This window comes from Cuculus canorus, chromosome 3, assembly GCF_017976375.1.
Source record: "Cuculus canorus isolate bCucCan1 chromosome 3, bCucCan1.pri, whole genome shotgun sequence".
Classification (NCBI taxonomy): Eukaryota; Metazoa; Chordata; class Aves; order Cuculiformes; family Cuculidae; genus Cuculus; species Cuculus canorus.
The window spans coordinates 30,246,649-30,535,006 of NC_071403.1; the positions used below are offsets into that span (position 1 = coordinate 30,246,649).

A 288,358-nucleotide genomic window follows, 5' to 3' on the forward strand; every position below is an offset into this window, starting at 1 on the left:
CAATAGTTGTCCTTTCCATACATTTGTTAATGGCTAGATCATACCGTGTGTTTCTGGGCCTGATATGTCTTTAAGATTTAATATTTCATCAAATTCCTGCAGGATTTCCCAGCTGCACTGATATTACCTACCCAGCAGTATTGCAGCACAGCCCCTACACCAGCCCAAATCTCTTCTTTCTGCACAGAGGTGTGCAGACCCACCCCCTCAATATTCCACGTGAGAACCATTGTCCCTGCAGGCAAACCCCCTCCCTGCACCCCTCCCCTCCCTTAATATTCTGTACCTAATGGGAACCCAGGATTACATGTGCTTTAGCAACATAAGACATAACACTCTACTGTATGAGCTCTACATGTACCAGCAGAAATCCTCCTTAGCCCCAGTGCCCACCTGGTAAGTTCAGTTCAACATCTTTACCAATTCTCCATTCTTCAGGGCTAGCAGTCTTTCAGATGCCATGTTCACATTCTTCTCAGTAGTGGCAATATCATCCAACTTTTTATTAGTACAAATGTATTGTATTTAGCATGCTCCTTTTTTTTTTGCTGTTGTTTTTCTTTGCTAAAGAGTTAATAGAAATAAATTTAAAACTAAAATATCCCCTTTTCTAGCTCTCAATGAAAGGGCATCAACTTGTGTGCTGACTGAGAGCCAGTGGTATCACAGAAATCACTGGAAAATTAACTTCCTTCACAGAACACTCAAAGAACGGAGGTGGCCATTGCCGAACAACATGAAATACACTGATGACAGCAACAAGTTCCGCATTTTGCTCTTTCTTAAACTATAAGTTAACTTGCTGACCAGATACACTTAAATTCTAAATGTAGAAGAGTGTGTGTGGATTTGGCACTTTTCCTTAGTACTGAAATTAATTTAGTGAGCACTGTGTTACATTCTGACCAACTTATGCCAAATCTGTTTTTTCCAGAAGTTACAGCATTTCAAAGTGAAGAAAAGTATTTAATTAAAGCCACAACGCACCTTCTGTTGCTATTGTTATTCACACAGTAAGTAAAAGAAACTACAAAAATGTGATTTAAATCAGGTAAAGCAGAGACGCCACTTGATTTTTGTAATGATGTGCTTTTCTTTAGATACACCACCCAACCAGTTCTTCTTTAAGAAGATCTTACTTATTAAGTATTAATGAAATGCTTCTGTCACTCCATGACAAAGATCCTTATTTACCTGGAAATAAACACAGACTCATATTTTGTTTTATTTTTTAATAAAGTTTAAATAATTAAAATAAGAGGAAAGAGTATGTTTCAAAGCCAAGCTATTTCTTTGCTCCATGCTAGGCCTTAAAAGTTAGATTTACTAGCAAATATAGGCCATGAGAAGAGAGCTGTATACTGCTGGTGTAAAATATATTAAAATAGCTAGTACTTACCCCAGCTTACCTTGAAACAAAGGAAACAAACTTTATAGTTTTCTTTAAATGTACTGCCTCTTAATCTGACTAATGGGAAAACTACAAAAGACTTTTTTTTTTTTTTAATATGAAGACTCTACAAAGTATTTGCTTTATCCATTGGCAGAACTTTTAAAATTCTCCAGAATATTTAGATGTGTCTGCCTAAGAAAGTTTATAAATGCCAATCCAACGTTTTAACAAAAATTCCAAACAGAACTGGAAATTGTAATAATTCACCCAAATCATCCCACTTTAAGAAAACTCTATTTCAGTTCTGTGTGAACACAGATCAGCATGGTTTGGTTTGTTCAAAAAACTTTTCATGACCTGCAAAATAGAGCATAGATTTATTTCACTGTTACCTTTTCCTCTCCTTTTCCCTCATTTACATTTAAAACACTATCTAATTTGTCTACTGACTTTTTCTGCCCTTAGGGCTTTTTTATTTAGCCTTAATTCTATCCTCACTCAAGGACGCCCTTCCCCCCTTGCTTCTTAAAAAGAGGCCTTTTTGTTTCTTTGACTGATTTTCATTTTCTTCTTTTTTTCAGATACAGGTAAGTATCCTACCATAAAGAGAGCATGGAAACAAAGCAGAATGGGAACAGCACTGGGAGTTTTGGGGACATTTGCAAGCCAGGACTTTGAGCAGGAACTTCAAGAGCTACTAGTTTTTGAAATAAAAATGCCATGCTTGCTTTATATTTGATAATTTTTGACATATTTGATAATATGCCTACTATTAAGACAGTTTTGTGCCACAAACAGCCACAAACCGCAGACAAAGCAATATAGCGCACAGTTTGATGAATTCAGCGTAACACAAAAAAATGGTAGAATCCTAGTAGTAGCTGCAATGGTAACAAACATTTAAAAACCAAGCTATCCAATAACCTAAAAATACATCTGCTAAACTAAGGAAAAATCTGTGCAATGAGATTAGAAGCTTCCAAATTTCAGACCGATTGCTCAGAGACCACAGTAGAAAACTAAATGCAGATGTAAGGAAGTATTAGCTTGGAAATGTTTCAGCTTTCCAAAATTCAAAATTATTAAAAAGCAATACATCTGTTCACCATTCTATGATTTAACTGTTTTCTGGTCTATGGGAATAAACAGCAGGATACAATTGTTTGCAACATCCGTTTACTTTTTTCTTTTTAACTTTTCAAACTAAATTAAGAAAATATTCTCACAGAAAAAAAATTAGATGAGCACAAAGAAATGCCATGACAAATCCTGAGACAAATTATCGTACATCATTGCTAGTCTGTGAAAACTGGTTTGAATAATAAACATACTGGAGTATTCAGTGACAGCATACAAATCAAAAGTATTTGTAAATTATTAAGTTGTGCATGTTTTTAAATGACAAAACATGCTCACCGGTTTACTTTAAAATCTCTCACTGCTTGTTATCAAAGTTAAAAGATCATTTGCATACCAATACACATACTGTAAACATGAACTTTTCATTAAGGAAAGATGGGTTTACAGTAATTTGATCTTTTACAAAAAGCTATTGGTAACTGAATCTCTCAGTGTCTTACTTTCTAGAAAATTAAACCAATGTTTCCACTCTCAAAGTTGAAACGCTACTGCTTTAGGAAACAGCCCTGTTTATTTGTTAATCAGAAATACAATCAGGTGGCATATTTCCATTTGCTCTTCAGCTGACAGTTTCGGCTTCATTATATTTTACAAGAAAACAGCAGACTTGTAGAGGTCCTGTAAATTCTTTCATATCACAACTGATTTAATTACAACGGTGAAGAAAAGCAGCGGTGATGCAAAATAAGATCAGCCCTATTGCCCTTATCTGATCATAGGATCTCTCTTCCTGTTTGGCTTGCAGCAGTGAGGACTTCTTGGTTTGTTTCGGTTTTTGTTGGTGTTTTTTCTGGTCAGGCTGCCTCTGTCAAGACTGACAGAAGAAAGAAGTCGACATGCCCTCACAATTCCAGCTTGAGAACGATCCTCATACCAGTATAGCTGAGTTTCAATCAGTAGGTCGGGGAATGATACTAATGTGGAGAAAATTATCCGGATAGCTCATATGTTCACTTAGCCACTGTATGGGCGTTTCCAGCATTGGCTCAATTCCATGAATCATTACTTGAGTCTTCTGCTCTCCATCTAATTCAAAGAAAAAGAGAAACCACTAGTACACTATTCAAAGTTCAGAGAAAGATTAAACATTTACTTATACTTAATTTATGGTGGCTTTGGAGTTACAGAGTTTAACATTTAACAGAATGAAAAGCAGGAAATATCGGTATAGAGAAAGCTAAGATTTCTATCATCTAAACCAGAAACTTTGAATTAAAATTAATTCCAAGAAAAAAAAAAAAAGGGTTAAAATGAAATTTCATGAAAGCGCCACTTTTCTTTATTAGTTGCAACTTTTCTTTCCTGCAGTGATCGCAGCTTGATATCAACACAGTTAAGACATATCCATCTCACCTGGCTATAAGGCATATGTATTTTACATTTTACAGATCATGCTTAAGATGCTGAGCTCCCTAAAACATATTAGTGAAGTTGTATTCTTAATACTATGATCTCCTGAAAGAGCTGGACTATGTGTAACATGTCTCACATACAATATGTGTAATATTCCTGAAGTAATTTTGTTTTGCAAAGAATAATTTACTTAAGTCTCTAGCAACAGAAAGCTGAGTTGGCACCAATTTTTTCTCACTTAGTTTCATCTCTTGTAAAAGCTAAGTTAGCAAATGATTCCCAGTATGACAAGAATATTTTCTAAGAATATTTCAATTCTTTTTATTTATACTTGTCCCGGAGGATGCAAGTACTTTGATCCTTTGACTCAAATGATGGGAACCAGCTAAACCAACTGACATAACTGTCATGAAATGGAACTAAAAAAAAAAACAAAAATGAAAATTTATTTCAGAGCCTTAAGATGAGAAGAGCATCTGAACTATGCTCCAAATAATGGTTAAGAGAAAAAAAGTAGGCAGTGACCTTTTACTGTTTTTACACTACACTCTGGCATTCTCACATGGACCTACCACAGTGAAATCCATATTCAGTGCTGAAAAATATCACTGTCTTCTTCAACTGGCATTTTATGCCCCTCTCAGCTGACTATGTTGCATAACAAATCACCTTGCTCCCTAAGAGTTGCGTGGAAGAAAGCAGAATCTGGAAATGAAGGTACCATTACTGGCTCTTTCATTCAGGTCTCCTAGTTGTAGCATAATTCCTATTTTATAACGTAGATAAAATCTAATTGGTTTGGTAACCAAAGTGATTTGACAGCTACCTGAAGAAGTTTGTAATATAACTGGGTATCTATGCCAGCACAGGCTAAATTAGAATAGGAAGAATCATCCCTGAATACATGGTTGACTTTACGCTAGTAATAAGTCTTCCAGAAGCAGAAAGTTTCATATGCCTAAAATAAAGCATCATACATTAGTTACATGTTACGTACATACAGTATCATATACCGTACAAATTCCCAATTAAATATATAAAACTTGATTCTCTAAATGGTACAGTATACATGTTATCACACTAAATTAACCACAAACAATTGCTGTTTTCTGGTTTTATTTCAGACAGGTCAGAAGAACACAGCACATCATTTAAAAGTAAACTTCTGGTATTTTCAACCAAAGCAGATGTTTAATGGGCTGAAACATTACCAGTCAGATTGTGAAGAGTACAAACTGCAGTAGAAAAAATCTTAGAAACCAATTTTTTTTTACACTGAGAATTTAGGGAACTTCTAAATATTTTTAATACGAAAGTAACTCCCAATTATATGTATTTAACACTTTCAAATTAAAATCTAATCTATCGTATTCCATAAATTAGCCACTGAGTCGGTGACATTTTTTTTACATTTCACAATATTATTTAGTTTTCAGAAACTAATTTGTTTATATAGACAGATGGCCAAATGCTGTTTTGGCATTAGTACTGTGCTAGGCACCTATACATGGCTGACTCTTCTTAACAAAAACTTGCAAACAATAGATTAAAAACTTCAGTACCATTTTCTTGTCATTGGAGGAAAGGCTTACAAATTATAAACGTTATTTGGCTCTTTTAGTGCATGACAGAACATTTTTTTGTGTGTGTGTGTATTAACTTAATACCTCTTGCTTAAAAATGAAATTTAGCTAATCTGGGTGTCCCCACTCCCTGCTTCCCACCCAACACTGTCCCTTTCTCATACAAATCTTTCATTTTGTTCCTCAAATTGAGAAAGTATTAGAGGTCAATGAAGAATTTACAGTTTAATTAAAGTCTAATTCTTTGCATTAGCATTGTTTATGCTTTTGTATTATCTCTGACAAAGCGTCACTTCTCCTTAATTCCTTTTCCCCTTGAGGCTTGACTAAAGACATCTTATCTACTAATTCTGTATTTACTGTAGCCTTCTTTCAAAAAATCTATTGTTTTTCCTTTAGCATTCTTTCGTCCTTTTGTTACCATAAACTCTCACTTAAGTCACACCTACCTAAACCTTTTTCAACTTTTCTCTCCAGTAGTTTGTCAACAGCAAACTACTGGAAAATATTCTTGTTCTCTCAATAGCTGTCTAATTTGTATACACCATTAGCTCTATGATTTGTGTTCCGAATGATTTGCTACCTAACATGAAAGCTTCATCCACCTGGTTTATAGATATAATAGATGTACACAGTATTTTTCCTTCCATTACTGATCAGAAGTCTTAAGAGTTACCTAAGAGCTTACTTTGTATTGCATTTTGACACAGCAAGCGTGGTCCTCTTCCCTACCCCGTATTCTATGATACACACAGTCTTTTTAGACTGACAAAATGCCTCTATAAAAGTGTACAAGAAGCTAAATACGATATATATATATTAAAATGAGTGGTGTAAGATTTAAATTACTTAATTACGAAGAAGACTAATGACATTTCACTGGACTAGGCCTATAAAAATTAGGGCAAGTAACTCTGCTCATCTGTAGTGCATGGGATCCAGATCTGATAATATCATTACTGTCAAAAAAATTTTACACTACTGAGTAATGCAGTAAAACACCAGGATTTCCTCAAAACCAAGAAGTCTAGTTTTCCAGTCATCTCACTGACTTACTTTTTTCATTTTAAAATCAAAACAGAACTGAGTTATATTTTAGCTGTAATGACTTAAAGATGCTTCCTTTTACTTTGTTGCAAAGTATTCTCAGGAAGAAGATAAAGTGGAAATATCTAAAAAATAAAAGCATAGCAATATATGTTTCATAAGCATTTTTTATAACGTGTGTACATGGTAACTATTTACTTAAAAACAGAGTATTTTTATATTACTTAAGTGATACACAAATAATAAACACTGATTTGGCATTTCCAAAAAGAAGTCTCAAGACTGTCATCTCCTATCAGAGTGGCTGTCCCAGGTTTAAACTATTATTCTTTACTTTCCTTGTGGAAATCCATGAGTACAGAAGGCACTTTAGCCACCAAAAGTCACTAGTGGCAAATGATAAGCACAGATTATAAAGCTTCCTGGTAAACTTTAACAACATTTCACCTTCAGAAGGCAGGTAACTCTGCTTACACGTTGGGTACTAAGACATTTCTGAGACATTTCAGATCACTTAATTTAGACACTAGCTCTAATAAACCGCATCATGTCAGGTCAGAATTCTTCCAACTCCGTACAAAAAAATCAGAGCTGCCTATTTCTCTGTGAGTGCAGGGTTCAAGAAGAGGACTACTTCTCTATCATCTAGAAGGTGCCTCAGCGTTCCTGATCAGGAAGCCACTCTGATCCAGCCAAAGAAAGTATTGACAAAGAAATCTTGTGCAGATAGGCATCCGCTGGAAGGAAGAAAGAGATAGTGACTTCTGCATCTCAGAGACCTTGAAAATGGCTCCAAGTCTTCCTCAGCCTGAGGCAGCTTAAGTCTGCTTTCCCTTCTTTAAGGAGAATGCCCAAACTACTACAATATTAGCTGTTGCTAACCTCAAGTTTCCTCTAAAAACCCTCCATGTTCAAAAATCGGTGAGAAACAGAGAAAGAGTAAAGAAGAGAAGATCTGTAGTCTTCAGAGAAGGCAGGAAGATGTGCAATGCCAGATGCCATGGTAGCACATGGTAAGTTTTTCTATTTCCTTTAGCTATATAAGTTATTTCTTGCAAAGTAAAGCACTCAAAATTAGGAAACAAAAGAATTTAATTAGCATATTCAGCACCAATTCAGATTGTAACACATACCCGCACTGCCATGTAAGTAACTTTTTTTTTTACTAAATTATATTTTTATTTAGAAAGGAATGGTTAAAGATAAAGGGAAAATAAAAGATTATTTTTTAGATATATTCAAGTGCCTACAAACAGAAAAGTCAGAAGGGATCCCTTCTGGCAAAGGTACATGTTTCAGCCATTTTCCACTCAGATTAGCACCACAATGCTCACCAGTGTTGTAGCTACACACTCCCTTTCACCTACACCAGATTAGTTTCTCTAGTCAGACTAACATCTGTGATGCACCACTTAAAATTCTTTAGTGGGATGAAATACCTCTGTTCTTATTTGCAGCCTCCAGCAATCACCAGTCAGGGCAATTTAGCAGGCTTAAATTCTTTCACTAATAGACAATACAAGATATTCAGGATTTAGCAAAAACGTTCCTGCAGTACTTCAATTAGATTCCTCCAATGCAAGTCCCAGAACCTGCCTGTAGTCATCAAAATGGACAAGGCAGAATCCACAGCTGCTTACCTCACAGTGGCCATACCACTTACAAAATTAGCTTTAAAATCATAAAAAGGGAAACAGAACCCTCTGCTCCAAACTAGCAACAAACAAAGCACTTGCACAGTACAAGGCCACAGGACTATAGTAGATGAGGATAATAAAAAAGCGTAAGTAGTAACTATAACCAAGGAAAGTGTCGCAGTAGCAGTAGCCTTGTGATAATAAAACATAATTAGTTTCCAGCTTTTTCAGCTGTGACGTGGGACATAAACATTTGCTTGCTTATCTCAAAATACATCATATGTTCTGGATTAGATGACACTAAATGTATAACAGATATTAAGTTATATTCACGCTGTGGGAAAACTTATCTTGGGTCAGCATTACAAGCATCAGAGTTCTTTTGCGGCTGTGGTTTGGCTGCTTTCCTTTCCACCTCTCCTGCTCTTCAAATTACCAGGCAGGACAAGAGGTCTTTAGGTGCATGTATCTTGAAGCAGCCACAGCGCTCCTCGACAGCATGTGCTCAGCAGCTGGTGAATTGGACATCTCTGAATCTGAAGAGATGCAATAACATATTCATAAGGAAGTTTTCCGTCTACCTCCTTAGGATCTTTTAGGAAACTGCTTACAGATACATAGCTTTCAGTAACATGCTTCACGTGTAGATGCAGCCACTAAGTTCATTACTGACAGATATTGCTGACCAAATTTTGAAAGCCTAAAGACAAGGCTGGGTAGGACCAAGTCCCCAGCAAGCAAAGGCAAAAATTTCCACCTTGAAAACTAGACTTCTGGTCTAGCACAGAGGATCGAATATGAAATTGTGCAATTATTTACAAAAGACTACACTATATTAACAAGGAAATTCAAAGACTATATTTTAACCTGTAACCATGGATGGTAAGAATGAACTGGACTTTAGTTGAAGTTACCCTTCCCTTCTCTAAGCAACTCAGGTCAGATATTGTAGAACATACAGAGAATAGACAGCCCCAGACAATCCTCACGGTCTACAAGTACTCCAGTGACTTCCACACCAGCAGAAGGAAATAAACAAGCATTTGATCGTCATACTTAGCTTTTTGCACTTTTAAGTAGGTAACATATCTAAAAACCAAAAATCCCCAGTATTGTCAGTAATGGTTCAATTTGAGACAGGGATCTTTCAACTGACAGAATCAAGCTCTTCAACAGCAACCTATACAAAACTAAAAACAGCTCTGAGGTCTGATATGAAAACTCATAATATCTGAAGACCATTCACAACAAGACAAACTTCACAATTATTTTCATTGCATGTGCTACAAAAATCACATGTGCTCATAAAATAGCCACATACTCAAAAAAAATTAAGCTATGGAGCAGGTATGAACATTCTCACATCACTCAGGTAATATTTACTTTATTGACATACCATAACTTTTTTAATCTACGGAAAAGTATTTTTTACTCAGTGAAAAAACTTCGAATTAATTCAACCCATCCATAAATCAAATATTCACGTTTTGCTTTTCTTAAGTATTTTTTAAAAAAATATTGGAAGTTAAAACAGTCATTCAGGCTTTATCATTCATAAACTCAAATCTAACTGGAATATTTCTGCAGTTTCTGGCATATGCATGTGCAAAGTGACCAAAGTACAGAAATATCATGAGATCTTCAGATTCCACAGTAATGACAACCTCTATACGAAGGTCTCAAAAGAAAAACAAATTTGTATTTTAAACAAATCTTACCTATTCAGCTGAGTACTAAGAGGTGTTTAATACAAGACTTAGCATTACAAGTGCATACAAAAAAAGTTGAGTTTGGTCAAATTTCTTGGCCAAACGATCACTTGCTCTTTGAATGAACTCAGCACACATACTTCAGATAGTCAATACTTAAGATCTCTTTACTGATACAAAATATCTTATACTAAGAAATTATAGCTTCAACGTCTAATGTTACCGCACATTCTATGGAGGGTGGGGTTGTTAAATTTTTTAAAAAAGGAATAAAATCTTAGTATGAGTTTTCAGAAGCTTCACACTAGCCTATTTCAGCCATCACACCCCAGGCTCTTCGTACTTTTCTGAAATTTCACCCCACTGCAAAAAAGACTCTGCTCATCACAGTAGTAGACTCCATTGCCAGAAGTGACTCATCTTCCATAGCAATGTTAACATATTTTTCACTTTAATCACACAAACTACTGAAATCCTTATTCCCTTCCTCTCCCTCAGCTGGAATAATTATCAGTTAAAACAGAAACATGGATGATACATAGGATCACAATTGGCAAGATAGGCTGTTCGGTACCTTCTGACCAAGAGCAAGAACACACAAAAAATTCTGCAAAGCTGAGTCTAAAATAGCCTAGCCACAACAAAAGGTTCCTCTGACCTCAAAAATCTAGAGGCTGATATGTGACACAAAAGCACAGGGCTGACGTCTCCCCCCCCCCCGCCTACATATCCCAGCAGCCTTGAGGAAAGCCACTGATGCTGATTTCAGGTGAAGAACTCACACAGAAATACATGGTCAATGCACCATTCAGAACTGTCTTTTTCCTCGAAATGATTCTGTATCTGGAATAAATGTTTAATTCTAAACACAAGATGTGGTTTAGAGAATAAGAACTTCAGTTCCTGGACATAATCCAGCAGCCAAATATATATATATATATATATATATATAAAATATATATATAAAAATAAACAATCATGGAAGATCTGGTTAATTGGCAGCAACAAAAGAATAAGTCTCGTTTTAACCATTGATAGTAACATGAGTTCAATTGCTCAGATTGAAGGTCACAGTTTTCCTAAATATATTCTCAGCTCTGGATAGTCTTGATATTCCCCACAGATATCTTGATATCCTGCACAGATATTCCAGAGAGCTTTTAACTAAGGCAAGTTCCCAGCCTCAAAGGCAACTCATAGCACATAAAATCCAAAACTTCACATTTTATTTAAAAATCTCCTTTAAAAACAATGTTAATTTTTAATAAGTTTACTAAACAACACCTTACAGATAACTTGGAATCACAGAATGGCTTGGGTTGGAATGGACCACAAAAGTCATCTAGTTCCAAGCCCCCTGCCGCAGGCAGGCGCAATTTCTACTAGATCAGGTTGCTCAAAGCCTCATCCAACCCAGCTTTGAACACCTCCAGGCATGGGGCAACCACAACCTCACTGGGCAGCCTGGTCCAGTAAGAGTGCTTAACTTCTCTTTTCTAACTCACTATTTTGATTTTTTTAATGCTTCTCCAAAGCAAACAGTTCAAAACATCAGCCTCTCTCCATCCTGGAGTGTTTCATCATTCAGACTAAGTGTCTCAATTTCACCCTTACAACACCTTGATGTCATCTTACCAGAGCCCTTCATAAGAACTACTGCTACTATGTCCAAAATTCTATGACAGAACTAGACCTGTATCAACCTCAGTGAACTCTGCCCTTGCAGGGTATTTGACTACAAAAGCCTAGCTCTAGGCAAGATATCTCAAGTGTTGCACCATCATAACACTGTCATAACATCCATATTCACTGATCTAGCTTTAATTACTGCTCTATTTCTTTCCCTGGTTTTCATACGGGCCAGCTGGCTGATTTCTACATGATCTTCTCATGGCATAGACATCTCCTACTTAATTTTAGACATTTGTGACTTAAAGGAGAAGAAAAAGTTTCTTAACCACATTTGTTTTTATGATTAGATTCCCTGGATTATATTCCAGCATTAATCCTACATTTTGGGGATAGCAAAAGCTAAGTAGATGAATATGCAACATCATACTCTATATTAAGTGTCATTAAATACTGAGATCAAATACTTGGCATCACCCCTATTCATAGTTTTCTTCTTCATACAATTTTTCCTCTCCTGTTATTTTCTGTCGTCTTCTACCTCAAGTCCATCTTCAGGTTAGATAACCACATTTCTGAAACACAACGGAAAATGTGGATTAAACTAATCATGACAAGCAAGAGTTTATTACACTTTGGAGCAGCTGATATGGCCTTGGTTGGACTTCTAATCCCACAGCAGCCAGAAAGTATGTCAACAAACGGAAAAACTTTTTTCTATGCAGTTGAAAAAGGTTTTCGAGAAAGCGAATTTGGCCTCAAACACCAGTAAGTCCAGGTTGTCTGAGAATTCTCCATGCAGTCCAAAACAGTTTACACTGACAATAATGCGATCTGAGACAAACAAGGGGATTTTCCCTTCTCTAAAAAAGTTCATGCAGCTCAATGGAAAAGCAGATAGAGGATGGAAATAAAAGCTTTACTTAACTAAATTTTGGGGTGATTTTTTTTCTAATTTTTAGTCTTGTATATTTAATAGAAGCTTTTTAACGGGGTTGTTGTAGTAAGCCCCAAACTAATTTATGACAGAACCCTAAAATACATCTAACATTTTAGTAGTTTAAAAGTTTTAGAAGACCTGACAATGACTGAGCTTGAGATACTTCCCATCAAACTTCAGGCAGAAAAAAAAAAAAAAAAATCAAAGATTTTATAAGATGAAATTCCCAGGAACTACACCCCTTCTTCCTTAGCTTCAGTGACTCAACCTCAGCCCTGAACCTACAATAAACCTGTGCTAGTTTATGAAAGACTGGGGTTAGCAACTGAAGCTCATAAAACAGTTTTCTGCAATACATTTAAGTTTGGCTATACACATATGAACAAAGTGGCAAAGTTCAATGCAAACCATGCTGCCGTTCCACGTAACAAGAGCACACAATATATTTATATATAAAAGGAACAGGCAAGGCGTGCATTAAAAGATAAGCACTCTGACTACCTGACAAATTGAACCCAACTCATCCATGATATGTTTTCCACTGGTAAGTGAGAGCTAAATCACTTTTAGGAGTTGTACAGCTTTTTTAAACAACAGGCATCTTGACTTACAATGTTAACCCTTTCATGCACCATGCCCTTAATTAGATTTGAGGTTTCCCTTCCTTCTAAACTGTGTACAACTGACCTTCACAAATTAAGGCTATCTCTGTATACAGCCAGGGAGCTAAAGGTTATCAATATGGTTCCTGAAAAAAAATGAAACATTTGATAAAGATTTTTCTTTATAAAGACTGGCAGAAAGCAAATCAATTTACTGTAAAAGACCTTTTGTTGCTAATAGTTTGTGAGAACTTTTATAATGTCATTGTTTGCAAAATACTGTTACACCAAACGATAGCAAACTCTCTATACAATCATACTATATATTCCCTATGCATAGGCACATTCATACACTTGTAAAGGTTTTTAATGGCATTCTTGAACTTTCAACCTCTATTTTACTTCATTTTCAAGTTACTATAATTCACATCGTGCCTGCAAATGTTCTTAAATTCTAATGGCCGTTCATCTTTTATAATGAACTTTTCAGCTAACCAAATGATGAACTACTAATATGAAGGCAAAGCAAAAAAGGATTAATGTTGCTGCAAAAACACTGTCAATACGCAGCACCTTTACCTGCTTTCATCAAGCATGATACCAATGTTAGTTTATCTGCCCAGTTTAATAAATCAAATTAAAAAAGTGGACATTTGGACATAATTACAGTTTAATGACATTTGCCTGAAAAGTGATAAGCAATACATACAGATCAAAGGCTTAATGGTTGCTATTTAATGTTTCAAACCTTTCCCCATTGAACTAGAGAAAAACAAACTGGATTTGCTTTTTTTAAAAATGCTACTTCCAGCAATATTATTATGGTATTTAAAGTAAACAATTTCACAAGCACCCTATGCATGAAAACAGAGATGAGCAATTCAATTAACTGCAAAGTATGGACAGTTTTGCTCCATGTCTGACAAATTCTTCAACCTCTGCTAAGCTGATCAGTAAAAACTCTGCTAATTGAATCCATCAATGTGAAAAACCACAGGCTGAAGTCTGTACTGCATACATCAAGCTGAAGGATTTCTGCTTCAGCCATGGTGGTAATAGTCAGTGAGGTCAGGTCAAAGAGGGTTAAAGTGAGTCAGGATATAGCCAAAGGAATACATCAAACACTGATTTTAAAAGGCTAATTAATCTTAGACAGAAATGCTTCCTGGGGAATGAGATCTCAATCTTAAGAGCACACTACATGATGTAGCAGTAAAAATGTACATATACAAGCTTAGAGAGCTTTCATCCTGTGATCACAAACAGAAGGGGAGTGCTGTTTATCAGAGAAATACAAACCCTTGCTAAAATACTTACATTAGCTTCTTCCGGGCCTTTATTCATTGAAAAATAAATTCTTTAATGAGCAGGCAGTAGAGTTTGCACACATGAAGTATCTTTTTCTGTACACGTACTGTAAGTTCTTTCAAACAGCTAGCAGATTAAAGTATTTAGAAATCTCTACCACAGTAAAATTAAGGAACTTAGTCTTGAAAAATTCAGGAAAGAGTGGATAAAAGAGTAATGGAACACCTGAAGGGTTCTTTACACTGAAGAGTAACTTTAAACAAACAAGCAAAACAAACGAACAAAACCACCTCGAATAGCCACCTGTTCAGAGCTAAGGTTGGAAGTGAATTTTCATCAAATGTTCATTTTCATTTTTCCTTTCCAAAATATCTAGAGTTAGCTTCAGAGCTTACAGATTACCATATATTCTGTTTTTTAAAAAGAGTTTTAATACTAACTGAAGTACATTTTATTTTAAAGTTCAGAAAATATTTTCCCACTTTACAGCAGCAAAGTAGATTCATAAAACTCGTAACACACACATGTAGCATTTGCTAAGTCAGTAGCAGTAATTAGTTAGCAATCTCACTAGGAATCACTAGCTATGTGGACAGAACCTTGCAGGTACATAGCTCTGAAGTAAGTTACAGCTAATTTTGCCTCATTAGTTTGTGATTTTAAAAAGGGCTGGCTTTGCAATCACTCTTCCAACTGAGGACACTGATCTCCAACATCACGGGTGGCAGAATGGCATTTATGCATGTATCTGATCTACACACAGGGCTGCTTTGCTTAGACTTCCAGTGAGTATCTGTTTGCATTAAAATACTGGACTTAGTGATGTTTCCCAAAGTGTAAATAAAACAGTAAAATACAGCAACGAAGCGTGGTGATTATGCCACCAGGAAAAAGGGCAATGAGCACAAGAGGCATTCAAATCTTCAATGGCTATAGCACCTCTGTGCACATAGACTTTAGCTTTCATATAAGGAAAGGTTTTACCTCTATTTTCTTACAAATGTTCTCCAAATTGCTACAGGTGCCAAACAAATTCAACAGTTTATCTGTTGAATGTGAAGTTATCAAAATCTCATTTTAAAATGAGGTGTTCAAGAAGGGGCCAGCTAGTATTAACAAGTGCTACTGAATCCGAAGAGAAGAGAGTAGGATGCAGTAAATAGAGTTTATTAGCGGATTACTCTGCTCTACATGATTGGTAAGGCTGCTACTTTTCTCATCGTTTTTTTTTTAGGTTCTTTTTCAGTTTTACACAGTTTCTTCTTCTAGCCCTGTAAGATGTTAATCTCCTCGGAAAATCAGGTTATACTTACACGCATCAAGGCAGAACAGAATAAGACTGCTAGAGAGAAGCAAGGAAGACAGTAATGATTTTAATCAGACCCCCTCTCTCCAAGACACAGCACATACAACTAATGTAAAGGCTAATGTAAAGGTATAGGAGCAGCTCATAAAACTGGACCAGAACCAAGTGCCAGAGAACAGCTCATGCCTATTCAACTATATTATCTCCCCCTCCATATTGCTTACTAAGAATAGTCCCCAGACCGTTAATGCATGAACATTGCTCAAATTTTCTGGGAGAGTATTAATTGGCCTAGACCAAAATTATGCCAGAGAACTGTTAACAGTCACACGGTACAGACAACAGCAGTTCTAGCCCTCTTTTCTTCCCTAGTATAAATAAGAACACTGATACCATAACGTTTAAATCTGGTTGTGCACTGCAGTGTCCTGGTTGAGAACTTCACATTGCAAGTACTCACAGAGGTTTACTGCTGTCTCCTGAAAGCTTTGGTATGGCCACTAAACTCTCCAGTTAGACTTGCACCAGTAACACCACTAAAGGCAGCAGTGATTATATAGCATATGAACATTAACAGGATGAAGACCCCTAGAGTAAAAAAGAATTTTGAAGCATATTCACATTTTCTATGAAACTAAGGGTAAAAACTACCATTTAAGCCTGTATACTTTGTGCATTTTAGCCATTGCTGACATGCTTGTTTCTGTGAGCAAGGATATATTAGAAACTAGAATAAAGGTTTGCTTTGTTTTTTTTCTGTAAAGTTTTTGATGGTTCAGTCATACTGAGTGACCTCTGTGACCTGCTTGGGATGAGACAGACTGATTTAGATCAGGATTCAAAAAAATCGAACTCTTAACTCTGCTGCTGACCTCAGTGTGACCAGGTTCAAGCCACAAGACCCCTCTGTGCCTCTAATTTCTCCTTGCTTTTTTGACTCTCTTCACTCATATTTTGTCTAAATGACAAATTCTGTGGGAACACATTGCAATACAGTGCATAAAACATCTGAGGTCTCCTCCTAAAACACAAAAAATACTCCTTTTAAAACTGAAAATTCACCACAACCAAAACATTTTGGCAAGATGCTTTGATTACAACAGTTTTCCTAAAAGTCATATGCATGGCAGATTACTGACAGAAAACTGGCCCAATTTCTAATAATTTTCTACAATCTTTTTTGACCACCTAGATTTACAGATCCATAGCATTTCATCAGGGACCTGGGGGTAGGACACTGATGCTCCCAGAAAGTGCAGCTCTACTGTAGCCCATGAAGCAGACTGTCTAGGATGAAAAAAGCCATCCCTCTTCTGAAGAAAATTTTAGAAGTGCTGACTTCTGATTTCCAAAAAGAATAAGCTAGACTTCTAAAAAGTTACTTTGTTCTCTGAAGGATTTTACTTTCTCCATTTCATACTACTATTGCTAATCATAGACTTAAAAAAACTTCGTTGTGCCTGAATAAAGTCATTTGCCTTCTGACAAATTAAAAGAGAATAGGCTGGAGTCTGATACTAATAAAACTTATTGGGTGGCCGACAGAACAAATTTAGCTGAACAAATTTCCAAAGGCTTGTCTGAAAAACAGGATTATTTCCCTATTTGCTGTACCTCTTCCTACATTCTACCCTTTTGAATGTGCATGCCCAGAAACCACTTCTAAGTCACAAAGAAAAAGCAGATTACTCTTGTGATATTAGGAAAGTTGTTGGATGGAAGAGGAAAGACTAGACTAGAATATTTAATTTGGGAGTGGCCTACAATGATCATCTTAGTCCCACTGCCTGACCAATTCAGGGCTGACCAAAACTTAAAAGCATGTTATTAAGAGCATTGCCCAAACGCCTCTTAAAACACTGACAGGCTTGGGGCATCAACCACCTCTCTGGGAAGCCTGTTCCACTGTTTTGACCACCTTCTTGGTGAAGAAATGCTTCCTTATGTCCAGTCTGAGCCTTCCCTGGTGCAGCTTCGAACCATTCCCATGCATCCTGTCACAAGAAGATGGGATAAGCACCTCCTTCTCCACCTCCCCTCCTCAGGAAGCTGTAGAGAGCAACGAGGTTGCCCCTCAGCCTGTTTTTCTCCAAACTAGATAAACCCAAAGTCCCTAGCAGCTCCTTACAGGACATTCCCGTCAGCCTTTCACCAGCTTTGTTGTCCCTGTCTGGATGCACTCCAGTACTTTAACATCTTTCTTAAATTGTGGGGCCCAGAACTGCACACAGCATTCAAAGTGAGGCCGCACCAACGCTGAATACAGTGGGGTAACGACCTCTTTTGACCAGCTCGGTATACTGTGGTTTGATGCATCCCGGGATGCAGGTTGCCCACCTGGCTGCCAGGGCACCGCTGACTCAGAGTGAGCCTGCTGGCAACCAGCATCCCCCAATCCCTTTCTGCAGTGCTGCTCTCTAGCCACTCCACTCCCAATTTATACTTGTGCCCAGCATTACTCCATCCTAGGTGAAGAGTCTGGCATTTGGACTTGTTAGATTTCATCCCATTTGCCACTAGGAAAGGGGCAGAGGGCTCACAGGCTATCAAATAGGTAATCCTTATATAGTCAATTAAGGTGAAGTTAGAGCAATCCTTAAAACCAAATTATGCTTGCTGTTTGCTGAGAAATACTATGCAGAAAGATCGCAACCAGCCCCAGATTATTTTTCGTCTTGAGAGCAAGCAAGCCAGAACATTCTGCACACACAGAAGCCATATCTGAATATGCAAAGAGTTTGTTTAGAAATTAAGATGGCTAATAAGCTATATAAACTGCACAGCTGCCACATCATCAACTCTCAAGATTATTTGCATCTTTCTGGGTAGTCATGACAAATTAATATTAATTAATTCTGTAGTCATGACTATTAATTCTACAATGTCAAGCTGATCTCTGGACTTCCACCCCTCTTGATCAAAAGGGACTACTAAATAAAAAAGACATGCAAGTTAACACATAAAAAAAGAATCTTTCCATTTCAACTTAAAAAAACCTCAGCAGCTGATGCAGGTAAGTGTGTGTGAGTGTGAAAAAAAAAAAAAAAAAAAAAGTCAGAACTCTGACAGATGAAAGGCAGTTGCAGAAGGATAATGCAAACAGATGGTCTATTTTTGCAAGGCACAAATAATGACTCACACCAGAAAGGAGATGTACATGATGACCACTCCTAACATGGAGTCAAAGATAGAAGGAGGGTAGAATGGCTTTAGTAGTGGTCTGAAGGTCACTTCTGACTTGCAAGATGACTCTTCCAAGTAGAGGAGACAACAGACTAGAATTCATCTCACTGGTGAGGTTTTACTCATCTTTTAGTATGCCTACGCTACTGAGACCACTAACCCTTCTGAATATTGTCATATCCATGTGGGATGAAAGTGTGGCCATTAAACTGCCTAAAAATGACAAGCGCTAATTATATTACTAAATTTAGGTGGCCTGGAAAAATATTTCCTCATTCTACCACCACAGCACTGCAAAGCAGAGACAAACCTGCAAAGAGCAGGAGCAGTCAAATTACTAGCTAGACATGAGGAGCAAAAGCTTCCCAAGTCTGCTTTGCTTGGCAAGGATGGAAAGGCTCCCACGGTAAACCCAAGGTCCAGCTAATTCTGACCTCTGTCTGAGCAAGCCCAGCTATATTTCATGTCAATCCAAAGGCTTCACACTGTATACATTTACTTCCTCTATTGCACTATTTGTCACTTGCATCAAAATTAGGAGCCTGCATGACAAATATAATCCAAATTCAATTTTCTGTTTGACTAATTTACTGGAAGTCAAAGCTTAGAAAACTGAGGGAGAACAAAAACAATTAATGTGTAGTCTCTCATACAACATACATTTAAAAAAGCTGAGAGTTAATCGAAAACAGCTGATCCCTAATTTCACAAAATTGTTCAGTACAGCAAGTCTTAAGAGAAAAATCTTGGAAGTCTTTTTGATGGTGGTTTTATTTTTGAAAGAACTAATGTCACTGCTATAGAAGAAGGTCAGTTCACACAGCTTTTCTGAATGAACAACAATGCTGTGAAAACTGGGATTGATTGATAACCTACTGTTTGCGTCATTACGTCCAAATGTTTACCACTTGAGTCTTCAAGGAAGCATGAGACAAAAATCAAAACAAGTTTTATGAAGACTTCAACAACACTAACAAATTAAAATTGTATCCAGAATTGTTTAGACATGATAGCAGTGGAAGAAAACTGTTTCTTTCTGCAGTCTACAATTCGCATCTCTGCCTTATGCACAATGTCTTAAATTTCTGGTGTGGAAGAGGAAAGTAGTCTTTCCCTCCCCCAGAACAACTCTGTTTTCTATCATTTTAACCCTTTGCCTCTTCAAAGCATTCTGTTTAACTCAACGCTGTTTCCTCTTGCAGTTGCTGTTCTGTAGTTATGCAAGATCATACTGTTTTCATCCCTTTCTCCTAATAAGATGAATAACCATTTCTAAATGAGCTGTTTTCAATATCAGGATGTTCTTTTACAGCAATGTCAAATATTTACTCAAATTTTTTTTTAATTGCCGTGAATTATTTGTCTTTTTTTTTTTTTCCTCAAATTCAATAAACTCTAAAGTTCAGAACTGATATCACTACTTATGGAAACAAAGGTTCCTTAATTGGCAAGAACAACATCTATGCACCTGATGCATAAAACTGTGGGGAAATGCAGGAAGACCTTCCTAGCAGTGATAGATAGAAAGATAGATAGATAGATAGACAGACAGACAGACAGATAATCATTTTATTAATCTGTCATAAATGACATGGTTGCTGTAAGTAAGATAACCTACCAAATCTCAGTAAGACAGAGGTTATTAGACAGTAGGGCCACAGTGCTATCTCCCTTCAGGCACAGATAATTTTGCCATTAAGCAGTTGTGGGAAGAACACCCGTAAGTAAAATGTTGTACCACATCAAATAGGTGACCTTATGCTATATTTGCAGGCAACAACATGGTCTGTAACATCTTCTCTTCCTTACTTGACTATAAAGCATGACTGTGCTGTCTAAGAGAACACAAGCAATAATCAAGCCTAACTTTAGCCTTCTCCTCCATAACACACTACATCTTCTCATAAATAGTAATAACTCTCAAGTTATTTAAAAGACCACCTAATTTTCTGGGACTGGAACTACTGCTGACAATTCCACTTTACCACACAAGAACCGTCTAATTAAAGGATCAACTTTTGTCTGTGCAAGTGGCATCCACAAACACAAGAAAAAGATCAGAAAATGAGTTTGCAAGCTGTAGCACGAATAATCAGAATAATATGATTCTAACCCTGGACTCCTCATGAATGGCTGTTCCATATTAAAATAAAAAAGGCATCTTTCATGAGCTTAGATTCAAAACTACACAATGCACAGTCTATGAGAAATAGAACTAGGACTTGACTGGAAAGGATTTTTTTACAATTTTAGGAGTGTAAAATGGTGAACAAAAAGGGGAACACTGGATAGTTTTATTCTGGACTTCCCTGAATAACCAGGACACTAGTCTTCTCGGAGAACACCTGAAAATCCAGAGATCTAAACTTGGAAATGGAAGAATGTGACGGAGAGACAACTGCCCCTAGGTATCCAATGGTACAAAATGTTTGAAAACTCAAGGAAAATGAAGCAGAAGTATAGATAATGGAACCACCACAGGACAAAAGAATGGAAAGCAAGAAGAAAGAACTGAAGCAGAAGTGACAATGACTGACTACTTCCCTGAAAGATCTAGATCTATTTCTATTAGGAAAAAGGTAAGGTTTGAGAAACTATAAAAATAGTTATTCAAATTATGGTGAACTTCGTCAAAGTAGAAAAGCCAATTTAAAAAATGCAAAAGCAGATATTAAAAGAGTAACAAAAGCTAGTAAGAGTTCCATATGACTAGAATAGAGGTATTGAAGGAATATGACACAGGAAAAAAGGGAACAGCTGTAGAACCATTTCGTGAAAGAAAATAAGGTGGGTGAGTGTAAGTTAAAGTGGTGAAAAATAAGTGCCACTCTTCCACAATGCTGGGATCAAGATCAGAAATAATTAAATATTGCCCAAAACCTAAATGACTAGGATGGCTCAGTTTTAAATACAACCAACTAAGGAGAAACAAATGTAAAAAAAACCCCAAACACCCTCCTCCAAAACAGGAGATGATCACAACTGAGAATGAAACACAGTCTAATATGCTGAAATTGCAAGACTTGCAAAGCTTTACTTTAAAAGTCTAGAAACTGAAGTGAAATTGCACACCTTTTAGTAAGGATTCCCAGTAACTCTAGAAGGTCTGGAATAGCAGTCCATGAATAGCAAGATAAGTGTTATTGACACAAACACAGTACTCCCAAGTTTGATCTCAATTTTATGCAGCCTTTAGACAAATTTAAGTAAAGACTAGTTATAGAAACATAGCGAAAAAGTGTACTAATATAAACATAGGCTTACCCATAGTAAAATTTCAGACCAAGATCGCCACCTTTTACTTTTCAGCTACTCTGTAACTGATAAATTACAATTTATTACTGCAGCAACTAAAAAATAAATAATAACATGTCTTACAGAGAGATGACCTACAGAGAGTAGACCGCAATAGAGAGAAAGTGATTACTGTATTAGTTTGTGTTTGAGAATATTAATTTTAATACTTATGTAGGACTTCACAGCTTCCCAAACTTCATGTCAGTACAGGAGGATCAGAACAGAAAAAAAAAATAATGAAACAAATCAATTGCATCAATATTAAATGCAAGGTGATGCACTTTCTGTGATGACTTGGTCTTACTATTGCCATATAACCATAACCACTGCCTGTGAAGCAACTAACCAAGCACCAAGGAAAAAGACAAAATACTCAGCTAGTGAGAGAATATCTGATTTAACATATTTGCTGCCTAAATACTTATTTAGACAGTTGCCCAGAGAGGTTGTGGGAGCCTCATCCGTCCCTGGAGGTGCTCAAAGCTATGATGGATAAAGCTTTAAGCAATCTGATCTAGTGGAAGGTGTCCCTTCCCACAGCAGGAGGATTGGGACTAGATCTTTAAGATCCCTTCCTTCTGAATATTACTAGTAATATATAAATTGCTTGATATGCACTTTGACAAATGAGTTCCAAACTGTTATACTCACAAGGGTAAAAAAGGATCAAGCTAACAACCCTTGCAGGCTCAAGAGCTAAAGGATAAGCTCTAAGTAGAAGACACTCTTTCCTTTGTTGTAACAATGCCCATGACAAAAAGCCTCTAACTATTACCCATAGGCTAACGTCTGACCAACAGTTTAAGGAGATTAAAACATCTAGTGATCCAGAAAGGTGAGCACTGTACAGTATGCATCAAGCAGGACAATATACATATAATTAAAGGATCAGTTTGAGTAGAGACAGGGAAATATCAGTTGGGGATAATAACAGCTCAAGCTTTTATTTTTTAAAGCACTTCAATAAACAATAAAAGCCATGAATAAATAGTTTCATAAGTTAATTTAAATAAAACACAGTATCTAAACAGCTACCCACAATCTTTAACAGTCTTAAGTAGTATTGACATAATGCTTTACAAAGACTGTTTTCACTACGAGCATTTTTATGTCACTATTCAACCTGTTCTACTTCTGACAAAACTCTTTATATTGTCAACAGTTGTTAATCAACATATATATTCAATCCACACATAAATAAACATATTTCTCACTGATTTTTTTTTTTCTCAGCACAGTTAAAAGAGACTTAATTACATCCATGTTTCCTAAAGCAAAGGCATATAGACACTGTGGGTGGTTCTTCAGACCCTTCCCTTCCTCTTCTTGTGGTGGTTCCCCAAGTATCTGGCAGCAGGAACATCTCACATATACGGCTACAAATCCTGAGCCTGAAAATCATATCTTCTCTGTATTCCCACGGCATAAAGCTTAGTTGTGGACATTGCCATAGACAAGCAATCACCACAGTAACCGTGAAGTTTCCAGTTGAATGTAAAGTCATCAGAAAAGAGAAAGTCAGAGAAGAAAAGTCAAAAAAAGTTCAACACAACAGAGAAGAAAAGAAAAAGAGGCTCATATTTATTGTGTTACATTGACAAAAAAAGATGGAGTTAGTGTCACAGGTGCATTAATTCACTAAAAGTGGAGGGTGAGTAAAAAACAGTTTTGAAAAAACAGCTAAATTATTTTCTGAAAACAAGAGTGAAAAAGGTTGAAAACAACTTGCTTCACCAATATCTAGTATGTCTTTAGGCGTATCTTTGATTAGATACTACTTTTTTTTCCTTTGTTGAAAAAAATTAAGTATATCTAAACTTTGATAACACTGAATAAAGTCTGAAAATCCAGACGTGGAAAAGAGTTTGCTACCATTTTATAGTATAAATTTGATAATATACTCTGTTTTGTAACAACATTATTTTAATGCATTGCCCTGATGAATATAAAATGTAGATTAAGACAAAAGACAAAAGTTTACAAGAACAAAAGGTAGAAACTACCAAAAACCGTTCAAAGAGGACATTTTTTAACATAATGAATTTCAAACAGTCTTGATCACAAGTTATTTTTCCCTCAGAAACTGTCTCACCAAGACTTTCCTGTGGAAAGAGACTGTATTATCATCATTTTATAGATCACATACTGAAGTCAGAGACATTATGGCCAGAAGCATCCATCTTTTGGAGGATGGGAAGAAGAGTAATGAGAGGCCTAGAACTTGACTTCAGAGAGTGCCTGGTGTCTGCACACTCAAAAACCCCAGAGCTTTTCCTGATTCAAAGTACAAGCAGACAAGCTGTTCAGCAGAACTCACACTGAACACTGGATTTTTCTGGTGCTCCTCTCTATAAAATGGGTGGGTTTGTAACACTTGGCTTGCCTAGTATCACATATTAATGAATCCCCTAAGAGAGAAAGAACTGAATTCAATTCCTAAATGCAGTATTCAGCTACTTAAATTATAATAATTCCTAAAGTAAATCCGTCCCCCATCCATCACTTCAACAACGAGGACAATGATTTTTCACTACAGAGCCCTGGCACTAAACATGCCCAGTCCGTACAGGATGATAAAAGTCTCACAGAAAAAAGGTTGATGAGAGGTGGAGCGGGATTATAATCTTTATGGTATCAGCATCCATGCGTATGGAAACTGAGGTTGTACAGGCAGCCTACAACTCCAACATCTCCTAAATTTCAAGTATTCAACTTTAAATTGATGCAACTAAATTAGAAGAAAAACACTTATGCATGTTTCCCAGGTGTCAGAAAAATACTTGCAAATTAAATTCTCATATGCCCATACAATGGGCAGAAACACTCAGCTCTACAGTATCCTCTGCATTTTGAACTAATGGGACACCTATTTACAAATTAAGCTTGTCAAACACTTAGTGAACCTGCATCAGTGAGAAAATTAGTTGACTCAGTGGGGTTCATGGAATCTTCAGCAGCACAGACATGCAAGGTTTCACTTGCTGGAAAAGGGAGACGTACTCTCATTATGGCTGCTAGTATTTCTATAGGCAAAACTCGGAAGTGGCACATTACATTTGAATTGCGAATGAGATGAGTGGATTAAACCAAATGAGAATAATCAAAGTTCACTTATTGGCTAAGTTGAATCATCACTGAACATAATATGATGAAATGAGACGGTTAAGCCTAAACCACTGTTGCCCTTCACACCTCTTAAAGTGCACTGACATTACTTGTGCATGCCCCTCAGCAGCAAGAATCACTGCTGTCACAGGCATCCATCTTTTCAGGTCATGTTCCAGAAGTCTGATCCTTTCTCTATCACCTCCCCATTTTGTCCTAGATCTGCTTTTTCCTGTTCTATGTTCTAGTTTGTTGTTTTGGGTCTTTTTCTATGCTGCCATGCAGAATTTTCTACTTTGTACTCCTGTCTGGGTACAGTCTACTTGTAGAGCAAATCCTGAACCAGTTTTCCCAGTCTCCTATCTTATTATCTCCAGCTCCACCTGACCACCTATCCAACTGAATCTCCTCATTCTGCCAGTGCAAACCATCCTTCTTTCCAACTTTTGATTCAATTTGTTTTATCAAACAAGTCTCCAGATGATCCAAATCACATTGCCAGCTGGACTTCCAATCCCATTCCTTCACGGATGCCTTGCACAATCTCAGTGTATGATTGACATGCAACATGCTTTTTTTTCTCCCTCATCTTTTTACCATATCCTATAGCACTTACTTGGTCCAGGTGTTCACAGTTATGTCAGTTTTTGGCTTTTGCCCCAATCCCTTTCATCCTACACTTTTTTTATAGTCATTCTCCCCATCATATCTAATGACTCCCAGATCTGTCATTTTCCTGCAAACTACTTGTTCAGTCAGTCTGCCTCCCCCTCCTCTGGCTCCAGGTATTAGTCTACCCCTATCTCTCCTCAGGAGTTCATATTATTTTCAAATTACTTTGTACATTTAGCCCAGACAGTTTTTCTTCTGTTACCTACCAGAAGAAGAAGGGAACACTCAGAATATGAGGAACAACTAAACAACACAATAATACAAAGCTGCATTACATGAGAAATTTTGCTGAATCCTAGATAGCTCACATCTATGTGAGTGATCAAATTTATTAAACTAAGTTGGCAAGTTGCTCAGCAGAATCTTAAAGATCAAAATTAGGCCAAATTTAAACAGATTTATTCCAATAAAAGGAAATCCTTCCGCCAAATTTCAAATCACTCCTAGATGTATGGATAGTACTTATTTTAGTCTTTTCTTCAAAGTAATCATCATCTCCCCCTCATTGACTAAACAGTATAGGGGCCTTTTTTTAGCCTTTAAAGAAATAAAACAAGCACATTTGCTGACATCTGAAAAGGCAGTCTGCTAATGGGAAGCAAGTCATTGATACTTAGATAAAATTACATTGTATTCACAGTGTTAATAAGGCAGTAACTTGCACATTCCCCATATGCAGCTTTAGCAAATCCACATAAAAATTATCATCCATTATATCCTGGAATAACTTTTCCATAAACGCTTTTTGAGTTTCTTTCATCTAATCTGTGCTCTTGATTGCCTTCCAAGTCAAAGTGCATCATCCTTAATCTTTTTATTTTTTTTAAATTCACTTTGTACCTTTTCACTAGTGTCTGTAGGTTTCTCACTCTGAAGTACTTAAAGATGGTTAAACTTGCTTGTGCTGACAGTATCTATTTGTACCTTGCTTTATCTTCTGGACAGTTAGTGGAAAGCATTACCTAGAGTTATGCTCTAAAACTTATAGTAGCTTTAGGAAAAATGGACACATGGCTAGCAACATTCCCTATTATTCTTACCTTTTGTTACTTTTGGATATTGTTTCCTTGTGTTAACAAGTATTAAACAGGGGTTAAAAAAATACTTTGAGTTTTCAGTCAATTTCTACGACCACCATACTTGAAGAAATCCATTACAACTGTTTAATTTTGAATTACCCAACCTCTATATACAAGAACATCTTACAGATTCTTACACTGATTTTATAGTTAGTGCTTTGCTGTCAAAAGGTGTTGATATTACACCAGTAAATACTGTACCAGACCTTCTGTAGAATACCAGACATTTCTGAAGAAAAATTGTCATTTATTGGACTGAAGAAAAAAGTTAGCTAGTTATAGGTACTGATAAAACAACAACAAGAACAAGATGAAAAACATTTCACATTAAATAATTTTGATCTTAATTTGCAGACTACATAACTTTTACACTCATTCCATCTAAAAAAGTATATCAGAGTTCTGATAGTTGTAATATTTGAGCCTAAAATAACAACCAGAAATGCTTGTTTTTCTGAATAACTGCTGATCAACAAATGCTATTGTATGAAATTATACAATGCTACATGACCGACTTGGTATCTTGTCACACAATGCTACTTAGTACTACATAAACTATTATATACTTAGAACAATCTCTTTCTTTTCTGCTTCATTTTTAAAGGCTGACTTCAACAGCGAAAAAAGTACTCTGAAAACATCTTCAATTTTTAGAAATTTTGGAGTTTTACATATGAAAAGTTTGTGCAATATCACATTAATAAATAAAGCTTCTGTTGACTTTAAGAATATTTTAAAAATGAAGATAATAATATGTGAATGTGATTGCAAATGAGTACATAAATTTTAAAATAAAACTCCAGGGATTAATTTTTCAAGAGTGCCTAAGAACTCAATCATGTCCCCTCCAAAGACTGCAGGTTATGTATAGCAGGGACACTAAAAGGCCAACAGGGAAATCTGAAACTCTGGTACTGAGACATAGTTCTACCTCCAAAATCCTCATATTAAAAAAAAGACAAACAATAAATCAACAGAAAAAAATATCTTATTAGACAAGAGTTTTTTTCTACAATACCTTCAGGGGTGATAGCACTAGGACAGACATCTTTTAGCAGATCTCCCAAAGTATGCAACTGTCCTCCTGAAGCAGTTGGTCGAAATAGCTTCTGTATAAAAGGTCTCTCTGTTGTTGCCTGTTTTAACAAGAAAATTATCAAAATCAACAATTTTAAGGACCATCCAAATATGTATTATTACTATTTGAGACAGGCAGAAGATAGGACAGAACAAGAAGTTCCATTCAATTTCTTCCCCAATCCTTGCGTTCCATTCATATAACAAGAAGCAGGGGAGTTTGTTAACAACTGAAAGTAAGCTGACACTCCAGAAAACTGCAAAGATAATTTAAACAGTATTATGAATATAAAAGTGTTAAATTCTTCTTTCTTTTTCTTTTATATATTTTGCAAAACCCCTTCTGTTATGGGAATAGGATCTGTTTGAATAAAACATTTCAATATATTCTTAATTTAAGTAAAACAAGCAGTAGACACAAACTTAAAAGCTCAACATATACCTACGTGTTTTGCCAAATCAGAACTATACTGCAACAAATACCCAATACCTCCTGCAATAGTCTATCTTCCTCCTTTTAAAAACATGTTAAGCACTTCCAATGGCAAACAAGTACCTTTATAGCTCAAGCCAGGTGAATTTTTTTCCAAGATTTTATGTTGAAAAAAAGCAAATGATTTCAGCCACAAGAAACAGAGCACTATTAAAAAAATCAAAAACTGTGGTCCTTTGAATCGTAGAATCATAGAATCATCAGGCTGGAAAGGACCCACCGGATCATCAAGTACAACCATTCCTTTGAGAGACAATCCAGAGCCTTCTGCTTCCTTAAGGAATTAGTCAGATAGAAAGAACATGCATGCCACACTTCTGCAACAGATATGCAGAAGGATTTCAACAATGGTTCCTGTTACACCTTGCACATCATTGTAATTTCTTTTGGAGACAAAGAAAGCAAATCGATTGGCAGTGACTACTGCCACTCACTGTCCACAACATAGGCAATAAGATTCCCAATGCTGCAGAAGAAGAAAAGTAGCTTATGGGTCAGATGTGTCTATTTAAGAACTGTAGTTGTGTTAAGGTAAGCCCCTTCTTTGAGTCTCTGTATAAACAACAGGGTCAGCAAAAATCCGTTAAGGACAGGAAAAGGTTTTTTCCTAACAACCTGAACACTTCTCCCAACTGGACACCCAAGATAGAAAACAGAAGTGAAAAACCTCATATTTAACCAAGCCAAAATTTAAATCAAGCTCTAAATTGTTGCTGACAAATTTTTGTTAGTGGCTTACTCCAGAAAGCAGTTGATGTGGCCTGTATTACGGGTGACTGGGCTCCAGTAAACTACACTTTCATCACATACTATCTTAATTGGAAAAATCAATACAAGCCATTGCCCCTTCCAACGTTACCCTTCTACCACTCAAAGCGGTTCCTGTCCTACTACAGTAGCTGAGAAATAGAAACAAAACAACACAATTCATCATCAAGTAGTATTTTGTGTTCTGGTGGAGGTTTCTGGAAAAAAAGACCAAACGTACTAAAAAATTCAAAAGCTGAAAATTAATTTTGAAAGGAAGTTACAATGTGGTCTCTATCACCTACCTAGACGAAAAGCCACAAGCAGCAGATTAACCATGACAACTTCACTGTCATTCACCTTTCTGAAAGAGCAGAGCAAGGAGTCTCCCTTTAAAAGGGTTACACTACCTCAAAGTAATTCCATGGCAGTACCATGCAGGACTGTTGACACGCAGCTACTTGTTACTTCTTGCCAATTGTCTCCAAAACCAGAAAAATAGTCTTTTTCCAGTTCTTCTTATGAAGACTGATCAGAAGGAGCTGCCTGGCTGTTGTAGTCAATTCTCTGTGTCTTCAGGGTAGCAGAATGTGGATACAAACAGCACTAATGAAATGTTCTGAGTGTTTGAAAAAATGAAATGATGGAAGGCACACAGCTAGCAGGATCCACCTCAGACATATCGACACTTGTAAAGTGAACTCTGGCATATTATATTGAAGAAGTGTATCTCCAAAACATCAGAAAAAAAGATAAAACCCCTAAAACATTGTTATATCAAAAACATTTTTCTATCGAGTGTAAATTTTAAGTGCTGAGCAATACAGATGTGGTAATGTAAATAAAAATCACTGGTCTCCATCAGTGTTAAGATTATAAAAGTAACTTCATGTTTTTTATACAAAGATTGTGGTACACAAATGTAATCCTACAGGAAGAGTATTAGCCCAATATGCTGACATGTCTTCCCTCCCATGCAGTAGATGCTTTATGCATTAAGAGAGTTAAAAGCCCTACCCTACAATCTAGAATGTTTATAGGATAACTTTTCAGAGCAGCTTAGTCACCTAGGAGCATAAATAATTTTTTAAAAATCTCACCATGACCCCTTTTGAAGTGTTGTAGCTAGTAATATAAGCCCAACCCAACTACAGCTTTCTACTTTGGTATTTACTACAACAACATATGAAGGAATAGCCAGCATGAGTAATCCGCTACAGAATGTTGTTTTGTACAATATTTGCTTACTCGCTCATGCAAAATAGTACTCTCTCTAATCTGGCCCACAAAGACATCATTGTTAACTAACAGTGATTTTAAATAATCTACAGCTGAGCCTAAACCATGTATTTGTACAGTATCCATTGTTTTTTTCTACTAAGATTATCATGGCTTCAACAGAACATAGCGCTTTTAAAAATATTTTATTTTACAATCTAGCCCCAGTGTGGCTGTGAGCTCTTTTAAAGACGCTGGATGCATTTGCAGGACACAGCAGGTGAGAGTCAATCAGTAACTGCTGATGACAGATATATAAAGGAGATGCCTTCAAGTACTTGAGCATAAGACGACAATCACCTGGCCCAAAATCTGCAGTGCATTTTATACTGAGCACATCCTCAATTTACAATCATAAAATTTTTATGAAAGCAAATATTAATCTCTAAGGTAACATATTTTCTAGAAAGTTGGACTGATTTATTGCAACTGAACTTTCTCATTCTTCTATACTGCAACAAAGAACCACGAATCCTGTGCTTTGCAGAACAAAGGGAGACTTTACTCTTTTTAAAGAAAGTTTAAACAATAACAGTGATAGGAAGGCGACAAGTGAAACCAATACTACACTACAGTGAGGATAAAAATAGATTAAAATTACCTATTCAGATACACTGGCACTGAGAAGAGTTACAGGTGAGGGAAAGTTTCGAAAGGCCCTGTAAGGCATTATAAAGCTTGAGAGGATCACAGAATCAAAGACAAGCTACATAGTTATGTATTGTGTAAGCAATTAACTCCTTTCCTTCCCTATCATCCTGCCAAGGAAAAAAAAAAGGGGGGGGTAGTCAGCTTGTCTGGTCCTTTTCAGAATCAACAGAACATCAAACACGGCACAAAATCCACAATTTAATTAGTCAGATGTTTTACAGAGGATGCATCTTAAAACGAAAAACAGAACACACGATCTGCTGGGGCTTCATCTAGAAAAATTCCAGTTAGCAGTATTTCCATCTAGAGGAAGGGATTTGGATTTCCTGCCTAAACACCACTCTGCTGCTACTCTAACAGTATTCAAATAAATAAAAGTTACCATGAATACTGAACCCACAAAGTAAAAACTAAGATTCCTTATAATTCTCACACATGCATAAACTGGCAGCCTGAAACTGTAAAACTTGAGACTTCCATCATATTTTCAGTAACTTGTCAAATTCATAGTTTGTGCTGTTTTGTAACGAACCTCTTTATAATAAATTTAAATTTATCACTTTGTCTAAACTGATTCAAACTCAAACAAGAAGCTTTAAAAGTAATAATAAGAGTTTGCATGTTATTGTATATAAAAAGGAAAGTATGGAAAAATTAACTACTCCCTGAAAATAAAATTAATTCTATAAATTTTATTAAATATTTACTCAAAAGTACATTTTCTACATATCTTCTAAGATGTCTTCTGCTTTGTAGAAATGGCTTTAATTCCAAATCTGAATGCACAATGAAGTGACTAATTAAAAAAGATGATGAATTACTGTAGTCACACAACCATCACAATACCACATCTGTCTCAAAGTAAGATCCTGTAAAGTCCCATCCAAAATAATGCTCTTTAACTGGTGCTGAAACAGTTTTTCTGCTGGTATTTCTGGGTGAGTATGATTGGCTTTCTTTTTGCTTAATATGTGACCAAAATTACCCTGTACTTCATTGTAAGGCAAGAGCACAAACAATGTTTTGCTGCTGTTTTTTGCTAAAAGAAAAGACTCAACTCCCTGGAAATTATACAAGCAAGTTATCAGACTGAAAGACTAAACGGAAGTGGCAGCTAAGACTGAAAATTACCAATAAACTCAGGTAAAAAAGAACGTGTCAGAACGGAATAGAACTAAAAGAAGGAGGGCCTAGCCCTCCTGAACTTCCCCTACTTCTTGTCCCCAGTTTTATGATTTTCATGATGTTATCTACAGTTGCTTCAGCTGCATATTTTGTCTTTCCTTCAGAAACTAGTCATATATTAAGAGGAGTTACTTGGCTTTTAAGCTCATTTCTTATACCTTGTTACCTGCAGAATAAGGCAAATAGAAACATTTCACTGCCTTCTGGAGAAAATCATCAATGAATAAAAAATAGCACATCAGAGAGAGCTTTTACATATGTAAACAGCTAACACTAGATGGCTCGAACAAGTCAGCAAGGCAACCTATGCAACAAATAGCATCAGTGATATAGGAGGGAGAAGAACATTTGAACTGTAGGGCAAACATTGATTATCATAATGATAATTTTAATAAGCTTGTCCCAGTCAAAAAAAAAAAAAGTAAAACTAATGCTTTTTCTTACACAAAAACTAACTTAGACCCACAGCACACAGTTGTCTCTGCCAATGGGGAGCACACAGCATTTCACGCTAAGTGGAACTTGCCAGTGACAAAATGAGAGGTTACCATTAGGAAATTCAATGCTCAAGGAGGATCAAGATGAAACACACTCAAAGTCCTCTTTTTATTTTTATCTAATTATTTTTTAAGAAGAACATGGTCCCTTTATTTTGAATAATTTCCTTAGAAGCAGTGGTTACGCCATTGCCACCACATATAATTTGTCCTTGCCAATTTCTTTGCTAGCAGGAACATACCATTCTCTTAGAAAACATATTAGAGCAGTTTGGACTAAAGAAACTGTAAACGACGGACCTCACAAACTGATTACTCTGGTTTAACCTCTATTTTATACCTTTACAGATACTCAACTGAAAATAATTAACTGCTGTCCTCCATTTCCTTCTGCCAGCCTTTATTTGAAATATTAAAACAATAGGTTGTAAGAGTCATCACAGAGCCCCAGTAACACAAACTAAGTGAAAGTTACAACTTTCTTCCTCTGCATTTCAAGCGGCTCTCCCCTGCAATCAAATCCTATCACAAGCAGTCAGTGACTGGATAAAGTTAAACTCAACAAGAAATACATATACACATTGAAAGAAACTTCGCTCTTCCTCCTCTATGAAAAACCTATAAAATTCATCTCTTTCTTACAGCAGGAGGTTCACTGTTGATATTCAGCTCAACAAGCTAAAGCAAACACATACACATAAAAAAGGAAATGGTCTTGTTTTATCCATTTGAAATCTGTCACCTTTCAAATTTCATCAGTATTTTTTGAGCTTCAGTTACAAGAGGCATAAAACACGACAACATGATTCGTCTTTTATCCTGTAATCACTGGTCCTCTATCCTCCTTCAAATATTCTAAGCTACAGAGGGCTTCTCTACCAGACATCTCATTGCTTTATTATATACCTTTGACGATTTTTCCATTTCTCATAGTCTCCAAGCTGTTAGAACTAGAACAATATTCCAAGAAAATTAAAGGATTATTTCTAGTATTTCTTTAATCAGCCTCTGAAAACTCCATCTAATGGATGCTCCAGTTATGATTGTGTGCTTTGAATAAAGCTGTTACTGCTTCTGTTAGCATTCACAATTTTGAATTACCTACTTGCAACATCACACTATGGTTCAGAGAATAAGATACATCATACTACAAAACAGAACTGACTGAAACTTCTTGAATAAAATAAGTAATGGTTTTATATGTCCAATATATAACTAAAAATCATAAGACAAAAAGGAGTATAAATGTGCTAAACCCACCTATCTAGAATTACCAGAAAAATATACTCACTGACAGGATATGATGTGAGTTGCAGGACTAGTTGTAGAGTCAACATACAGAATAAATTCAGTACTTGTTTTTCCCATAATATCTATTAAATTGAGCTTATATATTACATATTTTTAGTGGCTGTAAAAAATGGTATTACATACCTGAATACAAGCTATAGAAAAAAAATGCATCCTTTACTTTTTTCTTTAGTTTGTATCAGGATTTCTGCAGTTACACAGTGAGAACGAAGCTCTGGTTTCCTAATGAAGTTAAAAGTCTTTATGGTGATGAACAGGAACTTTATACTCCTATATATATACACTATACTATATACAGAAATGTGTATTTGGATACATCTTTAAAACTTGAGACATGAAATCACATGAAAGTATAAGCTATGAAAATGACACATACTGTTAAAAAAATACTCATAACACAAAAGACAAAAACTTATTCAGTTGATCATTTTTCTACTACAGAAATGCATATCCAAATTACCTCAAACCGATTTTCTTACATTTGCATTCTTTACACGATCAAGAAAATACAAACTTGCAGTCAAAATTGCAACCTGTAGACATATCAAGTAAAGTGAAAATTCTGTTATTCTTGAAAGCACTCTTAACAGTATTACACAAGCTGGAAATCCTTTTAGGTTTTGAACATTAATTATCACCATTTTAAAAGCTTTCTCGTAGTCCTCCTTTAAATACTGGAAGGTCGCTATAAGATCTCCCCAGAGCCTTCTCTTCTCTAGGATGAACAACCCCAACTTTCTCAGCCTGGCCTCCTATAGGAAGTGTTCTGGCTTTCTGATCATCTTCGTGACCCTTCTCCGGACTCATTCGCCTAAGGAACACCAGGCATAGCCAGTCTCCACTCAGACACTGAGCCACTGATTACAATTTTTGGGTGCAACCATCCAGCCAATTCCTTACCTTTATCTCCTTATCTAGGAGAACCTTCACATTTATGAATGTAGACACCAAGATCCTTACGAGATGTCCAGAGACCATACTCTCTTCCATCTGAAGTAGATCTGTCCGTTTTATAAAAAGTTCTTATCATAGAACCTCAGTCCCACTGGGTATACTTGAGTCTACTGTGTGTAAGAGTGGTTGTGGACCTGTGAAATTAAGAAAAGCCACGACATGACCACATCCCTTTATAAGTAAGGTATTTTCATCCTCTTGTTTCTGAGAAAGTCTGCAACTGGTTGATAAATTCTATTGGGAATAGAATTTATCCATGTTGGGAAACATGGATTATTTAATAGTAATTCTTATTTGAAATGTGGTTTACATCCAAAGAAAATCTTCAAGCTGCCATCTATGAAAGGACCAAGTTTACTTTTTCTTCGGTTCTCAAACAAGAATGTTACATTTTGTCAAGATTTCTGTGACAAAACAGTTGAACAGATGATTGGTTGAGAATGTACATCTGTTCTCCAAGGTGTGTTAAAGAACACCCTTAAGATGCTCATTACACTTTGAGTGACTCCAAGCAGTACTCCTTACAGGGCATGATCACCTGAAGAATGGTCCTAAAGTCCCTTAAATGAAGACTGAAGCACTACCAAAGCCATGTTAATTTTTTCCATAACATGACAAAAAACAACGTGACAAAACCCAACTCGGCCCTAACCAATATTTGCTTGTAAACTGACCAACTCAGACAAGATTTTTAACTGAATTCATGGTTAAATGTGCTGTGTTGAAGTAGCTGGTGCTTTGGGTTTTATGCTGAACAGATTAAGAACTCTCCTAAAGGACTCTCCTTAGTCAATGCCAAAAGACAAAGCCCACAACACACCACAAATACACAATAAAGCTTCAGTCTGGGATGCATGTTGTTATGGACAAGACTCTGGCAACACAGCACTTTGAACATTGGATTCTTATCCAATTTAAGACTTATATTTAGGATTGTCCAAACCAAGGTAATGTTCTTTTAAGTAATGATTTAAGACGGACCATCTATAAGAGCTTGCATGGCCCAGCCCTTTCGGTTTGAAGAATTACTTAAGAGATTTAAAAATAGATAACAGTAATGTAGACTCTAAGAACAAACTTAATTACCAGATTCCCATAGAAGAAACAATCTCTCACAATAGAGGAAAGAGAGAAAGATCAATATCTATAAAAAGCCTATCAGTAACTAACTAAATTAAAAACTCTTCATCTTCTTCACAATGAGGTTGGTGAGGCACTGGCACAGGTTGCCCAAGGATGCTGTGGATGGAAGTGTTCAAGGCCAGGTTGGAGTCCCATTACTGGTTCTATCCCAAAAATTGCAGAATTACTACTCACAACCTCTTTCATGTCAAAATAACTAACAAGCATGGCTGAACCACATTCTGGGTATAGCCTGTTTTTTCTAATGATCCATTAAACTTGCTTGTGCAGGGAAAGTAGCCCTATATTCTCTGAAAACCTAAATTTGCATTATTTAACTTCGGGTAAATTGCACAGACCCTAGAAGCAGAAGAAAATCACTTAAGAGTAATAATGCACAGAACAGACAGCAGGCAATGACCATAAGGCCAGAAATAAGAGACTAAATAGAAGAAACAATTCCAAGAAACATTTTTACTGAGCACTGAAGAGAAAGGTATTTATGATATAAGCATAGCCTTTAGGTATTAAGTTTCCTTCCCAGAAAAGGATTTATATATTCAATTGGTAAAATATCAAGATAAGAGTCAGTGACAACAATTCAATAGTGCTTTTCACATCTGCAGTGTCTTATGTGCATATGCAGACCTAAGCCTCACATAAAAGTAAACAACTGAGTACTGACTACCTATGAAGCAAACAACTTTAGAAAAGGACTTACATCCACAAAAGCAAACACTACATTGTTTGCATAAGAGCAATGAGTAATACAATACTTCGTAACACTTTCGATCTATTTAAAAGCATTAAAACAAATAATTCTCCATAGCTTTCTATAGTAACGATTAACTAGAAGAAACTCCTATAGTCAAGAAGAACAACATTTCAGAAACTTGTTTGCTAGTTCATATTGTATTCCTGAAGTATGGTTTCATATCCCACCTCCTTGCAGGTTTGTTCATTCCACACTTACCTCTGTACAATTTCTATATTTTCTAGTCTTCAACTCTGAGCAAATATTAAATTGCTTTATTTACCTATTCTACTTAAAAATAAGCAAATTAAGAATAATATGGTATATTAATATTGACAAATCAAAACAGGTACTGCTCTGACTTTCATCTATACTGAATAAACTTTTTGGATCATCATCATAGGCTAGGCTTTGTTCTAGTTTAATTCCTAAGCCACAGGCAATGCATACACTGCACAGCTGCAGAAGTAACCCTTGAAGATGACATTCTTCACTCCCCTGAAGAAAAAATTCCGTATCTGCAGTTCACAAACTGGGGTTTTCTTTTCACTATTATGTCAGATTACGAGAGCCAACTCTGAGGAATACAGCTCTGGATTGCAAGTTTCAGGTAGCAAAAATCCCTCTCACTACAAAATAAGAACCTGATCACATAACAAATTATGTAGTGAAAGTGGCAAATCAGTTGGTGTTGAATAAACAGAGTAAAACAGAGAAGTAAAATGATCGGCTGTAATGATCAAAAGAAAGCCAGCAATATACTAGTGAGCACTGCACTAAAATTACAAGGTCTAGCAGTAACTCTACACAGATCTAATACAACTGGATTACTGCTTCATTCATTGTCTTCATCCCAACCTCTCAACATATTCATATTCTTAAGAATTAACACTCAAGGCTGAGGTGAAAAGTTCAATTATTCTTTTTAATTGCATGCATATATCAACTTTCATAACAAATTTAGGATTATATACAATATACAAGAGTACTACCTTAATAAAACCACTTAAGGAAATAGAGCCACAAGAATTCAGACCTTATGGTTTAAATTCAAATTTGTAGCATGAATATTTACATAAGCTTATTTCTACCCATATTCACTGTCATAAGACAACTCAGTGAAAAGATGACAAATTAGAGTTTTATGCAAAAATAATTCGCAAAAAAGTAGCTACAATTTGTGATTATGGAGTGTATAAAATGTTTGCTAAGATTATAGCATTTTCATATGAAATATGTTTCACAGGAACAGAAAATTTTTTTTTCACCAAAAGTGTTCAATATTTCAATGTAACTCAGTGTATTTTGCCTAATCTTTTTCTAACAACAAAAAAAACCGCTATATAAGTGCTTACATAATTTATAAACAACTGAAATGCTACTGGTTTCTGTTACACCTAGATTATTCTAAGATTTAAGAGAATCTCATAAGATAAAAAAAGGACTTAACACAAAACACTACCCCAGTTCTCCCCAACCAGAATGCAGAATCCAGTAGATATTCCTGAATTGTTTTAAACAAGCTATAATGTAATTCAGAACCTCAACAAACTCTTCTCCACACAAGCAAAACTACTTTATTCTTTGTATACAAACTATATCTACATTCAACGCAAGGATGCCTGTAGCTCCTATTGAGCTTGAGCTATCTTAAAACCATCCAGCTGCTAACAGTTTGACCATGGCTCAGAGAAGTTACCCAAATTTAAGGTTTATAGCCACATCTCTTCTGTGCCCCATTCCCTAAGCTCTATGCAACTTTTACAACCGTTCGAACTAAGCAAATTGACAATTTTACAGATAACTTTTGAGTATTTATGTAAACTTTTGTCAAATCTTCAACAGCAAATACAGTTTATAATATCAGATTTTTTCTTTTAAACTCTGATTGACAGCCCTCATCCTGAACTTAAGATTCTTAAAGGCTGATCTGGCATATGGGTTCCTTAAGTCTTTTCTAAAAGGACTGCCTGGTTATTTTTTAATACTAAACATGCAAAAAAGTCATCTTTAACAGCGCTGGCTTGAGCTAGCTCATTTCACTTTGCACTTAGACAGACCAGCAGAGCTTACACAGCTATGCAACCTCAACTGTGGTGACAGTGACCTTCAACTCAAAACAACATCTTGTCAAATTGCTATTACCTTCAGCACAGAACTAAGCAATAATCAAGTTCAGAGAACATGTATTCATAGAAAGTTATGGATCACGCTACCCGTAAGCAATACTGGATTTTTTTCCCCTTCAATAACGAGGCACTAGGAAAAATATTCTCTACCACAGCTTTTAGACTTTCTCATTCATAGAGCTTTGATTTTGAAGTAATTTAAAACTGGTGAAAAGTGTTCTAGTGTTTAAGTTATTAGAATAAGCGTGTACTCACTGATGAATCAGAGTCCACTTTTTTTCTTTTCAGCACAGAAATTGGGCTGAGCACAGCTCTGTTACACAGATCAACCATCATTTCACATTATTTTCCTACTCAGTCAAACTCCCTCTTTGTAAAAGGAAGTTTATAAGAAATAAATTGATCTATTTTCTGCAGGTCATTTTTAATAAATAAGAAAAAGGTTAAGTAAGATATTACAAACAGGTCTAGTCAAGAGTATTTTGTGTAAGCCAATGAGATACTGAAACCTACTGTGTTGTGTTGCCCTCTTCAGGTCAACATCACTTACATTTTCTAGTTCTTTTCCTTGATGAGTCAGTCACTCACTGCATTTACACTTCTTTCATAAACATCTTCAGATTTGCAGTTTCAAGTAGTAGTTATCTCTACCTCTGTCCTACCAGTACTTAAAATATTTTTTACCTAAAATCCTATAGAAATAAACCATACTTTCGGCCTTCTTCCTAACTTTAATACTAATCTTAAGGATTATCAAAATATCAGCTAGTGTTTGAAGATTACTAAAAAAAACAACTTCAGCACTGGCAAGCACGCCTCATGACAAGAGGCTTAAAGAGTTCAATTGATACAGCTTAAACAAAGGAAAATGAAACTGCTGAAATAATTCTGTAAGCAAACTTCAAGGTTAGAAATTCAGACAACTTTAAAGTGGTATAAGGCAAAGCAAAATCTAGAAACTGAAGTCAGACAAATTTGTCCTTGAAATGCAATGGAGGCTTTTTCACGAAAAGAAAAAAAATGATTTAATAACCCACTAACAAAAAAGAATGGAGTCATCATAACTTGAAAACTTTACAGGTGGACCCAGTATCTTTCCAAACAATCTGTTTGGGTCAACTTGAGTAGTTGGCATCACAATTTGACCCAAGTTATGACAATTTGCATACTTGTAACGTGTTTTCCAATTGATTATCTGAGCTCTACCAATTAATGCGGAAATATGAATAAAATAAGTCTTCCATTGCTTTGGAAAGGGGCATGTTTGGGCTTCAGATTATTAATATCTGGCTCAACAAATTAACATCTTTGAGCACTTAATTTCCCCCTTCTACTTTGCTATTTTTAGAGGACAGGTCATGGCAGACATTTAAACCTATGTAGGTGTTTCACTACTGCAACTCTGACAGAAGGAGCAAAGTGTTAGATTTAATCAATATACTATTAAGTATAAAGAATTTCACTCACATTACTAAGGCAGAAAAACATCATAACAATTTGCGACTATACAATTTAATCACACCACCTTATTCAGGGAGGAAAAACCTTCCAAAGTTAAGGCCTACTATGTAACTAGGCAACAGAATTAATAACCTAAACCCCTTAGAAAATATAGGCAAAGGAAATGCTCATTCCAGTACCATGGCATGTCCCAGCACTCAGATGAAGGAACAAGGAAACAAACAATCCCAGATCATCCTCTTTTGGGCTAGTAAACACACAACAGCCAGCCTGCCTTAAGCCAAGTGTGACTAGAAAAGCTCAGAAGAACTTCTCATTAGTATTAAAGCATTTTCTTTCACATACTTTTATAATTTTGTTCTCAAGAATTAAATGCTATTTACACTTTTAAGTCCTATATACTCTTAGGGCAGACTCCAGAGGAAAGAAGGAAGACTGACAGGGAGAGAGCAGGTGGATGACTACAACATGGGGAGAGAACAAAATACCTAAACTCAGGAATCAATGCAAACTAAGCGCACAACTGAGAGTGAGAGTGCTCCCATCTGCAGAATAAGACAGCAGACAGCAGTTCCTCAAGGTAGTTTTTATCAGTACGTAGAGACGCTTCTCTGGTGCCTGACTAATAAGCCCCATAACAGTGCCTGGAGCCAAAGACTGATGAAAACTTCCTGACAACTGTCAGCCATATAGTTTATTCAATTAGAAAGTGCAAAACCAGCTGGTCTTATAAACACAGGGAAAAAGTCCTCAAGCCAAACTGGCTTTAATATTGTACAAGAAAAGCAATGCTTTTAAATGCACAATATACTCAAAACATTACTATTATTTTCTCTTTTGCTACTAAAACCAAGTGAAAATAGCACTCTACTCAACACTACTATCACATAAAAATGCAAAAAAGTTTCAGCGCAACTGTTGACTGAAGACACAGCAGCTTCTACCTCTGAAGTGATGAAATAGCGCTTTTTTTTTTTCTGGACGCATGTAAGTAAAAGTGTCACAAAAATATAATCACTATTTTTAAACCTTCTCTGGTAGAAAAAGTTTCCATCTATGTCAAAGGTTCATTTGGCGCAAGTTCCATATGACACAGCTTAGATTATAACAGCCAGTAATAACTCTCCAAGATCTCTTAGCTAACTTGAAATTGCAATTAGTTACTTGTTAGTATACTCAGTCTTTTTATACATCTTCTACAGTGGATGTCAGGATTCTGGTCCAGTCTTAGCTGCTACACTTACAAGAAGAGGTTATGGATAGAGTCTTTTAAAATTACCCGTGGTTAGTTTAGTTCTGAGTTACCTAAGTATGAAATTTGTATTTTTGCCACCTTTCTCCCCCACACACCATCAGATTTGGATACCACAGGAGGTATGATTCATTATTCTCTAGAAATTTATTCTAATAGACAAGCTATACAACGGGAAGAGCCTTGAGAAGCATGTCAGATCACTTTATTGCATGCATTTTTCTGCAGCAACTTTTCCTAATCATATTTAATCATTGCTAAGACTGATTTTTCTTAGTTGATACCATAATCCGGTACATTTCTTTGAAGGAAAACAAATTCATCCACCCCATATTGCCAAAATACACTCTAGACAGTGCACTTCACAGAAGTTCTTTCTAATAATTTTTGGAAGATGTAAGATATGGAGACTAAGAGGAGAAACTCTCCTCACTGAAAGCAATGTTTCATAATTTCCCTCTCTCCCCTGCATATCCTTAAGTATCTACAACACTGTGTGAAAAACACATAGGGAATAATTGTCCTCTGTAATACAAACCCAAGCTAAACTGGCTTTCAGGTATTTATGTAGGGATACGCAAGTAACCAATTAGAATGCAAAGCTGACTTCTGCCAGCACTAATAGAAATCAAATGCCATTGGCATTCTTAAGAATACTTTTGAATTATATGCAAGTCTGTCACTAAGTACTGTACAATTACATTAAAACTACAGCAATTAAGTACTTGCTTGGAATCAAATTACAATCTCACCTGTTCTAACACTTTCTCAGAATTCCTCCAAACAAACTTTTATGATGACCAGTAATCAGTACATAAACCAACAAACCAAACAACAAAGTTAGAAACACCTGCGTCGGCTTTTTTTTTTTTTTAAAAAAAAGAGGAACATAATTGAAAACATTTATAAATATTAAGAAAAGCATTACTGAAAATAATATACATAAACCTTCTCAAAGGCTGTCTCAGCATCATCTTTATTTGTGTTTGGTCTTCTATTCTTAGTTTGATATTTTGGGTGCAAACTACAGCAAGTAAGGTTTTCCAACTGAAAAGGTAATGAGAATCAAGATAAGTAAATACTACTGGCTATAGGGATACATATTACTGCATTAGGTTTTTTTTTTTTTTCTTTTAAAGATTTACTAGCATGAAGTCATGCGATATAATAGAAAATTTCCCTCATGGCTTAAAGGTCTGTACTTTATTCAGAATTCAGTGAAATCTCCATTTTGAAAACTCACTGCAATGATTTCTATGAAAAGACTTAAAAAAAACCCTATCGGAGAGCAAACAAACAACTTGGCAACGAACCAACCAACACACTGTAAGCAAACTCCTTTTTCTGACACATACTTTTTGATACTTATACAAACCTTGCCATCTGCTATGATCCCTGACAAAATAACTGACTTCCGTTCTCAATCTAAGGTTTCGCTATGACAGTAAATGTCTTCTAACATTAAAGTTACTTCAGTCCCATTGCAGGATTGTGCAGGTTTGTATGGTCACTAAAACCTGGAATAAAGTAGTATCAGACTATTCAGTGCTACGAATAAAGTACTTTTTTTGATAGGTACAGACACAAAACTAATGTAAATAGATGAAAATGTTTCAAAGACAAAATAGAGCAGAACTACGGAGAGGCTACCTGAACTTTGTAAAAGCTTTTAACTATACTTAATTCCAAACTTCATCATGACCTTAATGCTATAAAAACTAAGAGGACATCAAAACATTGTAAGGATTCCAAGGAATATGTCTCCAAATAAACTGCTAGGAAAAATAGAGCACTGGTGTATTAAAACAAAAAAATTATTCAAGGTTAGTTTAGGATTGTAAAATATACCACTAGAAGACAAAGGTAAGAACTAGATGCAAGACCTATGACATTAGTTTCACCTTTTAATGCCAACAAGAAAAAAGCCTACACAGTGCTTGAGGGAAAAATATTGCTCCTGAAATGTTTGACTTAGACCTTTCAGAGAGCAATTTACACCCAAAGCAGCCTTCATAGTCAGCAGTTATTTTCAGTGATAGAATTAGCTTTGTTAAAAAACAAACACCAGCCTCAGCATTCTCAGGTATTACATGCTTATGACATAATGAATGGTAATTACCTATCAGAATAAATACACTCTATTTAGTCTTTTAATTGATACAACTCAAGGGTCCAGCAAAGGGAAGCACACAAAGTTTTACTATGATGTTAGAAAACAGAATGTATAACTCTGGAAACAGATTATGGTATATGGTACCTCAGTGGAAGAGTTAGGTAAAAGCGGGTTTATTTCATTGTCTTTTACCTGATAAATTCTAAATGGGATGTATCGAAATCCATTCTCTTCTGGGGGATACTCCATGAGTTTTCGATTTATTGCCCAAAACTGCTCAAATTTATCTGTGAAGGTAAAATTGGATTTTGTTAATAACATAACTTTTTAACTAAAAGAAGTAAATGAGACATGATTGGAACAACATGCAAACTTTTCTTACAGAGGTTTGACCTATATGAATTTATTTTTCCCCACTTTTCCCTCCACTATTTAGCCTGAAGCCAAAGATAAGTCGTCTGCATTCTCCTATGAAAACAGTGATGTGGCAACTTACTGAACTGAAAGAGAAAGCAACATGAATTCATGTTGTACCTCCCACTGCTAGGGTGATACCTGGCCACAAATTATGGATTTCATTACCTCAATTAACAATGCCCACTCTTCCATCTCTGCTGCTACTAGTCCACATCATTACACAGTTTGTTAAAAACATGTAATTGTTCCTAACTATAGATGAACAATAGGTGTGAAGCATAGAGAAACTAAAGAAGTAGAAAAACTTCTTGAGGAGTTTATATTTGGATATGCAAGTCTTAAAAAAACACCCTGCAACAACATATTATATAATTAGAAAAAAATATACTGCCAGTTTCAAAAGTTTGTTTGAAACACAATTTTGTTAACATTATTCAAATAACTAGGTTTAGCAAAGTAGCCTGAGGCAGCACACCATTTCATCCTGTTCAGACATTACAAGAACTGAATGGTTCATTGCACTTAAAATGTATTAAGGACAGCATAGGTCTAGAACAGTAAAGCCTTCTATACATGCAAATCAATTATTCAAATCAAGCAAACAACCAATACCAAAAGCGACAGAAGGGAACACAAAAAGCTAAGATGAATAAAGCTGCCACTAGCCTTACTGGAGAAGGCAGCTTTAGAAGGGAAACAGCAAGGGATGCGTTTCCTTACAGGCCCTAACTCTTCAAGACACCAAATGCAGTTTGTTCAGCAGTAACATGTGGTCTTAGATTTTCTCTCCTTGGCACAATGTTCAGCTAAGTCTCAAGAAGCCTGGCCACATAACCATTACAGAATTCAGAACCCTGAAGCCAGGTAACATTCAGAAATCTATTCACTGAACAAAGGTTCTTCCCACTTCCAAAACTGCTCATAACAATTAAAACAACTACAGAAAATTAAGAGTCCGAGATTAGCTTCACTCCAGCATACAGCACAGCTGCCTGTGAGTGTGATAAAGGACACAGGTAATACACATTGCAGGGTTTACAACTAGCCAGTTTTTCCTCATGTGTCACAAAGGCAGGAATTTCCAAGAAATCATAAACAAACTCCTGCCAGGTATCTTGTAGGAGCATTTCCTGATACTTATCTCAGAAAGTACTTCCACACCCTTGTTTCCCGATTAGCAGCAAGTGCTTCTTGACAAGAGCCAGCAATGTGCACTCGCAGCCCAGAATGCCAACTAAAAGCCAACCGGATCCTGGGTTGCATCAAAAGAAGCGTGGCCAGCAGGTCGAGGGAGGTGATTCTGCCCCTCTATTCCTCTCTTGAGAGACACCACCTGGAATATTGTGTCCAGTTCTGGAATCCTCAACACAAGGAGGATATGGAGCTGTTGGAACAAGTCCAGAGGAGGGATGATCAGAGGGCTGGAGCACCTCCCATATGAGGACAGGCTGAGAGAGCTGAGGTTGTTCACCCTGGCACAGAGAAAGCTCTAAGGAGCCCTTATAGCAACCTTCCAGTACCTGAAGGGGCTACGAGAAAGCTGGAGAGGGACTGTTTACAAAGGCTTGTAGTGATAGGACTAGGGGCAATGGGTATAAACTGGAGAGAGGCAGATTTAGACTAGACATAAGGAAGAATTTCTTCACCATGAGAGTGGTGAAGCACTGGCACAGGTTGCCCAGGGAAGCTGTGGCTGCCCCATCCCTGGAGGTCTTCAAAGCCAGGTTGGATGGGGCTTTGGGCAACCTGATCTAATGGGAGGTGTCCCTGTCCATCACAGGGGGGTTGGAACTAGATAATCCTTAGAGTCCCTTCCAACCCAAACTATTCTATGCTTCTAAGTCCAACACAAAAAATGACTGCATCCTCCTCATGAACTTTGTCAATAGGAAGGTGAAGACCTAGCATACTTCCCTCATCCTGGGAAACAGTGCTGAGAATGACTTACAGCTTTCACTACACATTGCATGGACAGGGCTCCTACAGGAGACATTAATCTATTTATACTCAATTACCACATCTGACTATAAACTCAGTTGATAAGACTGTTAATTATGGTGAAACACAATGCAAAACAATCAAGGCCTACTTAAGCTAATGAGCTTCAGACAACTCTTAAATAAGGAATCTACACATTTGGAAACATCCTACCTGGACAAAAATAAAACAAACATTAAATTAATTTACTTGTTTAATGCTCACATTACAATAACTAGGAAAGTCAGGTAAACAGCTTACTGTATTCAAAATTCAATACAGTGGAGCAACACATCTTATGGATCAGAAGAACAAGAAACTCTGAACAAGTAGACTTGCAGCAGAAGCATATTGTCTCTTGTAGCATATATGGCAAACAAGTGAATCTTTGAAGAGCAAAAGAGTTACAGTGGTAATGCACAGTTCTTCATACCAGCTTCCTCACCTTCCAGAAATCCTGCAGGTAATCTTATTTAAGGCAAGTATTTTCACAAATGTATAATTCTCAGGTTATTCTCTGAATGCTCAGACAATGCTTAAGACAATTGTTTTATCAAGATGTTTAAATTCCTAATAGTTTCTGTAGTTTCTAAACAAGACTAATAAATCTTCAACACTGAATGACAAACTTGCTGCATTTTATAATCAAGTATATTCTGTCAAATCACTTGATACTCCAAGGAATAAAAAAATTACTAGAAAATTAGCTAGACATAATGGAGTCAGTCATTTTAAGACACATCTCCACTGTCTGTACAGCACGGCCTGAAGACATCTAGGCTAATTCATCCTCATACTCTTAGACTGCTATCCACCAAACGTCTTTCCGCAGATACAATAATTTTACTATAGGAAACAGAGCATGGTGTAAGAGAATTAACACAAATTTTTAAAGTGAGCCACAAGAAAAGACTATCCAGCTTGCATACTCGTATATGACCTGGAAAGAGCTTGTATTGGCATCAGGAGCACTAGCTGAACGACAGAATCCTAAAGTTACAAAATGCAAAATCCAAACCAACTGCTTTCAGAGAACCCTTAAGATTCAAAGCTCAAAGCAAACAAATGAAAAGACTCAACATCATCCAACACCCCCTTCCTAATCCCCTCGGAAATATAATCGAAAGAATTCATCACTCTCCCATTTATGTGTGACAGTACCTCCTGTTTATGCAAAACAGACTTAAGGAAGCTATTAATGCTATGACGAGCTGTAAGAACTAATTAGTGCTTTGGCTAGACAGGACTTAAAAACAGAAGGTGCTGACTGCAAGTTTGACAATCAAAACAAAACTGAGTTTTCATCAAGCCAGTAAACAAGGAACTGTTCTGTACCTATTAGCAAAAGCACTTTACACATACCTCCCTCCCTCATGAAAAGCTTATGTAGTCTACACGGTATTTAAGCTCCTGTAACAGTCAAATCTGATTACTTTTGTTTTCCACAATCCATCTGTTTTTAACAAAGTGCTCGACTGATGTGTTAAAGACTTTCTGTATTAGCAAAAACAAGTACTTGCAAAAGGCAGATGTTCATATCTTAATAACAATATTCAAATTAATGACAATAAGATTATAGCAGAAGCTAGATTAGTGACAGCATAAGTTTCAGATGACTCCACTATTCATAGTACTTAAACAAGAGAGGATGTTTGCTATATAACTTTGCCTAAGGGAAATATAAAAATTTCCCTCCCTGTATTGTATGTCAAAGATCAGAGAGTTAATAATGAAATAATGGAGGAGAGATCCAGTTGAAAAATCTATCAGCTAAGTCATTATAAATATAAGCATTCATTTATTAGAAGTGCAGTCACTGCATGATCAGACAGAAGACATTATTACTTTCAATACTACAGAGATGCGCAGAATCTAAAGACAGCTTTGAAAATACATATTTACACATAAAAAAATTGGAAGAGTCGGCAAAATCACAAGAACTTCATGTCAACCATCACAATAATCTCTGTATAGAAATTAAGCTACAAATTAAACCTCAAACACAAATTAACAAATAGAGAGTTATGCATTCAATTTAATTATGCATTATGTATTTAATGTCCCTGAAACTGTTGAGGCTTTTAATGTGTCCTTTTTTAAACAGACCGTTACAAGGAAACACTTGGAGAATCGTAATTTCCTCCATTATGCAAGACTGGAGACACTTTAGCAATCACTGAAATTAATCCAAATTTATAACTGTTATATTAAAAAGTTGTTAGTAACTCCAGTCATAGCTTGTTGTTAATAGACGGTAACTGCTGAACTTTTTAATACTATGCAGTTTTAACTAAGGATTAGTCCAGGCTGAAATTTTCAGTGCCAGGCCTCTTTCTCAGGCCTGAGACCTGGAGGCACTGTTCTTCAGGCAATTAAAAAAATTAGTTTCATTTGTGCTAGCATCTTACCATTATCCTCTGAAATTCAAGTGCTGTCACACTTCAAACAACTTGAAATTCTGCATGGATCTTGATGTTGAAGGTGCCTCTTCCATCCACCCAACTATGAAAATGGTAATCACCATGGATCACCAAGAGGGCAAAGTCAACGCTCAAGTGTTTGCAATGAACATATGCATTTCAAAGCAGCATAGCTTTAAATCACTGTGCCTAAGGAATATGGCCAATTATCATAGAATGAGAAATTCTATCTACCAGTAACTTGCAATAAGATACAGTCACAGTGTATGGACAGTTAAAAAGGAGTTCCCACTGTACAACACTGGGCAAAAAGAACTGAAAAGACTCACCCTGATCTTTGAACTCATCAACAGAAATATCTGATGCAAGCACCATAGGAGTACAGACTTCAGAATTTGATACATTTCAAGAAATCTGTGTAGAGGCTTTAAACTACAGGAAGAATTAACGCAAAAATGAAGGAAATACTGTTCAAATTCAAAAGGAAATGGTAGTTCATGGTTTTTCTCTTCTGATAGCTTTTTAGAAAGTCAAAAAAGTAAAAACATAGGTGTAGCTCTCAGGGTAGCATTTACACACAATTTTTTTTTCTCTACACTATTCATTGTTTCTTCTTTAAGCCAACTAGTTGCATGAATTTAAAAAAATGCTTGGAATTGAATTTTATCTCTAGCTCTATGCAGGCAATACCAATTTGCAGCCTTCCTGAAAACGCGTCCAATCCTCAAGTTCAAAAAACACAAAATTTTTGTCTATTCTCAGTGGTTCACCACTCTCTAATATCCATATGAACCACAGAAATTATGCACAGCTAGAAGTACTTGGGCAGAACCAACCACAGCACTAACACACTAAAGACTCCCCAACTGATTTATCAGAACTATAGAAAAACCTCAGATTGGAAGTGAGTTCGGGGGGCAAGCTTTGGAATAAAAGCATCTTCCCCAAAACCAGCTATCTACATGAAGTTAAATGAGTTTGCTCAATGCCTTGCTCAGTGAAGGTTTGACCATCTCCACAGGTTTCCACTCAACCACTTTCACTCCCCCTGCCCTAATATCCCATCAGACTTACTCCTGCCACAACTTGTATCTGTTTTCTTTTGTAACTGCCCAACTCCACTGCCAATGGAGGCACGTCTGAGAGGAGCCTGACTTCATCTGCTCTACAATCCTTCCTTTTAGGTGTTGGAAAGTAGCTGTTAGATCCATCTTCAGCCTCATCATTTTCAGGCTAAACAAAGCAGTTCCCCCACTCTCTGCTAAGACAGCATGTGTTCCAACCCCTAATCATCCTAGCAGTACTCTGCTGGACTCTTTTCTGTTTGCACACATTCCTTTTGTCCTAGGGTGCCAAAGATGACACAGCATTCCCAGTGCAGCTTTACAAGTGCTGAGTCAAAGGGAATTACTCACCATCTGGCCATATTCTGGGGGTTAAAAGGGCTAAAGCAGCTCCCTCGTTAATCTTTATTTCTGCAACACCAAGATCCAGCTTGTTGTTCACCATTCCCCACTTCCACAAAGCTGCTTCCCAGCCAGTCCCTAGCCTGCCTCAACGTACAGCGTTTTTCCTGTCCCCAATGCAGGACTATGCACTTGTGCCTGTGAGCCCCAGGAGATTGCTGCTTGCTACTGCTCCAACTCATCACAGTCTCTCTGAATGGCATATCTGCCCACTTAGTCTATGAACTACTCCCACTAACTTTTTCTTTTAGTCATAAACTCGCTACATCCATAGTTATGTTTAATCTACCATGTATGTATAATCAAATAAACAGTACTGTACAGAGGGCTACTGTCAAGGATACAAGGTTTATTTTCTTAACTTTAAAGCAAGTATATTTTCCACTGACTTCCACTCTAACAAAACTGTACTTAGCAGCTACAGCCAAAAAGCAGTCTTCTCAAAGTTTAGTATCAACGTTACTTCCACATTGTTTCCAAGAGGATTAAGACTGTACAGGCATACATAGTTCTGCTGATTGGTGAGCAAGTTCAACTAATTTTGCTAAAAGTTAAATTTTGTGTGGTATGCCTCAAGCATGAAGTGGCTTTGTTGATGAAAGATAAATATTTTAAACACTTCAAAACTAACTGTACTGCGCTATTCAAAAACAGCGTTGGTTGCTCTCATTTCTCATCTATTTAAAGACCTGTCTCTAAATGACTTTAGGCCATCTAAACTCATTCTTATTCTTGTACAATAAGACCATTTAAATTTCAACTAGCAAGAACTTCAGGAAGACTCCAATACATATTCGACTCTCACCGACTACTGCAGTTCATTGCCAGCCCTTTTGAGAACACAGTTTGAAATACTGGTATGGCATCATTGAAACTTTTTTTTTTAATCTAGTTTACACTTTGCACCATTCACAGTTAAATTATTCTTGCTATTAAACGCTTTGGTTACTTGGATATTTTAACAGAGCGTGGTATATGACACAAATCTACATCTGAAGAGGGCAAACATGTTTACTAGTCTTTTCAGACTATTTTCAGGCACAAGTAACCATCAGACATGGAGAGATGGGCCCTTAGAACTGTTTTGATTTAATGTGACGGAAGCTAGCTACAGAAATATGTGCAAGTATTCTTCATGTCACAGACAAAGTAACATGTTCAACATGAACGCACATATCTAAAGCAGTTATAATTCTTCCTTGTAATCACACAACAGTTTTTACCTGAAATAGCTCTACCACATGAGGTACTTGTTAATCTTACCTTCCAAATTCATAGTCAGTTGGCATGTTGCTATTTAATACCACAAGAAAGCAGCAGAAATTACAAAATTTGAAAGTAAAACACAAATAAACTTTACTTAGCCTGAGCACACTAAATAAGACATGGAATCACTGCAGAAGTAAACATCATGCTAACTAGCTCAAGTACTAATAACAGTCAAGTACAGTGGTATGAGCCTCAAAGTTGGCTACCTAGCTCTGTCACTCCCTTTTTAGTCCTATTATCGTGTACATGAATTAAATGAATTCGACTCTAGTTGCCTACACGCACTACAGCAAGTTTTTAACAGCAGTGTTTACAACCAAAGAACAATTAGGACAAACTTCCTTATGTATAGTTAGCTGTAAATTCTAGTTTACAAAAACTACTAATTCATAAGCTACAATACAAACTGAGCTATGCATGCAACTCAAGGAAAAACAGGGGGGATCCCTCCCCTAATACTGTACAGTCACGTTTCAGATCAGTGTATTTAACACATTTACTTTTATGCTGCAATTTATCCACTAGTTTTTATAGCAAAGTAGCATTCTGAAGCTAAAGAAATAAAAGCATGTTGCTTAAGTTTCACGGGTTAACAGGACATTTTGAAAACTATGACAGAGCAGCATTTCACTGTTCAGATTATCTATCTGTTCAGATCCAAAAAGGCCTTTCCCCCTCTTTTAAGGGAGACATGCTTTAGCAACATTCTTTTCACTTATTAAATGTACCAATGAAACAGAAGTTTCACTTTAAGTACACCATTTCCTCAACACCACCTCTCTCTATTTCTAGGTCATCAATTTATGTGTAGAAGGTTCAGGGTAAGAAAATCATCAAGATGAACTACTTTCTTTCCTGTATTCAAATAATAGAGTGCACACACCCTACCAAGTTTAAGATTTCTGTGTAGCCTAAAAGCCAGTGATGTCAATAGGTATTTATCACTTAAACTAAGAGGAAAGCTCTGATGACTACTAAAAAATGTGTAATACATTTTTGAAACAAATAACCCACAGGCTGTGTAGGAATAAAGCAGCATGGCTTGTTATAGACTTCCTCAAGTTAGGCAAAGCGAAAAGGACTCCTGACAATTCTACCCATCCTCTAGTTTAGATAGCCAGGATATTTTTAACACATTCTTTGCCTCTGATTATGCTCTGTTTACATACATGAAAACAGAGTAGCATATATCCATGAAAGCACAGCACAAGGAAAGCAATTTAGGTTAATCTACTTTGCTTTCCCTGTGCTATGCTTTTTCTAAAATACAGCTTTCCTTAAAAGTTAAGGAACCATTATATTAATGTATCCATCAAATTCCGGAGTTTATTGGGAGAAAGTAACTTGGAAACATTTCAAATTGTAAAGCAAAACTGCCTCAACAACTAAAGAAAGCTAATTTTAAAAGTACAGTCTGGTTTTAAGAGATAGTTTACTTCTGCTGATTCTCACTGGCCTCACAAATACAGCAGTTCTGCTCTGACCCCTTGTTTGAGTGTGGAGCAGAGAAAGTCAAGGGTGGAATTCAGGCTGCCATCAATTCCCCACCTTCCTACCATGACTATGGGCAGCTATCACGTGGCACCAGGCCAATATAGAAGAGTAACAAAGCAAAAGCCAGTTTTGTGGGATGACAGTTTAGAATGATGATACTGCACCCACACAGGTGGAGCATCAGTTTAATCATTTGTGCAGAAAAGGCAACAAGCCACTAAATACGGCAGAACACTGAAGTCTGGGTTACAACCCACCACCAGAAAAAAACCCACAAACAATTGAACCCCAAACAAAAACCACCACTAGCAAAAAAAAAATCCCTGAGAAGGCTTGCTCTGATGCATCCGATTCATTTTGCAGGTCTGGCTTGTCTGAATCCAGCCCCAGCTCAGTGCTAAAGCAGCACTGGGCTGACTAAGTTCATGCAGGGATTTGAATCTGTCCACAAGAAACTCACTGGGTTCCATAATGTCAGCAAACCCAGCGTCTGGCATATGCCATACTATCTTAACTCTAGAATAAGCAGGTAGTGACACTATAAGAAAACTTGATGCATTTCCAGAATTTTTTAACCACCAGCCCAGGAAGGTAATGGCTTTTTAAATTTTCATGCTCTTTTAACCAACACAGCTATTTTCAAAGCTCAAAAGAATTGTTTAATCTTTCTTCACAATTAAACAAATCTCAACAGATAGAACGTTGAAAGATTTTACCATTTTGATAGTGACACAGGGAAAAAGAAAAAAGATGACTTTGTGAGTTAAAAACTAACAGCTTGTTCATTTATTCTCCTGCTAAATTCCTGGAGATTTTCTAAGTATATGTTGTCTAATCTAAGTTTCAAAAGACAGCTGAGATTACAGATTTGTTCAGCTCATCATCTCAGACTGAGGCAAAGAACAGCATTGCTCCCACCAATTCTCTACAAAGAGGAGAACTGGAGAAACATACATAATGAAATCTGAGTGGACCATGTGTACACAACACAAGAATGATGCTCATAATGACACTATTTCTTTTACAAATGAAAAATGTTTTTCAAATGTTCAAACATTTCTAAACAGGAATGTGATAACCAAGAAAAACCACAACAACTGCCCCTCAAAAGCCCTGGACTGGGTTAAGTATGATTTAGAAAGAAATGCAAGAAAACATAGGCCTGATCCTGTCAGTAAGACAAGAAAGAGATCACACAAATTAAGATAAAATATTGCATATTCTGAGTGTTTGCAGGGTTTTTGTCTTTTAATAAGAACACTTCAACACAGGCACTTAACTCTTGGTAAGCCCAATGGTATGAATAAGCACTACATTCTTTTTCCATAACATCTTCTGTAAAATGCCTTCATTATATTTTACAGTCCATACAGAAGCCTTAAAAATGGCCATGAGTTTTTACTGTTTATTTCCCCCACCCATCTATCAGAAATACCAAGACTAGTCTTCACCCTTTATAACTGATGCCTTTGAAAATGTCAGGGTATGGTTGCTTGTATCTCTCCACAACTGATGAAAAGCAGCTGTGTTGAATCTAAACCCCCTTCTTTATCAGAACCATTATATACTGAAGCTATAGATATTAATTCTTTGAACCATACCAAAAATATAGCTCTCCCCTAAAAATGGTTGAGATTTCATTTGATCCTGAGTCACCAGTAGGCCTACAGTCTTAATGTTTCAAAGCTGAAAGCCTTTATTTTTCCACACAAAAGGCAAGAAGAAAAAACCCATCCACTTGAAAATCCTCTTCATCCATGACAAAAATGGCCATCATAACACTATTAAAGCAAGAACAGTGGTAACATTTTCCATCAATTCTAATGAAAGAATTTTAAGAATTCTTACAAAGGAAGAGAGGTTAGCATAGCTATACACACTGCTTTCATTGCTTCCCTACTGCAGTCACACATTCATGACACTGGTCAAAATTTAAGCAACAGAGATGAACCCATCCCAAAGAAGTGTTCTAGCTAAGAAATTGTCTGGTTTACGGACAAAAATTGGCTAACTGAAGTCTGAAGAACCAGCAAAACCACAGAACAAATAATAGACAGAAAAGTATGTTTACCTTCCTGCTTTGGTAGCAGATTAACACAAAACCAGAAACAGTGGGAGGAGAGTTGTTATGAATACCTACCAGCTGTTACCAGCACAAGATTTTACCACAAATGCACTATTACAGCTCTTCCCTTAAAACTGAGAAGTTTTTCATGCTACCTGTTCAAGGACTTCCTAGCAGAAACATTTATACCAAATTACACTTCTAATTGGTAGTTACATTGCTCTAAACAAGCAAACTATTTTTTCCAAAAATGTAATTTTAATATATATCCTCTAAGTATTGCTATCACTTGTTAAACATATAGCACTTCCTATATTTAAGAACCGAAGAAAATTGTTTGAAGTTTCACAGAAGAAAAAGGCTGCAGATGTATCATTACTTAGGAGGCAGTTATCACAAATGCTACTTTCTTTTCTTTTTTGTGGTCATTCATTCTGTTTCACAAAGAGGTTTAAAATTATTATATCTCAAACGAAAGCCTATAAAAACATACTGAAAGACAGAACATGCTCAAAAAGAGTTTTCTTGGTTTCACAAGCTTTTCTTGTTTCTCTTTTATGAAAAGCTGAGAAATTAAAATTAGCATTTGAAAGTATTCAAAAGATTGTTTAAACTTCCCATTCAGGTGTCAGATTCCACAGGTGCAATTTCTCATTAAGTACAGTGAAACCTCCTTGAAATCAACCTTGCTAGGCAACCTCTGTGCTTAATATTATAAAAGCAAAACAGTAAAAATCTAGTTTCCCTTCAACTGAAGATGCTCTTAGACAAATAATCAACTAAGAGTTTGCTTAAGACAAGCACAGAGAGAACACACTGCATATCTGTTCGCTTACCTTACATATTGAGGGTATTGAGGTTCTGCAACTTCTGGTTAAGAAAGTAACCTTAAGTCATACCATTCTATTGTTTAGTCAACTCTTTTGCCATTATCATACTCACATTATAACTCATTATATTCATAACTCCCGGTAGAGGTCTTTTAGTTTTAATTTTAAAAAGTATTAATAGAAAGAGCACATAAAGTGCACTGCTGGGAACACTTGAGCACTGGGACTAGGTGACAGGATTTCTTTCTTCAATAAAACTAATAATTCTTGAAATAGAAAACAAAATTACGCTGGCACAGCCTTTTGCTTCTCTGAAACTAAATTGCTTGCAAGAAAAACACTACTACAGCAGAACACTACTTCTTCACAGAATTATTAAAATTGCAGTTTAAATTGAGTTGTAACAATGTAAGCTTTAGGGAAACATCTGGCTTTATACCAATTCTGGCTTCCAGTAGACTAGAACTCTTATTTACTGCTAATTCACAAAAAAATGAATATATTTTCAGTCAGTTTGCTGACTAAAGTCTATACAAAACAGAATCTCTCAAGAAATACTATGAACTGAGTCAGATAAAGTGTAATTTCTTAAATGGTATATTTTGCAGGTATGTACTGCATCCCTCAATATCTTACCATTCAAATGGTAAATTAAGATAATACCTCAATTTCTAACTCTCCCTTAATTTAAAAAAAAAGTAAAATAAATTTACCAGTAATAATATAATGACGGCTTCAGGAGATGAAGTAAATGCATTGAAAGGGGCATTACCACCTATTCTACATAGCAGTTTCTGAAATACTTGCAAAACTTTTCAAATTACAGGCCTCTAAGAAAGAGGAGACACCAAAACAAGTTAGGTTTTGCATTGCAATATAGATTCATGCCAACTGTACACAAAGTAAGAACACTAATTATCTTAGAACATCCTGTTCTGAATTGTTCTGCTGACTTTTTCAACTCAATACTTATCTATGCAGAAATCGTGGTGAAAACCATGGTAATTTCAGCAATGAAATTGAACGGGGCAGAGGGTAAAGTAAAATTATTAATCTACTGGGCAACTTTTTTGAAAGTTCACCTATATTATCAGTGACGATCCTTAAGCATGAACTAGAAAAGACCTTTTTTACTTTACAGTCCAAGACAGTCAATACTAAATTACACGTGTCCCAAATAAAGACCATCAATGGCACAAAAGTAAACGAGACAATATTTATCTATTTATTTTGTTTTGCTGTTTTAACAAACCAAAACTAGCAGAGTTCTTATCCAATTTACTTCCTTGAACAACTCAAGCCACATTTCAATTATAACATAAATGGCAACTTGAAAAAAAGGATCTTTTTTTGTGACATTAGACTAAAATTCTGCAGAACAAGACTAAAATTTGAAAAAATTATTTATTAGCAAGCTAGACCTAAATATAATTAATACTTGATGCATTGTATTTACCATTCTGTAATCCCATCCACAGTTGTTTATGATCCTTTTTTTGCATCTCATTGATGACTTGACTTTTGTGCTTTAGAGCATCTGCTTCTTTTATACAAGCCATAAAATGAGCTTCAATCACATCCTTAGAATGGCAATGTAGAAGATCCTTTTCTGGAAAATTCTACAAAGAGAAGAGATAGAACAAGAGAATTAAATGCATTGCACACATCTTAGAACATAAAGAATAAATTCTAATTTTAATAAAGTTGATATTTATACAAAAGAAGCACAATGGAATCTTCTACTTAGAGAAGAAGGTAACACCCGTTCTCTCACTGTGCTGACAAGAAAAGTTTTACAGTTAAAAACTTTCAGGAAAAATAAAATTTGACAACTTTCAGTGAAACCAGAAACTACTCTCAATCATCCAACCTCAATGTGATAAATACATTTAAATACATCAGTGGATGTATTTAAGCCCTTATATCAAAAATTCAGGAAATTAAGCATTTCAACATGTTTCCAAGCAACTGTTGAATTCTCTGGCAATGAACAGGAGAGAAGGGGGAAAAGTAGGTGACAAGCACCTAGCTTGTACTGACTCTCAGTGGCAGTTTAACACCCCTATCTATGCAGACCTTAAAAAAAAAATTTCCTTAAAGTATCATTATCCACATACATGAACTATAGCATATATACCACTTAGAAACATTTTTTTGCTGCTTAGATACTGGAAATGCTCGTCAACTCCAACTTTACCCAATACACATGTCCACTGCTAACCTGTTGGACTTGATTCTATACCGTTTTTATTTGGTTAGTTGGTGCACTGCACTCAGCATTGCAGATGCACAGTTCATACTCCCTAAGTAACTAACTTTTACCCCCTCAGTAAATGACAACTACCTTTCCTAACTCACTTATTAAGGAATTAGAGTAGCAAATCTCACACAAGTACAAAAAAGATTTCTTTGGAAGTTAACTAATCAGAAGTTCAGCATTGTACAGGTATACAGTTAAGGTTATTCTTCTGCTAATTCTTCTTTTATCAACACTTAATATCACAAATTGTCTTTCATTTTGAAAGGTTTAAAAACCCAGCATGTTTCCCCTCCTTACTCATCTTTTACAGTTGCTTTTGACCACGCTGAACAGTGTAAATCCCCAGAGCCAAACCAGAGTGGCACCAATAGTACTCCCCTTCATAACAAGGGCTTGCCATGTATTTCTGTACTTTAATTCTGACCTGTTATTCCACAAGAGGACCTTTCCTCTTAATCCATTACAAACTGGCTATTTAAAAAAAGCTTTTGTGAGGCTCTGTCAAAACCATTTTGGAAATACAAGTACACGTAACAGGATATTTTTCAAAGGCTTTTACAATGTAGTTAACATGCCACAGTAGGAGCAATATAATGCTGGGAAAAAAAATTACACCTTCCTTCCTCCACATAAAACCAGGAAAAATAGAGAAGATTGCTTCAAACCACGGGAACTCAAAATATCCAAGAACTACTAACAGTTGGCAATATGAAAGTGAGCTGGGAATTGCCTTACAGAAGGAAATTCTGAGGACAAGAATAATAGTTCCCTCCTCATTAGGTTATCAGAAAGAGTTGGAAATGAAATAATTGAATTTCATATCATGATTCCTCCTTATGACAGAGAACCCAGAGTCTTGAAGCTGTGCATCAAAAGGATGGGTATCTTCCAGAAACAGGAGTAAAAATGGAAGAGAAGACTGCTAATATGTTTTCCGCTGAAGCATACATGATTTGGTGTTGAACTCAAAGGGAATGCTATTTTTACTTAGGACGGATGTATGCAGAGCTGACTAGAAATCTAAGGATGGAGATAAAACCTCTCTCATATTAGTATGGCCAAGTATAAAGGCATTAATGAGGACAGAACAGAAAGGAAAGTTCTCCTAGGGCAGACATTGCTCCCTTTCTTTGCTATAGAGTTGAGTGTCTCGGCATAACTGGGACAAAGATGAATGGAACGCATTACTGGGTTTGTAACTCTCCAGCTGCCATCTGTATAGGCCTGTAAAATACTTCTAGAAATTTAACTTACTCTCTCAAATAAAAAAAAAGCAGTCTGGTAACCAATCCAGAAGAAAAGAACAGTCTGAAATAAAATACATCAACATCAGAAAAGATATTTACATTTAAGAATTCAAAGGGAGACACTGGCATCCCTCAAAAAAAGCTGAAGCAGTAGAATGTAGCCAATGCCAAGTAATAGAGGAACCTAGAAACCGACTTTCACAGTTAAAAGCCAAAGTTTTGGCTAAGTTAATGAAAACAACAGTTTTATTACACATGTTAAAATATACCGAACAACAGGGAATTTTTTTGGACATTCTACAGGTAGGCATCTCCCTGATGACCTTCTTCCAATAATTTCCAAGTTACAGGGAATGTCATTCCCTGGGGATGTGTTGCAGATAACACAATGTGGCCTGCTGAATAGCAAGGAGATATATAAAGCTAGCTAAGCTGGCGAAATGAGTCTAGCCCAGCTTCTAAGGGATAACACTGAAGAAGATTGGAAAACACTCCTGCAATCTCAGTGCTGTCAACTCTTTTCTTCAGAAGAAAAACACTGACACATTTCAGTGCAATACTGTGAGTAGAAGCTGAAAAACCTAAACATGAAAGTGATGACTTAGAAAACAGCATTGCTGTATCTACAAGATGCATATGAAGCATTTTCAGCTACATGAGACTTTCAACAGAAAACAGGGTTTCCCCACTGATTTATAAACTAGGACAAAGAATAATAAGTTTTATACTTACATGTAGAACATGTATGCTTGTATCTTTATTTTTTTTATAATTCTACTTGCTTTCTTTCTGCTGGAGGAAATAGTGATGAAATATGAAATTTAAATAACTATTCACTTCCCTGAAGAAAGAAACAAACGTAAACAAGCTTGTAGCCACCCCTGGCTATAGAACTGCGAGATTTGCAGAAAGTTTTAACAGGTCCCATCACACATTCTTTTTGGTGATGTCTTATTCTCTCCATGTTCCGTATCTTTGAAAGAAAAGTTATTAAGGGTTGACTCTGATTTTCTCAGAACGTCCAAGTAGTACTGGTTTTGTTCTATGTATCGGTAGACACTTGCAGAATAAACTTGGTCCTAAAGAAGGAGATATTGTCTGTACAGACAGAAGCACCAAACAACACCTCACATAAAACTTCCAAAACCATCATGGACAATTTCAGCAGTCTGGTTTCATAACTCCATTCCATGCATATTTATCGATTTGTTCTAGTTCATAAAATATCTGTTTATATTGTGACAGTTTAGTTTCAGTAGGCCAATTTTGCAGCAAATGACACCAATAATATGGCATTAAAGACCATAAAGAACATATCCAGTAACAGGGGGAGCATCCATGTATTTGTGTTTACTTACTATCAGTGGTCTTTTTTTCAAAAAAGATAAATTTTGAAACTCTCTTATTTCTCCTTCTGGCTTCCACAATGTCTCCTGGCAGTTCCACAATTTATACATATGCTACATGGAATTTTCCCTCCTTTTCACTCCACCTGACCCAATTTTGAGCTAAGAAAACTAAGATGATCACAAGTGTTATATAAAACCAGATGCAATCTTCTCTGCTCTACATCAGGTCACAAGTGGAGAGGGAGGCATCAGCATGTACAGGCTTCAGCAAAGGGAGAACATTAGCTTTTCCCCCTGACAAAATTTCCTCTCCTGCTACTATTTCTAGAGCAGTTCACCACCTCCATCTACCGCCCAAAATCTGGAGAGTTGGTTACCACCCTGAGAACATGAATAGTGCTAAGCACGCTACAGAGTAGCATGAGATGAGTTTAACAGGAAGGGATAGAGTTTCCCTCCTCCCCATAAAGCCACACCTGGGTAACAAAAGCAACTTCCCAGACTACAGCTTCTCATGATTCTCAGACTGTACTCTGTTCAAGCTCGTACTTTTATGCCTATTGAAGCCAAGTGTATTTCAACTTTACCAGATATATAAATGCAAGTTATTTTAATGCCTACCAGAAGTACAAATGAATAAACTTTCCGCAATGCAAACAATAAGTGTGTTTATTAATAATTTGGTCTGCATACATAACACAGGAGCACAATTACAAGTATCTGTTAACCTTCAAACTTCCGCTGAACAGAAATAAACTTGGTTTAAAGTTAAAAATATGAAAAACGAAAACTTATGTGGGGGACAAAAAAAAAGTTAAAAACCACTCTTTTCAGATGTTTAAGATATCTGTTGACTGTACACTTTGGTAAATGAAAGGAGAAAGCAATGACAGCAACCCCAGAAGAATCTAATACTGTTCAATTAAGCCAAATAAAAAATATGGTCCTTCGAAGAATAAACAGACACAAATAAAAAGAATAATTCAAGCAGGAATCCCGGATCTAAAGTACTTTGTCATGTGTTACAGTTTCTTAGTGCTGTCTTCAATATTTTGACATATTTTGATCTATTTCAGTTATGTTTTTACTTTAATGATTAAGCGGGGTTTATTTTAATAAGCTTTCAGACTACACGAAAAACAGGAAGAGAGATTAAGCAGGTGCTTAATCCAAATTGTTATATTTTTAAAAACAAGTTACAGCAGCTCTTAAAATAATACTGCCCTAGCAGGAAATTACTTCTGCTGATCTTTAATGTACACATTCGAGACAAACTTAAATTCACTGATCTTTTGACAAGCAGCAATAGAAGGACACTAAAGTGAGTTCACATTACTACATGAAACTGAGAAGCACTGTGGTGCTGCGACTTATTTTTCAAGATAGCTCTACTTTGGGATGGCAACATCCACACACTGCCACTATTTATCTCCAAGAGCTCTCAGGATCATATAACAATAAAATCATGATTTATGGAATTACATGCTCTACAGTTTATTCAAAACAGTCTGAAAGTTTCTTCATCCCTGTTCTCTCTCTGAATATATCAGACAGAAGTGTAACTATTCCAGTGGTTTCAAAAACATTCCCAAATCCAGATTCAGTCAGTGAGCCCTCGTAAAAGTTTCAACTTGTGGAATTACAAATCATAAGAATCTATGATTTCACTGCACACTTCCAAAAATAATCAGACTACTCTTGTTAGCAAGACCTTTTCTAAAACACCTTCAAGAGAAGAACTGTTTGAATTAAAACGTTCAGCACAATTGCTTCCCAGTATGCTTTTCAGTTGATCTCAAATCTCACACACAAAATAAAGCCTTTTCCTTTGGATCAGTTTTCCTATTACATTGTTTCGTTTACAATGGAGAAATTAAAGTTTCAAAGTTAAATACCATGATTTCTAGTTGTAATTTTGACTTCAAAACACACCTGGGATAACTGTCTTCAGTGCATTTCAGAATGTGAAAGAATCCTGAATCAAAGCTAACCCTGCACAAGTGTTCTTCTGAGCAAAGAGCACTAGTGCTATGAAGCTATACCTAATGGTTTTACAATGTGTAATTAAAATAATGTCTTTCCTGTGATGAAGCTATCACAAGGCCAAAATCATTTCACTCAGTTCTCTGAAGGGGACCTACATGAAGCTCGACAGCCATTCCTGACTTCAAGGATTTCTACAGTACCTCATCCATGCTCATGTGCCTAGAAGGATGATCGCTTCTCAATCTTAAATCAACCCAAGCTGACTGAATTAAAAACATTATAGAAAGTTCTTCCCACATATCCACTCAATTGCACTGACATAACAAGTCTCGTAACATCCTGAAAAACAATTTTGGGTTTTCATATTATAGTAAAACCATTTTCAGAGGAAAGTAATTTGAAATCATATACAATCTCATGTAAAACAACCATAGATACACAGAAAGCTTTAGATGATTCCCGAAGAATAAACATTCTCTCCTTCAAGTCATACCATTCACTTTTTAATAAAATAATTATGAAACCTTTTCCTAGTTTCCAAATTTAATGTAATCCCATGCTCACTTGTTCTTAACTAAAGGCATATTCCAATTTTACCTTAAAATGCACTGTGATGCACCAAGGAAGGGCTGTATTTGACGCATGGAGATCAAACAGCAAACCAATTGGGTAATGCCTAAAAATGAAAAGATATTAAATGAACACAAAAGCTGCTCACTTAATCCTACATATAACAGGTAACACACCTCCATTTACACAGAAAACAAACAACATTCATTACTGCTTATTCAGAAAAGTTATACAGGCAGGTAAAAATGACTGACAGTTTCTGACAGAACTAAGTTCAGAATTTACACAACCATTCTCTAAACCAGTGGTCTCTAGGCTGTGCGCACACCGCTACTTTTGTAACAGAATAAGCAGCCTACAGCTGCTTCGTGGAGTCCTACAGAACAGTATTTTTAGTTAAAAAGCTTGATAATGGTAGGAATAGCTAGACTGACACAAAAGTATACATGTTTTCAGATACTTAAACACCATGGGTGTATACCACATTGACCTTCAACATCTCTTCCCCGTTCCACCTGCCTAATGTCAATGTGGAGAGTAAGTAGTAAAGTAAAAAAATGACATATCTGTAAAAGGGCTGAAAGAGAATAGATCAAGATGAACTCTAGACCTTTATTTAAGAAGAATGGAAGGAGAGAAAAAGATTAGAGTTTCGTATTTCAGTGGTATTCTAGATTAGAGGAGTTATACAAAGAAGCTGCTTCCTCCAAATACTTCTGTCTTACAGCTTTGTTTCCTTAAAATTCATTAGAAAATGCAGCCTCCAGCAACATAAGGAATACATATCACATACACAAAACTTCCACACGCACTTCTAAAAGCCCTTCTGCAATTGTCTCACAATCAGACACTGGAAAGATTTTTATGAATTTTCTTTTTTTGCATTCAGCATACCAAGCTCTATTCTCTTATCGTTCAAAAATCTCAACTGAAAGAGTCTTACTAGCTTTTCATTCTACAAAGAGATAAGGTTGAGCTTAACTGTAAATTCAATTGCTTCACCAAATTAAGTGGAACTCATCACAGGACACAGAGCCAAGCACGTATTAAGTTCTGAAAGTCCAGAAAGCAATATCGAAGAACATTGCTCTAAAACCACCTGGGCCAAGCCTGATCTGCTAAACTCTCACACAACGGTGCTTTAGCACCCTCTACGGGTGAGCTAGCCCCAAAGCAAAGACAAAGTCACCAGAACAGCAAAATGAAAAAAACCAAACATAATGAAACTGCACTACAGTTCTTGAACTTGCCTGTTGCATCTGGCATTTCCTAAAAGAAAGAATAGGGGGAATAATCAAGAAATTATCAAGAACTGTGTTTTCCTGACAAAGGGAATAAGGAATATACATAACGCATATCCAGATTTATCCTGATTCACTGCTAGTGCTCAGGTTTTAACACAAACAGTAACTTTCAGTTACTTTCAATTTATACAAGAAAACAGACAAACACAGAAAAGAAAAAAAAAAAAAGCATCGGTACTAGCCCCAACTCTGTATTTTCTACTCAGTTTACAATACAAAATAAATTCCATGTACTCAAGCTTTCTTCAGTAAAAGACCCGTGCTTTTCACAGTCGAAAGGTGGGTTTTATTTTGAAAGAGGCCAGCCCTAAATTCATTTTGTTCCATAGCAGAACACATGAGATTAGTGAAGACAGTACACCATGACAGAAATCGTTCTCTATTCAGAATTGCAGCCTTGTGTTAAAGTTCAGAACGGGAGTGAAGCAATTCTGAGATATAAGACATGCCCTGCTTCATATTCTGATTTTCACACACTGGCACTTAATCTGAAGCCAACAGAAGCCGTAGGTAAAGCCTGCACGTAATGCTGCGTTTCACTTATTTTTGAGATAGAGTTCCAGTCTTTTTTGGTTTTTTTTGAGCGTGGAAACAATGACACTTCATGTAACAATACTAAAGCTATTCTTTATTTTTCCTTCACAATAAAACCTGGTTTCTTAACCAGGATTGAGAATTAAGAGAGGCATGAACGGAGACATATAAAAGGAAAGAGAACTTGTCAACCTGTACACAGAATAAAAAAACCAAAACACGCCCTCATTCTGCTCTTAAGTGCGCATCTACCCTGTGCTATGAGCCAGTAATTCCCTCATTAAATATCTTGCTTCCAGTGGTACTGCTGAAATGCTGTTTCTGTACTTCCATTTGAAAAACAGGCATTGCAATTAAAGAAATACACAAATGCTCTCTAGAACGTAATCAGGAGAATTAAAAAAAACCAAAAGCAAGCAAACAAACAAAAGAATTCAAAACCCCAAGAGATCGTTTAAAGACATGCCCATCCATCCGTCCTCACCCCTCAAAAAACAAAAACAAACGGAATGACAGCTAAGGGTATGCGCAGCTCAGAAAGGTACCACTCTGAAAAAATATTATGGATTGTTGAAATCAAACTGGTCTTAACTAGAATGGGAGCCCAGGACCAGGCACACTGTGCAGAACTTCCTCAAAGGAAATAATGAGAAAAATATCAAAGCAAAAATATCTAAGAGACCATAAATCTTTTTTTACAAATTGCTAGAATAATGCTTTCTTCTGGAAAGACTTCAATCTATAAAAGTCTAAGAGCACATTGACTCCTAGCCATTGTCAATTTATTACTGTTTTTATCATTATATGGAAGGTGGTTCCAGAGCATGAGAGAAGTCCTGGAAAATACCATGTCAGGTACTTAAAATCTTTTCAAAAGTGACAGGTGGACAGTAAGGAAAATTAATTACTACTTTTCTAACAACTTCTTCCTGAACCCAAGACAGAAAGTGACAGCATGAGTTTGTAAGTTTCAGACTAGAATAATTTACTGTGGTAATTCAGTAGGATAGATCACATGAACTGATAAATCCAGGACAAAAAAATCCTATGCTCCAGAATTGTCTGGGGTACTAAGGGTATTAAGTGGCTAAAATCTGATGTTTGGTATTTCTGTGAACAAATGTCTCATTGAGAGAAATTCTGGCCACATATGAAAATAGTCTCAGCTTCTCCTTTTAGTATTCAGTAAGAATTAATCTTTTTCTTAGATATCTTTAAGCAAACATTAGCATTTTCAAACAAGATGGCAGCTGCATCTGATCAAATGGTGCTTTGACTCTTTGTCTTCCTCTGATTCCTGATTAGGAAGGGTCAAGCATCCACCCAATTGGTATTAGAGAGAAACGTATGCAACTACCAAGGCCAGAGCGCGATTCACAGACAGGGGACAAACTCTGCTGAAGGCCACATGAAGGTGCTCCGATTGGATGGTGACAAGCTATAGGATATCACCCCCTAGCATGTGCTGAAAAAAATACCCATTACATCGGAAACCTTCAGTCAGACATTGCTCCTGTGAGAGAATGCAGATCGCCAGGTTTGAAGCTGCCAGGAGAGCTTGGGACCTCTCCTGAAGGCTAGGGCAAGCAAAGGAGATGTCTTTGTATAGAGGAGGTGTGTGTTACTGAAGGAGTTACGTCATCAAGTTAAGGAGCTGCAGGAGGCCAGAGGGCTGCACAGCTCCAGGGAAGATAAAAAGAGATTGATGGCATCTTCACCAAGACCTTGCAGAAATGAGAGCCTGAACTCTCAGCTGCACAGGAAGAGGATCTGCAGTCATTGGAGTGGTGAATGGAGACTCACAAGATGGGGGAGAAGAGAGTCTGCAGCCTCTGGGAAGAGAAAGTAGGCTCCTCCACCTGCAGTCACTGTCTTGATGGCAGACAAGGGGCTGGAAATCTCGAGGAAGCATCAGAATAACTGAAATAGCAAATCCACACCAAGAAGCAGCAATCATAGTAGTAGGAGACTCCTTTCTACAGGGGACAGAACCCTCCCTCATCTACCAATCTCACTTGCTACCTGCAGAAATTTGCTGCTTGAGTTGCAGACAGACTGGCAAGGTTTGTCTTGTGCTTGGCTCATTAGCCCTTTGCTGTTTAACCACACAGGCACAAACCTTTAAGTGCTGCAAGGGAACCCTTGAATGTTATCAAGTGTGACTATAGAGCTCCAGGGGCAAGGTGGCATCTCCAAAGTTTCACCGTTGAAGAAGAAAGGTTCAGAGAGGCATGAATGCTTGTCGATAACTGCAGGTCAATAACTGTTTGGGCAGCTGGTGTGACAACTGCAACTTGGCTTTTACAATCACAGGACACTCTTTGGTAATAAAAGACTGCTAGGGAGAGATGGAATACACCTAAGTGGGATAAAAGTATCTTTTGCCTTCAGGCTGGCCAGCCCGGTGAGGAGAGCTTTAGACCATAAACAACAGGGGCTTGAATCACAACCCACAGAGAAGTAGAAATTAATTGACATTGGTGAAAAGCAAGAGGTGAAAAGTGAGGGCTACAAGGGAGATCTCAAGAGGATAAAAGAGGGTAGAAGACAGTCTACCACACATGAGTACATAAATGCACACAGCTTGCAAAACAAGCAGGAGAAACTAGAGCTCCACATGAGATATGGCGAGTCAGCTTGCACACTGGAATGCTGTTGCGGATGGATGAATACAAACTGCTCAGGAAAGACAGGCAGGACAGATAAGGGGAGAGGGTTGTCTTCCATGTAAGGGAGCAGCTTAGATGTATGAAACAATGGGACAGACAACAGGTTCATTATGATCTTGTGGTTCAGGATCAGAGGACAGAATAGTAAGGGCAACATCCCAGTGAGTTCGTTACAGATTATGCAATCCAGCCAAGGAAGCAGACTGTGTTGAAACAAGTCAAGGAGTTTCTACATCTGGTTCTTGCTACTCTCATGACATCTGCTAGAAAAGCAACATGGTGGCACAAGTAGTCAAAAATACTTGATACAGCATGGGATGGACAAGAGCTGACATACAGCTGAATCCATCCACCATGAAGTGGCAGAGACTGATAAAATAAGCAGAATCCAGACCTTTCACTTCACTTGCCAGTTCCTCCTGGTGTCCCTGCACAGTTCAGACTCAGCCACCTCAGATGCATCATTGGACAGAGCTTTCAGTCCCTGCAACCAGGGCATTGAACCTATATTGTAGTTACAGAAATGCAGTGGAGAAGAAGCCTTCCTCCTGTTGCCAGAAGTCACAAGCTTCCAGCCCTTTCATATCTTAGGAGACTATTTTCCAATCCAATAATCACAGACTCTGCCTGTACTTCCTTAACGTAGTTGGTAGGCTCAGGCTCCTGTAGTTGCAAGGTCTCTGAGAAGATTTCTGGGAAACAGAAGAGCTGCAGCTGAAAAAGATACACTATATCCCAAACAAGTGTGAAACCACACACACTGTAAGCAAGACGACCTCAGAGGGCAAAGTAAATCACTGGAGTAAGCAATATTGCTACCAAGTTCCATTTGATTCTGAATGCAGAAGTTATACTTAAAGACTAAGCATTAACACTTGCTATTCTTCCCCTACAAACCACTAGCTCAATCTAGTTTTCAGTTCTGCTATGTGGGTCTTCACTGGAACAAGCTTCAGCTATTCGATTGCCATTCTCCTAAAATAATGGTTTTCAGATAGCATTTTCCTTCGAAAAGCAATTCCATTGGAATCAGTAGAGTTGTTCCTGGCAGAATAAGTTTAGATTTTCCAAAAGATTAGAGCCCTAATTAACAGCTCATAATTACACTACTCATTTTCATTTCAAGGTCCTATGAGTTCACTAACTCTTCACTTAAAATTAGAATTGTAACTTACATTTTTACTATACACCTATATTCTATACATTTCTTCAAATTCTATTTCACACATCATGATTTGGTTATTTGGCTGAAGTAAAAGCCTCTCTTTCCTTTTGTGTTACAATTTCAGTGAAAACTTATGAAGACTCCTCCCATTATCTAAGATCAGAAGCACATTGGGATAAACTCGGTACCTCACTGTTTATTTAGACGATACCCATGACTCAAGGTCACTACACCACCTCAAGAAACCAATCATTGTTAAATTCCAGATAATTTAAATAGATGCCTAAAGCTGATTTTGCCAACTAGTTTTGAAAAAGTGGGAAAAAAAGCTATTTTTTATGCTTTTCTATTTACATATTTTCAAGGTTTACACGAGGCGAGTCTCAAAGAAACAAAAGACTGGAAGAGATCTACTGTATCAGGAAGTCTAAAGGGACTCCTTGATGTGATGCTTGATAATCACAAGACAATCCAGATTCCAGAAGCTAAACCTGGCACTGGTAGTTTTCTTTCCTATTATGATACAGGAAATAAAGAGATACAAAATCACTCCAATATTCAAAATACTAACGCTTTCTGGACAGCTGATGCTACCTACAGAAAGCTAACAAGCAATGGAGCTCTCAAGATGTTTTCCTTAAATCTCTTTATGGCAGAAATAGAAAGAAACAGAACTGATGAACAGTATTAATGAAATCTAAGTAAATTAAACAATGGCAGTCCAATTCCCCAGTCTCTCGGGGAAAAAAAAAAATACTTTTAGTAGACCATGACAGATCAAAAATAGAATCAACAGCAACTAGTTCAATAAAGTTGAACTAACTGAATTCAACAGGAGCCTGTGCATCAGTATTAGATTACTTGTGCTCTTTTACAGCGCAAGCACGTATCACGCCAGTGAAAAGTGAAGGTTATGCATTAAGCATACATTCTACTTGCACTCAAGACTCCAGAAATACTACTTCCTATCTGTGTTACCCGGTATCTTTTACGAAGGTAGAATAAGCTAAACAAAAACTTATTTGGCAATTTGATTGCAAGAAAGAGAAAATCCAAAACCTACAGGCTTTTCCTATTTCAGTAATAACTAGAACAAGACCAACAGGTGCAGCACAACATCTGCCTTACACAGTAAGTACAAGCAGAATCATCTAAAATACGTTCAACATTAAATCATCTTCTGTTTTTCCAAAACAACATGTTTTTCCTAGCTGCTGCCTCCTCTTTTACCATCTTTGAAACCAAATGGAGTGATTAGTTAAGGAAAAGTACTGACACTGTGCTGAACTTGATAATTCTTTCAGTGATAAATTGAGTACAGACAAAAAGTTAAATAAACTCACCATTTCAGTGGTGTGCCTTCATATTCAAACCATATTTCACTAACTTCATCTTGTCTCATAACTTTCTGAAAGTGTTTCTTCACTTTGTCTGTTACCAGCGTCAAGTAGCTTATCCTTGGCAAAAGCAACTGAAAAAAAAAATTACAGAAGCTTTATACAGAATTTAGTAAATTAATAAAAATCTGTAACAAGTATGTATATTACAAGAGTAATGTTATGCACTATCCAAAATACTAGTTATTTTCATTTGCAGCTCCTCCCACTTTTTTTTTTGTCAAGTCTCATGCCTATCAAAAGCAGCTAAGCAGACTCTGCCAGTGTACCAAATGATGACTGTATAGTACATTTACTTAAGATGAATCAGACTGTAAGCTTTAACGAACAATACCTTTCAGTATCCCAATGAGAAAAGATTAATCTCCTTGTAAAATAACATTTAGCACTGGAGCAGACATTTTAAATTAATCATATTCATCCTGTAAAGTTATTTTAATTTCCTAATAAATAAAATAGAGGGTCAAAGGAATATATAGAAGTAAACTATATTTTGCATGTTTAGGGAAAGATAAAATATTAACCTAATTTCATATATCTACACTGATAGTTCTTGAGACAATATAGCCTGGGCTATTCCAGTCAAACCCAAATATTTTTGGTAATAAATTCCATATTATTTCTGTGCAATCTTTACAGTCAAATTAACAGTGGTATATTCTGATAGAGACACCCATCTGGACTGCTACAAAAGCCAATTTTCAACATGCTGCATGTGGCACAGCCATGCAGGAATTTATAAATACATTAAAGCATTACTGATTACACTGTTTGATGTAACCCTTTAAACTACATAACTAACTTTCTCTCCAAAATATTTTACTTCAGTTTGCAGCGTAGAAGAACACAGCTTGAATTTCAATATAATTAGAGATCACAGACAATAACCAAAAAGCATTTAATTGAATTGAAGAGAATGTGACCAGCACTCCCAATGGGCCTCTTTGGAGTTCAAAACCCAACAGCTAATCAGGTTAACAAGAACTGTCTGTTTTTCAGAGATGTGGAGAATTTGCAGCACCTACTGAGATGTTTTTTCAGTTCTCTTCTACCTCGTTATAATATTTCCCTTCCACAGGAGATCCTTTCAGCCTTCAGCTACCCTAAAGCAATACTTCTAGAAACTGGGAATGAACAGCCATGAATAAGTGATAAGAGTAATTCTTCATTTAGAGCTGTAATACCTAATTGAGAAAAAATCCACATAATTATATGACAAGACATAATGATCCAAGTTAAACTCATTCTACTAGGTCAGGTTTGCTCAGTTATTTTTTTTTTTCTTTCAACAAATAACCTTCTATCAGTGGACTTTGTGCCAAAGGTTAAAACAACACTAATTAAAATCAAACATATCCAACAATGCAAGTAATGCACCAACTGCAACCTGAATGTAGGACCGATAAATCACTACATCATACACTAAAAGACAGAATGTCCATCATAAATTAAACGACCCACAGTACTGCCTGGTTAAATATGCAGACAAGGTATTAATGAAGTTGTTAATGACTAGACTGAGTGCATATTTAGCATAGATTCAATAATTAACAATTTAAATATTGTATGAGAGAAAATAACTGATAGGAAAGTGCACGATAGAACACACAAAGAATTAAATACTAGAGAACCCCAGTTTTGATCCAAGTTGTCTGGCAACTGACTCTGCCATACTGCCTGCTGTTCAATAGCAGACAAACATAACGCTTGCCACTCAGTATGCTGTGTAACAAAGAAACGCGAATGAAAAATCCCATTTTCAACTGAGCTACATGGCTCAGAAGGAGTCATCTGTCCTGTCTTCTCCTCTTGAAAGGACAGATTTGTAAGAAGATTTGAGAGAAGTCTAAAATGGTCACTATGTGAATTAATTGCTTTTAAGCATCAACACTGACTAAGGATTCCTGAAACGTTAAGTGAGGCTGGATGCCTTTCCCACCAGCAACCTACTTGTATAAGTTCTCTCCCACTTGGTATAAAAACAAAAAGCTGGCTCCCTCAAAGTAGTCAGAATACATGGTATAAACCAAGTAGATGTTCACAATCTGTAGGGATGAGACTGACCATTGCAACAGTAATGAAGACAAGATACACAAATCACTCAGTACTAACAACTAAAAATAATACCATTTGAGAACATGAAAAACCCCTAAAATTCATATTCCCATACAAATTCTGAAGTCAATGACCATACCCAACATAATTATTTAATAATTTTAAAATAAGCAGGTTTAGTTCTTGATTATCATTGTCTCGTTTTTAATCAACTTCTTTTGATACGATTTCTAGTCCTACCTTTGAAAGAAATTGTCAAAAAACATGCCCACAATTCACATATGCTCAGCTTAAGTCAAAATAGCTATACAAAACTGAGGGAGGTGGGAGCAGAGCAAATAAGATCAGGAGTTCTTAAATTAAGAAAACCTCCAAACACATCACCAGGCAGAATAAATTCTTGTAGGTTAGAACATGCTGCCACCCCTCACAATTACACAAACCACACCACCCTCCTTATGCATATTGTGTATTGCTACTGTATTAAATCACAATAACTAGGAATGCTTTCTGCAGAGGTTAAATGAAATGCAAGGAACTCCTGATGCCCAAGTCAACACTTGCAATACATCTGTGTAAAACAAGCACCTCTCCAACTATCTCCACAGGTTTAGTTGCAAGGCAAACCACCATTTCACACACAAAACAGATAATAACACAGAAAACAAAATTTTCAGATTTAACAGGAACCTGTCTGGTCTGATCAACATATCCACAATGTAGAAACTAAGCACCCTAACATGGAATGGCTTCATGTTGCTCATCCTTACAGACATCCTAATAAAAAACCCTTTTGACACTGAGGAAGCTTAAAGAGTGGCCCAATAAAGCCTAGTCTCTTAGAATGATACTAAGACTGCTTTCTGCTGTAATGTTGTTCTTTACACCTAAGAAACCTCAGCTAATGGTACTCTGCTTCCTTTACAAATTTTATTTCTAACTGTTGTTTGCACTAAGAGGCAGATGGTACACCATTTTAAAATAAAAATCCTAACAATTTTAGGACTGGGAAAAATTAGATAGTTCAGCAAAGGTAGTTCAACCTAGCTGCTCCTAATTATGCTTCCATTCCAAACACAAGTATCTGGAACTCTCCAAAGAAACTTGACCTACCCATTTCCAGTGTAATTCTGCAGAAACCTACCCAACTTGTCTACAGGAAGAAACAGGACAGTGTTTTATCTGAGCTACTTAGTCTTGATGTCACCACTCTTTCCAAAAGACAGACAAGCTCATTTTAAGTCACCTCTGCTACCCCCATGCAGTGCCATAATGTGATAGGTCCACGCATCGCTCCTATGTGGCGCTAGTGCATCTAACAGACAAGGGCCTCCTGTCACACCACTCACAAGAACCTGAAATCCTTCTTGTAGATTCTGAGTTGTTTTTCTAATTCCTCACCCTCCATGTCTGTCTTCCTCCACCTTAAAGCACATTTCTCAGAGCAGCATTTTCCCCTCCCTCTTAACATAATGATGCCAGCATATCCTTTCCATGCAGCCTTCCCGTTTATGGAAGGCAGTCTGGAACACAATGGTTCTATCTGTATAAACAAGTACTGAGGTGTGATAAGACAAGACAAAGCAGAATAGCTGGTGTTGAGGGCTGGGAATGTTCACTACATATACTTCTACTTCACTTGGGGGTCCTGATGTTTTTTTACTTCAAGCTAGCTCCAGCTAGATCCCACACGATAAATACCCACTAACAGCTGAAGCACATCATATGCTTCAGTTTCACGTGAAGATGATTCAACTTGTGGGCTACAACTCTGCTGTGTGATGCAAACCTGGGCACAGTAAGTGGAAAGGAGGAAGACTTGCTTCAAAAATGTACTCCAAATCTGAACAAAAACAATAACACAGGTGCACTCCGAAACCATGAGAACTAAATCACAATTTAACTTTGCTATTCTACCTCCTACTACTATAAATCCTTGGTCTCTTTGAGAAGCAAAGCTATATTATCAGCTTCAACGTGACCTGAAAAAGGAAGAAGCTAAAATTTTAGAGTTGCAACCAGTGAATGACTAGATTTTGCAGAAACAGAAAATCAAACCTTGAGAATTTTTGTGCACACTTCAAGTAGAGTAAATAAAAGAAACCCTACTATCTTAAAACTATCTCCCTGGCTTAGAAAGTTTTCCACACCATAAAGGTAACATGGTTTCAGGATTTCCATGCTGATGTTAAAAACAGATCAAGACTGTGTGTCTCTGTATTTAAACATATACCTTTAACGTAACTTCGATACAATATATAAATACATATTTAAACTCATATGTATATGTAAAAAAGAAATTTAAAATCAGACTTCTAGATAGCTCAGACGCAATACGTTAACTGCAAGAAGTAAAAATGCTTCTATTTTAAAAGTGGTGAAATTAAAACATTGGAAGATAAGCACTGTCATAATTGAATGAAAAGTAATGCTTTATAGGTTTAAAAAAAAAAACACTGAAAAACTATAAATTAGAAACTGATGACATAAATATGCTATTAAATACAGAAGAAAAAATAGTTCTATCCAGCAATATTTTCCAAAAGAGCAGAATGGGGTATGACAAGATTTAAGGATTTCAGAATCACGTAAAAACTCAAAAGTACAAGATTTTCCTCTCACATACTCGTTACATCTCAAATTTAAGTTTCCCTGACTCAGCTAACATTCCCTATCAATCAAATACCTATTAGATGCTGAAAGGATGAAAACTGCTGAGCACACTATAAATAAATGCCACATGATTACAGAAGACTCTTCCAAGTTACAACTCAAATATATTCATCACCCTTGTTTTTATCATCAGCTAACAATCCAGTTCAGGCACTGTACCATTAAGACATTATAGCTGTTTTTCCTACATCTGAGCTATATATTTCAGAGCTGCTAGCATTTAATGAAAAGAAAATTATTAGGAAAAGTCCATGATCAGAAATGCTGGAGCCAGTGTTCACTACGAATTTTGTGTCACACATGCGACTGACTGATCTCTGTGTTTAAGGCTGCACAAAGCTATGACCAAAGTTATTTTGGTTCTAAGATAATGTACAATTTCTCTCTCTTGGTCTGGTCATTATCCAAGAACATAAAAACTGATCATGAGTACCTGTAGGCCTCCTCCTTTTACCTGATTACTTGTTGACTTTTTAATATTTTTTTAAAGATCTTAATTTTCTGTGATATGTTTATATCACTAGTGAAAAAAGCTTAAAGTTTTGAACCTACTGTGAATAGAGAAGTATCACACAGAGCGGTCATATGGTTTACTTTCAGAAGAGACCAGGCATATGAAGCAAAAAGGGTTGGTGTTTCTTTCCACAACGTGTAGCAGCATAAATGATAACAATGAAGGAAACAATCATAACTGTGGCACTGGACTACCTGCGACTGCTTCTGTTATACTCACATAGTAAGGTTCAGCTTCCCTCTCGGTTATCTCATCCTGATACAGAGTAAAACAGGTAGGTATTCGTCCAAACCACACATCTCGAAGTACATCTTTGTCATCTGTCATTCTTCCAAAGGATAGTGAAGCACATGTAGATCAGCTTGTTCTTTCTCCTAGAGCTGCAACCCCGTTCCCACAAAAAGAAAAAGATCAGCACGACCGCAAGTAAAATACGCCTCACTGAAAGGTTTCCCATCACTATCCTTCTGCAAATCAAGACCTTAAATGCACCACCTTTTGTACAACGAGCGGGAAGAATCAAGGCCTCAGCGTCCACACTTTCTCGGCCACAAACACAGGGCGGATGGCGACTAATTCAGCATTTCCTCAGCCTGCACCGCGCCTCGACCCTAACGGGACCGTCCCCGCCCCACCCCCGGGGCTCGCTTTTACCGCGGGGCGAGCGGCTGGGGGGGGCCGCAGCCAGGCCCCGAAGGGGGCGTCTGTCTGTCTGTCCTTCTTTCTGTCTGTCCCTCCGTCCGCCCGCCCGCCTGCCCGTCCTCTCCGGCGGCCCCCCGGAGTGAATCAGCAGCGCTGGGCTCGGCCGGGCGGAGAAGGGCGGCCGCGGCAACACCCGGCGTGCTCTCTCCGGGGAGCGACGCGGCCAGGCGGGGCCGGGCGGGGCTGGGCGGGGCGAGGCGAGGCGAGGCGAGGCAGGAAGGACCGGGCAGTGCCGGCCCCACGCAGCGTTCCCGCCCGCGCGGCCCCGTCGCGGCGGGGAAGGGGACAGAAACAAGACACCCATTACCTCCGCCGCAGCACCGGAGCGCGCCAGGCAGGAACTCAGCAGAGGCCACGCCCCTCGCCGAGGCCACGCCCCTGGACCACGCCCCTCCCGCCGGAAACCGGAAGCGGAACGAGGGGCGGGCGAAAAGTTTGGGACCAGCGGAGTTGCCCAGGCCATAAAGCGCTGCTTGTGTCTGCGGGCGGGAGCCGGCGAAGCTTAGTGCTGAACGGGTCAGGTGTTTGTAGGTTTAAATGCTCGTCTGAGGATCTTTAGCACAATCTAACCGCTTAGGCTTTCTGTTCTCTTTTAGCTCATTGTTCTCCTAGGGCCACAAAGATTATCAGAGGGCTGAAGCATCTCTGCTGTGAGGACAGGCTGAGAGAGTTGGGATCGTTCATAAAATCATAGAATCTCTAGCTTGGAAAAGACCTCTTGGATCAGCGAGTCCAACCATTCCTATCTGCCACTAAACCATGTCTCTCAGCACCTCATCTATATCCAGCGATGGTGACTCAACCACCTCCCTGGGCAGCCTCTGCCGGTGCCCAATGACCCTTCCTGTGAAAAATTTTTTCTTGATACCCAGTCTGAACCTCCTCTGGTGCAGCTTGAGGCCATTCCCCCTTGTCCTATCACCTGTCACTTGGGAGAAGAGGCCTGGAGAAGAGAAGGCCCAAAGGAGACCTTAAAGCGACATTCCAGTACCTGAAGGGGGGCCTATAAGAAAGCTGGGGAGGGACTTTTTACAAGAGGATGAAATGATAGGACAAGGGGAAATTTGGATTAGACATTAGGAAGAAACTCTTCATGATGAAATTGGTGAAGGTTGCGTGGCACAGGTTGCCCAGAGAAGCTGTGGATGCCCCTTCCCTAGAAGTGCTCAAAGCCAGGTTGGATGGAGCCTTGAGCACCCTGCCCTGCCTGGTGGGAGGTGTCCCTGTCCACGGCAGGAGATTGGAACTGGATGATCTTTAAGGTGTCTTCCAGCCCAAACCATTCTGATTCTATTGTTCCCTTTTCCTATTTTTTATCTAGTAGATTTTATACAGCATGCTTTTATACCACAATCACAGGAGGGTGAGGAGTACCTGCTGCCACCAGGGACATCTGTTTTTATAGTCCCAGAGGGTGCAAGCTCACAGTCAATGCTATCTCTGCATTTTAAACAACATCTATGGCAATTCTGTCACTCTGCAAATCCCCATCTCTATGTCCTGCAACTGACAGTTGGACTCAATGATCTTGGAGGGTTTTTTTCCCAGCCTCTATGATCCTACAGGAAGGACAGCACTTTCAACGTGGGACAGAGTGTCACAATTCCAAGGAAAAGCTGTATCAGGCATTCCTTCCTAGTATGTGTCACACACTAACAGTTGTCAAAACTGGGTTCTTTTGTGGCAAGATGTACAACTGTCGCAAATCTATCACAACCAGTATTTTCGCAGTTAACGTTTGAAATAAAACTGGTAAAATGTGGGTTTGCCTGATGTGGATGATGCACACTGCGATTTCAGTAGTGCCATGTTCTTGCTATGCTGGCACGTGGCCACCAGATGTCACATAGTGGCCGCTACTGTTGAAGATGTCTTAAGGAATTCAAGAACTAACTAGTTATTGGGTAAAACGCACAAAAAGTCAGCAAAGACTGGCATTTTAATTAATTTGTATGTTGCTGATTCAACCATATGATTTGGGGAATTTCAGATGACTTAAGTCATCTGAAAGAAGAGAAGTTTGAAAAGTTTTATTTTGTCCAGTTTAAGTAAGCTTGTCATGATAACTTCTTTTGGATGAAACATAATGTTTCAAACACGAGCCCTATTATAATTTTTTAGGAAAAAAACCTTTTTTGTTAATGCTCTATATACAGAAAGTTTAACTGTGGCTTTTCTGTAATTTGAGATGTACATTGTGAAACTTGCCCTATATGCTCTCCAAGTTTTTTTCTGACACACGTGAATTAAAAAAAAAACAGGTAAATTGGTATAAACCTGGACCAAACATCATATTTGGTATGGCCTGCCCCAAACCGTAGGGAGAGACAGCACATAGCACATGCTGTGTTGCAATGGCTTTAAGCTGTCAAGTGACCAGTTCCCTCATCCTCCTAAATACAGGCAACTTACACTTGCCTTGGGTGAACATTATGGACAGCACCTCTAAAGGTCATGCTTCCGCTGAGGTGATGGAGGGGTTCCCAAGAAAGTATTTCTCTGCATTCACAACAGTTTAAGTAGCGTGGACAGTGTGGAAATGACTGTCTTGTGGATCTGGAATGACAGAAACTTCTGGATGCAGAAGGCCAATTCCATGGAGACCTGTGCAGAACTGATTCCACAATTACAAAGGCATCCATCCCACAAGCACTGGACATTGCTATGGCCTTCTCTATGGATTTCTGCAAGGCACCTCATTAATGCTGTTACAGATCTTTTGAAACTGGTCTGATGAAGATGCATTGACTGGTGGAGCTGCTGTGAGGTCCAGCACCACTGCAAAATGTAGTTTGCCCTGGTTACAATATATGCAAACTTTCAGAAAGCTTTGAGCATCTGTATTTCCATACAGGAAATCAAGGAGAACTACATGTTTATTCTTTGCCGTTTCCACCTATGAGTCCTCAGAGTACTTCTATCAGAAAGGGTGGTTTTGGTAGTGCTGAGGATTTGACTGATCATTCTAACAGCATCACAACAGGTAATAGTACATTGGCACAACTGCTCCCACTCATTTTTTTCCCATGAGCAGCAAGAAGTCTGTGTGCACTGCTGTTAGCAATAATACTAATGGTATGCATATGCTGAGTATTCTGGCAATTACTAATGACTGCTACCAAACAGATTAAACATTTACTTTTGCATTATTCTCTCATGAATAATATAAGGAACATAGGCACTTGACCTGAGTCAGCATAGAGATTCCACTCCATAGGCTGAAAAGTAAACACCATTGAGTGCTCAAGTCTTTTGCTCGATCTGGCTACAGGATGCTAAATTGAGAATAAACACAGTAATTTACAAAGCAAGACAACTTGCTATGTAGGGTATCTTCCTATTTAAACATCCTAGCAAACTTCTGATTTAGTTACCAGGCACAGGTGCAGTAAGATACATTGTGAAATCTGTGTGAGATTATAAAGGCAATAGTTGTATAGGTAAATGAGCCCCTGCTACTGAGATAAGCTTGGTTGTAGGTAAACACATGAAAAATAGTGTAACTATTGAACAAATAAAGCAAACCTGAAATGAATGCCAACTTTGATATTAATATGACTATAAATAATGAATCCAAACATTAAAAAGAATTGCTAGGATGGAATGTCAAAACAGGTACAATAAAAAAGGAAGTACCTTCTTTGCCATATTGGTTTCCACATTGTTATCTAATGCTTTAGATTGCATCATCATTCAGCAGAATAGATCCTAAACTGGAAGAGGAAAAGCTCGTCAAACATATTTCCAGTTCCTGAGATCCTCAGGCAGTACTCCCCCATTTTAAACTTCATCATCAAACAATACACGGTGAGTCATTGCCTAATGGCACGCGAATCAAAACACCTGTTATTGAGTAGGTATGGAATGTGAGGATGCTTGTAAAGAAAAAGATTATAATTAAAGATGCATTAATTCTAGCAGAAATAAGATAAATGGAACAGATTATTTACATATTTGTGGGCAGTTATGTTTTTGTGTAATGGTAGTGAGGATGAAGATTTGTAAACAGAATCACTGTATAATTTAGGTGGGAAGGGACCTTTGGAGTCCTTTCCTGACCTCTAGGCCAACACCCCTTCTCAAAGCAGGAGTAGCTACAAAGTTATTATAGATCATGTTGGTGAAGGCAAGTAACACCAACATTTCATTGCTGAAAAGTTAGCTGAAATAAAATGTGAAATGGTATTTCCCTGTATATTTTGCTACAACTGGGATAAATGATGTCCATTGCTTTGATCACGTGGAACAAATTTAGTGCTGCTTTCATAGAACTGGTATTTTATGGCACCCACATAAACACAAAATAAGGATCTTTCATATGGGTAATAAAAACCCTGGCAAGTGGACAAAAAAAATCCTTTTATTCAGGCCTGTGTCCTCTTTGTGTGAAATCCTGACTCCATTAAATCAGTGGCAAAACACACACACACACAAACATGTGAAGCTTAACTTGTTCCAGTGTTGCTTTACTAGGAACTGATTAGCATCACTATTAATATTTCCCCTTGATTTCCCTAACAGTTTTCAATAGAAAGCAAAACATATTTTGCTTTAATTTCTTAGCTATTGTCTTTTGAGTATGTAAACAAAAACAGATTGTGAGAATCATTATACATGCCTTTTAATATGCAGTAGTGAGTAAGAGTCAAATGAAACTCATAATGCTGCTATTTATATCTAGCTAAATAGTTCATTGCTGCCTACTCACAGTGAAGAATTAATTTGATTAATTACATGAGAAGCTGATTCATTCATCCAAGACCTGCTTGGAAATATTACAAGACACAAATACCACGTCTGATGGTGCATGTTTTCCAGATACAATTTTAATTTATGTGCTTGTGGAAGAAAAAATTACTCTTTTGAAAAATCACTATTTTGAAAGATTTCACAATATGTATGTACAGAGATTCCATATGAACATAAATCAGATCGTAAGCTTTCTTTTTTTTAATGCATTTAAAGTGCCAACAACCGTTTATTCCCTTAGTGAAATTCTCACCCCTCTGCATGTTAACTAAGTAATACTTATACTGTCAAGTATTGCCACTTATCAAAGAGGAATGCCTTGTATTCAAAAGGCAGTAGGATGATGATTCTCAGTGATTCCTTTTTTTTCTGTTGGGAATCCTGAAACAAAGAAAGGTTAATGACTTCGTCAATACTATTGGTATGTGACAGGATTGGCTTTATGTATGTTTGATACATAAATTTAGCCACTTATGATGATCACCACTCTCTTAGTGCTGAATCATAGCATGGCCAGGAAGTAAAACAAAAATATAAGCAAAATAAATATAACAATCCTGTGCTGTTTGGCTATTGGAACAGCCTTTAGGTTGTTTATTTTCAGGCAAGAAGATATTTCACCCTTAATCTGAACAGAAATCTCCTGTCAATGCTGTTGGGATGTCAACTTCTGAGACAAGGGCAGTCCAGTCCTTCGTATGGGAAGACATTAGGCACCCATACATCACCCAGTACTTGAGAACTCCCAGAACTGAAGCCAGCATTAAATGCTCTTTATGGACAAGTAATCTTTTACATCTTGCTATACAGCTTTCTGTTAAAATTCTTTCAATAACAATTTAATTCCTTTACCACATTATCTAGTATAATTGCAAGCATTTGAGTTAGAGACTGTTAACTACACATAATTCAATTACAACTTTTTGTCTGTTGGCTAGCTTATGAAAGCAGAAAATCTGACATACTATTGCAATAAATTATCAGATATCATATGAGTTCTTCATTGACACAGTACTAAGTGTGGTGTAGGTACAGTGGCCAGATTCCCTGCCCATACAAGTCACCACAGCTGCAGAAAAGTAATTTTCTGTTCTCAGTAAACCTAATGATGTGTGTCTATTACAACTGACCCTAACTGTCTAGACCACAGTTTCTTTCTCAGCTTTCTGAAAGGAAATATTAGTAATTTGTAATAAAATACAGGATTTCTCTGTTCTGGACAAAATCATTTTTTATGGATGATCTTCAGCAGCTTTACTCAGTGAAAGGATTTTTCTCAGTGATTCCAGAGTCTCTTTTATCATTTGGTAGTAAGTCTTGACACCTCCAGTTCTGAAGCTCTGTTATCTTTATTTCTCCATTAATGAAGTACATAAGGAAGTTTAAATTTACAAATACTTTTTTAATGAATTTAAAATTAATATTGGATGTGAGTTCTTTTATTTTTCTCTTTGTTGTATTTGCACAACCGTTTTATGTGCTAGTTGTTAAATTACTCTGATTTCCTGGGAAAAAACCTAAGCACATCAGGCATATAAAATAGGATGAATGTTAGGGTTGATGGAGGAAAAAATGTCTAAGTACTAAAGTCTATCAGGTTCCATAAGCAGTGTGATTACCAGTGGCCTCATCAGTTCTGAATGAGAGGGAAACAATAGAATAGTTAGGCTTGGAAGGGACCTTAAAGATCATCTTATTCCAACCCCCCTGCCATAGGCAGGGACATCTCACTAAATCAGGTTGCCCAATGCCCCATCCAACCTGGCCTTGAACACCTCCAGGGATGGGGCATTCACAACTTCCCTGGGCAACTTGTTCCAGTGTCTCACCACTCTCATAGTGAAGAAATTCTTCCTAATGTCCAGTCTAAATCTGCCCCTCTCCAGTTTATACCCATTCCCCCGGTCTTATCCCCACAAGTCTTTATGAATAGCCCCTCTCCAGCTTTCCTGTAAGCAAAACAATCATTTGACCCACTGCCTACACTGTGTCTAACATAGCCCACTATCTGTTTAGCCTTCACTGCTGCACAGGAGTTTGCCTTTGCCTCTGTCGAACCCCATGATTTTTACACTGGTTCATTCCACTCTTTTGCTGGGTTCCCTATGATTGACAGCTCAGCCCTCCAGCATATCAACCACTCCTCCTCCCAGTTTTTATCATCCAAAAAGCCAACAAATGTACATTCCAGTTCATTGTCCAGGTCAACAATAAAAATGTTAAATGGCACTGGCTCCAGTATTCATGCTGAAGGAATGCCACTAGTAACCAGCTTCCAGTTAGATCTTGAACAATTAATCATTGCTCTCTGAGCCCAGCAGTCCAGCCAGTTTTTCCCCTTCCTTGCAGTCTACCCATCCAGTCCACATCTCTTCAGTTTAGTATACTATGAAAGGCTGTGTTGAAAGTCTTTCTTCAGATAAGCCGCATCGGTAACTCTCATCCACAGAGCCAGCTATTTCATCATAGAAGGTAATCAGGTTGGTCAAGGAAGATTTGACCTTGCCAAATCTCTGCTGGCTGATTCCATTCATCCTTCTGTCCTTCACATGCCTGAAATGGAGAGGACCTGTTCCTTAATTTTCTCAGGAGCTGACCAGGTTGTAGGTCTTCCTTCATGGCTTTTTAAAAAATCTTCTGATCCCATGTCCAGGATCACTTAATTTCTCCCTAACTTGATCTTCCTGTAAGGTGAGTAGTACCTAATTTCATCCAGTTTGCTACCTGGGATGGAAACCCGGCTTTGCCAGTAAAAAACAGGGCAAAGAAGGCATTAAGTATCTCAGCCTTTTCAACACAGTTTGTCACTAGGTTCTTTCTAGCTTCCCTGCACTACTTAACAGTGAGCTTACATTTTCCTTCACCTTTCTTCTGAGGCTGCTCACCTGTAGAAGTCCTTCCTGTTGCCTTCTATATTCCTTGGTTGTTTCAATCCCAGCCACATGTGGCTTTCCTGATTGGACTCTTGCAGGCCTGAGTGACACTACTAGATTTACTGGCAGCATGTCCCTGCTCCCATTTTCTGCTTGCTTCCTTTCTGTGTCTGAGCTCAGCTAGAAATTGCCTTTTTAGCCAACATGGCCTCCTGTCACAACTGCCCATCTTCTTGTGCGATCACAATGGACCATTCTTGTGCTTCAAGTAAATTTTTCCTGAAGATCAGCTCTAATGGGATCTTTTTCTTTCTTGGCTCCCCAGGGATTTATGCCTACGTGTTACCTCACCAAACTGAAATCCACTGTCTTGAAGTCCAAATCTTTACTCTACTACATACCTTCCTCACTTCTCTTAGTAACTTAAACCTGTTTCTCCAATTCCTTTTAGGCTTTGATCTCCATACCCTGATGAACCTATTTAAAAGCCTTTCTCAATAGATTAGTAAGACTGTTGGGAAAAATGCTCTTGCCTCTCTTTCTCATGCAGGTGCCATCACTCCCCACCAGTCTTTGCTCCCAGAAGACAGTCGATGGGCACAAAAGCCAAAGGCCCTGCCTGTGACACCAGTCACACTGGCTTTGATCTACAAGATACAACCTCCTTTACTGAGCCTATCTCCTTGACCGGGAGGATCAAAAAGGAACAATACCTTAGACCCTTTACCACAGCTTAGAGGGCAGCATTCATCTTTGACCTGCTCAAGGTCTCAGCACACTTGGGGCCAGATAGGTGAGCAGAAATATATGGTAATGGTGCAAATATAGTAACAGGGTGGGGTCTAGCCAGGTGCAAGGCAGCTCTGCAGAAAGGGACCTGGGGTTCCAGTGGACAACAAGCTCAATATGAGTGAACAGTGTGCTGCTGGGGCAGAGAAAGCCAACAGGATGCTGGGTTGCATCAACAACGGCATCACCAGCAAAGATAAAGAAGTTATTATCCCACCCTACTCAGCACTTTTTGGGCCACACCTAGAACACTGTGTTCAGTTTTGGGTCCTGCTATATAAAAAAGTTATAGACAGGCTGGAGAGGATCTAGAGAAGGGCCACAAAGATGATCAAAGGACTAGGAAGCCTGCCTTATAAGGAGAGGCTGAGAAAACTGAAGGATTTGATCAGCCTTGAGAAAAGGCGGCTTAGGAGAGACCTATATACTGTGTTCCAGTATTTATAGGGTGTCTACAGAGAAGATGGAGACTCCTTTTTTTACAACGAGTCAGATAAGAAAATATGGGGGGTAGTGGGTACAAGTTACTCCTGGGGAGATTGCAATTGGACACAAGAGAAAAATTTCAACAGTGAGAATAATCAGCCATTCGAATAATCTCCCCAGGGCAGTGGTGGATTTCCCAACACTGGGGGGACTCAGATAGAGGGATTGCTGGGCCATCTTGTCTAGAGCATGCTTTTGCCAAGAAAGGTTGGACCAGATAATCCTTGAATTTCCTTCCAACCTGGTGTTATATGAATAAATATTTTAAATAAGAACAATATTATTAGAGCTATTTGAAAAAGTTCATTGCTTTTATCACTTCATATTTATTATTCTAACTCTCTCTTTTGGTCCATGACAGCTTTTTTCTCTCAGCTTGGAAGTATATAGCTTCCTTCATAGCCTATTGGGAAGGGCATGGCTATAAAGACTGAATAAATTTCAGCTTACTCATTCTCTGTCATATATTTTTTGTAGACCAGCAAGTAGATAACTCCCTAATTATTGTTTATCGACAGTAGAAATTCACTGACCTGCATTCTCACAGTCACTCTTTGTGCTTGTTTTAAATATTACATCCTTATTCTCTGGGATTGCAACTGATTATCATGGGAAAAGTAAATGCAGCTCTACCACTTCATGCTTCTACTCCCTGGGACTTCCAATAACTGGTTTGCTTCATCAGGCCATTTAAACACCTCCTCTTTTGGATAACTTTCAATGGGATGGTGCAAGGTTTAGATTCATCTGTGAAGAGGACAGAGCTGAAGGCTGCACAGAGTGGTGCTGGCTGATGAATTTCACAGGGTCTTCAAGCAGTCAAAAGGGCTTCGTAGAACACAGGAGACAGGAGGAAGAAGTGACTGGTAAACATAACTATGAACAGACAGTTTCAATTTCCTAGTAATGCTCCTGTATTATCTGGAGATATATAGGAACAGTTACACTTTTAATTACATCTGGTCAGCTTAATATTTAATTGCAGATTCTTCAGAACTGAACTAGGTTACAGAAGACTGGATAGCTCTTGGATTTGTCAGAGGACACTCATATCCCATAGCAATTTCATCAGCTGAGCTTACGCTTCAATCTTGAGCATTTCAGTTCTAGACAGCAAATTGCTGAAGACAGAGACCTGCCTTCCTGCATGCTTGTACATTTCCCACCTCATCTGTTAGTCAGTATAAATAATAATAAGCAACCAATAATTATGTATATAATTTCCAAGGCTACTGATAAAGTAATATACTTGGAATCTCTATAAAATGATTAGTTTTAAATTTCACAGTAGTTTCTGCCTCCCTTCCTAAAAATGAAAAGAGAAAAATCATATCCCAACTCAAGCTATGCTGGCTGATAGATTTCTATGAGAATATGACAAAAATACAATAGAATAGCATTGCTGATTTAGTCAAACCAAATTAAAAATATACTCTAAGGTCATATTTCCAAATTCATTTCAGTCTAGAGAATAATTAAAATTTAGATTAAAATGCAAAGGAAGAACAGAAGCTATAGCCTAGCTTTTGGGCAATCATAAAACTGTAGCAGTATGATGCACACTAATTAGTGGAAAACCGGACAGAAAGAAACAGAGCTATAAAATATTAATCTCTAAAGATATAAATTTCAGCAAAGTTATACCTACTTAGGAGAACATGAGTACATCTTGATACTAAGGAGTAAATTAACAATTTCCCAATATTATATTCTGATTATATTACATGCCTCATTATTATGCTAATGTTGGTATTTTTTAATTGTAGTTATTTGTGGTCTTACTAGTATACCTTTAAATCGTGAGACGTGGCCTCAGGAAAGCAAAGTGCTAGGACTAACTTTTTTTAAATTATTGTTATTTTAAAAATCAAACTCCAGGAGAGCCTGCAGGCCCTGATGCACAGAGCCGTACAATGCTGCCAGTCAACAGCATCCTGCCCTCAGGAGAAGCAGCATCTTTCACCTCCTGCTCGGTTTCTGTCTATAGAATCTGAAGAACCACTAGGATGAGAAAGAAAATGAAAATATGCCACAATGTGGAAAGTTATTCCCACTGAGTAGCATCCCCAGCATTTATTTCAGTCTAGTTATAGCTGTTTTCTAGTAGCTGTTTTATCTTGCCCTGTTATAGTTTCAGGAAGGAAAAACCTACTTATTGAAAAACTTCAGATTCCAAACAAGTGCCATAGCAAACCAATGTTGACATTAAAGGAGACGGTATGAAAAGCATAGCATACATATAGTGTTTTAGAGATTTGAGCATCAGCTTGAGACCAGGCACAGAATCTTTATGTAAACTCATGATACAAACTGGCAAGTTGAAAGACTGAAAGCTTTGAAGAAACTATGAGATGAAAAATGTACAGAGGAAAAATCAATCTTTTACAGGGGGTAGAACACAATACTCAGATGCTAAGACCAAGATTGAAGTGGGATATATGTGTTATCCTGGTTTGGTACTGACACTGCACTTCAATGAAAAGCAATTATCATTAAAAGAACAGTAGCATTGGTTTATCACTAAGAGAATAACAAAAGTACTTAGCAGGTAATAGAGAAGGAAACCCCTGAAAGAAATGTTTTCTCTGGGACAGTGTTTTCTGTGAGCCAATTGGAGAAGGAATGAAAATTACTACTGTGGTTATACAAGCAAGAATAAAAGTGATGTTCTACACTGGGAGCTCTTGAACAATTTCATAACTGAAATCTCTTTGGCTATCTGCCTGAACTCATGGGCTGCACCTCGCTGGCGTGAAAATCAAACAGAGCACTCTCCCTATTAGCATCATGGTGGGAGTATTATGTGGAGGTAGTAACTACTGCAGGAGAAGTTCACATCTACATTAAAAGAAATAGGATTTCTGTGGATAGCGCTGTAAAACTCCATGTTCTACTTAGAAATCACAGGCTACATATTGACCACGTTGTGGGGCACTTTTAATGTGTAAGTACTAAAGTTATACAACCCCATGAACTACATACTGACTTATTTTGTTTATTTCCCTTAGACTGTGAGGATTCTAATGCAAAAGACACTTCAAAAGCCAAAGATGGGTTGCAAGACTCTTCTCTGAGTAGCTGACAAGGAGGCGTGTGGGTAGTGTGTGTGTGGGTGTCTATATCACACCTTTCATCTATGAATATATATACTTCTCAAAGGCTCAGATAAATTGTATTTTACAGCAACAACAACAATAAGAAACCATACTAATAAGGAATTGAATAATTTAATATGCTAATTTTCCATTACAAATTCTGTCCACTCCTATCTGCTGTGGACCATTCAGTTTAAGGAATAAAAATCTTACTTACAGCATCAATAGTTTTAGCAGAACTACCTATGAATAACTGGATTACAAATTAAATCAAAGTTATCAGAATAATGAAGATGAAATCTTGACCCCGACAAGGGTCACATGCATTTTTTATTTGATGTTTTTTTTATTTGATCTGATCAATACTTGCACCTAAGAGATGGGCATCACATGCTTCCAACAAAAGTACCAGCTCACAAATGACATTAAATGGCAAAGAGCCCAAACTGGACCGTGATGGAAATGAGACACCTCAAAATGAGACCAGAAGCATCCAGCATACAAAACTAAAGTTCTGCCTGAAGTAATCATGCAATGTGTTCAAGTAAGAAGAAACTCAGAGCATGAGATTACGTAAATTCATCCCCACTCCAAAATGTCCCTCAGAGCCTGAGGTGCTTCCATCTACTCCAGCTTCAGCGCCTATGTGTTCCCCTGAGTGCATCCCCAGGCAATCTGGCAGTGTGTCCTCCAGACAGACCAGGGTAAGTCATGGCAACTGGCACAACAATAACACTGACTAAGTGAAGATTGCTCTTTGAGCCTGATTGATGTTTTGCCCCACGTACCAGGTACATAAGGCAATCCCACAAATTCTTCTTGGCTTCCAAATTTACTTCTTGGTTGAAGCTGAAAACCCTGGCTCTTGCTTCCAGATTCCTTAGTCCTAGTCTCATTTGATCAGTGCTTGCTATTTTTCCAAAGCTGTTCCCTGTGACATGGACTTGCTGACCTTTATGGGGTTTTGCCCTCCTCTTTGTTTTAAGGGTCTCTTGGCTTCTCTGGCTTCCTACCTATTGTTGTGGCTACGTTTCTGGCTAGTATGTTTCTGAGCTAATTTAATTCCTAGCCTTGGCTTTCCCTGGGCATAATATTTAGTTGCATTTTCCATTTTTTATTCCAGGCTGTCTTTAAGCACCAGGAAATGATCACCCACATCCTGCCATGTCTGATAATTTACTGAGGACATTATTTATGCCTTTTTTCTCAAGGCATGGAGTAGGACTCACTCCTACTCTTTTCAAGTGTAGCCAGGGAGCCTTTACTCTTGTTGCGATGGAAAGAAAACATTAGTGCTGACAAGACCGTGAGTTAGAATGTCCCCTTATAGGTAGTACGTTCCCAAATTACAGCTACACCAGTATTCCTACATTGTACCTTGAACTCTTGGAAAAAGATAGAAGCCAGTACAGCATTTTGTACAGAGCCTGCTATTACTATGTGTGTTAAACAAGACCCAAACATGCCAGCCACAGGGAGTCACATCAGGGATTTAGGACAAGAAATATCTATTTTGTAGCTCCTCGTCATACTTAGACAAGAAGCAGGTATCCAACACTCAGTCCTGTGAAGAGTGAGGCAGTTCTGGGCATGTGAAGAGGTGAATCCCTAAGTACCTGGTGCACTTTGAAGACAAACAGGGAAACGTTTCTGGAATTTAGGTGCCAATAGGTTTAGGTGTCAAATGAATGTGGGATTTCAAGACTATAGTTTGAGTCTTGCATGTTTTATGTGGGGCACAGGCAGGATTTTGGCCCCTGTGTACTTTATTGCTCTTGTATCACCAGCTCCAAAGTATGGGAACCCAAATCACTCCTCATGTATTCTGACACTGAATTACCTGAATCTCAAATGTTCACATGCAAGCACTGTTTCTGGAGGAAAATATAAACCTCTATTGGAAAAGAAAATAAAGTATTTGGTGGTAGAGTTGATGATAGTCCATTCCTATTTTTCTGTAATTTGCTTATGGCTTTAGATTGTTTTTTTTCACATATATTGTGTTATTTACTGGAACATTTTTATATTAGAAGAATGTTTCTGTTTTTAAAAATAAGGGGGGGGGATCAATGATTTGAATGAATAGTGTTATTTCAACTTGTGTGTCATTTAGTTTCTGTTATAGCTTCAAAGATTTTGAGTCTGTAATTGTCTGATTCTCATTATAATTCCAAATTTAGTGCATATCTGGGTTTTCTGTAAAAATGTGTGTAGTCAAGCCCAGTGGATATTGAATATCATAAAGTTTAATCTGGATACCAAATAATCTTCTTTTTCACTATGTCCAAATGAAACCAAACAGGTGAAAGATAATTTGTTGCATAATATCTTTCTATGATAGGAATTACTACGAACTGTTGCAAAACTGTGTTGGTTTAGATAAAAAGCTAGACTGACTTGTTCTGCTGCATGTGTCAGGACTGCTGACATAAACATGACCATCATTTAAAGTTTTCTAAATGACTGGCTAATTCTAATGAATTTTTGTCTTAAGTAATGGTCTTTAAAATGCCTTTCCTGTTAGAAGAGGTCCAAATCTTCTAAACAAGCTTAAGAACAAGTACTGCTACAAGTAGAGAGCCTCCACAAATCTGTTTGGATTGACATCATGTGTTGTTCTGATACTACCATATTTAACAGATAGACTTTAATTTTGGCCAAAGTTTGGACAAATATTATCAACCAAATCCTCTTCACCTACTTTTATGCATTGGGATTTTGTAGTATATGTTAGGACTAAAGCACAAATGCTGAATACCTCAAAGTTGATATTGCAGGCTTATTTCTTAGATGCGTTACTCCAGAGAGATACTTAACTCTGCACTTTTTCTAGGTACTCTATGGTGCTAATACTGATCCAGATCCTGCCAAGAAAATCTAAAAGGATTTGAAAAGACACATGCTTTCCACTTCTTCCTTTTTTCTTTTCTGTGATTTAAACTGTATGTTTTCAGGCCATACATGCCTTTTTGTGTGTGTAATGAAGTAGTACAGGTCTGCTCAATATATCCTTGGCTGCCTGGCCTGCGGGTGCCTGTTGGGTTCAGCAACAGAGAGGGGAGATACCAGGACTGTCCAGTGGCCCAGACTGCTTTCTCCTCAGTGCAATTTGGCTGAAGTGGCTCACCATCACCAATTTATTCACCTTTGCTCTGCATAATAGAATCCCAGTTATAACTGAGACCACAATGAAAATGTACTAATACCGAGTAATACATTTATCTGGCTTCTTCATCAGTGAATGTCATAAAATGCCATGGTTATGCCAGTTGTGGATCTCTAGCCAAGGAAATGGGAATAATTTTAGGCTAAAATAAGAGAAGAGGTATAGCTACCTGGATCTTTACAGCGTGTAGTCAGTGTCTAAAAATCCTATCCGGGTACAGCAAAGAACACCTTGTGCTTTCTTCCTAACCACCCGCCACGGACAGCATACTACCTTTCATCATCAGGTCTCCAGTCTCTATCCTTGGAGGTACTTCAAACCCAGATGGACATGGTCCTGAATAACCTGCTCTTACTGGCTCTGCCTGAGCAGGAGGGCTTCACTAGACAACCTCCAGAGGTCCCTTCCCACCTCAAGTATTCTGTGATTCTCTGATTTTATTTTTTCTGTGCTTGTATAAATTGCTTTACTGAAGCTGACTTTTTTTTTCTTGATACCTTATACATTTCCTGAGGGTACAACTCTCTACCGTTCCAGTTCTCCCCAAGTTTGTCACGACACACATTACTCATTACCTATTTTCATTTTGTGGAAAATCACTTTCTTCACAGGTTAATCTGTTTAGGTAATCACTAGCTAAGTAAATTATACACAACTCAGGAAAATAACTGAATTTGCCTCTCATACAGGTATACACACTGCTTTGGGTAAAACAGTCATACAGGTGGGGCTAAGCTGCTCAGCAAAACCCCTCCCGTGTTTTGTCTTCCCCTGCCTTGATCACATCCTTGCCGTCTTGCTGTAAAAACCTCAGCATTAATTTATCCATCTTAATTTGTCAATTATTGGCCGATTATGACTATTTTTTAATAGAATTTAAAGTTTTTTTTCCAGCACACAAACATTTTTATTATTTCACGTCAGTAATTTAGCAGACAATTACAGCCTCCGTGTCCCATCAGTAGCAAGCAAAATCAGAAGAAACATGCTAAAAGCTCCTTCTACCAGATAAATGTGTGCTCCCTAGCTACAATTTAGGACAGACGGCATCCAGCAGCGCAGAACGGCGAGTATCCTAAAGAGAGCTGGAGAAGACCTCAGGATCATCTAAGAGAAGATTCCTAAAGGCACCGAGGGACACATGGGACCACCAGGTCCTGGTGGCAACGCGACCCGAAACGACCCTCCCTGTCGCAAGCCGGGAGAGGTGCAAGCCGCAGCCTGGCCCTTCCCGAGGGAACGGCTCTGCCTCCCCACGCAATGGTTCGCCCTCCTCGGCGGCTCAGAGGACCGGCAGGGCGGCCGCGGCCAATTTATTCCCTGGGAGAGGGATCGCCAGCCAATTAATTAATGTCGCGGGCACAGGGACAAAAAGTAGCGCTGCAGGGGTTAGAGGTGTGCTGGCTCCTGGGGAGCCCCGGGGAGGGCGGGGATGCGGGGTTGGACCAGGGGATGCGGGGTGGGTCCGGGTGGACGCGAGGTCGGCCCGGGGGGGATGCGGAGTCAGCCCAGGGAGATGCGGGGTCGGTCCGGGGGGATGCGGGGTGGGTCTGGGGGATGCGTGGTCGGTCCAGGGGTCTTTCCCGAGACATGCGGGGGGAGCTTGTGGGGATGCAGTTGGTGGATTCGGGGGGATGCGGGGGTGGGACCGGGGGATGCGGAGCGGAGCCCCCTGCACCGCGCGGAGCGGGCGCGCAGCCTTTCGCGGCGCCTCGCACGGGTGTCCGGGGCGCGGGGCGCACCCGAGGGTTTCGCAGAGAACAATAATAAGATAATGGCCCGTAATGCGCACCCTGGGCACGGATCACACGCGGGCCGCTCCCTTCCTGTGCGACCTCGGCGGGGAGGGACCGGCGGCGGGCAGGGAGGGAGGGAAGGAGGGAGGGAGGGAAGGAATCACCTTATTAAACGCATACACCGGGGCGGGCGGCTGCCACCGCCGCCCCGTCCATGCCCGCCGAGCAGCCCCCGCCGCGCCGCTGCGGGCACAGCCCCGCCGAGCCCCGCATGGCGCATCGTGGCGGCTTCCAGCGCCTCTTCGGCCGCAGCGAGTCCGAAGACTCGGAGCCCGAGGGCGCGGCCGCCTGCCCCCGCCGCCGCCCCTCCGCGCCCAAGCGCCGCTCCGCGTTCCCCCGCTGGCGCCCCAAGAAGAAGGAGCAGCAGCCCCGGGGCGGCGGTGCCCTCGCAGCCCCGGCCCCGCGGTAAGAGCGACCCCCGGGGAGCCGGCGGGGGGGACCGGGCTCGGATTTTGCTCCCGAGGAGGGCAGCGAGCGTTCCCGCAGTCGCCTTCACGTCCAGCATCTGCCCCGGCCCTCGGCGGGGCTGGGAAACGGCGGCGCGGTGGGAATAAGCGACAGTCACGCTGCCCCCCGAGCGGGGTGAGGCTTTACGCCCCGCGACAGCCTCCGGAGAGGGGCTGCCGGCTGCCACGGCTCGTACTCGTCTGCCCTGAACGTAGGAGAGGAGGGAGAGAGAGGGCTTGACGCCGCTTTTCTGTGATACGCTCCAAAGCTGTTGCTTAGGAGAATTTCTTTAGGAAGAATTTCCTCACCATAGGGGTGGTGAGGCACTGGCACAGGTTGCCCAGGGAAGCCTCATCCCTGGAGGTGTTCGAGGAGAGACTGGATGGAGCCTTGGGCAGCCTGGTCTAATGGGAGGTGTCCCTGCTCGTGGCAGGGGCTTGGAACTGGGTGGTCTTTGAGGTCACTTCCAACCCAAACTATTCCATGATTCTATGATTCTGTGATTCCCAGTGTGGGTCGAAGTGTCCTGTGAGTAATGACCCCGTAACACACACTGGCTTCAAAGTTGTTGAGGACACAGGCTGTTTACAGCCTGGGGAACCTCAGGGAGGCTGGGGTAGCCGAGCAGTAGAGCCTGTCAATGTGAAGGTAATTGGCAGCAGGACATGGTGAACTTGGGGTAACGTCAGGAACTGGTTTGGATAATACTGCTCTGATTTTAACAGCAAGACCTGGGCAGTGAGGAGATGTCTATGCTACCTGAATTTAATTTAAAAAAAAAAAAAAAAGTTTTAGAGACACCTGGTCTCTCAGATATTTGGTTCAGACGGAGAGATTTCAGTTACAGAAGGTAGTTCTTTGTGGTTTTATATACAAGGCTATTAATTATACAGAAAATGTTAGTATTTGCCTGGATATAGACACCATGTAGGTCTGTGAACTTGACTGAAGTAGTCTAATGATGTTTGTATTTGGTATTGAAATGTGTTATTGAAAACTTTAAACACCAGCGTCTTCTATTAAAAGAAAAAAAAAAGCTTATATTTATAGGAAAATGAAAATGAACCCTGCTTTTCAGAACTATTAAACCAGGAAATTATGTATTTCATAGTGCTGTTGAGTAGCGAAGCTCAGGGTGATGCTGCAGGTGACCTCAACCAGGAACAGACCCCTCTTCTGCCTTCCAAACCCAGATAAAATGGAAGCAGATCATACGGTAGTTCAAGTAGAAAGAGGGCCCCAAGCATGATCGGCTCTGAGTTCAAACCCTGGTTGCTCAGGACCATGTCCAGTTGAGTTTTGAAATCTTCCAAGAACAAAGAGTGCACAACAGCTCTGGGCAAACAACTGCCTGCATGTGGGAAAGTTTCTCAAGGTTGGAACATCTCTTCTTTCAGTTTATAGCCTCTGCTTCTCCTGCCATGCGCTACTGAAGATCCCCTTGGCTCTTTGTGCTGACCCTGGCATGCAGATGATGGGTCCTCTCTGAGGACACCTCTTCCGTGGTCTGAACCAGTGTCTTCTCTCAGGGCAAGAGCACCAGCCTGTGAACATTTTAGGGCCCTATATTCAACTCACCCAGTTTATCAACATCTGCTTTGTGTTGAGGGGGCCTAAAACTGAATAGAGCATCTAGATGTGGCCAAATGAATTATGAGAAAAGCAGGACAAGTCTTTAATCTAGGAGTGAGTTCTGTTTTCTTCCAGATACCTTGCTAGGTCTACACAGACAAACCAGAAATGCTGTATGAGATTTGGGGTTCAGTTCTCACAGCTGAAAAAAATGGAATATTTTTTTGCTGCATAAATGTTCTGTGCCTAAAATACCAGAGACGTCTAATAATTATAAGGCTTCTGAAACGATAGGATTGTAGCTCCTGTTGCAAAATACTGTTTTTTTTGCTTTTTGTTCAGGGAACCAATTCTTCTGCTATTGATAGCAGGTTGGGCTTGTGCTTCAGCACATGGAAATACATGTATATGTCGTCACCTTTAACTGAAGTCAGTCAGCTTCCCAGACCACAAAATTCTCTTGCCTGTGTAGCTTTCTACCATCCTCTTTATAAAAAAACTTGAATAAACAAAGCCTTTAATACACAGCCAAAAAAAAAAAACAATACTTTTTTTTAAGATGTTGATTTGTGGTAGCATTTCTCAAAAGCCATTGTTTGAAGTATTTGATTTTTATTACATGAATGGTAGGCTGTAATATGTGATGCAAGAATGCTGTGCAGGCCAAATAACAGTATACTTTTAACAGTGATTTTGAAAATTTGAGATGCTTAATAAATGGCCATCAGTTTTGTTTTAAGAGAGACATGATTTAGCACATAACTAGCGTGACAGCTGGCAGTTTAAAGACACCTGTTTATATGGTATTCCAGTTTAAAAATTATCCGATCAGCTGGTTTGCTATTTTTATTTTTTTTTCAGTTAGCAAATACTTTTCCATGCTGTTTAGTTATTTACCTTGACTGGCAGTAGCCAATATAGCATTAAAAAAATCTTACCATAAAAACCAAATAAGCACCCTAGCTGCTTCAGACTTAAGGCTGCAAGTGTGCGTTCTCCTGCCTCGATTAATTTTTTGTTGTACTTCCTCTCATTATGAGTGTTTGGCGTTAAATGAGGGAAACCAGATGAACTCATCTGGTCTCCTTCTCCAGCAAAAGCTTGTGGTATCTCTTTCCCAGAGAGAATAGCTATCAAGTGGTGCCTCTACACAGAAGAATGTGCAGTAAAAGAAAAGAATGAAAAAGAATGATAGTTGTCATGATGCTATAGGAAACAGCACCACATTAAGAAGCCAGTTTTCACTTGATTCCATGGAATTCATGTCCCTACAAAGCTGTCGTGTCTTGGACATTGATTTATCTCCACCCAAAGGAAATTTTAAAAATTAAGACGATGACTTGGATTTGAACTTCGAAGCAGCAAGTTGACTATGTGAGGACAAACAAGAGTGTATATCTTTGGGGTGTGATCGTATAGCAGTCTTTCTCACAATGTCTGCTACTCTGTGTATCAGGAGCTTTTGGTATTTGATGGTCAAGACCAGGCAAGTTACTTCAGTCCCTCAGTACTTAGGAGTTGGCTAACACATAAATGACAGTAGCTAGATTCTTGCCCAAAATGTGTCAATGTCATCATGAAAAAAGAGGACATTTTTGCTGCTTATTACTTCCTGAATTTCCACTGATAATTTGGTCCTGGCCTTTGTATTGAGCATGCTAGGACGATTAGCAACAGCCTTTTTTTTTTAAACTACTTTCCTGTCCTCTGTTTAAATTCAACTCAACACACCTTCGTCAACATACTAAATAGGTGAAGGCAAAGAAACCTATGTAACTGTCATTCTGCAATGGTTTGACAGGCAAACAAAAGTGAATTAGGGTTCAGTAAGCAAAGGTAAGTGTCAGGCTACATCCAAGGAAAGTTAGACTGTGGAATAATTGTACCTTATACTGGGGAGGAATTTACACCTTCAGGAGACTGTTGAACGTGAAGAAATGTTGTTTCATGAATGGAGAAAGTGGCAGTGAGACCAAGATCTGGTGTCGCTTCCCTTCTTTCATATTTTTTGAGTTATTCCTGTTTGACTTGTCTATTGGAAGAAGTGAAGGAACCGTTCTTCACAGCCTGTGTGAAACATGACATTTTGCAGAAAGATGAGGAACAATGCTTCAAATGTTTTTTTTTTTTTTTGTGAAAAACTGAGCTTAGAATAATACAGGACATTAGTAGCTTGATTGGTTGACGAGAACAAAATGTTGAAAACTGCCATACAGTCATCGGTGTTAAATAGTAAAATATGAGCCCTCAACTCAGTGTACTTCATATGTGTAACTCTACATTTGTGCATCATCTGTTTGAAAGAATAGATGGAATTGCTCACCTGTGTTCTTTGCAATGCTGAATTTGTGTATCTACAAGTGTTCTTGGGTGCACTTACTTTGTGGGAGGTGGAAATGGAAAAGAGTAATTACATTTGGAGTATAATTCTTGGTACTGTGTAGTGGAAGCATAATGCCTTAGGTAGAAGGATTTATTAGTTTACTTTTGTTTTATAGAGGAAAGAAGTTCTCTTAAACTATCATGATCAAATAATTTAATGCAGAACAGTTTGTGCTCAAATTTTGTCTGTGCTGTGACCTCATGAGGAAATTTGTGCTTATTAAAAAAAAAAGTTTTGAAAAAGATAAGGGGGTTGGTGTGCTAGAACATTCACTTACTTTGTTTGCATTCATAAGAGGGAAAAAATACCGTCCTGTGAAAACCTACATAATGACATCTGTGCCATGGAAGTTAGTAGTCTGTCTCTCCTGCATGAGTTTAACATTGGCTACTGTTTCTGTGTTGCTGATTTTGCAGGTTTAGTGGCTGTGAAAACACTAGTGTGGAGAATGCTCTCCTTTTCATTTTGTTCTTTTGAAAATCAAATGACAGTCTAAAAAATCTGAACCAGTAAGCCTGCTGGTGCCTTTCTGATCATCCTGTTTGGATGTCAGTGGAAGGATAGATCCTGGTGGAGAAGAGTTGGATCTCATTCCTGACTTCTGTGGTGCAGAAGAATTCCAGACTTCCTTTATTCACGTTTCTGTTTAGAAAAAAAGATCTTAAAAAAAAAAAAAAAGTGATTCAATGGTCTCATGCCATTCACAGACAAGGAAATTTTCCTTTTTTCTTTGAGTGCTTCTAACTTTTTTTGTATGTTTGTTTTGGAGAGACGGTGTACCCTACTGTATTCAGGTGAATCTGATCCGTGGTAGTGCAGAGTTCCATTGATATGATAGGAGTTCTCAACTGAATGGTTAAATGTCTATTAAAACAAGGACTGTTGTGAAAAGGCAGGTTCTAGCTTGCTCATGAACTAGATGCCAGTCTTGACACCTGTGGTTTTAGTGTGTCAGATGCATGCTTCAAAATGGTGACAAATAAAAATATAAAGTTGTTTTGAGAAATCATTATTTTACAAAACCATTGTGGAAACCACCCAGGAAGGTGCACAAGCAAAAAGTTCATATTGAGTGGAGGTACATACAGTTGGCACTTAGTAATGCATGGAGTGCTAAAAAAATATTAAATATTGAATACATACCAACCCAGTGACTGCCATTTGTCTAAAAGTGAAAACAGTAGTTTTCACTTGCTACTCTTTCTTAACATAACCTCTTGTCTCTTCCTTTTCTCCTTGTCACATTCCCTTGTTCCTGCAACTCTCTGTCCTATCTTTCCCTCCCTTTTCACCCTCTTGAGATCTGCATCAAGCAGTTCAGCCTTCATAATTTAGTGGGTTCCTGCTTGCATGGAGTAGACAGAAGAGCGATGTTTCATTGTATTTGGGATGGCCTCGGGGCATAGGCAGGACAACATTTGTAGAAAGAAATTAATATCTATTCTTGCAATGGTGAATATAAATAGTTTTACTTACTTCATATACTAGTACACGATGGGATCCATATCCTCTAATTTCAGATATTACATCTGAACTAGTTGTTCCCTTTATAATCAAGGAGGGCAAATGGGCATGTCTGGTGTGCAATTCATCTCACCCTAAGGTGAGTGTCTAAAACAGGCTAAATGAATTGCATCTTAGAAGTGCCAGTTTTTCCTCATTGACTTGAAAAGCAGCCTGAAGGCGACGCCTCCAACATATGAATTTTGGCAGCTGAACTCCATCTGCGTTACCTGATAAGGGGGAGTCAACAGACTGATGCATTCATGCTGGACATGCTCTGGTGCAAAGAGCTTCAAAAACTATGTTGTGATTTTTCATTTGCAAATTCAGGGCACCTTCTTTGTTCACAAACAATGTGCTTTTAAAGATTAATTTTCTGCAGAATTCCTGTGTTATTCAGTTGATGTGGTTAAGAGGTTTAATGTTTCCTTAGGTAACTGAGATTGATCCTACTTGTGCTGTGTTTCCTAGGGAAAGCTGAGCAGATCTGTGAAAGGTGCAGGAAACAAACCTTTCAGAGGTGATTACAGGAAGCAAATAGGGCAAGCAGGAGAAAGGGGAGAGTAGACTACTTGACTTAGGGTCTGATATGCAGAATTTTAGCCAAAATGGCAATGCCTAGGAAAAGATTAAGGCTATCAGAAATGGGCTCTTATAATGGGGAAGGTGGTGAAATGTTAATACTAGGCCATTCTTCCTTTAGTAGCTTGCATTTTAAAATACAATAAAACCACAAGAAGCTGTTCTCTAATCAGAGGTTTCTGTGCAAGGGAAGAAATCCCTTCTCCAGCTTTCAAAACAGACAGAAGAAAAAAATCATTAATGCTTTGTGTGCGGGTAGTGTATCTGATAACAGTGTATCTTTGTAGATACTATTCTTACATCAGTCACATCTAGCAAGCGTTCTGCTGTACAGTTTATCTTCTCACACATTTGTTCATGCAGCCACATACTGTGAGTTTACACAATCTGTCATCAAGTATTTGATCATTCAGTACTCGTTGAAGACAAGAAGGCAAAGATGGGCAAAGACTGATCAATATAATGGATTAACTGTCTCCTTTGGTGTAAAGAAGCACAGTATTAATTTAAAGAAAAGAAATTATCATCTTGACCGTATCTTTCATCTCCAAGAGTGCAAAAGTACTGTCATCTTTCATCAGCCTAATTTTGGAACTGCACTTGGAAATGCTGAAATGAATAAAATAGTTCTGAAATTAATTATAGTTATAAAACAAAAAACAACTAAGTTCTAAAAGAATGTCCTGAACTATAGGAATTTGTTAAACAGATAAGTTTGATGAATTCCCCAAATTCCATGTTTCAGGTACAGCCTGACACCAGAAGCACAACTGCTATTTTGACAAAAAAAATCTGTTTTCCTCTTTAAGGATACCTTATGTTGTTTACAGCGCTCCTTCTACTGTTAGAATCACTCCATAAGTACTTTAAGAACTGTTGGCAGAGAAAGGGGCCACAGTGCATCCTTTAACCAACATTTTTGTAGTTGCTATTTCATATTCCTAAGCTACTGTTATATTGTGTCTCCAGTAGTTTGGACTGTTGCTGGTGCCACAGCTGTGGTGCTGCTGTTGAGGTGAGGGTGTAAGTCAGGAATACTGTCTAATGCCATTCAGATTGGTGAGGATCAGTACCAAAGCTCGCAGAGCTTGAGCAGGCTATAAAAGCTGAGCAGAAAAAGTTCATGTTGCATGGCCTGGTGCTAAATGATCATTTTCCATTTGTCCCTTCTTCTGTGGCCAGGGGCAAGTGCCCAAACACAGTCTCTCAGGTGTTGTGTATGGACTTGTAAGGAGAGGCTGCTTTTTGGGAAGTGAGGAGGTTGTTTATTTTTTTCCTGGAGGGAAACTAGCAGAGTGTGCTCCTCAATGTACTACAGTTACAAAATAGGTTGATTTAGGTTGGAGGAAACCTCTAGGAGCTAGCTCATTTCAGCTGTCTACCCACTGAAAGCAGGTACTATGGTGGTGTTAGATCCTTCCCTGAAGTTAGATTGGGTTTCTGAGGTCTTTGTCTAGTCAAGTGTCAAGTAGCTGCATGGACAGAGACTCCACAACTTCTCTGTGAAGGCTCTGAAAATTTATCCTCAGGTCTAATCAGAATTTCTCACGCCGCAGCTTGTATGCTTCTTCTCTTGGTTCATCCCTGTGCCTTGCTGAGGAGGGGTTGGCTCCTGCTAGGCAGACAGTTTCTACTCTTCTGTGTGCTCCTTGTACCTCATCCCTCAGCAGCTAAGCATCTTGGTGACCATTTTCTGTATTCACACCATTTTGTACACTTTTCTTGTACTGGAGATGGACAGGTAGCTTTTATTGTCACAAGGGGACACTGCTGATAAATGTGGTGATAGATCAATGTGAAAACTAAGGACTTGTAGAGAATCAGCACTGAGAAGTACAAGGTAATACCAAGTGTCATTGTGAACCCGTGGATTTTTGCAGAGTGTGTCTATAGTTTCTTATTTCACTTCCAGCAGGTTTTACTGTTTGTTTTGGTTTCTGTAATTTTAATTCCTTGAAACCACCAGCTGGGATTTCATGGTGGATGTTCTACAACAGCCAGGGAGGTACTCTGTGATTAGCAGTGCTGACACCTTTTCCTACCCTTGGCTGGGAATCCAGTGCCATTTATGAATCATTTAGTGAGTAACTGGTAATTCTTGTGGCAGAAGGTATATTTAGAATTTTGGGACAGTATTAAGCATGTTTGACATAAAACCAAACCATATGGTTACTAATGAGAGTCTGTAACATTATAGTCCCATCTCTTCAAGGAGAGTGTTTTCATGGTTCACCCATGATTACCAATTTGAGGATAAAGTACAAATAATATATACTCTGTGGTGTAGGGAGGACACCTGTAGGTACGTGCTGAAACTTACGTGGTGTCCCCTGTTGAAGCATCTTTGTGACTTCCCTTAGCTACGTTGAAAAGCTGAAGTAATAGAAAGTAGAAGTAGAGAAAATAGGAATGGAAATGAAAGAATTTCTCTTTCTCCTTGAAATGAAAGGATAGCTCTTTCTACTTGAAGAATATTTGTGTACTTGGAGAAGAGGAAGAAATTGTCCAGTTTGTTTTTTTCTAAATAGGTTTGACTCTGTGCCTCTGTAGATAAATGTGGTAGAACTGCTGAGATGGCAGCCTTCATGTTATCTTTGGTGTTAGCTCTGTATTTTTACCTGTGCAGACTAGGTTGCGAGAAGAGGTATAGTTTTACGCATGTTCAGTCTTTCTGGCTTAGAAGTTGTCCAGGAACAAGGTACTGTCTGTATGGAAGCAACATAGATGGGTGCGTAGAGCTAGCATAGACACAGATAGCTTATATTATTAATTGTTTGGGCTGATTGTTTTTTTACAACACTGAGAATAAGCTCACATATTCAGCCTGAAAGGACAAATGTGCAGACACAGCATCTAACTATAACAGTGACATGGCTTGCAAACTAGAATTTTACCTTACTGATTTAAACTTCAGACACGTTGAACACACGTCTGCCTCGTCCTACCATGTAGACATATTCTGCCTTAACCTCATGGTATTTTTCTGGTTTAAGGCTGGATTTCTTCACTTACTCAATGGGAGGCAACCTTATCTGTCTTCAGTTTAGGCAATAAGAAATGTTTTTCTCACACCTTTTGTATTTGTTATTGGTTTACTGAGTAATCTCTCCCAGGCTGTGGTAGGTTGGGTTGTGTGTTTATTGAGTGCCTGGAATAATGCAGTCTGATTTTGACTATGGCTTCTGTATGCAAATAGTAAATAACAGCACAAAAGATGAAAAAAAAGTTGGCCTCTTTCAAACGCTCTGAGTGAATACATTTGCAATTTCAGAGTGGAATTCATCAGGCTTCGTGTAATGTAAAGGGTGTGTATGAGGTGAAGAATTAAAAAAGAGGCTGAGAGGCCTCTAAACATTCCGCAGGGGTGATTTTTAAATGCAGTATAGGAGACAGTCCTGCAGGTGATCAATCTATTCACATGAAATTGGATGCCTGGTTCCTGATGAAAAGCTTGATACTTGGGGGCACTTGTGGATGAAAAGCTGGATGTGAGCTGGCAATGTGTACTCACAGCCCAGAAGGCCAACCTTATTCTGGGCTGCGTCAAAAGAAGTCTGGCCTGCAGGTTGACGGAGATGATTCTGCTCATCTACTCTGCTCTGGTGATACTCAGCATGTAGTACTGCATTCAGTTCTGGAGGTCTCAGTAGAGGAAAGACATGCACCTCTTGGGGCTAGTCAGCAGGAGGGTCACACAGATGATCAGAGGGATGGGACATCTCTCCTATGAGGAAAGGTTGAGAGAGTTGGGGATTTTCAGCCTGAAAAAGAGAAGGCTCCAGAAGACCTTTTTGTGGCCTTTCAGTACTTAAAGGGGGCCTAGAAGAATGATGGGAACAAAGTTTTTAGCAGGGCTTGTTGTGATAGGGCAAGGGTAATGGTTTTAAACTAAAAGAGAAAAGATTTAGACTAGATATAAGTAAGATTTTTTTTTTATGGGGAGGATGGTGAAACATTAGAACAAGTTCCCAGGGAGTTGGCAGATACCCTATCCCTAGAAACTAATATTCAAGACCAAGTTGGACAGGGCTCTGAGCAATCTGATCTAGTTGAAGATGTCCCTGCTCATTGCAGGGGGCTTGGACTGGATAACTTTAAAGGTCCCTTCCAATTCAAACCATTCTATGATTCTGTAATAACCATTTCTGTCTCATTTGTTGTAAATTGAGCATAGCCAGGGCTTCAGGGAGGCTCTTCGATATTGGGATGAAATTTCAGGAAAATGCTCATCTTTAAACTTCTAACAAATCTGAATCATAGAAGTTTCTGTTCTCTCCATTGGTAAGGTAGAACTCCAATGGCAGCCATAGTTGTACTGTTATTCTTGTGAGTCTGTGTCATTGTTAGCATTATCTTGTGCTATGTATCTGTGGCTTGGCGCAACTGGTAATTGAACTAACCAATTTTTAATAAGATCTAGGTGATATCTTCCTTGCTTGGGACAAATAGAAATCTTTACTATAGACACCTTTTGAGGTAGGGTAGAGCAATTAATTTTCACACAGGAGTTTTAGTGTTTTATGTGAGATAAATTTATGAGGAATTCTATTGGAGAGATCTCATGTTCTCACTATAATTCACTACAAAAGGAAAAAAATGAGTAGCTTTTTCTTACCTGACTTCTCTTGTTGACTTTCAAGAAGTATTTGATAGCACAAACATACACTGTCTGGATCAAAGCATAGTTAAGAAAATATTTGACTTTTATAAACTTAAGTTCAAAACAAATGAGAATCGTATTCCAAACAACTCTTACATATGTGCTAGTGTCCTAAGAATGTCTTATAAATTAAAAAAACAGTAGAAAATCACGTACTTCATAATGTAAATTTTTGGCAGAAGTAAATCTAGTCAGATGTCAAGCTCTAGTCTTTTTTGTTACTCAAAAAAGTCCGTTTTTTCCCTGTAAATTCTAAATACAATATGATAGTAAGACTTCTAATTTGAAAACATGAGCAAAAAGTGGATTCTATTACAGATATTTACTAGTATGTGACACTGAGTTTTAATTTAGACCTAAGCATTTGTATGAATGCTCTGCATCCCAAAGAAGTCTTATTTAAATGGGATAACTATCTTTTCTTCCTACTTCACAGTACAGTGCTCTGGACCTGTATGTTAGCCTGTCAGGAGCTGGCAGGCTTCTGGGGCTGAAAGAATGTCCTGCAAGCTGCTAAACCAGTGGGGCAGCATTGGAAGGATTAATAGTAGTTCAGGGCTTGCATGGTAGTATTTGAGTGATGATTACATGTTATGGAGGTGCTTGCTGTGACTGCTGAGGAGGACATGAATAGGAAGTATTTGGCAAAAACTTGGCCACTTTAATTCCTCATTTTCTGTGCCTAACTGAGCTCTCGCAAATTCAAATATTGAGCACAAGAGTATTTTTGACAACATCATAGCGTTGCCTGATTTAATCAGTTTTTGTGATGGATATTTATGTTTTGATATTCTGGCAAGTTTCTTTGAGAACTATGAAATACGATTAGTCCCTGAGTGGTGTTTTATTACTCTTGGAAAGATATCTAAAAAACTTCTTGCTGCTGCTTGCCTGTTTTCTTTGTCCAGATTGTCATCCTAGGTTTATTTAGCAGTTGTTTTCTTTGCAATTGGTTTTTTTTTTTGTGTGTATGATTTTACTAAATATGACCAGGGTGATTTCTTAATAGCACTACAGTTGTAAGTGAATAGCTTGCTATACTTTACAGTTATGTTTTGCTTGGGTTTGTTTAGTTTTAAAAGAACAAGAAACCTCTGCATACCTGTTTGGACATGACTAATCTCTTCTAAGTAAGATCAGAGTTATTTGCCAGCCTTTGGCATCTTTCCTTAGTGTTATACTGGTAACATTATTCCCCCACCACCACCTTGCCGTTTTCTTAAGTAGTATTTTTCCTGCATCACCTTAAAGCAAATCCTTTATGCTCTGAAGACTACATTTTGATAATTAATTTCTTTGTGGTTCATAAGATTTATCGAAGTCCAGAAATTCTCTGTTCCCACTGTTCTTTATTACAGTCCATGGAATTCCTTCTCTTCCAGTGATGGATTGGATGTGCTTTTCCGGGTGAAGTTGAACCCTCCAGTCATTACCCTGGGTCACCTGCCAAAACAATGAGCTATTATAATTAATTTCTTCCGACAGTGAGCACTATCAGTTCTGACTTTGTTTCACAGAACATAAGAGTTGATGGAGTTTAACATTTATTTCCTCGTTGAGTCTCTCCATAACTAAGACAGATGGATTTTTCTCTTGTTGGTAATATTGCTTGTTTTTTACCAATCTGCAATTCCTTCAGTTCTTCTGGGCCTAATATTCCCCAGGCTCTTCACCATCTGATCTGTTTCTCTCATAATTCTGAAATATGTTTTTATTGACTTCCAGACAACTCACCAGTTTACGGCCTACATTGCAGCATAGATGTGTAGAATAGATTTATTGATATAAATGACTAATATATAAATTATACAGCACGATATTTGTTTTCATTCTGACATATAGAATTTGATATTATTGACCGCATTTTATTAATAGCAGGATGTCCAGTACACTTCAAGATGATTATAAATAAACTTTGCTGCTGATGACAATTTAGTATTCATGTCATCTAATGAAGCAGGCGTGACCAGCCACGTGTTGGCAGTAGCAGGCCATGATATGAATGAAATACATGTGCTTAGTTTTTTTTCCTTTCAAAACCAATCAAGGTGTGGTTCTCCAATGGCAGGTTTTGTTGTTTCACAATGGAGTATTCCATCTAGTGGTTAGGTTGTTTTCACCTTTGAAAAGAGTTTTGAACCCTCTTCCATATAGCGTCTTACTCAGTTTATGGGAAAAACATGTGTAGTTGCCTCTACGTCTCCAGTCATGTTTTCCATGTTTCTAAGGCAGTCAGCATCCAACTCTCCTTTTGAACTCTCTGTGGGCATATTCATCTCTCTCAGTAAACTGTAGTATTATTGATAGTGTTAATGTATCCCTTTGCATAAAAAAGCCCTTACGTTTTATGATGGTCTGGATGCCACTCATAAAAACCAAAAAAATCCCCCGCTGAATTACTCCTTAACACTAAACTTTATTTTATAATATAAAGAGTACCACAGAAACAGCTGTGAAATAGAGGGTATTTACTGTCATGAAATTAAACGCTAAGTGGATACTGAAATGTGGACATACTTAATTGATTTAGCATTTCTTATGTCTTCCCCGGGTTGCCCTTGCTTGCCTCTCATTTCCTTGTAGTTTTAGCCTGTGAACACTGAAGCATTGAAGGGTCTTGATTATTCTGTTTTCTGAACTTTTAAGGTCAGATTTTTACAGGAGATGTTACAAATTGGTTTAAAAGAGAGGAACAGTCACCATGAACAGCTCCTCAGAAATAGGGTTTGTCAGAACCTTTTATTTCTCCACACATATATATTCAAAATTGACAAATTTAATTTTGAGCAATAGCTGTAATTCATGTTCAGGTGTGGTGGTGTGTGGTGTTACTGTGCCCAAATATCAGGACTTTCTAATCTAGCAGTATTTGTAGGTGTCCACATACCTGCTGCTGCCACTTTTCCTTTGTGTCAGAGAAATGGAGGGCTAAACATCTTCATGTGTTTCAGACACTTCTTAGCTTTGGGGCAAGCTCCTGGTTCATGGGGAGCTTTTAACTTCAGTTTTCAATATTTTTTATAAGCCTGGGTCCATTGGTTTAGGTCCCTCATCACAGATTTCACAGGGGTGAAGGCCACATGAACAAAGAAGGCAGTGATCAGGAGCATCCGGAGGAGTAGTGAGCACCTACTGGAAGCATGAATATTTTCCAATGGTGCTCATGCCGCTTCTGGTGTTGGTGACCTGCTTCCAAAGTGCCTGAGTGAGCAACAGGTGCTGTGGTGTAGTTGGTACCTTCTGCTTCTCTCCCAAGGCTGGATCACAGGCAAATGACAATAAAGAAACATTATGGACACTGATCCTCCATATGGCATATTGTTATCTGATCCTTGTTAACCACTGTGGCATTCAGTACCAATGCCGGCACAACCCAGGGTGCCAGGTTGTATTGGACAGAGAACCTGGGATATGTCAGGGCATCTGAGCAGCAGGATGTCAGGGCATCTGACTCATGCTCCAGAACTGCACACTGCGTTGCTGATGGCATTCAGTTTACATGACATCTCTGGTGCCTTTGGCACCAAGGCTGTCACTGTGGAGGAAGGGTGTTGCCTTTCTCTATGACTCCTTGCCGTTTTTTGCAACCTAGGAGGATGTAATGAATGTAAATATTCTCTGTCTTTGCTAGTGTGAATAGGTCTTGGGGAGAAAAGATGATTTCTTAAGCAGTCTAGAGGTGCAGAGTGTTTGTCATGGACAGGGCAACCCAGTGAGGGACCCTTCAGTGCTGCATCCTTCCAGGAGCAGTCCCCAGGGGAAGATGTTTGTAAGGCAATGACTGAGTTCATGGATGTTGGAAATCCTGTTCCCAGCTCATCCTTTCCACATGAAGTGATTGTCTGTAGATGAGCACCTTCCAAGTGAAAAGATTTCACAGAGCTAAGATCTAAGATGTGGTGGAGTGGCAGCATTATCAGATCCACATCAAAGACCCAGATAGTATTGTAGGAAGTTCAGCAAACAGCCTTGGGAACAGTGTCTGTGCCTATAAACAAGTGACGTCCAGATAATGGATTTGACAAACTGTCCAAGCCTGCTGGGGCTCTGGAAGTAGCACCTGCAGCATGGTTAAAAACTGTATTCATCTTAAAATATTTAAGCATTCCAAAGAACAGTTTTACAGTTTCACATTCATAAAATACCACACAGTTTCTCAGAGCATCCAGATTTGCCAGTATATTCAGCAAATCAGTTCTTGAAGTCTCTGTTCTACTTTCAGTTCTCTGAGCTGAATGATTACTCCCATGTGTGCCTGTGGGCAATCACAAATAGAAGAAAGTATTTTTTAAAATGTATTAGCTTTCCATGAGATGTATTCTCCATAAGCTTCTTCTGCAGCCACTCTCTTGACACGTAAGGTGACCTGGGCTCCCATTCTAAAGAAGAAACTGAAATTTTGGGCATGTTCTGCCCTCTGTGACATTGGTGCACAGAACGTTAAGCTCCATATGAAGAACATCAAATGCATAGATACTGCTACAAAAAGCTCATCAGGTCTGAGTATTGGTGATACATTGACCCGCCAGTCCCTTGGTCACTCCCCCTGACAGTGGGAGAAAAAAGTGGAAAAGCAAAAGCAAAAAAATCTCATGAGTCTAAATAAGGGTGGTTTAACAAGTGAGGAAGAAGAAAAATAAAAAGAAGTGATGCACAATCAATTGTTCACCAATTCCCACCAGCAGATAGATGGCCAGGCAGTCTCTAAGTAGTGGCTGCTTTGGAAAGACACACCCCAAGCACACATGCACACATTTTTTATGCTGTGCTTGATGTTACCTGATATGGAATATCCCATCCCTTTGATCAGTTTGGGTGAGCTGTTGCCTCCCAGCCTACTTGCTGGGGGGATGATGTGAGAAATGAATAAAGCCTTGCTGCTGTGCAAGCACTGTTCAGCAACAGCTGAAACACTGAAGTGTTATCAACTCTGGATTTGGTCACAGATCTAAACCACAGCACCATACAAAATGCTGTGAAAAAAATTAACTCCATCCCAGCCAGACCCAGTACATGCTCTTAGGGGCTTATCCATAGTCAGTGATTTGCTGTTAAGGAAATTTTTTTTTTTTAAAGGAACAAAAAATGACATTGCATTTTGACAACTCTTGAAATTAATTTCCTGGGATGCACATGAGGTCAAATGTTGCAACTTAATTTTAGAAAAGTCCTAGGTAATTTTTACAAATTAAAACATCTGTAGTTAGTAAGAAAAAATAAATCCTAGAGTTCAGAACTTAATAACATTGCTTAGGAAAGACAGGAAAGACTGTTTGGTGGTTTTGATTTTTTTTTTTAAGACTTGTTGAACTTACCTGGTTATGTTTATTAATCTGTGTAAATATGAATTTGAACACGAATCCATGTAAAACCAAATGACTGGACATATTTTACCACAATGTGACATTTCCTGCTGTCTTCCATCGTTATTTAGCTAGTAATGAAGTGCCATCATTGATACATCTCTTATCCTGGAGGTTACTCGAAATGCCATCAGGTTTGGATGGCTGTCACTATTGTCCCATGATCTTGATTCGAAAGACCACAGAGGTACATATGTTGTGGATGACTCCCAGGAGCTTGCTCACGTCCTATCAGTTGGCTTTGATGTTCACACCTGCTGTTACCTAGTGTTGACACCTCCTGCCACAAGACTTCCTTGTCAGATGATAGGTATTGGTAGTCATAAATCTGGTGAAGCAGCTGCTGTTCTGAAACTGTTATGATAATTGCAGATTTTTTAGCATAATTGTGTTTCCTCCCTTCCCATTTATTAGCCATACCCACTTTTTGGGATAGGACTTACCACAGTGAGACTCTGAAGATTCTCAGCATAACTACAGTGCAAATAATACTAGACTTTATGTCTTCTGCCCATTTTTTGGTCTTTAATATGGACTACCTGCTAACTACATTGTGTTGCTTAATATCTGGGTAAGAGATTTTACATGGCACCTACATAGCATGTATGCAACAGAAAATAACAAGCTGCAAAAGCTTGAATGAGTACAGACATTTTTAGATGTTTATACAAATTATTTTTTCCTAAGACTACTTTCCATTTCCTCCAAGAGTAAGAAAAGCTTGATTTAAAAAAATGGCTTGAGCAGATCTTCTATTAGTTAAAGAAGTCCTTACCCTCCTTTCTTTTTCTGTAGGTCTTGTATGCCTGGAATAGTCTCAGTACTTTCATTTGCTCAATAATCTTTCATCTCTGTAAGTTCCTTTACAAATGTGCTTATTTTGGCTAGCTTTCCACCCCTCCTTTTATGCTGCTCCACTGTCCTTTAATCTAGCCCAAATTACAATTTAATAATGAAGGTGAGGGTTGAGGAAGAGAAGTGGTTCTGGTTTCAAAAGTTAGCTGTAAAACAAAACCCTTCAGTCATCTTCCATCTTCTGTTATTATGGTCTATGGTTCAGTCTGCTCAGGCATTTCAGGATGTTTGTTTGTTTTCATGTACTCGTGTACAGAGCGAATCACAGAAATACAACTGCATACAGCTTACTAAAAACAACGGTGAACTGGAGCTTTTCTTTAATGAAAACTGCTTGAAAACTGTTTGCCTTTTTACCAGGGACAAGCAGAACCTTTTCACGGAAATATTATTCTAAGTGTCTGCCAAGGTTTCTATGAAAACTACTCTTTGAGAAAATTCTTGGATATTTACCTAGTAGAACATGAAAAAAGAATGACTAAGGGCGTACAATTAAGCTAAAAACAGCATAGAGTGTAACGTAATCAGTTTGGTTTGCTCTTTCCCAAAATTATTTACTAGTTGCGGACTTCCGTCTTTTCTTCTGCATCACTGGCACTGACTGCTTTTATTCATTTGTATTATGCCAGTTGGCGTAGACAGGTGTTTGAGTATAGTGGCTGAGTATATCTTGGCTGTACCTTCTATTTTACGAGACTGACATTGCATTTTAACATTTTGTGACTTGTGATCAAACATCAATACTGAGAGGATAAAAAGGTTTTTAGGGAAATACTTAGACTTATGTGGTAGGAACATAAACAGTAAACAAACTGTTTTGATATCAGGATGGATGTGTAAAATGAAAGTTGTTCGTTCTAGATTTTTATGCTGAAATTTGTAAGGCTTGATTAGTGTTTATTGCCTCATTTTCATTAGTCTTGTGACACATCTTCAAGAGAGAAGAGTGTTATGCATGGTTACCTAGGAGATCATTGCCTGGGAAAGGCAGGGTCTGGCTTGCAGGTCCAGCCACTGTTGTTCTGAAGTTCCTAAAAATGTTATTGCACATGTTAATTAGTGAGATCTCAGTAACTAAACCAATGTTGAACTAGTTTGAATTAGCAAAACCAAGATCTTATTGTCTTCTTGTTTCTGTAGCTCCTATTTTTTTCCCATTAATTAATGGAAACATGACTAGAAAATGATATATTTAATTTGCTTTTTAATGTAAAAGATTTGTAATTAACAGACTTGCAGACCAGGTTACAGTCCTGTTTTCTGATGGAAGTTTAGTTCAGATCTCGTCTTTCAGTAGGGTCATTTCTTTATGATGCTTCAGCTAAATCATGATATTTTATTTTTACGTTTATAATATAGTGATTCGTAACATTTAAATTAATAAGATTATCTGTCTTGAAAATAAACTTCAAATATTTAGGAATTATTTGTCATCTTTAGTTGCCTCTTCCTCATCCTTGGCTTCTTTGAAGTGAGTATTGTCTCATGTGAAGACAGAAAAGAGTACAGATCTGCATTACAGATAATGGATATCTCTTGGCAGGGATTTCAGAGTCTGTGTCTTTGCAGGAATAAACTTTACTGCCCTAAAGGTCGGCTGCCAGGTTAACTGTTTTTTGTTTTTGTTTTTGTTTTCCAAAATGCATTTACGGCACACAGCAGCCCTGAGGGGGCTTTTAGAATGCTTGAAAGTCTGGATTTGGAGCTGGAGTCCAAAAATTTTGTAATTGTTACTTGTTTCGCTGTATATGTAATGCAATGAAAACATGAGTGCTTGCTTTCTTTTCTCTTGTATAACCGATTCTGGTAACACAGCATCGATTACTTTAGTTGTTTACTCTTACTCTTTTTTTTTGGGAGTACTTAGGGTTTTGAAAAGGAAACTGTGGCTCCTTCACTTGGGGAAGAATTTTTAAGGATGCAGGGGGTTTTGTTTTTACTTCAAAAAATCATCAAGACCAAAGTCAAGCATTGGAAGCAGTGGTGGAACATTGGAAAAGGCTGCCCGGGGAAGTGGTGGAGCCTTCTTCCCTGGAGGTGTTCAAAAGATGTGTGGATGTTATGATTCTATGATTCTGAAATAGTCTGCAGTCTAAAACCAAGTGCCAAAAGTGTTTAGCCCCCAAATCCTGAGGATTTATCTGTGGGAGATTCTAATTTGTTGCTTATGAAGGAGTTGCCCCATCTGGGTCACAAATGACAAGATAAATGCCTTGTTAAACTGGTTTTAGCCCCTAGAGGGTTGAAAGTAGGCAAATGCAGAAATTAAAATGCAAGGTTTTAGTAGGCAACTACAGAGCTGCTGGCAGATGACTCTGTAGTAAACTATTTTAAGTAGGACATCTTAGATGACTTAAGTGAGTCTTTGAACTAGCTCCAGGAAGGCTTGCATTTCATGTGTAAAGTCCAAGACTTATAATATATTTGTACCAAATGATGCTTTAGGATAAATTTTAATGTGTGAACTATTTTAAAATTAAAGTGTGATTGAAATTGTAGCAGAATTACTTTGTGTGATTCGAGATGTTTACTTGATTACTCTTTATACTCAACCGTCAATTAGATGTCTTGCATAAGACTTAGATCCAAACTGAACTACCTGACCTGCTGAGGTAGTAAGAGGGTATAAACTCCTTTGGTTCCAAAGGAACACCAGAAAACTTGGTATGTGATGCTTTTCTTTCTTTTTCTTTCTTTCTTTCTTTCTTTCTTTCTTTCTTTCTTTCTTTCTTTCTTTCTTTCTTTCTTTCTTTCTTTCTTTCTTTTTTCAATGTGCAGGTGATCTTTTTAAGACTAGAAGCTTTCGGGAGCTTACATACTGAAAGTACAGAAAGCATCAGAATCACTGAGATAGTGTGCACACACACTTGGACTTGTCACTTAGTGCCATACTGAATTCATTTCTTGATTACAAAGAACTGAAGCATGACACTGAGACACGAAAATTACCTCCTTCAGCAAACGCTATGGAGGTTACTCCTGCTAGGTACAGACCAGGTCAGGTAGATGTGGTAGGAGGACGTGCTTCTAGAGCTGCAGGCTAGTAAGAGCAAGTTCACTTCCTTTAGTTTTTCTTCTTAATTCCACTTCAAACACAACTGTAGTAATCTTATAATTTTATAGATGACATCTTTAATCAAAAATAAGGAAGGCTGTATCTAAATTTGCTTGTCAAGTGGAGGGGGAACTTTCATTAAGAGTAGACTTGACCCAATCAGAAGACCAGGTGCAGTTGAAAGTTAACATAGTAGACAAATCAAACTTGTTTTCCCTTAGAAGTGCATGTTCACTGAGAGTAGGCACCTCTGCTCTGACTGTCTGTTATATCTAAGAAACAAGATAAATGTATTTGTTATATAGAGATGTAGCCACAGATCAGTGCAGGAGTTAGAAATAAACAGTTTGTCTTAACCGGGTTCCTCAAAGTTAGAAACGTCCTTATTTTTTTCTTAGGATTTTTTTCTTTTGATATAATGATCTCGTTATAGGAGCACATTGGTTTTACTCATTAAAAGGAGTCTCCCTCTGCTTTCCCGCATTTAGAACCACTTGTCAGGCTCCATCCCAGACATTTATTATAATTATCTCCTGCTCAGGAGGTATTTAAGCATCCTAGGGTGAACAAGCATTGAGGCTGGAGGATGGGTTTTTCATTACCAATAGTTGAAAGATTTGTAGTTTAGTAATCCAGAAAAGAGCTGTTAATGAGCAAAATAGAAACAACATTAAGTAAATGTACTGAATTTTAACAAAATGCTCATGATTTTAAATAACAAAGCCTTACACAAAATTAACTGGGCTCTCAGTGTCTCAGTTTAAAAATATTCTCTCTTTGTCTGCATCTCCTTTGCCAAGATCCTCTCATTTTCATATTTCATTTCGCTCTTTCTTCTGTTTGTAGTACCCTTTCTTTTACCTTCCCTGACTGCCTGCACGATCACTTTTGATAACTGTGGAAAAGAGAAGGAAGTGAAAGAGAGGAGTCGTAAATGGGTATGACAAGATGCAAAAATGCTGTCAGGCGACAACTTCTGATACCACAAAAAGTGAGGGAAAGTAAACTCTGAAAGTGAAGCCTGTTGTCTTCTGGCTCTGTAGAGTTAAGATGCAGAGATGCGTGTAGGCTGCCTTGTAGTAGGCTCATACCGCAAGGAAACTTTAGATCTTGCTGTATGAATTAGTCCTTCCTAAAAAGCCAATATCAATTCAAAAGAGCACTTCATAGTGTAAATCAATGCTATGATGTCTGTGAGCTGCCAGAAAGCCTATCCTCCGTGGAGGTATCCACATACATTTATTATTTTGATGTGTAACTTTTGACAATTTAAATTTCTGTATTCCTTGATCTCGAATATAAGAATGAGTAATGCTGATGATAATCTGTAGGGCTACAGGTTGTGAAATGTGTATGAATATGTGAAATGGTGTCTCATGCTGGTGCTGTGCTAGAGTTTGTGACAAGACCACTTTTTATGCTGCATCGATACATACTGCTTGTGAGTCACCTTTTCACCTTCTGCGTTGTTCTCCTGGCTTAATGATGCTGTGAACTTCTTTTTCTGCTGCACTCATAACTTGAAAAGCCATAGGAAGTAAGAAAATAGGTTTTTCAAAATTATATCTTGAAATGTCTGCACAAAAGCATTTTAGTGTTCTTCCTCATAAATATAACCGTAAATACACATACAACATGAAGATTATTTCTCAAAGATGTGAGAGTAATGGATATGGCCTGTTGAACACATTTATAAATTGTGATTGAGTATTGTCATCCTACTACTTTATAAAACAATTCAAACTTCACTGAGTTGTTCCATACTGAAATATGCAGAGAATTTGAATAAGCGTAATTAGTGGTTTCCTAAACCAAAATAGTAAAATGTTAGGATTTATATTAAAATCTTTGCAGGCGCATGCTTTTATATAAATGAAAAAAATCTATATTAATATCTTTTCTAATGAGGTTATCATTATTTGAAACTTGAAATTATACAGTGCATTATTAAGTTTGGAATCACCAAAACATCTCACATTACATGACCTAACTTATCTAAGTGTAACTTCATGTTACTTCGTATTGAATATGTAATATTTATTCAATTTTCCATTCCTGGCATAAAAAAAAAAGCTGCTTGACTGTTCTAATAAATTGTTCTTCCTTTCAGCATACAGCTCAGTAAAATTTTAATAGCTTAGTTTTCAAAGCTAAATTTCCAAGTCTACCTTCTTACCTGGTGCCTCTATAAGTGCCACTTTTTAAAAAAATTTGCTTTTCTTTTGTAGCATGCTTGAAACTGTTTTATAGGTTTCCTAGGTATTTAAATTGTTGATACTCAGAAAGGACATAATAAATTCTTATATTAACGCAATTTGTAGTCACAAATCCCCACTGGATATAAGCCACTCTGTTATTTTCTGAGCAAAAGGTGGCTCAGTGCTTTGTTGCCAAATGCTGGAGTTTCAATTAGGCTTAGCATAACTGATGTGGAGGCAAACTGGCTGGTACCACACTGGCTGGTTGTCTTTGTTCTAGACAGTGGGCTAATTTAGCTCATGAAATCAAGTCATTTTAGGCGAGTTCCTTTGCTGTAATTGCAGGGTGTGGTTTATGAAGATTTTGATGAACAGATAAATTGAAGACTTTACGCAGCACCAGCCAAACCTCCCAAGTCCTGCATGCATCTCATTAATTTGACCCGTTCCTCAGTCTCTCAGGCTCTGCTGCTGAGGGTTCACCTCCCGGTGTGCCGCTCAGCTCCCAGGACCTGCCCAGGGGTCTGTTTGATGGCCTGAAGAATGCAGGAGAGGCTGGAACAGGCAAGAGCTGAAGCATTAGTCTGCTAAAAGGCAGTATAACCTTCTGGGATCTTATGCTTAGGGATCTTTCTGTAAGCTGTGGTCCTCAGCCACAGTCTGGCACTGTGGTTGCTTATTTCTGTATGACAAGATGTGGCTCTGCCAAATGACCTGATGTTCAGATGTGTTTAGGTGGTGCACCCCTCCCTGCTGCCTCTGTACCTGTTCTGCACAGGCTTTCTCGCATTTGGCCAGTGGGAACTTGAGAGGCCTGTTCTGGTGAATGCCAACTTGTTTCATCCCTTCTTGTGGGCAGAAACTTTTTTCCTGAGAATTAAAGACTTTCCTACTCCCTGCTGGAATTGCACTGTATTTAGAGATGCCCAGATGAATTGGATGTTTTCAAAGTGAAAATTGAGTATAAGGCAGACTACTAGATGCTCACAACAAACTTTAAAGAGCAGAAGTTCACAAACTTTGCTAAGTTTTTTCCATCTCTTTGAACCAAATGCTAATATTCATGAAAGAGCACAGGGGCAAAACGTTGCAAGTGTGTCTGTGTGTTCAGAAGTTCCTGAATTTGTAAATATCTTTCTGTATCTCTCAGTGTAGCTAAAGAAATGAGCAAAATTATGATGTAACATGATATTTCTGTTCATCTGGTCATGGTGAGTCAATATGAACAAAGGAAGAAAAGCATCATGTGTTTAAAGAAATGAGTGATGCTGGCTTTATGTCTCCTCAGTCAAACAGCTTCATCTGGTTCTTTGAGCTTCTTACTATATAAAATGAGATATTACCTTTGTTAGGTAAGTTAATGTGATGATTATTGTTTATACAACACTTTAAAGCTTGCCCAGAATATAAGTATCAAGATTAGCTCTACAGTCAGTGAGATAGTACAGTGCAGCGTAGTTACAAATGATCTCTGGGAGTGAGGATGCTTCTAGTGTGTTACTTGTTCATTTCTCAACAAAAATGAAATTTGGCTTTTCTTGGGCTCACTGGATGCTGCTGCAATGTCAGACGATTTATTTTATATTATTACAAAGCGACAAAGTTTGCAATGTGCTTATCTGTCACATCTGTCAATTAAATGTCTGTTGTTTACGAAAGTTGCCAATACTTACACATACTCAAAGAATCATGTTTCTGCTGACAGGTTTCTTTGTACAGATTAATTTTCCCGAAAGAATAATTATGGTGGTAAATTTTAGGAATATTTTGCAGAGTAAATTTTTATTAATAAACATTAGTGGTCTCCCAAACGTGGTTGCATACGTAGAGCTGGTGTGATGTCAACACTTGGCTGTGGGAGGAGTGCACTGGTTCTCAAAGGCAGCATGGGTTTGTTGGATCAGACGTGTATGTAGAGGTGCCACCCAGCGGGCAGATGGCAATAATGAGTTTCCTTGACTAATTAAAAAAAAAACAACAACAACAAACCAAAACAAAAAAGCCCCAAACCCAACCACTTTGAAAGGAGGGCATTTTACAATACTTTAAAAAAGAATTGATTTAATTTTTTAGACTTCACGATGAGTGCATAAACAAAAGGGCATTCATTCAGTTTCTTGCAAAGTCATAACTGACAAAGTTTGTTAGTAGTCTTCAAATGACAGAATAAAAGAAGTTTCAGTTAATTCAAGTAGTCTCCCAAGTGACCAAATGAAAAAATGTGTTCCTCCTTTGAAACCAGGTTTTAGAAAATGTATCAGTGTATGTATGTTCAAGTCTTTTTGTACTAAACCAAGGTGCTATTTTTATTTGGTTTGTTAGATTGTGGGTTCTTTTCCTGTGCAAACAAGAGCTACAAGTACAACTAAACAGAAGTGATTGTCTGTAGTACGTGTAAACTAAAATTTATGATGCACCTCTTCATATCAACATTAATATAGAATGATAATCTGGTTTGTAGCTACAAAAAAGCAAAAAATGGAGTTTCTGGGAAGATATTTTTGATGCCAGCAAGATACAAAATTAAATGTATTAATTGCCCAGTTGAGATTATCAGGAAGCAAAAGAGTACAGTGATGAGTATCTGGTACGGGCCTGACGTAGGTCAAGCTCTACAATACCAGTCATGAAGATTTTAACTTGCTATATGATGGCTGGGCTTCTGGTACATCTAAAAACATTATTCACCAAGTTGTCAGGTTATTTAGGAGATAATCTTGTGATTCAAATGCAGCTATTCTCAGTCTCAAGTGTGTCTCTACTGGGTTAATGTCACGATTAGTAGAGATGCTAAAGAAGATAACTTTAAACATAATGAATAACTGCAATAATTTCTATGACAGCAGGTTTTTTTTTGGTTTTTTTTTTTTTTTTTTTTTATTTTGTAAACCAGAAAAGGGTAATTTGGAATTTGAAGCCAGAAACTGCTAGAATTCACTGTATTAAAAATTTGGCTACAGAGCAAGACTATCTGTGTTTAGGATTTAGGAAAGCATGTTTTGAAGGATTAATGACTGTAGTATTTCCAATTGCATGCTGTTTGAAGTGCAAGAAAGCCAGAAGCTTGAAACTATTTCATCTCATGAGCAGTTGCTCAGAGCTTCCACAAACTGCCAAATGCAAACAAATACATTTAATAACCTGAAATTAATATATTGTACTGGAAAGGCAGTAGGGCTGACAAAAACAAATATATGTAGGTATGGCAGTGGACAACAAGTATGACAAGTTTGTGGTGTTACAGTGGCTCAGGAAAAGCTCTGTGCAGTCTTTGTGTGTGCAAATGTATTATGGAACAAAGCCATGAGGCAGCAGACGTGTTCTTTGTGATTTTTGGTGTGACTAGAACGGGGACTTTGTATCCAGCTCTGGAAGCATCTTTGCCAGGGAGATGTTGTCAGAAGGAAACAGAGAAGAGAACACAGGAATACATTTACAAAAGGGAAGATTATGCTAAGTAATGAGGGAGTGAGAGATGCAGCTGATGCCTGCAAATATTTAAATGATGTGAATTTGCCAAACAAAGAAAGGAATTATTTAGGCTGACATAGTAAGGTAGAGTGGAGTAACTACAACAAAGGGTACTTTTAGGTGAGGTATTAACCCTGTTATTAAGGTGTATGACAAAACACTTCGAAGTAAGCCAGTAGGAATATGTCTGCCACGACAAGATGTGACCTAAGGTAGTTTAAACAGACTTTTCTGTGCCTAGAATGTAGGAGGGTGGAGGCAGAAAGGGAAAATTTTATTCACCTGTGAATCTGAAGCCTGGCCATTAGATGGCAGGGTGCTGGCACTAGAGGGTGGATGCCTCCCTGCCACTCCTTAATGTGCCACTCCTCCCCAGGAGGAGCTCGGAGCCACTTCTCAGTTCCAGGGCCTGGGACGAGTTTGAGGTGCTCCGTTTTCCTGTAAAACAGACACCCACTACCCCCCTGCCCCCCCTCCCCCCCCCATCGTTCGCAGGGCAGAAAGTCATACAGCAGCTGTGTTCCAAGCATGTCTCTTCAAGGATGTGTGCGTCTGCTATGGCTTTTCGCTCCTTGAAACCGTGTGGGTAGTGTCCTGGTTCCAGCGAGAAAAAGGTTAATTTTCTGTCTTTGATGAGGAAAGAGATAATTTTCACTAGAAGCTGGGAGGGGTCACAGCCAGGGCAGCTGACCCAAACTAGCCTAAAGAATATTCATGCTCGGTATATATATGGGGGTAGTTAGCTGGGGCTATGGGTGGCATGATTGGGGTGTGGTAACTGTGGTTCAGTTTCACAGTTGGTTTTTGCAGCGTGGTTTCAGGTGTGTGGCTGCGGTGCATGGCATGGAACTCTGGATCAGGGGCACACACGAACATCAGTACCTGGACAATGAGCGTTTTGCATTGTATATCACCTTTTTGTATATTCTTTTGTTGTTATTATTGTTGTTGTATTTTCACTTCTTTCACTGCTCCATTAAACTGTTTTTTTATCCCAACCTATGAGTTTTCCCCTTTCTTTCCAATTCTTCTCACCACTCCGTCTGGGAGGGCGAGGAGTTAGACCCGTGGTTCTTTGCTGTCCAAGACTAAACAACAAGTAGGTAGGTAGGTAGGTGCAAGAGGTGTTGAGGTACCCCACTGTAACAAACCACTTTGTATAGGAGCTGAAGTTGGTTTGGATCTGAACAATGCATTAATAAAGAAAAGAAGCTCTTCTGTAACGAAGCATACAGTAATGGGACTGCTGAGGCAGTGGGAAGAGGTATGGAAATGCAGTACGTAGCTTGCTGCAGACTGCTCAGGGAAGTCCACATACTGGTTTCGTGGAAGAGATGAGAGAAGACATAACAAGCAGTAGCTTTGTATGGAAAACTTAAACCCAAAGCAGGCTGTTTGAAATGCTCAGAATATATTAAGACTGTAACTACAGCAACTCAAATAATGTGCAACAAAACCCCCTTGTTTAAAATAGAGTCTGCACTGCTGAAGGATCTGCCCCAGGGAGCGATCCTTATGTATGCATCCACACCTCTCAAGATTACACACCTTTAGAGTGAACTGGCTGTGTATGTGCTGCCTAACACTTGACCTGGGCCTGACGCCCCCATGGCTCTAAGACCATAATTATATTTTTGTGGCTTTAGTTCAAAGTGTTTGAGGTACTGTAAGGTCTTCTTTGCTGCCTGCAAGACTGGTGTTTTTCTAGCATTATGCCAGAGGTATGGTGCATGCTGTGGGGTGGGGTGTGGGACATACAGGGGGTGTCTGAGGGCAGGAGGCTAGCTGGGATATTGTAGGGCAGGAGGAGCCAAAGCTGGCGTAGACCTATCCTTGCTCTGCCATCCATAGAGCAGTCCATCCACAGAGCTGTGCCTCTGCTTTTGCTCAGCAGGAAGAGTTTGTCCAGAGGAGAGTCCAAGCACAAAGTGATGCATGTGCAGTATGGCTGACAAGGGGATCGGGACCAGAGAATGAACCAGGGAGGTAAATTATTTGACAGTTTAGGTAAACCCATCATAGTCTTGAGCATCTAGGTGGTGGGTGAGCTTGGGAAAAGCCCTTTACTGCTCTTAATGTTTTTTGTGTTTTGCAGTAAATCTTTATCACAGACACTTTGCTGATCAAATTAATATTTGCTGGTCCAAGGGAAAAATTTAAGTGTTGATACAGTGTGGGAGGGGGGAGACAGGATCTGAATAAACAAACAGATGTCTTTCCGTTTTAATTAAGTTGCTCTTGCTCATGCATGCTCTGTCTTTTTTAAAAAAATGATCTCATCCTGTGTAAAAGTGTTGATTGAAAAGGGGGTTAATAGTCAAGAACCATCTCTTGGGTACAGACTGAAGACAGTTCTGAAAAACAGCAGACTGGAGATGGATATCAGGACTAAATATGATGGATTATAAGGGAAGCCATGGCTGTAAAATTATAAGGATGCTAGTTTAGCAGGCATTATTAGTTTAAAATGTATGTCAATGTCCTCTTTTCTTCTTTTGCTTTGTGAGTTGTTTGCTTATTGGTTCTATCTCAGTGTTTTCATGTATTTTTGTTTTCAGATTAATTCCTTTCAAAATGATTTGTAGTTGTTGTGATAATTTAAGATAATTAATATCTTAATATGTGTAATAGGACAGCATTGTGTTGCTATTAGGGACTGGGGCATAGAAAGATATGAGTGATGGGGCCAAGATGTGTGGTCTGCAGCACAAAGAGAGCACTCCTCAGTTTAATTCCTATCTGATGGTTTCCTTTCCCAGTTAGTATTTCTGCTGTGAACCAGTATCCCTGTGCTGGTAAAGAGAAGATGTATATACCTACAGAACTTCTCCTTCCTCCTTTTAGTGCCTCATGCTCTCTTCAAAAGCTTGGTAATTTCCAAGGCTTCCTACCTGCTCTTCCTTTGCTTCACTGTAAACTTAGTTATTATTTTCATTAGTTATGTGAAAACATGCCAGACACACATTGCTGTAAACATACTCTGAGCATTTTTGATGTAATTAGTTGTACTATTTAGTAGCCAAACATGTAACACACAATAAACTACTCGGTCCATCATAAATATTCACCCTGCCATTTTTCCTGGTTTAAAAAGTCTTACTTCCACATACAAGGCTCTTCTCCCATTGCCTCTGACAATTGATGGGCCTGCTAAACGTCTGAGAGGGTTTCATAACCTGCCTGTCATGTTGCAAACACCCTTTTCCCCTCAGGCCCTCGGGGCTCAGAGTGAGTGGGCATGGTTACACAAACAAGCCCAGGTGAGGAAAGCGAGGGTGTGGGTTGATGATGCGTCAGCTTCTCTACGGTAACTGTCCGTCTGCCTGCCCTTGCCCCACGGTGAGTTGACCCACAGTGAGTTGGGGTGAGCTGCCCCGCAGTTGGGCTGGAAGGAGAGAATTTGGCTGGGCAGTTAGGGTAGAGGAGGCGCAGCACTGTGCCTTCGCACCCAGCTTGCCTCTGGGAGCTTGCGTGTGTGCCCGTGCCTTCAGGCGAGAAGCGTACTGCAGTTGTTTCCCTGGAAAACTGCCCGGTGCCAAAGCTTTTTGGAAGGCTTTGGGGAGCTTAGCTCATCAGCAGATTGTTGCAAGGATAGGCCTTAAACCGTGAAGAAATTCAACGAGTGCCTTTTCTCACCCATTTGGGAATCTGGAGCTGGCTGTTTCCCAGCATACCATCTTCAGGCTAAAACTTTTCATGTTGCTTCTGTCGGCTCCAGCTTTTGACGTGAAATTGTGTCCTTTCAAAAAAAGATGTCTGAAAGACAGTGTTGTTTCACCGTACTCTGAAATCAGCAGCTTCCTGGCTCCCGTGCCATGGACGTGCCAGCACCCTGAGGTCTAACGGTGTCTGAGAGTGATGGTCCTCCAGCGTGGCCAGCAGTGGGCCCATGGGGACAAGGTGTGAGGGTGCCCCCAGGGGGATCCTGCCTCCATAAGCGGAGGGGAGCTGGCAGTTGCCTTCCAGGTGGATGTTGCTGCCTCACCTGGGGACTTCCTACCTAGAAAGTGTTTGCTCACAGAGCTTCCTCCTGTTGGCACTTCAACTTGTGGGATTGGTGGCATGTTGTTTTCTGACATACATAAATTATATAGCACTTGAGTTGCGTACACCTGCCGCCAGCCCGGCACTGCCATTGCGAATAGTGGCCTCTTGCAGCATGCTGCTGTCACCTCAGCACTTGGCATCTTTCTATCTGCTTCCCATGGTGTGCAGTCACCTTCCTCCTTCTCACTTCTTTCCTCCTTGCTTACAGGCTTGAACTAAGTGCATTCCCAGTCTCCTGCCCGTGCTGTGCCACTGCTCTTGAGACACTGAGTTGGTAGTCCTCAGTCCACTGCTGCTCCCTTGAGTAGTGTTACAGTGGCCTCCAGTTACACCTATTTGACAGGGGAGGTTGCCACAGGATCTTTGAGCACTAGGTGAGCAGCTGGTTAATGTGACTTTTGAATTGTCGTGCACAGTATCTGTGGAGACATCCCAAAAGCAACCTCCGTCAGTGGAGGCAGAAAATGAAAATCAAGATAGTCAGCTCTGGCTTGGAGAAGGTAACCAGCTATTGAAAGCAATGAAACTTCTTCCTTAGAAATAGGTAAATAAAATAATTGCTTATTGGAATATGTGTTAAAATATCAAAACACTTTTACCACAATAAACTGAACACCTCTATAAAGATGCCTAAAGCTTTTCTGTTCCCTTATTTAATTTTTGAAAACTCCCTATGGCAGTCAGTTATAAAGCTAAATTGCAACTGAAGCTGTACAAACAGAGCTGGATTTGGGACTTTGTGATAATCTGGAAAAGAAGCCTGTGGGAAAGGGAGTTTTGATCCAGCTGAAATGGAAAATATAAATATTTTAAGGATAAAACAAAACCAAACCATTTTGAGATGCATTTTTTTTTTTTTTTCCTGAAAGAAAATTACTTGCGGAGAGTATTTTCTGCCTAAAGATTTCTCAGTGTTTCAAACTGCGGTGAGTTCATTGGGTGGCCACCACAATGGTCAGGAGTTACCTCTGAGGCTGTGTTCATCCTGTGTGGAAGGGATGGAGAATTGAGGCTTGTTCAGTCTAGGGGAATAGGCAGCTTTGGGGGGCAGTGGAGGGCCCAGAGGCTCCCAGTACGTGTGAGGAGAACACCAAGAAGACAGACCCCGACTCTTGTGGTGTATGGCAGGAGGACAAGAGACAACAGGAAGACCATGAGGAAAGAGGAATTCAGAGTTAATGCAAGGGAAAACATTTTCACCATTGTCTAGAGGTTGTGATGTCTCTGTCCTTGAACATTTTCAAGAGTTGACTCATTAAAGCCCTGAGCAACCTGGTCTGTTCCCATTGCTGTCCCTGCTTCGTGCAGGATGTTGGGCCAGAGACCTCCTGGGCTCCCTTCCAACCTGAATTGTCCTATGATCCTATGAAAAATACAGTAAAATTTTGAAATAAAAATATAAAAATATATACTTTTAAAACAAAACCTGGATTTTATGTAATTGTTGAATTATCTAAAGGACTAAATATATAAAATATCTTTTTATCAATATTTTTAATGCAACTGTAGCTTCAGACAATTCTGTATTCTTGCTACTTTGTTTTTTCAGATGGTGAAATGAAAGACATAATATAAGTTAGCCAGTTTTTACTATACTATTTCTCTCTGAGGAGGAGCATAAGTGAACTTTTCCACATTCTTTGGATTCAAAATTTCAAAATTGACGTTGCAGAATAAATCTAAGCAAAAAATCCATTAAGCTTTAGGACTGCCTGCTAAAAATTAATGTATTGTTTTAAAGGTTGTATACACTTCTGTTGTGACAGCATCTTCCCAATAAATGACCTTTGTTTTCAGAATTCAACTGGTTCTTTACTGAGACAGCTGCCAGAAGGAAAGTGAACAGAACATCCATTGCAAAGCGGAACTATAAACTCCCAAGTGTTGTAATCTGGTGTGCCTGTAGAGATGGAGTGACATAAGACCACCAATTTTTCTGCCTTGTGCCTCTGATGTGGTTATCCTGCTAGATATTGTATGTAGATTTTGGTTGTTTTGTTATCAGGAAAAAGCTGAAAGTTAGAGTTTCACATAGCTAAAGCAGGTGGGACAAATGAATGTCTAATAAGATAAGCAAGTAATAAAAATAAAAAATAAAAGCCATAAATAAAAGCCAAAATAAAGCCATAAACCTTAGAAATACTGGAGGCCCAGAAACACTACAACAGGAGAAAACAGCTTAGTGTGTTTTCTCAAGAAATTCGGCAGGTATTGGCTCAGACTTTATTTCACTAGGATGTATTAATTAAACAGTGTTTACTCTGCTTTCAGGTACTATGATATATCAGGCAGCCAGTATCCCATTCAAGAAAACGAAATACCATCAGTAATCTGTCAACACTCTTATGTTCTTCCAGCGATATCAATGTCTACTGCCTCATTACCAGCAGCACTTAGGAAGGTAAGAGAAATAGTGTGTTTATATAAAAATATATATACATATAAATAGACATACATATAATCTAAAGAAGGTGATTATTCTGAAAACAGCGTTTAACTCTAGGTATAACTGTAATATTCCTTTAAAAGACCTCTGTTTGAAGTACTGGAAAATTTTCAAATTAATATCATATATGGAAATAAAGAAAGTACATAATGACTATAGCTGGCATGAAGAGCCAACAAAGGAAATGGCTGGAGGAGATCTTCCACATGCTCTCAAAAAATCTCATAAAATATTTAAAAGCAAAAATAATAAAAGACCGGCACCTACACTTTTACAGTATCTTACTTAACCTGTACTGTTTTCTATCTTACTCCAGAGAAGGAGAAATGGCTATGCATTTATTTTCTAGTGTTCATTTAGCTCATGTAGTGTTACTCATTTGCTTGGCAGCAGTATTACTGCATAGAAGCAAGCTATGGAAAATGCTAATTACTTGTTCTAATGTGAGAACTTAATTTCAGATTGCAGACAACGTTGTGCAATACTATTCTTGTTTTTACTGTAATCTTTCCATGGAGAGAGAAATAGGGTTTTTTCCTACATTAACAAAAGTACACAGCAGGCCAGTAATTGAAAAAAAAATTGCTTTTTTCTTGGTTGTGGAACTAATATCCATCTGAATAGATTTGATGATGGCTTAAAATACTCTACCTTTAAAACAAATAGATTTATTGTCTAGTTCTTGTCAAGCCAGCAAATCTCATCTACTAATTTCTTTATGAAGCCTTTGGAAAAGACTCATTGATCTTTAGTTGAGTACTCAGATAATATAAACCCCAAATGTCCCTTGTAGTCTCTTTCAACATCTTAGTTCGATTGATACTGTAGGAACATACCTAGAAAAAGGGCCCAGTTCTTCACAGTTATGAAACAGCAAAATAGTGCAGTAAAGTTATGGGATGATATTTCTATTGCAGTAGAGCTAGCGAGGGAATTAGCTTTCCAAAAGAAAAGATTGCTGTTCACCCTATTGCTGTCTTGGATAGACTTGTATATTAACTGCTCGCAAGGACTTCCCCTACAAAAGCAAGCAGATGTTTTTCAGTAAAAATTTAAGAATGGCAGAATTCAGCTGTTATTTAGTGAGCTCTGAGTTTGTATTTTGTTCTTCTTTTGGAATAAGTTGTTCATACTTATGACTAAACTATGGAGGTGTCATTCCTCCAACCTGGAACCAATCCATTTACACTAAGAACATTTAAAAGCCTTTAAATGAAGCATCTATAAGAGTAACAGAGCAGGCCACATCATTTCATACTTTGATGCCTAACACAAAAGTCTAATTGTTAGATAAGTCATAAAAATAAAGGAAATAGTGTCTGGTGGGTGTTGGTCTGTGAATTAAGCAGTTTCTTCTGCATTAGGATAATCTGCTAATGCATGTAATAACGTAAGAATATAAATCTCCTGCTGATGATAGATGGCTTATGAGGACTGGGATTTAATGAAGCCCTGCCTTCCTTCAGTATTTCTTGTGGGAGAGGAGTAGAAAAAGGTGCATGACACAGAACATAAACTGTTTGCACCAGGCTCCTCTCTGTTGCTGTTCTTCTCTATGGGAGCCTATTCATAAGCCTTTCAAAGGTGAATGTACAAAGTAGAGTCTTGCAGGCTAATTTACACAGCTTAATTTGTTTTATCCTCTGTTTTTGTCTGATTTTGTTTTTTCCCTTTACCTTGGATAATGCTTAGAGCGTACTCCAGTGATGACTAAAACAGACAAGCTCTCCTGCATTCTTTTATTAATTAAACAGTCTTCCTAAAAGACCTTGGTTATCAGTCTCTGGACCTTGTTAACATTTGATTTTGGTTTTGTTAAAGAAAAAATAAAATATTTTTCAGCTTTCCTTTTCCTTTTTGTGATCATTACATGAGGGAGTTCCCTTTCACCTAAATTCCTTTCCACTCTCAGCCAGTTTGTGCCTACTAGTCAGCAGAAGATCTAAAATAGCCACTCCCTTAATGGTTTTCCTCACCTTCTGAAGAAAAAGCTGTCCCCAGCATATTCCAAGAACTTGTTGGACTGTCTGTGTCTTGTATTTCTTTTCCAACAGAAAGAAAAAAAAAACTCCAAGAAGTAATTAAAGCCATCAGGTTCAGTCCTTTTGGATTCTTCCCTTGCTTGATCAAAAACCAGTCTTCTCTCTACCCAATTAACTAGAGTATAATAAATTTCTATCATAATATACCCCGTTTTTCCCCTTTCATCATCTTCCAGAGTGTCTTACCTATTCCTGTACTTCACAGCAACTGTTCTTGATATACAGTGCAACTTTGTTTCTCTGTCTTTTTGCTTGACTTTCATGAATAGTGGTAGTAAAAGGCACATTTGATAGTGTAACTCAGTAAGTAGATATTGTGTTGCCCTAAATATAAGGCAGAAATATTTCCTCTCACTACATCATTGTTTTAGGAAAAAAGCAACATCCTTCTATATCAATATTACCTTCCCATCAAATACCTCTGATGTTGATTCAGATGTACTTCCAATTCTGTACAAAGATTTCCACTTTTTCCCCCTTTACAAGGCTGTCTGGAATTTATAACTTGGTTTTATTGTAAGTTTCTGATTTGGATAACTGAAAATGTCAGCTGTGTAACAATGAAAGGTTTTAAAGTGCTTTTATCAAATATATAAAGAACATGTTTATTAAATAACTGGAGGTAAGTAATCTATGATAAATGAATAAATCATACAAATTTAAATATATATTTCATTTTCCTGAGTCTTCTAATTCTGTAGCATTGAATGTGCAAAATGTTTGTTTCAGGAAAATGAAGGTGAGCAGTTTCTCTTTTGGTATTCTGGCAAACAGAAGTTTGGTAACAAACTATTAAATACTGAAAAAAACCCAGAAATCATTTCAGAGATGACAGTTCTGCAAAATACTCTATTTCTAGATTTCTAAAACTCAGCTGATTCCTTTTCCTAAATAGTGCATTCCATCCCTGGTGACATTTGCACAATCCAGTTTTGCCTAGTGGAGCTAGGAGGAGTATTGAATGTCTTTTAGTTTGTTTGCAAACGAAGGCAAAATAGCGTGATTACATTCCGGTTTATGTTTAGAATGTCTTTGCAGATCCACATTGAGGATTATTTCAGCTGTCATAGAGCCTATGCTGCGTGAAGTATATAGCCGTGGCCTTAATTTCATGACTGTATTTTAAAAATACTGTTTAATTAATAGAACAGTGGTGAACTCCCTGCGTGTTTGATTCTTTCTGTTCTCTTTGGAAAAATAATAGATACGTTTTAGGACCAAAACATAGATAAATGTATTTTTTGCAGTCATACAGCTTCAGTAGTGACAAAATAACAACACCAATTGAGAAGAGGTCCTACCTGTGATATGGCAAACTGAAATGACCTTAAATTATGTAGTTAAAGACAAATAGACTTTCAGCTATGGGTTTTCATAGAGATAAGCTGAAAGCATTTATTGCTGTAGAGAACAATTTCAGATTTAGATTGGCTTCTGCTCATAGTAAAGCGAGTGAATGAAAAGAGAGTTCTGAGTCCTTCATTATTTATACAATTCCTGTGCACTAGGAATAATGATCACAACAAATCTAGACTTTAAAATTCCATGTGAGATACTTTGGTCTAAATAGTTTTTTTCTAAGGCATATATATGTGCTCTAATGCTTTCTCACTTCTTATGTTCAGGTGTTGATTAGTCATGTTTTCAGCCCTATACCAGGTACCTGTCTAAAGGTTTCTCAGGATTCTCCATCTAGATAAGAGTTCTCACACCTACTTGCTACCTGAGCACAGCCACTGCCTTTCACACAAAGATTCAGTCGTATGACATGAATATTTAACGAAGGAAACTGGGTGGGGTACTTTTAACACACAGGTGTGGCTGTGGAAGCCCATTTTGATTCTGTGTCAAATGACTGGATTAAATGAATTTATTCTGTCACTGCCTTTGCAATATTCCTGAGACAGCAGATATGCAGATCCCTAATTCCTCCTGGTCTTTTAATTCATCGTACGGATGATAGCTTGTCGAGGTCTACGGTATTTTCAGATTCCTCATATGCTTCTTTAATTTCATTTCTGCTTTGCTCAGACAAATGTTAGCAAGACCTTCAGCCCAGGTCCTCATGCTTCTTTCCCTTGAAGTGCTTTATTTTCTCAAGAAATAACAAAACCTAAAATCATTTGGGATCCTATGGAGTTACAAAATCACCTCCCAGTGTGATGCTTAAACAGTAGAAACAAAGCTTTTTATACTGCCATTTGATAAACTTCCAGTACCAAGTAAGTGAGAAACCAGGTGAGCCACTTTCCAAAGTAACAGACAACCAAATTACCAGTTTGTGGATAGGTGAGAGGAGCCTGTCCTGAGCAGAACAAGTCTTTGCCTTAAGGTTCACCACAATTTTTATAGATAAGGCCTTTGAGTGGTTAACCAATCTCCTCCCAAAACTGGAGGCCAAAAGAAGAGAAGGCATCCTTTTTGGATCAGAATCAGGCTTGGAATCAGAAAGTTCAACAAACCCTTGTAGCTGGAGTTCTATGAAGTGAGTCATGCAGGAGCCAAGAATATTTGCTGGTGTAGGTTTTCTCAAAGGAGATAAAAAAAGAATTTCAGGAGAGCACTAACCTGCCTTGTGCAAAGACTGAAGGGGAAAAAGGAAGGGGAAATTATATGACATTGTAGGATATTTTTGTTTGGAGGTGAAGGGCAGGTGTAGGAAGATGGTCACCTATGAGGGGACTATGTTGGGCAGTGGTGTGGGTTTGTTCTTGGTTCTATTTTGTTTTCTTTTAAATCTGGATAGGTGCTCAACTGTGTGGAATAGGTTATGCCTTTCTAGCTAATCAAATGTTGCACCAGGACAACGTTTTATTGTATTACTTGAAGAAATACAAGTGAAGAAGCCTGCCAAGTGCTGTGCTAGACATTCAGATTCTTGACGGGGTTTCTACCTCCTTAACTACACTTATGATCAACTTTTGTATGATATAGTGCACTTTGATACGTTGGAGGGTTTTTTTTGCTCTTCTTCAGTATAACTATTGTGTTCTCAACCTGGTAAAATTACTGTCATTCCTTGTGTGGGAAACATAGCAAGCATCACACAAGCTGGGTTATAGGCTCATTAGTAGCATATTCAGTGCCAACATTCGTTGTCACCCTAGGATGCTTCCAGCCACCCTCCTCCCCCAAGTATAATTTGTTTCCCTGAAATAAAGGTTGCACTTTCTACATTGCTCCTGGGCTGAACAGTTGAATAATTTTTCTCTTTTCTTTTCTTTTCTTTTCTTTTCTTTTCTTTTCTTTTCTTTTCTTTTCTTTTCTTTTCTTTTCTTTTCTTTTCTTTTCTTTTCTTTTCTTTTCTTCTTCCTTTTTCTTTCTCTTCTCTTCTCTTCTCTTCTCTTCTCTTCTCTTCTCTTCTCTTCTCTTCTCTTCTCTTCTCTTCTCTTCTCATTTTTTTTTCTACCAGGAATTCCCCCTTGTTGCTAGACAGATAGACTGAAAATCCCCTGATAATCCCCACAAAATGCTGGCTTTTTTTGATTAGTCATGCTTGTACTCAGTCTGGTAGGACTACTTTCTAATCATGTTGCTCCCCATTGTCATTCCTGCAGAGGAGAGAGTACCTTCCCGTGTTTTAAGTTTTAAAGCATAATTTTAAACCTCCTTAAATAGCCAGATCTGCGTATGAGAGTCATCTACATGTTACGTGCCTCTAATGCACTAATTTATGGGAAATCTGGAGAAATAGATTTCTTTGGTTTAGATCAATCAAAAAAATACAGCAATATTTTTATAGGCTAGAATACATATTGGAATTTTATTTACATTTATACATACATGTGTATACACATACATATGTATAGATGTATATTTAAATGTATGTATGAATTTAAGAAAGTTTGGGAGATGTTATCCATAAGACATGGATTTAGGATTACTGTCCTGATGTATTTGTACAAATTGAAGAGAATGATATATAGGGAGAAGAGAAAAGGTCAAATGTATTGAAGCATGGTTCATGAGAGCTCCTTGACAACATCCTGCATAGCTACATTATTCATTGTCTGTATGGCTTCTGATACGGATTTTAATAGGATGTTATTGTGCTAGCCAGCATGGTAATTCCTCATTGTAGTCTAAAATGTCTAGGAAAATATAAGAATGTCATAATAATTTATTTAAGCTGTTTATTTTTTCCCCTTTATGCTATCTACACAATTTGTTCCTATTCTTGGGCTGCAACTATGCTGTGGTTTGGGCAAGAAAGTGATGCTAATAGGAGAAGAACACTGAAGTCTTTACTTTGAAATTCATGGGGAAAAAAAAGGAATAAAATTTTCAAACCTAACCAGTTTAGTACAATGGAGAGATGTGGGAAGGGAAGGAGAATGCCTCATTTTGTCCTGGCCATGCCAGCATTTCTTACATGGTTGACAAAGGATTTATAGTGCACTTAGCAAATATTTAATTTGCTCTGTCCTTTAAAGTTTTTATAGGATGCTTAGCTTTGAGTCATGCTATGTTTTGCAATAGTTTGAGATGACTAATACTGAAATATTCTTTCAGAATTATAATATTTAGTTGATAAATATGCAATTTATAATTAAAAACACCACACCACCATAACCAGTAAGAAGCAAACAGAATTTAAATAGTACTGAAATAATCACAGAAACCAGAAAATACAGAACTGGAACAGAACTTAAATGCTGACCATTTAAGTCACAATAATGTCTCCCACAAATACTTGTGCTCTGAGAAGCCACTGTATCTTAAAATTATTTGTCCACAGTATTTGGTGAGTAGTGTCATAAACCAGTAACCTGAAAGTATATAGTAAAATGTTAAAACCAACAAAGTACAAGGGGTATAACTTGAAGACAGCTTCTATTAAAACACTTGCCGTTGAGAGAATATTTAAGAGCATCGTCTACAGTGACATAGCGGCACTGTTGTCTACCCTAAGTATATTTAACAGAAAGGGATGCTCAGAATCATGGAAACAAAGCAAAACAAGCCCCAGCATGTACAGATAGCCTTTGTGTAATACCAGCTGCTTGCAAGAACCCACATGCAGGCCAGCTCTTCCTAAAGAACAGTACTAAATAACAGCAGAGGACTGAACTACATTTTTGTTAATTTGTTCAGTTTTAATAAGTCACGGTGCTATCTTTTAACATAAATATTTCTTAACATTGATACTAAAAGCTGTAGAGGTAGTAGAGCCACTATAAAAGCAATTCAGTTTTAACAGTGCATGGGTACTGTAGTACCTGTAGGAATGCTGGATTGGGACACTTGGACAGCCATTTGTAGTTGTAAGTCACCATTGGTGACGCTTCTCAGGCTGATAGAACTTAAATGTCATGTTTGCTTTAAAGACATGAAATAAAGATAAGCATGATATGAATTTGGGTACATCAAGCATTTTTGCTTTGGGGCTGTTGATAAATACAAATTCATTGCTGAATCTGTTCTTTGTCAACATCTCAGTAGGAGGAGGGAGGGGTGATGAGGGATACTATAGAGGAGAGATTGAAAAGATTGCACCAAACCAAGCCAAAAGAACCAAAGCAAGCCAAAAAAAACAAAGCAAGAACAATTAATTGTTTATAGATTAAGTTTGCAGCAGACAGGAAGGAAAGCAAACCCAAAAATGTAAGTAGAAGTGTTTGGCAGACATTTAAGTTCTTTCAGTTACCTGATATCAGGTCTATGCTTTTCCAGGATTTTACTGTAGTCTGGCTTATTTTATGTTTCTAGTTAAAGAACTACAATTCTTGTAATTGCATCCCCAGAAAAATAAGCCATTCCTAATAGAATTTTCTTTCTAAGGTGATTGATCTTGCTGAGGCACATCACAGAATTAAGAATTCCTGAGTTAAGAGTATCCATAATGATACGTACCTTAGGTTAAGAACCATTCTGCACAGATTTCCCAGGACACAGCAAGCATCCATAGCATTGCAGCAGAGTTGCTCTGGATACAAAACTATTATTTTTTTCTTAGTGGAAAATGCCAGGTGCCCTCAATTCAACTGTATTTGTTGATATTGAAGACAGAGGAATCCAGCAGCTACTTATACATGCACAGTCATACTTACTGTGTAGGCAGAGACCAAACTTCTGAGAAGTCCCAATGACAAAAAGCTTGGACATCAGGTCCGGTATAAAACTATCTCATTATTATGATTTGGCTTTGTAATACAGCTCACTAAAGACCTACTCGTCCTTTTATCTTACAAAAAGTCTGGAAGTTTGTGGCTAATTACAGCACAAGAGAGGTTCTCAGCTATCCATGAGAGAACCTCTCTGTGCATTGCTCAACAAAATGACTTCTCTAGTTAATAAAATACCATTCTGCTGACTAGATGGATGGCATCATTGCAATTTCCTTGTCGGTCCACTTTTTTCCATATTCCCAGCTCATTATTCTGCTTATCCCCGTTTGAACCACAAATTCATTTCAGTATTAACATTTTGCTATTTCCAACCTGTCATAAGACACCAGCTCTCTTATTTACAAAAAATAACACTTAGGCTATGTCCAGTTCTTATGGCTGGTTCAGAGAGACTTGGAAAACATCTTTTTGTTTTATATTTCTGCTGCTTTTTGGTGAGGAGTATAGCACAAGCATTTAAGTTGTGGTTGACTGAAGGTGTACTGGACTACAGCTGACCACTAACAAGGGCCTTAGAGAAGTGCAAAAGACGGGAGGGAAGATGCCATAGAGTTACTTAGGATTTTCATAGAAGGAATGTAGCTCCTGGAATATTGGTGCAAAAGAAACCTGTCTTGTAGTCTAACACTTTGGCATTCAAGATGGCAACAGATGTACTGAGTCAGGAAAATTCCCTCCAACCCTTAAAATATAAGTAAATTTGAAGGCACAGTAGGAATACCAGTAAATTCTTATTCTGCTAGAATAACAAAATTTATCGTTTATTGAGGAGATTGTTGGGATTTTTTACATGGAGTTTAAAAAAAATCCAAACCATAACATGTATCAGACAGCTTACATTTATTTACTCTTGGCTGGCAAGTTAATACAGATGTCACTTGGAGAACTCTCCTTTCAAGCAGTTCAACACAACCAACTTGATGCAGGAGAATTCTAAAAAAGGCTATGTCTGGCTTTACAGTGGACTTCCATCCTGTGTAGTCTTTATGTTGAGCTATGTTTAGAATTTAATTTCATCTTAGTTATTGCATGGTCCATACAATATTGAGAATAAATTTAGAGGATGCAATGAGTGAAAATGCATTTCTGTTTGAGAGGGTTAGTGGTGGCTTAAAATACAGTCATGCAAGCGATGGTCCAGGAACGGGATAATGCTGAGGTCTTCAGGGCTGGACTGCTGGATAATCTACAGTCTGCCAAGCAGTGACAAAATAAAAGGTCTATCAAACTGGCACAATACTGCGCTTTGCAGGAGTGAGATAATGTGGATAGCCACATATTCAGAGTGGCATTCATGTATTGCAAAGTATTAAGGAGGTCTGGTGTAAATGATCAAGCATGGACAGTACAAAGTGAGTCTGGTAATGGTGACACGAGAGTGTGCATCAGGCAGTCCAATGTTATCAGTGGCCATCCTTTATCTGCCCCACCTTCATGTATCATCCTGTCAAACACATAGCTACATAGCATTTCAGCATTTCACTGGTGTTGCTCATGCTGCTGTGTAACTCTTTCTTTAGGATGACACCAGACACTTTACTGCCTTCTTCCCAAGGGGCATACTCCTCCCTTCTCTTTCCCTTACTGAGTACAGTCTTGTGAAGTTGCTCTCTGAAGCACCGGGGGTTTGTTTCTGGCCTCCATGCTGTGCAGTGATCTCTGTGGACAGCTGTAGACTGTTTTACATCATGCTTTTCTTGTACCACTTCCACACTTGTGCAATGTCTTGGAATGGTTTTCAGGACGTTGGCAGCTATCTGTGCTCTCTCCTTGGGTGTGATCCTATTTCCATTTTGCCATGCTACGTGACCAGGTGGCTCAGCATATGCACAGTACACCTGTGCACTCTCAGATCTGAGAAGGTTGCAATACAAAGCTTTTAGTAATAGTTCATTCCTCCTGACCAGGCTTTTGCCACTTTATACGCTATATAATGCATATGACAATTAGGAATGCGTGCATATATATACATATATGTGTAATTTATTTCTCTGTAGTTCCAGCTGCAGTATAATAATGGGTTTGCAAAGGGTAAGTCATGAAAACCTTCAACTTTCTGGTTTTATTCTCTTGAGAACTGAATTACAGTGAGTAAGCTGGAATGCTTCTTCACTTATCCTTTAAAACAAGTACTTGATTTGTCATGGCTCAAGAACTGCCAACGCAAAATGTGATCCACTTTATACTGTGACATTTCAACAGATAACCATCTGGGTTTATTGTGTTTGCAAGCAATATCTAAAGATTTAAATAGAATATAATGTTTTGTTCTACAAACATTGCTTTTTTATAATGGAACTTGAAATCATAATTTTCTATAAACCATACCTTATGACATGCAAATAAAAATACAGCCTCTTTTCCTCTCACATCTTTACAGTTCCCCTTCTCCCTCCCTTTTTTTCTTTCCATTTTACCAATTTGATTTCTAGAGAATCTTTGCTGAGAAAGAATAATTGTCTGGGAGGAAAATAGGGATTGAAAAGTGTAGCTTTTGAAGAGTCTGGAAAATCTGAACAAGCTACACTGCAAATGTTCAGCAACCAGAATTTAGATAAAAAGAACATCAAGATCTGTCTACTTTTTTGTATTTTGTGTAAAGAAACCTGTGATTTTAGAAGGCTTATCAGTAATAGTTCAAGATATTCCCCTTCCCTCTTCTACAGAGGAATTTTGATTGTTTTGCTTCTGGGAATGCTAAGGGTGTGTTTTTTCTTTGGCATGTAAGATTTAATTTTTATCAGATAAATTTCTGATTCTTGGACCTGAAAAAGAAATCCACTTTCTAAACATGAAAAAGGTATAGACAGTTTGTGAGGGTTTTTTTCTAAGTGGCTGCCCAGCAAAACAGAAGCTCACCCTGCTTGGTGCTGGCTGCTATTCAGAGCCTTGTGCACAGTGGGAAACTGAAGAGACTTGCCAGGTTCATCACACAGCTGGCAGGGAAAGCTTGTGTTGCTGCAGGGACAAAAGATGGAGTCACTGCAGACAAAAAGGGTAGGTAGCTAGAGGGAAACCAGGCACAGTAGCAGAGACTTGTCTTCCCATCCCCTTCCCACTAGGTGCTGATAAGATGTGGGAGGGAAGTGGTAGAGTAGGAACAAGAGAGAAGACACACACCTGCCTTCTACATACAGGAAGCACTTGCTATCTACCAGGTTTTAATGGTAGACAGCCACCTCCTTCTTATATTCATAAGCACTGACAAATAGTGAGTAAGCTCCTGCAAACTTATCCCAAAAAGTTGCTAATGGAGTGGTTTTTATCATATTTTATTTAGAAAGAATCTAAAATAGTTTGGGCCCAACACTACAACTGTTGTAGTTAAAACTGTGTTTGGTTAATCATGATACTTTTAAGGATTAGCTTTAAAAGTACCTTTGTGATGTTTCTTGTTCTAACCTGCAGACACCAAAGCCAGCTCGAGAATACACTTGGCCTCTGCCCAAACTAACGTCTTATTCAGAAATTCAAGAGCAGAATCAACAATCCTGTGTATTTCTTGGTATTTTCTGGAGATGCTGGTATATCTGAGCTGTATAGCTTCATCCAGTTTGATCCAGTTCCCTGCTGCATTATTGTTAATCGAGAAAATATATTTTTAGGGGTAGGACCTGATTTTATTTTTTTTCAAGAATACTAGGTAGGAATTCGATCTTTCCTCCAGTTATCCACTAGCAATAGAAGTAAGTAGTGAGATTTAAATGTTAGTGTAGTTATATCTCTTCAGCATCTAAGATTTAGTAATTTAGGTGTGCAGGAGGATAATGCAGCATGTCTGTAATAATGTATCTGTAATAGCAGGAAAACATATCTCCCTTTTCCTTCAGAAGTAATAATGTATCTGTTTTCTGGACAGACACATTGTTTATTTTAATGTTTTATATACTAATTAGTTCTGTCTTAGACTGAAATAAACAGACTATAAATGCAATTCATGAAAACATTTTCTCTTACAAGTTTCTCTTCCTTAATGTTGAATATTAGGCGATACTGATGTAATCGTGGGATTAAGAGCAAAGAGTTTGCAGGTCTGTTCTGCTTGATTTAATTTCTGCATACTGCACTGTAGGGAAACAGTGGGTCTTGAGTCATTCCTATCTTCTCTGTACTGGTTTTATAAAGATTATTCTAATTATTAATAAGGCAGTTCTCTGTAATAATTATCGTAATAATTAGTTTGAGGGAATTCTGGGAGCCTTAGGTAAACACTGTTATTTAGAATAAATGCTAAATTATAACATTGTAATTCAAATGTAAAATGATATGTCCGGCCATTTTTATAAAGGCAGGATAAAGTGTGTTAGTAACAAATGTTTCTTGTACTTAATACTCTTTATCTGTACATGACAAAATATCTGTACATCAAAGTAGTTAGCAAGGGGTGTAATCTCTTTATACATTTTACAAAAGGGCTCTTTGAAGCCCATACACTATCAAGCCCAAATTTTCCAAAACAGGTCCTATGTCAGGTGCCTTCATACTGGGGGCTGACGACCACATTTCAGCTGAAAGTTTCTGTTTATCTAAAGGTACCAAATGGCATAATGTGTAGTAAAAGATAGTGTAATTTTTATCTATTTAATGAGAACTTCTGTGGAGAAGAGAGATTATATTAATTTCATATTTAAATACACTTTGATTAAATATTATCATTTTTCATCTTACTAAATGGTTTTCAGAGTCATAAACAAACAGCATTTTTTTCCAATCTCAGGACCATCACTTCAACTTTCCAAATCAAGCATGTCAGATATGCAGTTCTCTTTGGTTTTTATGAAATTTGACCTTGGTCAGATTAGCAGTTCAGTTTGCAGCTTGTTTACTCTCTTTATTCCTCTGCAGTTTTATAGTCTCACATTAACAACACAGTGCTCAGAAGGATGGCTTTCTGCCTCTTGCCCTGTATGCCTGTGACAGCCTATCTTCTACTGTGCCAGACCTGGTATCTAGAGCTAACACTGCTGAAGGACTGAAATACTTAGATTCTTTAATTAGTTAACTAACTCCTAGGCATATTTTCCCTAGACTGAATTAAAACTGCAGGTAAGGACCTAGGTTTCCTACGCAGTGCAATCAGAGAGCGAGACAATCTATATTCTTCATCTGCTGAGCTCTTAGAACTAGCTAACAAGAAAGACTGGGCACAGGAGCGTATTAGAAATGCTGCCTTGCTCTTAAGCTACATGCAGGATCATGCAGAGGTGCCCAAGCCAGCTCAGGAGGAGCCAGCTCAGTTAGCCAGCACAGAACAGCCACATCAGTGCTGTGTTTGTCAGAGGCTAATAATATATGTGGCTCCTTAGGATTATTTCCTCTGCCCATAATCACTTCATGTAAAAATGTATGAACAGTCTTGAGGAGATGGGTTAGAGTATCTGGAATGAGATCCAAGAATTACAATGGGTCTGACAGTTTTAATACTGTTTCCACAGTCTGAGTTCAAAGGTGATTTCAGTGTGCATAATTTCTCTCCTGGGAATATATATCAGTTTTATTATATCTAAGTACGTAGCAAAGAAATAAATTCAGATTGCTACTTAAAATGCCTTTTCTTAGATGAGAATAAGACAGAATGGAAAACATAATGAATTTTCACTTGTGCATTTTTAGGTGACTTAATCAGCAGGTTTTGTTTGTAAGCTCAGCATTATTAGTAAAAACCATTAGTGTTTGTCATAGTTCCTGATTTTGGGTTGCTCTGGGAATTTACTGATGCTTTTATGAAACTCTTGCATGTGTTCTGAAATGCTGCAGGAGTTTTTAAAATGTGATATACTTTCAAGACTGTGGAGTTCCTATTAACAGTAACAATTTTGCGTGAAAGCAAGGGGAAGAGATAAAGATTGATGGCGCCTAAGAAGGAGACGATATCCAGAGATTTATAGCTTAGTCTATTGTACAGACACTCTTAGATTTGCAGCAAAAGAATGCTATTTCCTGTCTCCAGTAACTGCATATAAATGCTGAATCTAAAAGGAATTGGGACATGTTAGGGTGAGCTATAGATATATATTATGACAACTTATGTTAGATCTATACTTACCAATATATACCATTTAGAGTTTGTGACACTGTACGCTCTAACAAAACAGAAGAGACACCTACAAACCTAGAAGAAAGAGACGTAGTAAATGGAAAACTACTTATGTAACAGGTTCTCTATCATTCTGAATTGCATTCACAAACTGAAAAAAGGAAAGAGGTTACGTTTTTTAGTTGTGGCTTCTGTTTGGGGAGACCTAAAAGACTTCCAAGCCCTTAAAATGCTTTTACTATTTATCCTTCATGGCTCAACAGCAAAAGTACTTTCGAGGTCCTGTCTCTTCAAATAAAAGAGCTCCAAGCTCTGATCCAGGAGTAAGATTCAAAATCTTGAGAGAAAATATGTGAGCTTAATTCATATCAAACTTTCTCACTTTCTCTTACATTAAAACATGAAGAGTTACAAGTAATTTATGTTAATGCTTTTTTTTTGGTTTTTTGCATATTATTTTATTTATGGATGCCTTCCAAGTTCAGGAGAGTTCAAATATTCTCTCAGTGCTGCAGCATTAAATAATTGCTGCTTCTACTTTTGGTGCTGCTGCTTTTCTGCTTCTTCAAGTCCCTTCTTAGTGTCATTTACTGTAAGTTGATAGAAAAATACAAATTTACTATACCAACTCCGGAAGGTGAAAAAACAAGGATGCCTATATAAATCAGTCTCTCACTGAATAGAGGCATGAGTGATTTTTTTTCTTTAGCCATCTCAAATGTGGATCAGAGAACAGTAATCAAGTTTATGAGAACCAACGTGTGTGGTATATTTTTTCCTCTGTTCCATATCTACATTCTAGTATTGCACGTTAATTAATGCACGTAAGGCATTTGCCCAACACTAACTTCACAGATCTTTGCAACAGGTTCTCTGCTTCTGTAGAGGTGCTTACTGAAGGACTTGCTGCCATCCTCCTGCAGCTCTTTCTCCTATCCTCTAATTGAGTCCCTTTCATAGTTATAATTTGTCTGCCAAATGACTTATCAGTTGGAAAGGCTCAGACACTACTTCCTTTTTTGCTTGTTTCTAACTGAGTGCTGCCAGAAGAAAGAAGGGGTTAAACCGTGGGAGGATTGCTAAGAAAAAGGGTTTGGTTAATGACACGCAGGACTGCATCTCACACACCATAGTTTGTTTATTCTTCTGTAAACAGCAAAAAGAATTATCATCATCATGGTAAGGCAAATAGCACTCTCTTTTTTTCCCCTTCTTTAAACCCACCAGAAATTTTTAGGTCAATACAATATAAATTTTTTAAAATCATAAAATTGACTGATCTGTATTAGTTTTGTAGAGCGTCTCTGTAACTGGCAGATGCTACTGTTGACAGAAGGGGAGGGGGTAAAGCTTTTAGTATATGGAAATAACTAGCTCTGGGGAAGAGGAGATGGGAGCAGGCATGCCTTTTCTGACATGCCTGTTCTTTTTTATCAGCCTCCTTTCCTAAATAGTCATGTAAGGATCTGTTCAATTTTTATTTATGCTTTTTTGTCTTTCCTGAGCTTTTTAGAAAGATTTATATGTATTTGATTTTGCATGACTTACTGCTTTCAGTTTTGCTGGGTTGTTTGGATACATCTAATATCTAAATCTCTGGGCTTGGCACCTAAGAAGTAACATGGGATTTACACTAATTCTGTGCTCCTTGAACTGATTGTTTCCTTTAAAAAAAAAATCAGTTAACTATGCAGGATCAATATTCTCATTATTCTATATGCTGTTCCAAATAGTCAAATTTCAATATACATTTGAACTAAAAACTCAGTTTTACAGTGAAAAAATAAATTGAAAGCAGGCAGGTTCTGTTCTCTGAAGACATGAACTGCTTTGCTAAAGTCTTTGTAGAGAATAGAAAACATATATAGTTAGTGGCAAAATATTATTATTAAGAAAACTTAAGTTTGTTTCAGTTCATTCTGCTCAATAGTCTCACGTTTATAGCTCCTTGATAGTTCAGGTAAGTTCCCCCATCGAGATAACTACATTCCCTGTATACAGAGCTCAGGTAAAGTTGAAATTGTTTGAAGACCAGCTATTGCTATTTATATCCTCTGCAAGTGCAGCAGACAAAGAGTTGGAAGAGACAAGGAGTAAATTCCATGCTAGTGCAGACTTGTTAATGTGTATTTCTTTCTCTGACTCTGAAGAGGATGCTGTCAACCTGGAATCTGATATATTTAAAAGAAATGCTAAAAATATTTAGTGCATATGTGCCAAACTCCTGGTATTTGAAGGAAGGCAGTGTGTGGGTAAAAATAACAGTCGTACTTTTCATAATAGTAACCTCTCCTTTGTGGCTTTGTGAAGGGTCAGCATAAACAAGGAAAAATATTACAGTGAATTGAAGTAATTCAAATCTAGTTGACTGACAGCAAGGTAACTGGTTAAAAGCAGAAATTGTTTAGGTTAACTTGCAATATAGTTGTTTTGGGTTTTTTCCCCTCAATGAATCAGAAAAAAAAATTGTTTCAGGTCAAATGTTATACTCAAATGTTAAGTATATTTTTCCCGTGCTTTTAAAATAAGAACATAAGCAAAAGCAGAAAGCCTTTATTTCTACCTACAACTCCCTCTCTCTCTCCCAGTATTTACGACACTCACCTGGGATGTGGGAGAACTTCATGAAATCTTCTTTCTGTAGGAACAGAAGCAGAGATTTGAGTGGGTCTTGTGCTGCTCAGACTTTTCTGTCTTAGCTTTTACTTTTACATCCTTCCTTCTAGTTTTCCTACCAATATTTTTACAGCACATTGCACCGGCAATACTCCAGCTGAATTTTCAGCCTAACGAAGCCTGACACTGCTAGTGTTTAATATTTGAGTTTCAGTTACTGTGCGGAATGCCTAAAGAGAAGTAGTTTATTTATTTAAATGTTTTTGGCTAATGCTAATGGGATATCATGTGACTGCTAGAACTCCCAAGACTTTTGTTTTTCCTCAGAGTTGTGAGAACTACAATACCGTGATTTAAAGATACCCAAAGTTCCTGGTGTTCCAGTAGGAACTTAGAATGGTCCTACATTATTAGAATTGTTGTAGATAGAAGGGTCTCATAGGTTTTCATGTTCCTTGAAATCCAGATATTTATGACCTTCTAGTGAATGATAAGACTCAAACTTACTCTTCACTAGTTTGTTGCCTTTTCCCCTCTGAAGGTGAACATATGCTAGCACATGTTTAAATTACAGAACTGTCCACACTAGATATTACCACCTATTAGTTACCACAAAGTTGCTAATGACTAGTAAAAATACTACCCTTTTCTGTAATGTGTGCTCTAAGAAGTGTTTTCAGTCATGCTTGACTGACTCAGATGAACTAATCTAAGAAAATAACATCCAATTGATCCCTCAAGACACAGCCTGAAGTTCTGATTCAACAAATCACAGTAGCTTATGCTTGCTCTCCACTGGAGACCAGCAAAGTACATGTTTAATTACGTTGTTAAATTAGGGGTTTGGCTGTGGCAACTTATATTAGCTAATGAGAAAAACCCCAGCCAAAACCAGAGGAAATATTTTAATGCTAACGTAAACTGGTATGAATATAAATACAAACAAGATTTACATTTCTTGGTTAAGAAGGCGCTTTGCTTTCAGATTGATGCGGTGTTCTTGAAATGACTTCCAGCATGCTGTCTGAGGAATGGATAGACAAGTCCTCTGTCTTTTTAAATTGCCAATGCCTTGGATCAGGAATTTCTGAACTGGCTAATGTCTCGAGGGTAAGAATGCTTGAGCAGAAACACATTGAGGAAGTCTGATCTGCAGAGCACGGATACCTCTTGCCTTCTGAAAATTAAACATTTCAGTGTTGTGCTCTGGAAACCAAACATTCCTGTGCTGGGCTCTGTCAGGCTGGGCTCCACTTTGGAGCCTCTTGAGAAGCTCCGTCTCTGTGCCCTCTTGCACTGGCAATACTGGCTCACCTACATTTATCTGAGTTAAAATACAAGCTCTTCAGGGCAAGTACCCGGCCTTTTATGTGTTTTGAAAGAGCTGTATATAATTAAGTTACTTTGTATGAAGAAATTACTTAAACAGTTTACATAGGGCAGCTATTTCAAGATCAAGAAAAATCTTTAGCCTTGTTCCCTGAGGAAACAAGGCTTATGTGACTGGACTGGCTGGCTGTCCCTCCTCCGTTCCATCCAACACCTTTTGAACTTGTTGGACAGTTTAAACTGCTTTTGAAAGGGGGAGACGTCTCAAAGATAATGAAGTTCCCATGGACCTTATGAAAATCAGCTGCTGGGAAGAGAGAAATCCAGTTCAAATAACCATTTTTTTCCAAGCATAATCTTGTAAATCCACAGCCTGACTGTGAGTGTAATATTGTCACATTGATAATGTAAACCCAACTAATTTAGAGGGATGACAGCTATTATACATCCAAATATTAATATGTAGATTGACACCATAATGAAATTAAATTCCCCCTATTTTGGTGTTTCACCAGTTTTTAATATGAACTATATAAGCATCCTCCTCACACTTGTAGTCATTATGAATTTTTAGAGAAATTTGTGTCACTCACTGCTTATTAGCTTGCTTTAAGAGTTCCTGAAAATGCAGTATTATTACTTTTTTTTAGCTAGCAATGTTCATTAGTGTATCTTCTTATTCCTTCCCTATAGTTAGTTAGTACTGGCAATACACATGTAAAATCAAGAAATTAGATTGTAATTGGGCTGTATTACTCATGATTGTAGCATCTGATAGGGAAATTTAGTTTTGTTATCGCAAAAGCACTTTAACTGTCTGAGCTCAAAGGCAACTCTCACCGTTCCTCTTCATTTCATTGAGTGTTCCTCTTCATTTCATTTTGGTTTTAGTGGTTAAAAGAAGTCATCGAAGGGAGGGAAGCAACAGACATCCAGATTTTTCTGATTTGCAGCTTATTTCACTATCTCAAAAAAACCCAACAACTCAAAAATTTCAGCTCAAGGTCATGATGATGACCTGCCTATTTGAAAGCTTCTGGGGGAAGATCACTAGCATACAGAGACAGGACTTTGTTGGTGGTATGGTTGCTTATCAGTTGTGTAACACACCTAAGAAAGGTAGGGAAAGACAAGGGTTCCCATGGATTTCTGTTTGGTTGCAGTAATAAGCTGACTCTAGATATCCCCCAGCTTAGGTTTCCTGTATTTTCCATGTGTTTGGGCAAACTTTGCTGCCGTACAGCGTTTCACTATCAGTAAATGGGCCCTGGGGCTTTCCTGGAGCTGAGACTGCATTTCATAAGTCATGTTTGAGGGAGCTTTGGAACAGATGCCCTGTCAACGAAGCAAAAGCAAATAACCTCCTCCTTTTTTCTTACTCGGAGAAGGAAGCGAACGTGTAAGAAAGGACCTTATTTTCTGCAGTAGCCAGAGGAGCAGCCGCGGGCGGGTTGACCTGGTGTCTGCCCCTCCCCGCGGGGCCCCGCGCAGCCCAGACTGGTGCGCGGCCCTTCCAGTCGAAGCAGTTCCACTTCATACGAGTAATTTAGCGTTAATTAGAAGAGGACTAGTTTAGCGTTCATTAAGCATTCAATACTAATTGAGCGCCCGGGGAGAGCGCCGGCACCATTAAGTCCGCGGAGTCATTCTCACGGGGGCGGGCGGGGCGAGTGGACCCCTGACTCCTGCAGCCGCTCTCCTCAATTCCTTGCAAGCGTGCTCCCTGCCCACCAAAGCTATTCCTCAGCTCCCTACAGCCGTGCTTCCTGCAGCCGCCCTCTCCACTCCCTGTAGCCGCCGTCCCGTGGTCCCCTGCATCCGAACTCCCTGCCCCCCAAAGTTGTCCCCTAGCCCCCTAACAGCCGCCACCCCAATCCCCTGCATCACCCTCCCTGATTCCTTGCAACCGCCGCCCCGTTCCCCTGCAGCCGCCACTCCAATCCCCTGCAGCTGCTGACACCCGCCCCCATACAGCCGTGCTCCCCGCTCCCCAAAGTTGTCCCCCAGCCCCCTGCAGCTCCTGACCGCTGTTCCCCTACAGCCGCGCTCCCTGCCCACTAAAGTCGTCCCCCAGCCGCCTCCAGCTCTGCTCCCCGCAGCCCTGCTCCCGGCCGGCGCACCAGGGCGGGCGCAGCCGGTCCCGCCGCTGCGAGGTGGCGGACAACACGGGCTCATCTCCCCCGCGGGGCCCCCGTCCCGCCTCTCCTCCCCGTTCCCGAGCTGCCGCGGGTGCCTCGGGGACGCCTCGTCCCCTTCCCGGTGACGCCGGGACGTCCCGGCCGCGGCTCGAACCGCCCGCCCGCCTTCAGCCCTCGGCGCTTCGCCCTCCCGACATCAAAAGCTCCGCGGTTCCGCCCGGGGCGGCGCTTTGCCCTCAATAACGAAGGAGCCGCCGCGGCGCCCGCTCGCGCTCTGCCGCCCCCTCGCACGCCTCGCCCGCTTTCCACTGCTTCCCCGGGCTCGCGGGGGGCCGGTGTCGCCGCTCGCCCCTCCCTCCATCTCTCCCTCCATCCTTCCTTGCCCATCCCTCCCTCCTTACCCTGCCAGGTGGAGCCGGGGCGGGGCGGGACGGGCGCGGCGAGGGCGGAGCGACCGCACCGGCGGCGCGGGGAAGCTTCGCGTAGGGACCGCAGAGCCGAGCTAAGCCGAGCCGTGAGTGCCGGGGCTGTCGGTGGGGCGGGGAGGCGCTGGCACCTGCGGGACCGGGCGAGGGTGCGGCGCGATTCAAGACCGGGTAAAGTCCGCCGCGGCTCCGTCTGGGACGGGGAAAGAAGCGGCAGCTTTGGGGTGGTGGGCGCTGCGGGTGATCCCGTGCTCTGCAGCCGCCCCCGCCGGGAAGGGAGCGGGGACAGAGGGACACGGGGCTGCGGCGCTTCCCGGGCAGCGCTCGCGGGGGAGAGCCCCGCGCTCCCCTCTGCCCCGGCGGGGTGGGAAACGCCGGAGGTTTTTTTGAAAGAGCCATCTCACAACAACTATTCATCGTACTGGCATGTAGAAAAAAGCGCTAACGTATTAAAATGCAAATATGCATGTATACTTGGCAACGCTGTTGCGTGTTTCCTGTTTACCATGTTAATTAGAAGTTGCAAGGGAAACTTCACCAAGAGTAATCCAGGGCAGCGCTTGACCCAGTCGTGCTCATTGAATGATGCTCTTGCTCTCATAGTTCTGGGTTTTCTACCTGAAAATGCAAGCCAGGTATTTATTGGACATAGTTAATGAGAAAAGTCATATTAACAATTCGCACTTATGCCTTTGAAACTACTTACTAGCACGAGCGTCAAAACTAACTCAGCCAGTATGGAAAGTTAAACACCCCGCTCTTGTTTTCATAAGGACGACTTTGACCAAGCGGTTTGTCCCCAGTCTTGCAGACACCAGGATGCTTTCCTGTATTATTTTGGGCGACATTAACTAATTGGGCAAAAGTTTGATATTTGGGACTTGTAATGCTGGTGTTGTAAGGCAAGATGAGCATACTTGTAAACAAACATAGGCAAAACCACACATAAGGATCTTGGGGCTTTAATTGTTTTTTGAGTGTTTTCTTGTTCTTTTTTTGAGAGGTAGCATTGGTTAATAAGCTGTCTTGGTCTTATTCCGTGCATCCTTTTAATTTATAGTGCAAACAAATGTATTATAGAAACAGTTTTGACACTAACCAAATGTTTGTTTGTTTTCTTGCTTTTATAGTCTGCCTCACAACTTCCCGATTCTTCCAGAGAAGAGAACAGAAAGAAACCAGTTTTGGAAAGACTTGGAAATTTGTTTGGTACAGGAAAAAGGAAAAACGTCAAAAGTTCACTAGAACACCCTTCACATCAGAAAGGGGAGAGGTTACTTTCTCCTCACGGAGCACAGCCGATATATTGTAGGCACATAAGGGAAGCACACGAAGGTCCACAAGTACTGAAGCAAGTGAGAAACGTGAGTGCCATCTCTCAGACGCAGGAATATAATTTCAGTGGGGAAGTAGTACCACTGTATCGTGACACCATTTCAGAATGGAGTAGTAGGGGAGTCTCTTCTGACAGTGAGTGGTCGGCAGATTGGAGCAGCAGCAGCGAAACAATTAAAAACTCTTTCTGTGACAGTAGCCTGAATGTGGAAACCCTGGAACTGGAGAAAGAATCCATCACAGATATAAATAATTCCACAACTCCAGATTTCATTAAAAGCTTGAGAAATTTGTCTAGTGAAGACATAGAAAAAAGCATCTTAAGCCACAAGCAGCTCGTGAACACGTGGGTGCCTGAGGAGCCTGGGCATGCAAAACCAAAGGATTTGCCATACGAGTTGGAATCTGCGTCAAGTGAACACTCACATTCTGCTAGAGTGTTAACAGTTGATATCTATCTAAGAAAAACAGACGAACTCCTTAATGAACCTGTGACTCTTACATCAGAAGAGAATTGTAGTGAATTGGACACAATGGATAAAAAATCTGCTAGTAAAAGATCTGGAAAAAGGAGAAAATCTCAGTCATCTAGTGACATTCCAAATGGTGAGAAAAACCAGACTGAGACTACTGCAAAAGAAGAATCTGTTTTCGAGGATGATGTCACTTCTGAGGTGTTTTCAGACAAGATAATAAATTCAGAAAGAAAAACAAAATCTCCTCAACAGACTCCTGAAAGGAATTCCCCTTCCCCAGGTCATAATCAGGACCTAAAAGTTGGATCTGCTCACAAAGGGGCATCTAAAACTGAAGCTGACAAAGGCAAGCAGCAGATCTCAAATGCAACCCCTGCAAGGAGAAGGTCATATAAAAAGAATCAGTCAGATTCTGTCCCCATTTCCCCTACTGGTTTGAAGGGTCAGGTAAAAGATTACTCTTCAAAAAGGCAACCTTTACCATCACCAGAGAGTAATCCAATGACAAGAAGAACTTCGGTGGACAAGGGAACTGTACCATTGGCTTTTGGGGAAGACAGCTTGGAATCTTCCAAAGTTTCCTTGGCCAATAAGACAGAAGACACTGCCTTGGTTTTTGCTGAAGGCAGAAATGAGACCAAGACAGTAAAGCATAGTAATGGTTCAGAAGGTAGAGCTTTTTTGCGTAATGATGGGATTAAAAATGGAGATCTGTGTATGTCAGCTGAGAGACAGACAAATTCTGATTTAGAAAGCTCAAAGCTGAAGAGTTTGGATGCTTCCAGAACAGTCATGACAAAGATTAGCCTGTAAGTAAAAGAAGCTAGTTTACCTTATCCCTGTAGCTGTTATTTTGCCTCTATCTTTAGGATTCTGTAGGAACACTAGCTATGTATCTGCTCTGCATCTACATTATTTTCGATTAAGAACTGCCTTTTTCAAAAAAAACCTATCATACTTAGGGTTATGACTTACCAAGCACTGTAATGTACATGTGTTAGAAAAATAGGTTTTTCCATTTTTTTAATGGGTAGGGAATCTCTTTGTATGTCAATTACATTGCATGGAATAATTTAACACTCAAATGCTGCTCTGTCATAGTTGTCCGTGTCCCCATTGTTGCTCAAATTAGTTCAGCTGTTATTGCCCTTAATACAGTTTTGCCATCTATAGCCAACTGAGGATGTGGTTGAAGATTTTTAATGTGAAAACTTTTGAATAAGGAACTTGTTCAAATTGTTCTTTGAAATGACTTAAGTTCTGCTCTTATTTTATGATGAAATGTGGCATACAATGCAGAACTTCATCTTTCAAATGATATTGTAAATCACACTCCAGAAATTTGAATACATATAGTTGCTTTTGTAGGTATGTGCAGGATGAATCATGTAAATTTTCATGCATGTGAATAACATCAGGCAGTTTGTAGAATTATGCATGTATTAGTTTGCAGGATTTGGTTTCTTACTCAAATTGTTAGCTGTCAAATCGAGGTGATCAGTGCTTTCTCTAGGATTATAAAGAAGTAGATGTATTCATAACTTTTGCTATAATCACTAGTATGAGTCCAGCAATTGATTTCCTGGGTTCAATTACATTCTCTTCTGCAGTGATTCATTTTATTGCATTCATAATTTCTGTTATTTGATTGTCACGACCGTGTAATATGCACTATTGCTTTCCTCATTCTGGTACATTCATTTATACATCCCATCAGAGTACATTGGATCCTGTAGGTCCACCAGGTGATCAGAATAGCCATTCAGTTGTGTTAGAGGGACGTGAAGGTTTAATATTAAGAAACCCGTATGTTCCAAAATATGCTTCCCACATCTGAGAAGCATAGAAGCATTAGGGACAGTTTCCTTTGCATGATATGTAGTACTCAGCTGATTTGTTCATTCATAACTAATTAAAAGGACCTAGTACTGAAAGTTAAGTTGTAGTTTTGTACATGGTGATGCTTTGCCATCTGGCAGTATAGATCACAAATCTTAAACTCTGGAGTTTTGTATCTTCACAACCTCGAAGTAAAGGCGACTTTAATATTTTTGTCTTTATGTTACTATCACTACTGATGATGAAGTTACAAGTGATTGCATAGCTGGATTTCGTTTCTCTGGATGTCTCTTTGGCTTGTTGTACATTGCGTTATCTTCTGCTCTACTCGTAAAGTAATAGACAAGTATACTTTCTGACAGATTTAATTTTACTGAACAAATAGCCTGTTCTATTTCACCTGATTTTGTGGGTTTTGTGGCACACTGTGTCTTGGCCTTATCTAGTGCTATAGGAACTTTAGCCCTGGGTGGGGTCTGTCATGCTGCATTCAAGGTCCCTGATGCATCTGATAGCTGCCCAGTTTCTTCTAGGCAGACGAATTGATACGGTCAGATTACCTGGGTATAATTTGTAGTCATTCAGCAGAAAGCATGAACTATAAACCTGTTTGTGGATTAACTGCTGTAAAATGGGAAAGGACAAGATGGTGCCATTACTAGAAGAAGGTGTGTTTTTATTTTCTTGTTATTGCTTTGAACTAGAGAACAGATAACTTTTCCGCTTTAAAAGGTTAAAAACTTATTGTCAGATAATTCACATCAATCCCTTCAGGTTGAAAAATACTCATATACTAGCAGACTCATTTGCCTCTGTTAGATGGATTTTATATAGTCAAAGTAGTTTTCACTTAAAAATACATAACGTGTCTTACTAATGGTATTGTGCCAATTCTGGGAATCAAGTTTCTTCAGAAAAAAAATCTAAAAGAAGTCAGTTTTGCTGGTTCCTTGTGAGTAATGATCACATTTTCTCTTTTCTCCTTTCATGTCTGTGTACTGGGTAACTTGGAAGTCATGGGATACTTTACTTCTAGGTTTTGAAAGGGAAACCCATCAGGTTTGAGACTAAGCTGAGGTTGATGGTACATCTTAATCCACAAATAAAACATTAGGCAGTACTTACTTTGATGTGCTTAGTGGAAATCTTGGCTTCTGTTGTCATATTTGATGTTCAGGCATGATTTTGTAGTTGCCTTTGCATTTATGCCTACTTGTTGAATTATTCTGCTCTGTTAACATGCCATTTTTGTTTGCTCATCTCAGTCTGATGTTTTGGCATCAATGTTTTTTGGCATCAGTTGTGTGCTTGACATGGTCGTTTGGACAGGATGCTTCAGCTGCGTGACTCACCTTCCATTTATGACTCTGTTGGGAGAGGCTTAACTAACTGCTTGCTTCCACAGGTTAGCTGCAAGGTGTAGTCAAAGAGAAAGACCATCAGTATTTCTCTTGTGCCTGCTTGTTCCTGGCACTGCAGGTTGGTGATGGGTGGTAGAAATCTACCACACCAGGCTGTTTATAAGAAAAAGGTTTGTACCGTTAAGTTTCCGCCGTACTGGAGAGGAGTCTTACAGGATACTCAAGTAACATATCCTCCTTCTAAACAAGCATAGAAGTTCGTTTCTTGAATAAGACACATCTTTTGGCTGTACTTAAAATCGGTATTTCATTGTGTGGAAAAAAGTGTTATAAAAAGATGGATTAGAGGAGGCCTGCTGTAGTGGATGCAGCTCCAGGGCTGAAATTTTCTATTGCTCTTTGGTCTCAGCTGTTTTGCTGCTGCTATGCAGAAATACTGCAGAATGTAAAATACAAAGTGCTGAAGTTGTTGCTTCTGCATAAATTTGCAAAGCTTGAAACTATACCTTTGAGGTGTTAGCTGTTCGTTTAAAACAGGTTTTAGGTGTGGCTGATAACGATCAGTGTTAACCATTACACTTGCTTGTGTCAAGGCTTACAGAGAAAGATGGATTTTCATAGGAAGTTACATATTATGTTGACATGCATGTCATAGTGCAAGTGACAAATTGACAAAAGGATGGTATGGAAATGAATCTATTAAGGTAACTAGGCTGTTAGCAGTACTCTTGAAAATACAGGTGGCAGGAAAGAATAAGTATATTTTTCTGATCAGAAAAGGATATGAAGGGTCCAGGTGACCAACAAATTCAGGATGTGTCAGTAGTGCATCTTGTAGTAGATGAAGGCTAAGCCTGTACTGGGCATTGTTAGCAAGAATGTAGTCGGTACGTTGAACAAGAAGATATTTGGTGCACATGAGGCTGCATCTAGGGCAATCTATTGAGTTGTACCTCTCCCTCCTCTTCCAACTCTCTTCTTCTAGTACAAGAGAGACGTTCAGAAATTGGAATGAGTCCAGTGGTGAGCCATTAAGAACGTGATGACACCAGAGCATACCATGTATGAGAAGAAGCGAAGCAGCTTGATTTACTCAGCTACAGAAAGAGGAGGATATGGGTGAACTCAATTATATTTTGCTGCCTGTAGAGGTATTATAGAGAAGACGGAGCCAGGTTCATCCCTGAGGAGTGCAGTGAAGGGACAATAGCCATGGTTGGAAGTTGCAATGGTGAAGTTTCGCTGGAATGTAAGACAAAAATAAGTCACAGTGACAGCAGATGACCTGCTGCACTGCTTCCCTAGTAAGGCTGTTAAGTCTCAACCCTTGGAAATACTCAGAACTTGGTCAGACAAAGCCTTCAGCAACTTGATCTAACTTCGAAGCTGTTCTTGTTTGGAGCAGAAGATTGGACTGGATGACCTTTAGAAGTCCCTTGCAACTTATATTAATTTTCCAAATAGAAAAATCATAGAATAATTTAACTTTGAAAAATTTAGGAAAACCAGTCATACTTCAAATGAAAAGTAGGGTCTAAATATATTTCATTTCATGCTGTGTGATAGTTCCCTTCCTCCCTAACCCCTTTCAGGATTTTTTTTTCTGTTTCTAGACTTACATTTTCCAAGTGTGTCTTATGAAGTATGGCAAATTGTTTTTAAGTTTATTATTACCTTTTTTTATTGATCATGTGTTCTTCATAAGAACCTTCCAGTTGTGAACCAATGTGAGCAGGCTGGTAGTTACAGTGAGTTCTGTTGGGAAGTCTCCTCTGAAAAGACGTGGTGATTTTAACAGTTGCTTTCTGTATAGATTTTTAGGCAGCCGATTTGGGATTCCATCTGTTATTTCCCTAAGTTCATTCCTTGTGCTTTTCCCAAGGAAAAAAGCTTGTACAGTGAAGAGTCTTGCTTTAGTAGAGTTTACTTTCTTGGGAAGGCTTTCTTGATGAAGAGGAAAAGGGATTGGTTTCGGCTTTTGAGTTGTTCATGGTGACTCACTTCTACTTCACACTTCTTTCTTGGGCTAAGGAGCTGGCTGAGAGCTCAGGGAACACAGTGTAGGTAAAAAAGGAAGAAAGCACTTAAACAGCAGAATCATGCATTGATTGATAGAGCATTTGAGGCCTGGAGATCATTGCTGCAAGCTCATTCCTTTTATCTCCCACCAGCATCAGTTTCCATGTAGCACAGTTTCTGCCTGTTGCTTCTCTGCTGAGTGTCTCCAGATTCCTCTTTGGCAAAGAGGTCTGCCTTTGAGGTGATGGTGGGCTGCTTGATACTCCTTATGTCTGACTGATAAACTTTGAAGATGTGCCGTGCATCTTCACAGCTGTTCATACTGTTCCTGCAGCAGCAAGTGACACGGACAAATGATTTTTCCTGGATGTATGCATTCAGAGGAAGGGGGCTTAAAACCCTCAGTTGCATGTCATTAGCCTTTGGCCGTAGAATATGAGTACTGTGTGCTAGGTACTTGTACGCACTTCTCTATCAAGTCTGACGGAGAAGTTTCTGTGTTTCCTAATTCAGTTCTTGTAAAATCAGCAAGGTTAGTTTACATAATGTAGATTATTAGCTCACTTTACCTGAAGGAAATGGAAGAGTCCTCACATATGATGTTTGCTTAGCCAAGTGGTGGTGCAGTGATTGGAGACAGTTACCTTTTCCACCAGCACTAATCAGGCCAGAAGATGTCTTTCATTGGTTTTAAGGTTGCTTTGGCAGTGTAAGGGCTGCAAAGGAGCTGTCTGAAGATGTCTGCAGATGTCCTCAAAACTTGTTGGAGAGGTATATTCAAATATTAACCAACTCATTATCGACTTAATGAATTGGGATTTGTTTCCTAAACTCTGTAGGGAATTGCATGCGTGTAATTTATTCTGCCTATTCACTGTTAAATTTTAATGTCTGTCAGTCATAACTAGTTAAATTCTCTGCCTCAGTTGGAGATGCTGTAGGCTGTAGGAGATGCTGTGGTTTTTGTTTTACTGAGCATTAACAGAACTACATACATGCTTGAAATGTGTTCTCCTTATTTAGCATATAATTTTTGTTATTGTTCGTATAGCTACTCCTGTTTTAGTTAATTCCTTTAGCGATACCAAAATTTATACTGAAAGTGAAAATGGAAGATTTGATTATAATGCTACCTTTTACTGTTTTGAAGTTGTTACAAGTTTTTCCAATCTAATCAAAGATGTAATTCTGTATCACTTTGCTTCCTGCAGTCCAGCCAAACCGAAGAGTGTGGAGCTGAATTTTAAAGCACCTACAAATCAAGACAGTTTAGAAGGTGAGCAGGATACTCTTGAAAAACCAGTTAATAAAACTAACAGCAACATTGCCAACAAAATTTCCTTGTTTGAAAATAAATGTGCTAACCAGAGCCTGAGGCCTTCTGACATCGCTGCTTCAAAAAATAGTACTGTACCAAGCACATTTGTTGGCAGAGCAAAGCTGAAATTTGGGAAACAACCGAAGGAAAGTGAACAGCCTGATAAAACATTAAATAAGCAAAGCAGTCGCCAGAAGTTTTTTGAGAATGGCACACCAGAGAAAGGAAGCACTGCAGAATTACAAGGCAAAAATGAAGAAGGCTCTGCCTCTTATGAGGATGTTGGGAAGACGAATGAACTTAAAGTTAAAGCTGCAATATCCCTTTTTAACCAAAGTAGCAAAGTTGATACTAGTAGTGTCTCTCTGAAGCAGCCCGATACAGAATTAACCACAACTAAAAAAGAGAGTTTACCTTTTAAGTTGTCTTTGCACTCACCCACTAAAAGTGAAAATGTTCAAGATACTTCCTACCAAAGAAGTAACACAAACTCACAATTCCACAGAAATGAAGAAAAGATGCTGCCAAGCACAGCGGTTTTATCACCTTGCAGTGATGATAAATATCCTCTACCATCTCATCAGGTTTCTAGACCAGAATTTAAGAACATGGAAAATGGAGATAAAGAGGCAAAGCTGGGAGAACTGAGCTTTGCAGCACCACAGTATGATGACAACAGTCGAGATAGCATATTGATATCAGAGCACAACACCAATACACAAAAGAGCCCAGACAAAACTTGTAACGGATCTGCTGAAGATGATAGCATTTTTGATTCCCCATCTGACATGAAGAAGTTTGCTGAAACAATAAAAAACTTGGACAGCTCAGTTTGTTTACCACAGAAAAAGAAAAGGTCAAAGCTTCCCAAGTCCCCAGCACCCCACTTCGCAATGCCTCCCATTCACGAAGACAACTTGGAGAAAGTGTTTGATCCTAGTATATTTACTTTTGGTTTGGGACTGAGAAGGGAAAAACCACAGGATCTATTACCGACCCAACAAATTAAAATGCAAAGCCTGGAAACGATAGCCAGAGTCAGGCCGAAGCGTGCATCAACAGAGCAAAGTATCGTATTCAAAGCCCTGCAGTCGTGTAATAGAGAGGAGCCTGCCTTTACTCAGGAAATGAATGGAAAAGAGAACACTGATGGTATAGATGGTGAAATTAAGAGATCCCGTCTTGAAAAAAGCTCCCTCTTCTCAAGCTTGCTGTCTTCTACATCAAAAGAAAAGTTTTTTAATCCTTCTGTCACCTCAGTAAATAACACCACGGCAGCTTTTACATCTGATTCCTCAGGAATGCCTCCTTTACAACAGGATGCTTGTGGGCCATTCAGCATGCCTCAAAAACCTGAGGTAATAAAGATCATTCATGAAATGTGACTGTGCAAAATTTTGTCTATCTGCTGAATGTCTCTTAATTTCGATTTTGCAATTCAGTCTCTTTCAGATATGAAGTTTCCAAGTTTTGTGGAGAAGTACATGCAAGCAGATAGTGCAAAAAAAGAACTAAATTTACAAATGCCCAACTATGGGAACCCTGAGAAAAGTTTTTCCAGCTGGTTAGGGGCAAGCAGATTTGACTCAAATGTCCCCAGTGGTTTATTAGATGTGGATGTAAGTATTGTGTTGTTTAAAATCTGCCTGGAAAGTTATCCAGCTTTTGTATTTTCTACAGATAATGAACATAGATTGGTTTGGTTTGTTTCCGCTGTTAGAGACATCCATAGATTGCAAATACATAGAGGTGAATGTAGGTATGGGACCAGTTTCATCTGATTGGCTATACATGAAAATGATATGATATCTATTAACATGATTATGTTTCTTCACGGTGCCCTTGTTTTGAGACTCTTCAAAGTATGAATTGAAAGTAGATGTTTTGAGTGTCTTCATACTTGATTTTGTATTATTTTGAAACAAATCTCATGCTAACTGTATTTTTTGCTCTGAATTAATTAGTAGAATGCTTTTGGTGAACTTCAGAAAATTTGTGCCTGCTTCTTGTGTTGACCGTAGTGGCACATTCAGGCATTGCACTGTTAAATGAGTAACAAGGCAAACTTTTTTTTTAGCTCTCTGTTTTTGTTCTCAGTATTCCCATGAATTTGATAGAAAATATGTATTCTTTAAGAACAATTTAGGAAGCAGATAGTAGTGATTATTGCAAGTGCTGCTACAGTGGAGGGCTGTTCCTTTTTCTGATGATGAGTATCTGTTCATCATAAGTGAAGGCAGACGTGTTTTCCCTTCAGGGCAGCTTTAGGCAGATGAAGAAGTTTGCAATTTCTGTTTTCAAAATGATGAACCAATGTCTTATAATATGTGTTATTTCTGTGGGTCTTTACTGTTACCTGAGAGGAAAACTGTAATCATGAGATCTAAGAACTGTGGGAAGAAGTATGTTCTCTAAAGTTTAATAGCTACATTTAGATGATGTGTGGAATTGAAGCTGCATAGAAGAAGTTCGAGAAATACTTTTCCAAAGATAATAGGTATCTGCTGTTACAGTTTTACTAAAAGGGATGTGTGAGTAGTAGAAATAACTACTTTCTTCTTCACCTTGCAGAAGGAAATCATCTATGCTACCATGCAATTTTGAGGATTGAGATTTTTCTTTGTTGGGAGTTTACTTAGTGTGGGGATGAAAATTATGGGAATTATTTGCAATGGTGTAGACTTATGCTCCCAGTTAAAGAGGCTTTCTTTCTGTGGATTTCGAAACTTGAGTTTAAAGCTAAGTGATTAGTACAGGGGCTTTTTACTACTTAAAATGTTTCCTGTAAGTGGGTTTAATTTCTCCAGGAGAGTGTGATGACCTGATATGGCAAGGGAGTATGAACACATATAAGACTGCTCGTGTGAGAAATCAGTTAGGCTCAGTAGGATTCCAGGACTTCTGCAGCAATCTTGCTGTCTCTGAAGTGTCTTGCTGAAGTTAGACAGTAACTGAAAATGTTTGTATGGTGTGACATCTTCCATGTGCTAAGAAAATGATGATGCAGCAGCTAATGGGAAACGTGAAGGAAAAGAGTAAGGGCAGCCCAAAACAATGACTTCGGCGTTCCTTAAAACACGGAGCAAGTTCTAACTGGAGTGGAAGCACAGGCTAAAAAGCCAGTCATGCTTCAACATGTCTTGATGATGCCTACAAAAATCTTTGTCCTGGGACCACTGCCTGTCCTGCGTGTTGATGAATATGTTCTTATTAGTTTCTTGCACATGTTGCTAGTTATGTTAAGCTGCAGCCTATTTAGAGACAGGATCTGTTGGGTTTTTTTAGTATGTATGAATAGTTCCCTAAGGAGCAGGACCCTGTCTCAGCATGACACTGCTGTCCTTGCTAGGAAGCCAAACACTTAATTGCAGCTGTTGCTTTATTTGTCTCAAGATGATGTGCAACTGCAACTTTCCTGTATATTCTATTTCATATTATTCACCATTGACTTCAACACTGTTTTGGATTTTTTTATATCTCAGTGTGTTTTATTTGTTCTCGGCATTTTTAGTCTATCACTTGTTACACAGTCTCACTTTTTGAAGAAACCCGTCTTGTTGCAAAGAGTTCTGCACAAAATTGATTATGCTAATTATTTTATGCATGTATATGCCATCATACCTCATCAGTCTTTTCATATATTCCTTCCAAATTTTTTTTTGTGCTTTATGGTTACTGGATGTTTAAACTTTAATTCGTATGTTTATCATTGTGGAGTGTGTATTTTATTAATGACAATTTTTAAAGTAGTCTTCTGGTATGAAACTCCTGGAATATACAGGAAGCTGATCAGAAGGATTTTAAAGCATTTCAAGTCTGAGGTTAGTTGGCTTCAGTGAGATTATAATTCAGAGTTTAAAAACAAACAAACAAACCCAAGTGTGTAAATTTGTACAAGAGCAAGACACTGCTCTTGAGAAGGAAGAAGGAATTGAAGCAGTAAGTAGGTGTATGTAGTTGAAGTGTTACAAGCTTTTTATTACTGAGACTACTTTTTATTTTGTTTTACTAGCTGCTGGGTTTTTTTTAACAGCTGAGCATCTTTATTGAATATTTTTTTTTTCTGTGACTTTCCTCTCCCACTACCTATTAGGCACTTTCAAGAAATGGACAAAGTAAAATCAATCCCAGACCTGGCAAGGTAAGATAAATTTTATGATCTTCACTGTTCCTCTGTATTTTAAAGCATAGCAAGATAGAATTATATTTTGGTGGTGGTTTTTGTTTTGATTTATTGCTTTGTTTTTTTAACCAGCTGGTGATATACTGTGACTCAGACTATCAAAAAAATTGTATTGAAGTTTTCCATGATGTTCTGGATTGCAGTTCTTGGATTCTGTCACCAACAATTTTAGTTAAAGTCATCAGAGGATGGTAAGAGATTAATTTTTACTCTTTATCATTGGTCTATCAAAAAATCTTTTGGAACAGAACCAGCATGGAGACCTTATTACTCTCTACAACTACCTGAAAGGAGGCTGTGGAGAGGAGGGAGCTGGCCTCTCCTCCCAAGTGACTGAGGACAGGACAAGAGGGAATGGCCTGAAGCTCCGCAAGGGGAGGTTCAGGCTGGATATCAGAAAAAAATTCTTCACAGAAAGAGTCATCAGGCACTGGCAGAGGCTGCCCAGGGAGGTGGTCGAGTCACCTTCCCTGGAGGTGTTTAAGGAATGGGTTGATGGAAGTGCTTAGGGACATGGTTTAAGGGAGTGTTAGGAATGGTTGGACTCGATGATCCAGTGGGTCCTTTCCAACCTGGTGATTCTGTGATTCTATGATGTAATTCACAATGAAGTCTGCCTTCGAAATGGCAGTGTAGCGTAAACACCTGTAAGCAAGTAAAGTGGCATTTTACTTCTGCGATGGGAAGTTCTGGGCTGGAAGACTTGCTTTGCTAACAAATTGAGTGAGTGTTACCGCCTGGAGGCTTGCAGCGTTTCACCAGGCGTAAGAGGTGGGATGAAATAACAGGTTATGTCCAACTATAATACCCTTTGACTCTTCTCCCCTTTAAGGTTTCTTGCATAGTATTTGAATTCAGCTAAAAGGCTAGCAAAGGATCTTAAAGACAGGTCTGACATTAGTTTGGATGCAGAAGATTAATTCTGTGTCCAGAGGTATAAGGTGATGTTGTAGAGATAATTAGCTGGTCCTCTGATGAGTCCAGAGGGAATTTTTCTTTAAATGCTAGACTAGATTGCCTAAGAGTAATTCAAAACAAGTTCATCTCCTACATTCTTCATAGCATTAACAGAACAGCCATTATTAGCATGCAGAGCATGGCAAGTTAAGTTGTGGCGAGGCTATAATACGGTCAAATAGCAGGTTCTCAGAAGTAATGATCTGATAGCAAGCTGCAGAAACAAGGGTTAGCTGCAGTTGGAGGTACTGGGAAGGACACTGATTGCTGTTTAGCTTCAGAAATGAAAACCTTGATCTCTGTGAACCAGGTCTTCTTTTTCAGTGTGAACTAGGCAACAGAATTTCGCCCCCCCCTCACTTGACTAGGAGCTCCAAGGGGAGGGTTTTCTGTTTGCAGATGGATATAGTTTTTATCTAGTTATTCAAATCTGACGTTAAAAATAAGGTTGTGCTTGTCTTCTGAACAGACTTACCATCCTTTGGCATATCTATACTAGCCCCTGTGGAACTGCAGGCTGCTCTTTGCAGGATCTAAGTAGCTTGTTTGTTTATACATGACACAGCAGTCTGCAATGTCAACGTTTTCTGGCCTACAAATGATTCTGATAAGTATCTCATGCAAAAGTCTGGTATTCATAGACAGTAGTCTTGCTGCCTCAAATCATCAATTTAAAAAGGTGGTAGAGTTCTTTATGAAATTACAAACTCAGCAGTAGGTATCTTTGTTTTTATCATTGCTTTTAGAAGCATCACAGGGACAAGAAATGGCTTGCATCAGTGGTGTCAGGTGAATAAGTTGTATTGGGGTGGTGGGGAGGGCCTGGAAATAATAGTTCTCGTGAAAGGATTTGTTAAATGGGACTGTGATTTTTGCAAGTCACATTTGAAAAAGCACCATTAAAAATGAGAATTTTTTATTTTAAGCTGGATACTCTATGAAAAGCCAAATTTTGAAGGCCCCTCTATTCCCCTGGAAGAAGGAGAGCTGGAACTCCCAGATATTTGGGGTGCAGGTATTTCTGAAGAGCAAAATGAATGCAAATCTCTAAAGCCTGCTGTGATTGGTTCAATAAGACATGTTGTTAAGGCAAGTAATATAAGCAAAGAAAATTTTTTATAGGTCTTAATATTTGGTGGTTTTTTATACTGATACAAAAAGTGATTGATGTGTTACGTCACAAGCAAGTTGTAAATGCATGTAATAATCTTCCATGTTGAATTTCTTGTTTAATCACAGAGTAAGTGTGAGGAATGAGGGGTTTTGCACAACGGGGTTTATGGGTACATCCACTGGGAGGATAGGGCAGGAAGAAAACTTTGCATTTTGGAGGTTATCCTAATGAAAAACAGTATGTGCAGCATGTGTTTTTTAGTCTGGTCAATCTCTCAGGAAAAATATCTGAGAAAACCATCAGTAGACTCATATTTTCAAGCATGTGTGTGTGGATTTTTTTTTTTTTTAATATAAACCAAATTTACACTCAACATGAACTTTAATGTCAAACACAAACCTTGCCTGATACTCAGAAAATAGCCCTGTGTGTGCACACTTACCATGGAGTTTCACACATGGTGGAACAGCCTTCCTACATACCACTTTTAATCTACTGTTTAGTAATTACCTTTGCAGGTTGCCATGAGCTATAAAGTTATTTGACTAGGTGAGGAAAAAGGAGAAATATATATTGTTTGCAACTACAGTTCTTGTTTACATTGCAATTCTTTTCAAGAATGGCTTGCTTGGTGTTATGTTAGGATTTAATTTGCTAGAGTAGATGTTAACTGATGAAAGAAGATACGTTCCTAGGTGGCAGAATGTAAACAACATAAATGGTGATTAGAGATTGACTGACTGTCTTGGTCCAAACAGAAACAGGCAAACTGGCCTGATTATACTTCCATTATAGACACGTAACATGAGTAGTAATTGACAAGAGGGAAAACTATTTAAAATAAACGACTATTTCAAAACTGATTTAGTTATTCACATTAATTACAGAACTTGCAGCACAGATTAAGTGATTATGTCAATCTTCATTTTTTCAGGATTACAGGGTTTGCCAAATCGATTTGTATACTGAACCTGAAGGGTTAGGAGTCGTGACTTCCTTTCTTGACGACACTGAAGAAATAGGAGTGTTTGGCACCACTCAGAAGACTTGTTCTATCAAAGTACACTGGGGCATGTAAGTGCGTAGTTCTGTATGAACGTGTACAGCTATGAAAGGAATTTGTTCTAAACCACAGGTTATGTCTGTCATACATACAAGCAGGCTATGTTTATTCTCATCCTGTATTTTGGTAGTATTTGTTGACAGTAGCATTAGTACATCATTAATGCTTCATTCTTGGAGAGGCTGACCTCTTGAAATGTTTTATGTTAGAGCCAGTTTTTCTTCTGCTTGCAATGTAGTAAAGACAGAGTAATCCTTGTGTGTTTGTAGCATAGAAATGACTTTGCCTCTGCCGCTCTTTCTCATTCAGCCAAACTTATTGCAAGTGAGCATGCGGGGATAAACTATTACAATACGATCACATTTCCTGCATGCTTTCCTCTAAACTTGAAGTCATTGTACTAGAAAGAGGAAGGTTTTCAAGCTCCTGTGTTACAAAATAAGGCTTAATGCCATGTGTGGATTCTAGGAAGCGTTCTTGTATTTCACAGTGTGATCTAATCAGTGTTTTTATGGTGATGTTTAGGACACGTATGTTAGTCACTTGAAAACAGTTAGCCAGATGAATTAGGAATGTAATGTGTGTAGTGTAGTGTACTAAGCAAGCCTTTTTTGAGAAAGGAGACCTTTAAGGAACAATGCAGATACTGAATCGATTATAATTTTTATCACTCAATAAGCAAACTTGTAAATCGGTACTGAAAATATTCCTCAAAGCAGTACCAAGAAAAGAATGCAGAAGAGGAAGGCTGCTTTCAGAAAAAGTGAGTGTAACCACTTTCAATGATTTTGGGTCCTGCAGAATGTTTTACAGGATTTACAGATGTTGGTTGCTACCTCTCAGCCATGTCACATTTGGTCACTGATATTATTTGCCTGCAAATAGTCTATTTAACAATCAAAAACTGCCCAACTAAAGACAAGTATTACATACCACTGCAAAGAAGTACTCAAATATGCCACTTGATGGACAGGGTATCTTAGTTGCTAGGTAAAGGGTATTTTATTTGGTTAAATCTTTACACTTTGATTTGGGTTAAAAATTAAGCACTCGGGTATGTATGAAATCTTTAAGATATCCAAGCATCTACTTTTTTGACAGTAGCTTACTTTTGTTGAACTGTAAGCTTAATCCAAATTACATATCTGCTCAGAATAATGAATTCAGGCATTTTATTTGGAGGTTGATTCATTGGCTTAATCTACCTCTCCACTTTATTTCTGTCCCTCATTTAAAAGCATTCCGTGAATAGTGAAATGACACATTTTTTGGAAGGTAAGTGAGACCTCTGCGCATCCCTCAAAACCTTAAACTGATCCTTATTTTGCATCACTGTGAAAGCGTTTTTTTTTTTGCCCTAAATCTATGTAAACTCTTATGGTCTTAGTTCTCTCTGTTGCAGTTGAACCGCTTGAGGGAAGGCAGTCTAATATTTGCGCCAGGAAGCAAAATAGACAGTTGGAAAATAATCTTTCTCAGATACCAGTTCATTAGTCCCATACAGAAAGAAGTTGCTTCTGCCAATTGCTTGCATGAGAAATTCAGTAAGCTGCAGCTGCTTTTTTTTGCATGTTGCAGGGAGGTTTCTTTCCTTTAGTTTACAGCCATGACATAGTTCACTGTGTTGGCAGTTGAGGGAGGCTGTGATTCTGAGTCACCTTGCCGTGTGGGTGTGGTTGTATCTTCTTAAGGTTTCCCAGTGTTCATTCTTAATTGTTATTTACTAAAAGCTGCCAGCAGAGATGAGTCAGTGCACCTTTATCTTCTGATTGTACTGTCCTTGGTGTTCGATGTGTCTAAATTCCTGCAGTGAAGTTGAGGGCTTACTGAACGGTTCTACTATAGGACACAAAATACGTTGAACGTTTGGCTATAGACAACAATAAAACTAAAGCTTCCTGTTTGTTTCTTGCAACCATATGTCTGCAACGAAAATATGCCATATTCCTATTCAACAGATTTTGCAACAAATCCAAGTTTCGGTTGGTAAAGATCTTTCAATTTCTTGAAAACTGATTCTGCACATTTTAAAACTATTAAAAAATAATGCACAGTACCCTTAAGTTCTGAAACATCAGTCTAAAATTTGTGTTGTCCCCAGATAATGCAGGGTCAAATTCTTCACTAGCTGTTTATTGTACTGATTTTTTTTAGCTTACTCAAACAAAATACATGCATTGTTGGTGGTTGCTGCACAGATGCAGAAGTTTGCCAGTACACCAGCTTTCACTTGGCAGTTTTGATAGTTACATTAAAGAAGCAGAGTTTTATTAAGGTACAATAGTGACTTTTCTAATGTAAGTACATGGTCTTGTTCTCTACTGCTAAAAAATGTTCTGGGTTTTTTATCTTTTGCTTTCTTCTTTCCCTTACTTTAGATGGTTAATATATGAAGAACCCGGTTTCCAGGGAGTCCCTTTAATGTTGGAGCCTGGTGAATATCCTAATTTAGCATTCTGGGAGAAGAAGGAAGCCTACATTAGGTCCATGAGGCCCTTGAAAATGGTAAAATGCTATTGTTACTTGCTAGTTACATGACCTGTATTTATATGTTAGAAATAATGTGTTAAGGTGGCTAGATTTTTCCAAGTCACTCAAAAAATGTAAGTCTTTAAACCCTGAAATTTTAGTCTATAAAATTCTTGAAGTTTTGACATTTGATTGCATGTGTTTGTGCCTTTAATCTACTTATGTTCACTTGTTCTTCAAGGAATGTTTCAACTTAATTCTGTCTTTTTGCAAGGAATTGGTGTCTCTTACAGTTGTCTGTAAGTTGTGTAACTAAGTATAGGCGACTTATTTTTCTTTTTCTCCTTCTTCCCCCCCCCTTTTTTTTTTAACAGGGTGGTCGCAAAGTTGAATTCAGTGAAGAGCCAAAGGTAAAAGTGAATGTGCATTTGGTTGTGCAAAGGTATTTTATAACACATGAACTATGCATGAGTAGATAAATAAGTTTTGATGATTTAGTGGCTGGTTTGTTGCATACGACCACACCATGAAACTGCAATTTCTGTCACATTTATGCATCCATTGCATACGTATTAACGGCCTCTGGATAACGCAGATGAATAATGAACATTCAAGACCTCATGTTGCATTGCTAAGGGAAAGACCTCTTGAAGAGGATAGAGAGATCCCACTCATTATTTTCATGTTCTTGCCTTCTCCCCCTGTACACCCATGCAAAAGGTAATCTCTGTTGTCAGAATTTGTCATGCTCTCTGCAATTTTTCTGTTACTACATTTCTGCTACAGGTAATCGTTTATGAGAAGCCTTTCTTTGAAGGGAGACATGAGGAAGTAGAATCAGAAATCTTTATGCTTGATGACAGTGGATCGGAAGAGAAGACAAGACTTTCACTTACGTCAGTGGGATCCATTAAAGTACTGGGAGGAGTGTAAGTATGGGAAAACACTAGCAATATTTCCCTTTCAAGAGAAATAGTATCTCCATAGATTAAAAATTGCAGTGGTCAAATTCAGTACCCATTTGTTTTCTCAGTCTTCCTAGATTTTGGATTTAGATATATGCCTCGGTTAAATGTGCAGATATTCTCAGCAAAAGAACAAATTTCACATATGTGTATGCATATATTACGTTTGTAATAACGTGGGGTGGTGTTTGTCCATTTTCACATGCAGTCTCTGTTGCTGTTGTTGTTTAGTTGGGTCGCTTATGAGAAGCCTGGGTTTGAAGGTCATCAGTACTTGCTGGAAGAAGGAGAGTATCAAGATTGGACGGAGTGGGGTGGCTACGATGAAGAGGTGCAGTCACTGCGACCCATTGTTGGTGTAAGTTCCTAGAACATGTAGTAGACATCTTCTGAGTGCACTGAGACATTGTATTGCATCTTCCTTATGATGCTTCTCTTTGTTTTAACAGGACTTCACAAACTGCCACATGATAATGTACAGTGAAAAAGACTTCGGATCAAAGGGTTCCAATATTAATGTGTTAGGAATTATTTCCGATTTAAAAGACACTGGATATGGGCTGAGGACACAGTCTATAAATGTGCTAAGTGGCGTGTAAGTGGTATTTTTAACTGCTGGTTAATTTTAAACGTGCCATTCTTTTTAGAATTTGATAATATTTGCAGATGTTTTTAATCACTCTTACTTCTAATGGAGTCTTAAGATAATATTTTCTGCCCTTGACTGCAAAATAGGAAAAATAAAGCTTGTTGGTTTCATTAAGTATATGCAGTGAATAGGTTTTCTTCTCACTATAAGATCAGATGGTCCCAGGAAATGTTGACTTACTGATACAGAGAGTATAAAAGTATATGAGATGACATTTCGTTAGAGAGGTAGAAATAGCTTGTTCTCATGGCTATATTTTATATAGTGTTTCAACAGCAGAATTGTTAGGTAACTAATTTCCACTTTTGAAACTAATTTTCAGGCTTCTTGTGTTTGGCCAGAGGCAAATTCCTTGCTTTTTCTCTCAGTTGTGTGTAAAATGGAGATGACTCTTACCATGCTCACTACTACATTGTGCTTGCTAAGGAGACTTTAACTGTTCTGAAAAGTAACATTGCTTTTTCAGTGAATCCTATAGGTTAATAGTGGTTCAGTACTGTGGCGTTGTTTTTATTGGTTTTTTTGTTACTGCAGTTTTTCTCAGAACTTTGCACTGGCGTGGCCAATAACACCAACTACTGTTTGTGCCACCTGTGTTGTCACACGCAGGTGGTAAGTCAATAGACACTGCTGTTTGATTTGTTCAGTACATCAACTGGAGATTGAATTTCACAGTCTTGCAGACTGCATCCAAATCTTTTGGAAAGACAAACAAGTATTAGCAGTCATGTCTCTAAATATACAAAATTATTTAAAGTACGAGGACCAAAAGCTTGAGACATTCAGTCTGTCTCGCTGCCTGGTATGCAGGTGACTTGCTGGAAGCCCTGCCTTACCTAGGCACACCCTGAATCGTTCTATGTGTTACCTGTGTGATATCTCTGCAGGTTTTGTCTGGATAAAGATTGCAGAAACAAGCTCAGTGCATTCCAGTGGAATGCTTTTAATTTGTATGTGATTATGGTGCGACAGCAGTTTTTTTTTCTGCCGGGTGACCTTTGAAGCCACTGTGCCCTTTTGTCTTCTGTAATACGCAAGGGGTAATGGGGAAGAGTCACCACAGAACGTTGGGAAATAAATTGTGGGTTACCTATCATGCCCTGTGCGTAGTTGTTCTTCTAAATGTCTGTTGCAGCTAAGATAGGAATCATATGTCAGTTAGAGTAGTCTAGTAATTAAGAGTGGATTCATACTTGGATGGAAAGGTGGCTAGAAGTCATTACAAGCAAAACTCTTGTGCCAGAGACTCTGCTACTGCTCCTGTAATCTCACCTTGTAATGTGTAAGAGACGTGATTTGTAGCAATAAGCTTTTTAAAAGCTCCATGTATGTTGTACGTAAGAATTGAGATCTAGTCACCGGTTAAGTCTTGTTACAACCCTTTTGTCTCCAAAGAGGTTGTGAGTGTTTAAGGGTTTTGCGGTGGTGTTCTTATTAAATGCTAACGTGTCAGGTTGAATAATTCATGTTAAGTCACAGTTTGTAATAAAATGCTTTATTTTAAGTGTCAAGGAACTGTTCAGGTAGAAAATTTTTGTATCTTTCATTCCAAGAAATCAATCATAGAGTGATGAATAATCCACTGAGCGATTTCCTGAGCGGTTTAGACCATAATGTAGGTGATGTCATAGCGAACTGTGATAGATTCAGTAAAAGCTTGTCATAATATTTTGATACCTTCCTGGTATCACATTGAAAACACTTCATTAAAAAAAAAAGAAGTAAAAAAATGTAAGAAACTTTGAACTTTTCATAGCAATTTTGTAACTACAGGTATCTAGGGTAAGCAGTTATAGCAGCAACAGATAAGAGATGGTCTGTATTTCCCACATAATTAGTTTGATTGCTCTGTAATTTAAAGGGTATATCAAAGAAAAGAAAGCCTGACACTGCAGTGTATAGATACTACTGGACAAGTTCTAAGCTGAACTGCATTTCTAAGCTGTATGCTGAAGACAGCACAGCTCTTCATTTGGGGAGTGAATATTCCATGCAGTCATAGCTGTGTTAAAATTTTCAGCTATTGTATTTCTGAAGAATGTTTCCAAGCAGTATTTTAACATCTCTGCCAAATCCATTGTGAACATATCCCCCCGCAAAATACTGTGAAGTGATGGGGGTTAACTTGTTTAAAAATGAAAATGTTTTGTTCTTGAGCATTCTGCAGAAATTGGCCAAGGATAAAATCCAGGGTATTTTATTCTTATGTCATGGGGGCAGGAGAAAGCAATTCAGACTGCCTGAAAACAGGAGAGGCCCTTCTTCTTTTAAATAGGGTTTGATCTTTATTTTCAAATTGGCAGAATTTTAAGTGGCAGAAAATGGCAGTGTTTACTAGCAACAGTTAACACCCTTTACAAGTTTAAGCAAGTACTAAAATTAACTGTTGTACAATTTTTATTTCCTCTCTGCTTAAAAACTCTTCAAGCTCATTTTTAATAGTGATCAAAATCACGAGACTCTCATATTTGAAATGAGCCTTTTCGTTATCCATAAACACACCAAACTTTTGCCCAAAGTACTGAAAAAGCCCCCATCTTTTAGTTGATTCTTTTTCAGCTGGTGGAAGAACTTTTCCAGATTTTTTTTTTTTTTTTTTGCATAGGCATTTCTCTTACTGCAGTCCTGTAATCAGCTTGTTTTTCCCCAATTTTCAAATAATTTTTTTCTAGTAAATGGGGCAGATTTGGCTTCTTCTAGTGTACATATGGATAGTGATATTAAGGAAACCATTAGGTGATGAATAGTTCATATACAGGAGCCAGAATGTAGTTAAATCTAATCTAGATGCACTCGGGAAGGTAACATGGGTGAAACTAGAGGGCCATGAGGTCAAAAACAAACCTCTCCCTGGAGCTGAAAAGGGCAAGAGCCCTTGGGTTCACTGCAGGAGAACATTTCAAACAAAGCTTCCACTTCCCTTCTGCTCTGAACTGAGCTGAATTGATGTTCGAGAGAACCTTTCAATGAGTCATAAAATTAAAGTTTGCACATCCCTGGGATATTAGGAATCACAAGCATGAAGGGATATGGTAAAGAATCTGTTTTCTCTCCTATAAACAGAATTTTATTACCTCTTCCTCTCTGTTAATTATACTACAAATCAGCAAGTGCCAGTTAACTCCCTGGCCTCTCATGATCTATCTGTTTAGAGCATATAGGCCAGCTTAAACCTGTTATCTCCACATAGTATTTAAGTTTTAAAGATTATCAATGCTATTTCATATCTGAAGGAGCACTCCCATGCCTGAAAGCTTACTTCTTACAACTATGGCATTTACTTTAATGAAGGTGATGGTGATTCTTCCATAGCTGAGAGAGAAGGTCCTTCCAGGACTTGGGTCATCTGTCCTAAGATGAGTGTGAGCAATGCAAAAAGGGGGATTACCCCTCTCAGCTAACATTAGAAAGAGCACACGTGATGAGAAGTGGCCCGTGTTTTAAAAGATAAAGTTATGTAACATGAATCCTGGGCTGACTATGGGCAAAGTTGATTTTTGGCAAGTCACTGTCTCTGGGTTCTTTTCTTGGCTGTTCTTCCAAACACTGTTTGGGGCTAAGCTTCCTAGACATCGTGTAGAAGGCTTTGGGGAAAGATACTGTGTGTGTAATAGCACGCACAGTATATAAACAACACTTTTCTCTACAGCTCTGGTTCCAGAGGCATGTATTTTGTAGAGGAGTGAAGGTCTCTGTCACCACCCTGTCCCTGCCAGCAGCCTGGGATGAGGCTGTTCCTCAGCCTGACAGCGGCAGTTTGTAGGGCTGGGGGTTACAGAAACTATTGTGTTAGAAGAACTCACTCCCTGTAGGGCAGGGTTGTTATTGCCATGCTGCAGAGCAGTGCTTCAGTTCTTGTGGTGCCTGGCAATTGGGATGTGATTCTCTTGCTTGGGTATGGAGACGATGTCTTGCTCTCCAGGCTTTTCTATTAGTCAGAGGTTGGATTAAGTCAGTGCTCCTTCCTAGGGGTAGTCTTGAGGTCTGACAGGTTTAGCTGGTACTGAATTCAGCTGCCTGTACTTGATGTTGTTATTACTACTCTCAGCAGTTTGTATAGGCTTCTGAACGAAGTGGAAAAACACAAGTATTTCTCTAATAAGCCCTGACTCTAGAAGCTGTCAGACTGCATGGACTGACTTGCATGGCACTTACTTATTTAAATCCCAGTGTTTTCAATATAAACATGTGCTTGAAGTGAGATACTTTGATTACTTCTGTAATCAATCAATTGATTCCTTCACGCTTCTTTTTAAATGAGGAGAAATGAAATAACTGCTGTCAAGAGATTCTGGCATGTTTTATCATTCACTTATGTTCTGAAACACCTGTTTGCATTCGTGTAAATCAAGTTAAACTGTCATGCATTGTAGTTGTGCCCTAGCATTTGCGCATTGAAAAATAATGAATGTCTGCTGATAAGAATGATTAAGGAAACCTCATTTTCACAGCTTTTGGTATATGCAGCATGCAGGTGTAGACACACCTGAGACATTTGAACTGTCTGCTCAATTTATTGTACATACCGATGTCTCTTAGATCAATTACTGTGAAGTGATTTTGAAATGTGCCTTGAAGTATGCCTTAAGTAATTAGTGCATAACAAGTCAGAATAATTGATTATATCTGAGGCAAACCAAGAGATGTGAATAGTGATAAATGTGAATCAATGTATGAGTGTTTACCATAATACAAACGTCATACTCTCAGCACATAGATGTTAATGCAGCTTTATTTCAGTTTGAAGTTATCCCACTTTTTATAACTGCAGAGTCTCTGGCATTTTGTTCTTAAAATAAAACTACAGCTTAATGCAAACCAGTTGCTCGACACACATAAATAATTTTATGGTTAATTTGGATGGTGAGAGTTAACCTCCACTGCAAATTTTAAGTTCCCTATCATGTTACTCCTCAATAATGTAAATTTTTTGGTTAGTATTGAAACTCTGTAAGAAGATTGCACTGAAAGTAGGTTTTGGCATAACCTAGCATACATTCCTAATGGAATGCATTGGCTAAAATTAAAAGCTGAGTGACTATGAGTAGACGATTATCTTGTAGAACCAGGAAGGTGTCCTGATACGTACATAAAAATGCCAAACAAACAAACAGATGAGTTTAAAAAGAGCCAGAATGTAATTATAGGAAAGTTTGGGTAGTCTAACAGTGAAAGGTAACAGAAGTTATGTAGGTTATCACAAAACCAAAGGTAATGCTGATTCAGGAATGCCTTATCTGGGCTTTCGATATGGAGCTGGGGTTAGAAGGCCATAATAGAGGGTTTATTGAATGTGGCAGGCTAGACATGGCACGATTAGCTGATAGAGATACTTCAGACTAGAAATAAAGCACTGCAGGGGTAATTGAACATTGGGAGATATACGTAGTGATTTGATTGCTTTTCTAATGGTTCAAATTTGTGTCTTAAAAGTCCAGTGTCCTTCAAAAAGGCTTATTCTGACTGAGATTGAAGTTGTGGGCTTGATGCAGAAATCTGAGTTTGTGGCTGTGTGAGATCTGAGTGGCCGTAATAATGGCTTTGAATTTAAATACATAAATCTGGTCATTGTGATGGTTTTAATGCTTAATTTTCAAGGATGTTCTTCCTGCTGATGTATATGATTCCAAGCAGGGAAGAGCCTCCTCTCTTTAGCATATATGCCAGTTGCTGGAACTCAGCTTTCTGTTGGAGGGTGCGTTTGCTTGAAGTGTAGGTACAAGCAACATTAAAAAATCAATATTCCTATCTTTGCTGCATGGATGACTCTTGAAAGCTAGTTTTGTAAAAAAAAAATGCATTCTCATATCTGTCTGTTTTTTCTAGAGAATAACTTGATCTAGGTAAAATAATAGAATTATGAAACATGTCAAGATATTCTTACTGAGGACAGCTTCTAGTATATGTAGCAGATGATGTATGTGAACTTGTGGTCTGCTTAGCTAATTTGGTCAGATTTTTATTGACACGGTAGGGTGAATGGAAGTGAAATTCGCATAGGTTTTGGAGTATCAGGTATACAGGTTTGTTAAGGTTTAATAGCATCACAGTTCAGCACTTGAGGGAAGAACTTTTGTTTATTCTTGCATTCAGACGGTGATGAATATACACGTTTGTATGTTGGCAAAGTAGTGTGACTTCTACCCATCACCCTCTCCTTCCGTCTCTCTTAGGTGGGTGGCGTATGAAAATCCTGATTTTACAGGGGAACAGTATATACTGGCTAAAGGGCTGTATCCCAGCATTGAGGCATGGGGGGCAAAGAGTTGCAAAATATCTTCAGTTCAACCCATCCTTACGGTAAGGAGTTCATTTTATACTTGTTTTACAAGTTTTTCTGAAGTATTTGGAGCTATACTTTCTCAATCAAATTCAGTTTATTTACATTCTTTAAACAACAATTAATAGTAAACTTTTGTGTGTTATTTTGTCAGTTTAATTTTTTTCTTCCTTTTCTTCCCCCCTCCAAACTTTTTCAGGATATTGTTGGAAGCGAAAGGGGTAAAGTCAAGGTAAGATACTTCTCTAAGTGCATGCAACATACTATGTAGTGTCTGTAACATGTATAAATAAAGAAATGGCTTTTTGTCTACTGTAACACCAAGGTATTTGCACAGATGGTTGACTAGTCAGACAGAATGAGAACTGCAAGTGAAGGAAGGTTGCTTTCCAAACCCAAGAAAGGTGGGATTTAATACACAATTCCATTAGAACTTTCTCAGGGCACACACACTGTTTTGGTTCAGCAACTGAGCTGTTTGGGGATATTGGTGATTGTTTGGAGGAGCTGGAGCCCACAGCCCTCTATCCAGAGGTGCACGTACCTGGAGTTTGTTGCTGAGGCAAAGGCTCTGCAGGTTAGATGTTGTTCATGGTACAGTTGTGACTTAATGCCTTTTGAACGTAGTTCTTTGGTTAGTAGTTCTTCTCATGGGGGTTGCACTTTTAAAGGAATCCTGTCACTCACAAATACTGTTGAGTTGTGCTTAGAAGTTAATCTTATCTTTGTCAATAACTAAGAGAAAGAAATGGCAGGGAAAAATCTGTTCAGTGAGCTATTTTCCTGTTGGACTGTCTCCTATGTACAAGTTCTAATATGTAGTTTTGACAGTGAGGCTAATAGGCAGCTTTTTTTCACGCTTTCATAATTCTTAACGTTTTAATGTTTGTCCCTGTACAAAGTTACTTTTGTTTTCATTTCAGTCAAAATGATGAGTATGTCATGGAACTAAAAACTAGGGAGAAAAGTCTTAGCTGTCTCGTTTTGCATTCTTGATTAGTAGCATGCCTCCTGCATAGGGATAATGTATGAGCTATGTGGAATAAAAAATCTGCTTATTTTCAGCTAAAGGCATGAAAAACTATTTGCATCTACATATTATGTGCTTATTAAGACCATATCCTAAGGAAGCAGGGTAGTAATGACCTGTAGTGAACAGACTGCATCCCTCATCAGCGTGTTTCTCTTTGGAGAATGTTGTACATGCCCACACTCCTATCTCTGTTAAGAGTGAATAAAGCTCGTAGACATGTGATAATGTGAAAGACTTCTGTGTGATCAAGGTTAATTATCATCTAACCAAATTAGCAGGTTTGCTGCTTAGAATTTTTTTCCTTTTCAACAAGGACAAAAGGCTCTGCGTGATGTATGCTCTCTTATCCTGTGAGCAGTGAAAGAACAACTGACATGACTGTAACTATAGCTGTAACAGTCATATAAAGCCCATCTACCCTGGGAATGTATACCATGCCTGGTGGCATCCTGTCTGAGGACTTTGCCAGGCTTATGCAGCATTTATGTTCTGAGAGACCGGTAGTTTTCATTTAGTGGGAAGAGTGTGTATGTTGGAGATAAAATGGATTAATAATCTAAACCAAAATGGTCTATGGACCTTTCCTAAAGATGTGCCTATTCTGGCCATTCTGTGGGAATTAAAAATTCTTCTCCAGCAGAGTCCAAGCAGCTATCTTTGTTAGTGTTATTTTGTATGTTACTGAGTGATTTACTGCTAGAAGTAGTTTTTTGGTATTGTGACCTTGCTGTCTTGAACAAGAACACTGAAGAAGGAATAAAAAACGTGTGTAACTGAGGAAGTTTGGGTGTTTTAAGTATGTTTAAATCTAGTTATAGAAGTAGTGGTAGAGGTATGCTACTGGACATTGAAAAATGAATTGTTTTTAAATCTGTTTGTAACTTTTTAAAGGTCCAGTTATTTTCAGAGCCTGAATTCAAGGGTAACTGCCAAATATTTGAAAGAAACACAGGATGCATTGGTTCATTTGCTGTGAAGTCTTCAAAAATTTTAGATGGCAGGTAAGTTGTATCGAATGAATATTGCAAAATCACTGAAGTGGTAAAAGTTTAAAAATCAACCCGCTTTCTAACACCTGAAATGCTTTCACGTACAGGGACTTCGAACAATGCTTTGCAGTTTACACATCAAATTTAGCTTGTCAGGACAAATCACTGTAAATAATGTTTCTGTTAGTAACTCTTGCTAAAGACTGAGAAACACTAGCATTGTTTTACTTGCACAGAATTCTTAAGAGGCAATTTATTCTTCTTGTTCCTGCAGCTGCATAGTGTATGACGAGGAAGAATTCTCCGGTAACCAGTATGTGTTAGAAGAAGGGATCTATCCTGATCTGACAGCAATGGGTTGTTCACCTCAAACAGTTCTAAAATCTTTACGGATTATAAATATTGTAAGTAATGCTATTAGAAATATTGTAAAGTAGATAAGTACACTGATGATTCTGACGTCCACATTTTTTGCAACAGTAAAAATGGTACGGACGCAACAGAGGAGTTGGATTGGGTTTTTCCCATGCAGTAGCAGTTAACTGTCCTAGCTGCAGTCAGGTTTTTTGACCTTTTTGCTGTTTTTGCAAAGGAGAGGACATCACAGAAGTAGCTGCCCAACATCACTGTTCTTAATAACAGCTTATAAAAGGACTTCTTTAAAAAGAGTCAAGGATGTCAAGGATAGACTCTTTATTTCCCAGTAGGAGAGACCACTTATAGTGGGTTGAGAAACGTCAGTAGGACGGTGTGACAAAATATCTGTACTGCAGACCTTTTTTTTTTATGCATATTAAAAAAGCAGATTTAACTGAGCAACTTTCCATGACATACGTGTAATTATAAAACACTGTTGCTGTAATCAAGGAAATGCAACATGAGTTAATCATGAAATAATGCACCCTTCTAGATAAAGTCAAGCAACACCCAACACCATTTGGCAAAATCAGTGTTGTTGTTATGTGTGGTGGATACAAACTGAACAACATTTACATATTTTGTAACTAACTCATCAGTGGTGAGGAACGAGTTTGCTCAAGCCTATAACCAATCATTATGATGGATCACTTATGGAATCTGCAAATATCTTTTAAGATCAAAGTAATTACTAACAAAACGTGGTCAAGAATCCAGGAACTTAGGGCAATACGAAGTGATGGTACTCATTTTAAAAAAGGAGGAGTACACTACTGACTCTCTTCTTTGAATTTGGCAACTTCATTGCACTCCACTGTAATTTTGGTAACCTGTCAGTGATGCAGCAGTTGACGAAGGAGAACTAAAATGTGTCATCCTCTTTCATGTCTCTGGAACATTTTGATGTACTGTGTAAACAAACATCTGTAGTAAGTATGTCTGGCTTCTGAACTCATTGGCTGCCGAGTAGACAGATCACAATAAAAACAGTAGAAGTGCTTCTAGCCAAGCTTGGTGGGTGATCACCATGAATTAAAATAAACTCTTTTGTACATGTCAGTATTGAGGTCTTGGGTTTAAAATGCTTGTTTCAAGCTGGAAGGATCAGTTTAGCTTTGGAAGATACACTATTTGTGACAGAGACTGTTGTGTTAAAACAACCAAATGCCAGTTCTCTGCCTCTTGAAGTTCTTATAACTTCTGAAACCTTTTCTAGCCCTACATTTTATTACACTCCAGAAAGTAGCATGGAACTGCATCTGTCTGCAAGTCACGTGCTGCTGCCGCCTTCTTCAGAAGCTTCCTGCCTGTGGAGAAGAGGAAAATTAGTTGCTTTGCTCAGCATTTTATTAGCAAACCCCGGAGTACAGAGAATAATGACTTAGGTGGAAGTGATCATAGTATACTGTTCATTTTTCAAAATTTTTACAAAAGCTTGAACTTTAGTATTCTGGATATTAGTTTCACCTGTCAGTTTTATTTTGAGACTGTTTCTTTTGGTGATGCTAATCTTAATTCCTCCTCACCATCTGCCTTACCATAACTTTCCCCGTGATTTTTCTGTGACATTTCTATACGAGAAGCTCCTTTCCTATTTTAATATGTCGTTACTATACATATCTTGTCTAACTTCCCCTTATAGGGATGTATTGCTAATGGACCATAAAAAAATAAGTGAAAGGGATACTTGATAAACTTGGAAGTGAAAGTTAAAAGGACTTTTCTTCATTAGGTCAAGGGTTTTGGGTTTTTATACCACTGTATCTTTGCTTGATTGTCCTTGCTTTGCATGCTCCACATGCTGCAGGTAGAAAATAGCATTTTTCCTTCTAGAATTTGCTAATTGTTCTTTTGCCTGAACATGGTATAAAAAATGAAAACGTGGCTTATACTTCCTGGTGCAAAATACTACTTCTTTGTAATGAACAATTCTGTGAAATAACTAAATATATATATATATATATATATATATATATACAAGAGCTCCAGCTTTGTATAGTACATGGGAAGTGCTGAAAGAAAACTCATGAACTGGGCTTGCACTTCTCTCTGTGTCGAATGATTTCTATAATAGTGTTGCTGCAGAACTAAAAAATGCCCAGAGTGAAAGGTGTGGTAGAAAATTGGAGGATTTACTTTTCTGTCCATGTGTTTTCTTTGTAAGAAGATAATTTCTGAAGCATTGCATATGGCTCAGGGGCTGCTGTCTAACCAGTCGCGTGCCTTAGAGTGCAGGTACAGGTTTGTAAAAGGGCTTCAGGGGTCAGAGAGTCTACCAGGACATCATCATGGTGCGACTGTCCTGTTGCGCTTTTTACCCATGATGATGCATCGCAGTCTAACTGGTGTTAAACTTTCGTGGTAGGGATGAGTGTACTCTGATTTTTGGAGTAAGCTGAAAGGCTTCTCCAGACGTTTTCTGCAGCCGAGCAGCATGCGAGCAATCAGGAACCATAGCTCAGCTGTGGCAGCCTGGACTGCTGAGGCGATAATGGTGATGCTTATGCAATAGGGTCATCTGGGCCTTTAAACATCTAAAGAAGATTAAAGAGGAATTTAAGCAGTCTTGAAATGGGTAGACATGAAATCTTGCCTAACAGCCACGTGGAAGCACAGATATCGGCTGCCATGCATGTACAGAGCCACCCCTGCCTTGGAAGGCCTGTTTCCATGCCTGAGGCCAGATCTGAGTCTGTCGAGACTTCGCGTCGTGTCAGGCATTCCCAATCTAGCTGATGTGTTTCGAGCACGTGTAACTTATGCCAGCAGGAAGGAGCTCTGGCTACGGCATTGGTTTTATGCTGTCGTTGCAGGAAGACTTACGAGAAAGGGAGTGGCAGGGTCATTTCAATCTATGAGTGTAATCTATAACACCAGGACACTCAGGCTTAATTTTTATCCTGAGGGATTTCAAACCCTTACCTCCCAGCTTCCAGGGGAAGGCCGTAACTGTGAGGGGTTATTTCCAGTCCACTACAGATGCCTCACAACACGGAAAACAGTCCAAGGTTTGTTATCCAGAAAGCATTTAAAATTGATTCAGTGATGCGGAGAGCTTCATGTGGGCAGAGACAGCAGAAATATTTTGACAGAGAGAGAGAAGAATCATCCCCCCACAGGAGTTTGGGGGATTCAGATGTTACAGTTTTGCTTAAGTCATTAATTTCACCTTGGAAGTATGAGTCTTGAAGCTTTTGTTTAGTTGGAGATTGATGTTGGGCTTTTGTCTAGTTAGAGATTGAGTTGGGCTTGTTCAGCCTGGAAAAGAGAGGAGATCTTATAGCAACCTTCCAGTACCTGAAAGGGGCCTACAGGAAAGCTGGAGAGGGGCTATTCATAAAGGCTTGTGGGGATAGGATGAGGGGGAACAGTTACAAACTGGAGAGGGGCAGATTTAGAGTAGACATTAGGAAGAATTTCTTCACTATGAGAGTGGGGAGACACTTGCACAGGTTGCCCAGGGAAGTTGTGGCTGCCCCATTGCTGGAGGTGTTCAAGGCCAGGTTGGATGGGGCCTTGGGCAGCCTGATCAGTGGGATGTCCCTGCCCATGGCAGGGGGGGTTGGAACTGGATGATCATTAAGGTACCTTCCAACCCAAACTATTCTATGATTCTATGATGTAGCATACTGTAAGAGTTAAAAATGAGAGCAGTAAGTGATAAGCAGTGCTGACAAGGCTGTCGTCATTTGAAGCTGTAGAAATCAATATTCTCTTACTGTGTGTTTAAGTCTGAAGATGAAAATTCCTACAGTGAGTGGGGTTTGGTGTGATGGAAGAGGGATTTGGCATTAATTAAAATATGTTTTAACACATACTTAAGATGTTATGCAAGAATTTAGCAGAGATGTTGCTGTTTGCCTTTCTGTAAGAAAATTTTATGTTCCATGCAAGAAAGTCCCTTGTGTGTTTCGTATAAGGACATTTTATTACATTTTTTTCTTTCAAGTAACCTGTTGCAGAGCAAAACCATTATTCAGGGTCTTTGATCTTAATCAAGAAGAAACCTCATAAATAACAGGGCCGTGTGGAGAATGATATGTTCAGTCACCATCTGGAGTTCTAACATCCTATAAAAGTGCTCGTCTTCCTTTTGCAGGAGCTGTCTGAGCCATGCATAGCTCTTTTTGAAAAGGTGGGTTTCCAAGGAAAGAAAATTGAATTCAGTACAGAAATCTTAAATCTCCAGTTCCTGGGATACAGTCCTCGAATAGCTTCAGTTCAAGTCCTTGGTGGCATGTAAGTTTAAAATGGCTTTTTGATTCTTTAGAATGATATACTTAATCAGAAAATTTACAGGTGTTAGAAACCAACCAAGATCAGAGTATCATAGTCTGTGCAGTGCATTAATGCAGTTTCTTCTTGCAGAACCTTTTCACATCCTGTTTCAATGTTATCACTGACTGTCACCCTTTGCTAGAAGTTGGAACTAATTTGAATAAAGCACACAAGAAAACTGGTGTCTTCTTTCATGCTATATTATAAAAGCCAGCTTCCATAGCCTTAAAACTAGCTTCTGTGCCCTTGGCTTAGGTCTCAATCAAAAAATCATTTAGTTTGTGATCTGTGGCACGTCATAAGTTCAAAATGTTTTAATAAGTCTTTATGTGCATCCATTTATCCAGATGTTATTGAGGCAGTAGTAAAAACAGATCATGATCTCACTCCTTTAGGCACTAGTAATAATCCCTTCAGGAATTGGTTGTAAATCTAACAGTTAAATTTGTTAGCTATTTTTGGGCAGTTGTGTTCTCTAAATTGACTTTTGAAGATCATGTAAAAAAATAGCTTGAAAACTACTGTACTCTCTTCTGGTGTTCCAGAATTTCTTTTTGTATTTTACCTGTTGTTAAGCTCTGCCTCCAAGATACTTGCTCAAGTATGTGTTCATTTTTTTCTGAACTAGTATAATGTGACTTATTTTTTAGCGATAGATCCATGTTGCTGTTGCTTTGCATTTAAATGTGTGCTTTTGAAGAGGTGAATTTGCAAGGTGTGTGTTAGAGAGATGCTGTTGGATAGCTTTAGACTGCCCTCAAGTGGATAGCTAATATCAGATCTGCAGAGCAAACCATTTTCCCCATCTGGATAAGCTGGTCAGAAGGTTTCCCTAGCACAGTGAGACAAAGTTTGAAACATAAAGGTCATAAAAAAAGGTACCTGCGCCATATTCCTGTGATTTCAGTATCTTTCATCATAATTACAATAAAGCTGATTTTCAATTCCCATAACAAGAAATAACATGAAGTCAATCATCAAGTTACTTCTTTGCCAAGGGCATGGTTACCATGATTCCAGGCAGTGGAGCTGTGAATTGTGTGTTTCCTGCCCAGTGAATATGTATTTTTTTTCTCATTGATCCCTGGAAGGATAGAGAGGATGGTAGGAAAATTCTAATTTCATTATAGCAGTGTCAGCTGCTGAAATGTGTCAAAATACAGGTTTCAGTGTCCTTGCCCCTACTGCTTCCCTTATTGAAGGGGTTTTTGTCCTTCCTTCCTTTGCTAAGAGACATCCATTTATCATTTCATACCCTTGATTTCATACCTGAGGAAAGATGTGTATTAGGCTGTGGAAGTATACTAAAATTAAGGTGAGTGTGCTTCTTCTGGATATAGACGTCTACTGACAAATCCATCGGAGGATAGAGGCAACAGGAGAATGTGCGTATTGAGTGTACTCAGAAACATATGGCTGTTGGACAGTCCCAGCAAATCACTATGAAAACACTCAACAAATTGCACTTTATTGCAGCCTATTGCAAAGTCTAGGTGTAATTCACTGCCTACGCCGATAGCATAAGTCAATTTTTGACAGATTGCTCTCAATGTGATTGTAAGCCTGGTTGGAGATGTGCTAGGGAATGATAAACATAATTTTTCCATGTGTTCTCTTTCTCCATCACTCTCTCCACCTTCCCTCCCCACTTTCAGGTATTTCAAAAGAAGAAAGGTATTCTGAAATAAAACCCCTATCAAAATACCCTAGATAACTTCACCCTGTTGCAGTTCCAGTATTTGCTTGTTGCAGTCTGCATCCCTAGTAGTTCTTTCCCTCTCCAAATTAAGCTACACGGAACTACTGGTTCTGCACATGCAGCAGTGTAGCATATAAAGCAGATGCGGAACAGTATTGAGGGAGGTGGCAGAGGTGCTCACCAAACCCCTTTCCATCATCTGCCAGCAGTCCTGGCTGACTGGGGAAGTTCCACTTGACTGGTGGTTGGCAAATGTTAGGCCCATTTACAAGGGTCAGAGGGAGTATCCAGGGAACTACAGGCCTGTCAGTCTGACCTTAGTGTCAGGGAAGGTTATGGAGCAGATCATCTTTAGTGCTATCACACAGCACGCACAAGACAACCGGGTGATCAGGCCCAGTCAGCATCGGTTTATGAAAGGCGGCTCCTGCCAAACTAACCTGATCTGCTTCCATGACAAGGTTACCTGCTTAATGGATGAGGGAAAGGCTGTGGATGTTGTGTATCTGGACTTCAGTAAAGCCTTTGATACCGTTTCTCAGGGTGTTCTGCTTGAGAAACTGGCTTCCACTGGCCTGGACAGGTTCACCCTCTGCTGGGTTAAGAACTGTCTGGATGGCCAGGCCCAAAGAGTGGTGGTAAGTGGAGTTAAATCCAGTTGGAGACTGGTCACAAGTGGTGTTCCCTGATGTTCAGTATTGGGTCCAGTTGTGTTCAATCTGTTTGATGATTTAGATGAGGGGATTGAGTGTGCCCTTAGTAAGTTCACAGATGACACTAAACTGGGAGGAAGTGTTGATCTGCTTGAGAGCAAGGAGGCTCTACAGAGGGATCTGAACAGGCAGGGTCAATGGGTTGTGACCAGTGGTATGGGGTTCAGCAAGGCCAACTCCTGTACTTGGGACACAACAGCCCTGTGCAGCACTACAATCTTGGGGAAGAGTGTCTGGAAAGCTGCCTGGCAGAGAAGGAGCTGGGGGTGCTGGTTCATAGCTGCTGAATATGAGCCAGCACTGTGCCCAGGTGGCCAAGAAGGCCAATAGTATCTTGGCCTGTATCAGAGACAGCATGGCCAGCAGGACCAGGGAAGTGATTGTGCTCCTGTACTCTGCATTGGTGAGGCTGCACCTCGAATACTGTGTTCGGTTTTGGACCCCTCACTACAAGAAAGACCTTGAGGTGCTGGAGTGTGTCCAGAGAATGACATCAAAGCTGGTGAAGAGTTTGGAGAACAAATCTTATGATGACCTGGGGTTGTTTAGCCTAGAGAGGAGGAGGCTGAGGGGAGACCTTATCACTGTCTGCAGCTACCTGAAAAGAGGTTGTAGTGAGGTGGGTGTTGGTCTCTTCTCCCAAGTGAAAGGTGATAGGACGAGAAGAAATGGCCTCAAGTTGCATCTGGGGAGGTTCAGATTAGACATCAGGAAAAATTTCTTCACCAAAAGGGTCATCGGGCTCTGGAACTGGCTGCCCAGGAAGGTGGTTGAGTCACCATCCCTGGAGATATTTAAAGGACAGGTAGATGAGGTGCTCAGGGATATGGTTTAGTAGTGGACAGCTACGGTTGGCCTTGATAATCTCAAATGTATTTTCCAACCAAGCGGTTCTATGATTCATATGTGCTCCACAAGGAGTCACATTACTTCCTGACAATAGATGATATTTAAAAGTTGGATTCTCCCAATTTCCATGCTATGTTTCATTCAGCTTGTAACTCTTAAATAACAGGGCTTTAAAATGTGAACTCCAGTGTACTCATCTTAATGCTGTTGATCTAAGTTAGGATGTGATTTTATTATTTTTGAAGACTTGTTGAAAATAGAGTAATTGGTTTTCCAAAGCTAACCACCACTAATTTGTGGGACAGACTTCTATTGAACTAATTCATTAATTCCAAAGCAGGATTTGGCAGTAAAAGCATTCTGTACCTTTTTGTTCCCTCATAGATGGATAATTTATGAGCACAGTAATTACAGGGGGCGTCAGATGTTGTTATCACCGAATGAAATTCCAGATTGGTATACAGCAAGTGGCTGTTGTCAGATAGGTTCTCTGAGACCTTTACTGCAGGTAAGTAGGCTCTGACATGAGATTGTCATGTACGAATCTGTATTTTGTAATGGAATGGGGGGGATATTGTACAGTTGAAGGCAATGGTGCACATCACAAGCTTCAGCAATGGCTGCATAAAAAAAATCACTCTATAGTTTCGCCTGTAATAAAAGCTCTTTGATTTTGCTACATGGCTTTGCAGTTCTACTGCTTAAACTGTTCATTAAGCATACTTTAAACCAAAGTATAGAAGACAGCATATGAGAATTGGTTACATTATTTTAACAAATAATGGCTGTAACTGCTGTATATAAATTATTATAAGTTGTTTTAAAATTTAGCACCCGAACTGGTCACTGGTGTGCCAGACTGGTCAATGTCTGTGCCATCTGCATTATTTTTGGAACAACAAGAAAATTGGTCAACAAAATCAAATACTTCAATTAATAGTGATGTTGTGTTAATTTAGGGCAGAAGGTCCTTCCCTGCTTATTACACAGCAGAATAATGTGTAGATCTACTGCAAAACTACTCTTGTGGTGTATTTTAATTTTGTTCTCTAAGTAAGGACCATGTCATCTGGTCTAATGCCGCAGCAGTCCTGCGAGCTTTAACATTTATGTTCTTGCTGAGCCATATTTTACTGAGGGAACAGCTTTTTCTAATTCACGGACCACTTGTACCTGTAACTAAATGCATTTGCTCGCTGTCGTAGTGTTGTCTTTGCATAGCCTTAAGCAGAGTTAGGAATAATGCATTTTGACTGCCCTGGCTGAGAGCTTTTCTAAACAGAGATGTTCACGTGTAAGAAGCTGCAGCATGAATGTGCAGTGTCATGCTTGCTGCCAGTGAAATGAACTGCACAAGTGCACCCTAAATGAAAGCTAAGAGCACCTATGCAAGAAATTAGCAAAAAATTAGTGCTAATCTGAATTAAACATTCTTAGCTTTCCACTGTGGGTTAATCTCGGTGCATAGGAAAGCCTATAACCTTCCATGCAGAATGGTGAGTTCTCAAAGCTTGGCTTGTTCTAGACATTTATGGACTTTGGACAAAGTTCTAAAATAGTAAAGTTTTTCTGCAAGAAAGAGGGAGGCACAGAGTTCAGCACTAAACAGTAATTGCTTTGAAGTTAAAAGCAATTACTTCCATTCAGAAGTTAAAAGGCAACTTATGGTGATCTATTGAAAATCCCTGTTCGCATAGAATAATTAACTGCAATTTACTGTTAATACAGCAGGATGCATTCTGAGACTCTGGTTAAGGAGTTCTGTTGTTGTTTTCTGCAGAAACGTGTGTACTTTAGGCTTCAAAACAAGGGAACAGGAAAATTCATGTCAGCTGATGGAAACTTAGACAATCTGAATCTTCTCAGAATACAGGTTGCAGAAGATGCAGACTCAGATGACCAAATCTGGGTTTATCAGGATGGATTCATAAAGTGCCGGGTGAGATTCAAATTCAATGTAATATTTTTTCTTTTCCTTTCCAATAGTAGGGCTTTCTGAATTCAATTCCTACTGTATCATCTTAAATTATTTTATAGGCTTATTCAGTTTCAGCTGCAGTACAATCTTTTTATAGGGGTGTTTTAGTTTTATTTTTTAATCAAACTTTGGCTTTTTCAGGTGATATAGACTAGCTGTACGATAACCTTTTCTGATGCAATTGAAATTTTGAGAGATTTCCATTATGATGTAATTTTCTCCTAAAGACAGAGCCTTGTAAGTACAATCAACACTAGAAGATCATTGTCTTGCTCTTCATGAGCTACTTCCACTCTCATGCCCTCCTTCTCCACAGTGAAAATATCACAAAAGTGTGAAAGCAGGGGACACTTTTTAAAATGCAGACCCTTCCAGATAATCTTTTCAACTACACAGACCTTGTGGTAAGTCCATTAGTGTAATGTAGGTTATATCCTCTTCTGCGTTCAGGCAAGCTTAAAGCTAAAACACTACTTTTTTTGTTTTGGGGTTTTGGTTTGAGTGGTTTTTTTTCTGGTTATCCCTGTATTTGTTGAATCCATCCCTGTTCCATTCCACTGTACAAGTTTCCAGATGAAGTCCTACTTTTCTCACAGTCCATAACTAATCATGTGTGAATTGTCATTGAGGTGAGCAGAAGTATGTGCAGTTCATAATGTTTAAGCATGAACAGTCTTACCTAGGGATGCCAGCCAAAGAAAATTAAGTTACTTTAATACTGTTAAACAGCTTGACTGCAAAGAATCCTGTGAACTTTTTCTATAGGATTGTATAACTTCAAAGGAGCCATTTATAACTATGTCATCTATGCTGGAGGGAAGAATCTTACTGTTAATAAGCTAAGACATTGTTTAGACTTGTTTACAGGATACATACAGTAGTACAAGGGATTTATGCAGACAGCAAAATGATGCAATGTAAGCTAAAAGCTTTAATATCGCATATAAAAGACCTCTCTTGACAGTGCCTCTTGGACATTTCACTGAAAGTATTCATATTGGGACAGTGTGGTGTTCTTTGGCTCTGGATGGATGCTTTTGGTTTTAGTCCCCATCTCTATAGCTCATAAAGCATTTTTCTGTGCACAAAGGATACACAGGTGGTGCTGTATAGCTGTCAGTAGTTTAGTGCAGAGTGCAAACTGGCAATATTGATTTTAAATGACTGAACTCTTACAGAGCTCTGCCACCTTTCTGTTGAATGGCAGTAAATGTATTTTGCACAAGGAATTGTTTCTCACTGCATTTAAAAAAGAAAATTAAACTCGTGGGTATGTATGTGCACGTAGGCAGAGACAGGTCACTGGAAGAACTTGTGTCTTTCTTCCTGTAAGTTTAGGTCGTCTCACTGACTCTGAGTCACAGTGTATTGAGGTATGTGTGAGGTTTTCAAGGAAGGGCTGTTTTAGGTAGGTGGGATGACCAGTAAGTGGGATATAAAAGTCGTTCTGCTCATTTTCTCAGAAACAGCTATGAAGAGCAGATACGAATTCGGGTCTCCTCACTCTTCATGAGTTTCCTGGCAATGGGAGAAGAAGTGGCCAAAAGTGAATGTGATGTGTAAGCTTAGTCTTCCAAGTCCCACTAGAGAACATTTTTAGACAAAGATGAGAATTTCAGAACTGCGGAACTTACTTCAATTCTAGGTTGAGACAGGAAGAATTACTACTTTTTCCAAACTGTATATTTAATAATTTAGGGCCACATCAACAAGGGCAGATGAGTGTCTGTCTGGTTAATCTGCCACTGAAATCCATTCAGAAGTTAAAAGGCAGCTTATGGTGATCTATTGAAAATCCCTGTTCCCATAGAATAATTAACTGCAATTTACTGTTAATACAGCCTTAATATCCTTTTGCCTGTTCTTTTTTAACCATAAAGACATTTGCAAAGTTTTGAAATCAAATAATACAAAAGACTGGCAAAAGAATACAAAACAAAGAAGAAAATATTATTGAGATACACCATGGGATTTGTACACTTGATACTGTGTAGTTATGTCTGTTATCTCAAAAAGTAGAACCAAGTGATTAAAGAACAAAAAAGGATGAGCATATGAGACGGGGGCTCCTGTGCAAGAGACAAAATAGCTATGACTTTTTAGCCTGCAAAGGGGGCAGTTTAAGGAATGATATGACTGAAGTCTCTGCAAACATAGTGTGGACAAGACTTCCCTTAAAATAAGAGAGGGAAAGGGGGATGAGGAGAGCATCAAATAAACCTAGGAGTTGCCTATAAAATGTTTTTTTTTCAATTTTAAAATAGTAGTAGCTAAAGCTGTGGAACTGCTTGCCACAGAACAGTTGTGATACCAAAGGGTGTACATGCAAAAAGGCTACCTTGATTGGGAAGTGGCTAACAAATTCGCATATAGGACAGAAACTGTCCAGATATAGAAGGTACCAGCTCTACATGGAAAAGCCTCAGAGCTGGAAATTGCTGTAGACTGGGAGAGTTTAGCAGGAACGTACTGCATACAAGACCAGAGTGTATGTAATCTCTCATGGCATCTGTTATTGGCCACTGCTGGAGGCAGGTGCTAATTGCACCTTTTGATCTGATACAGCACGGTTATTTTAATGATTTTATGTAGTGGAGAACGTCAGCAGGAACAGGAACAAAAGAAAAACAAGTAGTCTTTAGTTTGGGGCAAAAATACATTCCTTTAGGGAAAGCAGATTCTAGATTTTGTTCTTGCCTGCTGACGTCTCTCCTATCCATTTAAAAAAACACCACATACCAGAATTAAGGCCTTTTGAATAATTGCTGTTGTATTTCTGGTGATACAGATGGCAGAGGATTGCTGCTTGACAATTGTTGGAAATCTTATAACTCCTGGCTCTAAACTTGGTCTGTCATTTGAGCGGAACGAAGACAAACAATATTGGCATATTAGTCCTGATGGCAGGATTTATAGCAAGATGAAACCCAACCTGGTTTTAGATATCAAAGGTAAGCAAATGCGTTATCTCATTACATTGTGTTGTAATTACATGGTATTTGCAGTGGGATAGGCACTAATGTGCCTATAAATTAAGGATGGTCTTATAGGTACTTTAATCTAGAATCAAAATAGACCTGATTAGCTAATGTGACCTCCTGAATTATACAGGCCCTAGGACTTTGTTTCATTTTTCTACATAGAGTTTAGCAACTCACAGTACTTGCTTATCTTGTATTCCCAGTGTCCACTCACTGTAGATATCCTTGGTTAATTTTACATGGCAGTGGGTCATGTGAACATCATTATTTAAAATGCTGAAGCAAGAAAATCCTAGCCTCTCATTGACTTTAATTTGTGTAGAGCATATTTTCCTATATAGTAGTTGTAGATGCAATAGCCAAAGGATATTAGGAAAGCAAAGGCAGGCTTGTACACTGATGTGATTAGATGCAACAAGTTTTTTCATTTGTTTATTAATGGCTGTACCTTTATTGTGAACATGAGATTCTGCCATAGCAGCCTAAGGGCTGTGCACACATGGTGCTCATTTTACATTCGCTTTTTTACAGCCATTTGATTCACCTTTTTAGAAGGCAGCAAGTGGAACAATTAGCAGAATTAGCATAATCAGATGTTGTTACATAAATTCTGCATTTTCAGGAGGGGGAAAGCAGTCACTTCAGAACTACAAAGGACAGGACTATCAGAACTGTGAAGAAAGGGTTATCTAACGTCTGACAGCATCGGCACAAATACTCACAAATTCTATTTACTGTCATAAAAAGCAGGGAATGATTAATCATAAACTTATCAAAGGCTCAGGTTCAAGGGAGTGTCTTTAGTCACAATGACTGCAATAACTTTCTCTGAAGTCAGTGCTGAGTTGCACCAAACAAGCAGAAATACTATTATGCTGCCTTGTCTTCAGTTAATCATGTTAAAAGCAATTATGTAGTTCTGCATTTTATAATTGAAGAACTTCACAGTGGACAGGTCTGGTTATGAAAGTATAGATGCACTCCTAGTTTAAAAAATGTAAATCCGTATGGTAACATTACCTGTTTCTGCCATCCATTCTTGACCACAAATTGAGCATTGCTGAATTCTTCAGCAAACAGTTGCAATTGTTCAACCTTGCAGTTACCAATGCCACCTCGTGGATGTACCAGCATAGCACAAAGCCTGGTCCAGAGCACTGCTCTATGAAATACTCTCTTGTTACACTGAAAAAAATCCCATCTTTTCCCCCATTATAACATTTACATTCTATCAGGCACTGCTTATGAAATATTTTTCGCACCTGCAGTGACAACTGAGCTATGTAGTTCATGTTATCTTTTTGTAGCTGGTGAACAAGTTTTTTTTGCTGAGGGAGTATTTGATCTGCTTTTCCCTTCTTTTGCCCCTCTTTCTGAAGAACTTTGAAAGTATTTTTGTCGTGTATCTCTACCACTTTTTAGTAATTGCCTGGTGAATCATGTTCTTGTTAACCTACTCAGACCTTTCTGATTTGGGACAGTGGCACCAGAGAGCCTCACCCAAACTCCTGAAGTAGAGAACACCTAAGGTTCTTGTACTTCCTCAGTACCAAAGAGTTGGTCTTAAATGTGCCCGCCCATTCAGGACTCTGGGTGCCTTGCTTATTTCTTTCTGAGATCTGCTAGAATCCATATTTATTACATTCACTGCAAGCTTTCAGCTGCCAGGCTTGGTTTTTGCCCATTCAGGGAGGGTGAGGCTATAGGGGTGCAGAATGAAAGACAGTCTGTAGGTGTGTCCTGGTGCTCTCTATAAATGGTTGATTCAGATGGCTGCTTCCAATGGGACTACCTGCTACTGCAGGCGTGTTGTACTGCATGAGATGCGTGTGTCCTCCATTTCTGCAGTATGTACTAGATCGGAGAAGAAAATGTCAGTTCTGACTTTTGTAGTGAACGTTTCTTTGCTTCCAAGTTTCTTAAGTCAGAATACTAATGGTGCTCTTCTGTTGAGAAAATGTTTGGCTTTGCATCATGTGAGTATCAATCCCCCCTAGGAAAGGGTTCTGTTTTGCATTCAGGTATGTTCGGCTGCCAGTAGAACAACTGACCATGGGGTGATAGTCTGTGTTTGGCAACTTAGGATTCAGCTGATCAAAATACAGGATCACAATGGTTAAAAGCAAATGAGCACCAGACCTTGTCCCTGGTGGCCATGCTTCTATTGTCTTTTAGCAGCAGGACTTATTTCATCATGTAAACATCATCTTTGGAGCAAAGTGACATCTGACAGCTGTTGAGGGAACATGCAAGTTGAACTTTTGGGAGCTGACAGTCTTAAAGGAGCTATATCTGACTGAGTTGCAGTATTTCCTTCCCATCCAGGCTGAAAAAGCCAAACTGCTGAGTTACCAAAGGGGTGGAGAGGAGCAGGCATGCTCCCCTGCTTCAAAATTAATCCCAAAGGAGGTAGTGATGAAAATGAGTTTGTCTTTTTAGTGCCTTGGGGATAAGAGAAACTATGTACACTTACTGGAGGTGCCCTGAAACCTAGAGTATGTCTCTTATTTCAAAGATGATCTACACTATTTGGAATATTTCTTTACAGGCGGTGCACAATATGATCGTGAACATGTCGTCGTCAACACAGTCAATGAAGAAAAATTAACACAGTGTTGGGAACCGCTGGTTTTATAATCCCCAAAATGATGCTTGAATTAGCCACTATTCCAGACACTCAAATTGCCACTGCCATCTCTGAAGGATACAGGATCAACAATGAGAGTTTAGTCTTCTCTTTGCAATTTTAAGAGAACAAGCAACAGAACGATTTCACCTCCCTATCCAAGATTGTTATCTTGAGTATCTCTCAATCTTTTTTTTATTTCTATCATCACAACTCAATGTCAGATAGTGTGGTAGTGTGACTCAGGCTAGATGAGAAAATGAAAGGTGGAGAGACCCCATGGAGTTGCAGTTGGGTCAGTGAGTAGTTAATCCACAATAGTCAATAAGGATAATATTAAATTATTTTTAAAAGGTTTGGTTTTTAACTGAGAGAAGGGCTAAAACCCAAAACTTATTTTATAAAGAATGGGAGTGCAGTGTGTATGTGGGTATAGATCTACGGGCTGTAGTATAGAGAAATATTCAGTACTGGAAATGAATATATTTCTTTCACTGGGACAAACTTATGTTTACTGAAAATATAAACACTGCTAGCACACAGCACATCCGAAGAATTTTTTTTTAACACGTGGCTTTAAGTAGAGTTAGTACGCTAATACAGTAAGTCCTAAATTAAGAAAAAATATTCTAGATTTTCTCATGTAGAGATGATGTAAATTAGTAGATGATTTTTAGAAAGAGGGCTGGCAAAAGGATGCATTGGAATGTGAAGAACTTGCCCATTTTCTAGACTGCCTAACTTTTTGAGTTACAGGTATTTTACTTCTTTGCCAAGTCTGATTTTTACCTTTTAAAACAGTCCCAGTAAGCACAGTCTTCCTGAGCTCCACAATCATATAGAAAACAAGAATTCTTAGGGAAAGTATCACTAAAGATGACTGGAACAGCACCAAAGCATTGTGGTTACAAAGATTTTCAGCCCCTGCCTGTTGGTCTTATGTGGAGAATGTCAGACTCGCAAGTACTTCTGGTGAGGCTGGAGAGCAGCACCTGTGGTGGGCTGCTGGCTTTGGGTCACTGCTGGTCAGAAGCATCAGACTGCTCTAGTAAGGAGCAAAGCCAAGCCTGAATACGTGCCTAGTCACAAGGGCTGTGCCCTTTCAAAGTGAGTGTTACTGGTTTAGTAAAGAGCTTGTGACAAGTCAGACATACTAATGACTGGAGGAGGTTCTTCTGTTGCCCTGCTCTTAACCTGATTTTGTTAGTTTTCCTTAATATTGGCAAAAAAGTAAAATACGAAGCCTCGTACTGTGCTGCTGTGTTTTGTTCTGGCTTAGACCAGTGTTATGACAAGCTGCTCCTAGGAGCATCCAGGCCTTTGTCTTGCATAGTAAGTATGTTTAAAGTTAACATTTTCATTACTATTGTACTGCCTCAAAGGATACTGGTGCTTTTACTGTCACCACCCTAGAGAAGTGCCTTACTGATCTTCCTCCTTTTGTACAGACATACAGAAGTTTTGTTGCTCTGAAATGTGCTGCTTTTAGTCCTTCATAGAAAACGTGTTGTTATTGGTTCCAAACAGTGGTACTTTGTCATATTGATGTGCTCTTGCTATATATAATATAGCATTTTAGAAATAAATTTATGTTAGGTAACTTTTTATTTACATTATTTTTAAAAGTAGAAAGCTGACCTTTAAGCAGTTAGGTGTGTTTCTGTCTTGTGCCCTTCTCTGTCCATAATTCCTCTGCAACAACTAATGAGGAGTTGCAATCACTAATGAGGAGTGACTGCATGGCATGGAATACCTGCAGGCTCTGAGGAGCAGATGCTTTTCCTATACAAGTACAGGTTCAGTGCACTTATACATGGGGCCACAGTTCACATGGCTGTTGCTTCTGTTCCCTGGAGGAAGTACTGCATGATGTGGTTTTTCCATCACCAGAGCTGCATGACAGTAAATGTGCAGCTCTCAATTGAGGTTACCAGTTTCCTTCGCTCTACCTGCATAACTGCAGGGGAAGTTGCTCCGTAGCCCATCTCGGGTAAAATGGTAACTTTAAAACCAGACCAACAGAGAGGTAGTCCTCAAGCACTTCACCCCCCACCAGCAGTGATGGGGGCATGGAAGGAACAGGCTCTCCCAATTACTCACAAAATCATGCCTGGCCTACCTGCATAAACACCGTAGCCAGCTGAATCTGTGCCAGGAGTTAGGCAATTAGAATAATTATCATTTACAGATTGATTTTATTCCATACTTCTACTCAGATTAGTTATGCCATGAGAGATTTGGTCAAAGTATATAAAGATTAAAGGACCGGTCTTGAGACAGCAATGTGACCACTTAATACTGGAAGTTTGCAGGTTCTGAGAATGAACTAGACTGAGTCATAATATGTATTAGTAAAAGTGAACAGAAGTAGGGAGGCCAAAGAAGAAAGGACAGCACAAGCTTCCCATGGCCAGTTAGATAAGTGTGCCTCACCTTTTGAGTACTTGGCTGAAAAGTCTGGAAAATAAAAGCCTGAAAATGCTGCCAGCTGTCCCTCTTATCCCAAGAGTGAAGAACGTCCTGCAGAAGTCACACTTACATTCTTAACATTGTTTTCATATAGAAATATCTAAGGGACATTAGTACTTCTTGTCTGTGTATTGTCATTAACAAGTAGAGTGTAAAGGAATCAAAGAGGGTTTTCTAAAACAACTTTTTTTTTTTTTTAAATTATGTATCCTATGTGAGCTTTTAAAGAAAAAACAGTTCTTACGTACAAATTCATGTTAAAGTGTAATTTACCAGTGAAGGGCTGACTGCAGGCAGAATAATGATTAGAGATACTTTATTTTCTACCGATTACATTGATGACTGTTTTTCCACGTGCGTGTCCTCCTTCCAGTTTCATAAAGGCCTTTGGAACTTCAGAAAAAGTGAAGACTTCATCGATAACTGCTTGAATCTACAGAATAAAGAAAAAGTGTCACCATATTAGGAATAAAATAACGTATCTCCTTCACACTTCCAAACTGTATGAAGGAAGGGGGGAGGTTTCTTTATAGTATTTAGGGTAGAACTTGCCAAGTTACGTGGTCACTAGCTTTTAACTTTTATTTTGGGGTCCTCTCTGTGTGCAGGAGAAGGCTTTGGGCTGCTCTTTGCCCAAGTTTTGAAACATCTCTGCTAGCACAGTTCAGAGGCCTCGCCTAGGACTCCAGCAATAAAGTCACTATGCAAGGCTCTATCCCTTCAAAAGCTGACACTGTGGTTCAACTTTCTGTTGCCCATAATGCTACACTGAAGAAAAAAGAACATTTTTCCTCATATTTCTCTACTGTTTTCCTGGTTAGACCTAAGAATTTTAAAAAGGTCAGAAATTTTAAACATACCTTCTGCTTATCTGCATCAGCGGTCTTAAAAGACTTGATCACATATTAAGTGTAAAAAAAAAATCCACATTGTTGCTGAATCATTTAGATGCACTTGAGCACTCGGCCACTGTGTATTCCAATAGGCATAAATCATTATGCCCAGCTTGCATCAACTGATATTTTGACATTAATTTTGTAAAGTAGCCTTCTGGATTGTTTTAATGTCTAATAATGAAGGTGAAAGTACCCTACTTACTCTCCACATCATTAACTAAGGAGCCAGAAAACTCTACGAGCATCTTCTGTAGACATCATAGCACACTGACACAAGCAGAAGAAATCCTAGCTGCCTCTGAAAAATACTTGTCAGTGCTGATCCAAGGGAAGACACTTTTTCTGTCATCAAGTTCTGAGTCATCCCTCCAATGACCAAATTAAATCTGTACACAAAAGTACCTCCTACACAGCATCCCAAAGATCCTCCATACCCTGAGGTTGGTCTCTTGACCTTGGGCCCCTGACACTAGCCTGATGTATGTTCTTGCATTGATGAACTGATCCTATTCCTCTTATCAGAGGAAAATAATGCTAGATGAGTCTGCAGCCAGCTCTGTAGTGACAAAGATTTTAAGTAACAAAGATCCAAAGGCTCCAACAAGGTCCCTGTTACATGTGTCAGTGAAAAATATCACAGCTTCTAGCATGCACACTACCTTGTTGAATACTCCAGAACTGGTAACTGCCCTCTCCTGGCAGGACATGCATCTCGCTAAGCAGAAAAGAAATATAACAGCAGTAAGGTGGCAAACAAATTCAGAGACACAGACCCAGGACAGCAAAAAACCACTGAACAAGACAATGGCTTTGGGTAAACTGAGCATCTGAGTAAACTGCAGGTGCTGTGACCTTCAGCAGGAGGAATGTGCGGCTGATCAGTGGTGACTGTTTTGAGGAAAACCAACTTGCTTTCATAGCAGAAGCTGGGGAAAGAAAAAAGTAACCGTGTTGAGACAAGCACAAGTGCAGCACTTGTACAAGCCCTTGTTAATGGTGGTTGCACGCAAAGCGGTGCTTCAGTCAAGAGAAAAAAAATGCAGAAACTTAGCTTGCTGGAGCATGGACACAGATGACTGGGCAAGAGGCTAGGAAGAGGAGAAAGGTATTCAGGGAATAATTCAGTGCACCAGTAAGAAAGATGTGAAGTACAAAGGATTCCAGGGAAAGGGGGAAATTAATTGCAGACACATGCAGCAACTAAGAAAAAATTAACAAGACACTTCAATGTTCTGCTGCCTGCAGTCATTTACTGTCGGCTGCAGCTTTATAACCCTGACAGAACAAGGTATGTTAAGTCCTTAGCTTATTAGGTAAAGTCCAAAGCATCGTATTTGAAAAGTGGTGACACGGGGTTTCAGAGGAGCTCTGAATTCAGCCTCACAGTTCAAAACTGTGTGTATCGCAGCCACCACTCACTCAAAAGCCCACGCGCTACATTGATGTAACCTCTAGCTCCATTTAAACACTGGCTTTAGGCAGTACTATAGAGAGACATGAATACTAAATTGATGATCCTGGCAATCTAGAGCATTAAACATTTTATCTGGCTGGCTGGTCAGTCCCATTGTCTAAATAACCCTGAAAGGGCTGACCCTTTTGCAGCACAGTGATTCACTCAGCCTTTACCATAATCCACTGACTAAGATAAAATTTCTTCCTGTGAACAGACAAACAAGTAGGGGAGAGTCTGCTGTTTGTTGAATGTGTGATAATAAATGGAGATTAACTGGATAATAAAAACACTGCCTATTTACAGCTACACATCAGTTCCTTGCCAGAGGATACCTATTTGTTCAGGGAAAGGGATTAAACTAAAGTCTGGGAGAGAAAGGCTTAACACACCCGCATTGAAACATTTATGTGAAAACAGATTGGGCCTGAAAGGTATTTTCTTCCTCTTCATTCTCTCCGATGCACAACATACTATAGAAGTGAATCTCAGGTCTCTTGAAATGAACTCATGTGTTTAGAAAAATAGAAAGAGTAATTGCTGATGCTGATTATGGCTATCCTACACAGAACTGGTATCCCAGGCAATCTGCCTCTGAGCACAGCAGGCAGTGAACAGGCACTGGCAGGTGCTGGCTGGTCAGTGAGAACACACTCCCACTAATGCCAAATTCATGCCCACTCTTCGAGGTCCAGACTTTTGCAGTAGCAAGGACACAGTCTGAATTTATCAGGAGAGGAAGTCACTCCAGTGAAGGTGGAGCTGCTTCCTGCCACTGGAGGGAGAGCTAGAGCCTTGAAATTCTCCCTCAGAGGCCCTCAAAGCAAGCCTAGCGCAAAGCAGAAAAGAAGTCCTCTCACTGCAAGGACAATGACAGCGCAATGGCTCTCCTCCAGGTCAGTAAGGATGGCCGTGTCCAAACTGCAGGGCAGCTTTGCTTTGCAGAGTGCCTTCCTCCCAGCCACTGACTCCCAGTGCATACACCCTAGTCAGGCCTTGGTAAGTAGCCAGGGGTCTGGGTACATGCTTTGGAAAACATACTTGCACATGCACAGACAGAGGGAGCAGTGGTGTGCTCCACCAGACCACAAAATCCTCTTGCAGACTTGCTGTAACAGAAAAGACTTGCTTGCCATCCTGACTAGCTGAGTCAGAAGGTAAAGGCTGCCTTCCTCCAGAAATTACCACGATGCCCAAATGCGGTATTTGAACACAAATGCAAGCTTGATACTCTCCTTTGGCCGTCAGTGAGTCTCCTTTGAATATCAACAAGAGACCTGAACAGAAACCATTACAAAGAACAGTCCCTTTCCTGTAACTGAACATTTACTTATCTGTTTGGTACTTTATTGCCATCTCATGGAAAAAGTGCTGGTTTGGGACGCTGCCATTTCTTCCCTTTGGCTGAGTATCTCCTCTGCTGTACTCCAGTTCCAGTCAAGGTGGTATTAATTCCACCCCTTTTTTCTTCATCTACGCTTTCCCTTAAAATGCATGCTAAGCTTCATATTGCCTGCCATTGTTAGGTTCTAGGGTCAACCCTAACTAAAGACAAAGATTAAAGTTCTTGTCTTCTGGAACAGCAGGCTCTGGTCACAGGTTGTATGAGTAGCTTTGCAGCTATAAAGTACTATGCTTTTGATTAACTTGTACTTCAGAGAACAGAAACTTTAATCCAAGAGTACATTAAAGGACATCAGGTATATGATATTTCTGTCCCAAATGCCTAGCAGAAGCAAAAATGATCCAACAACCCAGCTTCATACACCAATAAGACACAAGAATGGAAGCTGTTTCCTCGGGTCTACTCCCACAGTCAAACAACAAACAATTGTTGTTTGGTTTGGTTTGTTTTTTTTTCAAACCAAAGTACATTATTTCATATCAAGCCTCTAACAGCAGTTCAGAGTAACTCTTGATATCACGTACAAGAATTAAAATGCCAGAAGATGAATCCTAGTTAAACAGGCTATCAAGGTATGGTTAGGAGCGTAGGACAGACTTAAGAAAAATCTCTAGTTCATTAATTAGCCCTGGCAGAACAACTTCTACAAAACACAATGAAGAGCAGTAAGAAACTGGAACAAGCCAAGAATTGTAGTGTGTGCCAGGCTAGCCCGAGATTAAATCGGTAGAATTGAGGAAGATCTGGGGTTTAGATACCTACTGAATCATACTGAAAAACTATTAAATAAAGGAAAGAGCAACTCTCTCTTCTGGTGGAATCCCCTAGCAGTCACGTTCATGGCAGTTGTCCTGCTATTTATGCTGGTAATTAAATAAGTCTGGAGCAATACAAAAAAAAGTCTTCTCCAGACTGAACAATGCCAACTCTCTCAGCCTTTCCTCATAGGAGCGGTGTTCTGATCATTTTTGTGGCCCTCCTCTAGACCTGCTCCAACAGGTCTACATCTTTCCTGTGCTGAGGGCTCCAGACCTGAACGGAGTACTCCAGTGGGATTTCAGCACAGTGGAGGGGCAGAGTCACCTCCCTTGATCTGCTGGCCACACTTCTATTGATGCAGCGCAGGACACGCCTGGCCTTCAGGGTTTCAAAGGTGTATTACTGGCTCACATTGAGCTTTTCATCCACCAGTACTCCCAAATCCTTCTTGTCAGGGCTGCTCTCAATCCATTTAACCCCTTGTCTGTATTGATATCAGCAGTTGTCCTGACCCAGGCACAGAACCTTGTACTTGGCCTCGTTGAACCTCATGAGGTTCACATGGGCCCACATCCTGAGCTTGTGCTTTGGATGGCATCCCAATCCTCAGGTGTGTTAACTGCACCACTCGGCTTGGAGCCGTCTGCAAACTTGCTCAATCCTGCTGCCTATGTCATTGATGAAGATATTGAACAGTACTGGTCCCAATACAGACCCCTGAGGGACACCACTTGTGGGCATTGAACCATAGAACCCTACCCTCTGGATGCAACCATTCAAGCAATTCCTCATCTACCAAACAGTCCATCCATCAAATCCATATCTCTTCAACAAACTTTAGCACATTTATATATATATGTACATATATATATATGTATATATATATATGAGTATATATATTCATAGATGAAAGCACATTATTTATTTTTTATATACATTAGATTAGTCCTGCATGACCTGCATCTCCCCATATCTCAACAAATTAAAATAACAGACAAGAACTGTTTTGTTGAGCCCACATTTCACCACTGTTCTGGACGTAATTCCCTCCTGCACTAGGGACTAGAGCTCAGAATGCTGGAACTGACCTCCTACAGAATATGCAATTACATCAGGCTGAGACAACATATTTGATTAAACACTCGGTATATGATGAAATTTTTCTAGACCTCCTTGTGGTTTATGTGAATTTACATATTCAAACCCTATCCTTCCACAGGATGAAAAATTTACATTGGTGTTCTTCACAGACATTTTATGATGTAATCACACAGCACTTTCATTAAGAGCATATGCGAGCTACCATGTCCTGGTAGCAGATGTGTTTCAATAAAAATCATAGTGGTTGTCTTGGTGGCCATGACAACTTGCAGATAGAGGTTCCTTTTGGAAGAGAAAGGACTGAACAGAGCTTTTGGCAACGTCTCCTTTATCAACAGCTCTGGACTCTAGCCGACCAACCTGGCAAGCAAAAGCACTGCAACAAGAAAACACAACGTTTGAGGGGGGAGGGAGGAGAGGGTAAGCTTTGTAATTTAGCATAGAGAAAGATGGTTGGTGAAATCAGCATAAGTAACTAGTGAGTGGGAAGAAGGACTGATCTCTAGTCAATTTAGACATTTAAGTACAGAATTGGCACCCTAGTGTCCTTTTTTTTTCCAATAGGGAGAGTAAAGCAGGCATCACTCATGGGTCAGTCCTCTCAGGTACCTTAAGATACCTTAGCACAGCCATACAGAAGACCAGAACTACCACAGAGAAGGGCACATCTCCAGACGCCAGATCTGGAGAAGGTTCAAGGACTTAATATGTAACATTAGCTGTTTGATGTTCATACAGATGAGAGAAATCTGCAACAATTGTGCAACAAGGGTCAAGGAAAAAGTTACTTGCAGAAACTGTAACAAGATAATTTGGAAACAAATCAATACATGCAGGTTAGGATACAAAGTCAAGAAACTGAGATAACCTTTGTTTGTAGGAGGAATGGAAGCCATCTTAAATCATAGCCCTCCAAACAACTCAAAACCCAAGTAATGTCAAAGTGGATGACCATATCCATTTATGTTTACTTCCTGAATAGCAACGATGAGTAATAGAAAACAACCGAATTCCATATTTTAACAGGGTATCTCAGAGCAAATCACCAAAGGTAGATAAAGGGCATTAGACCTCATTTGTAGATAGAGAAATTATGTTAGCAAAAAGGTTATGTGATTTGTACGGCACTGCACAGGAAGACAGCAGCAGGGCCAAAGAGCAGGCAGCATCCCTTCCTCCAAACCAGAACAGCAAGTGCCAAGTCCAAAGCATCTGTGTCTTCAGCAAAATGTATAATCAACACTATACACAAATTACATTAATACAGGCATGCAATTGTTGTTTTTTGTTTTTTTTTTTTTTTTTTAATACGTGCCTGGGCTGTAACATTTACCTAGAAACTAAACAACACAGAACAATCTCTTCATTTTGGGATCAAAGATACTAGTCCTTTACTCTTACTTCTGCAAAACCAACTTTCACCCATCAGCCCATCTGATGCAACTCTGCTCTGAAGGGAAGAGTATTAGCCCACCATAAATTCTGCATTTACACACCTCTGCACTGCATTTAAATGGCATTGAATTAAAATGTTAACCCACATCCTATTGTGACCCAGCAGAAGCATACAACTAACTTAGTGATCCTCCCTACTACACTAAGCAGTCTTTTGAGCTTGCCTTCCCCCATCAGGCTTTGTAAAAGGCAAAGTAAGCACTCAATTATAAGTTAGAGACTTTCTACAAACTTATGTAGTTAAAAAAGCTTGGTATGTTTTCACCAAGGAATAAATGTCACATCTTTAGAATGGAGGAAAAAGTTAAGCAAGCAGCAAAACCCAAGACTGTCAATGTTAAATTCAGTACACTGACCACAAATACGTCAAACTAAACCCTAACCAGCCTTTCAGTGACAGTGCAGGCAGCAGAGAGCACTCACGATGCTTCAGCAAACAGCATGCCAGCAGATCTGTGTCCTGAACTAAAGGCTCCGTTGATTTCAGCTGTCTTTAGATGAGAACCTTGAAATTCACCAGGAACATTCTGCCATGGGAAGAAATCCTCAGCTTCTGACGTGTTTCATCAACTCATTTGGTGGAGCCCAGGTTAAGGCAGTCCTTGCTGGCTCCTAATCAACTGGCAAATTTCAAGCCACAACAGGGATTTCCCAGCAGTTTATAAAATAGCCAGTATCTCTCAAATTTGATGAGGAAATACTTGATTTTCTCAATGCCCGCTAGTTTTGCAGCAGCCTCCCAGCCCCCCAGTCTCATAATAGCCTCTGCAAAATCTCCAGCTACAAGGCAGAGAAAACAGCTTGTAAACTGACAAGGGTTTTACAATCCCCAGAACTGAGCTGATGAGCAAGTATATTATAAAAGGCAAATTATTCTCCTTCCTTGCACTACCAGCTCATCAAATCCTCTCCTTCTCCTCCCCATAAAAAAGGCTGTTAAAAGAACTCCTCATAGCTGACATTTTGCAAATCTCTTCCTTGCTGCAAAGACCATCCATGTGAAAACCAAGTATCTTTAAACAACTTTTTATTTATTCTACATCCACTGAAGGACTGAGAATCCCTTTAACTTTTGTGTAGGAAGATGATGAACTCATCAGAACTAAAAATCAGTGTTGGTACAAAAGGACTACAAGAACACACTGGCAATTTAATCTGTAACTGCTTCAGGGGTATGCTCTGCAAAGCTTCACACACTGCAACATCACCTCTTTAAACCATCTTTAAACCTTTTTAATGTCCCTCATTTAACCCCTCCTCATGATTTATAGTTTCGTGAAATAAAAGACTCTCATTTTCAAGAGCTCTCCAACTGCTTTCCTAGTCACACTTCATACAATCTCAAAATTAAGATGTCTGTAACAGCAAAGTCGATTCACTGAAATTTCAAAGTACCTAAATCTGCATTTCTCAAAACTGTATTCACTCAAACCTGAGAAGCTGAGCTACAGGAGCTCACTTTGCTGGCTTCCCCAAGTCTCCTTGCTAAACATTTGATTTGTGGTGGTTTGGTTTTTTTTCTTAAGTCTAATTTATTCTCTTATATTCAAACAAACATTTCTTTTCGCTTAGTTATAGAAAATTATGGATCAATTCCTCCAGTAATTCTCTCCTGCCTTTTTTGACAAACACCTAGTCTTCTGAATGGATGATCTGTCCACTAAAGAGAAGTCTTATGATAATAAAGATCATAGTGTTATTAATATCTATCTAAATGGACCACATCTAGGTCCTGTAAAACGCTGATGATAGCATGGGTGTTTACAACTTTTTTACAAAATAGGATAAAACACTGCTAGAATAATGATTATGGAAACAGTCTGACATTATGACCTGTTTTTTTCGCACAGAGAATAAGCAACCAAGCAAACATCTTTGTCCTCTTGATCATCTTACAACAAAAAGTACACCAGGACATTCATATATGTATGACGTACATTTTAAATGACATTACAATTCACCTGTCCAGATTATTCAGCAGAGAATGCCGATTAAGCCCTATCTCTATTGCATAAACAGGTGTTTCCCAAGAGGCTTTCATGGGCATATTCTGAATTTGTTTTGCATACAAGGTAGGAGCAGAACACAAAACAAGTTGTGACTGGCTAAGAATAAGGACAAACTGTAAGAACAAAGACAAGGGCATTTCTGTTTCTTAAACAATTATAATTTAGTAGTGTGATTGGATGTAGTCACAGGATGAGGAGCATCTTCTACGATTTCTTTCCTGACCATGGGATAAAGCCTACAGCACTGAACATAATGCATAGCAGAGTGGTGAAATCTGTAGCCAGGAACACACTTCACAGCTTGTTTGCTGCTGCAGCCTTTGTTTATGAATAGGTAACTTTCTGTCAGCAGCACACTGTCACGACAGAGCAATAGGAGTGGCTGAATTCAGGAAGATTTTTATTCTTATCAGCAGCACTGAGGTGGTAAATAGAAGCAATCAGGCCTCAAGTAAGACAGCAATTTATCTGCTGTTCTCCAAACTCTGGGACACAATGCATAGCGAAAGAGGAGATCAACACTGAGACTTCGAGAGATCTAAAATTTTGGTTAACATGCACAAATTTTGAGCACAGGCCTGACAGTTCTTGTAGTGGAACTACCAGCAGTCATGGCAAACTACTTCCTCTTCTGCTTAGGTACCACATAGCAAGATTAGCAGCAATTGTCCAAATTCTCTACTCTGGGAATTCTGGCAACATGAAATTATTCAAAAGAGGACAATGCCAGAATCTACAGCACCCCACAGCCCAGTACACAGACAATCAACTGCTGCATCTCTCATACATTTTGTAACAAGCTCATAAATCTGAAAAGAAAAGCAGTAACCTATCTGCCACTTCATGCCTTTCCCTCAAGTCCAACAAAGACATTCCTCAGAAGCTTTTGAACGCTCACAATATTCCAAGTCACTGTGCTGAATTAGCACAAATATTATAGTCTGAAGTACTGAAATAATGAAACACAAGATTCTTGTCACCAGTCTGCCAATGCAAATTGTCTGTGACCTGCAATAACCTCAATATTCTAGTTCTGTGCACATTATGGGCAGGACTCCAGATCATCCAGACTAGACAATTTCACATATGCAGATACACACAGTCATGTTCATTCTGACCAAATGAACGAAGTGAGACCTCTTAGAACGTATCATTTTCAACACCACAGTTCATGTGAAAGTGATTCCCATTGGCAAAAATAAACAATCACTGGACTTGCTTTCCTCATAACTCAAGTCAGCTTTGCATTTTTAAAATCAGGTAGGGTGGAGAGTGAGGAGGCAGAAGAGTATTAAGGATTACAAACTATGCAAAAAGCAGAAGTTAAAAACTGGAGTGAGTAAATCCTTAACTAGTTTCCCTCACTGTGACTCTCTTACCATTTTATTCCGTAATTTGAACTACACCATTTTTGAGTCAAAGCAGCACCTCTTTCAGTACAAATACCCAGATAACCATTACTGACATACCTTTCCAGAATCAACTAGTTCTGCTATTTCATCCAGACTTGGGCCGCTTGGCATAAAAAATGCCCACCGATAATGGACTCCTTTAAGGAGATGCTGCAATAAAGAAAACAAATAGATTAAAAAATCATGAGGGAAAACTGAAATAGGAATCAAAATTAATGACAAAAGCACTAGAGAAGTAACTTTAGGAAAACACACAGAAATTATATGCTAGTGTCTAAAAAACACTCCACTTAAAACAGGTGGATTAAATGTACAGACAGGGATGTTGTATTACCACAACAGGATGAGGGTGAATTTTGTGTCCAATGGCACAAGTTAGCTAGTTGAGAAAAACAACCACCCTGTCTTTGAAGCTAGAAACAGCATAATTTATTACATCAGAGAGAAACAGTACTATATGTTTACACATATTCACAATGGGTTGAAAGAAACCCAGCAATGTGACATTTAGAACCCTCTACCTCAGTGTCAGTGATTAAATTTTCCACCATCACATCTGTCAAAGTCATCACTTTTCAATGACAGATGGCAGCTCAAATGGAAAGCATTTTGGGAAGATTTCACAAGCACAAGACAAGAGTACCTCCTCTGAGTAAGTCATTACAGCAATAAAAGCACTCATCTGCCAAAGAAAGGTGATTTTTAATCAGTGGCATACAACGCTCCTCATCATGGAACCATGCACACTGAGAAATAATATCTCATTATTTCTTCCCAGCCTTTTCACTTTGTTTTTTGAGCTTTCCTTTGAAAGTATTGGTGCAGGACTTAGAATCTCATTCAACCATGCCATCACAGGAATACCATAGCAACTGCTTGAAAAGTATTCGTTTGGAGAGCAAGTACACATGTTGGAGTGAAGAAAGAGAACAGTTCTAAAAACCCTCACTGATCTGGCCCCTGGCAGAACGCATTAAGATCTACTTACGAAAACTAGAAAAATCAGTTTCACTATCCAGACACATGAACATGAAAGAGATGAAAAGACTTTCTAGCCACCCTCAACCACTTTTATTACCCTCTGGTGCTCAAATAGGATAAAGAGAATCAGTCATGGAACAATGTTTTGAGAGAGAGCTTGTCCAGCCTAAAGCAAAAGGCAGAATTACCCTTACTTCAATGAGGCAGGGATTTGGTGTGTTTACTATGAAACACTAGCTGTCAGCAGGACTCGCTAGGGAGACCATATGGAAACAGCCACAATGAAAAGCACAATAAGGAATCAAAACTTCAAAGCACTCCAAACTACCACAGACACCAATCAGCACCATCACAACACATTTTTTTTCAGTGTAAGAAAGAAGGAAAGAATAAAAATGCATCTGAAGTGCACTAATGATACATGAGGAAAATACGACAGATGCCTGTAGATGAGCCACGTGATTAGACTCTAGGGCACAAAGGAAGCCACTAGAGTACTACATAATATTAAAGTATATAGGATTTGGTCAAATACCTTTACAGTTTTGGAACCAACAGTGACTCCTGTTTGCAACATGCCATCAGCCACTCCAAGTTTGTCCATGTTGATGAGGAAAGGTGTCACTAAGGTAACATATGTTGCTCCTGACCATTTCTTCAGGAGGTTTAGAGCCCACTTCTCAGTGGAGCCACCAACATTATCTAGGATGAAATCAAATCTGCAGACATGTAAAGAACAGGTTTAAAATCACAATATGGGAAAAGTAATTTCATCATAATTAAGCTAATTTCTACAATAAACTGGCTATAGTGTACATTTTTATAGGTCACTGCAATGTAATAAAATAATCTGCCTCCAAGACATTGGCACAAAAGTGTCAAGACTTCAGCTAAATCTCAGCTTTACTGTACAATGGGAGTTAAATTTATAGGTTATTGCCCATTCGCTGCACAGCGGACACAAGCTATTTAGATAACTTGAAATGCACTTCAACTCCAAAAAGCAGATTCTTAGATGCACAACTACATCCTCTAATGCTTAAAGTCTTCTAGAGCTCTATCTCTTCAGATCTACCACTGAGACTACCTGAATAGTCTTGAGGTCTGATCTTAGCACTGAACAATATTGTATGTGCATGTAAAAACTCATCTGGACTCACATCCTGACTAGGAACATCTCCTGTACAGGCTGTACTCACTCTTTTCTTTGCATCACCTATTCAACATAGAACCTAACAATTCAAAGAGTCTAAAACTTTCCCATCATGGAACGGGTGTACACATCCTCTGTCAACAAGCCACAGGTTCAGCATTGCTCCTCATTATCCCAGCACGTGAGCCTGTAATGGCTGAACAGGGCAGCAGGGACTTATGCACCTATTCTGTCAGATGCACAGCTCATTCTCATTTTCATCTGTAAATTTCCAGCAATCTCCAGATTGCAGTAAGTCTGTATATACACATAAATCTAATCTAAATAACCTACAAATAAGAAGATAAATACTTTACACAAATTAAAAGGAAAATTTCCTATTTCTGGAAAGACAGCTTTCCTGCCTCTCTTCCAAGGGTGCGAGTTCATCTTAAAGTTCAGTCAACCTAACAGTTAGCTGCCAATAAAAGAAATTAAAATAATGAAAACTAATGCTCCAGCAAAAGCCATGGGGCCCGAAGAGTTAGTACAACTGAAAGGGAAGGGAAGTAGGAACAGCGCTCTCAGCATACCTGTCTGATCAGCTTAGCTACATCATAAAATTGTGCATTAGGACAGTTCTGTTGATATTTCCTAAAAAGGGTCACTTGCTAGAACTGCTGCTTAGCATTTAAGATGTTGATTTGCACAAGGCCAAATTTAGAACTGCTTGCAACTACTAAGTCACTTGCTGCACATCCTCCCCATACAGACAGTGTCAGCACCCTCGCAGTCAACCTCAGCCTACTGACAATCACACCGCAATTAAAGGGCGCATGCCTTCCTAGCACAGTTATCAGTAAGATTCTTTCACAGATTGAACAGCTTCCATTTCCCCTCCCAGGAAGTTTACTCAATCTAGCTAAAAAGAGCAGTGTAAATACCATATTCAAATACAAGCCACAGTAGACTAAGTTTAACAGATGGAAAGATTACAAAAGCAAGAAAAACTTCAGTTCCAGAGAAAACCCCCAAGCTAGTTTGAACATAACTGCTGTGACAAGATAAGCGTGATTGTTTATCAGAGGCAGCCCTACTCAATGTTACAGAAGAGAAATTTACATCCAGTTGAGTCGCACAGTGGCTAAAGAGTTTCAGGCAAATCACTTAACTGCTTTGTGACATAGTTCTTCCCCCAGAAGATCAATTTTATTATTTTCTAACCTCACACAGGATTTCTGAGACTTATTTTAATTCATTCATGTTATGTAAATGCTCCAAGATCCTTGGATGGAAGCTGACAAAACTGTTCAAATGACAGTTATTGGAGAGGATCACATAAAAGTAAGCTTGCCTCCACAAGCTAAATTAACTGCGTTAGTCTTACAATGAAATCTCTGCTTGCAATACTCACTTGACAAATTACATTCAAGAAGGGCTGGGATGAATTTGCTTTAAAAAGTAACACCTTAAAAATAGGGGAAAATAAACCCCAAAAAAGAAGGAGTTCTCATAGACTGGAGTCAAGTAATCAAAAGCCAGAAGGTCTGCCCGCCAACTCCTTCAACTCACTATTAGGCAACACAAACACGTACAAGGGTAGTGCTTTAAGCTGCTCTTCCAGATTTCCAGATTTGTAATCAATCACATCATCCGCTCCAAGCTTTTTCATCAGTGCACTGGCATCATGAGAACAAACTGCTGTCACGTGAGCACCCCAGGCCTTCACTAGCTAAAAACAAGTATAAAAATAAAGAAGTCCAAAGAATAAAATTTAGTGAAACATTGAGAACAACTTAAAAAGCCAAAGTCTTGTTATATTTATACAACAAAAGTGCAACTGGTATCAGCTGGAGAGACTGTGTTCCAACATAGGATAATTTGTCACACATCACACAGACAAAAAATGTTTAGAATTTATCAGTATTGAAGGAGGTTTTGGAGAGGAGGGAGGGAGGGAGGAGAAAGAGGGTGTTTTGTTAATGCCACTTGGAAATATCACGTCTCAGGACAAATAAGGCTTCAAACAAAATACTCCATTTGCCATTTGGATCTGCAGCTAAATACATACCTAGACATATTGTCTAGGTTACCAACCTGGAAAAGTATCACCAGATCAACCAACAATATTTTTAAATATTTAAAATTAAAATATTGTATATTCCTACCTGCCCATGAAGTACTTAATATTAACTCACTGTAACTATCTTAAATATTAATAACAAGAAAAAGAAGGAAGTTACCTCTGATTTACGACAGGGAAGATGTCAGGTTATCTTCTACTCCAAAAGCTACAGCAAAGTAAAGGATTTTTGCTACTTATTTATCTTTTGTAATCTCATTTTTCATTTGCAGTGATATTTTTAAAATTTATTCCGGGTTAGTTAATGTGGTTTATTCAGGATTAATCAGAGAGCTGGTCAGCCTTTTCCACTGATGTAACGTAGCCACCTGCTTCATCATATGCAACTAGCACACCTCTAAAAATGCTCTTGTAAGCCTCTTTAAAACCCCCGTATTTATGATCTAGAAACATGGAACACAGTGATGCCATCACCCAACTTCTGTATTTTTTTTCATATTCTCAAGAGAAAGATGTTTCAGTATGAGATGACACCAATTAAAATCAAAATCATCAAGTTAAATGAGAGCACTGAAAGAGGATGTTCCACAATTAATGGATCAATAAAAGAGCATGTTGACTCTTCAAAGTTTACAGCTACTGGAATGAAGACGGACGAAAGGCCAGCAGGGCAAAGACAGCAAAGGAAAGTTAATCTAAGCCACTGTGCTTTACATACGTTGCATATAAAAGCCATGTGCCTCTCATATCATTTCACCACCTACAACAGTTATGGTAGATGACACATTCTCCATTGGTTTTTCTAATCATACATCAAGTTCTTTTCATATTTATGGAGCAAAGCTGACTGATAATGAAAACAGGCTACATATTTCAAGTTACACCAATTAGAGATTTCTTGCACTCACTACCTACACAACTCTTCTTTGGAAGATGCTGTTTCCTACTTTAATCCAACATAAAAAAAGGAGAGCAATAAATCTGAAAATATTTCACTCTTGTGACAGACGGTGCCACGTCATTATTTCTTCTCTCGGTTCCCTTCCATTAATTTTTTTTCATATTGAATGGTTTGAAGATGCATCCTGGATGTGCTGGTTTATATTACCTGTACAGCAAATGTACCAACTCCTCCTGAAGCTCCTAATATTAATACTCTGTAAGAGAAAATTAAAATATATTAAATAGTTCTTTAAGTAAGCTCTACAGTAACTATGTATTCTAATGCCTCTTATATATCTCTGACAGCAAACTATTTTAAGGAAAATTTGTATCTGTCATTCAATGTTACACAGTGGTCAACTCTTCAGACAGCTGGTAATGTGACTTAACATTGCTGACCATGTTTCCTGTGCCAAAAGCATTACCTCAGCAGAGCCAAAAGGACTGTTGGTGAGGCACTGGAACAGGTTGCCCAGAGAAGTCACAGATGCGCTACCCCTGGAGGTGTTCAAGGCCAGGTTGGATGAGGCTTTGAGCAACCTGATATAGCGGAAGGTGTCCCTGCCCATGGTAGGGGAGTTGGAACAAGATGGTCCCTTACAACCCAAATCGTTTTATGATTCTATATGTGCTTTTCACTAAAACCAGGCAGTGGAACATTTGTCACGCAAAAGCACTGTCCCTGTCCTTGCTTTCCCAAACTCAATTGCTTAGTTTGGGACGAAATCATTCAAGAGCCTTTCTGTCTCCCAGACTCCACTGTCATATCTCCTAAAGAAAAAAAAATTCTGAGTCACCAACATTTTACACAAATTGGTATTATCCAAGACAAAAACTAGTTTAGTATCACATTATTTTAGGGAGACTGGGACCTTCAGAATATATGGAACATAAATTTCCCATATTGCATAATATTCATCTAGAAGACAAAAATACAACAAAGCAGCCTCATCATAAACAAGTTTAAGTTCTATTAAATTAAGACATGTGCCTTTTTCTTTAGAAAAAAAGGCCGTAGAATTTTTCTAGTTTAGTACATTTCACAAAGACTCTGTAAATGCCAGGTTGTAGAAGCTGGCATATAAGCAAGAAAATGAAAGAGTGTGTTACCAAATTGTTAGCAAATGAGAGTTCATTTTAACTGAACAGACTACCCTAAATTTCATAAAAGTGAAGGCAAGTTTAGTGGTATGAGAACCTCACTGCTATAAGACTGTTCAAAAATGTCATCCAGTAGCTTATTAAATAACTAAACTTCAGTTGCTGAAGCTACAAACTGTGCTTGGACATTGAACCCATTTGCTAATTCCAAGACAAAAGGAAGATCCAAGATATGTCTTGGCATAGACTGGGGAACATCATGTTTCTCAGAACTTCTTTTTGCCAGAGAAATTTTAGAAGCTGATGATGTTCCTGTTTTAAATCTCACTTAACTGGATGTTGAAGGAAACTGTTCTTTACAGTCTAAAATTGTACTTTACAATCTGGAATCTCAGTTTACAAAAATTCTTTGAAGTAACCTCAGAGCCTTGGCTGTGGAAGCATTTTAAAATGCTTCCTCTTTTGTAATTGATCAGATTCTGATTTCACTGATCCAAGTTTCAAGAAACCACAACGCCTGCAGCTTTTAAATCTGCCAAAAAGTATTTATCCTCAGAACCATGCTTCTAACAACCGATGTGTAAAGCAACATTCATATTTAGATTTTATTGTACATGAAAAGGCTCAGGAACACTACACACTTGATACTGGCTTAAGCCCCCCCCGTCTTTATCCTTAAAACGGGCAGTCACAAATCCTTTCAAAAAAACCATGTCAAACTGCCCTTCCAATTCTACTCTTTGATTAAAGGGCATTTCTTCTACTACAAATTCTGGAAAAAGCTGTTGTTTTAAAAAATTTGCTCAGCATTTAGGTAACATTTTCAGATTTGGGGAGCCACTTGGCTAGAACTTTTTTTTTATTCCCCCTCCTTGAGTAAAAGCCCTTGAAATTCTACAGGTAGAAATACTTTTCAAGTTTGGTTTGTTCCTATGTTAAGTGGCCTCTTTTCTCCCAAACCTTCAAATTATTACATTTCTCTCCATACACTATGACTTTAAGACAGCTCTTCACTTCAGAGACAAACTATGTCTGCGCACGTGCCACAGCTCAACAGATCCACGTTTCTGCAGCACTGAGGATAGCAAGACATACTGTTTGGCACAAGGAAGCAGGGAGGCGTATGAAAGTGAAGGACCTATTAGGACAGTACTGAAGGACCACAGAAGGTAAAAAGTGCCAAATCAGGCACAATTTTGTTTGCTTTTCCTTGGGAAAACACAGCCAGGAGAAAACATATTGGAGAAACTACTTGTTTCATTGCAAAGGTGAGACTAGGAGCATACTAACATATAAATATGTACACAACAAGAGAACAAACCAACAAATTAGTTGATCTATCAGATGTCCTAGAGAACCTACTCTCTCAAAAGAACAAAACAAACATTCATACCCCAGGGCTTTGCTCCTTTCTGACACGGGCACATAATTCAACCCATCATTCACCAAGCTTCATAAGAGGCTCTAGTGGTTCAAATGATCAGAGAGTCAGCAGATCTCTCCAGATCAGCATACCATGGGATTTGAGAGTCCAGCCCTTCTCTCTGGGTCCTGCTCTGAACTACAGCATGGACACAAACTAACATAAGAGAGCCAGGACCTGCTTCAGCTGTGTGTCATATCCCCAAAGATACAGGCGGTGAGGAGTGCTTGTACAGAACAAGCATTTTCTCCAGATTATAAACAGCTAACAATTTTCAGTGACTCAGCTACGTAAAAAAAAAAAAAAAAAAACCAAAAAAAACCTGAATAAATATAACAATCTATATATAAAAAATTCCATTTGATTATGCCAATAATGTCCCCCAGAGATTTCCTTCCTGTATGAAGCATTTGCCCCATCAAGAAGTTCTACAATTTACGCTCACTTTGTATTTCAACAGATAAAATGATAAAATAATGCAAAGACTGAAAAAAATATTTTCTTTGTGTATTATATAATTCAAATTTTCATTGTAATAGTATAAAACAAGAGTCTGTGTTTAATAGCTTATAGTAACAGAATCCCATGTCTGTCCCCAACATACTTAAATGTATAAAATACTGACTCTGTATTTATATAAAAGACTTTTACTTAATATTAACATAAATGTTTTCAAGAACTTCTCAAATTGTCAGGTTTGTTTTTACCATAATTTTGCAAATACAGTAAGCGAGATATTTAACAGCTATTGCTGAACAAGCAGATCCCCTTTCTACTGAATGAGGACACTTGCACATATGAGAAATTCTCCAAGTATTATCCACAGAGAACTTTAAAACAACAGAGTCACTCTGAATATTTTGCATAACAAGAAGATTCACTTTTAGCTTGTGCAAGAGTATTGAAATAAATTACAGTGGTATATGACAAAAGTTATGGAGAAACGACTGGAGTTACAGTGATGCAGGAAACATGATAAACTATGTGAGCACACTCCAGGTAACTTTTGTAAGAACAAAATTTGTGAAAGCGTGTGGAGATGTGGCAGATACTCCAGTCAGATCAACATATAGTCAGATGCTGGACTGTTAGCGAGTATTCCTGGTTAACCCACCCCTCCACCTCAAAAAGGCAAAGAAAACAATACACACCAACAGAAAAATAATGCTGTTTCTAAGATGTCTTAACACTGCAATAAAGCATCAGTGAAGTAGCTTTTGTCAAGGAACACAGCTGCTCTCTCAAAATAAGACACACTCGTGTGTATGCACACCCTTCTATATAGCTATTTACATACACCTACAGGAGACAAAAAGACCAACATAACATCACATATGCAGGTAAGTTCTTACCAAACATTAAATTATTTCAAGAAATTAATAAACACCATGTGAATTCTTGTCTTTTGAAATTATTGCCTTGAGAGAGTCATGTAAAGTTCATGAACATACTTTTGCACAGACCCTCTAATATATTTTATGTACTTACCCCACAAGAAATTTTTCAGGGAAAAGAAAAAAATCTACCATCACATAAGTCACTCTCTGCTCTTTTTAAGATTCAAAACTTCTAGATAGAAAACATCATCATTTTATAAGTACATTAAAATGTTTTTCCTGACAAAGTAATTAAATATTTATTTGGACATAAAAGTAAATGTTAAGTGTAAAGATACGGTATAAATGCAGTTTGAATTTCACTTTTAACAATCTAAACATCTACCTGAAGATTGGAAAGATACTTTAAACAAGGCTAGCCTATCAGCATATCTTTGGGTTAACTATATTTACACGTGAAAATTAAGATAATAAAAAAGCGTAAATGATGAAAAATAAAAAGGAAGGCAACATCTAGAATTTTGTCACTAGCTGGAAGATAATTTCAATTACACGTCTCTGAAATTGCTTTAAATTTTGCAGTTGCATTTTCTCAGAAGATTATCTTTAGAACAAAAAATTACCTGGTATTTTCATGATGAAATTTACCATGACATATGAACAACCACTCACAGCTTCTAAAGATGTGGGTTAATGTCAATAAATCTATTGTCCCTTCTAGTGTGTTGCATTAACAACTGTAACACCCAAAACAAGATGAGGTCAGGCATTTAGACTCCTACTCCCTAGTAATTACTTTATGACCTAAATTTTTAGTGCAGCACAGTAATTTTAACGATTATTTTTCAATTACAGTATTTTTACTTTTGCTTTCCTTTCCACTCTGAACATTTTGCTATCTATTTACACAAAGATCTAGAAGCCAAAATGACTGCAAATTCCAGTTATCAGGAGAAAAATGCTTTCTGCTCCAATCTTTCAATTAATTTTTCTTCGTCCGTTCTGTCTGCCATTGTGAGATTACCAGGCTGATAAACAAAACCAATTCTATTTGATTTGGCTGCTCATCTTGCACATTTCCTCTTCTCTTCTGATTTCCTGACCTCAAAGTTCTGGCCTACAGGTCAAATGAGAACTAGTCACCTGCTCATTTTTTTCTAAAAAGCTAGGAAACCTGCCTGTTCCAAATGGCCCATGCACAACAGAACCAAGTGAACCACACCTCTGTGGCTTAGGGAGCTTTTTGTGAGTTAGTCAAAGTAATTCAGAGAGGATATTACATTTGGATAGTTGTCCTAGCGGGCAGAAAGGGAAAGTACCTATAAATTCCTAGGGATACCGCTCTTAAATTCCCTACATAGTCCTATACATTAGAGATATATTGGACTACCTCTAAGTAGTTGTTATACAGAGGAAGTGAGCAGCAGGAGACTAGGTACACTCCAGTTAGGGTCCTCATCTGAGTCTCCCTCTAAAGAGGCCTCTCTCTCATCCTTGCGTTGATTGAACATCTTCGGGCCAGCTAGCCTTTGTGAATGTCAGGGTATAAGTCCTCTTAGAAGCAGCTAATCAGTATCAAAATGAAACACTAAGTTTTAGCACAAGAATTACTTAATTACCTTTTCCCACTACAATTATTTTGGTTCAATCCTCCAACTTGGTGAACTGCAGACCAGGCTGTGAGACCCACGTATGGTAAGGAGGCAGCTTCAGTGTGACTGAGACTCTTTGGTTTAAAAGACACCTGAAATACAATCAATCACATCCAAGTGACACAGAAGATCCTATGTGATATCAAAATATTTAAACAAGTTTTACTGAATTGCAGATTGTGCATTACACATTTTCAACAATTTTTTATAACTAGCTACAGTCTAAATCAACCCAAGCACCAAGAAAGTCAGTTGCTTAGATACCGAAGGAAAAAAAAAAAAAGTTGGTCTTTAGACTTTCAGGAGGGTTTGTCTGTTAGCCACAGTTTTGAAGGTTTACCTCGTTTCCACTAGCGACCACAAACTCTGACAGAGTGCCCTGTTTCCATGGAGGAATTGCTGCCCACACCTAAAACCAAACAGAAAACTACTATCAAGTTTTGTTACTTTGCACATGATTGTACCTACACAGAGACGTTTTCTTCATTAAAGAAATCTTTTTTCCAATTTGCAGTATGTGTTCACTATTGCATATCAGAAACCAGTTTAGCTTATTCTTTAGACAAAAAAACATTACAAGACTGACTAAATGAAGGACTGGAGAGTAAATAAATTGTACCATACTATGTATAAGACAATTTTTCAAAAAACCCAAACTACTTTCATACCAAGAAAGCCCAGACTGGAGGGGCTGGAGAAAATAAGAATTTGCTGTACTAAAACTGGTGAAATGTGAAAGCAGCTGATAAAAGTGGAAGCGAACAATTCCACTATTTATATGAGGGGTCACCAAGTGGTTCTTGTGTTAAGTCAGAGTTCCTATCCTAAGTAAGTTACTCGAGGGAAAAATAAAACCAGAATTCTAACAGGAAGGGATTACATCTTCAGTCAAAAATGATGCAGTATCTTAAGTCTGTACTTATAAACAAATTCCTCTCTTGCTACTGAAATAGACCAAAATATAAAAAAACAGAAGGGAAATCAACTTGAAGAAGCAAGTCTGGGAAAGACCATGTTTTCAAAGATAAAGGTAGGGAAGAAAACATTCTAGGAATTCACTGCCAGATAGTCCCATTCAGAGTGCAGCAACATAAAAACCCCCAATTTTCTTAAGAGGAAAATGAAAGCTAAACATCTCTAGTATATTTTAACTATTTATTCTAGAAACAAAGGGATTTGTGGTACCACCTCATCTCCAGGTTTGAAATAAGACACACTCAGTCCACACTCCATAACAACACCAGAGACATCTCGACCAAGCGTTAGCGGAAATTCAGTCTCCTCACTTTTGAGTTTCAGGGGATCCCGCTTCATATTTAATGCAGTTGCACCATAACCACCTGCAAAACATGAAATTAAATGAGACGTTTATATGAGATGTACTGTACTGAGTTTTCATTTAACTGAACAATTCCATTTAGATAGCACTGTCTGTGCCTAATGTGCCTCATGTCTTTGCAAGTTCATCATGAAAATATTTTATACTTTTACAGATTTTACAAATAAAAAGTAAATCACGGTTCTGGCTTATTTGATCCTGACATTTCTCTCCATTATAAAAATACTTCATATGTGATAACACTGTCAGAAATTCTAAGAAGCCCGCTAGAAACACTCCACTTTCCAACAGCATCATGTAGCTAGGAATCCAAAAGAACTCTAAGCTTTCCATTAGCCTTTTCAAATTACAGACCATAAACAAAGCAACATGAAAATAACTGTAAATAATACTAAGACAAATATCAGATGAGTGATTTGAACTTCTATTCAGTACGCAATAGCTAAATGCTGCAAGTTATTCATCTAGTAACAGTGTTCAGCCTCAAAAAAGTCAGCATTCAGCCAGGTGTGTCCTTTCAAGTGTTTGCAGAAGTCTGCCTAGGTGTCCTATTATGCTAGAAAGTGCTTTTATACTGAAAAGAAATGGACACAAATTCAGGCACCTTAAAAGCAGGGTGAATAGAAGGTAGTTTCTTCGAAATACTTCTACATGACTCAAAATAATAGTAGCAGCCCCGCAGTTCAAGCAGGTCGTTCAACTGGAATCCTTAGCTAGCAGATGCCCCATAATCAAACTTGCAACTTTATATGAGGATTTAAAAAAAATTAATTTATCAGAGGCCTCAAACAGAAATTACAGCTCTGTTGGTAGGCTTCCTCCAGGTATGTCTGCATGCGCTACTGGATCTGATTTGATATGCAAGATCTTCTCAACACGAAGCATGAGGTCTTCTATTACCACAACTTCCTTCTTGTGTTTCAAACCTTGAAACCTGTGGAAACAATCCAACTAAATGTGTCAAATACAAAGAGTTAGTCAGTCAAAGATGTAGACTTCCAGCATCAGATGACAGATACTCAGATGCTAATTCAGGAAGCAAAGGCATGACAACGGACAACGAGGTTTAGATTAGCTCACATGTGCCAACTTCATGGTCACTGACCTTCAGCCCCATTATCCTCAAAGAGATGGGAAAATCCAGCACCTCTCAGGGGGAGAGCTGCTCCTTGGAAGAACTAGTCTCTGGACCAAGAGAATGCCACCAACTAGGTGGTGGGGACAGGAGAGATGGCCAGGAAACGACTGCCACCACAGTCATGCTACTAACAAACCACAGAATCACAGAATGATAGAACATCCTGAGTTGGAATGGACCTACAAGGATCATCGAGTCTAACTCTGTTATAGGACAACCCCAACACTCACACCATGTGTCTGAGAACATTGTGCAAATCAGGCTTAGCGCCGCAACTACCTCCCTGGGAAGCCTATTCCAGTGTTCCACCATCCTCTGGTTGATCAATCTTTCCGTAATATCCAACCTAAACCTCCCCTGGCACATCTTCCTACCACTGTCCTGGATACTACGATTGGTTGCCAGAAAGAAGAGCTAAGCAGCTGCTCGTCCTTCTCCCCTTGTAAGGAAGCGGTAAACTGTAACGAGGTCTCCCTTCAGCCTCCTCTTCACCAGGCTGAACAGGCCAAGGAAACTGGCCTGTGAACCTGAAGCATGGGGGGAACAGCAATGAGTGACTTGGATTAGAAATGCGCCCTCTCAATTAAGGCACTCTTGTCTTCAGAAAGGTGATAGCTTTCTGTACTGTTCCTCCCTAAGAACTTAGAATCATAGAACAATTTGGGTTGGAAGGGACCTTAAAAGTCATCCAATTCCAACCCCTCTGCAACAAGCAGAAGCATCTCCCACCAGAGCAGGCTGCTTAGGGCCCTATCCAACCTGGCCTTGAACAACTCCAGTGATGCAGCATACACAACTTCTCTGGGCAACCTGTTCCAGCACCTCACCACCCTCACAGAAAAAAATGTCTTCCTAATGTCTAATCCGAATCACCCGTCTTGAAAAAACAAGTTCCAAAGAGGTGGTTTCCCACAGGGCCCAGGGTGACCTGTGCTTGGAAGGGGTCCTCTCATAGAATCACTAGGTTATAAAAGACCTTCGAGATCATCAAGACAAACTGTAGCTGTCCACTACTAAACCATATCCCCAAGAACTTCATTTACCCATCTTTTAAATACCTCCAGGGATGGTAACGTCCCAGGGCAGCCTGTTCTGGTGCCCAATAACCCTTTCAGTGAAGAAATTTTTCCTGATGTCTAATCTAAATCAACCTTGGTGCAACTTGAGGCCATTTCCATCCATATTATTGTCTATAATTTGGGAGAAGAAACCAACACCCACCTCACTACAACTTCCTTCCGGGTAGTTGTAGACAGTGGCAAGCTCTCTCAGACTCCTTTTCTCTAGGCTAAACAATCCCAGGTCCTCGTAAGATTTGTTCTCCAGACCCTTCACCAGCTTTGTTGCCCTTCTCTGGACATGCTCCGGCACCTCAATGTCCTTCTTGTAGCAAGGGGCCCCAAACTGAACACAGAATTCAAGGTGCAGCCTCACCAATGCCAAGCACAGGGGAAAGGTGACTTCCCTGCTCCTGCTGGCCACACTGTTTCTGACACAGAACAGGATGCTGTTGGCCTTCTCGGCTACCTGGGCACACTGTGGGCCCACACAGCTGCTGTGAGCCAGCATCCTCAGATCATAGAATGACAGAATCATAGAATCACCAGGTTGGAAAAGACCTCTTGGATCATCGAGTCCAACCATTCCTATCTGCCACTAAACCATGTCCCTGAGCACCTGGTCTCCCCCGTCTCATAAATACCCCCAGGGATGGTGACTCAACCACCTCCCTGGGCAGCCTCTGCCAGTGCCCGATGACACTTTGTGAGAAATCTTATCCTGATCAGGTCCTTCTCCACCAGACAGCCCCCCGGGCCGAGGCCGGCCGGGCTGGTGCCGGTACCCGGCACTTACTTCTCATGCTGAGGTCGATGGGGTTCAGGCTGGCGGCGTGAACCTTAATGACGACCTCGTTGGGGAAGCGTATGGCGGGCAACACCATGTCGCGGGTGAAGCGCAGCGCCTCGTTGCAGCCGTAGCGGTCGATGACCCAGGCGGGCATGGCGGAGCGCGCGCGCGCCGAGCCCCGCAGCGCGCGGCAGGGAACCCGCCCGCCCGCGCGCACCGCCCCGCGCAGCGCCCGCCGCCAAAGCATCGCCGGGGACCGAAGCCCCTTGACCTCACAGCCCCTCCGCGGACACAGGTGGGCACAGCGCCCGCGGCCAATAGGCGGCTCCCTTCTTCGCCCCTTCCCGCCAATGGGGCGGCTCGGTGCTGCGGCAAAATGGCGGCGCCCGGTGGGCGGGGGCGCGGCGCGTGAAGCGGGGCGGGAGGGGCGCGGAGGGGGGAGCGATGCTGCGCGCTTCCTTGCGCGAGGTGAGCGGCGCGCGCCGCCCCGTGAGCCGGGAGGGAGTGGGGAGGGATAGAGGGGGAGCGGGAGCGGGAGCGGGAGCGGGAGCGGGGGGGGCTCGGGAGGAGGATCGGGATAGTCGTTGTCATCGCCGTATCATACAGTCACAGAATAGTTCGGGTTGCAAGGGACCTTAAAGCCCATCCAGTTCCAACCCCCCTGCCACGGGCAGGGACACCTCCCACTGACCAGGCTGCTCAGAGCCCCAGCCAACCTGGCCTTGAACACCTCCAGGGATGGGGCATTCACAACCTCTCTGGGCGACCTGTCCCTCATCACCCACTTTGCGAAGAACTTCTTCCTCATGTCCAGTCTAAGTCTTCCCTCTACCAATTTAAAGCCATTCCCCGTTGTCCTGTCACTACATGCACTACATGCGATGTCCCCTCCCGGTGCCCCATGGCAGTGGGGAGCGGCCGCGGCGACCCCTTCCCATGGGTTCCTTCCCAAAGCAGCAGGGATGGTGCTTTGAACCCTGCGCACCCCAAAGTGGTTGCTCTCAGCAGGGTGCCATGAAAAGGGGGTGCACTTGCAGGTGTCGGTGGCATTGAAGGAAGGTCAGGTCACCCCGACCCAGCTCTGCCAGAGGTGTCTTGCTCTCATCAGAAGCACCAAGTTCCTTAATGCATACATTACGGTAGCAGAAGAAACCGCTTTGAAGCAAGCTGAAGAATCAGAGAAAAGATACAGAAGAGGTATGTTTGCTCCCACTTGGCATTAGTCCTTAGAGAACCCTTGGGGAAGAACTCTTTGTGTTAGAGGAAGCAACTTTTCTTCTTAAAGCAGGTGTCTGCGCTGCTCGCTGGGCTGTTACAGGATGAGGATTGTGGTTGTAGCTTCAGTGGGCTCACACTTGTGAGGGCATGCTTAGTAGCCAGTAGCTTATTTGGTTAAATAGACAAAGGCAAAATCTGGACCAAACTAGGCAAGGACGGTAGATTAATCGGGCGCTGCGCTTCTTGGATAGCGCTGCTGCTGGTTGCCTGGTCTTTCCCTCAGCAGTTTATTTAAATTGGGTAGCCAGCAGTTACTGTGCCCAGGAAGATGCACTGGTCATTTGCGGGCCTGTTGGCTCATGTGGACAAACATCAGGCTCAGTTTACCACGTTTTAAATTAAGGAAGCAAATGAAAATAAAGCAACTTTGTTAACTGGGGTTGTGAGTTGGTGAACAGCATTAAATCCTGTCATCTGCAGCATTTAGAGGTTTACCCTCCTCATTTTCTTTTACTAGAAGACAGAAAAAGGGATTTTTTATTTTTTTTTTTCTTCCTGGGTGATACTTGCTGTCCTCTGACAGCTTGAGAATTGCCATCTGAAGTGTTTTGCTTCCTGACAAAGGCATTTTAAATTATTTTTTTTGCTGGGTGGTGGATGAATCAATCACCTAGGGAAGACTTTCTTTACTTCAGTAATTTTTTTTAGAGCACATCTACGTTTCAGGGAGACAGAATTTATGGCTCCCAGCCTAGGGATGGAGTAGATTTAGGCAGCACCTATGGCTGAAATACACATTGCATGGTCACATTTGAAGGGATGAGCACTCCTCTGTGTTACCTAACCTGTATAAAAGCAGCTGCCTGTCTTATGGGCTTAGACACGTTTGCAGAGCTCCCCTCTGCAGGGTGAAGTCTGGGACGGGCAGAATGCTCAGCACTGGACATAGAATGGAAGGCGGTTCTTGAAAATGTAACTTACCACCATCAAATGCTAAGTGGATAGTGTTCTTGCTTCCAATAAACACCCGAAGGGACATGTAAAATAAATTGTAATTGATGAGAAGACTATACATATAGGACACTTTGCTTTAATTGCTGTTGTCTTTGTAATAATTCCTAATGTAGGTCAGCCACTGGGTGTTCTAGATGGAATTCCTGTTTCAGTAAAAGACAACTTTAATACAGCTGGCATTGAGACAACATGTGCATCAAACATGCTAAAAGGTAAAGTAGAGCTTTTAAAGTAAAAACAGATCTCATTTCAGAGCTTGAGCTTTTTTTGTGGAGGGTTTATAGAGTGGAGTTTCTGAGAAAACTAAATATTTTCAAAAAATGAAGGAACTCATTTGAGAAAATCTGTTTATTTAATTTTTTCTGCCAAGCTCATCTGGTATTACAGATGCATTTTTTTCTTGTGTAAGCACATTATCTCTTTTATTCATATAGTTATAGACTTCTAATGACACAATGTTTATTATAGCACATACGCTAAATAGAATTGTTCTATATTTCACGTTTTGCTTCACATTACTTTTAGGCCTACACAAGAGCAGTCAGTACTGTTTGCTGCTGTTCTGTCTAGCAAAATCCAAAGTCCTTTTTTTTTGTTCTGTTGAGAACTGTTGACTTAAGTAGCTTTTTAATATGGCTATGGGAGGAGTAGGCATTAACAATTCTTTTCTCTATATTCCTGATATACAGATGTGTTCTCTAAGGCTTTTTTAATTTTTTGAAATTTCCTAAGCTTATTGTTTCTGTTAATATGCCATGGATGTTTTCAAGGTGTTGGAATTTTTGCATAGTAAAAGCAAATGTAGAAAACCTTTCCTGTATCTGTTTTATTCTCCTCAAAGTAAAACTGAAAAGTTTTGTGGAAGATAGTTCAAGTAAATTAGCAAAACCCTAGTCTGATTATGGAGGTGTTTAGTAGCAGAAGAAACAAAACGGAACTTTGCCATTTTAAACTTTTTATAGCCTGAGATGCTTTTCCTTAAAGTACATTCTTAGATCCATTGTGATTGATTGCAATATTATGGTTGAGCGTATTAGGAGTGATGTTGTCTTTGTTTCTTTTGAGGGCAGGGAAACCTCTGTCAGTATTCACAAAAGGAGTTGGTTGCTACCTAGAGATCTTAATTTAAGTGTCATGGTTCTCATTCTATTTTATGTAAGGTCGAAGTAGTCAAGGGTGCACACATTTGATCACAGGATAGCGAGTTTGTATTTCAGCTTATGCTTCACCGTGTGCTCCTTTATCTCATGGTAATGGAACATAATTCAAGATAGTTTAGCACTTTTCTTTAAAGTTTCTTATTTCTTCTGATTTTAGGCAGTTCCTGCAAATTAGCTGAATGCGGTACTTTGCTACCCTTGTGGTAACTTGTTTATTTGAAGCCTTAGCATATGCTGAATTTTGGAAATTACTCATGTTATCTTAATTTTGCCTTAAGGCAAAATTTTGGCTCTGTAAACTGTCAATTCTTGTGCACAAATAATGACAACTTTGAAGTGTTCAGTGTAGCTACTTCTAAAAAGCAGCTGTATCTCACCAATCATTCTTCAATTGTTCTGATTGTTTTCAGGTTATATTTCTCCTTACAATGCTACAGTAGTTCAGAAATTACTGGATCAGGGAGCTGTGCTTTTAGGAAAAACAAACCTAGATGAATTTGCAATGGGGTGAGTGATGTTTATTATTTTTAATGTGTGATTGCACATTAAATAGAATGCACACCATCTGGTCTGATCTACCTGTTATCCTTAACTCCTCTTTCTGTAAGGTTAGAAAGTAATGAATACTAACCCATGAAGAGTATGTAGACTTGCATGAATTCCTCTCTGAGCATTTATGTGGTGTAAATGATATGAATGCTGAGTTTTCTGAACATAGGGTTTGACTATATCTGATTTTGAGGGGGAGGAAGTGGCACAGCCTTTGCAGAAGGCCAAGGACAAGCAGGCTTCTTCCAGGTACAGAAGTGTTAGCAATTAAGCTGCCTTTTTCTCTCTCCTTACTGGTGTTTATTGCCTTTAGCTAATTATTATGCCCTTGATGGCAGTCACTGCCTCTGCCAGTTGGCCACTGGAGTAATTTGTATGAGTAGTCCCTGATTTACTGCAAACAGGATAATCTAGAGGAACACTTTAAATTACCTAAGCTAATGTCAGAGACTTTTTGTCAGGAGTCCGTTAGAAAATGCTCTCACAAATTGATTCTCCAGCAAATCAGTGAAGGCAGCCAGGCTATAGCAGGGAACAGCATTAGGCCATTAGAGAGGGGAGTCTCTGTCACTGCAACTGGGTCTGGAAAATTAATTACCTATGACTTTAGTCAACTTCACTCTGCCCTTTGCTGCTTATTTATTTTCTTTCATTTTACAGACCAAGTATCTGTATGTTCTTTTTGCTGTCAGCCCTCTAGACTTTGCACATATTCTTGTTGTTTTGCAGTTATTCTGCCAAACAAAGGACTTGGTAATAAAGTAGTGGTCGGTATAGTTCAGGTGTAGATAACATTACGTAGTTTTTTGCATGTAAGATGCAACCTGATCAGTTGTTGACTGTCTCTAGTCAGTTAAATAGTGCATACACGAAGATGTACAATATTACAAACACTATCGTACTTAAAGATTTAGAATTGCTTTCAAAGTGCCTAACCACATAAGTATTTAAAATATGCTGTTTGGTTTTGATTTTGTTTTACCTAAACCAAAGGCAGAGGCTGCACCATGAGTTTGGTCAGGGAACTGATCCAGCTCAAAAGTAATGATGTCTCAGTAAGGTTAGTTTTTACCTGCTGTGTCAACTGCCCACTCTGTCTGATGGTTTGGCTGATAACATTGGCACCCTGGAGTCAGAGGAAACCTATGGTGGAGTTTGAGAGGAAGGAGGAAAGTACCTCACAGCCCCAAACCTGGTGGCAGCTTAGGTGACCACAAGCTGACTGAAACCAGTTTCTGAGAAGCCAGTCGAACACTCTAAACCAGCAAACTGACCTCAGGAGAGGATTATAGAGTGAGTAATAGTTATTTACAGAGAAGTGCTTGTTCCTGCTATTGCAGGGCTTTCCCCTCCCCCTACTCTAGTAGCATGGTTTGCCACAAGACGGTGGTCATCTTCTTTTGCCTTTTCCAAATGCAGGGTTGGAAAACCAGAAGATCTTCCTTTTGAAGCAGACTTGGAGCTTTACTGTTTCATAGCTTAAATCAGTTTTGTGGTTTTGTGATTACATTATTTTCAGAGGCATTAGCAGAAGTTAGGAAGAGGCATGAGTACAGATTCTGTGTCAGAAAGGGATAAAGGTCTATAAACTTTACAGTTTTGGTTGACGTTGAAGTTGACTGCACAAGGATTTACATACACCAGTCTTTTTGTGTTGAAATTGAATTTGCTATGATGAAAGGTGAGGAATTGGATAACGAAGAAAATACTGGTGAATGCAGTGTGTCACTTCTGTCTGTATTTGTCCTGTCTGACTGTCATAGATCTGGGAGTACGGATGGGGTATTTGGACCAGTCAGAAATCCCTGGAGTTATTCAAGACAGTACAAGGAAAAATCTGTCTCAAAATCCCATTCAGAAGATGAAGAGTCTAACTGGGTAATAACGGGAGGGAGCTCAGGAGGCAGCGCGGCTGCTGTGTCATCTTTCACGTGTTTTGCGTAAGAGCCTTTCTAAAATTGCTTTTTATTAAATGTCTCAAAATATATTGCAAGGTTTTAACTTTATAATTTTCTCATAATCTAGTTTGAAGTAGGAGGGTTATTCGCACTGACATGCAGGAATTTATTTCAGCATCTCTAGTTTATTTATGGAATAGCATGAAACCAGAGTGAATCCACGTGAGCAAATGTAGGCTTATTCATTTTGAGTGTTACTCAGCACGCTGATATGGCCACTTTACACTGTGTGAAACAAAATGATAATGGCAGTAAAGGAATTACAATTTTATTGTTATTCCCACATACTCTTCTAAAATGAACAGGGGGTTTGTTACACATTCTCTTCTTTGGTAAGCGTATTCCACAAAGGAACGCTAAGAATGTAATTCAGCAGAGGAGGAGATCCCTTGATTTCTTACAGTATAGTCATCTTTCCTCCCCTACTTGTTTTTATAGCAGGGTTTTGTAATAATACATTACGTTTGGGATCTAAAAGCTTTCAAATCCCTAAGTTAACAAAGGGATACACAGGTACTTACCACAGAGATATTACAGTCTTGTCTGGTTTAGAAAGTTAGAAGACAATTTTAAGTTTTTAGGGTCTTGTTGGGTTTGGGTTTTTTTAAAGGAATTTAAACAAGCTGGATTTTTTTTTTTTGAACAGTTATTATCTGCATGGAATAGCAACACACTGTTTAACAAATCAGTTGTCTGAATACTATCTTCCCCATAAAATTGTTAATAGAAATCTGATCCTTAAAACTTTACACCTTTCATTTTAGGCAGTTTTTAGAGCTACATAATGCAGCACATTTCATAGAAGATAATTTCAGTTGTTCTTTTAGCTGGAACGTGTTTAAGAATGCTCTTTAATTACTGTGTCCCTGTTTACCCATAGACTATGTTATAAGCATCTATTTTATTGTTAAAATATTTATTTGCTAACACTGATACCATATTTTTTTAAAAAAATTTGGTTTTATATACAAAACTCAATTTATTTTATGATTTTTTTTTCAATCATACCTGTCTTCATCTCATTGCCCTTTGCTAGGATGTAGTACACTCAACATTTTAACATTGTTGAAACCGAGCTCAGTGCAGCCATTATCAAGAACTGCTGGCCCTTGTCCTGAGCCAGAATGGCCTGATCCTGACATAGTCTGGCACCTTCTCTTATGTTGCTAGGTGTGCTGATCTCCCATTTTACACTGCTCAGCACTTTGTATTTGTATCAGGGAAGTATTTTGTCTAGCTATTTTATTGCTTATAACCTATTGTATATCCACTTATTAGTTTCTTTCAAACATCAGGAATGCTGCTTTCTCTCTTCAGTTTGAGATTTTTCTGTACAGAAATGGTAAAAAAATTGAGGATGTTTTATATCAACACAAAAGCTTTGAAAAAAAATCCACTTCAGCAAAGTTAACTGAATTGGTTTAGCAATCTCAGAAACAAATGCCTATGGGAAAAGTCACATGCCTGCTTCAATAAAACTGTATCTCCTTGTGAAGTTTAATTTATTTTTGGCAAGGATTTAGATGAAAGCTGTTTTATTTTTTAAATGGTGCTTGAGTTAAAATTATGGAAACCAAGAGAAGAGCAGGTTTCATTTCAATATGAATTTCCAATTCCATTCCAGTTTTTGAAACAAAAATTGCAGTTTAGAAAGAACAAGGTTTACCTATGAAAGAACAATTAAAAAAAAAAAAAAACTTAAAAGAAAGCACAGTATGATCTAAACATATTCCTGGACTACTCTAAACTGGGTGTTCTGATGCTGTGCTTTGTGGATTTGGAAACGGAAAAGCATCCTAGACTTCGAAAAGTGTGCCCTGTTATTAGGAGCAAAAAGCGTACTATGTTGCTATTCATTCAGATACTGGAAAATGCTGCTTCATAGTACGTTGGCAACCGAATGAAGAAGGTATCAGTGTCTGAAAATTGTACGCTAAATCATGTGAAACCTATCTTTTGAGGTCCACATAATTGGAACAGATGAAGTGAGAAGATAGAAGTAGATATTTAGGGCCATATTCAGATGGCCTAAATTCTGCCTGTCTGCCTCTGCTTTGTGGAGGGAACTGGGGTTTCCTGATGACCAGTTCGGAGGCTCTGAGAAAAACAAGAGAACAGATAAAAAATTGTAGGCATAGGGAGCAGACTGAAATTTAGGCTGTGTGATTATGACTTCTAATCTGGGAGAATTCACGTGTTTTTAAATCTCTGCATCTTAAAGCCATACATTTTTATTATTTGGAAATGTTATGAATTATTTTACTAATAATAATCCTTTTGAAACCATAGAGCCTTAGGGTCAGACACAGGAGGATCTACCAGAAACCCTGCTGCTCACTGTGGTGTAGTAGGTTTAAAGCCAACATATGGACTGATCTCTCGACATGGTCTCATTCCTCTAGTGAACTCCATGGATGTACCAGGAATCCTAACGAGATGTGTGGATGATGCAGCAGTTGTGTTAGGTATTGTTACTTTCTGTGTCTTTGTCTACTACATATCTTTGTCTACAATGCTGTCTCAAAGCAAATTGAATTCTGGCTACCCAATGTACATTTTTCTGTTCTTTGTATGTCATGTCATATTTCAGGTTCAATTGCTGGACATGATCCTAAAGACTCTACCACGATTCAGGATAACTTTATGCCCTTTGAACTGCCTGATTTGACTGATGTTAGCAAGCTCTCAATAGGAATTCCAAAGGTAACATTTAAATGCGGTCAGTAATTGTGGACAGGAACAGCAAATAGGACACTTAACAAAAACCAAAAAACTTGTTTCTTGCCCATCATCTCCCAGTCTTTCTTGGTTTAAAACAGTGAAGACAGTATGACCAGCTCCTGGGAAAGAGCAGTATGTGCTCTGTTGCCTGTGCAGGCAGTTTGAGGTGAGCATATGTTTATGCTTCATCTGAAACATTTTGTCATCGTTGTGGGAAGCACTGTTTGGAAGTTCCAAAAGAAATGGGGAACTTCAGTTCTTGACTCTCCCTGTTGCTCTTTTGTCAGTCACCTGTATAACCACAAACAAGTTGCTCTTAGTGCCTTCTCGTACAATGAGGTTAGTGCTGATTGTGCAGTGCTTTAAGATACTTGTCTAAATGGCACTATGGTAAAACGAAGCAGAATTTTAAAGGCAATTGAGAGGCACAAGGAGCTGTGATTTGCAGAGTCCTGGTAGGGATTGAAAGACACTGTGATGTGGCTTCTGATGCATGCAATTCAGTTGTGTTTGTAACTATAAGGACATAAGCAGAGCATTTGGAACTTCAGCATATTTTTAATTGCCAATTATAATTTAGTAAAGACTGCCTTCAAAGAGACAGTATGAATAACTTTTATTGATTTGTTTCTAGATGTTTGACTGTGTGCTAGAACAGGTATGCTGAAAGATTTAATTTGATAAACAGAGACGTCTACTGATGAATTAATGATTTAGGATCTGCAAAATGCAAAAAAAATGTATGCCTAGAAAATTAACTGGCTGCGTACTGTTTAGATTTGCATAGATCTAAAATAGTGGTATTGGTTAATTGTTCATTTGGACAGTTGTTTTCCACTGCTACAGATTATCCTAAACAGATAAATGTGTATATTAAACAGGGGGTAACAGCTACTCAGAAATCACACAGTATTATGACTCTAAAATTGTGGGTTAGAACTAAAGCAAATATCTTCGAAAATAGGGAACTTTAATAGAATATATTTAACTTAGCTCTTTAACAGGAACTGAGTTTTTCTAAGTCTTCTCCCAGCCTCTTGATTGTGGTTCTTCTTTGGTGGGATGTTTTGTTTGTTTCATGCCAGTTGCGACTGATGTGCTGTGGCCATAATTTCCTTTTATCTTTCCCACTCACAGTAGCCCTAGTATTAAGATTTTGAGTTTCTACCAGAAACTGCAGAGCAGTGCAATATAGTCTCCATGAATAGGCAAACAAGTGGATAACTGGATAATTTCTTCTTCAGAAGAAACTGGTGAAATTTCATGGTCTGTGTTATGTGGTTGGTCTTACTGGGATGAACATATTCATAAGAAGGCTGAATACTGTTAATTTAATACTGCTTGCCTGTATAATATTTAGTAGATGCCAGATGCTTTAATAAGTACTTTAAATCGTATCGTGGTGAAGAAATAGTTTCAATGTATTTTTAGCAAAGAGTATTTGCATTTTGGTTGCCATTAGAAGTAAACCAGTATGTAAAATCACTCCCCTTCTTGTTTTTCTTGAAGGAATATCATGCACCAGGGCTTTCTAGTGAAATTCTGGCTCTTTGGTCAAAGGCTGCTGACCTCTTTAAGGATGCAGGTGCTAAAGTAATTGAAGTGAGTCTACCGCACACTCGTTACTCAATTGTCTGCTATCATGTGCTGTGCACAGCAGAAGTGGCATCAAATATGGCCAGATTTGATGGACTGGAATACGGTAAGGCCTTTGAAAAAACTTCTCTTCTCCGACAACAGAAACATAGCTGGATGCCATTAAAAATTATTAGTTTTGATAGATAATGTTTTTCATGGTTGAGTGTTTGGTTTTATTTCTCCAGGATGGAATAGAGTAAAACCCCTGCCCAAATAAAAATAAGTAAATTAATGCATATTTTAATATCTTTCACTTCTGGACATGGAAATGTCTGGATTTAAAATCTAGTTAATAGTTCTGTAATAAAGCAAGAATATACTTCATTTTTATTCCTGAACAGTAGCATGTCAGACTACAGCAAACAGTGGCTATCGTATTACTATGTATAACATTACCATACGTTGTTAAGTCTTAAGGATTACAAAAAGTATTAATTTCCAAACTGGTTTTTCTCTTCAGGACACCGCTCTGACATGAATGAGTCCACAGAAAGTATGTATGCTGCAACACGACGAGAAGGGTTTAATGACGTTGTAAGAGGAAGAATTCTATCAGGAAACTATTTTTTGTTGAAACAGTAAGTGGAACATGTTGAAACTCAAATTTGCTATTTTTTTAAGCAGATGTTGATTAATTGCTCATTGTGACATGAAAAAAAAAGTCATCCTTACACTAATAGATGCTTGTATTGTTGTTATTGCTTTAGCTATATAATAGCTAGTAAACTGTTAATAATTAATGAAAATGTTTTCCCTTAGCCTTCCAGTAAGCCTCCTGAATTAAGTAAGTAAAACAACTCAGTGATTTTAATTTTTTTCCTCCTACCAGCATATTATTGACATCCATTAGTTAAAATAATAAAGAAATAAAATAATAAAGAAACCTCTTCTGTTGTATGACATTGAAGTCATACTGAAGCCGTTACTGTCATAGCGTTAAACATTCTGTAGCTGTTAATCCCATTAAAACTGCATAGGAAAACTGCTGGTACGTTCTAGTGAGGTCTTCTAGAGAAAGCCAGAAGATATGGCAATTAAATTAACTATAGCTCTTTGCCTCATTGCACAGGGAAAGGGAGGCATTGGCAAAGGTAGCGAACTGATGTCTTTCCAGGAGACAGGTTTTTGTACGGCACATGTAGAGAAGCTGGTGCCTGGATAAACTTCTTTTGTTGTTTTTCAATCATTATCTAACAGTCCTAATTTATTTTAGTAAAAGTGCTGTTTTTCTCTGTCTTAATTTGTTCAGATACTAACAAAAATATTAGTCATGTAATCAGTCTCAAAGCAAGTGCGCTACAGAAAGAGCTCTGTCAGCAAGAGTATTCATCAGATGGGACTCCTAGTTGCTCTCAGAAGCGGGACTGTTGTCAGTCAGTATGTAACAACTCACTTTTATGGAATGCTGATATTCCTGCCAAGTGTGCTCTTTCAAGTGCCCAGATCAGCTTTCGTAAGGCTGCTTTAAAATTCGTGTAGTTCACTCTTCTGTGAAGGAATATACAATTGACTTCCATCAAGAATGAGCTGGAGAGTCCTGTTCCCGTTCACTGTAAATTACTTTTGAAGAACAGAACCCAGGGTTAAGAATGCATTCTTAGAATAAATAGTAGAGAAAAAACATCTGTGTCTCCTGCAAATGTTGTGTCTTACTGATTGTTTTCATCTTGCTTTTGAAATCTGCAGAATAACTAGGTGATTGTTCAGGAAGTTGTGTTTAATATCAGTAATCTAAATGAGGGGATCGAGTGCACCCTCAGTAAGTTTGCAGACAACACCAAGTTAGGCAGGAGTGTTCATCTGCCAGAGGGAGCTGGACAGGCTGGAGCAATAGGCTGAGGCCAACTGCGTTGGGTTCAACAAGGTCAAGTCTCAGGTCCCGCAACTGGGCTACAACAACCCCATGCAATGCTACAAGTTTGGGGAAGAGTGGCTGGAAAGTTGCCCAGTGGAAAACTACCTGGGATGCTGGTTGACAGCTGACTGAATATGAGCCAGCAGTGTGCCCAGGTGGCCAAGAGAGCCAATAGCATTCTGGCTTGTGTCAGAAATGGCGTGGCCAGCAGTAAGTGATAGTGCCGCTGTACTTCATGCTGGTGAGTCTACATCTCAAATACTGTGTTCAGTTTGGGGCCTCTCACTACAAGAAAGACATTGAGGTGCTGAAGTGTGTCCAGAGAAGGACAGTGTAGCTGATGAAGAGGCTGGAACACAAGTCTTACGAGGAGTGGCTGAGGGAAATGGGATTTTTTAGCCTGGAGAAGAGGAGGCTGAGGGAAGATCTTACCACTGTATACAACTACCAGAAAGGAGAATATAGCAAGGTGGGCGTTGGTCTCTTCTCCCAAGTAACAAGTGATGGGACGAGAGGAAATGGCCTCACATTATGCCAGGGGAGGTTTAGGAAAAATTTCTTCACCAAAAGGCATTGTCAAGAATTGGAACAGGCTGCCCAGGGAAGTAGTTTAGTTACCATCCTTGCATGTATTTAAAAGATGGGTAGATGTGGTGCTTAGGGGCTTTCTGAAGTTAACAGCTAGAATGATTTCAGGAATGATTGTAGGAGAAGGACTAATTCTCATGGTGCAATTTCTTGTCTTGAATCTACTGTTTACTATTGATTATAATAACTTTAACAGAAGTTTTTCAGAATCCTGATCTTTAGATTACTCTGACAAAGTGGCTTTTGGGTAGTTTTAGTTATGTGCAAACACTCTGGCATGTAGCAGTGGTTTATATTCCGCTCATCCCCTTTTTTTTAATAACTATGGTTTTAGATGGCAATTACTTTTGAAACTGATCTCTGAATTTAAGTATTCCACATATAGCAGTTCTGCATATGAAGTTGAAAGGAGCAATAGACATAAATCTGACACATTTGTTTCTGCTTCAGGATTGTGTAAGGACGGTTTAGAAATTCACAGACCACATGCTTAGATGAGAAAAAAGGCTTAGGGAGAGATAAGGTACACTACAAACACATACATAGTTTTAAGTCCATTTGGAGTCCACCACAGATGATGGGACTTTTTCACATGCTTTATGTATCTTTCTGGATTGAATCCTAAATGATTAATGTCTGTGTTCTGGGCCTGCTTAGTCCTTATTGTTTCTAGGCTTTGCTGTGCTGCCCTGTAGTGAAATTCGATACACAGTTTAGTTTCAGAATGAAAATGTTGTTTTCATTTTTAGTTAATTATTGTAAACTAGGGTTTTGTTTTCCCTCCACGTTTCTTCAGCAGTATGCCCTCATCTCTTCCTTCTCTGACAGCTTCATTGCAATGAGAGCATAAACCCCATGTTTGATGACTAAGCTTGTGGTATATCAAAAACTCAAGTACTAGTGTTTGTCTTTTAGCTGAAAGGAACATTGTGCTTGTCTTTTGTATGGTAACTAAGAAATCGTTATGTCTTTATTTGTTTCTAGGAACTATGAGAATTACTTTATCAAGGCGCAGAAAGTCAGACGTCTCATTGCCAATGACTTTGTGAAAGTTTTCAGGAGTGGTGTTGATATTTTACTCACTCCTACCACTCTGAGTGATGCAGTACCATATATGGAGTTCATCAAAGAAGACAACAGAACTCGCAGCACACAAGATGACATCCTGACACAAGCTGCAAACATGGCTGGTGTGTAGGGACAAGAATTCAACTATATTTTCCCCTGCCATTCCCTTCAGCTGTTTAACCTCTTCTATAGAATCAAGATATTTCACCCCTGTGCTGTACATCTTACAGTCATAACCAAGTATGAGATAGTTTATTTATTAAATGCTTTAAAATTTAAGACTGAATTTTAATGTGGAGCACCTTGAATCTGAATGCAGGCTGCAGGTAAGATGAATCCATTCAAGTTCCAGAGACTGAAATATCTTTCTAGGGAGAGCTGATTATGTTTTCAGAGGATGCTGTCTTTAAAAAAATCACTCTAATTAATTCCTTGTGATCACTTAGCAGTATCCTTAGTTCATTGACTTGAATTATTTTAACTAGTCTTTTTCCTCTACGTAATTTTTTTCTGGTTCTCTTAGAATTGTTACAAAAATGACTCCAACTGGATTTGTTTTAATAGTACGTCTTTGCACAAGTATCTTTTTTTCTTTCAGGACTGCCAGCCGTAAGTGTTCCTACAGCTCTTTCAGAGAAAGGCTTGCCAGTTGGGCTTCAGTTCATTGGACGTTCATTCCAGGAGAAGCAGCTTCTCACCATAGCCAAATGGTTTGAAAAACAAGTAAAATTTCCAATGATCCAGCTAGAAGAAGTGAAGAGGCTTGATCATGGTGTCTTTCAGCATCAGAAATCTGCTTCTTTTTCATAACGTGGGACAGATAATGCAAGAAAGCCGTGGGGGTGATGTAAAAATGCATTCCTGCAGTTAATTATCTTTTGCAGATATAATAATCCATATTAACAAGACCGTATTCAATAATGCAGGATGGAATCATGACAGGTTGTTACTGTGTAATTAAGACAAAATAAATTATTAAGTAAACATGTCTGCATTATTAGGAACCATCTCTAACAGATATTAAAAATTGAAATTATGTATCTAATGTGGAGCTGCTTTTTTCCATTCCCAAAGGTGTTCAAGATATCTGGCCCATGAAAGAATCTGAACTTTGGTGTGAAAATTGCATGGTTGCTAGAGTTGGTTTCCTTGTGGAGCATAGACTCTTAATGGCAACAACCAGACAAGCTGTAATGGAACATAGGTATCAAAGATCTGTTCACTAACAGGTAAACACAAAGGTGGACAAGGAAATAACATAGAGAGAATTCATGTAAAAACAAAATAATATTAAAAAATAATCCCTACTTCTAGCAAACTCACGCAGGAGGTGAAGTAACCTCCAGGTTTACAAAGCTCGAAGATTACTTTGGTTACATCTGTTGTAAGAATGATGAATTCCAAATTTCTTTTGGGGAAAGAAGCCTAGTAGTCCTTGAGTAGTTATCTTCTTCCTTCTATATAATTTCTTTATAATCAACGCCTAAAATGAACACTTGCTAGAAAAGAAATTATCTTCAGTGTAACTCTCCACAAGAGTAACACCACCTATTCCTTCATGGGCAGTCAGTAAACACAGTAGTAATTTGAAACAGATTTCCAAACCATAATGTTGGCAGACCGGAAGACCTACTTAACAACTAGGGGCCTGTTGTGAATGCTGTAGTTTCCATTTTTAAAGTTGAAAAAGTGTGAAGGATTAAATTTGTAGATTGGTTTCTGCATCAGATACGCTTTCAGTCATAGTCTATAACATACATAGATGTAAAAAGTGTAGGATGGGGAAAATGGTAGAGATGTAGTTTGATGTGATAACATATAGAATCTTGCTGGTGAAGTCTTGTTTTCGACTGTAGTGTCACCTCTATATAAAGAAAATCACCTTATTTCTGGAAATTGCAAATGAATTGGTGAATTTTTCACACCCCAAGGTGAGCTATTCTGATACCTTTCCCACAGAATTAAAATGGTGCATGATTAAAAATCATAGATGACTAAAATTTAAAAAGTAAAATTAATCTTTTATTTTACATGTTAAAAATCAAGATACACCTTGTTTCTAGTCTGATGCTATCTCGCTTTTTTTTTCATAGAACAGTCTTTGAGGAAATTGCTTTCTGTTATTGAGTGATGATGAAGTGAGGGTCCCAACAGACTACTTTCACTATTGTCTTGTTCAATTATTTAGGTATGCTCTAATCATACTGTCACTGTATGCATCTTGTCTTATAGCAGCTCGCAGCTTGCAGACTCGAGCTCTCGGTGAGATTATCCATTTTCCAGGTTGGAATACCTGGATATATACTTGGAATGCCAACCCTTTGATTTGCAGTTCGGTCCCAAACCTGGACCTACCTCTTGCCCTTTCTAAAAGTAAAGTTCAATGTCTTTTGCCCAGAGTTTGAGATAAAATCCTGACTGTGGAGAGGAAATGCCTACTTACGCTTAGCAATCTTTCTCTTAAAATTTCCTGTAATGTTAAGATGACTCTGATGGTAAAACTGGATCAAGGCGAAGATCCCCACACCATGTTTCCTAAGGAGCTAGAGGAGAGGTAGGTGAAGGGGAACTGTTCTTACACCTGCACTACTTTTTTTTTTTTTTTAAAGCAGGGCTCTGATTCCCATCTCCAGCATCTTCTAAAAGAGTATTCAGATGATCAGAGCAATTGGGTGTTCTGACACAAGGTCCTTCGGAGTTGTCTCTGTTGGTGGATTTCTGAACAGAGAATAATGATACAGTGAAATATACAGTAGAGAAGGTACAAACCAGACAAATGGACATCCAATCTGCAACTCTGAGTAGCATGGCATTGGTAACTTTAGGTTAGTAGTTTAGAACCTTTGGTTCAAAGATGGGCCTCAAAACTTCTAAACAAAACTCCTGAGTAGATACTTTAAGTTCTGGGCTGTTAGATTCAAAGGCAGCCCCAATGAGGCTACTGACTTGCTCCTACTTCAGTTATTTTGCATTTTTGAGACCATATACCTCATGTTCTTTCTGCCCGCCCCCCCCCCAATCTAATGCTGGAATTTCACCAAACGAGAGGTGGGAGCTTGGGAACCACTATCATTGAACAATTGGATGTAAGCGAGAGTTCCTTAGATTTTGTAAAAGGATGTCTAAGAGACTTTTGCTGTCTTTATGTTAGAAAACCATTTCAAAGTAGTTGACTCGGGGTCCCTCACCAGTTCCTGAAGTGGCTTAGCACCCTGGCTTACCTCTAGATGTAGCGGTTGTGAGGGGTAACTGAGCAGAGCTTTGTGCAGCTGCTGCCAGTGCCAAGTCGCGGCTCCAGAGTTATAAACAGTAAAGTTTTATGATGGATCATTAGACTCTCAAAACCCCTTGCTACAGAAGTAGAGGAATTTCAGGTCTGGGGGTATAAAAATAGGGGGGAAAAAACGCTGCCTGTACAAACCTTTTGTACAGCTGCCTTGAAAAACAATTTGCTGAAATAATAGAGTTGCAAGTTTTATGGCATTGCAGCAGAGCCACAGCAGGGCTTAGGTGTGACCTTAGCACACAGTGAGCCCTGATACTTTCAGTGTTTCCTGAAGGAAATGAAAGCTAGAGCTTCAGCAAACAAGCAATCTGCTGAAATGTTTAGGGGGGCAAAATTTTTTCTGCAGGTAATGAGAAACTGTAAGGACATTGTATAGTGGAAAAGTTATTTTTGAAAGAAAATTGTTAAGAGCTTTTGCTGTAAAATGTTTAAAATACAACTGTAATCTGATGTTGCAGTTTATGTGGTTTCCATATATGTGGTTTTCCCTCACCCTCCTTAACAGACTCATTGTAAGGAGAAATTCAAAGCAATATTTAAGTTGGCTGCTGCTATTTTATTCCTGCATTTCTGTTCTCAGGCGTTCATTTCTGTTTTCGTGTAAAAGTGGTAGGGAAATAAAAAAAACTTAGAGTAGCAAAAAAAGTGTAATTTAAGTTTGTTATTTTTCAGTATGTCTCTCAACTAAAGGGAAAGGTATCCAATTACAGGAATGTTAGAGGCAGGAAATGAAAACCACTCGACATCATGTTAATTAGCTAACCACACCTTTGCTTGACTCACGTCCGGGTGCAATTAAGGGATTCCAAGCTAACTGTTTTTTTTTTTAACAGAAGAAAGTTGTTCTTCCCACCCAGCATGGGCATCCTCCCGTGCTAACTGCTGAGCAATGATAAAAGGTGTCTTTAGCTCAACAGTGCAGGGCATTCAGAGAAAGCAGCAGGAACCCAGCCAGGTGGCTTTGCCTGGTCCCGCATGAAGATTTATAGCCCAGGCTATGGTCTGATATGCACATAATAGTGTAATCACTGTTGAGAGTCACAAGAAAATGCTGCAGCACTTGTGATGATATGGACTTCAAGGTGGTGGGAACAGAAATTTGCTAAGCTAGAGGGACAGCTTTTGCATGTCACTGTGGTGGTTGGTGAACAGATTTGTGTGACCTGCCGCACCACACTGTTTACGGTATTTGATGGACAGGTTGCTGTCAGCCGTGCCAGCTTGAACAACTGGGACGGCAACAGAGACTCCAGGGTTAGATGCCCCAGAAGGATGCATAGTGCTGGGAGAGAAAAAAGGCTTGGAGTTACAGGGCAGAGGAAACGTTGGCTGAAAGGCTGCAGGTGGGTTTAAAAGGTGCAGTGACAAGGGGGCAGGAGGGGAGCTGGTGGGTACTGCTGGCAGCAGCCGGACACCTGCTACCACTGTGCTGTGAACTGGAACAGCTGCAGGGTTGTAACTGCTACTTGCCAACACTAATCCCAAAAGGGATGCAAGGCTCTGCCCAGCAGCATGTGGAGTAAAAGCACTAGACGCTTCTTTTGCCACCTCTTCAGAAGAGGCACAGAGAAGCGTAGAAGGGTTGACCAGGCAAGCTGTGAAATACCAGGAGGCAGAGAACACAAGGAAGAGGGGGAGAATTAAGTGTCATAGGAACTGGTAGCTAACTCAAGAAGCCAGAGACTTAGAAGAGGAAAAATGAAGAGAGATAGGATACGTGATGAAGAAGCTGAAGTATTTATCTTGCTTTCTCTTCATAAGTATCTATTTCATACATTTATCTCCATAAATCCGTAAAAGCATAAACATATCTAAAGAATATTTTGGTTTCTGTCTTCTATTAGTATTCCAGAACCTTTTGTTGTAAACTTTGATCACTGCCAAACCACACAAAGCTATTTGCTCAAGGCAATATTATTCTTTTGTTTAAATATACCTTCTCAGTCCTTGCCTAAATTCACTCTTGTACTTATATAGCACAGTTGCATTTTATTCTGCTAGGGCGAATAAGTCAAGCTCTTCCAGTTTACTCCTGTATATTAAGACTGCCCAGTACTAATCCCTGTAGCTGTTTGCTGCATCTGCTCCAGCCGAATTCACCTCTCTTCCAACATGGGTGACAGATTTGTAAAGACAACTCCCAGGTGCAGTTTTACAAGCACAACAGCATTAATATTTCCCCATGACCCTCGAAAAATTCCTCCCCAGAACATTCTGAAATCACACATTTTTTACTCAGCCACATTACACTACAGTAATAGCTCAAAGCTGGTTTGTGATTAACCAGTGCACTCGGAGCTTTCTCTGTCTCCATTGCTTTCAATGGATAAGCATTTCTGGTATGAGCTGAGAGCTCATTAGTATGACTTTAGGTCCGTGACCCTGCACTCTTCATTATTGCTATTCAAATTATTGTTGTTTTTCCAGTTTTTCCTGTAGAGGCCACAGTTTTGACTGTAACTCCCAGCTTCATGTCATCAGAAACAAAAGAATGTGTCTTCCAAATAACTCTACTTATCGCCACAGCTTTAACTACACTGCAAAAAAATTCCAAGCCTTTGTTGCAAATGGACTTAGAGGACAATAAAATCCAGTTTCTCCTGTGTGGTCTCTAAGTGTCACCTGTGGCCTTATGAATCCTGACGATGCACTGCCTATTGACAAAACCTAGATACAGACTGAGGGACTGCAGCCACCCTTAACAAAAACTAGGGGTTTTGGTCCTCGCTCTATTCCATATCTGGCTTGCTTTGAAGGCTATAAGCAAACAGAGCACCGTTGCAATGAACACTGTGCAAGGAAAAGAACCTGCTCCTCAAAAGGGCTTGCATCTATTGTGCATGTATCCAACCCCCTACCTAAAAACAACAACAAAAACCCGCTCCAGGATAATAAGCTAAAGAGAACATGAGCTCCCTTTTTGCTTTGTATCCATAGTGCTTGAAACATAAGAGCCTGAATGATCTACTCTCAATTGTGAACAATGGAAACACACTGAATCACTAGAACTAAACCTTCAATAGGCAAAATGCAGCCTTGCCACTAAGACAAACTGCAAATAGCAACAATGAGGCTTGGAACAGCTTGTATGGAGCCAAACTGGCTCTTGTGCTTCAGCTAAAGTTCATCCAAAGTTGAACGGGGAAGTCCCCAGATGGTTACTGCAATCCGGGCTGGAAGGAGGGGCTGTTGTGTTACTTTCCTGTACATAAACAAATTGTAGAATTTTGTTCAATGCTTAAGACTTACCTCAGAGGAGTGAACAGGATAAACCATGACGGAAAATGGCATCACTTAAATGGGCAAGATGTTACTACTTTAAAGGGATATTGTAGTCGTAGCACTTTAATGTTTATTAACTCAAAAAACAAGAGGGAAGGCACAACTGTATTGCAAAGTTTGTGCTGTGCTTTTTCCATATGGGATGCAAAGCACTGGCATTTCTTTAATAGAAGAAAACATCTAACTTCACAGTAGTTAAACAGACAAGTCACAAAATTCTCTTATGATCCTTGGTCAGGAATGCAACAGGCAAGAGTATGTCCATGTAGTTGAACTGAGCTGTAGGCTACATGTCTTCCATTTCAGGTCATACTTGTGTCTATCCCCTGTGCCATACAACCACACTAACAATGCAGACTTTGCCAGTACAGCCTGGCTCAGGGAGTGCATAAAAATACATCAAAAATTCTTTCAGAGAGGCATCGGCTCCGAGTTGTTCTTCCTGCTCCCAGGGACGCCACCTTGCCTGCTGGGCAAAGTGCTGGTCTCCATCAGTTTGGTCACACAACAAATCAGAGAACGTATTCAGGAGGAAAAGCTGCTGCTGAGAGGGCTGCCCAGTACACCAGGGCAAAGGCTGTCTTTGGGGAGACACGAGAGGAGACCTGGTGCCTCTCCAGAAGTGTTGATCCATAGGGAAACCAATATCAAGTTTAGGAGAGTGGCATTTCTCAGGACTGTCTTTTAGTAGAACTGTGCTTACGGTTTTCAAACATAGTGATGATAATTATTCTTAGGCTTCTTAGCTTGCTAGGACTCAATGATAAATTTGTGCTTCTTTGTTTCCCATCCCAGTTTTGAATCATAAATCAGCCACAGGGTTCAAAGCACCCATAGTATCATGCAGACAATGAGTGTGGGGAACATACAGAAGCCACGAGGACTACATGAAGCAGACTATGCAGTCAAGGTGATAACATATCCCAAGCATGAGGTATGTCCTTGGGAATGTGTCTAAACATCCTCAGGGAAGAACAAGCATCCAACTCTCCTCATGCCTGTTAGACTTGAGACTTCAGGAATGCACTTGACAGAATCACTCTCAAAATTGGAAAACATTCACTCAGTGTTGTAGCCAACACTGCTGCACACCTTTGCCATGAGACTGTCTCACTCGAGGGCAGCCCAGCAGGACTGCAGTACATTCTGGCAGGAGAAGCTCCCTCACACAGCAAGCAAAGGGGCCATACTGACCTTCAGCCAAAGGCAGAGGAGATAACACCTCCTAGTATCTCTCCCAGGGAAGGAGGTCAGTGAAACACACTACTCTTAGAAAAAAGTATTCTGTTTTGAACCCAGAAAATATAGTGGGACTGTGCAGGTGCCAAGTGTATTTCTCCCACCCAGCGTGTTTTTCTTGAAAATCAGATACCCTGTTTATAGTACATACAGAAAGCATGATGGTTCGGAGCTTATAGCGCCCCTTAAACAATTAGGGGAGATGAAATGGAATACCAAGGCAGAAATCTATTTTCACAAGCAAATCAGCAGTCTATTTTAATGCATTTGCTTTTCAAGCACAGTTACATTACATTTGCAAACAGCCTGGTGAAAGGGAGGCACATTACTCCAGTTCCACCATCTCAGTGAGATTGAATTGGAGCACTGAAGGACTAGAACTTGATTAGTACTTTTAACCTGAAAAACAGACTTCAGCTGAACCTGCACTGAACTAGCACCCGAAATAAAAATAAATAAATAAATAAAATCATTATTTCCCTTTCTTCTCTAAAAGTGAGGCTCTAAAACAACAAATTATGGCATAGATGAACTTCAGGTAACTATTGCTCTTCTCTGTGCAATCTTGGCACTTTTTGTGTAGAACATCTGACTCCTGCTCCTCCAATAAAACACTTCATTGCCACCAGATGTATTCTGTTTAAAAACAAGATTTACTCATTAATTCTGTTTAAAACCAAGATTTACTCATTAATTTGGCCATAAACATGGAATTCACTGATAGACCAGAGATGGTGGAGGAAACTTTTCAAAAGTGAGAAGAAAACTGGTTCTACTTGCTGTAAATGGAATGGGTGTGCTGTTGTCAAGAAGAGACATCACCAAACACAGTAATGTACATATTTGCCTAACAAAGATGTCCAAAATTTCCTTCTCCTGCCATTCTTCACTCTCAGAGTACAGACATGCCCTAAACCGTTGCCTGTGGCTCTTATGAGGAAACTCACTAAACAAATGTCACGTTTCCATGCAGTCTAGCATTACCAGTGAATGGGTTATTGAATTAACAACACTTGAAAGAGTTTTTAGAGCATATTTCAGTCTTATTGAAGATACGAGAATTTAACTCATCTCAAATTCCTGTTTTACAGTCAGAAATTGCTGCTATTCCCTTAAGTATTTGTTAATAGTGTATATGTAGGGGACAGGAAGACTAAATCCTGCGTATTTCTTCTGCTCACCTATTCCATTTTTTCCCCATCCTTTTCTAGAACCTGCTGCAAGAACTAACCTTTATTTGTAATTACCACTAAGGAACATTGGCAAGAAAGAGATCTGAAAAATGAACTCTCCAAACATGAAGATGATATCTGAAAATTAGTTCCTTATTCATGAGTAGCCTAATTGTTTCCATAAAGCTGACATTTGCAGCTCCCTGTCCATGTACTGCTTTTATAACATGTTATATTCTTCTATTTTTCAATATATTATTCTTTACGAATAGGTAGAGGGCACTGGTTTTCTCTGCTTTTCTGAGGAAGAAGAGCTGCACAGAGAAACTGAAGATACCATTTCCAAACTGATCTTTTTCAGAATTGACTTACCTCTGTACGCAAGGCACCCCTTCTGAAAGCCCAATGAACCATCAGACTTGATGTTCTCTTCCAGAAGCCTGATGATACATTACAAGGGCAGACCAATACTCAGAGACTGCACTTGTATCACTTTGTGATAAATACTTTTCCCTGCTATTCTGCTGAAGTGGGCCATATTTAGTGTGTTGTGCTGATTTTTGTGTCACTCCCACTTTCTACACAAGCGTCAAGTGCCATTCAAGAAAAAAAATTACTCTACAACTCTAGATATATGATAGCAACAATATTTGTGTCAGCCATCTCTTATAAAGATATTACAATACACTCAGGTTGATTTGATGGGAATAATTTTTCTATCAGTGTGTTGAAACTCATATTATTTTCAAAGTGCTATCAGTCCAGGCTCCCTCACAGATTCTATTATTTTTCCTGTGACTAAGACCCAACAGACTTATGATTGGCAGTACCCATGGAAATGCTAACAGTTTTGACATACTAGCTTCCTCCCGTCCTTCCTTGGGTCTTTCCCAGTGGCCATGCCAACTTTCACGCCCGGCTCTCAGCCTCCCCCAGTTTCTGGAAGGAAGTTACACATTTTCAAATGTTTGGTGTAATTTTTCATTCTCCCAAAATATCACCAGTGAGGAAGATATCATACAGTCATATGACAGGACTATAACATTCCTGAATTGTGTCTATAAAGATCTTTAAGTCCTTTCTATGGTGCTAGTGACAAAGCGTTTTTTTCCCCCAATAGCACTGGTAGACGACCAGTCTACCCTTCCCAGAGAAGGGAAGGTCTATTCAAAGAAAGCCCTGGGTTCAAACGTTTAATATCTTGCCTTATCCAAAGTGTTTATTATCTAATCCTATGGAAAGAGCCTAATGAGCTTTTCCAGTCAGAAGTTTGTGTCCTGTGTTTGTCACTCTCAGCTTCTGCATTCTTCTGCTTACATATTCACAAAGAAGGGGATTACTATTTTAACTGCTCTTTCGTTTTTGTTGAAATTAATATACCCTTATTTTTCCCCAGTTATGGCTTATTAGGCAACCTGTAAAATATTCCTAGCTGTTTTGCAATTATCATTTAAGTTCCCTCCTCAACTGCCTTGGTTCAGAGTTGTTTTCTGTTTTGTGATATCATACCAGCTAAATCTATTGATTTGCATTTTGTTTGCTTTCAAAACATGTAGTCAAATTATAGGCATTTTTATTTATTTATTTTACTACTAATTTTTAGTACTGTGGTTCCTCCACTACACTGAGGCAAAAGTCTAGTCTGGAGTTTCCCTGGTCTCTGGTGCAATCCTTTTTAAGCAAGAAAATTAAGAATCTTATACAGTGATTCAGTGTAGCAGCAGGACACTGCCAGCATATGTCATTTGGATTAACGTCTCCCACAAAATGCAACTTTCTTTTTCCTTCTACACATTATGGATAGTAGCTGAAGGAGCAGTCCTCTCTTCCTCCATAAAAATGGCTGCTTTCTCACAGATAGAAATTCATACTCTATTTTACACTTTTCATGGAGGGAAATCAATCCATGAGATCATTTCTTTGTCATTTGTCACAAGTAAATGAATCATGCCCTCTTTTTTTTCACCATAGTGTGCCATTTCTCATTCCTTTCTGTCCACTAAACGTTTCTTAAGAGATTGTAACCAGTGATTTAAAGGTTTCAGTCACAAGATATTTCCCATCAAGTTGCAGCAATGCCATCCCTATTGAATTTATGTTCATAAATGAGCAATTCCAATTCCTCCATTTATTATCTAGGGCCCTTACATCAGTTTAAGCAGCTAAGTAATTTCTCCTTCTCGTGTCTTTGGGTGTTTGGGTTGGCTTTATTTACCAGGACAGGGTCTAGGGTTAAACATGTGCTCATTTGTTTCCCCTTTTCGTTTTTTGCTAATGCTGATGCTACTGGAGGTCCCACAATCTCTGCTGTGGGTCTGTTTCTCACAAAGGGTAGAAGCAGCGGAGTTTCCCTCAGCTGGCATAGGTTCTGCCTGCTCTGTCAAAAACTCCCTGAGAAAAGGAGTCTCCCTTCTCCTCCTTGGCCAAAGGCAGGAGTCATTAAACATACTTATGCCTGCAGTTTTTCTGCAGTGTGCACAAGTGCTGTATGTCTTTCCTGTGGTTAATGCTTGGCCGCGTGTTGCTTTGCCTCTTCCTACCCTCTAAAAGAACTCCAAAATATTGCCCTGTGAGTAGTTTTGCAGCCCAGAGGAAGATAGATGGGAAATGAACATTTAGAGAAACTTTCATTCTTTGTGTGTACCCTTATCCTTGCTCTTAGCTTTCATTGTTTTATAGGAAATGTGGCATTAAAAATATCAGAGGTCAGTTAAAGTCTGAAGATATTTTAAGGCTGAAGATGTTTTATTGCACATACATTCAGGCATTAAGGATATAGGCGTGTCCTTTGATTTGTAGTTTCAAAGTAGTAGTTCAAAAATTTCATGCTATCCCTCAGAAATAAAGAAAATTCCTGAAGCCCATTCTTGAAATCGGTGCTGTGTCTTACCAGAGATGTATTAGATGCTAAATGAGAACGGCATTTGCAATCTCCTGTCAATACATTGTAAAATGGTCCTTTTACAGGAAATGCTTTAAAACAGGATCAATTATTCTTGCTGGTTGTAATATAAATTGTAGTGTAATTAGTTCTTAACAGTAATAATGAAAGAAAGTGAGAAAAATAGTGAAAGAAAAAGAGAGAAAAGGAGATACATTCAAAGTAACTGTACTTCACCTATTTATTTGATATTTGCCACTTTCATCTTGCCAATACAGTAGCACAGTGTTCTGCTGCCTTCCCTTTATACGTCCTCGTAGAATAAAAATCTCAGTTGCAGTATTCCCTTACTCTCAGAACAGGAATTATTCCTTCCTAATCCAAATCTCCTAATGGTTCAGCATTTTGTGCTGAGAGATCTTACATCATCTTAGAAGATCAAATAAGCAACTTTTCAGTTCAGTCTCCTAAAGGAACTATTGCCTATACAGACACTTTAAAAACCAGGACTTTTATCCTTCCACATCTGAAGCATTTTCTTGCTTAGGACATGTTTATTGTGTTCTCTGTACTCAGTTTCCTTAGCTCAATATAAAACTCACATTTAATTACCTCCTTATTATTTCAAATGCCTAGAGAAACTTGATTCAGTTCAAAGCCAATACCCCTGCAAGGGTATTGTAGATCTAAAAGATTTCCTTGCAAGTCTGTTGGAAGAAAGGAAAAGAAATAAATAACAAAAACAGACTAGAAAATAGCCATCGAGAACAAAGGTACAGGCTGCATTAACAAGCATGGCTGAATGGCACACAGGAGTTTATACTCTTTCATCAGTAGTCCATGGAGCTCAGGATCCCCCAGTCCTCCATAATTTAATGGCTTTCTTTTGGTTTTGGATCTGTGTCTCCAGATCTATGGCTATGAAAACATGAAACAAGTGCAAATCGCTACACAGTTAATTCCCAAAGTTGGCAGCCAGACTAAATCAATGGTGTTCAGAAAGCACAAATTGCTTCACACATTTCAATGGGTTGCTCGGTCACCACACTACAGACAACCATTGGGATATTTAATTTTTTAGATCTTTCATTGCTGATTGTGCTACCAAAAACATTGAGAAAATTTATTCCAATCTGAATGCCAGTCACTTTCTAGTCAGTTGTTAAAACCCTCCAGGTTCATCTTTTGTCATTCCTATGGCACATAAATAAACAGGCAATATCAGCCTTTTAGATGGCATGAAATCCAGACATGACGTAAAATGTTGAATATATAAGAAACATCAGGAAATCAAATGTACAAATGTATTTCATGTTCACTACCATGCAGGAACTCATCCATTTTCAGAGTGGCTTTTTGGACTTCCCAGCCTGCCCTACACTTGACTGTCAGCAGGCAGGAGCCTTAAGTCAATCTTCAGATCCTGCTTGTCGCCAAGTATCCAGGTGTCCTTGCCTGTGTAAACTGGTCTGCCTGCAACAGAAATGATCAGCTTTACCTTCCAATTAAAAAGGTTATGTTTTTGTGTACTGTGCAGGAGCAGAGATGAAGAACCTGGACTTGTTTGCAAAGTCACGTGCTAGTAATGCATGGTAAAATGAAATTAATGTTTTTAAAGCCTGGTTTAAAGCCAAATCAAGATGGAAGTGGTTCAATTGTTTTAGCTAGTGGTTATTTTATTTATTTATTTATCTATGTAATATTGCAATACAGACCAGGATTTGTTACCTGTTGTACGTGAGTTTCTCTCTCTGTTTCCTTTTCCGTGTGGGAAGAGCTGTGTAATACAGAGCACTTACACAGTGTTGTAGTAACCATGTCTGTATTCGTGGTTGTGTAAGGAGTAGACAAGCTGCAAAAAGGTCCATGTAGCTGAAATCTTCTCTGTTTTCTTCTACGGCACTGGCACAAGAGCTATTACTTTCCTTTGCAAACTTTGCCTGCTCTATACTGCAATGAGTTTGTAACACTTTACCTACACTGACAGGACATAATAGAATAAGTTGAGATCTGTAGGCATATCCTAAAGAGCATGAAAGGTGAAACTACCTGGTAGATGCATTCCCCCACCGCCCTTTTTATCAAATCAGTAGCAATTTGGTTTGGGCTCCAGAGGAGGTAAAGGTGTGCTCACAGCCAGGTGACACCATGAACACCAATAAGGAGCCCTGTATGCAATTTGACTACGTCTCAGCCACTTTTATCACATAAATATGACAGCTTAAGTGAGTATTCTTTGACCTTGCCATGCTAGGCAGCGTGGGTGCATGGCAGTGAACTCCCCTTGTGCTGGGACACCTCTCAGGAGCGCTCCTCAAAGCAATGAGAGCTTTTCATGACAGATCATTGGTTAACCCCATGTAAATCTTCCCTGGATGGCACCTGAACTGTGCGACCAGACAATTCTCTTTAACAGGCATTAGTTGTTTAGTCTAAATAATTAACATTTTAAATAGAAGAAATCATTTAGAGTTATAATATTGTGTGACTCATTATACCATTAGCTTAAATAAGAGTCTAGATATTTTGTGTGATTTAGTATGCTGTTTATTTAGCTTTCTTAGCATAAGTAGCAAGACTTGCTCTGAAGCAGTAGGCCACAAGCTGGGAATTTAAAGTTGAAAACTTTACCAGCACCTACAACTTCTCTAGTCAAAACATGGCCTCCAGAATCAATGAAAATGCAGAGGCCTCAAGGGGACAGATCATCAACACCAGCTGCACTGAGACAAGAAAACAAACTATATGAAAGACAGTGAAGGAATCCATCAAGAAACTAGAAGACCTCAGACCCAAATTTACTACAGGACCAAACCACTGCATGAGGGGGACATGTAAATTGTCTGTAAGGGCATAATTGCCCAGGGGTTTCTTGGTTTGTGTCGATCCCTGTCCACAGAGTTGACCATGCTGCTGTATCCTTCCATTAAAATTATTTTATGAAACCTGATTCTCAAGAGTCTGCTTTGTGAGACCTCGAATACAGACTTTGGAGTGAACTGGCAGCAGTCTGTAGAATGTCCAGATGGGAGATGAGTATATATAAACATATAATCCTTTGGCTATGTACACATACGACCCAATTATCCTCGTATACTACCTCCATGCAATAGTAGTATGACCCTATCATTGAACTCTACTGAGGCACACTTTTATTTAAATACAAGTTTTGTCCAAAAAAAATCCTGTGAAAATCTAGAACAGGTTCCTGCATTTTGGAGCTGCATTTTAAGCAACTGCTACAGCCTGTCTCATCCATGTCTAGCCCACAGGGCAATTTCTTCCTAGAGCTATTAACAGATTCCAAAGAGCTGCTCTGATCAGCCCACCTTGCCCATGTCCTTCACCAAAGTTACTGGACACTGCACACATGAGGAAGCCTGCTGGCACCAGTAGTAAGGATACAGCCAGTTCCTGGCACCCCCCACAGCTGCTGTTCCTCAGCTGGGATCATGGCTTGTCTCGGCTCGATGTTCAGGCATCAGACCTGCCTGGCGGCTGTAGCTCTCTGCTTCCCTTGCATTGCCACCGGTACCCCTGGCAGTAACACTGTGCCACAGCTTCACTTTGTTCTCGGGCTCCGTGTGCTGCGTGCAGCCGTGGCTCCATTGCAGCATTGCTAATCTCCAAGCCCCAGGTCCTTCCCTGAGGGTGCAGGATTGCAAACATACCAACCCGTACGTCCTTGTGCCCAGGGAAGGCCTCATCGCATTCTACTGCACGTGATCAGTTGTGCAAGTATTTTGCCCTTCCAGATCAAATAACCTGACCTAAGGTGTCTCACATGATGGGACACAGGGAAATTGAGAAGTCTGAATTGCTACGGTTTCACATTTCTGAAGTGAAGCACCTGAACCAATGACATTTTTATGCTTCTGAAGCCTGGGGATCTGCAGTTTTTGATCGTCCCTCTGAAAAAATGTAGTAGAACTGTTTTTCACAGAAACAGAGAACAAAAAAGACTGACACAGAAACACAAATATTGAGAGCATATATGTACGGTTTGGCTGAGGGAGCAGAGGGAGAAGGTCTAACTGAAAATACCATGCAGATTCTTCTGATTATCTCCAGACTAAGGTCTCAAAGACACATTGACGTGTAAAACATCGCATCCCACTGGCAAATGGAAAAGCACCCCTAAGCACCCACGGCATGCTGCAAGCTAAACAAAACTGAGCTGCTGACTTTGTGAATATGCACTCAGTGTGATGTAATTACCATATCACTTTGCAGTGTACCATCAAGAATTTGAGCAGGAAGAGCTTCATCTTCTCTGCTGTGTGACTTAAAAGCCAACAAAATACATAATTCACCTTCTCCAAGCAGTGCTGCCACTGTGAGTTCTAAAGTGAAAATTACTAAAGGGATTAATGCTTATTTATTCTTAAATGAATGCTTCACATTTACTTGGATTCAATTAAGAAATAAAGGCTTTAATCTTCCAGAAATTCACCCAACTGAAAGATATAAATATACTTCAAATATTTTTGAGAGCATAAACCTGAAATATCCTTCCTTGGCACCTCTGATTCAGTTCTCAGCTATAAACTGAAGAGTCAGAATATCATGTCTATGATTATGGCATGAAGTAGAGTCTCCTGCTCCCATCGCCCTGCCATACCGCTGCCATCCTTGAGACCTGACAGCCATGACATTTTCCCAATTTTATACCAACAGCTGTCTGTTTGTATCTTACAAATATATATAGCTATCTCACTGAAAAATGCATGTTCTGAAAGTCCAGAATGGCCAATCAATTCGAGCCTGATCTGGCGATGGTTTTCAAAGCAGAAATTCTGCCGTTCCCAGTACAGCCTTCCCAACCCAGTCTCAGTGATAAGAGATGTCATGGGAATCAGTTACTTTTGGGGAACATCAGCACCTACTTTAGAGTGACAGAATGAATATAGAAAAGTGAGAAATGAGTAATCACATAAATTCATTAGGAATTACTAGCTATTCAACATTACCTTAAAATTCAGATACATTGTTATGTGCAGAAGTTTGGATTTAGAAGCACTTCAGCTGGCAGGCTGGGCTGTGTCAAACGTGCACACTGCTGCCAGCTGAGCTGGTTGGAGTGTTTTCAATCCCTGCTCAGACAGCAGCCACAGTATCTTAGTAGCCTTTGTCTTCTCTGAGCATGCAATACAGGTTTACTGGAGCTCTTAACAGTGTGCTGTGGTTTTACCAGCCCATTACTGTAAATGTATCACTTTCCGGAAAAGAAGTTCAGTGATGACTAATACAAAGGTGTCAACCCTGTCTCAGGACCACCTGGGGCAAAGCTGGTCTCTCAACATGACTGCTTTTACAGGCTTGCATTTGCAATGAACATAGTTCAAGTTCTCTTTGCATCTCTCCTCACATTTGCCACCACCTGTATTCTCTTGCCAATTTACTACCTGATCATAGAAGTCTCTCTGCCATCTTCTCTGGTTGCAAACCCTTTTGCCCAGGACATCCAGCCCATGCCCTGTGAGTCAGGTTGCACCAGCACCCCATCTTCCCTTAGGTGTCCCAGCCAAGCTGCCACAGTGCTGTGGGACCAGTGCAGACCCTAGGTTAGATGGCCCTAGGGAGAGATGTGGCCCACAGCACAAGCACTGTGTAGCACGAATGGCCACCAACATTGCACCGGACAGGGCACAAGCTCTCTCAGAGGGGCTGTCTCCCCCGGGAACTGCAGCACCGCCAATGTCACCTTACACCTCGTTTCTTTTTCCAGATCATTAACTGTTAAACAGGGAGAGAAAGCCGTGAGAACAGCGTAGCATCAAAAAAGGGTTGCTACATGTCATCAATTCTTTGCTAAAGCAGGTGAAGGGAATATCTTTACCATAAATAAAGAAGATGAGTGAGAGTACTTCTACAGGAAAAAAGCCTCCTCAGGCTTTTTGGCTTCCTTCTGCCAGCATATACCTGTGTGTATCAGGCTTTGGTGGTAAATTCCCACAAATTTTCCCACTGACCAAGTGCTGCTGCAGCCATCCTCTGTGTGCCGGCAGCTGTCTGGAAGCAGCAGGACAGCAGGCATAGCTGGCTGGACCAGGGTGCCCAAAAGAGAGAGCAGCGTCTGCCAAAGGAAGCCTGGAGACTGTCATGGGCAGCTGGACAGAGCAGCATGGTCAATAGCCAACTCCAGCTCAATGTTGGGACTGAAGTGAAGTCTTGAGGTACTTCACCTTCATCACAAAATCTGATTTTCCCCCTTCTTGAAACCCTGTTGAGAAAACAGGAGTTTCCCTGCTGTAGTGGATGACTGTTTCCTCTGACCCTCTCGTTGTTTTCAGCAAAAAGCACTTCCCAATTTAATGTTCTGAGTAGGAATTTCCAGCCATAACCTGGCTGCAGTTTTACTGCAGTGAGGAGGCAGGCTGACTTGCAGCCACATGATTTGCTCTTGACATTGAACTGTTTGTTCTTTTCACACCCTGGCCACTTGGACTGTGCCTAAGCATTGCTCATTAAACATGAGGGTTTGAAAACATAACCTCCAAAAAACTGCAGAGGTGTTTGGCTTGTACTTCTCAAGAATTAGATCCTTTCCCACATTTTAGTTGTTGCTTCTAAGGGTTTGTGTATCCCAAACACTCCACACTATTGTAATCTGGTCACTCAACTTATTCAGATGCATGAGCATGCACTCTACTGCATCCAGCTCACTACCACTGGGCACCAGCAGCCTCTGATGCAATCGCATTGATAAAAAAAAGATGAAACCAGGAGCATACCCAGCTATAAATCTTATCTGACCTGCAAGGACTGCTGATGAGTATTTTAGAAGGTCCTAGGCAGATGTTTCAGCAGCTCCCTTTGATCTTAAGGATATCAAAGGATGCACGTATAACTTCACGAGGTGTAGATGAGCGGAGCAGGAGAAGCTAGGCTTTGCCATCTTCTTCAATAAAACCTCTTTTTCCTTACCTTGAAGGCTAGCCAACACCCTGGGTTAAAGTTCAGGGAGAGAGTGCCACCTCAGCTCCATCTCCTCGCTGCACCTTTGGCATGGTGTGCCCTCCTGGAGGCACTAGGAGCAAGCAGGCTCCATACTCTCCAGTGCAAGGGTTTCAGTCGCAAGGAACTATCCAATCTCCACAAATAAATCTTTTTTTTAAGTTTTTCTTTCACACTGGGCAAAAGTCAGACATTGCCTCCTGAAATGACCAAGGTACAATTCTTCTGGTACTCTTGCAGGCTTAAATAAAGATGAGTTATAACACCAAGCTTTGCGAAAAGCGTTGAGAAAAATGCTGATCAGGAAGTTTTGTGTAACCTCTTGGCAATACTCAAGAAGGGAAGTATACTTTCATCTGTATAGATTTATGGTTGCCTGTAAGCAGGGGAAAGGCTTGATGTGGCTGTGGTTCAAATAACTAATTTTCAGAGAATTGTTTCTGTATTCTGTATTTTGTCTGATTGGTCTCTATATGCATCTTGAGTCCTTCAGACAGTCTGTCCTCTCAGACACAGTGCAGTATGAATGGCCAAGAGGGAGGGAAAACACAACATAAACCCAAACTGAATAGAATATCTGCTTCAGCATAACCTCCCATTATGACCGCACTGGCAGCAGTGTCTGAAGTCCTTGCATTACCCAAATTGCATCCCGCAGCCAGTCTGAAGGCAAAAGCAACTTCTTCCTTCATCACCTTAAGCACTTCCCTGCCATCCTTAAAAGTCCTACAGTTGTAATATTGTATAACATTATTTTATTACTAGTTTTGAGCCACTGGTTTAAAAAGCCAGACTGGTCCACCAGCAAATCCCCAAACATGGATACTATGTTTTTTAACTTTTATATTAGTATGCATATCTATTCTCATTAGAAATTTACTTTCTACATTAAGTTAGAGATGAAATAGACCATTATAAATTAACTAACTTTAGTTTCCCCATTATATATCAATCAGTAACCTCTCATTCATTCTTACTTATTCTGATGTTTTCAAAGAGATTGTTTTCTGCCTTTGCAAGGTAGCCTATTATTCCGAGTAGTATTATTGGGAATTAACTTACAGTGTAAAGGAACAAAGACAGCATTCACTTGTTACTATTAAATGGAACATAAAATTCACCAATCACTAAAACGAAGTCTGAGGAACATCATTGTTTTAAAAAATCACAAGGTAATCTCTAAACCCTTATAAAACACATAGAAAGCAAACAAATTGCCTGGTTGGCAAAGAAGGCTACTAGGTATGACCTGAGAAAATTATAGGCTACTCAGCATAATTTCAAAATCAGAAGTGCCCAGCAAATCACAAGATAAATAGAATCTGATAGAATACTGTCAGTAATACTAGATGTCACCTGGCGAAACATGAGTGAAGCACAGGATCTCTTACTAATGAACAACATTAAAATGCTTTAGAATGCATTTAAATTGACGTGCTTGAGTCAGTTACCCCATCTTTTTCTGCGTACTCTATTGAAAAGAGAAACAAATGGATTAAAATCTGATTCTAAGAAGGAAGGTCATGACTCTAAGAATGACAGCTTGCCAAAGATGGTGAACATCTCAAGATGATACATTGAATGTCAGGCATGAGCCCTTTCCTGCTCAAAATGAAAATCACATGAAGACAAGTTGCTTTAAGAAGGGCCTGTCAGACTCCATGCAACTCTATGACTTACATACACAAAAAAACCCAAGACTAATCCTATAGCTCAGCAACCAGGAGTAGGAGAGGAGAGTCAAAGAGATGGTTATAGAATAACCTACTAACCTATCACAATGAGGCAAGGCTCAGCTCGATTGTTTCACTCAGTACAAGTGGACATGTGTTCAAACACAGACATTTTCTTACTCCTGATCAGAAAATGCCAGTGTGCAAGAGCGAACACTAGTGAGTTAGCAGTGAGTTAACATCAAGTTGCTCGTGAAACTGAAGAAATCCCTGATGGAAACTTTTCAGTTATTGACTGAGGCCTATGGTGAAGAGATCCCCGATGTTCAAGTCAGTGCTCAAAGAAACCCATTTTTTGTCAGCAGAAAATGTGAAAGCAAAAATGATGAAGATCCTCAACAGCCTTCCAGAAAATGATCTGAAAACTTACTTTGAATGTCAGCAGCATCATATGCAGCTATGGGTCAACTCAGAAGGGAAATTTTTTGAAGGTGATCATAGTTTATTTTCTTTTTTTATTAAATAAAGGGAGCTACATGCACAGTCTTGGGGTTTGTTTTTTTTCCCCAGACCTCATATTTCTGTTGATATTTAAACAGGTACCTGAATTAATATTGGTTAGTCTGGCCCATCTCTAATCCAGATGGCCATTAAAGGCTGTCTTTATGAATCTACTTTCCCTGGGAATAAGCCAGTATTGCCTCCAGAAGCATACTCTGGAGGTAGAGTAGCTTTGACTCTACAGTCAGGCTGCAAAGGAAAGCCCACATTAGAGGATTTTCATGCTCAGTCTGAGAGCAAGAGAAAAGCATTTCCACAAACAAATGCCTCAACAAGCACTGGCTCTGTGAGCTGCCTTGGCCCATCATTTAACAGTTGGCTCGTTGCTTGTGACAGAGAAACGTCAGGGCTGTAACCCAAGTGGCACCAATTTTTCAGGCATATATATGAAACCTCGTTTCTTTTTTGAAGAGGGGTAAAGACAAAAATATTGGGGAAGGAGAGGCGAAAGGACAAAAAGAAAACAAATCTAAAAGGGTTCCAGAGAATAATCTACCAGCTTTCCTCCAGAGTTAAACCCAGTCTATGCCTTTAACTGATACTTGTCTAATCTTCTCTACACAGCTGGAAGTCCAGAAAATTCAATGGACTTATCAGGTAATCTGCTCCACTATTTCACTAGTTTTACCACTGGAAAAGTTTTCTCATTGCCTAACCTTGTTGTAAGGTGAGACATCTTTCTTGTCATACCCAACCTCAGACAGAATAAACCATTCACTCCTTTTTTCAGAAATGTTTATTGACAACATTTAATTTAAGATGGATTTTAGGAAAATGTTTCTCAACACATCAGGTATTTTTCTGGCAAGTGCATATTTTATGCACTCAAATACAATTATCTATTACTTGAAGTAACACTTATTCATTTTAGATTTTAAAAAAGAATCCATTCCCTATACCAGCAATATAAATTAGTTCAAAGTTAGCCTCAGTACAATCATTATTTATTAGTTTTCCACAGTACATCCAAGTCAGTTCACCCCAGGGAAATAATCCTCCAGCTATTACATCAGAAGTAGATATGGATATAGTATTTATAGACTTTATTGAGTCACCAAGAAAATGAGCTTTTAAAGATAGATAGAAAATGATACCATTTCCGAAATCAATATTCCCACAGCATGTAAACACATGCTTCTTGGTCTTTCAGTATATTATATCCTTCAGTACATAATACCCCTCACACCAACAGAGCGTAGAACCTTTTGTCAGGTCTATAAGCTGTAATAAGCAGTAGAATTGCCTGAACTCTACTGTGGAGAAAGTGGTTGAATTAAACTAAGACAATTGCTTTCTGAAATTAGAAAGGAGTCAGGTTTTTCCGAGCAAGTACAGACTGTCACATGAAATGTGGTTGTATCTTACTGTGGTTTTGTATGGATACATTTATAAACAAAACATTTAGCATTAGTTCTTTAACAATCTAATAAATTTCTAGCAATTATTCCAACATATCACAGTCAAGATGTGACTATTTCTATTTTAAGGTTACCATAAAACATTTGGTATATTGTTAAAGGGAAGCATTATGCAATTACTGAAAGAGTCTCTGACTCTCTACTGACTCAAGCTGTCTACAAACTAGAAAAGTGGCTGGAAGCATGTATTGCTTCTTACTGTCTACCAATTTGCAGGAAAACAAAGGCATTTTCTAAATAACAACTGCAAGCATTTGTAGATCAATAAAGCCCAAATACTCTGTTAGTACTGCGCATTTTACATTTTTAGATTTTCATAACGCAGTTCCACTGAGTCTTGTAAACATTTGTTTAAAGAACACACTCTTCTTTTCTACCTCCCCAAAAATAAATGTTGGAAACTTTTGGATGTTTTCAGGGTTTTGAGGCATCAGCGGCCACAATCTTTAATTGTTTTCTAAATTGAAAGAGGATCACATTATTCACAGTAAATCAAGCTCTCATTCTAGAAGTCTAGGCTACTACAGAAATGGGTAGAAAATGTTATTGACCTTACTGCCATAATCAAGAGATTTATTTGAATGGCTGCAGAGCATGATTGCTGTTTGCTGCTTTTACAATGCTAATTTTTATCGTTGTCTCTAAAAATCTGTTGAGTTTTGTTCGTAGAAGCAATATGATAATTATTTTGTCTAATCTACTCCATTTTCCTGAATCTCTTACAGTATCCTATAAGTCACCAAGAAGCATTTTCTGCATATACTGATAAGCCTGATGTCCATCCACCTGAACTGACCCATGCAAAGTCAATCCTCCACTCAGGAAGGCAATGAAGAGCATTTCTTCCAATACAGGCTGGAGCAGACATGATGGGGGATACACTGCCATCCTACTCATGGTCATAATCCATGGAGACCAGCCAAATCAACAGCATATCAACTGGTTTCACTATCATCTTGCAGACCATGGATGTACTCTGTTTGCTCGATATTTAAATAATGAGAAACGGGATTAAATCACCCCTAGATCCCAGAAGCTTGAGCGTTTAAGCATAATCAAAGATTCTAGTCTTTTGTATAGACTATAGATATTTTGGAGATGAAAATTTAAAGCATATTTTGATGTTGTTTGATCAGATTCAAAGGACTTGGTGTCTCAGCAAGTAGTGGGTACTCAGCGTTCTGGTACTGTCTGTGACAAAAGTCAGAGAATATTTCCAGAAAAATAAAACCCTTTTCTGTCTTTCCCAGGCTCTCACCTTTCCCCTGCCAGGCTCTTCAGCCTTCAACCACAAGCCTTTGGACAATGTCCATGGAGCCTCCATTCCAGGTCTTCTGAAGGCATCCTCCTCATTGCATCTTTTGTGAGCTCTGGCTTAGTTAATTCTTCCCAGCTCTGAAAGCAATGTTTTTTCTTTCCAGTTCCATGACCGAGCTGTGAAACCCTCGTTTTATGACTTCCCTCCCTGCTTAGAATGTGACAGTAATGTAATGTAGTAACTCTTTATGGTGTGGAGGCCTCACCTATTTATAGGCTGTGAGATGAACATTTCCAGAGGGCCTTGTTATGACTTCTGCACAGAAATTTCCATGCCATGCCTGAGTGAACTGGCATGCCATCGCAATGTAGCACAACAGACTTAGTGAAATGCTGAACTGACTTTTGCAATAAAGCATATTACGTTTACATAGTCACTAACATAAACTTTTCAGAAGTTCTCCTCCTCACAGAAGATTACTTTAACTGGGGTCCAGGTATGACACTTGATGCACAGTGTAATACAGTAATTTCATGAGTATGATGCAGAATTTAATATAGTAATTTCATGGGTAAATTCAGTCATCCTCAGAGATGGGTTAATAGCTTTATCTTTAGAAGACAGATTTTCTTGGTTTTAACAAAAGGCTAGATATCCTCACGCTAAAGACAAGTGCCTTCAGAGAAGACAGATCACACTAAAGCTAGATGGGGTGATAGATAAATATAGCATGCCTCAGACAGAGATTAACAGGCTGATTTGGCCCACTCTCGCTTACAACATAAAGAAGTAGAGCAAGGAATGCTCCTGGAAATAAGCAGTGGTTGATCATACACCCTAAGTATATTGAAGTGCTTTCTCCCAGAGACCAGACTCTTCAAGCCCTCCCGTCACACAGGTCTCTCTTTTGTTCAGCTGTGTGTACGAGGCTTGGCCAATCCACTCCCCTGTGAGGAGGAAATACAGGCTCTTTGTTATCTGTCACCTGCCCCACTCGTGAGGGACTTTCCCCATGCTCGCTGTGCTGAGGACCTCTGTGTACTGCACTGTTTCTCATGCAGGGCAACCACGTTGGTGGTTAGCACCACAATCTCTTTTTCTATGAGGTTTGTCTTTCATCTGTGTTACAGAGGAAGTGCCGCATACTCATAAAGCCTGCCTGGCAGTGATAGCCCTCCATCCCAGGTTTTGTCTGAGCCCTTCCAGTCAGGTTCTCCTGCTTTGCTCTTTGTGTGCAATGCAACAACTGCTATCCTTGTCACACAAACACTCTACATTCAGTTTTGCAGATAAACATTGATTTTGTGAGCAAAGGGGGAATGATGCTACAAAAACAAAGGAAAAGCCAAAAGAAGAAAAACTAATCCATTTTTCAGAGGACATGAGAAAGTGAATCTCCAGATTATTTATCTTCCAAAATGCGTCATTAGTTTTCAAATTTTTTTTAAATTATTTCTGTAGTGCTTTTCTGGAGAAATACAGCTGATGATAATAAAGAACCATGCAGATTCTGTAACGTGCATTAGATTATTGTAAACTAAGACTTCATTTCTCAAGATATTAAGGACATTTGAAAGTAGAAGAAACTGGATTTTAAGACCTGTTAGTAAGAACATTAAGCCAATGTACGTCAGCCCCTATGAGTTGAGGTCAGTAACATTTACTGCTAGTAATTATTCACAAATCTTTTTAATAGATTTTAAATCCCAAAGCAACCTTTATATGAATTCCAACCTTTCCTAAAGAGCAGATATTTTAGTAAATTACAGGCTTTTTATAACTGAATAACCACTCATGCTTATGTAAGCATTTTCAACGGCCCTGTGCATTTTATTTCTGATATAATTCTTCTTGTTTCAGCACTGAACTTTCTTACGACCACCTTCTAGGCTGTAGAACTCTGTTAAAAGAACATTTATCTCTGCAAAGTAGTGATAGATTCTGGACAGCACACTTCATAAAATCAATGTAACAAGTGTAACACTACACTACTGTAGGCAGCAGTAATGGATAACTGAGTTTTGACCAACTCTACTGGCGTTATCTTCTAGTTTCATTCAATTTTTTGTTTTATTCACCCCATTCCCCCAAGAGCACTGATCAGTTGATGCACATATTTGCTCTTATGTTAGAGTGGATACAAGATGTCCCCATGCAGTCTCTCTTCTGATGGAAGAGAACTGCTGCAGAAGACTGTGGAGATCGCTTGCTGTCACCAGGAAAACAACCTGTTCTTCCAAGAGGAATGAGGAGACATTCCTCAGCTCCCAGCATACACCCAGATGAGGTTTTTTAGATCTGTCTGTCGCTGGTTTAGTGTCAAATGTCTTTTGGTGACAGAGCTCTGTCAGCGGGCAACAATGATAACCATTGGAGGTCATCACAGGGGAGTCATAGAAATTCACCCTGTGCTTTTTGCTTCTATATCATGTCTAATAAGAGATCTACATGTCAGTCTTTGTTCTCTTTCAAGGCAAAATATTAATTTTAACTTATGTGAAGCTGCAGCCGAGCAAAGAATTTTTTTTGGCATCCAAAATTTAACAATTCACCTCATAAATGTGCCACTGTCTAAACCCAGTGTATCTATCCAGGAATATTAAAATTCTAGTGACGTTTTAAAAAAACACACACATGAAGACGTATCTTCATCACTGCTTGCATTGGGAGGAAAAATCTTTGACCAAGAAATCCTGGATTTCAGTGACACTAAGCAATCAGTTCAGTGGTTCTCTTGTTACACAGGAGTTTGTGACTATTTCTGTCTTTTGAGAAACAAGTTCCTGAATATACAGAAAAAACAGCTCCAAAGATGAGAAAAATTGTGTAATACTTGCAGAGCAATCTTCCAAATGTTTGTACATGGTTTGAATCACTGAACACCTACTCCTATAGTACAGAGATTAACAAGGATAGAAGTATAACGTGCCAATGTATCTTGAAGGTATGAATAGATCTAATGTTGTATGAAAGTCCTGAGTAACTGAGAGGGTATATGAAAAGTTAAGACAGATTTTGTATTACTTATTCATCTCCTTCTCTAGCCTTAAAATAAGATTTATAAATACTATACAAACATCTTCCTGACATCTTGGCATGCAAGACAAACTGTTCTAACAGAAAAATACATTATAAACAAAGAGAAAGAAATACAGATATAATCAATCATACTCAGCTATAATTGAATAGTCTAGCACTCCATCTTCTTTTCCCTCCCTTCCCCAATGTAGAGATGATTAAAAAAATTTCTAGCAAATTAAAAATCAACTGGAGATACTTCAGATCATATCTAGCCAATGCAGGATTTACAAGGAAACAAAACCAATGCGCAAGAACATTGCTGTTGAAATTCTAACTTCAAAGCAAAGTTTTCATACCCTGCGTTCTCAAGCAATTTTAGTTCTTTTTTAGAAAATCCAGCACAAAATTTTATTCTCCATCAAAGCATCCCCTTACTTTTTCTACAACACCTTACCGTCTCCTGGCCAGCTGAATCAAAATCAGCAGACTTTATTTTATAAAGCGTATAAAAACTTACTTAAGAAGAACATGAATCAGGAATTGAAAGATAAATTAATGAAAGCAAAATGTATTAAATTATTAAACTATTAGAGATGCATTTATTATATATTTTAATACTGTTAATATGAAACCATTTTACTGAAAATACACAATCATTATGAGACAAATGTGTTTTCTTAGCTGACAGCATCTAATGGTTTTAAACACAGATTGAAATTATGGTCTTAAGGAAAGATTCAGTCACATAATTCTTTCTAGAATTCTTTACAACATTCAACTAATTTTACCCCAAAACTCATAAATTTTCCAATCAGTTAACTCTGAATTCTAAAATCTAAATAGCTAATCTTCTGAATTAGTACCACAAAAAAAAGACTTGAGGAGAAAATAATCTTGCTTGCCTTATTGCTTTTCTGATAAAAGTTTAACATTTACAAAATACCTTGTTTGTGCTGTACTGCTCTCTTCATATAGAAACCCTATGCTTCACAGACATAAAAGAAACTACACACCTTTTCTGAGCAACATCCCCACCCTGTATGACCACAGTGTGGGAGACTATCTGCCATACTGTCATAACACTGGAAGGCTCCATATTTCAAACAGGCTTTTCAGGAAGAAAACAATTCAGAGATGTACCGTAACTGTATTTTCAGCCATTTTGTGGCAAACTAGTTTCCTCTTGCTTCCACTCAATTCTTTGCCCCAAAACACGTTCTTCATGCAGGTTTTGGGAAGATCACTGCATACTGAACCTACTTCTGCCCTACTCTTTATACTTAGAGACACAACAATGGGAAAAAGAGTGGTGAAGGATGCTACTCTAGATGTCTATAAGATTTGTAAAAGTCTACTGAAATTATCCCTCCTTGAAGAGTTTCCAAACTCATTTCACCATCCTTTCATTTTCCTCCAATACCATATCAGCTAATAGGATTGTCGATTTTGCACACAACCACGTTTCTATGTCAGTCTTTGGCACTTTCCGAGTCTGCCTTTTCATGTACTTTCAGTCATAAATGTCATTTTAATTTTGAAACAGTTGGAGACATCTTAAGAAATGAAGCTCCTCTGTGCAGAAGACTTAAACCTTTCAAAACAGTTTTGTCCCCAGGAGAATCTGAAACTCTTCTATAGTATCAAAATATTTAATATCTCCACCAAATATCACCAAAGAACCTCTGCTTCTCCATGTGTCCTGGACCTATGGGGTTTGGAAACCTCCAAGACCACTGAATACCTGACAGAGGAGCCAGGGAAACAACCTGTCTGGAGTCAAAACAGGAGTGAGAGCAAAACTGGTTCATGAGGACCCAAAAGTCACAGGCACTCAGGCTTCTGGGTGTCTAACTCTTTCCCAGGATTTTCCTATCTCATTCATTTAAAGCAAATTTAAACTATGAAGGCCGTTATCATCCATCCACATACTAGTTTGGCCAGGGCGGATTTTGCAGGACAGGCATCAGGGAGCACATCGCCAGGGATTTACCTGGGGAGCAGCCTATGCAGAGGAGCTGCAACAATCCCTTTCATTAAGCACAGTGGTCCTGGGAGAGGATATCCATTTGTGTCTTCCACTGAATCAGAGCCATCTCCACATAACATTTTAATTTTGACGAAAATCAATAAATTCTTCTGAGTAGGTGTTCTATTGATTTTTTTTCCCTAACCAGCTGTACCATTGCTAAGAAACTGATGCACTGTCAGACATTTCGTTGACTAAGTAATGAATAATTGACACTTAATCCAACCAACTGTCACAGTAGACAGTCTCTGAAAGCCTGTTCACAGTAAATACTGGTTTTGTGGGGGAGTTGCAGGTACAAATATTTCCAGCACACATTTCTTAATTCCTTCTTCTTCAACTATTGTCTCCCCATAAGCTCATCTCTCCTTTACGTACATTGTAACATTTGAGTTCTGTGACATTTTCATCCTGTGAGAGTTTCATCCTAAAAAATTAAATCCAACAATACTCTTTCTCCAAGTATCTTACCCTGAGGCAGTTGTCTGCTACATATATCTAATATATCTGTTTAGCTTAAGGCATAAAACTTTCCTTCCTCCAATCTCCATAAGAATGAACAAGCCCTGCTACTTAGAGCAAACAATGCTACACACACTCCTCCTCATCTCCATTATTTTTAGGGCAAATATTTAAAGCAATTAATTGAAGAAAAAAATATTAAGGAACATCAAGCCTCCATTTCCTTTCAGCTTGCAGGGTAATCAGACTGGCAAAGCAGTTACAGTGTTAATTTATTCCTGGCGGATAAATTAACTACTTCTTTGCAGACACCGGAGGAATGACTCATATCATTAACACAAGTTTATTAACTACAGTCTTTCCCCCTTCCGTGCCTCCCACCTTCTTCTCCTTCAGGCATAAACTAAGACTAGAAGGTCAGCTTCACTTTTCTTTGTAGTGCTTTCAGAGATTGTCTTTGTTTTATATCCCTAGTCCCAGGGTTTACCCTCACCAACATATAGGAGTGACTTCTGCTCCCGATGCAACTGATTGGCTCTACTGGGACCCTGGCCAGAGCCTTAATCCTATCGTCATTTTTCATGGTCATAGCAGTCAGGTAAATATCAGCGATACCGTCTACACCACAGTGGCAGGTCTGCCAGGAATGTTATTAGGATTGATTTTTAGGTGTTTTTACACAAAACATAGCTAAGAAAGTTTCCAATAGGCTGAAGTAGGAGGGCTGGGTCCTCCAAGCAGTCATTCACACAAGCAGCCCTTACCTGCAAGCTTTATCAATGGCACTATTCACATGAGATTTTATGGTTTACGGGATTAGACGCTGTAGGTAATGTCTCAGGCTGAGACACAGCCACACACTCGATGCATGGCTGAAACCCAGCCACACGGCACAGCCCTTCTACCCTCCCTCCATCAGCAGCTGAGAGATTTGGAAATAAAAATATTAAAAAAATAATAAAATAAAAGAAAGGAAGTTGCCTTTTAAATCCTTGATTTGGTCATCCCTAAGAAAAATCCAACTGCTTGTGAAATGCATGTAGTCTTCCTTTAAGCCCACCACGATGAATTCAGCCTTCACACAGGCCTGCATTATAAACTGTGGTAAATAAAACACCACTAGCCCTATATAAGTGGTGAATTCATTTTCTAGGCTTGCCAATATGACATGTTTCAACAAGACTTAACACTTAGTCTTTAAAGGTATCATATTAATATGTTTGCATAATTTTTTTCTTATACAAATCGCAGAAGAGATGGGGACAATTCGTAAGGACTTCCATCATTGCAAACGGTGCTTCATCTTTTTCAAGGGAACCTCTACATATCCACAGGCGCTTTGGCTCAGCAAAACTGCCATTTCAAGAAAATTTCAGGTTCTGTTGTTTTTTGGGTTAAACAAGGTGTTACAGCAACTCTAAGTAGAACCTGTTATGCTGGCTCAGGTCTGCCAGCGTGGTATGCATGTTTCTGGTGCTTACTTAAATTAACAGGCATGATGAAGGAGGCACTTGTACCTTCAGTCTCTCCAGCACTTGTGGGAATAAGTCTGTTTCAGGCGTTTCACTAGTGACACTATGACAGAAACATTATTTCTTTGCGAGTTAAAATTTTGGCTGTCATGTTTCTGGAAGGAGGTGTTCACCTTGTCTACTCCCAGACAAGCTTCTGAAATAAAATACTGCAGTGGGATTTGTAGCAGGTGCTAAATCCATATGCTGCCCACTGCCATCAGTCCCAACAGTCCACACCAGTGCCCTGGGGTACATCAAGTGCAGGAAGAAAACACCAAGTCCACTCACAGGAAAGCATTAGGTGCAGGTGTGGGCAGTATCTTTGCAGATACAAAAAAGGACAACCTTTTCTGGACCATCTATGCAGGTTCTGTGGGATCCAGCAGCAAACCAATCTCTTCAGAACACATCAGCCAAACTCCAAATCCAAACCTCCCAATACCCTCAGCACAATTCACAGCCCAGAGACACTCACACAACCAGTGTTAAAGACAAACCTTTCCAACCTACTTTGACACCTAGTTCCATACCCAAATTGTAGTTTTGTTGGTCTTGAATGATAAAACATGCCATCCCTTAGTCCCTGCCATGACTATAACATGACTGTTAGCCCAGCCCACAAATGTTTTTTATTTGCTCACTAGAATTGATAAGAGAAATGGCAACAAATGAGGAAAGAAATGGTGCTGAGTATAATCTGCTACAGTGCACTTAAAAAAAGAAATTAAGCAGCAGGCTCCAAAAAGATTCACAGTCATTTAGCATAAAGCCAGCACCAGATAATGTTTAGAGTAACAGGATTACTGCTTGCACTGGGATTAGGAGTAGGTTAAACCTTATATTTAGGAAAGCAGGGAGTGAAGAGTCTGATTTATGGTAAGGAGTAAGCGATACGAATAGTGTATGAGGTGGAAGGTTTAACTTTAAGGTTGAGCAGGGTTTGGGGTTACTGAAAGTAGGATCCAAAGTTTTCAGTGAGATCTGAAAATTGCAAGGGCTGGAGTAGGATCTATGTGTGGGGACTACATCTTAGCTCAAATATGAGCAGGGCTTATTTACCTATGGGATGGTATGAGGTGACAGACACTGGACAGCAGTGACACGGACAGTTAGGACAAGAAGAGGGAGAAAATTGCTGGCTGTCCACAACACGGATGAGAGGGCTGCTGCTCCCTTCTTGCTAATGAGTTAGGGAAGGTTCAAAATACAGAGTGGAGAAGGTGGAGAAGGTTATATATGTTGGTCCAGGTAGGACTTACTGGAGTAGGTCTAAGGATATTACTGTGTGAGTTTACAATAGCTTTTTAAATCAGAGCTACAATGTGCTTTTAATGTCAATTCTCTAATCATTCCCACTTGCTATGCACTGGGCTATAGCGCACGTAGCTTTGGTGCATTCAGATAGACTCCTTTCAGGCAAAACAAACCTGAAAGGACCCCTTCTGGTGTAAGCCAAGTGCACTGCCACCCTTAAAACAGATATCTGGGTCTATAATTCTGTCTTGCTAATGCACCAAGGTCTGTAGGACAGTTTGTTCTTGGAGATTCCTAAAAAGATTTCAGCAGCATTACAAGCTGCAGTGGAAGGCATTGTTATTCAGCTAGTATTGCAGGTCCCAAAACAACCTGGACAGACACACTGCTGTCCAAGGACCTGAGAAAAAGCTGACCTTGTAACAGAAAAGATCTTGTTTGTATTTAACCTAGCTCAGTAAGAACATAAACTGGATGAAGGCAGTTCAGAGACTGTAGCAAGTTAAAAAGAAATGCTGTGTGAGAGTAAGGTATCCATAGCAGATGTGATAAAACCTCTGACTACATGTGAAAAAACAGGTTTGCATAGCACATAGGAGCTGGTGAAGACTGATTAATGAGGAAAACAACAGCAGCAAAAGCAGCAAAACAGCCATGGGCACAAAGATTCTCAGGAACTCATTATCTTTTTGCCAAAACAAAAAGAGTCCCAGATGCCTGAAAGCAGTTCACCTAGGGTGTTTTCCTGCTATATTTGTAAGATTAAGCCCATTATTCTCCCAGAACTTGTCTTTGGCCAAAGACCAAACTGAAAGGTGGGGCAGCAACCATGGTAGCACCTGTAAGGCAGGAGGACAATGAGCCAGAAGAGAGATAAGGCATGAATGTATGCAGCAGTGGCAACAAGGCTCATTTCTACATGGTCCACTGCAAATGTGGTCAAGAGAAGGGCAGAATGCCTTATACATTGGTGTGGGGTTTTTTTTTTGTACAGGTAGACATTTCTTCTCTATTGTTAGGATTACATCTAGAACTGGTGCTGGAGATAGAGTTGCAAAAAGCAGGTAACTGCAGGTAAAAGTAAGATACAAGGTACTCTGAGCCAGATTCAGTGCCAATGCTAAAATTATATTGTTCTTGCTGTAACAGGCAACTTCCCAGGCGCGTGCAAATCTAAGTCCATGAAGGGCTTATATGTGAGGCCCTGGGCTGCAACAATCAAATCCCCAAGACATTTGCAGGGTCCTGTTAGTTTTCCCTTTAGCTTCAGACTTCTGGAACACTTGCGAAGAAGGGTTGGGGTAGTCCTCAGAGTTACGATTACCGTAATCAGGAACAGTTTTGTCATGGATCTGCCATGCAGAGAAGTGGGATGAAGATTCCTGCTGAAAGAGACACTGGCTCAATGCCAGTCATGACAAGTCCTTCTCAGTAGCTAAACTGGTTTCTATGTCTCTTGAATAACACTTTACACCTAAGATTAACACTGGAGATGGGACAAGAGTTATAAAAAGGAGATGAAGATCTCAATTTAGTGGTGCCATAGTTCAATGACAGAGGATGAGATGTGGAGCCATGTACAAGAAAGGTTTCTTTGTCAGTCTAAGTTCAAGGGACAAAAAGAGAAGAGACAGCTCCAGGCTATATAATTAGGCCAAGTTTCAACTAAAGAGCTAGTTTGATTTACAGATACTGAAATGCCTGCTGACTGGACTGCTACCAATAAGAAAGCATGATCTTTCTTGTTTGCATGAGTTGTTTACTGTTATTGAGCCTGTGGCTAGGGTTGTGGTTATGTTTATGATTAATGTTGGGTTATAGAAAGCGGAGACTGAAGGATTTGGATCTTGTCAGGCCATCAGATTAGGATGAGGACTTGTACCAGAAGGAAGCAAACTCCTTATGAATACATCTGCTACTAGGATATGTCTCTTGGTACAGCTAGCATTAGAAGACTGGTCAGTGTCCGGCTACTGAACAACAGTGGTGGGGAAACAATTCCTCTCCACTATTCATTCTAAATTTGAATGTTTTAGAAGAGTCATTGACAAGACTTTGGTTTAGGCCAGTCCTGTATACTAGCCGAAACCTGTATACTAAATGTATATAGGTTTACACCATAACTTCATTCCCATCTATGAAGTTAAGCTTTAGTCTTAACACAGAGAGGCCTAGCTGGTAGAAAACCCAAACAAAGTGTAAACTATTCTCCTTTTCTAGCAACGGTCGTTGTTGTAAGAGATCAAGCCTTGAATACTACAGCCATGAGTTTATGTTTTCAGGTCCTGCTGATAACAGCTCTACCAGCCCTAGGACAAGGTAGTTTATTAGCCCTTTAACAAACACAGAAAATAAATAAACACAGTACATACCCTGCCACCATATCTACGGTACTCAAAAATCCCAAATCCAGTTGGTATAACTGGACTAGATTGTGAGTTTACAAAATCCACACTTGCCTGATTCCTAGACGCAACACCTTTAAGGATCTGGATAATCAGGCTAGTATTTCAGCCTGTCCTGTTTCCAAACTTAAAATTGATTGCATCTTAGAAAACTTTATGCAGGCTGTAGAGAAGCACAAAATATTCTTGCCTCCTGGCATGAGCCTGTATCTTAGTCCACAGTGCCCTCTGTATTGCACCTTTAAACACTGATCTTCTGACCCTGCTCTCTATTACACTAACCTGATGTCTGGCCATAGTTAAGTGTCCCGAGATACTTATCACAGCTTGAAAAAAGAATGAGGTCTTCCCCTCTGGCTACTGGTCCTGACCCTAGGCTGCCATATCTACTTTCCATCAGGCCCTGCTAACCATAACCTATGTCTTAGCTGCAGGCTGCAGAAAGACACGAAAGACTTTTCTCTTATGAAACCAGCTCACAACCTAGGTCAGAGAGATATTCCTTCTACAGCTAAAATCCTAGTTGGCCAATCCAACTATACATCACCTCAAGGAGAGGCCAAGCACTGACCCCAAACTTAACTATAACCCCTGAAACTGCCATTGAAGTCCCACCCCAGCCTCCCTCCAAAAGCAGTCGCCATACAGAAATACCTATTATCTGTAGCTCTGACTGATCTGAACAGTAAATGAAATCAAAGCATAGCCTTAACTACACTCTGGGTGAACCCTACCTCTCAGAGAACTCTACGTTATTAACCTGTTTTTTCAAGAACCATTCCTGATTTCTAAACACGAGTATCTGGTCAGACCTAGTGATAAAACTGCATCTTCAGCACTCATCTTCCAAGCCAGATCTTGCTTTTGGTTCCATCCCTGGCACCAAGTGAAACTCAGTGACTACTAACGTCTTCTGAAGAGTCCAGAGTCATCGACCAACAGAATTTTTGGATTATGAAAATCCTATAAATTAGAGGATGACACCCAGCAGATTCCAATTCACACAAAAACAAAGCATAAATCTGTGATTCTGTCTCAGCATCACCTTCAGCAACAGGCCAGTGCACTTTGCAGGGTAAGCAATAAAGCTGAGTATTCGGTACTTCATATTTAAATACTCAAACCCAATACTAACATCAATGTAGTCAGAGACTCCTCACAAAAGTCATGCTCCAAATAAGGCTTCCTGGAAAACAACCTTGATTTCTTGTGGGTGAAAGTGAGCAAACAGAAGTCATGACCAAGCAGATAAAACCCGACACAGCTGCCTTCTGCAGGGGTCTTTGGCACTTACATATTGTTGACATCGACTTGGCATTTGAGAGAAAAAGGGTGTTGCAGGGCTTCACAAATTGATTTTGCTTCTGTTGAGTTTGCTATGCAAATATAAACAGTATCAGAGGGCATGTCAGCAATATCGCAGTTTAGGTGGTTTTGATATTTTCATCTGTATGGATTCCAAATCAGTTTTGTTACTGTGATTGCAGGCAAAAATTTGAAGTAGCTGGTGATGGGGGACATTTCACTTCAGGTCAGATGCAGATAATTATACTGCAGGGGTCTAGACACTCTGGAATTCCTTTATATCTGATGGAGGGGAAAAGATATTTAAAGGAGCAGTTCCTCTGAGTTAAATTTAGAAACCTACTCTTGGATGACATGAATCTTCTTCATCATGAATCTTAATTTTTTCTTCAACTATACCTCAGTCACTATGAAGACAGTTGAAGGGGAGTAGCTCAGATTTAGAAATTCATATTTAGTCAGATATAACTTTTAAAATTGCTTACTAACCTGTAAGATCAGGATCTTGAATAATCAACAAATTTCCATACATGCTGCCTTATGGCATTATGATTTATAGCCTTATGAAAATGACTTTCAGGGGTATAATATCACATGGGATTTCTTGTATCTATTCCAAGGATTTTTTTATTATTATCTCCACTTCAGAATTCAATCCATCCAGGAAACAGGAGAATCAAGTCTAATTAAGTGTTTGTAACAATTACAAAATTAATTTAGGTCTGTTAGTCAGGTGACAAAGACTGGCCTATCAAGGCTGAGACTCAGCAGAGCGGTGGCAATCTGTAGTATACAGGCATCTGATCTGGGATCTCTTTCCTCCCACCTTATGAGAACCAGAGGAAGGGAACTAGAAGATCACCAATACCATGAGTGGCTACGTTTCATATAGTCATCTTTGGGGAGTGTTTCAAAGCAAATAATTCAGCTTTTTTGAATTGTAAAAATGTTCCTCTATTTTTTACTAGTGTTTAGTCAAGTGTTGTGTGTAATACCTACTTACGCATTATATTTAATTACTTAGCTGAAAAGAGCCATCTGCAAGACTACAATCAGGGCTTCTTGTCTCATACTTGGAAAGAATTTTTTTTAATGCCCATCCTTTCCCAGCCGCGGTTGATTAAAAGATGAGATTCAGTATAGTGTATGGGGGAGCACTGACCACCCCTCCTTCCACAGTATCTGATTATGGAATATGCAGCTGTGAGAGTGAATGGTTTCTAAGTATAAACTCGGAGCCTATTCATTTGCCACAGACCAGTCAGGAGGCTGATTCACAGGAATGAGTGTATGTTATGTAATGGCATTTAAATTCTATCATACTACCAAAGGTATGCAGTTTCTCTCTGAAAGACAATTAGGCTAACCAACTGGATTTTTACTTAGTCTTTAATGCCCTACACAGCTTTTTGCTTACTTTGCTACCAGTTATAAACCTACACCCCCTCCAAATATTATATTAAAATTGTCATATACGATACTCTGAGTCATACTATCTTACTGAATATTCAACAAAAGGTGAGTGATTGACTGTCACTGGAGCCAGGAGTCTGGCTCTAATTTTACCCACTCCATTTATTTTCCAGTGAGCAGAATTAGCTCCATATGAATATTTCAAAATACTACCCATTAAATGAGTGTTATAACTATGTGAGTAGCTACAGTGTGGCTTGAGTAGACATGCCTGAGCTGGCTGGCCCTGGTGCTACATGTAAAGTACCAAAAGTAATATTGAACACAACTGCAAACCCTCCTTAGTCCAGGGATAAATGGTCTTACTTCAATGTCATGCTGCCACAGTTATACTATCAGCTATAACAAATTAGCTATCCTGAAGCTGTATTTATCTTATTTTTGCATTCCCATCACAGCCTTCTCATCTCTTTTTTGCTAGTTTAAATGGATTAAATTAAGAAAAGATGAACAAAAGAACAGAATCACTCATGCATTTTTAGATCACAGCCAATATTTACTGAGGAACTATTGTCCTGTATTCAAAACACATACAACATTCCCTCCAGAAGAGAGAGTAATCTATTAATGATAAATTTAAAGTGTCCTTGGAGAAGAGGTGTGCTTCTCCTTGTTTGCTACATGCAGGAGATATTTCCTGGCTGACAAAAGTAAGTGAGAAACATTTCTTCTTCCCACACCCTCTTTAACCAACTTTCAAACTATCCTCTGTAGACAGGTAAACACATAATCTCTGATTTAAGATAACCTGTGGAATATGGTGCTGAGCTTGTGAATCTGAAAAGCCAGAACATTTATAAGAGTTCAGATAATTACTTTAAAATCACTCTAAAGCAAGCAAATAAAAGCATCTGCTTACAAAATTCAAAAAACCAATAGAGATGAACACTTTGTAGAAGCAAGTAAACAGAAAGAAAAAGGAAGAAAACAAGTATATTTTCACTAGCTTTAGCATTGCTATTCACCTCAGTCTTTTTTAAGTCTCATTTTAATAAGAAAACAATTCTGTAAGATGTTTCATTTTCAAATTCAAGAAAGTATGATCAACTTTTATTCATGGACCCAGGGGCAATTCGTTATTAGAAAACAGAGTTCTGATTGCAGAGACAGTTTCTCCATTTCTGCTTTCTTACCAAAGTTTTTAGGTTGTTGGTAGACCAAAAGCAGTGCTCAAAGGCAAAGTAGCAAAATGCTATTAAAACTTAGAATTCACATTCACTTTAAGAGAATACAGTTTTGAAACGACATAGTTTTAAATCCTAATTTAAAGTTCCTTCAAAAAATTATTTTAATTAGCTCTATGCTTTATTCTCTTACTTGAAGTATAAAACCTGAAACCACTCAGATTTGTAGAAATGTTAACGATATACATAAGTTTCCTTTTTTTTCAGCATGTACTACTGCATTAACTCTTAAATGCAACCTTTAAACAAAAATGCATTGAAAGTGAAATACAGCTGAGCATTCACCCTTGAAATCAGAACAGAACTGCTTATAGAAAATTTAAAAGTCCACGCATATTATGTTTGTCTTCCTCAGGAGTTATCAGAGAGATCCCAGCTTTGTACTAGCTATTTCAAAGTAATTTAATACATAATGCATTCTAAACATATGACACAGTGAGTGGGATAACTGGCATTTCTATAGTTGGTTACTATATAAAGGAGGAGGAAAAAAGTTATGACAACTGCTTGTCAAGATGTTTATTCTGGTGTCACTTGCCACAGCTGAACTGAAGAAAAAGCAGCATCAATGGTGTGTTCTTAAGATGTGGTTTAGAACGTAGGAAGCGATGGTAAGTGGCGGAAGCAATTAGCTTCCATTAATGTTATCAATCATTTTTATAGAACCGTGATGTATTGATTTTTAGTTTTAGTTTGAGCGTATTATTTAAAAAGCCTTCTGCAGTCATAGGAGGTCATACAATGAGGCATATAGAGTGGCACTGCTATCTGTGAACAGAGGGGAGTTAATAAACCGGACAATATATCTGTGCTCATTTTGAGACATTTATTACTCAAATGGGTACAGGAATAAAGGGAGGGGAAGCATCTGAAGGCATTTGCAGTGATGCACCCCAAGCTATCCTTCCAACCAGCTGCAACACGGGTTACACTCCCTAAGTGAGCATTTTCTCTTACTCCAAAGAGACTGATTAATAGAAATTTTCCAACAAGGAGCTAAACCAGCAGTTCTTGCCCTGTCCCTGCCTGGTGTCTTTGCTGGTCCATGATGATGGCAATGACAATCAGGAGGATTCCTTTTCTCTACCTGAACAGGTATACAGAAAGTGACTGGAGTAACTTGTCAAAAACATAAATATTCAACTATGATAGTAAATAACAAAGGGATTGTGTCAGCCTTTGTATGGCAAACACAAGAACTGACCTCCGGGAAACAATATACAGGTAACAGCTTTGAAGGAATTGGCTAGCGATTATGAAGAGTGCAGCAATCCACGGAAAGCCTTGATGCACAGAGCTCAATTTGGCACTAGCTATGCTGTTTATCCTATGAGAGTGAATGCAAGTCAGCAGATAAGATGTCAAGGTAAGGAAAAAAGCAAAACTGGACCTGGACCTGTTCCTGTTTCTTACTGTATGCAAGTTCATCAATCTTTGTGCCACAGCCTTGTTTTATAGAAAAACGGGGAGAAAAAAAGGAAAAAAAACACACCAATCAACAAAAAAATATTCTCTTATGCTCCTTCATAAAATAATGATACATATAACATTTTATCAAGCCTCTCAGGGTAACAATGATCTCATATAAAACACTAAAGAAGAAGAGAGAAGCACAGGAAAACGGGCATAAATATGTTACAAGTGGATCTATTACATAAGCTGCTGTCCCAGCACTGCCTGTGACTATCATTTGCAGATAGCAATTCCGTACCATACTTCAAAATCTCTGTTCTGAGTTGGTTTCTGTTTTAATTGTTTTAATCCCAAGGTGCTACTCCTGCAGCAATGGGCTGTATGTGGGGACACCAAAGGTGAAAGGCTGCAGTTTTCTGCAGGATATGGCTTTCATTTCCAGTTATGGGGTTTTTTTCAGTTGACGTTGCATCTATGTTTAAAGCTTCCAAGAAACAGAGATGTCCAAGGAAGCTTTAAATGGGCTGGTTTACATATCAAAGTAGTATGGGTGTAGAATTCAACTTGGTGTAGCTTGTGTATACAGGGAGTCACCAACAAGAACAGGCTGCAATTAGTGCAGGTTGAACTTCACGCTGCTGCAATCAGATAGCATCTAAGGAAATGGAAATGCACATTTAGGACTGAAACTTTGAAACAATTGCCCCACATGCTCAGCAGGAAGCACTCAGATGTGTAATATGGTGACACTTAGATAATAAGTCTATCTTGACTATTGATTGCAATGACTTCAAATCGGTTTACTATAAAACACAGGTCTGAAGTTATTTTTATCCTTTTTAAAGGATATTTTTTGTTCTTCCATACCTGAAGGGATAAAAAGGTAATTCACTACAGGTTTGTAAGAGGAAAAGCAAAAGCCATTTAAAATTCTATTTCCTTATTCAGCCTAACATCTTACCTTCTTGTACACTTTCCCAGAAGTTACCTATCACCTGAATTTATATGCAGTAACCTCTTAGCTTTAGCAGGGAAGAAAACAAAAGCACTAAGCTTTCGCAGGCTCAGTCTGTGAAAACTGGTGGACATTTAAAATGAATATATACATGCAGCACAATACTTGGCAAACAGAATGCCATAACAGTCACAGGAAAATTACTGTTTTAGCAGCATGTAGTATAACGTCTGCCGGAGTTACTCCAGTCACAAGACATCATAATTAGAGGTCACGTGGTCTGGGTGCACTTGTGAGACTAAAGCTTGTTTTCTATCAGGTCTAATCTCCGGTGAGAACCAGGGCAAAACACATTGTTTTAATTTTTCTTTATCTGAAGAGCATAAGAACATTGATATAGGGGCAGAAGAACAGACATACTGGGGAAGCTCAGAGTTCATACTCTCCATTTCTCTGTCTCTTTCACTGGCCCACATTGATGCACCCAAGAGCAGCTGTATTTGTACCTGGATGCTTCCCTGGTACATGTCCCAGTCCCTCCCTGAAGGGCCTCTGGGGTCAAAGTTGGCATCTTTGCATATTTCTTTTTCCAGAATTTATCCCTCTGCATTTTGATCAAACATAAACCTCTAACTTCCACAACATCTTGCATTACAAGTTCCCCAATTTATTTGTATGTTTCCTAAAAATTCTGGTTTGTTTGTTTGTAACAAGTTTTGCTTGAGGGCTCGTAGCTATTGTGCTGCAAGATACAACAAGCAGTTTTTCCTCATCCTTCTTCCTCATACTCGCTAGCAATGTTATAGATATCTGCCAGACCCTCCTCCAGTCATTTAGCTTCCAGGCTGAAAGGTGCATGGCTGTCAAGTCATTCAATTTTTTGTTTCTGTCTTTCACTCCCTCTTCTCTGCCTTTCCTGATTCTATTATATATTTTCTGTGAGTTGGAACAGGGTTGCTGGACGACAACAGGAGTGTGCAACAACATAACAACAAAAAAAATTATACCCATTTAGTTCCACCTTCCAAAATTTCCTACCAATGTCTGCAATAAACCCAGTGTCTCATTTTGCCACGGAAAAAGGTGGCTCAGATTCTAACATTGTAAAATTGGAAGTGGTTTTGCTCTCCCTGTATATTTCTCTAGGCTGAATTTCAGCTGCCATTTTATTACACAGTATTAAAAGATCCTTCACATTTAGCCCTTATCTTTACTGTCCTCAATACCTCACTACTAGTTTGGCATCTTTGCCTGTTCAGACCCTTTACTGACCTTGAACCCCACTCTGTCCCAACATAAAGCTGTATCAGCCTCCACCAGCCAGCATATAGTGTAAAAACTACCCAAGACACCTAACTTCTCTTCCTTCTTCATTTAGCTAGTTACATATCTGTAAAGATGACTGTCCACAGCAGCCTAGCTTAAAGCCGTGTTGCACGCCTTTTGGTAATCTAAGCAGATGGATCTCCTATATCAGTGTCTCTGCTGACCTCTTCAGAAAACAAGCTCTGATATGTTTCTGAGAAAACCCTCTTCCTCTATATATCATATTTACCCATGTGTACACTAACAGTTTTCTTTAGTACAGTTCCTAGTGATTTGCCTGGTACAGGCCCAGCAGATGCATTTATCTGTAGTTTCCCAGATCTCCTCCAAAACACCTTTGAAAAATAGTTAAAACCTTCAGTTCTTCAAACATGTAAAAAAAAAAAAAGAGGTCACGCATCACAGTTAATTCATTTCTGGGCTCCTTTAGAAAACAGAATATGTTGTTAATATTGAGAGTGGTGAGGCGCTGGAACAGTTTGTCCAGGGAAATTGTGACTGCCCCATCCCTGGAGGTGTTTAAAGCCAGGATAGACGGGGCCTTGGGCAGCCTGGTCTGGTGGGAGGTGTTCCTGCCCATGGCAGGGGGGTTGGAACTGGATGATCTTTAAGGTCCCTTCCAACCCAAACTATTCTATGATTCTATGATTAATAAAAGTAAGCTCCCGAGATCCTGACACTTGTGCATTTCAGGGGAATTTGAGGTTTCTGCTTTGTGCCTTACCAAGTATAATTTTTATCACTGTAGATGCCTTTTATTAGGTGTTCTTCATCTTCTGCCACTTCCACACTGGACTTTTTCTAGCTCCTATTGTTTTTTTCTAAGAAATTCATCTGAATTAGGTCAATCTGAATACTGATACTTCTTGGTCTTATATACTTATACTTGGTCTTGCGCTGCCTCATACAACTAGTTTCTTTTCCACTTTCTTCATTTATAGGCCAAAATCAATTAGAACATTAAGGACTATTTAGTGCTTGTGAAAACGGCCACGCTAAGAATGCTCATAAAATTTATCCACAATCGTGGACTACGTGGGCAGCACCAGTAAAACACAGCTTAGCCTTGACCTGAAGGAACATAGAGTGGAAAGCGAAATCCATCATGATATTTTTTAAAGCAAATATTATAAAGATTGTCAAACTTCTAGCAAAACTCAGGTCAGCTGAGGTTCTAATTCACTGCAATTTTTAAATCTTCATTGCTGTATTTGAATACCACTTCGCAATGACAATGCCATTCAATCTGACTCTCCTACTCTGCTTAGTACTTTGTCTGATTCAGCAGTCATGCTTACAAGAGGGATTGTATGTTTCATCATGTAAAGGAAAGATATTCCAGCATGTTTTCCACAATAACTTGCTCTCGGTCCTATTTCTCATTTCCTAGTCCCCAGGGAATATCTGGTATTCAAGGTTTGTGGCTGGGTTGTTGCAACCTTAGAATCAAGTGCAAGATGCAACTCTAGTAATATCAGTGGAGCTGACAAACCTACAGAGCAGATGAAAGTATGCACAAGGTACTCTGCCCAAAGTACAGCCACACTTCTCCTCCTATGGAATTCTATGATTTCCCTCTTCCAAGGTTCAAACTGTCTGGCTCCCTCTGTAAGCTCTGTACACTATTCCAGATCAATGGGACTGGATTCTGAAAATCCCATCAGAGAAAAACAAATGTCAACAACAGAATTAGAGCCCTTTCAGTTCTCCCCAGAAAACAGAAAGCAAACATTGTAAATTGCCCATCAATTACCCAAATGCAAAAGCTTGAAGTTCTTTTCCCCACTGCAATTATAGAAGTTGTTCCATGCAATAAAAGGTTATTAAGGCATTACTTAATGGCCTTATTCATAATTCTAAGCCAGCTTCATTTAAAATTTAAACCTACTAGGCTGTTTGAATGTAAATAGTGATGCTCTGGAGTATAAAAAAATATGTGAGAAAATCATAAATTTCAAATATTTTCAGACGTGTCTATTCCCATCATTTCTGTTACATCAGCTTTATTGAGCACTCTCTCAATTAGTTCATTCAATACTCTTTCAGTAATGCTCTCAATGTGTTTTTCCCATTCTTCACTGAATAACTCTCCAAATACTACTGTGGCGGCAGAGGAGGGTTTGACTTTCCTGGAATCTGCTTACTTATTAGTATGGACATCTAAATGATCTCAGAGCAAAAATTGATGCTATCAGGCCATTACAAGACAGCCTTCTGAGATCATTAGGCAAAACGTGACCACAGTGCTGCATACACAGAAGTAGTCAGTGCTATAGCCATTCTCAGTACAAAGATCTTTAATCCTTTTCTGGTGAAACTTTGGACTGAATTACAAAAATGGTTGGGTTTTTTTGTGGTTGGTTTTGGGGTTTGTTGTTGGTTGTTTTTTTTTTTAATGGTGTTATGAAGGGCAGAAATCAGCCTAGTAGAACCCAGTTTGTGATTAACTTAATTCAGACTATGCAGACCTTATCTCAATCCATAATAAGCATGGTTATTTTTTGGAATACCTCCTCGTAGCAAACCTGCACACACAAGTAAATAATTTCTCCCACTCTAAAGCATTTGCCAGCTTCACTTGAGAAGCATCTAAATTATTTGAGCTAGGAGAAAAAGCATGTAAAAAGGACAAGAAAATAATAAAATAAATTAATTTTACTTTTGATCTCAGGAGCAGAAAGGTTTCCAGAAACAGAGCACAATACAGTTCACCAGCTTCAGCCTCACAGATGGCTCGTCTACAGTTGAAAAAGGTCTTTTGATAGGTTCCAGTACAAATCAATAAGAATTGCTCCACAGGGGGTTCAGCAAGTACTGGAATACATCCAGTTAATTGCTATATAAATATATTTATTTTTGTCTTCTAAATCAGACTGGGGTTTTTTCCTGGATAATCTTACCATACAAGGAGCAACATGAATGAACAATGCTATTACTGTGAGGGCAATCTTTTTATTCAGGTAACTGTGGGCTTCTCATCTCTGCTGCTACAGACTGATGAGGTAAATTGCATTTTAAAATCACTCCTCTCATGAAATACAAAAAGTGAAGGCTGACTGTGGAGTATCGTTAGTCCTTATGTGAGGAGAGCAATTAAGCTCCTTTTCTGAGGTATAAGAGGACCCCACGCTTACGGAAGAGTCTTTAAGAGAAAGGCCATAAAGATCAGAGATGGGATACTTCCTCCCCATTTATTAACCAGCAGAAAGAGCCAGAAAGACACAGGGCAATGCTACATCCCACAAAGAAAAGAAGTGGGAAGAAGAGAAACTCTATTATTGTTGTTACTACTTAGAATAGCCATTGTACTGTAACATAGAAAAAAAACATTTTTACAAGACAGCTGAGAAGTACCAGGTAAGACACACATTCACTAATTTATCGCTGGGCCAAGAACAATATCTTAAAGACTTTCAGGAAGATTTTGTAGTTCCCAAAATGAGTCCATAGCATCAGGTTTGGGTGCAGTGTTAAATAACTTCTCCACTGCTCTTAATCATTCTACACTGAACAATGAAAAGGACATGGAATGCAAATTTTTCTTTGCCTGCCATAGTATTGCTAGTGCAATCACATTATTCCTTTTGAAAAATCAAAAACTTTAGTTTAGTCTATGTGAGGAAGGTATGACCAGAAAAAAACACTGTATGAACCAGAGTACACTTTGCTCAGATTTTTTTTTCTTAATGTTCTCTGTAATCCATACCCAAGTCCAAATTATTCTGCAAACAACAGCAAATAAGTGAACTCCTTCAGAAACTGCCCTGAGGAAATGCCCTTGGAAGAGGGGCAGAACGGACAGGATGCTACAGCTACTGTTCTACTAACCATAAGCACATCTTATCTTGACAGTTCTTAAAAGCCATTATTCAGAAGCAAAATGAATGTATATTGAATTTAATAGAGAGATTAAAAACATTACAGAGAGCAGTTTTCTATTAAGTAATATGATTGCATTTCACAAAGGAAGAGCTCTGAGCACTCCGTTCAATTTGCTGCTGGAAATGCAGCCCGAGACATGTTCAGCCCAGGCATCATTCAGCATATCACCAGTGTAGCCTTCTTTCTCCTTCTTCTTCCTAAGATCTAGCCAAGTTTTGTGACTCTATGACACACTGTGCTCAGAGGGCTGTGTTTATGCCACCTCACCCCTCTACTCCTTTGATGGATTTTGCCACACGGGCATTTTTTTTCAAAGCTTTCATTTTCAAACACTTCCAAAAATATGAGATTATAGCATTGTGAAAAGCAGAGTTGGCAGAGAGAAAAGTGTGTCACTCTCTTCTTTCCCATGACACTCTCTTTTCTAACCACAATCTAAACCCAGGATCTGCACGGTGTGACTGTGTGGGTGACAAACATTTCCAGGAAGGCAGTGTTCTTCTAAGGTACCAGAACTGGTTTTTACTTTATTGCATATGTCTGGAAGATGTTACAAATGAAACACCCCAGATATGAGTTTTTAAACATGTTTTATACTGGACACAACAGCAAAGTTAAGGTTTAGGTCATCTTTCACACCCGTATCGGTGAGAGAGGAGGAAGAGGACTCCAGGACACAATAGGAAGCCTGTTTCATACCAGCCTGTTTCAGTATGGATTTTCTTCTTGGTTGTAATCAAAATCCTTCCATTAACTTGTCAGAGACACATGATATCTATGTGAGGCTGGCCAGGGAACAGAGTTTTCCTCCTCTTCTTACACCAGAAGCAGATTCGATATTCAGCAATAACAATATCGTCAGTGTTGGTATGCCAATTGTAGGACAACCAGCCAAACATGTAGTGTGTCTGGCAAACTAGACAATGGTTCCACGGCCACTGTCGCCATGGGCTGCGCCTCAGAAAGGATGCTGTACTACACTATGCATCACTATTTGGAAGTCTAGTTATCGGTGGGCTCACTTCACAGCACAATACAGGGGAAAGCAATACATCACTGCCCCTGGACGTGGGTGGGTAAATCCTGGAAGTTCCCTTGTTTGCAAAAGAATTCTTACCAGAACTTGCCTCCAACTATTACTCATGCCACAGTTTTAATTACTCAGTTTTGCCATTAAGCCATGGGCCATCAACTTTTAATGCAATCCAATACTGTTGATGAAAACATTGTGTTGTTTCCTGAATGTCAAACAACATATGAAAATAAAGTAGGAACAAAAGATTAGGGAAACAAGTGTTCAGTTACTCCTGTACTGAATGCAAAGCATAAATGGCTGATCTTTGAATGCTTTTGCATTTGCTTGGAGCTTTGTAACATTCAAATTGGTGATGGCAATTAGTTTGCCTTTCAGAAGAATAAAATTCGGATATTCCTGAATCCTTCTGGGCTCAACAGCTTCCAGCTAAAGTGTGTTGACTTGCTTTATAAGGCTCTTCTGTTAGTGCTGGTGTTGTATTTTTTTAGGGCAAAGACTGCAGTATTTTTTTAAAGCAAACCCTCTTAGTATATCTTAAAACTAGTTTAGACATGCTTGATGAACAGTTTCCTTATCTAACACGGACATCTTGAAATTATCCAAGTCATCCTGGTCTCCACTTGTCCTCAATGGAGAGCTAGAGGTACCTCATGAGAATGACTCATGAAGAGAGGCAAACAAAGTGGATCTGATTAATTACCTTCTAGAGAGGCCTGTTTCTCTCCGTTGACATAAATAAAGCTTAGACTTGGCAAAGTGATATTCAAACTCACACATTTGGTGATATCTATTTTCCTTTTTTCCTGAAAATACAATGGTAGGTGTATTAGAGCACTTCAGGTTAAGAACAGTACCTCAGAAGCATAGGAGAGCTAGCTGACTTCACATTTGCTTATTAGCTCAGGCACTTAAAATATTGTAAGGATATGATAACCTTCCCCCCTGATACTCTTGGAGTAATGTTTGCCTCCAGCTAAATCCCCAGGTCTAGGAGGAATTGGAGGCCCAGAGGGGACATAAATGCCATCAGTTTCCCTGACTTTGAGAAATTTCTGGACATCATCTGTAACGAAGACTGAGGGAAAAAGAAACCCGAAGAAGGAGGCATTCAGGATCGCCCAAAACTGAACATCTCTGGGAAGGAAAGCTTAAATCATAGTTCTCATTTTGTGCCTGCAAACATCTGTTAGCACAAAGAAAGACTACCAAAAAGACCCACCTTCTCACAGTATTGGGGTACTTTAAATAGCTTTCCCATATACCATGGGATCATCAGCTAGTCAAAACGATTGCTGTCATTAAGAATCTTAATTCTTCCCTTCCCATTTCCCACATCCATCTGCCTGAGGTTATTTCTCATCTATAACCGGATTACTTGCTCAGAGCAATCACTGACCTTCCCAGAGATGAGAAAGATCTAGCTGTTGTTGAAAATCTCATGACACTGGCTGAGATATCACCCAGGCTTTCCCAACATGAGTGGGTGTGCATGGGGCTATGTCACTATAATAATGCCATGCCAGCAAAACCTTTGATTCACTAGCAATTATTTTCAATATTAGGTGGAAGAGAGGTCTGCAGAAGGAGAATATGAGAATGACAGGACAGATTGACCAGGGTCGCTGGCAAACAGGGAAACAATCAATCCACTTGTACCCAGAAGATGACAAAGATATTAAGCAAACAGCCAAAATACTTTGATTCTGTCAAAAACTTATGCCAGAGAAATCTAGTGTCTGTTTCTGACAAGGTAACTAGCCTTGTGGAGCAGGGGGAAGCTATATGCATGACTTTCATTCATCCCACGTGACATCCTCATAAACAAACTTTAGAAACACAGTCTAGCTGTAACTGGCTTGAAGTATGGACAGAAGGAGTTAAAAACTTGCTTTTAGCACAGGTTTTATTGATGATTCGCTGTCAGATGGCAGGAGAGACTGTAAGGCAGAGACCTGGGGGCATCTGCTCTCTTTCGCTCAATATTTTCATTAAGAACTAGATGATGATACACAAAGTGGATGACACAAAACTGTAAGTTGTAAATGCTTTGGAGGACAGGGTTACAACTAAAAGTGAACTATAATAACTTAGAGGGAAGGTATTAAATCACTATGAAAAGTTCAGCAAAGATGAATGCTAATGCTACGCTGCAGAAGGGGAAAAATTCAAGTACAGAATGAGGAGCATCTGACTGGCGAGAGACCAAGGGAGTAAAATGTGTCCAAAATTTCTTATGCATCAGTAGCATGAAGATGTGTAAACTTGGGACACACTGAGAGGGATAAGCGTTTGTGAGAGACAGGAGGCACAATTACACTGTTTTCAGCCCTAAGGTACTATATTAAGAACCTTTTTGAGTGTTGCATTTAAAAGGCAAGGGAGAGGCAAATCTGGAGAGATTTAAGAGGGGAATAACTGGTGCTGAGAAAATCTGATCTGTGAGGGAAGTGCACGATGAGGCTCCTTTGCCCTAGGTGAGCACTGACCCAGGCTGCTGCGGTTGCTGGTCCTCTCAGATACTGTCTCCTTCCTAGAGCCTTAGGCTCTTTCTTTACTCTTCACTTTCCCAAACCATTCCTGATAAATTGTTCCCTTTTCTCATTCAGCATGGAAGGACACACTGTATCTTCCTCCTAATGAAGGATTTCTAACCTTGTTTGATGTTCTCTCCTCTAGGCTTCCCACTGGCCTTTCCTTGCTCCTCTCACCCTTTGGTGGAGCAGCTCACTGCCCAGAGAGAGCTCAGGTCACCTTTTGTCATGCTCTTGCACATGTAATTGTGCCATGTGGATTTTGCCCACATATGGTGCTGTGGATTTGTAGCTACTTGTCAATGCTTCTCACATCATGTCCCCCTGACACCTCAGGGAGGACCATCCCTGACGCTGTCTGGATCGAAGCTGTGTTCCTCTCTCGACTGCCTCCAAAGGACACCCAAAGAGCAGCCACATACACAGCCCTGGCAAGCCCTGTGCCAAGGAGACAGTGTGGGGATGGGAACTCCGCCTGCTTGTACAGAGCACTGCCTAACAACCGCTGCTTGCTCCCATGCCGCTGATGGTTTGATGTCACTTGATAAGAAGAGCCTGGTATTACAGCTGTCCAATGGTGACCGCACTCTTGTTTGAAATTCACAGCCCAAAACACCTCTGTCCTGTACACACACAGGCTGAGTATGAGGCATGTTCTGACGTTCTTCCCCCAGGAGCTGATGTCTCTCTGCCGTCCCAAGCAGCCACGGCACTGCTCGTGTTGGGATCATGCCCATGAGGTCTGCACTAGGGCGTAGCTGCTGGGTCCACAGGAGGCATGGCATAGAGTAGTGGCGGTGAGATTGTCATACGTTGGAGTCAGTTTTACCTAATTCACAGATGTTTTCCTTTTGCCAGCTCCTACTTTGAGAAATTCACAAGGCTTCCTCATTTCCAAGGCCACTTTAGCTTGAGGCCAGTACAGAAATTAAAACAGACTCATGCATTTATCACTAAAAGGCACCTTTACACAATGTTCCTTGTACTTAGTACATGCATCAAGGGTTTATTTGGTTCGAGCTTAAATGTACTGTTCACGCAGCTGAGCAGGATAATGGCATTCAAGTAGGGAAAGAAAGAATGAATCATTATTTGCTACAGAAGTCCTGACCCCACCATCTCTCTGGCAAATAAATGCAATGCTTTCCAGGGCTCTTACAGTGATACGTTTGTGAGCTATCAATTATTTACATACCTGGTCAATAATTTAAATGTCCTGGAATGTGCATATTACAAAATAACTGCCTTTGTTCTTTAGATTTGCAAGGATACCCTGCTGGCACTAGCACAATTAATGACTTAATAAAGCTTTAACAGGAAAATTGAAACACTGGATTTTACTGCTTTGATAGTAACTAAGCTAACTTCTGTACTTTGAAAAAGTTACCCTTGAAAGAATATGTTAGGCTTACGCAGAAGTTTTAGTAAATTAGGAGCAATGTACCCAAGTGTTTAAGTGAACTGTTGCATTAAAATAAAAACAAATGTCATTTTACCTTAAATAAGCTACACAGAGAGTAAGAAAATGCTTTTAACAGGGCTCTTGCTTAACTAACTTAGATATTTGCATACGAACTTCAGCAGCATTTGAAATGTGATGAATATGATTTGACCAAAGGCGATTTTATTCCAATGCTGCAGTGTCTGTGGCAGGCATTGGATCCAGCAGGGTTGGGCTCATTCTCAGGAGGGATACAGCCCTTATGGAGGGTCCCTCCAGCCCACTCTTTTCTCCTCTCATCTCCACAACTGGAGAGAGAAGGTTTCCATGTGATATCAGCAATTCACCCCAATTCACAGCCTTTAAAAATGTGTCCAGGTGACCCTGCTGTCATTTTAACAATGCACCTGGATAAAGGGTGGATTGTGTTTGCTCACAGGACTTCTCTAACTGCACAATTACGATGCCTCACAAATCAGAATTTCAGTGTAAACGAAGAAATAAGCCTAGACAAACTTTTTTTCCCAGAAAAAAAAAACGAATTAGCTTGTCTTCACGAGGGTGTTTGGAACTGCAATTCATGTGATCCAAACATCTTTTTCTTTTCGTCTTTTTGGGGATGCAGATGGGTCCTAAAAGAGAGACTGTAACAGATTTGTGACACTGCTTAACAGCATTTTTTCTGAATTCTTGCAGGTGGTAGATTAGCTTTTGATCCGTAAGTTCTACTCCCCGACTTCATCCCAGAAAGCGTTCTGCATGAAACAGACAAGTGACCAATCCACCTCCCCAAGAGCATTTCAGTTTGGAGTGCTGTAGCATAAACATCAACAAGTGCCAAAAGTGTTTACAGGCAAACTGAGCTACATAATTCCAGGAGTCTTTATCAACAAAAGGTTCTGTTTTACTGAAAAACGGTCAGTGCACATTTATTTTCAAGTCCAGGTAATGATGTAAATAAGGTTACAAAGAGGAAGTCATTCTGTCACTAATGTTTTTGGTTAAGAATTACAGGAATGTGGAATAAACAAAGAGACAGGCAGTTTTTCTGTGAGCTACATGGAAACTTGAGGGCTTGTGGCTTTCCTAAAAGTAAGCAGCTGTGTAGACTCTCTTATGGCTAGCGAGTGTTGAGCACATGCTGCATGTTCCATCAAACATGGGTGGAATTGGTCAGTATGTTCAAAAGTTATCTGGGGCAAGAGGAGGAAAGGGCTGATTTTCAGGGGGAATCTAGTTTTCTGATTTCTGCATTTCTCTGTAAATCTATTTTTATTACAGAAGCAAATTTACCTTAGGCTGCAGAAGTTTATTCATCTAGTGTCCTGTTACTAGGTAGAAAACACAAAACTACCCTGGAAAATAGGCTTTCAGTAAGTTGTCTGCTTTGTTGCCTGGTCTGGGTGCAGAAGATGAGGAAATTCCTTGCGGAGAAGAGAGCAAGCTGTCAAGGATGCTCTACCTCTCTGCCTCACCAGCTGTTTATCCCTCTACGCAATACACCTGACCTGCAAGAAACACATCCAAGAGCTTGGGCAAGAAGTATGTCATAGAGCATGACATATTTCCTCTCCACGTGCTGCATGGTTTCCTTTTTAGATATGTTCATTTACCACCACGGCTACATGGCAGAAGCACAGTTCGCACCCTTCTGATCCAAAGAATTGCTGGCTGCAATGCACCCTGAGGGGTACTCAGTGCTCGCAATACTATCATTCACCTTTCCTTGCAAATCTGGTTGTTGACGTCACCAGCTTCTCAGTGGGAAGATAGCCATGAGACTGGAGCATTTCCTAAGCCCCTCTCACGCCTGCCTTTTGTTGCTGGATGGGGACCTCAGGAGGGCACTTCTCTCTTTCTGTCTTGTTGGAAAGGTTGCCTGAGAACAACGAATCTCTTTGTCTTAACCTACATTTGTCATTCAGCAAGCTGAGTATTTTGCATTTCCGCTAACCCGATTGAAGACATTTCTGAAATATAAGGCTACATTTAAGTCTTTTCAAGAACATACAACCAGATTTCAAGCAGATGACTTTGAAAGGACAGAACTTCTGGAAACTTGTTATCCCTTTGTGGGATTATCCAAATATTCTGTTCGCATGTTCTAATGAGATAACTTTCTTTGACTTACAGCTCCATTTTCTAACTTGGTTTTAGAACATTTTTGCATCTTTTATTTATGAAGTTACAGTTCAAAAGTCCCTTGTTGAGTTTCAATTTGAAAAAAACCAGATTGTATCATTAAATTAGAGGCTGCTAAGAAGACTTTTATTTGACTGGTAACTGAGAAAGATGATGGAGAGTTAAATCTATAGAAAATAAAAATATTTTTTAAAAGTTGTAATCTTCAGAAACTGTATCCAAATACAAAAGAAGTTGGTCAAGGAGTTCTACAAATCAGACATTACATCAATTTTCAATAATTCGTTGAATATCAGAGAAATTCCAAAGATTGGAAAATGACCCAATATTTATCCAACACTTTTTGAAGAAAGTTAAAATAAATACATATTGGTTCATCAGTCGGGCGACAATCCTAGTCAATATAATTGAACACCTGGAAGGAAAGACAATTAATAGGATTTAAAAATGGATGAGATAACTAATGCCAGTAATACAGATTTACACAAAATCAATTTTGCCCAATAAAATTGATGACCTCTTTGTGATAGTACAAGTTTGCTTGTTAAAGTAATAGCACTGACATAATAACCCGCCTCTATAAATATAGAGGGTATTTTAATATAGTGAAAGTAGTAAAGGAAAGAAGAATCAAAACTGAACACCAGATTCAAAATTAAAACACAGGTCCTGTAAACAAGAAATCATAACTGAAGAGGTGTGTTCCTAACAGGTTCATCTGGGTATGCTTTCTACAACAACTTGCCAGTGCAATGAAGGTATGAAAACTGATATTGACTCAAGTATGTCAGTAATCTGAATAACAGAGAAGGGAAGCAATTGGGAGGACAGGGCACAACACTAGAGACATTTGCAAAACTGTGCATAAGGATAAAAAAACGATGAAGTCAAACATCTAGAAACAAAGTCTGCATGGCAGGCTTACAGGCCCAGAGCCTCTCTTACAGGAAAGAGAAGCTTTGATAAGAAATCAGATATTGCTGGGCACCACCAGCCAAGATGGATCTCCAGTGCAACCAGCTGAAAGAGACAGTGTGATCCCATGCTAAACTACAGAGGGGTACAGAGCAGCATCAAAGATGTTATTTTGCCTCTGTATTTTTAGTGGAATATGAGTGCTATTAGAAAACCTTGACTAATTCTGGTGCCTGCAATTGTGGAAACTAGGTAATAGACAAGATGAGATTTAGAGGAAAGCCATGAGAACAACCAAAGGATTGGAGAATATGCTTGAAACACAGATATCTGGAGTTCTGTATCTTGATCAAGTCCTAGCTTGCTACATATCTATATAATGTATATTTGTCTATAAATATCATTCATACAGAACAAGACTAAAGACACAGAGCCATTCAGAGTAGCAGGCAGGAATACAAAGGTAGACAAAATAAGAAGGTGTAAAGTTTTAGCTGTACATGCTGTCAGATACTGGAGTAGGCTTTCGGGTGTTCTGGCAGCTTCTCTATCACTCAGGTTTTTTTTTAACATAGAGCTATAATTATTTCCCTCTAAAAATGTGCTTGACTCCAAATGCAAATTAAGAAAAGTTCAGGACTGACACTAGCTGGAAGATCAGAGCAGGTGAATTCAAAAACTCTTTGGAGTCTAATAAATATTTCACTTTCTGTAGAAGATTCCACCTCTTTCAAGCCATTGGCTCTAGAGATGCCTCCAGCTGTAATCCTAAAACCTCCCTTTCTTCTCCCTCCTTCTCCTTGAGCCTGTCTGCTTTTGAGGTGGGCGCCAGCAGAAGAGCCCATTAAAGCTCCAGTCCAACCTGGCTGGATGTGCCACTGCAGTCAGAGGAATCAACAGATGAGAGTGATGGGGTTTTCACATTTAATTGCTCAGCTCTTCTATTTCGTAATGTTAATTTTAATTTTTTTTTTTTTTCCAAGAGAGTTAACCCAGCAGGTTGTAAAACTTTCTATAATTTGCTGTGGGCTCTCTCTGTGAATTGCCAATTGCTGGTCCTGGGTTCATCATTTAAAAAAACATAGGGCCAGACATAGGACCTGACATCCTAGACGCAGCCCAGGTGCCATATGAACAGCAAGCAGAGTTTCACAGAGGATTGGACAGAAAATATTTTCTTTCTCTCCTCAAACATACACACACACACACACACACACACACACACACAAGAGAGAAAATTCTCCAGAACCACGTTTGCAGTCTCACTAAACTGTTAAACTGGAGTTTTAAAAACTAAATTCTGCCAGTCTCCCAGCTTTGTGATCAGCAATGTATCTAAATCCTCTTAGGAATTTTGTATATCTATTAATCTTCCTAAGAAAGTGTATCAAGCTGATTAAATGGCAGCTGAAGTGTTCTATGCAAAACATTGCAATAAGACAAAAAACCCTCTGAAAAAATATTATATGTACATATTCATATACTCAGACTTCTAGAGAAGAGAGCTAATTTTGGTACACTAAATATCTTAAGAGATTATTTCTCTCTAAAGTTCCTTTTTCATCACTGCATTTTTATTTAACTAGTTAAGATAAAACCTATCAGTCATGGAGAAGCAGAATGGAAACAGCTTCATTAAGACAAACCCTCTGATAGTTCCCCTATTTCTGAAAGTTAAATTCTCTTGAAAAATTAATCACAGCAAATCTGGCAGAACTAATTTTAAAATGTGAGAACATGTGAGATGTTCTTCTTGTAGCCTGGAGTGAGATGAGATCAATATGTTAAATTAAGTATACACAAAACCATACAGAAGAATTTGGGTAAGCACCATATATTCCTGGTCAGGAGAGTAATTGCAATTTAGAGAGCAGTGAAGAGAAGCCTCCATAAAAATATTACCAGCTAAAATTAACGACAAAAAGCAACTACACTGAACTCATTTACTACCACTCAGTAGTCTGGTATCAGTTGTATTCACTTTACATTTTCTGAAAAGCAAACCAAAACAAAATAAAACAGAGCTGTAAAATGTGAGCCAGCAAGCACATTAAAAAAAATAACAAAAAAACCCCAAAAACCAAAAAACCTGAGGCTGTGATGTTGAATCTAATCCCTAAAAATATCTTCCTGTATTCAAAAAGAAAATAACCAAAGCTACAGGGATTTTGGAAAGAATTAGTCATGAATCCTTAAAATACAATTTCATAAACATCCACCTAATACAAATTTTATAATTTAATACACATAAACACACACAGAGCATACAAATGCACTATCTGAGCTTTCAAATCATCAGGAAGAAACTAATGGTTTGCATTAATTCTTTGTTGGGAGCAGAGAGAGCAAATAGAGTCATTATTATGTTCTTTCCTACTGCAATTTTACTTATATTAGGCACATAGGCACTATTAATTGAGTGTAAATGGC

At 39.0% G+C, this 288,358-nt stretch overlaps 4 protein-coding genes across 10 annotated transcripts; 2 read left to right on the forward strand and 2 right to left on the reverse strand.

Annotated features, from left to right (window-relative positions):
- Window positions 1-1,248: 1,248 nt before the first annotated feature.
- On the reverse strand, window positions 1,249-76,760 carry ATG5 (autophagy related 5). Of its 2 annotated transcripts, none has more exons than XM_054062900.1 (8): window positions 76,678-76,760; window positions 75,888-76,048; window positions 70,373-70,500; window positions 63,385-63,463; window positions 57,402-57,564; window positions 44,200-44,294; window positions 28,002-28,119; window positions 1,249-3,559 (listed from the first exon to the last, which is right to left on the reverse strand). In XM_054062900.1, the coding sequence occupies exons 2-8, from the start codon at window positions 75,993-75,995 to the stop codon at window positions 3,423-3,425; spliced, it is 828 nt and encodes a 275-aa protein (XP_053918875.1). In that variant the 5' UTR covers window positions 75,996-76,048; window positions 76,678-76,760; the 3' UTR covers window positions 1,249-3,422. The 2 variants fall into 2 exon arrangements, with proteins under 2 accessions (XP_053918875.1, XP_053918874.1); XM_054062899.1 differs by lacking the exon at window positions 76,678-76,760 and adding an exon at window positions 76,164-76,506.
- Window positions 76,761-93,457: 16,697 nt separating this feature from the next.
- On the forward strand, window positions 93,458-192,977 carry CRYBG1 (crystallin beta-gamma domain containing 1). 3 transcript variants are annotated; one of them, XM_054062672.1, is made up of 23 exons: window positions 93,458-93,729; window positions 125,732-125,861; window positions 147,752-149,241; window positions 154,863-156,327; window positions 156,412-156,588; window positions 159,063-159,110; window positions 159,225-159,343; window positions 161,036-161,198; window positions 162,158-162,297; window positions 164,665-164,791; window positions 165,130-165,165; window positions 165,542-165,684; window positions 165,952-166,078; window positions 166,170-166,315; window positions 172,543-172,669; window positions 172,849-172,881; window positions 174,574-174,683; window positions 174,946-175,075; window positions 179,188-179,327; window positions 183,012-183,135; window positions 184,408-184,566; window positions 187,394-187,556; window positions 190,135-192,977. In XM_054062672.1, the coding sequence occupies exons 1-23, from the start codon at window positions 93,479-93,481 to the stop codon at window positions 190,221-190,223; spliced, it is 5,637 nt and encodes a 1,878-aa protein (XP_053918647.1). In that variant the 5' UTR covers window positions 93,458-93,478; the 3' UTR covers window positions 190,224-192,977. The 3 variants fall into 3 exon arrangements, with proteins under 3 accessions (XP_053918647.1, XP_053918648.1, XP_009563175.2); XM_054062673.1 differs by lacking the exon at window positions 93,458-93,729 and adding an exon at window positions 121,257-121,399; XM_009564880.2 differs by lacking the exons at window positions 93,458-93,729; window positions 125,732-125,861 and adding an exon at window positions 146,584-146,710.
- A 3-nt stretch (window positions 192,978-192,980) lies between these two features.
- Window positions 192,981-218,472, reverse strand: RTN4IP1 (reticulon 4 interacting protein 1). Of its 4 annotated transcripts, none has more exons than XR_008449129.1 (10): window positions 218,154-218,472; window positions 215,011-215,162; window positions 214,163-214,231; window positions 213,790-213,914; window positions 208,476-208,524; window positions 206,880-207,016; window positions 204,688-204,871; window positions 203,229-203,321; window positions 194,237-194,665; window positions 192,981-193,114 (listed from the first exon to the last, which is right to left on the reverse strand). XR_008449129.1 is itself a non-coding variant. In XM_054062675.1 (10 exons), exons 3-10 carry the CDS (start codon window positions 215,134-215,136, stop codon window positions 192,998-193,000), a joined length of 900 nt encoding a protein of 299 aa, XP_053918650.1. In that variant the 5' UTR covers window positions 215,137-215,162; window positions 215,766-216,095; window positions 218,154-218,291; the 3' UTR covers window positions 192,981-192,997. The 4 variants fall into 4 exon arrangements, 3 of the variants coding, with proteins under 3 accessions (XP_053918650.1, XP_053918649.1, XP_009563198.2); XM_054062675.1 differs by lacking the exon at window positions 194,237-194,665 and adding an exon at window positions 215,766-216,095 and having other exon boundaries at window positions 218,154-218,291; XM_054062674.1 differs by having other exon boundaries at window positions 192,981-194,665.
- Window positions 218,473-218,531: 59 nt separating this feature from the next.
- On the forward strand, window positions 218,532-235,857 carry QRSL1 (glutaminyl-tRNA amidotransferase subunit QRSL1). Its single transcript, XM_054062676.1, has 11 exons — window positions 218,532-218,615; window positions 219,185-219,344; window positions 220,493-220,591; window positions 221,950-222,046; window positions 223,852-224,028; window positions 226,336-226,511; window positions 226,637-226,749; window positions 228,277-228,469; window positions 228,866-228,983; window positions 231,833-232,038; window positions 232,515-235,857. Exons 1-11 carry the CDS (start codon window positions 218,592-218,594, stop codon window positions 232,724-232,726), a joined length of 1,575 nt encoding a protein of 524 aa, XP_053918651.1. The 5' UTR covers window positions 218,532-218,591; the 3' UTR covers window positions 232,727-235,857.
- The last annotated feature ends 52,501 nt before the right edge of the window (window positions 235,858-288,358 follow it).

What these genes read in the sequence shown, in the direction of transcription:
- CRYBG1 (XM_054062672.1), top strand. Translation starts at nt 93,479, where the DNA reads ATGCCCGCCGAGCAGCCCCCGCCGCGCCGCTGCGGGCACAGCCCCGCC. An exon ending in CTCGCAGCCCCGGCCCCGCG is followed by an intron (nt 93,730 to 125,731) that starts GTAAGAGCGACC and finishes CTCTGCTTTCAG; the next exon opens with GTACTATGATATATCAGGCA. An exon ending in GCGAAAGGGGTAAAGTCAAG is followed by an intron (nt 172,882 to 174,573) that starts GTAAGATACTTC and finishes AACTTTTTAAAG; the next exon opens with GTCCAGTTATTTTCAGAGCC.
- QRSL1 (XM_054062676.1), top strand. Translation starts at nt 218,592, where the DNA reads ATGCTGCGCGCTTCCTTGCGCGAG. An exon ending in TCATCTTTCACGTGTTTTGC is followed by an intron (nt 224,029 to 226,335) that starts GTAAGAGCCTTT and finishes TTGAAACCATAG; the next exon opens with AGCCTTAGGGTCAGACACAG. An exon ending in ACAAGCTGCAAACATGGCTG is followed by an intron (nt 232,039 to 232,514) that starts GTGTGTAGGGAC and finishes TTTTTCTTTCAG; the next exon opens with GACTGCCAGCCGTAAGTGTT.
- ATG5 (XM_054062900.1), bottom strand. Translation starts at nt 75,995, where the DNA reads ATGACAGATGACAAAGATGTACTTCGAGATGTGTGGTTTGGACGAATA. An exon ending in GAAGGCACACCACTGAAATG is followed by an intron (nt 63,464 to 70,372) that starts GTGAGTTTATTT and finishes TTTCATTTTTAG; the next exon opens with GCATTACCCAATTGGTTTGC. An exon ending in TAGTGCTATCACCCCTGAAG is followed by an intron (nt 3,560 to 28,001) that starts GTATTGTAGAAA and finishes TCTTTGAATTAG; the next exon opens with ATGGAGAGCAGAAGACTCAA.
- RTN4IP1 (XM_009564903.2), bottom strand. Translation starts at nt 218,394, where the DNA reads ATGCTTTGGCGGCGGGCGCTGCGCGGGGCGGTGCGCGCGGGCGGGCGG. An exon ending in AATAATTGTAGTGGGAAAAG is followed by an intron (nt 208,525 to 213,789) that starts GTAATTAAGTAA and finishes TTTCTCTTACAG; the next exon opens with AGTATTAATATTAGGAGCTT. An exon ending in AACTAGTTGATTCTGGAAAG is followed by an intron (nt 193,115 to 203,228) that starts GTATGTCAGTAA and finishes TTTATTCTGTAG; the next exon opens with ATTCAAGCAGTTATCGATGA.